The 288358-nt window shown below is 36.8% G+C and overlaps 3 protein-coding genes across 5 annotated transcripts; 1 reads left to right on the plus strand and 2 right to left on the minus strand.

Moving 5' to 3' along the window:
* Positions 1-42884: 42884 nt before the first annotated feature.
* On the plus strand, positions 42885-168518 carry LOC131425277 (proton channel OtopLc). 3 transcript variants are annotated; one of them, XM_058587033.1, is made up of 12 exons: positions 42885-43321; positions 76648-76873; positions 96093-96289; positions 96370-96429; positions 141791-141975; positions 142050-142258; positions 154504-154606; positions 154679-154839; positions 154966-155828; positions 164453-164737; positions 164801-165149; positions 165217-168518. In XM_058587033.1, the coding sequence occupies exons 2-12, from the start codon at positions 76691-76693 to the stop codon at positions 165355-165357; spliced, it is 2736 nt and encodes a 911-aa protein (XP_058443016.1). In that variant the 5' UTR covers positions 42885-43321; positions 76648-76690; the 3' UTR covers positions 165358-168518. The 3 variants fall into 3 exon arrangements, with proteins under 3 accessions (XP_058443016.1, XP_058443019.1, XP_058443018.1); XM_058587036.1 differs by lacking the exon at positions 96370-96429; XM_058587035.1 differs by lacking the exons at positions 42885-43321; positions 76648-76873; positions 96093-96289; positions 96370-96429 and adding exons at positions 124543-124690; positions 125300-125800.
* A 1776-nt stretch (positions 168519-170294) lies between these two features.
* LOC131427302 (uncharacterized) lies at positions 170295-171410 on the minus strand. The gene has a single exon (XM_058590369.1). It carries the CDS (start codon positions 171408-171410, stop codon positions 170295-170297), a length of 1116 nt encoding a protein of 371 aa, XP_058446352.1.
* A 20229-nt stretch (positions 171411-191639) lies between these two features.
* On the minus strand, positions 191640-237178 carry LOC131425278 (protein yellow). The gene is made up of 2 exons (XM_058587037.1): positions 236787-237178; positions 191640-193187 (listed from the first exon to the last, which is right to left on the minus strand). The coding sequence occupies exons 1-2, from the start codon at positions 237019-237021 to the stop codon at positions 191800-191802; spliced, it is 1623 nt and encodes a 540-aa protein (XP_058443020.1). The 5' UTR covers positions 237022-237178; the 3' UTR covers positions 191640-191799.
* Positions 237179-288358: the final 51180 nt, after the last annotated feature.

Consider the following 288358-nt stretch of genomic DNA (forward strand, 5'->3'; position numbering starts at 1 on the left):
AAGTCCTATCCAAACAAAAATCACTAATTTTGTATGGTATCACAAGACTTTTCATTTGGATCTAAGCTTGTGAAAATTTGATCAGAAATCTCTGAGATAAGTTGGTACACTTATTTTAACAATTTTTTGCACATTTTATTCTATATTTCCGGAACCGGATGTCGAATCAAAATAATATTCAAGAATTTGGTATGGGACTATAAGACCTTTCATTTAAATATGAATTTTTGAAAACCGGTTTATCCGCTTCTTACAGGATCACTTTTTTTATACTTCCGGAATCTGAAACGAAAATCCAGTATACTCAAACCTCCATTTACGTTACTTATATATGTATATATGTATTAATATACGTACGCATGTGTGCAAATATTTGTAATTCTTAATATGTAACATATAAAAGCAAAGCAAAGTTTTGACATTACATTCCTTCCGTGGAATTTGGCCTTTCTGTTTAAACAGACTTCGCAGCCGATTCTTAGTGTACAGAATCACTGCATGGCTAGTACTATGGATTCTACTGACACTAAGAATCCTTCCAGGTCGGGGCTCGAACATACGATAGCTGGATTGTAAGACCAGCGTCCTATGCATTGAACCGTCAACCCGGGACCTGTAACATATAAATATTGATGAAGTAAAAGCGATCATTTATATGTATGAATATATATACATACATGCAGACGGGTGAGTGTGTTAGCATACATGCATACATATATAAGGTTCGTAAATGGAGGTTTGGTTGTATTTGGTCATCAAATAACCAAATCTGTCCAATTCAAGAACTATACGGCTATTTGAATGTGTTTGGTAGAATTTTTCTGTGTCATGTATAAAAACATGCCCCTGAAAATGAAGTTTTGTGTTTGTAATTCCGGGACCGGAAGTCGTATCCGGAATAATTTGGTAGGATTATATGGAGTTGTAACACCTTCTATTTGAACCTACGTGTGTGAAAATTGGATGAGCGGTCTATGCAAAAATCGATAAAACTTTTTTGGTTCATTTTGCACATTATACCCCGTAACTCCCGAACCGGAAGTTGGATTCAGATGAAATTCAGTAGCAACATATGGGACCATAAGACCTTTAATTTGAAGTTCTGTTCAAGAGAATCGGTTGAGCGGTCTCTGAGAAAATCGAGTTCGCTTTTTCTTCATTTTTTTGCACATTTTACCCCGTTGCTCTCGAACCGGAGGTCAATAGCAACTTATGGGACCAGAAGACCTTTAATTTGAATGTAAGTGTGTGAAAATCGGTCAAGCCATCTCCGAGAAAATCAAAACAAAGAAAATTTTTGTCACTAACTAAAGGCAAAACAAAGAAAATTTTTGTCATTCATTCCAGTGTTATAAGACCTATTTTTATAGTTGATTTATCACATGTTTCATGCATTCTGATAAGTATAGATTTTAAGTATTAAAATATGTTTCACGCGCCTGCGTGCATCACTGAATATATTTGTAAGATAATTTCTCTTATGCCCTTTGTATTGCAATTATAAAACTACTTGTTACGTTTTATTTATAGTGCAAAACAAATCCAAATAACTTTGCATATAAAAAATTTGAAATAGGTCGCAGTTTCAGTCAAATTTAACAACTCGACTAAAAATAATTACAGAATTGTCAAATATTACCCACAAAATTAAATTTTTCGCGAAATGTTGCACAGACTAAATCGTATTTATTCGAATATCGCCTGGTATCGCTTTGATTTGGAATAAAAATTTAAAACAGAAACTTAATGATGTATAATTCAAATGAGTCAAAAGAACCGAAAAGCTGCTCATTAACCTAAAGAAAGGACATTTCATCCTTCCATTTTTATAAACACTTACACGCTTTATGATTATTAGGGACGTCTCGGTTCCTTGCGACAATTTCCACATTATTTGTGTCTCTCTTCTAAGCCTATGCTGAACCATAGGTAACAGATTTGTTAGCTGGTATTTGATTCCTATAAAACACATAAAAACTAAAATTTCATAAAAAATGGAACTTGATGGGATTCTAAACCTTTGTATATTTCGCCAGGTTAAAAAATGTACACATAGCAGTTTTCTATATCTGGTGTATTTTCGAGAGGTTAGGCAGTCATATCGTATTCAAATATCTGTTATCTGTGCTTGAACCTTTAACAGGAATCCGTTTCAACAGTCTTTCGTGACCAACGTTGCCAACATCTGTGCCTTTTTTGTCTATTACCCGGTTCAAATAATCCACTCTGTTTTGATTAAGGATAAAAGCCCACGTATAACCCCAGCCTATTCATCAAAAACAAAGTGGTGCGAGCTATTTTAACCCATTCGGAAATGTAATCGTGGGTTGTCTACTGTTGAAGTAAGCATCATTCGCTGAAGCGGCGTCGAAACACATTAACGTACATATCAAGAGCCAACTAAAGCAAATCGTCTGGTTCTGGAGCGGTTCTGCTTACCCCGAAAAAGGCGCATGGCATTTCGGTGCCTTTGGGCAAGTTGTTTTACAGATACATTCATACAGGTTTTCCTTTGTTTGTTTCCAGTTTTCAGGCTACAAACGGATGAAATAATATAAATCCTGAAGAAGCTAATACACGGCGGAAAGCAGGCATGCAAAGGACTATTGCTAGTCACGATTAGGAACTCTGAAACGGCAATTTTACGGCCTGAGCTATTGTGTCTAGGATGACCAAATGATTGCCAAATCACGAGATTAATTATGCGTAATTTTTTTTCTGTGATTTGGATTGAAATTTTACATTTTTTAAATTGAAAACAAATTAGTTTGAGTTGAGATGAGTTTGAGTTGACTGCTCTTAGTTGCACTGATTGGTTGAATGATTGTTAATGTTCAATGAATGCAAAATGCTTCACTATTGTACCTTCAAGGAGAACCCATCGATCATAAAATTGCGATATCGCAGTTTTTGATTTTTGCGATAGTTGATTTAACTAATTTCTTTTTGATTCAACCAATATGGTTTTTGATTTGCATATATTCAAGTAGTTGAAACATATATTGTTTTGAATGCTGTCAAATGCCGGAGACAGTTGAAAGCAAAACAATAATCGCAATGCAAAATCAACAACTTTTTTAGTTGAAATCTGTTCGCGTCGCTTCAAAATGTCAATGAAAACAACATCGATGGTTAAAGCGTTTGGTGAAATGGTGTTCATTCGATTTGAGAAATTTATGATAACAAGTGTTTATCTAACAGCGGTGTTGTGATAAAGTTAACCTTGTTTAAGATGAAAAATATTTGGTGACAAATTAGAAAACGTTAATGATCATTTCGTAATCTTTCAGGTATGCGCAAAAATTTTATGCTTCTAATTCGATCATTGATTTACTTCCAGCAGACTGTTTTACGCCCCTTTGATTAAAAACGTTTTTCTACATCAATCATTTCCGATCGAATCAGAAGTATTTTTTTTAGAATTTAGATCTTTACTTGACATGATGATGATCATACAAAAATCAAAATTTCTTAGAGATCAAATCAGTTCTGATTTCGTAATGATAACTTATTCCTTGGTTAAGATCACTTAAAATCAGCAGTGATCGGTTCGCGCGACACAACCAAACGAACTTCTAAGCAGCTTCTAGAATACATTGTTTGGATTGTATGCAACGATAAAGTTCACGCGGAACTTGTTCTGTAGCTCCAGTTGCCAAAAATTAGCACATGTTTTCCTAAGCAGCTAGAAAGTCTTCACGGAACTTGTTCTGTTTTTCCTAGATCTCAAAAGTTTCGTTTGTGCTTTTAAGCAGCAAGAAAGTGGAATGTGGATGTTGCCACTTGAGCCAATTAGTTCTGAATACAATTTAAATAAAAGGAAATATTAAGGATGGTAAAACACTATAAACGGTCCCCTCTGCTTCAGTTTATTTTTATTTTCATATTCAGATTTTCAGCACAGAATTCTGATCTGCCGATACAGATTTACGGATTTTTCTCCGGATAGATTCAAATGGGGAAACCCTGCACGCCATACGAAATTGAACGAAGCACGCGGCGAATGGAACAAAGGCGGTGATGTTTTCTTCATCCGTACCAGAACGTGCCGATGCGTACCAATTTTCTATCTCCATTTTGTGTGACGCTTTGAAACATTCACCTTTATATACCGGTAATCGAATTTGGATGAAATTGCGGAAATCGAATTTGGATGAAATTTGGATTTTTTAAAACAATGAGAGCTTGAATTCAAATCAATATCAATATTTTTCCTATAATTCCGGAACTGGAAATCGGATAAAAAGCCGGGTGATTAATGTCACATACATAAATGGAGAACGAGGATACGAATAAAAATGATAATCGTTCGTATTAATTGATTGTGTGAATTTCGCAACTTTTAATGATTCCAGAATTAAAATGGTACATTTCTACTATAGATTGACTCATTGGCGAAAAATATTTTCTACCACAAAATTAATTAACGCAGAACAAATGAGAGTCAGAAAAAGACCAAATTTTGTAATTCTCTACACTATCCCGAATTTTGCATTGCGAAAATTGTACAAAGTTATCAAATTATTCAGATTTTCGCTACATTAATGGTTTTAATCTCCGATTTTCAAAGAAGCAATCTATGTAGCAGCAATGTTAATTAGATAACATTTGGAGCCATTACAAGAGCTAATTTTGCTTAACGCTCCCTATTGTTGTACACTTTTCGTTGTATTTGGCTCCAATGCAAATGACCAGCGGCAGGATAACGTAAACGATTTTCTTCGAGACTGGCTCTTCGAACGTTCGAATTGATTTAATACTGAACTTGAACTGAATTCTTGATACTGTAACTGGAACTTAGCTCTAGATCTGAATCATCCGGAATGTTAGATTTACATAGTAGAAAAACTTCGTATAGTTCTTTGGGAATATATTAATAGTTCTATAAAGAAACCGATTCATAGAATTTAAACTGGGCCTCAGTTCAAGAACTAAAAAACTCAAAAACTTAGTTGCAATTGAATACTAGAACTGAGTGCTGAATTTGAATTCCGAAACTGAATTAGCAGTTCAGCTCAGTTAAGAGCACGGTCTGAACATTCGAGGTTTTATACAACGAAAATGGTCTGCTTCCATTGCCGACTGCTCCTCCTGACGACCGAGGTCCAAATGAGAGCACGACCTGAGCGTTTCACACTTTATACTTGGTTTGTTCTTACTGATGTTGGTGGTAGAACCTCACCTAGACATCCAGTTCCGTGTGAAGTACTAGAAGAAATGAACGATTTTCAATCAAAGTTTACATTTCATACTCGGTCAGTAGATATAGTACAACTACAATAGAAACTACCACAAAACTCGTCCGGGTGCGAAAAAGATAAACAAACGTGATGAGTTTTCCTCATTATTTCCAAAAGTTTTAGAAAACTTTGTTTTTCAGTTATTTATAGTTATCTTACGCTGTTAAAAATTTAATCACAAATTCGTGATCATACTTCCGATAGCTCGTAGAAAAAATCATGTTGTTGGGCTAAGTACATCGAAAGATATTCGCGATAAAGTTCTGCCCATTCTTGTACAGGTAAAATTTGGAAAAGACTCGATAACAAACAATTCAACTTGTTTTAAATGATACTGTGAAATTTCAACCAGATCCGCCTTCCTGTTTCAAAATTATAAGGTGGTGAGTGTCAAAGCTTTCAAATTGTCATACAAAATGACGATTGAAAACCAGTACGCACCAGTACGGGCTGCTACGGAAGATGAAAACACCACCGCCTCTGTGAACGAAGTACACAGCGTGCTTCGTTCAATTTCGTATAGCGTGAATGGAATGAGAACGAAAACATATAACGTTTGTAAAATACAACCGAATTCAACGGCACCAAGCACAGATACGCACGTGTTTTCAATTGTGTGGAAGAAACCAGAACGCCGCTGCAGGCGCAAATTTCTGTTACGGTGCTGCGGTTGAATAAAATCATAGCCACTTTACGGTAGTGTGGCAGAAAGAAATTGGAATCTGATGCTTCGAGATGTACAAGGTGAGATGAAAAAACTGCAACCAACTTCAGACTGCTGTCATTTCTAAACCGCTCGTCCCACAGCTGTCAGATTTATTCTAGTGACAGCTCATTATATTATTTACAAGCGCACAAAAGCATTTTGGTGGGAATTTTTCAGAAAAAAAGTTATTTGTGATGGAATTCAAGTGTGATAGTGTGATTGCTTTGCATTTGGCTGGAAAACCACAAGTGGCTATCGTTAGAGCCCTCCAGCATTTAAAAGTGAATAAATCTTTTGTGTCTCGTACCATCGCTCGTTACCGTGATACTGGTAGCGTAGCCCGACGTCAAGGAAGTGGACGAAAAAAAACAGCAACATCGGCAGAAATGGTTCGAAAAGTGAAGAAGCGAATTGAACGAAATCCGCGTCGCAGTGGCCGAAAAATGGCTCGTGAGCTGAACATATCGCAATATGCCATTCGGCAAATATTGAAAAATGAGCTTGGACTAAAGCCATTGAAGTTCCAAAAAGTGCAAGATCTTACTGATGCGCAAAAAAAAGTTAGACTCGAAAAAGCTAAAGAGTTGCTTCGCTTGGCCGAAAGTGGTGAACTGCCGAATTTGGTTTTCTCCGGTGAGAAACCATTCGTTATCCAGCAGTTTGTAAACAAACAAAATGATCGTGTTTACTTGCCAGAGAGGTCAGCTGAAAATTTGCAACTTCGGTTGGCCACCAGAACTCAAAAGCCGGCCATGGTGATGGTGTGGGCCGCCATAACAGCCGATGGTCGCTCGCCGCTCGTATTCATCGACCGTGGGGTCAAAATAAATGCGCAAATCTATCGCGAAAATATTTTGGAGGGAGTTCTGAAGCACTGGGCACGCAAACATTTCGGCCGCAGACCTTGGACATTCCAACAGGACTCAGCACCATCGCACTCAGCACGCGCCACCCAAGAATGGTTAAGAAATGAGGTTCCTCGCTTCATTTCCACCGCACAATGGCCACCAAAATCTCCGGATGCCAATCCGTTGGACTATTGTGCCTGGGGTATTTTGGAAAGCAAGGTTGGCACTAAAAAATACCAAAGTGTCGATCATCTCAAGCAAGCGCTTCGCCGAGAATGGGACAAAATACCGCAGAGCCACTTTCGGGCAGCGTGTGATGGTTTCATTGGCCGTTTGAAGGCCATAGTTCGTGCCAAAGGTGGCCAATTCGAACAAATCTAAACCGATTCTCAAATTTGATGTTATTTCCGACATTTTTTGCTTTCATTCAATAAAATTTAAAAAAAAATGAAAAAATTATGGCGTTTTACTTTGTTGCAGTTTTTTCATCTCACCTTGTATATGAAATTTTAGCAGCCGGTTGTGTCAATAAAAACAGTCAATAATAATTGCATATATGCTGTAATTACAAATAATGGTCGTCAAATGGTGAGATAACTAAGTCCTCACAAGTTTCTATTTCATGCCTCTCCGTGTGTCTATGATAACATTTGGTCAATAGAACGGCGTCGATTGGGTGCTATCGCCTTCTGCGTTAGTAGACGAATGAGAAGGTGCGAAATGGCTTAAGAGTTAAAGCGAATTATCCTAAAGTGCAATGATTATCATAGTATATTGCAACATATAATTTTGTTGTTTATTCCATTATTTAATATATATTGAATTTAACTATATTAAATATTATATAATAATAATAATAATAATAAAAATAATAATAATAATAATAATAATAAAAATAATAATAATAATAATAATAATAATAATAATAATAATAATAATAATAATAATAATAATAATAATAATAATAATAATAATAATAATAATAATAATAATAATAATAATAATAATAATAATAATAATAACAATAATGAGTTCGGTTTTACATCTCCTCCAAGTCAGTCGATAAAACAAAACCGCTTACGTTGGAAACAGAAGAAACCAAGTACAGTATTGTGTAGTGAACAATAGACCTCGAAAATGAGTGAACCAAACGAACAAAAGCTACCGCCGACACGAAAGAATACAATTGTTGTTGACTTCAGGCAGTGCAAAATTCGACCTACGAGAACTTGAAGGTTTGCTTAAGGAGCAAATGCAGCTGGACATTAAACGTGTGCATTTACTTCAATGCAATAAGACGAATAATGTTGTTTACATCCAGTTTTATGAAGAGTTGGATGCAATTCAATTCGCAAAAGACAATAACAATGTGCACTATGTGGAACACGAGAACATTAGGTACAACATTCCAGTATAGTATATGGATGATAGTGCTATAGAAGTGCGTGTGCATGATCTTCACTCGAGCGTCACCGATTATTATATTCGCAAAACTATGTCCCAATACGGAGAGATTCTCTCTATCGAAAAAGAAAAGTGGAAGAATTTTTTTCCCGGTATTCTAAATGGCGTACGTGTATTACGCATACACTTGAAGAAGCCTATACCTTCTTATGTGATTTTCGGTCAAGATACATGAATTCCGTGCAAATCACTTGTTACCTATGACAATCAGATGGCCACATGTCAGTATTGTCAAAAAGCTGTTTACTACGGTAAGCCATGTGATAAACTGAACAAGGAGACAACTACACGAAAGGACAACAGTGCTTCCGTCACACCAACCCAAAGCAATCCCAGTACACCTGTGACAGTCACCAACAACAGTGAAGCATCCACTTCAACGAAACCATCCAACGTATCCCCTATAGAACAAAGCGCATTAACTGCAGTGAACAACTTACCATCCAACCAACCAGCAACTGCAAACAATGTACAACAAGGCTCATCTCCAGCAAAAAGCAATGAAACCAACAACAATACCATCGATGTGGCAACGAGATCCAACTCAAAAAAAAAATTATTTAAAAAATCGGCTCAATCGGCCACGTAAAGCTTGTACGCAAATAGGCCTGAATAAAAAATATCTTTTAAATGAAAAAAAAAACAATAATAATAATAATATTATTTATTATTATTATTATTATTATGATTATTATTATTAAAAGAGAAATATTATATTTCCTGCAGTACTGCGACGAAAGAAAAGCATAACTTCCACTGCGACATTAACTATTGTATTGTATCATAGCATATTATTTCATATGTTATAGTCTTATATTATTTTATGTTATATTATATTATATTATATTAGTTTTGCCTTTCGCATATAGAAGTGTTATGCAATCACTTGTGTGTGTGTGTGTGTGTGTGTGTGTGTGTGTGTGTGTGTGTGTGTGTGTGTGTGTGTGTGTGTGTGTGTGTGTGTGTGTGTGTGTGTGTGTGTGTGTGTGTGTGTGTGTGGCAAATAATCTCAGGTTTCTCAGAGATGCAAAAACATTTTAATCGTAATTTAGAGTGCGTACTGGAAGAGTTTGTGAGTCATGTTAGTTGGTGGCCGTACGAACCGACTTTGACTATACCGGTTCTCGGGTTCCGGTGCCGGAAGTGCATATAATAGTGAACCCATTTCGTTTTCTTAAGGATGACTTACGCAATCAAAGCACTGTTTTATTCTGTATGTTATGCATAAACAATCTCTTGTTTTTTTTTTTCAAAAATCGAAGAGAAAATTTTTGAATAGAATACCACAATATTATATGTACATGAGAAAGGCATCATTACACCACTAGGTGGATTAAAACAGGTTTTTATTTAGTATATTTAATTATGTTATAGTATACCATATTATACTATGATGTTATATTATTTTATACTACATTACGTTGTGTAATATTATATCACATTGTCTTAGCTTGTCTTAGCGAATTTTATTATTATATGACACAGGGTCCTCAAAACCCATTTTGTCCTTCTTAACAGCAGTTATATGAAAGCTGGTAATCAAATTCGGATCTACTGTAAGTCTACCTGCATACACTGGTAATGCCTTGAACTGATGATGGCTTCACACACATACATACATACATACATACATATGCTGTGGTGATTACAAATGATTATATTGATAATAATACAAAAAAAGTTAAAATCCAATCGCAAAGAACGTTTTATGATGACTATTTGAAAAATATTACTCTTCATTTTACTTGAATTGCATTTACAGCAGTAACAGGAGCACAGGTTTTCGTTTATTTGGCTCATTAGCATTAGCATTAGCATTAGAGACCGCCGTGTGTTGCTACTCCGTTATTGATCTGGACCAATTGAGGTTGCAAAATGATTTTTTGAAGTAACATGTTTGGGAATAACACATTGTTTCACACTGTGCAAACTGTATTGAACCATGCATGCTGATTAATACCGACGCCGGCCACGTCCGAATGCAGATCTACTTGGGAGGGAAAGGATTGTTAGTTCGATGCATGTTGCTACTAAGAACCGAGGAATCCTCTGCATTCCCACATGCATCACAGGAGAGGATACTTTGTTAGTAAATGTTTTAATAATGTTATCATGTGTTTATTGCTCTGGGTAGCCGGCTACCAAGAATGTTTTAAAGTATTATCGTTTTATGTGTTACTTTGTGCTGGCAATATAATGCACGAAACAGTCAATCTCCGAAATTGACAAAACTCCGGACAGCCGGCTGTCGAGTATGCAGTCACTCGTTTATGCATCTACCTTTCGCGTTTTTTTTAGTCATGCAAAAAAACACATTCGGATTGATAAAAAAAGGTATCATCTCACTGCTAGGTGGATTAAGCACGTTTTTATAAATGAAACTACGTGATACAAAATAAACGAGCGAATAGGATTTAGACAAAAAAGTTGATTCATTGCATTGAAATATTCTAAACAGTTATTATAAAATCATTTTAAATCACCAAACAAAGGTCAACTGATTTCACACGCATCTTGATTCTTTGTTATTTCCGCTTTATTATTTTAATTATTTATTAAAATTATTTATTGGTTATATTAGTTGATCTGGGCAGCCGGCTACCGAGAAAAATATTAATTTACTGTTTGAAATATTAATATCAAGTGTTTTTTACTATGTATTCAATATACCGATACATGTCATCTCTGTTATTAACTTTGTAATATAAACGGATTTGCGCAATGGTTGATTTTTATCATTCATTTTATAATCCTGAAAGACAATCAATAACATGGAAGAAGAAATCATTCCTAATAAAACTTTTCTACGAAACTAGACGGAAATTGATAGGTTGAATAAAGAGATGATTTAGTAAAATAGAGTAATCAGAAGTAAAACATTGAAAATATCTGATAACTGAAAGGAAAAAGAAACACCTGCAATTGTCGCCTTTTACGACATGGAAGCAGGAACCCAGTGGATCTATTCTTGGTTCATTTTTTTCCGCCGGATTCCACACGGCATCTAGGCTGGTACAGTCCGGAGAGAGCTAATAGGTACTATCAATCTCCTAGTGGACCCCAGCCCCTTTTCGTTTTTGTTTATTTGGCTCATTCGAAAAAGTGCAAAAGAGGTGAATCAGCCAGCTTCAATTCAAACAAAGTCTTTCTCTCTATAATCAACATTTAATAGTACAGTTTTCAAACTTTTTTTTATCTATTGGCCTTGTTATTTGATGGTCGCAAACTTTTTACGACTGTTACGGTCTCGGGGCGGAACCCCGGCTCTGGGAATAGAAAACCCTTTCGGAACTTCCCTCGATTTCTAATGAAATGTTAATGAGAAAGGCATCATTACATCATTAGGTGGATTAAAACAGGTTTTAAAATATACAATGTTCAGCTGGTAACTCTGTTCAGGTCGATGGTAAGATCTGTTCTCTTAATAAGCTTAAAATTTTCACGGTTCATACTGGGACATAGCTCAGTATAGTTCAAAACATAATAATCCCATAAACATATTTTTTGTATTTTACTTAACATATAGGATGAACTTTGTACGAAAACACATTCGTCCCAATCGAACCCTTCACTTTTATTCCTTGCCTTTCGATTGTTTTCTTGGACCTACCTGTAACACAAACATCGCACAGGTTAAAACTCCCAAATTTCCTGCTTCCTGTCGTAAGAAAGACAATCGAATGAGTGTGCGTGCAGGATTCCGTAAAGCCACACTGTTTCAGCAGCGTAGTATTGGTGTGCAGCATTTTCCCGGCCCTTGATTTACCAGCGGCGTGCTTTGTAGTGTCTCGTGCTATGCTGGACAGAGGGGAATGGGGGAATTCACGTTTTACCACTTGTGCGCACTACCGATGACGACGCTTCTTGTCCTCAGCGCCCCGTACAGACCGCGTCGTCATTGCTTGTGATGATTGTGATGCCATTCTTCGTCTCGGCGTAGATGCTTTCCCCCAAAATGGATATCCCTTCCAACGTAATCATTGAATCTGTGCTGTCGAGAGTTGAGAGATGCATGTTTACACTTTAGTCGCCGATCGAGTAGCGTAGAGTTTCATTTACGCGGGGGGTGCTTCATACTTCAGGCGCGCTTTTTTTTCGGGAATAGAAGTAATAGAAGATAGTAGTTTTCAGTAGCTGATTCGTACAGTCGGTCGATCGAACTGTTGCGGTTTGCTGCACTTTTTGGGAATATTTGTTGACATAGTCGGAATCGAATCGACGCAATAAAAAGCTGTGATTGCACTTTTCAGCGCATCATCGCTGGAAGGTGGGTGCTGTTTTTCACAGCCTGCTGTGAACGAACCAGAAAGTATCCGAGTAGTGTGATAAATAGTGGCTCAGTGCAATCAACATGACATAAATGTGTGTGCTTCTGTTGTAGATAAGTTGCAAATGCGTGCAAAAAAAATCGAAATACTGAAATACAACAAAATGTATCGGAGGACAGTGCAGCTTCGACGGTGGCTACCAGATTCGTCGGACTGCAGATGGATACCACTCGGCTTCGAGTAGAGTAGCGCGGTCCGGTTCAACATTGGAGACTACTCAGCACGGGACGTTGGTCGATGTCCGGAAGCTGGATGCGTGTGAATTGAATATTTTCACGGAGCGGGAAAAATTTATTCTTTCCACCCGGTGCCGTGTAGTAAAACGTCTATTTTTATATCTGCTCGCGGATGCTGTACATACAGTGTAGTGAAAAATTTACAAAAGAGTGAAAACTAACCAATTTTACGTGTTCGGGTGTGTTTATGAAATTCTACTCCACTATTTTTGTAAACAATTTATCGATTCTCGTATGGCGACCGGATTGCAATAATCGGCTCATAGTAGAACCATTCAGATCTTTGCCAGCGGTGAATCGCGTAAGACGCAACCTGTGGATCATCCAAACAAGAGTAGTACTACTATTGTAAGACGAATAACAAGTGCCAGTGCTAGACCCGCGTAAGTGCTTTGTGTAGATCCAAAGTAACGAACGAATCGAGAAAGGACTTATGACGATATAATTCCCCCTTGGAAGGAGAAGTGGCACGGTTCTACAAAAGTAAGTCTCGAGATTTTCTACGCTACTGTATAGAATGTAACGAAGTAGAGTGGCTTGTATCTATTGAAAACGGGGGGATTGAGAGATGGTCCTCATTCTTCGTGAAAATCTGTGACTGACTGTGTAGTGAAGGAGAAAAGCAACAAGGAAGAAAATTATAAGCCGGCGTATAATTGTGCGCTGTTTATTTTTCTTTTTTTTCTTCTTCAATTCCATGTTGCTCCCGACCGGCGTTTCTGGGTACTAACATAGAGTGTGAAGGAATGTACAGCAGCTGCGAAAATTAGTATGTTCGACGACTTGTTTTGGAATGAATCTGTTTGCTTGTGAAATTACAGTGGAATGCTCGGTGTGATTCTTTAAAAGATTCTTTTCAAAAATGTGTCATACTTTATTTCTATTTCTACTCGTTATCTCATAATCCGCTTGATTAATGTTATTAAGAATCCGTCACGGTACGGATGTGGACGTGGATGAATGATACAACCGCTCAACATCTTCTAATACAAAATTGAAAATCTCTCTGATTATCGCACCCCATCGTACTTACGTATAATAAATGCAAATGTTGTGAATATTAGTATTAAACTTATTTTATTTCATTCCCATTAATGGTCATTCGTCGGGGGATAAAATGTTGTGAAGATCTGTGCCGTACATGAGAAGGGTAGATATTTTCAAAGTCAATACTAGGTGGATATGAGATGAGCGCTACTGCAATTGACAATCTGTTGATAGAGAACTTATATGGTGTGCCTGCGAAAAATGCTAGATATTGGTACTTGAAATTAATTGCAAGAAGCCTTTGATTAGAATGTACGATTAATATAGTCTTTTGAAACAACTTCTTTAAAAAAATAATAAAATCACATTATCTGAAAAAGTAATGAAAGAAATTTATTTATGAATATTTACAAATATTTATTACATCGACTTCTGTTAAAATGAACTCTAGTAACCACTACAGTAACCACTCTTATTTCATCTACAATCATTAGAATTAAGTAAATAAATCTGTGGTGATCCCATCATTTTTACGAAGCATTAAATTTTTCAAAAAAAAATGTCCTAATTTAAAAGCCCCAAATATTTTTGTGAAATATTTATATAAATATTTAAACTACATTGTTATTATTCAATAATATCTCTTGAAACATTCTCCGCAATCTTATCCTTTATTTTGTGACTGAAATGATTGGTTATTTGTTTGTAAAGTTCGATGCTTTTCAACGACAAAACCTTAGCTTCAGGATGCTTTGCAATAAAAAATCTTGAAAATATATATGTAACGAAAAATATTCTAAGCATTTCAAACTTTCGCGAAAAATTCTAAGATTATTAATACAGAAACTGTAAATTGTTTTATTGTAAAATTGGCTACTTCGTGAAAATGAAGGAGCCTCCAGAAATTTCACTTGATTTGAGAATCCAGTAAACAGAAAAAGTTGAATCAATATCTGTGCCTGTCGAATCGATCGTCAACTGGGAACATATGGTTTGGAGGAGCATAAGATTTAAAGTTAGTAAAATGTAAATATCCGTCCCAGCGTTAAGGCGTTAAGAGGACCGCTCTATGATTCGCTAGAAAAAAGGGGTGTAGGCATGTTTTTAAGTTCTTTCTTTGTTTTATTTATCAATTCCGTCTCAGTTTTCGCGACAAAATTGTTGGAGTAGATCTTACGATTCAGGTTAGACCAGAAATTTCCGATAGGATGAAATTGCGGGACGTTAGGCGAGTTCGTCGACTTGGGTACCACAGCCGCTCCATCTTCTCCAACGATCGCTTCGTGTAGTGAGCCGACTCCAGATCCGACCAGAACACCGCGTTTTTGCCCTTATGGTATTTCTTGATGAGCGATGCAATTTCCGGCAGGTATTTCGTACTATGAATTTCTCTGTTCACGACAAGTTCGGAGCGAAAAAAGAGCAGCTTTGACATCCCCTTCTCGCTGGTTGTCAGTCACAGTCAGATGCTACAAGAACTCGTGTCTCTCAATGTCCATTCTGCGTTAAACGAACCATGCCGGTTTTTTTTTGCTGCGATGATATCCGTCTCTTTTTTATGGCACTGATTGAATCGTGTGAAGAGTTGCTAGAGAGCGTTCTTTGATACGATAAAAGCCATCCTTGGTCACAGCAGAATCTTCTTGGGAAACTTGGTGTGAAATGAACTTTACCTCGGAGATCACTTCTTTCGTGAGGGAATAAAATACGAAGTGCTCAGCCATAGGTCTCGTCGTCCGGCGTACCTATACATGCGCACGCCGGCAGCTCAGTCATAACCGAAGAGCGAAAAAAAGATCGGCGATGGAAATGTCGGCCGAATGCGGTTTGACCCTAATAGTGCCAAGATGTTGTGGAACTGGTCGGTAACGGGCGTATTTGGTGTTCACAAAGTGCCGCACGATGTCCGTTTTTGACGCGACGGGGTGCCGTTCATTGTTGCTTCACTGGTTTGGCCATCACGGCTAGAGTTCGACTGATAGAGCTGTCGAATTTTGTCTGCTGACTCATGGGTTGCTATGGTTGTCAGTGCGGGAAGATAAACCCATGAAAAATCAGCAATGTTTGTCCATCTCTTACATGCCAACGTTATTTGCAAGCATCTCCCGCGATACACTTGGAAAAATTTACTTATTAATAGATGCACATAAAGGCAGCGTCGCGATTTACTCACATTCACAATTTAAACGATGTAGAGATAAGTAATACCATTAACTTTACCGTTAATTTAGTTGAAGATTACATCGATACAGACGCAAAATTTATTTTTACATGTTAGTAGATGCAATATTGTGTCATTATCGAAGAAATTACGGCATGCTTACATTTACGTTAAGCGTAAATTTCATTATTTCTAAGAGTGTCATTAAAAAAGATTGTCTTCCCATTTGAGCTATTTCGTCCAAAGTTGTACTTGGGCACATCCAACATATCTATCCACTAAAAAGACTTGTCTCAAGAGCGAGAACCTAACATATCAGATGGATGTATATATGGCAACATACTAGCATACAAATATAAATACAAGAAAAATTGGTTTAAATACCAATCGTACTTCGAAACGCGATATCAAGGACAATAACTGTATAAGAAAGCTTCCAAATAAATAAAGAAAAATCTACCAAAAAGGGAAAATGGAAACTATTTATAATAGGAATCTGCTTTAAAATCACCGAAATACATGGGTAAATTTCTAACAAAATGTTGATTTTAAAACTTATAGTTTTCTTCCTCAATCTCTAGGCAGTCGGTTACCGAGAGAGAAATATAAGTTATTTTAATTGACGGTTAATTAGTTCTAAACAGAGGTGATAAGATAATGATAAATGAAGACAATAGCCAGTTTATCTAGTTTATTGATCCTTGGTTTGGCGAACAGTGAAACTAGTAAACTACTAAACATACCATTAAACAGCATATTTAGTAAGATTGCAATTCTAGACGGCTTAGAATGTTTATTAGAAAATTAAATCCATACATTTTTTTTAAATTAGTAAGAGAGGCGAAGAAATTTTTTTCCAGATTAGATTATTTTTAAAAGCTCGAAAGAAAACATTGTCTTGATAAATTTAGAATAAACGAAAACTCTTAACTGAAAGTAGGGAAACAAACTTATGCACTTGGGACCTTCAGCGACATGGAAGCAGGAGTGGCTCTACTCTTGGCAACTTTTTTTCTTTGCTGAAGGATTCCACACGGCCTTTAGGCTGTTAGTGTCCGGAAAAATTGAATAGGTATTATTAATCTTTTATTGGACTCCAGGCCCTTGTGGTTTTCTTGAACCTTCTGAACATAAAATATTAAAAAATAAATTACGAATATGAAGGGCAACGCGTTTTTCTATTCAATTCTTGCGTAGTAGAAATCGTATGTACGGGAAGTTTTGATAAAACGATCATCTAAGTTAAGTCACCTAATAAGAATTATTCTTCGTTCGACTTTGAAGCTTCACAATAATGTTCTCTAATGACGTATTCATTGAGGCAATCAATTAATCAATGAACAATAAGATCGACATTTCCAAAAGTGTTCCCTCTGATGCAAAAGAGAACTGAATCTACATTTAATTAAATTGGTCCAAGAAATTCGCATAAAACCTGGTGTCTCAATAAAATGTAAAAATAAAAAGCTGTTTTGAACAACTTAGTGATGCAATAATGCATGTTTCATTATCGTTGAAATGAGAAATTGAAGAAAGTTTCATTTTAGAATTTTTGACCTCTACACGGATAAAAAGCCATTGCCGGTACCACGATTAAAAATCATGAAATCGTAAAACATGTCAATTATTCATGATTTCATGAGAAAAATGATTGATACCATGAACATTAAGTTATCTCTCGTGAAAATTTTCATGATTTCAATCATTTTGCTCATGAAATTTCATGAGAAATAATGTTTCATGATTTTTAATATTGTTACCGGCAATGGATTTTTATCCGTGTAAGTTTATATGGCCAACTACTAACAAGAACAAACCTGATTTTTTTAAAGGTGTTCGCATCGCCATTTTAAATTAGGATTAGAAATTTCCTATAATACTGTAGCCGGAAGTTTAATCCAAATATATTCAGTCAACTATACGACTATAAGACCTTTCATGTGAATGTGTGTTTCTGTTCTTCCGGTACTTCCGGAACCAGAAACTGGGAATTGTTTATTCTCCAGCAATAATTACAAATAAAAATTGTTTTGAGTCACATTTTCACGGTTTGTCCACCGTCGCTATAAATGATGATTTAAAATACTGTTATTTCGGAGTCGGAAATCGGATCCGGATAAAATTAGAAAGTAAGATATGGCCTTGCCATATCTGAGAAAATGGAGTGAGTCTCATTTTTGACGATTTGTGTTTTAGTCTTTGTTCAGACTTAGAGCCGTCTTGAGCTAGTTTCCAATATGATCTGTATCTAACGGAGAAAACAGATTGGAAAATTATCATGCGAATTCAATTATGCAATGGAAACCCCGGAAAATGTTACCGCAGAGATGGGATTCGAACCCGTGGCTAAAGCCTAACCGGGTAATGTATATCACCCTGTCAGGTTGGAGCGAAATCAATCTTCAGTTCAGCAACGCCATCGCACGGCATCACATTCAACATATAATGTCAAATGTATGAGTGACATTTCTCTACCCTACTTCTATGTACAAGATTCGATGCGGACTCGTCTGAGGGCGCCATGCTCGCAAAAAAGCGTGTTGCCAATCATTTGTTCGGGAAATGTGAGAGCTGAATATCTTGTTAATATGATGTCTTTGTGTATGTGCTTCTGTTGAATTTTTTGCCATAGATATAGGACTGTAAAGTGAATGTCGTGGTGAGCAAATACAGCGAAGCATTCTTGGTTTCATCTAGTCAATTGGGCTTTCTCTTTATGTGTTTTCATACGCAGGGTAGTTTAATTGGTAAAACAATTTCTCCGGTTAGGTTCGAGTCCTGTCTCTGCGGTAACATTTTCGCGGTTTTCATTATGTAATTGCATTCATTTATCAATTTTCCAATCTGATTTCCCCGTTCGATACTCATCATGTTTGAAACATTTTTTCATTTTTGAGTTTTTCTCACTAATTCTGGTATCTTTGGTATCTCCGGAACCTCCTTAACCAAGATCCGTTATACTTTAGATAAAATTTTGCATCAAACTTGTACAACTGGAAAATTACAGTTCGAAGGGGTTGACTCGCTTATTTCAACGTCATCTGTAGATATACGCTCTTGAAGTTGAAATTTCTCAGCATATCAGTCTGTAATTCCGGAACCGGAAGTCATACCCGGTTCAACATCTACGTATGAGGAAATCGGTTTCATCATCTCTGAAAAAATATGCATACACTTCTCCAGTTTCTGCAAGTCGACCGTCGGATCCGTCTAAAACTCTAAAGCGTCCTATGGGACCATTAATTTAATCTAAATTTGTGAAAATCGGTAATTTTTTCTCTGAGAAAAATAGGCGCTTAGTTGTAGTCTGTTCTGTGATATTCCATAGATATCGACTATCGTTTTGTGGCTGCTCGCGTCATTGTAATTATCGACGTCTTTGTACGCCTCGAATCGTTTTCGATCCATTTCGAAACAACAGCTAGTCACTTATGTCGTAATGTTGCCGAAAGGATGCAGAACGATTCGCAATATTTATGAACAGAAGTAAATTCGGAACCCCATAAGGGATGCCAAACAATGTACTATTCTGACTATTGTTCCTTAGCATATTGGGTGAGAAACGATATAATATCCTTCAATTTACAGATTCAACCAATGTATGGAAAACTTAAACCCGAATACGTAGTTGCGTAGGTTTACCCCTAAATGAAAATGCATTTTGACATTGTCAGATTCAAATCTGGTAAAAATGCTTTTGTCTGAGCGCAAGTTTGCAAGCTGCGCCAGTAGCTGGTATGTTTGGATGCAGCCCATGAACGAATCCTGTGCTATATCCCTTAGTGATAAAGTTGGATCTTTCATTCATGGTACAAGCTTTAGTCGCCTCATCCGAGAAAGTTCATGACTGACAATTTTCAGCATTCGAATTTTCAACGGCGCGTGAAATCCCAACTGCATCATCCATTTTTTCTGTCTATACCTTCAAATAAAGACTGTCCCAGAAAGTATGGACGCAACCAAAAACCGCTGTCATTTCGCAATGGTTCAGAAGCTGTCATTTTTTATGGCTGCGTCCTATTGTTTACACTCTTCTCTAACCACTAGTGCAGTTGTTTATTCGTTTTCATTAGATTGTTTCGAAATGCGTGAACTTTCAGCAGAGCAACGTCGAAAAATTGTGTACAAATGGTGCACAGAACGCGGACTATCACTGAGAAAAATAGCAAAAATGGAAGGAGTAAGTGAAAGAGCCGTGCGAAATACAATCAGGAAGTTCGGTGAGGATAACACCTTTGAGGATAAACCGAAAACGGGTCGAAAAGAAGGTCCTTCTAACCTTCATTTGGATAAACGTATACTGAAGGCGTTCGAGCAAATGAAGGAGGTTTCAGTTCGAAATGTGGCCAAAAATGTGGGCACTTCGAAGTCAAATGTTCTTCGTGCTAAAGATCGTTTGAATCTTCGAACCTATAAGAAGCAGGAACAACCAAAACGTAGTCCGAAACAAGAAGCATCGATCAGGCCGAGGGTTCGAAAGCTGTACAATACGATTCTTGCTGGAAATTTGATATTATATTACAATATTATACGGTGCGAGAAGGGCAAGTGTTAATCCAGTCCGAGACATCGATTGAAGTCGAAAAAATTGGTAAGAAAGCTATGGTCTGGCAAGCAATTTGTAGTTGCGGTAAGATTTCGAAACCCTTCATCACCACTGCTTCAATGAACATGCGAAATATACATCAAGGAATGTTTACAAAAACGACTTCTAGCCATGATTCGAAGCCACAAGGATCCTGTTGTCTTCTGGCTAGATCTTGTTTCTTGCCACTACACGAAATCAACGGTAGAATGGTATACTACCAAAAATGTCACGTTCGTCCCAAAAGACATGAATGCACCAAATTGCCCACAACTTCGACCAATTGAGGAATTTTGGGCATTAATGAAGGCACATCTTTGGAAACATGTCTCGGCAGCCGAAACCACTCAACAGTTCGAAAAAGATTGGAAAAAAGTTTCAAAACTTGTCGCCAAGAAATCTGTACGGTATTTAATGAGGAACGTTCGCAAGAAGGTGCGCCAGCTAGTCTACAATGGCTAAGTAGCAAATGTTGAGAATAATATTATGTTGTTGTAGTCTAATATTATCAGTATATCGAATAAATTTTAAATATCTAACACTTGTGAATTGTTTACAGCGAAATCAAAGTGCGTCCATACTTTCTGGGACAGTCTTTAGTCAGTCTCAAATATAATAGAAGAAAATAGGTAAAAAATACGACTGTGAAAACAGGTGACTACGTTACTTCACCATTCATTGCGTGTTCTGGAGTTCCTCAAGGAAGTCAACTGGAACCGTTCATATTTTTTTTTTGGTGTCAGCATAACACGATCACGCATGACTGTACATTGCTCCTGCGGATGCTTCTTTCTGCGAGATTCCGAGTTTTGTTTGTTTGACGCCAGTCTGAATCGTTCCTATTTTGCTCTTGTCTAGCGTTGAAGCTTGCTGTATTCTCAGCATCTATCAGCACGCATTTGTCGTCGAACCAATCGTTCCATTCATTCGTACCTAGTGCTTCCGCCGTCTTTATTACTTATTGACATAATTCCAATTCATAGAACTCAGTATTTAATTAATGTGTGATGGTTTTTATGACTATTGTGTATCCGGATTTTCTCTCATATTAGATAGCAAGCATCATTATGTTACTTTTCAATGGAATGTTATGTTGAAAACATGGGACTTGCATTCACATATTGAAAAGAATTGAGTATTGATTCCATCCTTAGCTTTCCCGGATATGAAAAAACTCGAACTCTAGACTCGTTTGTTTACTTTCTGATAATCCAACAATATAAAACCACTATATTCTAACGAACAAACACTCACACACACTAGCAAACGCAACAAGAGGCATCCAAAGGGGGAGGCAAAAATATGCGAGATACTTTAAATAGGTATTCGACGTAGTGGTGCAAGAGCAAGTTTCCCACTCAGCCTTCCACTTGGTCTAGGGGTTAAGCGCACGGATTCTATTTGTGAGCCTTTAAAATTTTACAATGCTTTTATTTACCTCTCCCCATGGTTTTGGCATCGTCATCCGAAGTGGGGAAAAGACATGCTGTTGCAGCCCCGGCAACATTCTCGCCCGATCGGTAGACCGATGAGGAGATAAGTTGAATTGAATTTTCCTCCGTAGTCCCCTTCGTACGACAGGCAATCTGAAGAATTCGAGCAGAGATTTTCGTACCATTCTGAACCATACAGAGGTCAATGTTCGTTGCTCTAAGCAGGGATGATCAAACTGATGATTCCGTTTTAAGCTGTTTGAGAAATGTTTCTTTTTCTTAGTTACCGCAAGATTAGTGGCTGCCAATCATACTATTAATTAATTTCATCAGCCATATTCCCTTGCCGAAAAGAAAACACTCACTTGAAAAGCTGTGCCATCAATCTGTCGAGTAACGAATAGAATCTCAAGTGGTGCCCCTCTTTGCGGTCTACACCTAAATAGATACCGAAAAATCACGCTCATTAACGAAACAAACAAACCATCATCAGTTGAAGCATCGGAACGACCTGGACGATGTGATTTACTGGCTGCCGTCTGATTTACCATCTCGTCAAGTGAGGCACACTTCAAGATGATCTCGGTGAAGCGCTCTACCATCACCAGTCACAGTCATCATTTGGGTGTATGGTTTTCCCTCCCGTTTGCTATATTCCACTGCTACATTGCTTTTGTTTTTGTTGCTGCTGCTGATGCTGCTGATGTGACTCTGATTTTCCCATTCTTCAACGATATTATCTGTCACACTTTTCTTCGGTGGAACTGAGCTAATGCAATACGCTCGATGCACACGATTCATGGATAGATTGAACCATTTCCAAGCTGACTTTTGTTTACGTTATGTATACATACAGTCCAACGGAAAGAAATGCTCCAAACGATGCCATTTTTTTCTCCTAAGGAACGGATTTTCTATCCCGAGAACCTCGTGGTTTGACCTAGTTTCTCGACATAGGGTATTTCTCGGTTCCGGCGCTCTATGTTGACATACTAAGTTCCGGTTCACCCACAGTGCAACGGAGACGACAGACACCGACTCAGCAGTAGCAACATTCGTCGTCTCACAGAAGTAAGACCAGACCAGCTGACGGTAAAGCTAGTAGATAGGTGCGGTGAATGACCTTTTTGGTGTGCGATTCGTGGCCTCTACTGCTGGGTGTGGTTGACGGATATATTGGTTCCGGTTGACAACATGGAGACAAATTACAATGGAAAGGGTGTTATATCCACATATTTGCCAAAAAAAAAACCAACATCTTTTTGACACCAAGTCTGTTGTGTTTATGTAGTGTGGTCAAACATAGCTCGTTTAAAAATGTGTTTTGACCTGGAATAAAACAAATTTGTAGGATAGTACAATAATGCTTGGCAGAGCATTCAAAAGCCTATTGTGGACAATAAACGTTTGGTGCTTTACACAAACTGACTCGCATGTATAGCATGTATATTTTTTTTATTTCAATAATAGAGGTTTTAACTTTTAACATTAATGTCATTCGCCTCTTCGGGTCAGAAAAGCTTTCTGACCCTATATGCGGGGTTGAAAGTTGCGGGATCGAACCCAGGTGGGCTGCGTGAAAGGCATCGACTAACCCATCACGCTATATCCGTCCCCTATCATATGTATATATCATGACACTTTCCAGGTAGCACACGTTGTTCTCGTGTTATGTTTCTTTCTTTTCTTGTAACTATTGTGTGATTAAAAAAGCGCACTTCGATTCTATGATGTGCAACAAGCTTCTTCTTTCTGGAGATTTTTAGTACCAGCTGTGCCACTTATAAAACATTATGGAAAGATTGATATATTCCATAGTAGTAAAATTGGATCAATTTGACGTTTGAGTGCTCAAATATTCGGTTATTTGAGCAGATATGTGAGAGAAATGTTGCTCGAATATCAAAAATACAACGAATGTCAATGATCATCGCTCGCTTCCCTTCGCCTTTGTTCGAAAATCGTTCTGGTATTCGGACTCCGTATATTCGGGCGCGAACGAAGCCGACGCTGTTTCGTTACTCGCACGAATATCTATTCCTTGCAGTTGTTATTCGCATTGGACATATCTCCGAATGACTTAACGCGAATATGGAACGAATATTCATACAGCGATCATCGCCAAACCTAATTCGCGATGATCGTTCGTGTTTGAAACAAGCAAATTAAGATGTTTCCCCCCGCACTATTACCATAGTCTTATGTGTATGTGATGAACCATATTCCAGCACTCTCCCATTACTGCTACCCAACAAGATATGATGAATTTATTAGACGAAGAATGCTTCGCGAAGAATGGAAACCAACGATCATCGCAGTGACGGTATTCGAACCAATTCGAAGGATAAAATAAATGAACGAATGACAAACGAATGTATAAAACGAACATACACGATGTATACCAGCAGCGAAGAATGTATTAATATATTCGGGTTCTCTACGATTATTGCTTATTCATTTTGCACCCTTCTCTCTTTCGTGCAGTGAATAGTTCAACGTTGTTCGAGACTGGCATATTCGAAGGCAGTATAATCACAGCAAGGATGCGTGAGTGAATTAGTTACACGAAGAATATTTGCAACATTGTGTGAGAGCTTGCATTATCGTAATGAAGAATGATTTTGCGTCTTGCGTTTGTTTCTGGCAAACAAATGGTTGTATACCAATAAGAATTGATGGTCTTACGATCCTCTAAAGCAAAGGTACAGCTAGTAGATAGATCTTTGAAGTGCTTCGAACGCGAACAACTTTTGTTGGATTTGGTTATCCTTAGAACACCCCTACAGTAGACTGCTATTTAATTTCGAGCTCATATGAGAAAATCCATGTTTTGTCACCTGTGTAGAAGTTATAAACCAAATTTGAAGCATAACAACTTTATTTTTTCATCATTTCTTTGTCAAAAATTATGAAAGATCCAACGTGAACAAATATTTTCGAAGGCCAATTGTGCATGCAAAATAACATACAAGCTTTTCACACTAATGCCCAAGGTACGTCACATGGCGATCTTTCATTATAATATTTTTACAGCATCTGGTAAAACAACTGATTTTGGACGACCTTCTTTGAATTCATCCGCAAGCGAACTACATCAACGGTTGAATTCGTTTTGCTAGTTTTTCACAGTCACATAGGATGGTGCTACACTACCAAGAGTCGAATTAAGTTGATTAATAATTATTTATTCATTTGTTTAATCTTCGGAAAGAACCGTACAGATATTTCTTAACGTAATTTATAAATGTAAATGTATAAAAGTGTCTTATCGCTAACTTATAACTAGATTTCGTTAAATTAAAATCGTCTCGTTAAATTTTCTACAGCATCTATCCACCGGGTTGTTTTTTCCATATTCTTTATGGTACCTAGGTATCAGGGGCTGGGGTCCACTAGTACCTATTAGCTCTCTCCGGACAGTACCAGCCTAGATGCCGTGTGGAATCCGGCGGAAAAAAATGAACAAAAAATATATCCACTGAGTTCCTGCTTCCATATCGTAAAAGGCGACGATTGCAGGAGTTTCTTTTCAATTTCAGTTATCAGATATTTTCAATGTTTCACTTCTGATTACTCTATTTTACTAAATTATCTCTTCATTCAACCTATCAATTTCCGTCTAGCTTCGGAGAAAACTTTTATTTGGAATGTTTTCTTCTTCCATGTTATTGATTGTCTTTCAGGATCAGTGCAGTAAAACTCCATTCAATTCAATTGAAACTGAATGCGGAACACATTGACGATCTCTCTAAAGCAGTACACTTCACTCTCTGACACACACAATGTTTGCTGACGGCCCGAACGTACAGCATTCAGTTCATCACTCGTTTCTCTTCAATCGAGGCTCAGTTTAACCACCGTCAGTTGATCTCTTGAAGTAACAAAATATCTCTTTCAATAGTGTGAGAGCGGCCTTCAAATGAGGTTCATGCAAACATTCGAATTGGTTCAAAATAATAGATGAAAGACAAACCAGATAGCAGAAATATCAATCACAGAATACACATAAATTAATTGTTTCCTCCTTCAGTTTTCATTTTTAATACTTTATTCCATTTATAATTCTATTCGTTCGAACTTGCTTACTACCAAGAGCGAAGGCAATGAAGGAGCTGCACTACTTGGCACTCGAAACTGAGCAAGCAAAACTTCAAATGACTAGGTACGATTATTCAACTGACGATGAATTCCGGGAGCTTCACTTGAAAATGGCAGTAAAAGTCAAATGAATTAGTAGGGATATGCTGACGGTCAGCGGCCATAAATTTCATTTTCATCTTATATTATTCGATTGAATATGAAATTTTACCGCACTGTTCAGGATTATAAATTGAATAACAAAAATCAACTATTGCGCAAATCCGTTGATATTACAAAGTTAATAACAGAGATAACATATATCGGTATATTGAATACAAAAAAAAACACTCATATTAGTATTTCAAACAATAAATTAATATTTTTCTCGGTAGCCGGCTGCCCAGATCAACCAATATAACCAATTAAAAATTTTAATAAATAAATCAAATAATCAAGCGGAAATAATAAAGAATCAAGACGCGTGTGAAATCTGTTGACCTTTATTTGGTGATTTAAAATGATTTTATAACAAATGTTTAGAATATGTCAATGCAATGAATCAATTATTTTGTCTTCGCTCGTTTATGTTTTATCACGTAATTTCATTTATACAAAATAGGGAAATTTTTATTCTTCTTTCTTTTTCTTCAGTTTCCTCGAATAAGAGCTGTGAATCAAGACTTCCCGGGACTTCAATATAGGATATTGTTGAAACGTTCACTCGGGAAGTCAGTGAGTTTAGTGGTGCATCCGAGCATCTTGAAACCGGAACATACTGAGTCGCGCGCGAATAATACCAACACTGAAATTTTTACTAACAAATATCCTTCTCCCGTGACACTTGTGGAGTGTGCAGTAGTATAGACGGCCTCTAGTAGCAACAAGTGTTGGACTAACATCCCTTCCCATTCCTTAGGCGATCTACGTTCGGGCCTGACCGGCGCCGGTACTGATCAATGAATTCTGGGATTACCAGAAGATGTACATTGATGGATGATTTACCAGTCCCAGGTCGGATCATCTAGAAACTCCCTGTACAATTTCAGCTAATCCCGATCAGTAACGGAGTAGCAACCAGGGGTGGTCGCTCAAGCTCAAGCTCAAGCTATACTTTATGGTACCTAGATATCATCAAAAAAGGACGGGTTCTTATAACTCGAGCAGAAACATATACATTGTTCTGTATCTGTATCACTCTTGTCTTGATCATCCACGACGAAAACCGTAATAAATCATTGCACGAAAATGTTCACGATTCAATTCCATTTTTTTGCTGAGGTAAAATTTTCAACTCATTGTAAACAAAACAAATAATACTCAAATGACAGAATGTTCTGAAGATGGTAATGGTTAAAAATGTCTATGAGCTTTATGGTGGAGACTTCAAATCCACCGGAAAACACTTAGAGTTATCAAAGTAAAGTCTTGGTATCACATTCCTGTAGTGGAATTTTCTGTTTCAACAGACTTTGCAACCGATTCAGAGTGTACAGAACCATTGCATGGCTGGTGCTACGATTCTACTGATACTACGAATCCTTCCAGATCGGGGCTCGAACATACGACAACAGGTTTGATTAGACCAGCGCCCCATGAATTGAACCGCCATTACACACCAGAGGTGGAAATAAGCAACTCTTGCGCTGGGAAATGTGTAATAAGAGGATTGATTATGAATCAAAAAGTCGAGCTCCGTGAATAGATAATCTAAATAATAAATCTAAAATAACGATTATTTTTTTAAACTGTACATTAAACGGTGTAGCAGCTCGTGACTCATTGCTACTCATGTGCACAAAATTGATACGATGTCTAATCAAGATACCACCAGATTTTAAGCGACATCCCCCGTACATCGGCTAAGTTTTTCGTTAAACAACTACTCATTTTTTGGGTAGGTATAGTGTTTGCAAAATTGGATAGCATGGAATGAAAATGCTATTTTGTTATTCACTGTGAATTAAGAAATCATTAAACCAAGATTTCGCAACTTTCGACCCAAATCGCGGGGTGTTCTAAATCGTAACAACACTTTAACCACTAGAATAAAAAACCTTTTTTAATCCATATAGTGATGTAATGATTCCTTTGTCATATATGTTCAAATATATCACTAGAAGATTCCGTCAAGAACTTTTTTTTCAAGCTTGATTAAAATTAAAAACTTTGCTTGCGTAAAAACTAACAGAACCTTTTCAATTTGTAAACAGTTATGTCAAGTTAAAAAGATTTTAAACACACTTCACCCTTTAGTTCTGGAACGGGAAGTCGGATTCGGATGAAATTAAACAGCACACTAGAAGAACTTTTATTTGAACTTAATTTTGGGGAAATCGATCATATCATCTTTGAGAAAATGAGTAAGTCTCGTTTTAGAGTTTTCGACCACTATTTCTGGAACCACAAACTCGTAATCAAATTAGCCGAAGTCGATTCTTTTAGTAAGTAATTAATATAGCTTACAAATCAAATCAGTGTTGTGCCAAATCTAGAAGAATTGTATCCTTTTATGCATCGCCTCTCTAAATGATCAATTCTCAATTCTAAACACTTTCGACCCTTTGAAAGTATAAAGGAATTCAATTACAACTTATGGTACTATGAGACCTTTTATTTGAGCCTAAATTTGTGAAAATCGGCCAAACCATCTCTGACAACAATTAGTGATATTATTTGACACATACTTACACATACATACATACATACATACATAATTTGCTCAGCTCGATGAACTGTATCGAATGGTATTAGACACTTTGCCCTCCGGGCCAATTTTCAGTAGTCAATTTTTCAAACGATTGCATAAATTTTCTATAGGAGAAAGACCATAAGTGTACTTATATAGAATAGAATCGTTGTCATGATTTTGTGATAATACAAACAAGCGGGTACAAATTAAAAAAGAGAGTATCATGGAAGGTAAACACCACAATCGATCCCCTCCGCTAATGACGGTTTATCTATATTTGCTTTTCTTGCAATTATTTTAGCGTAATTTTTAATGTTGACCTTGGTCATAATGTAACACAATAAAAAGAAATGATTGCCAATTAAATTACAATAAGCTACCTCTAAACAAAAAGTAGCTGAAATTTTTAGAATCGATTTGATAACTTTTCATTTCGTTGCGAAATGAAATTTAGATTCTCCTATAGAGATTTACAGATTATTTTCCTGAAAAATATAAATTTAAAGGTGGCAAGCACTGCACGCTATACGACATGAAACAAAGTACTTTGTGTGCTTCGTTCGATAGGCGGTGCTAGTACGTTGCGGCTTTGCATCGTCATTTTGTATGCCGGTTTTAATGTTTTGACACTCAACGCCATATAATATTGGAACCGGAAATCGGATCTGGATGAAATCGCACAGCTTATTATTTTGAAACAATGAGAGCTTTATTTTAAATAATGAAAATCAAGGTGAGTTCCGTTTTAGGAACTTTTCTACACTGTTTTCGGTGATTTTGAAGCAAAACCTGAGGACTAATAGTCTCAAAGTAGGTTTATATATTTTCACTTGTTAACCAGATCTGCCAACTAGATAAATTTATCAGTTAAAGTTTTATAGAAATTCGCACCTCGTTACGCCATCATTAGTGGAAAAATACTCATGAAATTAGAAATTTTTAACTTATCGCGATGTAATAAGTCGGATCTGGATAAACTTTTCGGGGACTTTTCAAAAGAATGAATTTCAAAACCTTTTATTAGAATTTTAGTTTGTGAGAATCGGTTAAGGAATTTCCGGAAAAATTGAGTGAGCCTTTCATATAGATTCACATTTTATTGGTATAATCGGAATGAATACGTTTGGTCGTCAACTGACAAAACCTATCGATTGGAACTGATTTGAGACCCAAAGAACCCCATTTCCGTGAAATTTTTATTTTTGTATCAATCACCCTGTAGCTCCGGAATCGGTGAAAATCGGTTAAGCATCTCCGAGAGAAGTTAGTACAAGTTCTTTCATATTTTCTTGCGCATTTTAGCCCATAATATCGGAACAGAAAGTCGGATTGAAACAAAATTCAGAAATTTTGTTCAAGACCACAGAACTTTTCATTTAAGTCTTAGTTTGTGAAAATCGGTTCAACCGTTTCTCAGAAAATTCTGTTTTTTGTTCAATATCTGACCACTATTTCCGGGACTTCTGAAACCGGAAACAGGAAACCAACAAAAGTGAAATCGGTTCGTTTGACCAACAGCTAACACAACCTACAAATTGAAACAATTCTGAGCCAAATTGACAAGAAGTTTTGCTTATTTTGCATCATCGCTTTTAATGACGAATTGCAATTTCATTCACCTGAGACCTTTAATTTGAACCTAAGCTTGCGGAAATCGGTTGAGCGGCTTTTGAGAAAATCGAGTGCACTTTTTTCTATTATTGCACATTTTACCCCGTCACTCTGGAACCGGAAGTCGTTTCAGGATGAAATTCAATAGCAATCTATGAGACTATCGGGCCTTTCATCTGAATCTTTTTCGAAGAAAATTAGTTATGCGGTCTGAGGAAATCTGTGAAAACCGACTTTTTAACCGAGACCCGGAGAGCCGATTGTCATATATCATTCGATTCAGCTCGACGAACTGAACAAATGTTAGTGTATGTGTGTAATTATGTAAGAAAAATATGCACTCACTTTTCTCGGAGACGACAGAACGCATTGTCACAAACTTAGATTCAAATGAAAAGTCCTTTGGTCCCATAGCCTGCTATTGAATCCATTTGGTTCCGGAGTTACAGGGTAATATAAAAAAATTTTCGAAAAAATGTGCAGCTTTCTCGGGAATGGCATAACCGATTCTCACAAAATAAAATTCAAATGGAAGAACTTATAGTCTGGAATTCCAGTCCATTGATTCATCGTCTCAAATGTTGTTGTTCTTATTGTTTCTGTTGTTGTTGGACGTATCGTTGTAGGGCTACTATCTTAGCTCTTCAACGTAGCAAAATGCTACTTTTAGCAAAACGATGGTTTTAAATGAGTCCTATAAGTGTTATCTACATTATTTTATCGGAAAATTATAAACAAGAAAACTTCATCCAAAACTAGATTTTTCGCTTAACAATTTGAATTAATTTATTATTATTTATTGTAGATATTTTAACAGCCACCCCGGAATAGTGAATTCTACAACAAATTTGATCAAAATTAAATTTCCTACAACTTTGCAATAAATTGCAATCTATTTAAAATTCAAGTTAGGGGCTAGATTTCAAATCAAATTTAAAATAGGGACAACATTTCAATCTAAAAACGAACCACCCTAATGACTTTTTCCATCAAAAGATGCGCCAGTTGATTGCAAACAACTTTAGGGAAGAACTAAAAATAAAATATTTGATTGCAAAAATATTTTTTCTAAATAATTTCCCGTTTCGAACCACTGTGCATTGGTAGCAGTTGATGTTTTATTTGATGAGAATGTTAGGTTATTTTTAGTTCTAATCTCCAAATTACTGGCGTAACAGATCGGCTGAAAAGTTCGTATCGTTTCTATGAGAGGGCGCCACTAGAATTAAATCCATACCATTTTCAGTTAGTACCAACCTTCAAAAGATACGTGTATGAATTTGACGGCTGTCTGATTATTAGTTTGAGAGATATTGCATTTTGAGTGAAGCTACTTTTGTTATAGTGAAAAAAAATGGAAAAAAAGGAATTTCGTGTGTTGATGAAACACTACTTTTTGATGAAAAAAAGTGCCGCCGATACCAAAAAATGGCTTGACGAGTGTTATCCAGACTCTGCACCGGGCGAAGCAACAATTCGTAAGTGGTTTGCAAAATTTCGTACTGGTAATATGAGCACCGAAGACGATGAACGCAGTGGACGTCCAAAAGAGGCTGTTACCGATGAAAACGTGAAAAAAATCCACAAAATGATTTTCAATGACCGTAAAGTGAAGTTGATAAGGATAGCTGACACCCTAAAGATATAAAAGGAACGTGTTGGACATATTATTCACGAATATTTGGATATGAGAAAGCTGTGTGCAAAATGGGTGCCGCGTGAGCTCACAATCGATCAAAAACAACAACGAATTGATGATTCTGAGCAGTGTTTGGAGCTGTTATATCGAGAAAAACGTGTTTAATCCACCTAGCAGTGAGATGATACCTATTTTTATCAATCCGCATGTGTTTTTTGCATGAATATTCTTCGGTGTTTAAGTTTTCATGACATTATTTTAATGACCCTCGTTTTAAGCGACAATTTGAGATTTTAGTCACTCATTACTCTGTAATGTCGAAACTGCAAATCGGATCGAATTTGAATCTAGAAGTGTGATAATCGATTAAACATGCCATGATATGTAAGTTCCACTCTAGAGTTTACGGTAATTTAAGGTACTTCCAGAGCCGGTATTCAGGAACCAGCATAACCCAAACCGATTCGTATGGCCATATGACGAATAAATTACAACAGTTTTGAGTTCAACTTTGAAGCTTTTCGGGATTGTCATCTTCTATATCGGTTTGAATTTTAAAAATTCATCATCATGTAATTCGAGAACCGGAAGTCATAATTGGATAAAATAATTAATTTTTGTATATAAGTTTGTTTTAATTAAAATTTTTGTTTCTGAAATTTGATTAGGCTTTTTTTGAGAAAACGATTGAGCTTTGAGAAACGATTTTATACTGGAACCGGAATTCTAAAAGCGGTATGGCCGAAGTCAGATAAATTCACCTGAGTAGCTGTACACTTTACATTTGTTTCAAAACATTTGAAAATCAGTTAAGACATCTTTGAGAGATCATAGCACGAATTAAATTTTTAGGTGCCTTCTGATCGACAACTGAATACCACTAAAACTGAAAAAAGTTAATTTTTTTATCGACTATCCAAATCTGCTAACCCGATAAACCTGATTAAATTATGTGGAATAGACATTTTTATACAATCCCCGAAACCGGAAGTTGGATCTGACTGAAAAGCAAGATGTTTTATAGAACTTTGAAACTTTTCATTTGAATCTTAGATGATTCTTAGATTTCATTTGCATCTTAGATCGGTTCAGCCATCTTCTAGAAAAATGAGTTACACAATTTTGATTTCGTTTCACATATCATCCTGTAGTTCCGAAACCAGAGGTCGGAACCAAACATAATGCAGGAACTTTGTTTGGGAGCATACGACTTTTCGTATGAATCTGAATTTGTAGAAAAGAAATTTTCCGAGAAAATTAATTGAAGTTATTTGTCACACACGCATTTGCTGATCTCGACGAACTGATTCGAATGGTATATGGATGTTATGTTGTTCCAGCATTTATTGCTGTAAGTAGTTTAAAACAAAATAATTAAAAAAAATTCTGCCATCATCTGGTTTATATATGTCATATTCGAACGATTATGTTGCCAAAAACGAGCCGTGCCAAAATCGGTCCGAGGCTAAATGTCATGAAAAAGAATGCTGTACACAATCCTTTTGGTTCTTAGAAACAATTGTATGTAACAGTATAAAAAATCGTGTTTTCCGTTGCTCCCAAGCATTTCTTTGTCATACAGCGCTCAAAACTCCTACTGCTGGAATAGGGGGAAAAGTCGCTTACAGAAAAATTTCGATATCTCCGTTAAAAATGGACGGATTTTAACAATCTATGGCTTGTTGGATAGGTATTACCGTGCGGAATCTAAGTCTGAAAACATATTCTGTTTTCAAGGTCAATTGTGACAGATACTGTCAAAAAACTGAAAATTTTGACATAAAACTTTGTATAACTCAAAAAGTAAACATCCGATCTCAAAACCATTCAATGGCGTTTTGGGTGACGGGGAGACCTTTCATTTGCGACTAGTTTGATGAAAATCGGTTCAGCCATCTCTGAGATCTCGACCTCTTAGTTGACAACACACATACGGACACACACACATACACACACACACACACAGACATTTGCTCAGTTCGTCGAGCTGAATCGATTGGTATATGTCATTCGGCCCTCCGGGCCTCGGAAAAATTTTCGAAAGTTTGAGCGAATTCTATACCTATTTTTTATATATATTAAAATAGGTAAAAAACCAATTTTTTTCGTCAATATATAACAATGGACGAAACATGGCTCCATCACTTCACTCCGGAGTCCAATCGACAGTCAGCTGAGTGGACTGCACGCGATGAACCGAATCCAAAGCGTGGAAAGACTCAACAATCGGCCGGTAAGGTTATGGCGTCTGTATTTTGGGATTCGCATGGTATAATTTTCATCGACTACCTTGAAAAGGGAAAAACCATCAACAGTGACTATTATATAGCGTTATTATAGCGTTTGATGGACGAAATTTCAAAGAAACGGCCTCATTTGAAGAAGAAAAAAGTTTTGTTTCATCAAGACAATGCACCGTGTCACAAGTCGATGAAAACCATGCTGAAATTGAACGAATTGGGCTTCGAATTGCCCCCAGTGACTTTTTCCTGTTCTCAGACCTCAAGAGAATGGTAAAAAATTTAGAAGCAATGAAGAGGTAATCGCTGAAACTGAGGCAAAGGACAAATCGTACTACAAAAATGGTATCGAAAAGTTGGAAGATCGCTATAATCGCTGTATCGGTTCTAATGGCAATTATGTTGAATAATAAAAACGAATTTTGGCAAAAAAATGTGTGTTTCTATTAAACGATACGAACTTTTCAGACGAACTGTTAAAAGTGGCTTTCGAAAGAGAAATTTCGTCTTCCATAGATCGAGATGACTTTTGGTCCCTCTTATGTCAAGGTTTGACATAGTGAACGGTTTGTTGAATGCATTGACACGTGGTTTGTTAGTTTTCATAGGTGGTCAGCGATCTACATACCTACCTTCCGTCGTGATCGAGACTCACATAAGAGGATCAGAGTAAAAATTACATTAAAAAAATATATCGATCGCATTCCCTTTATATATCTAGAACATGCAAATTACCTTTTCGTCATTCTTCCCGTAAACCGTGTATTGTTATCTATTCAGATTTACTATCCATTTGAATGCAGAGATTGAAAATTTTCTTGTTTCTTATGCATTCCCATACTTCCGTTCATTGTCGACCGGATGAGCAAACATGCAAGGCACAAATTTTTTTTTTTCATTTCTTCACGTTCAATGTACGAGACAGGGTTAAAGAACGCTCTACCAACCAACTCGTTTATGTTTGTGAATGATAAGCAGGGAAGGAAGCTAGCAAAAACGAAGCAACAATGACGACATCGACGGTGGGTGCGAGTCCTTTGTGGGGAGTTGGTAGGATCGTACCTGGAAAGTGTATATTTGATGGGCCACGTAACTTCAATTTGATGATGGATATCGACACTTTGCCGCGTCCTGCTTGGTTGAAAGGAAATTAAAAAAAATGTCTAAACTGCAACACTTAACCGGCTGTACGAACGAGGAAACCAAACAAAAAGGAAAACAAGGAAGCAACAATTATGAGCAAACGGTAGCATTTTCCTAGTGGGTTGGGGCCAGCTGCGTGACTACTAGCGTCGATCGAAACACCGGGGTTTGTATTTGGGTGCTGATGACTGGCAAAAGGCTTTCTAAGTGGAGTTTTGTCGTCGATGCTAAAAACGTTGAATACTAGGGGAAAATTCTCGACGATGAACCGTGCTCAGTTTACGATTTACTGCTTTTGCCCGCTGAAGTGAAACATACTTCGTCCCCACGGAAATAGGGTGCGGGAATTTGCAGAAAAAAAATTACCTTGTCTGGGTATGTCGTCTCTCTCTTTTCTGTGGGAAATTGATTTTTATTTAGGGGAATATTTCTGTTGGGGTTATTTTCGGAAAATTGCAATCTAAGCAACATCTTAAAAATGATGACCTACATTTATGTGTTAGTACATTTTAGATAGAATAAGGAGAACATATTATGATGATTTTCTTCTTTCTTATATAGAAAAGCCCTGCGAAAGTGGGAATTGTAAGACAAAGTCGAACGAACTGAGAATTATATACTCTCTTTTTTGTAGCGTTAGGTTAAATCAAAGCTTCCATATAAATCCAGGAATCCATTACAATCGATTGCGATAAAAATTTGATTTAATCAATCAGAGTAACGATTCAATAAAAATAATGGCATGTTGAACTACATGAATATTTGTTTGCTTAAATTTCAATTCTGGTAGTATTCGTGCGTGACTTAATGTGTTCCGGGCTCAAGGAGTTTGTTTATTAAAACTAAATTCACAAGTATTAATCGTAGGTTAAAAGATTTTTTTAATACTATCACGGAACGAACAGTGATTTCCAGAAACCAGTGAATATGATTGATGCAAACCGGTTGATTCCAGGGGTACTAACGTTAAACGTTAACATAACTCATGCGCGTCTCACTTAGCTACTACTTTTACTACACTAGTATTATTTACCAAGAGAAAATAGGATGATTGGTTACTTTGATTTGTTTTGAACAGTTAGCTACCGAGAAACAAAATAGATTTTTTTTCGTAATTATTTTCAGTGTGACATTACTTTAGAGTAAAATTGACTATAAGACCTGTAACTCGGGACTCAACCAGTTTAAAAATTCCATACAGATGGTACTTTTATTTAAACTTAAAAGTTAGAGTTTTTGAACATTTCACCAGTTTTAACAAAATCACGAACCCAACGCTCCACAATGGAAACGGACACGCATTTTCTGGATGTTCTTGACTGCACAACCGCAAAGAAGTCGCTGCTTCGATTTGTCGAAATTCCGGGAAATTCGGATGACTCATTATCGTGGAGACAGAATCGATTTTTTTGGCAGCATTTAACTCCACAACCTCCTTGGATTAGTGGCAGCTGGCCAAATCGTGCCAAACGATGACTCTGCCCTGATGCTTAAGGATGATGCGTTTTTTCAGCCATTATTTGATGAAAATTTGGGATACCTTCGTCGAAGATGTGACGAATGTGTCTGTTTTCAGGCTACAGTTGCAAATCGCTTGCCAAATCATGGCATTCTACGCGAATTTGTCAGCAAATTCGAATTTGAATCTTCCCTGTACATGTCGACGTCCAGTTGCGATGTAAAGCTTTTGACCAGGAAGCTACTTAAAATCGAGTTTGACGTATGTCTTGTTATAGATAAAAGGGAAGTCCTTGTGTTTCAGCTAAACTAGGTTGTATAAGATCGGTGTTTGCTGTTGGGCCACGGAAATCTGCTTCATGTGCCGATTCGTATGTTTACTAGCTTTGTACGACTTATATTCTTCTCTGGCAACGATGTTTCGCACATTGTATCTTTATCATATTTGTCAACTTATAACCGGAATACTCCGGATTTCACCAATGTCAAAGACTTTAGATTCTCAATACTAGAGACGAGCTTGCGGCGTACCAGGGGCCTAGCAATTTACTTTTAGTCAGCATTTGGGCTGATCCTGTTCGAAGAATGATGGATTGGTGTACCGTTTGAAATTCGCAAATGTCGCATCGCGCGGTATTCCTCAAAGTAATTTTCATTGATTCATGAAAGAAAACAAAAACAATTGTATAACCTATAAAATGAAACAGTTCTCAGGCTGGTTATGTCATCTCTGAGAAAACGAAGTGAGTTCCACTATTACACTATTACTTTCGGGAACGGAATGGTAATCAACTAGCATACGGTAACACGGTTGCTTGAAATTTCCGAAATCGGAATTTTTTGATGAGGCCAAAAGACGCATGAAAAGTCGAGATTTAGTGTCATCTCGAAAACAATCGGCTTTCTGAGATGTCCAATATTGATTTTTTATGATAAATGTCAAAAAATTTTTTTAAACAAATGCCCTACAATTGTTGGAAACATCGAGATCTAGCGTATTTTTTTAGATTCGACTCTGAGACTGTTTATTTTTTATTTTGTTTTTAAATCTCGATTTTGACTTTAGAATTTAGAAAAAATTTGGAGATTTCTGAAATCAAAAAATTTGTATGCCATATGTCTGAGAATTTCATGAAACGTAGTGTTCCACTGCGTCTCAAAAAGATTTCATGCAATTCAAAGACAAGACTGCAAAATTGCCAGAGTCGAATTTAAAAAAAAACCCTCGAGATGACACTAAATCTCGACGTTTTAGACAATTATTTGAGCATCCAAAATTTTTCATCGATTTTGGAAATCTTAGTCCCAAAAAGGCGATCTTTTAAAATTTTTTTTTCGAGATTTAACTAAATATCGACGTTTCATGACATTCTAAAAATTTTGGCATTAAAAAACAAAATTCGGTATCAGAAATTTCATGTTTCATGGTGATTTTTTAAGATCTAAAATTAAAACTTTGACCGCTGGGAATGCAGGCTTAGTATGTCGACCAAACCATGCCGAGAAATAAAATATGGTCGCAAAAGCCGTGCCCAGAAGTTATACGACTAGAAACCCCACTTCTGCGTGATGGAAGACTAGACATAGATAAAGGCGACCTTTAACCAAATTCCAGGAAATGTATATGTTGTGCCAAGTTTAAATGTGATGTTCCCGAGAAGCACCGGTCACAGAAAACGTCGAGCTTAAGTTCTTAATTTGGCAAGCGAGTTGTACATACGGAAAGCGGAGTACACCTTTTGTTATCGCAAGCGCCATGAATGGACAGGTGTATTTGGAAAAGTTACTCCACTACACGAAGGACGTGCTAAAGTGATACAAGGTGAATGATGTCATTTTTGTGCCGAAAGATCTGAACAGTCCAGTGAACACTCCGAAACTGCGACCAATAGAAAAATGCTGCGCTATTATGAAAAACTTCTTGCAAAAAAAATCTAATTTCCGGACTTTAATGAAAATTTCTTCTATGTAGCTTCTTTCAGTCAAAGAAAATACCCCAATAAAAAGTTTTAATTCATTATCAAACGAAGTGAGTTTCTCTCGAAGATTTTCCTACATTCCGTGCCTTGAAATTATTATACCATCTGATATTATTCTATACCCAGTGCAAAATGAATCCAAATAATTTTCCATACGTCAATCTTTGATATGGGCCGCAGTTCCAGTTAGATTTAACTACTCGAAAAAGAAAAATTGCTCGGGTGTCTAATTTTAACTAAAAGTTAATATAATTTGTGAATTAGTCCACGTTCCAAAACACCCAAAGTTGTGAATAATATAGAATAAATGAAGAAAGCTGGAGTTAAAATGTAAAAAAAGTCGTCTGTGAGGTCGTGGAGACATGCATTCTTATATAAAGGTGAAATGAATTGAATGAATGATGCCAAAACTAACAAAACTAACGACACATTATTTGATATAAAGTGTGACATTTTAAAAAGTATTAAATTTGATTTTCATAAAAAACACAAAAAAAATGAGAAAATTGATTAAATCTCTGTTGGAATCGATAGAATGGTCAATATAGTTTAATGTTTGAAGATGACATTATAATCGTGTGTTTCGCTTAATGACGTTGATCAGAGATACCAGGTCTGAAGATTTGTCTGCAAATCTGAAGATTTCTTAAAAAGTGCTTACGACATTTTCTGTTGCAGAATTTTGAAACTTTAGAGAAATAAAAGCCCGCTGACATTTTTTTGGATTAACAGACTTTTGCAACACTGTCTGAAGATATTTGAAATTTTTACCTGGCAACGTTGACGTTGATAATTCTTGTGGTATATTGGGGAACTGAAAGAATTCGGTTTTGGATTGACTTTTTAATCAGCTTGAAGAGGGCAGAGAGTAAGCTGATGATCTGAGAGTTTTTTTAAAAAAAATAAGAGTCTTATCTTGCTTAGCACTGGGATAACTTTAAATTCACGCCTAAATTTTTTTTGCTGAATCTCGGAAAAAAATTTAGAGATCGGTACAGCCGAGTGCTCGATAATCATCTTGGTAATTTCAAATTTGTTAACTGTTAAATATTTCCAAACTTGTCATCATCAGTTTTGCTGTTAGCTTGGCAAAAGTTATCAGGATTGAATCATGAATTATTTAGTCATCAGAAAGGATCTTACTACATCAGAAATAATTTTATTCTATTACTGCATTAAATACTTATCACAAAATCTAAGGTGGTGAGAAGGAGGTGTTTTAATAAGACTAATTTTAAATAAGAATAAAGCAACACATCACGAAACAAAACCATTTGTTTCTGGTGCTCCTCAACGTTTCTATCTGTAAATAAGCAGATATATACATATAAGTATATTTGAATGGTACATAGTTTTGAATTTACTCCATGAAATGTAGATATCTTCTTTTATCCAGCTTATGTATTTTTCAACTCCACGAAAAATGACATCGATAAACGGCTTTGCTGATATATTTGTTCAATTTTTGGGGTTTATTTGTTGTTATTGTTCAATAATATAAAGAGTGATAGGCTGGTATCTTTTTGGCAACACTGTTTTTAACAGATCACTCGTGCCTTGTGTCATTAGCAAACTTGTTCAGTTTGGTCTATAATTTAATCATGAATCGTGTTTCGATTTCTAATTTAATCTTGAATGGGCGCTGGCAAAGTTGGTGGAAGATCTACATTTTTATTTAAAAATTGTGTTCAACGACGAAGTTCATTTCTGGTTGAATGGATACGTCAGCAAACAAAATTGCCGCATATGGAGTAAAGAACAGCCAGAAGCATTGCAAGAGCTATCAGCCTTAATGCACCCCAAAAAAGTATTTTGGGCCCCAAAAAAGTATTTTGGGCCGGTGGCAATATTCGTGAAATACCGGCCGATATGTTGGAGAGAGTGTTCCAAAATTGTAGATTTGCATGCAATCATCTTCAAACATTAAATTGTATTGATCTTTCTATCGATTATAATATAGATTTCATATATTTCCTCAATCTTTTCTTCTTTTTTTTCGAAAATCAAATCGTATACTTCTTAGAAATTCTAGGGCCTGAAAATTTTTGGTTTATTCCACAAGAACCTTCAGCTCATCTCATAGATTCTAGTGCACTGACTTCAGTTTTCTCTGGAACTAACCAAGCATTAAGTAAACAATAGATCAATCAACTTCGACTACGCTGTCAGTAACGGATCTACTGGAGTTTTTGTAGGTATACGATCATCAAATCAAATAAATGACAATAATAATAATACATAAAATAGTAGTTTAGTTTTCGGAGCTATATACGTGTCGAGGTTTTTTGATGCCTAACTGAGTCATAGGCGCTGATACTATGGGATCTATTTTTGTTCCAATTATTGATGTTTTAATCTTAAGATCGTTCGCCTTTTCGGGCTGGAAAAACTTTCTGATCCTATGTGTGGGGTTGGGATTCGTGCTTAGGCGGGTTGCGTGAGAGGCATCACGCTATACCCGTCCCCAATATGGAAAAATGTTCCATTTGACGAAGCATTTCACTCGATATTATCGTAAGATGGGAAGCGTTACGTTAGGTTAAAGAAGCTAGAAATCGTGTCACAAGATAATTGTCTTAAATTAGTGTTACAAATAATTTGAGTTATTTTGTGGAAATTATGAATGTTAAAACCCGTTAAAAGGGTTTAATTCTTGCGATACACGAGTTACGATTCGCTACTTTTACCAAAGTTATAGATGTTACGACGTGTTATATACGTCGCTCTTTTGTAAGTTATAGGTGTTACGAAGCGTTACATGCGTTGCCTTTTTGAAAGTTAAAGGCGTTACGAAGTGTTACATGCGTTACTTTTTTGTGATTCAAAAGTGTTACTTTTTCGTAACTTATAGGCGTTAAGAAATATTACATGTGTAACTTTTTTGTGAGTTGTAGGCGTTACTTTCGTTACTTTTTCGTGAATCATAGGCATTATGAAGCGTTACATGCGTTACTCTTTTGTGAGTTATATACACTACAAAAAGTTACAAACGTTACTCGTTAGTAAGTTATAAGCGTTACGATACGTTACTTTGTAGTAAGTCTCAGGCACGCCGAGCATTAGTTACATAAGTAATCTTCAGTAACATTTTTTTTATCCAAGATCCCCTCTCGAAACGAAATCTTGGTTACGGGCCGGTATACATCAAAGTATCTTGACCTTGCAATCTGAGAGTCCACTAGTTTACATTAACATACCGATTAAACTTTGGCTGGAAAATTGTTGTTTTCAAGAACAGCATCAGCATATCCACCCAAAGCATCTTTGAACGCCTTTCAAATAGTTTTCTAGTTGGTTACAAATATTACAATATTTCAACCAGTTTATATGAGCGCGTGCCACTACTTGGTACTAGCTGCGGTTGAATAAAGAGCTTTTCTATCCATTTTACATTACATCAAAGTTGAGGCTCGACTATGTGTAGTAGTTTTATAGTGCTGAATATATTCTAAGATAATACATATTCGCCTTAGCATTACCAATCAAATTTTAAACAGTAATATTCTTCGCTCATGCCTAACAGTACATAGAAAATGCCCGAAGAAATATATGATGTACAGTTTTGGGGTCACTGTGCAACGCTATACTCAGCATCCTTTCGTACAATACGGACAGGTGAGCTCCTTCATTAAGTAAACAATAGATTTAATCTCTTCGGCCCTGAGAAAAAAAAAGAAAAAAACTGCTGCAGCCCACCGGCGGCAACAATTTTATTTGAGCACAATAAGTTGCCACCTGTCGACCTGTCGGTATAGTTGTCACCGTTAAGATATGCACGCTAAATAGACCTCTTCGACTATGTATTAACTAACTATGTATGCACCCACAAGCGGTGAGGTGGTCGGAACTGCCTACCCAATCGTCGCTACGGGCTCGGACGAACCCCTCGCGAATATGTGTACATTGTGTATATACGGAAAAATGAGCTCAGACCCATTCATCAATATTTGCGGCCTACTGTGTAGAATAGTGCATAGCAGCTCATTGCTGATACCTGAAGCATTCTAACTAACCACAGCCCGAATATGAGAGTGAGACAACGAGCGGGCGCACGTGAAGCAGTCGCAGTTAGAACTTTGCCGGGTCGAGTCGTAGTTTCGCGATAGGCACTCCGCGGAGTTTTTTTATTCTGTTTGATATTTGTACAATCGATGGGAAGCAAATTTGGAATTAGTAAATGGGAGGTAGAAAATTTAATTTCGATGATCGGTGTGTGGGAAACATTCTAATCCAAGTTAGTATTGATGGAAAAAACGTCTGCTGCAGTTGATCGTGCCTTGTGTGACAGGTTATTGTTGATTGTGTACGGTGAACTGATTGAACAGCTACCGGTTTGGGACGGTCGCCTACGATGAAAATTATAGCTATCCGGTTCCGAGACACTAATCATCGTTATTGTGTAAGAAATAGCAGCGGTGAGCGCAGTTCAACATTGGCTGAAACCAAGAAGTTCTAGTGTGACTCAATACTATCTTCAAGTTTGGAGTAAAATGGGTAGGAATCAAATTTCATTATTGGCTTACGGCCAACCGGTCGATGTGCCGTGATTGAATCTGTGTTGACACGGAAATAGCTTCCTCGTAGAAATGAGTTGGGAGTGATGCCAACATGGCCTACAAAAACACTATCAACAGTTTAACATGAGACGAGTGTTCGCTGTCTAGACTGACAGAAAAACAAGTATGATGAAAAGTAAGAGTTTCCTCTGTTAGGAATGGGAGTGGAGACAGCAGGGACAGAGGTTAGCATCAGGTTGTTTAGTGCATTTTTTTATTTAGTCATCCACCTGTCGCTTCGTACATGACTTCACTTCTCGTGTGAATGCATGTACGGAAATAGCACAACGAAAATATTACAAAAGACTTATTTTAGCGCTTGTTGGAATGAGACTTATTAGGTTAAGCGTAATTATATCTCCACGCTACATTTATGTGCAGCGTTAGAAGTTGGATCTGTGAGAGATTCATTGGATTCATTTTTGTGATGCGCTCAAGACATTTCGAATAGTGAATCAGAAACTTACTTTGTTAGTTTGACTGCGTTTTATTACACATTATTTTCTAAAAATTCAGTGCAATCTGTTTTGGAGTATTTCTTGTATATAATGTTTGTGCATAGTTCTTTGGCTTGAGAGAGGTTTTTTTCCTCATGAATACGTTTATTTAATACGGTATGAAACATAAAACATAAACATGCGTGTATTTGACAAAAATCGTCAATTTTGTATAATTTAATATAATAATCGAATTTTTTTGTGCATTTAATTTTATTTTTTCATTGCCATAGAATATTGAATTTTCCAGTATATGTTTCTACTGGCTGTCCTTGAGTTTCTTTAGTATTTATTAGTTGCACACTGGAAAAGAAATATTTCACCATATTTGTTTCATAATACATGTTTAATTGAAAGCCAAATTTCTGTCAATTCCATCAGTGGCTGTAGTTGAAGACAGTTACAATCTGTTTAGTTATAAAAATGTATGGGTTATAACTTTGAATTCGAAAACAATGTACAATTTCCAATATAAGAATTAACATGTCACAGTCGAACAATCACGTTGCCTAAAAGGAAGCGTGCTAAAAAAAATCGAGCCAAAATGCTACGCTGAAGAGTACTGTATTCGATCTTTTCATCACTCAGAAAAGATTGTGTTGAAACTTGTTCCTAAGTTACGCCATTTCATCGGGCTTCGCTCAAAACCCCAACTATTGGGATATGACGAAAAAACGATATCTTCGTGAATAGTTGACGAATTCTTACAATATACGATTTTACAATTTTCAAGGTCAATTGTGACAGATATTGTCAATAAAGCTGAAAACTTTGATATACAATTTTGCATAACTCGGGAAGTGATCAAAGTGAGATCCAAAAACAATAGCATACATACATCCTGGAATACCTTTCGTTTGCAACTAGTTTGGTCAAAATCGGTCCTGCCTTTTCTGAGATTCACATCTCTTTATTTCACATACACATACATACGCACCGACATTTACTCAGTTCGTTTTCCGAAGGTTGAGTGAACTCTAAACTATTTCTCATATTCATAATAAAGGTAGAAAGGTGAAAAGATAAAACTGCATTTCTGGGCCACCGATAAACAATTCTTCATATCTCGACACCAATCCATTGTAAAGAGTTCATGAATTCGGTATATTTTCTTGTAATAGGGGAAGGTGGGGTAAACCTCCGAGGCAAAATGCAATTTTTTCACTGAAATTTTAATGAAACTGAAAGTCCGTCATGACAATAGATAATAGATATTGTTTTAGGTCATCCTGCCTCTATGTTCAGATGTATATTTTCTATGTTTTTCACAATCGGGCGTATATTTCAATGGACAATATTAAATGGTTTTGAAAAATAAGATATTTCATGTATTTTTCAATGCATCCAGCGAGTATTGGTTCGTAATTTTGAGAAATAATGTTGACGGGACGTTAGTTAAGATACAGAAACATTTCCTTGGAGGGTAGATTTTACCCCATTTATCTTTAATATGCTCTGCAACTTTTCCGAAAAAATGAATTATCCATCACGCAATATAGGCAAATTAAAAATTTAATTTCACTTCGAGATGGATTACAGAGATAATTCAAGATAATAAATGAACGGTAAACACGGTCAATCATAGAATGTACTTAAATTTATTGTTTTCTCTTCCAATCTTCGTTTCTAATACTTTGGAATACATCTCAATGCATACCGAAAATTCGAAAATTATTCATTCACATTTACTGGCGATAACTGTGAACTGAAATGGAGTAATTCTGTAAACTGAAAATCGACTGTGAAATCTGTTGAAACAGGAAGGCCAAATTCCACAAAAGGAATGTAATGCCAAGACTTTGCTTTGCGGAATAATTTTCTGTCATCGAGCTGATGTTCATGCCTATTCATTCGAACTTGTTCACTGTCGGCGGCTGAGACAAAGAGACAGGTGGGTTCATTCGCTCTTGAAACGGAGCTAGCGAAACTTCAAATTACCATTTATTTCGTTTTCATCAAAATAATTTCATTCGAAAAAGAAATTTTACCGCACTGGTTGTAACTAGGAAACTGTCACTTGTACAAAAAAAAGTGTCCAAGAAGGAGAGCGCAATGGACTATAAAGGAAAAAAGTGGAACACTTTTCCACGAGTCAGAAAACTACCCGTAAAAAAAGGAAGGGTATGTAAAGTCAGAGACATAACTGGGTGTCGTGAATACGAATAAAACTTTCACGCTTTCTGCTTACTTCCGAATATCAATTAGTTGATCAATTGTGTGAATTGTGCATGGTTTCCTCCTTTTCACTACAAGAATGTGAAACGATGTACCTAAACGAAAGTGCGGATTAGTTACATCAAATATTATGACACACCATTAAATATCACGAAATAATCAGTATATCTGTTTATTTGTTTATTTGGAGCAGGGAAAAGACCACTGGAGCTGAGCATCACCAAATTTTAGCTCTCTCTCCAGCAGGCATAAAACCTCTCATCTTTTGTACCAACAGGTTATAATTATACAAATGATACATTTCCTTAAATTACATTGGTTACTACCAGTGCGGTAAAATTTCATTTTCAATCGAATAATATAAGATGAAAATGAAATTTATGGCCGCTGACCGTCAGCATATCCCTACTAATTCATTTGACTTTTGCTGCTATTTTCAAGTGAAGCTCCCGGATTTCATCGTCAGTTGAATAATCGTTGATAGTCATTTGAAGTTTTGCTTGCTCAGTTTCAAGTGCCAAGTAGTGTAGCTCCTTCATTGCTTTCGCTCTTGGTAGTAATTATAGTAATATTAATATTATAAATGGAGTAAAGTATTAAAAATGAAAACTGAAGGAGGAAACAATTAATTTATGTGTATTCTGTGATTGATATTTCTGCTATCTGGTTTGTCTTTCATGTATTATCTTGAACCAATTGGAATGTTTACATGAACCTCATTTGAAGGCCGCTCTCACACTATTGAAAGAGATATTTTGTTACTTCAAGAGATCAACTGACGGTGGTTAACCTGAGCCTCGATTGAAGAGAAACGATTGATGACTGAATGCTGCCCGTTCGGGCCGTCAGCAAACATTGTGTGTGTCAGAGAGTGAAGTTTACTGCATTAGAGAGATTGTCAATGTGTTCCACATTCAGTTTCAATTGAATTGAATGAAGTTTTACAGCACTGGTTACTACTACACACAGCACCATTCTTATCTCTAATACTAATACTAATACAATACTAATAACTAGCGAGACAAAAATCTTAGAAACAAATTCTTTATGGTGTTATGAGTTAAGTGAAAATAGAAAACATTTGAGCAACGATTAAATAGATGGCAGATACTAACGAAAGGCTCGTTGTGACCGTAGCTGGTTCTAGCGGAAGGAAGACGGAGAAAAGTATGAGTTCGAAGAACACGACGGCGAATATCGAAGTCTAGTGAGCGTCAGAGTTCAGAACAATCGATTAGAGATTGAAGCAGATCTGCGACGAAAGTTGCCTGAAACACGTCTCTACGAACAGACAATAGATCGAGACCTATGAGCTTGCTACGGTCTGAGTAAGTCGGAAGATTCAGAGGATCTCTCCAAGGAAGTTTACGAAGCGCGAAACGAATGAATTTATGTTGGATGGCTTCTATTCGCTGAATATCATTTTGATTAGAAGGTGACCAAACAAAAGCTGCGTATTCGAGTGTAGAACGAACCAGAGCACAACAAAGCGCTTTTAGGCAATGTATATTCTCGAAACATCTCGTAACACAAAAAATAAATCCGAGTAACTTAGAAGCTTTGTTGATTGTGTAATCCACATGCAGCTTGAAATTCATTTTTGAATCTAGGATAACTCCTAAGTCTTTAACGAACGATTCTCTTTTAAGAACAGTTTGTGAAATAGTGTAGTCGAACTTAACTACTGAGTGTTTTCGTGTGAACGACATAATTGAACATTTCGAGGCGTTTATAGTCATTCTATTTAGTGTGCACCAATTTGTAAAGATGTCTAATTGTGACTGCAGAAATATAGCATCATTGGTAGTTTTGATTAGATGGAAGAGTTTGAAATCGTTAGCATAGAGAAATTTCCTGCATTTTAGCAAAGTATTTAAATCATTTAAGTAGAGCAAATATATGAATGGTCCTAGATAACTACCCTGTGGAACTCCGGAGCTGACAGCAAACGGTGATGTAAAGCAGTCACCAATTTTCACTGACATTTTGCGCCCTATTAGGTATGAGCTAAGCCAACTCAGAAAAGAGCCATTGAAACCAAGTTTACATGTTTACAAAATTAACATGAACAAATTTAATCACATTTGAATGCTTAAATGACGACTTTCCACCAAAAACTCATTACGATTTTTGGAAAATGTCTTCAAAGCGGTATAGCTGTTATGTATAACTGAAAACGAATAATTTTTTGTGTGTATATTTTTGCCTTTCTCTATAGAAAGGTATTAGAATTGCTGGAAAAACCGACTTTCGAACGGAGCCTCGGAGACCCATAGTGTTATATACCATTCGACTCAGTTCGACGAGATCGGAAAATGTGTGTGTGTGTGTGTGTGTGTGTGTGTGTGTGTGTGTGTGTGTGTGTGTGTGTGTGTGTGTGTGTGTGTGTGTGTGTGTGTGTGTGTGTGTGTGTGTGTGTGTGTGTGTGTGTGTGTGTGTGTGTGTGTGCACTTTTAGAAGATATTTGAACGCGCTCAATTTTCTCAGAGATACCGATAAACCTAAACCGATTTTAACAAACTTGGGCTCGTTTGAAAGCTACTGTCGGGTTCAAGTTACAAGATCAAATGGTTGTGACTTTTGTTTCCAGATATATGATGGTATAAGTGACATAACCGACAAAACACGTTGATTTTTACCGCTCTTATATATATATATATATATATAAGGGTGCCAAATTTTTGGGATCACCTCTATTTTCGTTTAAGTTCTAGTGCTCAAAAGTTTAAGCACCTCGAAAAAAGCCTTCATGCAAAATTTAACCTAAATCGGACATGCGTAAGGGGTGCTGCCCGGTGGTAAAGGTTTGACAATTTTCGATCTTGAAAAAGCACCATAGGGGGGAGTACATGAAATTTCCAAAATCGAAATTTTTTTTTGATGCCGAAACTCTTAAAACTGCATGAAACATCGAAATTTAGTGTCATCTCAAAAAGAATTTTTTTTGAAAAAATCAACTTTCTGGGACTTTTATATTTTTTCTAAGTCCCAAAAAGTCGACTTTTTCAAAAAAATTTTTTTTCGAGATCTCGACGTTTCATGCAATTCTAAGCCTTTTGGCATCAAAAATTTTTTTTCGATTTCGAAAATTTCGTGTACTCCCCCCATTGGTGATTTTTCAAGATATATGAAAATTCCACTAAGTGGACTAAGAAGGCTTTGGCTTTCTCTATAGAAAGGTATTAGAATTGCTGGAAAAACCGACTTTCGAACGGAGCCTCGGAGACCCATAGTGTTATATACCATTCGACTCAGTTCGACGAGATCGGAAAATGTCTGTGTGTGTGTGTGTGTGTGTGTGTGTGTGTGTGTGTGTATGTGTGTGTGCACTTTTAGAAGATATTTGAACGCGCTCAATTTTCTCAGAGATGGCTGAACCGATTTTAAGAAACTTGGGCTCGTTTGAAAGCTACTGTCGGGCCATTGATCAAGTTCGAAGATCAAATGGTTGTGACTTTTGGTTCCAGATATATGATGGTATAAGTGACGTAACCGACAAAACACATTGATTTTTACCGCTCATATATATATATATATATATATATATATATATATATATATATATATATATATATATATATATATATATATATATATATATATATATATATATATATATATATATATATATATATATATATATATATATATATATATATATATATATATATATATATATATATATATATATATATATATATATATATATATATATATATATGGGTGCCAAAATTTCAGGATCACCTCTATTTTCGTTAAGCCTTCATGCAAAATTGGACCTAAATCGGACATGCGTAAGGGGTGCTGCCCGGTGGTAAAGGTTTGACAATTTTCGACCTTGAAAAAGCACCATAGGGGGGAGTACATGAAATTTCCAAGATCGAAATTTTTTTTGATGCCGAGACTCTTAAAACTGCATGAAACATCGAAATTTAGTGTCCTCTCAAAAAAAAATTTTTTTGAAAAAATCAACTTTCTGGGACTTAGAAAAATTTTCATATATTTTCTAAGTCCCAAAAAGCGACATTTTCAAAAAAATTTTTTTTCGAGATGACACTAAATCTCGACGTTTCATGCAATTCTAATCCTTTTGGCATCAAAAATTTTTTTTCGATTTCGAAAATTTCATGTACTCCCCCCTATGGTGATTTTTCAAGATATATGAAAATTCCACTAAGTGGACTAAGAAGGCTTTTTTTTTAGATTAGCATCACTGATTACAAATAGGCAACGCAAATGTCAAGCACTAGTTTGGAAAAATGATGCTGACTCTGTGACATAAACACTGAAGCATGCTTTCGTGAACTACTCGAAAAAATCTGAATCAATTGGTGTCAAAGTTAATATCCAAAATTATTTAATAAGAGTATGAAACATATTTTCATGCGACTGTTATGAAAGAAGAGAAAGGCATTATCACACCACTAGGTGGATTAAGATGGGTTTTACCTTTTTTTATATATATAAAAAATAGGTATAGAATTCGCTCAAACTTTCGAAAATTTTTCCGAGGCCCGGAGGGCCGAATGACATCTACCAATCGATTCAGCTCGACGAACTGAGCAAATGTCTGTGTGTGTGTGTGTGTATGTGTGTGTCTGTATGTGTGTTGTCAACTAAGAGGTCGAGATCTCAGAGATGGCTGGACCAATTTTGATCAAACTAGTCGCAAATGAAAGGTCTCCCCGTCACCCAAAACGCTATTGAATGGTTTTGAGATCGGATGTTTACTTTTTGAGTTATTCGAAGTTTTATGTCAAAATTTTCAGTTTTTTGACAGTATCTGTCACAATTGACCTTGAAAACAGAATATGTTTTCAGACTTAGATTCGGCACGGTAATAGCTATCCAACAAGCCATAGATTGTTAAAATCCGTCCATTTTTAACGGAGATATTGTAATTTTTGTGTAAACGGCTTTTCCCCCTATTCCAGCAGTAGGAATTTTGAGCGCTGTATGACAAAGCAATGCTTGGGAGCAACGGAAAACACGATTTTTTATTCTGTTACATACAATTGTTTCTAAGTACCAAAAAGACTGTGTACAGCATCCTTCTTCATGACAATTTGCCTCGGACCGATTTTAGCACGGCTCGTTTTTGGCAACATAATCGTTCGAATATGACATATATAAACCAGATGATGGCAGATTTTTTTTAATTATATTGTTTTAAACTACTTACAGCAATAAATGCTGGAAGAACATAACATCCATATACCATTCGAATCAGTTCGTCGAGATCAGCAAATGCGTGTGTGACAAATAATTTCACTCAATTTTCTCTGAAAATTTCTTTTCTATAAATTCAGATTCATACGAAAATTCGTATGCTCCCAAACAAAGTTGCTGAATTATGTTTGGTTCCGACCTCTGGTTTCGGAACTACAGGATGATATATGAAACGAAATCAAAATTGTGTAACTCATTCTTCTCGTAGATGGCTGAACCGATCTAAGATTCAAATGAAATCTAAGAATCATCTAAGATGCAAATCAAAAGTTTCAATATTCTTTGAAACATCTTGCTCTTCAGTCAGATCCAACTTCCGGTTTCGGGGATACAGGGTGATTAGTATAAAAATATCTATTCCACATAAATTAATCAGGTTTATCGGGTTAGCAGATTTGGATAGTCGATAAAAAAATTAACTTTTTTCAGTTTTAGTGGTATTCAGTTGTCGATTCAGAAGGCACCTAAAAATTTAATTCGTGCTATGATTTCTCAAAGATGTCTTCACTGATTTTCAAATATTTTGAAACAAATGTAAACTATACAGCTTCTCAGGTGCATTTATCTGAGTTCGGCCATACCGATTTTAGAATTCCGGTTCCAGTATAAAATCGTTTCTCAAAGCTCAATCGTTTTCTCAAAAAAGCCTAATCAAATTTCAGAAACAAAAATTCAAATTGAATTGAACTTATATACAAAATTAATTAATTTTATACATACATACAAAAATTAATGAATTTTATCCAATTAAGCTTCAAAGTTGTACTCAAAACTGTAATTTGTTCGTCATATGGCCATACGAATCGGTTTGGATTATGCTGGTTCCTGAATACCGGCTCTGGAAGTACCTTAAATTACCGTAAACTCTAAAGTGGAACTTACATATCATGGCATGTTTAATCGATTATCACACTTCTAGATTTAAATTCGATTGTATTTGCAGTTTCGACATTACAGAGTAATGAGTGATTACAATCTCAAATTGTCGCTTAAAACGACGGTCATTAAAATAATATAATGAAAACTTAAACACCGAAGAATATTCATGCAAAAAACACATGCGGATTGATAAAAAAAGGTATCATCTCACTGCTAGGTGGATTAATCACGTTTTTTAGATTAGCATCACTGTTCTCATACAAATAGGCAACGCAAATATCAAGCACTAGTTTGGAAAAATGATGCTGACTGTGTGACATAAACACTGAAGCATGCTTTTGTGAACTACTCGAATCAATCTGAATCAATTGGTGTCAAAATTAGTATCTGAAATTATATAATAAAAGTATGAAACATATTTTCATGAGACTGTTATGAAAGGAGAGAAAGGCATTATCACACCACTAGGTGGATTAAGAAGGGTTTTAGAATGTATATTCGATCTGATGCAGCTTCATCTTGGACCCCATTTTACACAATTAACTGTTACCGAGTTATGATTCGAGGAAAGCATATGCACAAAATACATTAGTCTTGAGGTGAATTGATCTCTCCACCCGTGCGAAGAAAATGATTTGCCATGCTAAAGACTTATGCAAAGTTTCATCCAAGTTGGTCCTGATTTTATCACATTTTCTGCCTTTTTTAATTCTTGGAATAAATTCTTTTACTTTACTTAAACATTGGCTAAATATTGTTTATCAACGACGAGAACCTCGATTTCTATCTAGAAAAAAACTCTAAAGATCTCAATTATTTATAATCGTTTTTTTTTAGAATCACTTTTCTGATAACATCGCTTTGTTTTCGTTCCCTAAATATAAAATTAACAAATGCTCATACAATGGTAGCAACCTCCCCTGTATAGCTTTGCTAGCATTGCGTGCTAGACGATGAATTTAATTACTGTCTCGAAAACAGGTCGCACCATTTTGGATGACCCCCTATTTCGGTCGTAATTACCGACGTTGATATGATTATACTGATTCTGCATCAGCATAGTTGAACGGCATGCAGCGTGGCAGAATCTAAACAAAAAAGATTCATTGAAATACGAACGGCAATACTCACATTCCATATCGAATGGTCTCCTTTGCATGCACAACACGCAAAACGTTCAAAACTAAATACTGACAATGCACAGTGGTCCGCCGGATTCACAATCTAGGGAAGAAAATGCTTGGGGCTTAGCATTATATTTTGGAGTAAAACAAATGATCAGTGTCAAAAAAACCATCTTAAGATATGTGTGGTAATAATGTAGATCTTATTATTAAATTATTTTCCGGATGGGATGTACTCTTCGGCAAAATTGTAGAACAACTTATATCAAGCAGTTTCGATGAAGACGCTACTGTGGTATCTCAAACGGTAGGGTGTTCTTCAGAAAATCTGTCTTGTATTTAAAGTTTAAGTTTTTTGATTGAAAACCCAAGCTCTACAAATAAGGGTTGTATGAGTGATATTTACAATTATGTTCAGATTTTAATTGAAAAAATTTTGCCTCATGATAGGCAATTATGTTCCTTACCAACTCTATGAAGCATGATGAACACTTTTAAGAAACTATTTGTTTTTAACTTTTTTGTCCAATACTAAAAATTTTTGTAAATAACGGACAACTATCGAAAGAGTATCTTGTGAATAGTGCAATCTTTTCATCGCAACACAATCAGAAAATAGTTTTCGTAACACCCTAGTAATTAAAGCTACTCTAATTGCCCCTATATCTAAACCACAAAAACTTTTGTCCTCCTAACAGTTCTTCCTGTTCCGACCCCTCGGTGCCAAGTATCTACCGATAAAAATTGTTAGCGATTATGAGTGTCATACTCGATCTCCTGGTACAATAGATTTGCATGAAAAATGACGCTATGGTAGGTTGATTTTTATTTTTAGCTCTGAGTACTGATTATTGTTTTGCTTCTACGTGTAAATAGAAAAAAAATACAATAGAGAACTAAACTTTATACTAAATGAAATCGGAATATGCTCCAGTGAGTTAGAACTTTATCAGATTCTGCATAATACATGAAGACGATCCAAAGTGATTCGAACCATTGGCAATAATAATCTAATTTTACTAATTTTTAGGTTTTCCCTTCTCTAAAGAGCACCCAACTATTTTAAAATCCTATTCACCAAAAAAAACATTACAATAATCCAAGAGTTGCAGCTGTTATATTGTTATATTGTTGATGTTATATTGTTAGTATTGATGGAATGATTGAAGGATCGAAAATGATTTGTTTAGAAAATAGGACTGTGCAAACACAGGTAGGAAAGGTCATGAAGTCGGTTTTCCGGCACTGCCATTGTTTACTTTAGGTGGGCTAACTCTAAAATGGAAAAACTATCGGAAACAAGTATAAGCGTTCATTTTTGGAGCAATTGAAGGCCGAAATCGCTGTGACGTTAGAAAAATATGTACCAGTACACACGAGCGTCGCTATCATAGCTAAAACCAACGATTTAGGATTCCAATTGCATCGCCACACACTAAGCCCAATTTGGATTGCAATCTGTTTCCAAATTTCAATCTATTTCTGAAAAATTGATGAGAGATTCGTTTTGCAGATTTCGATCGTTACTTGCAGAACCAGAAACCGAGAATCGATTCTGCCAAAATAAGTTTGTATGGCCATCATTTGGAATGCAATGATTTGAGACATATTTAGTTTTATTACATTCTTCACACAAAAAAATAAGGGAGCCATTTCAGACTACTCCTTTTTATACTATTCACGAGTGATCTATGCAATGAATTGTTGTCATTTAAAGCAAATATACTATATATCAATATGGATCACTCTTGTGTTTTACGAGGCACACCACAGTGGCAAAAAAGGTTATTTATACACTACAATTTTTGCTATACACATATAACAGCTTCTCCGATCAGTACAGTACGAAAAAAAGCTGTGAATATGGCTTAAATTTCAATGTTTTACTAAATCGAAAGAAAACACATTGTTAAGTAAAAAATCTCTTTTGAAATAAATGTATGTGAAATTTATTTTCTATCTCTGTATAACTCTAAGTTTCAGCGCATGAACGAAACGAATGATTCGTAAAGCTAATTCCAGAATTTCGACAATATTTACGAAGAAAGCATTGCAATTTCTTGATTTTAGAAACCAACCTACTTGTATTCAGGCTTATGATAATGATGATTTCCGATTCTAGTGGTATAAATATATCAAGTCGCTTTACTTCCGCGGACCCACACGGACCGAAGGATGCGGCCAACATGGATATTCGCCAACGCCATATGGAAGACCCTCATGCAATATTCAATTCACCGGCCACTACCGATCGCCAGCTGAAAGCTAAATTCTCGAGAATCCGCTACCGCTACATTACATAAGTTTTAAGTTAGTCGTAATTAAGATTAGTAAATACCCTTGGCATCTTAGAGCTTAAGCAGTGTGCCTTAACATTATATTATAATATTGAAGTCGCTTTACTTTCAGAAAAGTTTTTTTTTATTTGCTGGTGTGTCAACTTGAAAGGGCTGGGACCGATAGAGATCTATCTTACCCGTTTAGGTTATATGTTCGATTATGTTATTATTTTATTATTTTCGATTGTAAAGGTAGTTTGTAGTTTACGCAGTGACTCCCGGTGATAGTTTCGCGGCGTCGCAACACTGATTTACTCCAGGACTTTCTTCCTCGAACAAAAAATACAAAAATTCTCGTCGCACTAGCTCACGCGTTGAGAGCCTCACCGGAAGTCTTTCAGAAAAGTTTAACACCACTTCATCACTTTTGAATTTGGAAACGATAAGTTTAGGGGTAGATGGGGTAAAACGCACCCCCTAAGGAAATGTACACGGAACGACCGAAATTAGCTCTGCGCCTAATTCGTATTACTGTTTTTGAATTAGTTGATTTTAACAACAAAATTTCCAAAATAACTATAAAATTAGTTAAAATTGAGAATTTACTTTGCTGAAAAAACTCTTAGTTGTAGAGAATGTGTTTAGTTGGTGAATATCCTGGACTCAAACCAGCAATATTTCAATCCAACACGAAATTCTCATTGACAACTAATTTTGTTATTAAAATCAGAAAATTTGTTTCTATTTATCTATCACCATCATTACTGAAGGACAGCACAAAAAACCAAAACTGAAATGGGTATTATTAACAACTTTATTAGCCAAAAACTCATGAGAAGTGTCAAAGCAACACAATCCATTAAAAAGCTAAAAAGGACAGTCTTATTGAAACTACTTGAACATTGTTTTGATGTTTTTCGCATGCGTTCGATATATCTTTATTTAAATTTCTAAACCGATATGTAAAAATGTCGTAAACTGTTAGTGGAAATCGTATTTATTCAGAATTTGTGCGCACTTGAAGCGATTGTGCGTAATAATGTTTTTACGCAGAACAGTGAAGTGAATTTCGAATGTTTCACTCTAATTGTGATGAAGTTTTTTTGTATCTTCAAACCTTCCGAGCTGCGCCGTCCGGTGTACTACTTGTATTCGGTTTTTGTTTTCCGAGTGCTCAAAGTTTTCAGTGAGAATGAAGAAAACAGTGATTTAGAAGAAAAAAAAAATTCAAAAAGATGTTTACGTTTCGTTTATGTCTTTTTCTCCAACACAACATCGTATTTATACCTGCCAATATAGAAAAGACAACCGCGTCTGAATTTTTTTCGGCAGTAGTGTGCCATCTAGTGGCTAGTAGTCATTAAGGTGTTACCGTTTCGGTGACAGGGCGCCATATAGCTGCAGATTGCAGAAGCCAATTCAACCATTCATATTGGTTGAAAGCAACATTATATTTCTTCAATTCAACTAAAAAATTAGTTGACTGGATATGAAGTGTGCCTTAGCTAAGAAATGACAGTACGTTTAGTTTGTGAATTCAACTAAAAAAAATAGTCATTTCAACAAATATTTTATTATTATTAAGGGATTGAGAATAAAAAATCTAAATCAGCAAAAGTAAGATTTTTTTAGTTGTCTCAAAAAATAACTAACTAAAATCAGCAAATCAACTAAATTTTTCGCGAAAATACTGATTTCGGTCGTTCCGTGTAGCTATATCTTAACTATAGAGAATAAAACGGAAGAGTTTCATGCATGACTATCTTCCGTAATCATTATTTTTCAAAATTACGTACTAATACTCGCTGAATGCATTGAAAAATACATGAAATATCTTATTTTCCAAAACCCTTAAAAATTGTCTATTGAAATAATTTATTTATAAATAAAAATCCCTAAAAACAACGGATTAAAGACAACCACGGGGCAAAATGCACCCTCATAAAGCTTTTTCTTTTTATTTAAAGAAAGCTTCAGACTTTTCGTTGACGAAATATTTGCAGGTGGAAAATTGTTCACTATTATTCATTAAATTGATAACTTATGGATAATTTTTGAAAGGGAATTCTTGAGCATTTTGCCTCACACAATTCGGGTCGTTTTGCCCCCAAAAATATGAGACGATAAATTTGACGATTTATCTATAAAATTGCAAATACATCGTCTGTATTAGAACTAATTTTAGAAACCCGAATGATTGGCAAAAAAATTCACTGGTTACATAATTAAAATCGTCTTCCTCAACCTAGAAAATTACTATAGAACGAACATAAAAAATTACTTATAACAGAGACATAATCGGTTTTTTTTTATTTTTCCAGATATGATTGAACCATCGCTACCAAAATTTTTTAGTAATCTGTTATCATGGCGGACTTTCAGTTTCATTAAAATTTCAGTGAAAAAAATTGGTAACTTTTGAGAAAAGCAAAAGGTGCATTATGTCTCAGGGGTACGTTTTACCCCATCTTCCCCTAATTATAATTCTACACTTAACTTTGATCGGTTTGTTGTTTTGATTGTCGTAATGCTTTTAGGTGGTGTTTTATGTCATCAGAAAAAAAAAACAATATTTTAAATATAGAAAAGTTCCCACCTCTAAGTGGGTATCATGCTAAATTAGTTTTGACATTTAGATTTTGGTGCATGCTGAACAAAAATTACTGAACAATGTAAAACTAGTAACCTTTTTCGTCACAAGATGGTGTAACTGTGATGTTTTTTTATATGTATGGAATATAGATATATAATAAATTTGTTTAAAGTAATATATGAAAATGATTTCAAAAAGTAGCGTCTTTTGGATTGTTGTGATATATTGATGGGCATTAAGATGGTAGAAACGTATGACAGAAACGGCATGACAGTAAACGTTAAGAAATGTAATGCATGTAGGTCTGTTTATAGAACCATATAAAGGCTGACTAAAAGTACATTGGTACACCCCTCGTGTACCGCTAGCAGACCTGTAGTGTTGGGAATCGAAAATTTTTGACAGAGGTTTGCTTACACTTCTATTGAAGAATGCAGAAGATTTTAAAAAAATACTGTTTTCAAATTTTTTCTCATGAATCGAATACTGACATACAGTTCAATGACAACACGCGAATAATTTTATTCTACCCATATTTGTAAGGTTGTACAATTTGCATTCGTTCCTCTTAAGTAATATGGATATATCATTCAATTTTTTTAAATAGATGGGAAATGTTAAAAGAATCACCATCACGGCACACTGATTGAATTTTTTCATTAGAGAACAACTAGTGCAAGTTTGATCAGATAAGTCGATCGCGTTCAGAAATAAAGTCAAATGAAACACGATAGAAAATAAATATTGTGCCCAAACACCTGTAAAATACGTTGTGGTCCTGTGTTAAGCAATGAAAATTGCCAGAAACAATGGTTTGTCGTGTGTTAAAAACCTATAAGGACACTTAATGTGCAACGCGGGCCCCACGGAAAAACTGGAATTAGGGATCGTCAGCTGCGCAGCAAATTGTCGAGGTACTTTAACGTCAACTTCGGTCTTTCGATCCGCGATGTGGCCCAAAGATGCAACGCCAACATTCAAACGGTGTGGAACATTCTTGCCAAGGAAGAATACAAGTCGTACAAAGCCAGTAATCACCGGTACCGGTTCGAACCGGTACATAAAGCTGAATTTCGTTGCCGAAAAGCGTGCAAGGATTTTTTATGTTCGTGTTTTGATGAAACGCTTTGATCTATAAGTCAAACTCGATAGCAATCAAGACGGGGAGAGGTTTCAGAGATGACTTGGCATAAGAGAAAAGCTATCTTTTGGGCCGATTTGGCCTGCTGCCTCTACTCCAAGATAACTCTGGAGGGGTATACTACCAACAGATCGAAATGATTGAAAGAGGAAATTTTGTTCCCATAATAAATCCTTCAAATTACCATAGACTTCGACGAAGCTGCGGGGTAGTCAAGAACATCCAGTAAGTCGGAAAGAAATACGATAATTCCTTGTCCGTTTCCTATGTGCGAGCGCTGATGGCGTCCATTAAGAGTAATGTTCGGAATTTCGTTTGAACTGAAGATATGAAACCATCTAGTGTTGTAACCAAGCATGGCTTTTATCGTATCAAAGAACGCTCTATAGCAACTCTTCACACGATTCAATCAGTGCCATCAAAGAGAGACGGATATCATCGCAGCAACAAAAAATCGGCATGGTTCATTTCACATAGAATGGACAAACGGTCGCTTATTCTCGTTTCGCGATCCGATTCTATATGGGCAGTTGATAATTGCGATAGAATCATTTTACTACTGCCGCTTATTCTAACTATATAACCTTCGTATAAGTTGTGTCTATGAAAATGTATGTGAATGCTCCACACATCGGTTTTGAAATATTCCATCCTAGTATGAGAATCATCAAGTCGAATCATCGATTCGATTTTCTGCGATAATTGTCAACTCTCCTGGTAAATTCCACACAGCACCGATCATTATAAGACTGTAAAAAATAACTAAGACTGTCAAAAATGACTGTATTACTTTTTTTTTAAGGGCCGTGAAATATTCATAGTATGAAGTGGAGCGAAGAAATGTAGAAAAATTCTCTCACGGTTCATGCATTGAGAAACATGAGTTCTTGTAGCATCTTCTACCGGATTGAAAATGTTGTATACAATATAGCAAAATATCGAGCAGCTTCTGTCAAATTATCGGCAATCACCAACACTGGTTGTAACTATTGTAAATTTGTATGAAAGTACTGTAAAGCAACCATTAATGGATTTTTAAACTTATTGAATCACGGATTTGTTTTTTTATGCGTTCCAATTTACTTTTAGTCATTCTTTAGACATTGAATTTTATATCGACTTGTCTTATGCTTCTGAAAATACACGGTGGCATGTGCTAAAAATTTCAACCCGTCATAGAAGTGACGGAACGAAGTTATCAGAACCGATTTGAAATAATTTAAATTTAAATTTGTATGTCCTTTTAGGTAATCCTAGTACTTGATTTCTAAATAGGATCAGTATCTAATGAGGATATAACGAGAAAATCAGATTTGAAAAAGACCAACGAATACAACTATGAAATGACAACTGGGTCAGAATTCGCAAAATCGCCCAGATAAAAATTAATGAACTGTTTTGTTTATTTTTCAACCATATGGAAGATTTGTTGATTGAAATCACGGAACAAAGCGCCGGAATTTGTTTTATATGCACACATTGTTGACATTACTCATATACTTGCGCTTGCAGTGTTTGGCTCCTTAACAAATGCGCGCATCGCATCACCTGGCGCGTATGAAAACACTATGCCGGGAGTCGTAATACTTTTCGTAAGTTTTGAATTAATTGCTTTTTAACGAATTTAGATTCTACGATGTTATATTGTATTATGATAATATTTTTCTCGATTTTTAAAAAGTCCAGAACATTCACGGAAAGACCGAAATCAGCATTTTGGCGAAAAAATTAGTTGATTTTCTGATTTTAGTTAGTTATTTTTTGAGACAACTAAAAAAAATCTTACCTTTGCTAATTTAGTTTTTTTATTTCTGATTCCCTTAATAAGAATAAAATGTTTGTTGAAATGACTATTTTTTTAGTTGAATTCACCAATTCAACGTGCTGTCATTTCTTAGCTAAGGCACACTTCATTTCCATTCAACTAATTTGTTAGTTGAATTAGAGAAATAAAACGTTGTTTTCAACCAACATAAATGGTAGAATTGGCTTCTGCAATTTGCAGCTATGTGGCGCACTATCACCGAAAAAAACGTTAACACCGTAATGACTACTAGCCACTAGATGGCACACTACTACCGAAAAATATTTCAGTCGCGGTAGTCTTTTCTATATTGGCAGGTATAAATACGATGTTGTATTGGAGAAAAAGACATAAGCGAAACATAAACTTCTTTTTGAAAGTTTTTCTTCTAAATCGCTGCTTTCTTCATTCGTCTTTGCGAAATCGACTCTCTCACTGAAAACTTTGAGCACTCGGAAAACAAAAACCGAATACAAGTAGTACACCGGACGGCGTAGCCCGGAAGGTTGGAAGATACAAAAAACATCATTGGACATATACAATTAGTGTGCAACATTCGAAACTCACTTCACTGTTGCGCGTAAAAACATTATTTCGCACAATCGCTTCAAATGCGCACAAATTCTGAATAAATACACTTTCCACTAAGGGTTTACGTCCTTTTTAACAAATCGAATGAGAAATTTATATATGGGTATATCGTAACACATGCGAAAAACATCAAAACAATTTTCAAGCAGTTTCAATAAGACTGTCCTTTTTAGCTTTTTAATGGATTGTTTTGCTTTGACCACTGTTCATGGGTTTTTGGCTAATAAACTTGTTAATTGAACCAATTTCATTTTTGTGTTCTTTGTGCTGTCCTTCAGTAATGATGGTGATAGATTAATAGAAACAAATTTTCTGATTTTAATAACAAATTAGTTGTCAATGAGAATTTCGTGTTGGATTGAAATATTGCTGGTTTTTGTCCAGGATATTCGCCAACTAAACAAATTCTCTAAAAGTAAGAGTTTTTTCCAGCAAAGGGAATTCTCAATTTTAACTAATTTCATAGTTATTTTGACATTCGTAACCGAATGTTCGAAGTGAGCACACGCGTTTTTTTAACAATCGACATCGGTAAGACGAAGGTGCCTATCACAGCAGAGGCTGTAGTATAGGCATTAAATAAAAGTGATAAAAAGTAGCATCCCCGCAAGTGAGTTCTGTCTGTGCAGCGGTTTTGTATCGGTATCGACAGTAGACGCTATTGTGCTATCCTCGGGCAGCAGTTATTTCTATTGTTTGCTACCCGCATCGCAGCAGCCAAATCCTGAGTCAAGGTCACGCTGAAGCACAACGAAGGAGTGAAGGAGCAACTCACCTAACAGCTTACCGTGACATACTGTTAAGTATTTTCTCAAACTTTTTCTTTCAACTTTTACCATTCATATATTTTCTTTTCATTTTATTTCTTTCTTTCTCATTTCAAGTGCGGGAGACTTCTTTACTCCCGCACTTTAAATATGAATATTGATGACAGTGGGGGTGTCTCGGAGGAGGGCGAAGCTGAACGAATGAACGAAGAACATTTAGAGGCTGAGTTTGCTTCCGAGATGCCATCTACCCCTCCTATACCATCTCCCCCTCCGATACCATCTCCCTCTCCAATGCCATCTCCCTCTCCGATGCCTCCATCTCCCTCTAAGATATTGCCTGCTCGCCAAAAAGTTTACCAAGACGATGGCTCGGGGGGTCCGTGGGTGGTATACTTCCGGCCCAAATTAAAGTCTCTCAGAGTTTTAAATATTGCTCGGGACCTGGAAAAACATTTCTCGGCAATAAAAACAATAGATAAGGTTTCGCCAAACAAGTTACGCGTTGTTGTGTCCGACCTGAAGCAAGCAAACGAGATTGCTACCAGCGAGTTGTTCACGAAGGAGTACCGCGTGTACGTCCCGTCTCATGTGGTGGAGATCGACGGTGTGGTCCGTGACGAAAGTCTGACAATCGAAGATCTGATGAAGGACGGGGTAGGCCGTTTCAAAAACCCCGACCTTCAACCAGTGAAAATTTTGGAGTGCAAGCAATTGCACTCCAAATCGATAGATGGTAAATTTTACCAATCGGACTCATTTCGCGTGACTTTTGCCGGATCTGCACTTCCAAATTATTTGGTAGTGAGTGGAGTTCGTCTACCTGTTCGGCTGTATGTACCGCGGGTAATGCATTGTACAAGCTGCAAACAGCTAGGTCATACGGCAACCTATTGTTGCAACAAACTGCGATGCGGCAAATGCGGAGAGGCCCATGAGGACGATCTCTGCAGAAGAGCAGTGGAAAAGTGTTGCTACTGCGGGGAGAATCCTCATGATCTTTCGGTGTGCCCTACGTACATACAGCGTGCGGAGAAATTGAAGCGATCCGTGAAAGAACGTTCCAAACGTTCTTATGCGGAAATCTTAAAAAGAACCACTCCATCGACCCCTGAGACCCCGTTTGCAATCTTGCCAGTTGAAGAGGATACCTCTGACGACCCAGGCGAAGGACCTTCCTACACACAGGTTGAAGGAAGCAGGAAAAGACAAAATCTGGCTTCTCCCAAGCTTCCTCGTAAAGGCCTCAGACTGTCCTCTTCGTCACAAAAGAACCAAACGGAAACAAAAAGTGCTGACTCAAAACCGAAGCAAACACCTCCTGGGTTAAAAAAACTTAGGGATGATAAGGAGTACCCAGCACTTCCTGGGGCATCAAAAAACCCGAATGACCCCAAAGCACAACCAGAAAATCCAACAAACGCTGGATTATTGAAATTTTCTGATATCGTGGACTGGATATTAACAGCTTTCAATATTACTGATCCTCTGAAAAGCTTCCTAACTGCTCTACTGCCAACAGTAAGGACATTTTTAAAACAGTTGACTGAACAATGGCCCCTCCTTGCAGCGATCGTATCTTTTGATGGATAATTTACCACTGAGAATCGAAGATATGATCATTGTGCTTCAGTGGAATTGCAGAAGTATCATCCCAAAAATTGATTCTTTCAAACACTTAATACATACTCATAATTGCGATGTATTCTCCTTGAGTGAAACTTGGCTTACTTCTAACATCAACCTCGACTTCCATAATTTTAACATAATCCGCCTGGACCGAGAAGACTCTTATGGAGGGGTACTTTTAGGGATTAAAAAGTGCTATTCATTTTATCGTATTAACCTCCCCTCGACACCGGGAATTGAAGTTGTTGCTTGCCAAATTAATATTAAAGGCAAAGATCTATGTATAGCTTCTATCTACATTCCTCCCAGAGTCTCGATAGGGCATCGTCGGCTTGCAGACATCATAGAACTTCTTCCTTCACCGCGGCTGGTTTTAGGGGACTTTAACTCGCATGGTACAGGATGGGGCTGCTTATATGATGATAATCGTTCTTCGTTAATCCAAGATCTGTGTGACAACTTCAATTTGACAATTCTAAACACGGGAGAAATGACACGGAACCCTAGACCGCCAGCACAACCAAGTGCGCTGGATTTATCCCTTTGCTCGACTTCGCTACAGTTAGATTGCAAGTGGAAGGTAATAAATTTTTGGCTGGCTTGATTCTTGACACCGCAATTCAAGCTCAGACGAAACGAGTACCTAGCGCGCAAACTAGTATGCGTTCTCCCAACCCATGGTGGGACAAAGAGTGCTCAGAGCTGAAAACGAAAAAAGCTTCAGCCTTCATCTCGTTTAGAAGGAACGGAACTCCAGATAATTATCGGAAATACGCGGCGTTAGAATTTCAAATGAAAAGTCTGATTAAAGCTAAGAAACGCGGTTACTGGCGAAGGTTTGTTGACGGATTAACGAGAGAAACAGCAATGAGCACTCTTTGGAATACGGCCCGTCGCATGCGCAATCGAAATCACGCGAACGAAAGCGAGGAATATTCTAACCGCTGGATATTTGATTTCGCTAAGAAAGTATGTCCTGATTCTGTTCCGGAACAGAAGATATCCCGCGTCGCGACATTGAATACAAACGAAACACCGTTTTCGATGGTAGAGTTCTCACTTGCGCTCTTGTCGTGTAACAATAGAGCCCCGGGGTTAGACAGAATTAAATTCAACTTGTTGAAAAATCTGCCCGACTCTGCCAAAAGGCGCTTGTTGAATTTATTCAACAAGTTCCTCGAGGGTAATATTGTCCCACACGAATGGAGAGAAGTGAGAGTTATTACTATTCAAAAACCTGGAAAACCAGCCTCCGATCACAATTCGTATCGGCCGATTGCTATGCTTTCCTGTATTCGGAAATTGTTGGAGAAAATGATTCTCTTCCGTCTAGACAATTGGGTCGAAACAAATGGATTGCTTTCAGGTACACAATTTGGGTTCCGCAGGGGCAAAGGAACGAACGATTGTCTAGCGTTGCTCTCAACAGAAATTCAAATGGCATTTGCTCGTAAAGAACAAATGGCATCAGTTTTCCTCGACATCAAGGGGGCATTCGATTCAGTTTCCATTAACGTTCTATCTGAGAAGTTGCATCAGCATGGTCTTTCACCAGTTTTGAACAACTTTTTATATAATCTATTGTCCGAGAAACACATGCATTTTGAGCATGGTGATTTGACGACAAAGCGATTCAGTTACATGGGTCTTCCTCAGGGCTCATGCTTAAGCCCCCTTTTATACAACTTTTACGTAAATAACATTGATGAATGTATCAACACATCTTGCACGCTAAGACAACTTGCCGACGACAGTGTTGTGTCTATTATAGGACCCAAAGCTGCCGATCTCCAAGGACCATTGCAAGATACCCTCGACAACTTGTCGACATGGGCTTTTCAAATGGGTATCGAGTTCTCTACGGAGAAAACTGAGCTGGTTGTATTTTCAAGGAAGCGAGAACCTGCGCAACTACAGCTTCAACTAGGGGGTGAAACCATAGCTCAGGTTTTCACATTTAAATATCTCGGGGTCTGGTTCGATTCCAAAGGTACCTGGGGATGTCACATTAGGTATTTGAAACGAAAATGCCTACAGAGAATCAATTTCCTTCGTACAATAACCGGAACTTGGTGGGGCTCTCACCCAGGAGACCTGATCAGGTTGTACAAAACGACGATATTGTCAGTAATGGAATATGGATGTTTCTGTTTCCGCTCCGCTACGAATATTCATTTCATTAAACTGGAAAGAATTCAGTATCGTTGTTTACGTATTGCCTTGGGTTGCATGCAATCAACCCATACGATGAGTCTTGAAGTGCTGGCGGGCGTCTTACCGTTGAAAAACAGGTTCTGGGATCTCTCATATCGACTGCTAATCCGATGCGACATTTTGAATCCGATGGTGATAGAAAACTTTGAAAAGCTCGTCGAGCTTAATTCACAAACCCGTTTTATGTCCTTGTATTTTGACTACATGGCTCAGAATATAAATCCTTCTTCGTTTGTTCCCAATCGTGTTCATTTTGTGGATACTTCTAATTCTACTGTGCTTTTCGACACATCCATGAAAGAAGAAATTTGTGGAATCCCGGATCCTGTACGCCCTCAAGAGATCCCAAAAATTTTTAATAATAAATTTAAAGAAGTCGACTGTAATAAAATGTTTTACACTGACGGATCATATCTAGACGGGTCCACTGGCTTCGGTATATTCAATGTAAATTTCACCGCTTCCTATAAACTCAGTGATCCAGCTTCAGTTTACGTCGCAGAACTAGCTGCAATTCAGTATACCCTTGAGATAATTGACACTCTGCCCACAGATCACTACTTCATTGTATCGGACAGTCTCAGTTCCATTGAGGCTCTCCGTTCAGTGAAGCCTGGAAAGCACTCACCGTATTTCCTGGGGAAAATACGGGAACAATTGAGTGCTTTATCTGCAAAATCATACCAGATTACCTTGGTTTGGGTCCCCTCACATTGTTCCATACGGGGCAATGAGAGGGCGGACTCGTTAGCCAAGGTGGGCGCACTAGAAGGTGATATCTATGAAAGACCAATCTGCTTCAATGAATTTTTCAGTTGCTGTCGTCAGAAAACTCTATCTAGCTGGCAGAATACATGGAATAGTGGAACTCTGGGACGATGGTTACACTCAATAATCCCACAGGTATCGACGAAAGCTTGGTTCCGGGGGTTAGACGTGAGCCGAGACTTTATTCGTGTAATGTCAAGGCTCATGTCTAATCATTATATGTTCAGCGCGCATCTCCGTCGTGTGGGGCTCGCTGAGAGTGGTGTCTGCGTTTGCGGTGAGGGTTATCATGACATCGAACATGTTGTTTGGACATGTGTCGAGTATTGTGATGCCAGGTCCCAACTCATAGGTTCCCTTCGGGCCCGAGGTATACCACCCTTCGTACCAGTCCGCGACGTCTTGGCAACTCGAAATCTTCCTTATATGACTCTCATCTATAACTTCTTGAAAACTATCAATGCTCAAATTTAGTGCTCTCCCTATCTCTTTCTCGTCTACAGCTCTACCGCACTCTTCTTTACGTTGCTGGAAGTATGGCCTGTGTAAACGATGCTTCGGAGCATGCACCTGCCTTGAACTGACTGAGTTGCTGGAAGCTACCCAAAAACGTCACATCAACGTCAGAACACACCAACGAAGCATCCCAATCCAGAATAATCTCTTCATTGCTACAAGCTGAAAAACATGAAGATTCATCGAACGCAAAATGTGTCTAAAAGATGTATGCCACAAACCAATGATGTATTCAAATTTCAATTCAATACTGTGTAGGTCCCACCCTCCCTATGTCCCCTTACTAACTGGGGAGTATGCCGCCCCGTAATACGGCATCCCTTTCTCTCTCCCTAACAACAAGACAATCGGCCACGTTAAGCTAAAGCAAATGAGCCTAATAAAAAATTTTATTTGAAAAAAAAAAATAGTTATTTTGGAAATTTCGTTGTTAAAATCAACTAATTCAAAAACAGTAATACGAATTAGGCGCAGAGCTAATTCCGGTCGTTCCGTGTTAAATTTTTTTTCGGCAATGTTTCTACAATAAATTTCAGTTTATTGTATTATCTACAATATGTGAAAGTTTCATTCAAATATGTTTATTTGTTAAAGAATCCTCATCTACACATCGTATATAAATTATTTCCCTTTTTGATACTTGTTAGAAAATTTTGATATTTTAATTACACTAAGGTCTCTTTTTACACGGGGGTTACGTACCGTGTTAAAAAAAACCCGTGTAAAATAAAACCGTGTTAATTGCGAGAACCGTTCAAAAAAACCGCGTGGAAAATTTGACGTAATAATTCCAAAAACCGTAGATTTGATTATTTGTTTGTTTTGTTTTTGATAAAATGTAACTGTTTTGCCTTTCTCTATAGAAAGGTATTAGAATTGCTGGAAAAAAAACGACTTTAAACGGAGCCTCGGTGATCCATAGTGTTATATACCATTCGACTCAGTTCGACGAGATCAGAAAATGACTGTGTATGTATTTGTGTGTGTGTATGTGTGTGTGCACTTTTAGAAGATATTCGAACGCGCAAAATTTTCTCAGACATGGCTGAACCGATTTTAACAAACTTGGGCTCGTTTGAAAGGCCATTGATTAAGTTCAAAGATCAAATGGCTGTGACTTTTAGTTCCAAAATCTTAAAATTGCATGAAACGTCGAGATTTAGTGTTATCTCAAAAAAAATTTTTTTTTTTTAAATCGACTTTGTGGGAAAAGTCCCAGAAAGTCGATATTTCCAAAAAAAAAATTTTCGAGATGACAATAAATCTCGACGTTTCATGGAATTCTAAGACTTTTGGAATCAAATTTTTTTTTCGATTTCGCAAATTTCATGCAACTGATTATTCATTTTATGGAACGACAGTCAATGATCTCGTGAATTGTAGAGTGAATGATTTTAGTTAACTTTCAAACTTTAAATTAATTCTCATAATCGTTTTGTTAAAGACAATCTGTTCCCTTTTTTTAAATTTTTCTTTAAAAATAAATGATAGTGCTTTTTAAGCTCTTATCAGAAACTGTGTTAATTCTGGAATCCGTGTAAGAAACTGTTCGAAAAAAACCGTGTGAAAAAAGACCTTAGTTACTAACGAGACCAGAATATCAGCACTTGCTACAAAAACTTTATTTTGTTATAAACTTGATGTGGCTTGTTGATCGGGATGACATGGCTTTTTAAAAAAGTTTACCAAAAATTTAAATTAACTATTATTTCCAGGAAAATGTTTCTTCATCCTTTTTTTCAGAAAGCCATTTTAATGATCAAATAGAACCAAATTGTGAAAACTTGAACAAACAATAAACAATTTTTTTTTGGGTGATTTTACAAATTCTGATCCAACTTTGAACAAGTTTCAGTTTCCATTTCATTGTAGTATTCTTAGGTGTTTTTTTTTCAATCTCATTAGATATTGACCAAATTTAAAACTAACTGAAAGCGACTCTACGCCTTAACAAGACTATAACAAATCGTCTAAAATGGAGCTTACTTTGATTTTTCATGGATGACTTTCGCGATTTTAACAAATAGAGTGAAATGAAAAGTAAAATAGTTCCGTTGCTGTTAAATTATATCTACAGCAAACATCACTTTCCTTAAATACAGGGTGATGTTCAAAATAATAATAAACGAAAAAAATCTGATAAATTATTTGGATCCAACTTTAGATAACTGATTCTCAGTGTGAAGGAATCAATCACATGGCTAGTAGTACAATCCCACTTACACTAAGATACTTTAAACTACTTTCTCTGGTCACTCATTATTAAAAATGAAATGCAATAGCCAAATGATTTTCACTTTCCGTATTTAGTAAAAATTCATTAACATCTCTACGGTTTGGAGTCTAAATAATTAGTGAAAATATTATCCGTATTTACATATACTTACATTAATTGCATTTCTTATATGAATATAAGACAGAAGCATCATTACACCGATAGGGACAGAGCTTCGGTTCGTTTTCTCAACTTTATTCGTGTAGGTATAAACCTTCCCACCAATGCACACAATCATCATTCCATTACAATAATTTCTATTTACATCAATCACTAACTTCGTTAGGAACTATGCCTGCTCTACATACGGCTACCTTATGTAGGTTAGTTCGTTGACAGTTCAATCTGGTCTGACAACTGCCAGTGTCTATACCTACACAAAAATGAAACTATCATGCTGTTTCCTTGCCGAGAGCATTTACCTCTCCCACTCCTGAAGGATATTGCGTTAGTAATCGTACCTCGAGAAGCCTTGGAAGCAACAACAACAAAAAATAGCAAAATATGAAAAATGCGACAATCCCTGCGGTTACGAGTGCTTATTGTGTGCATCGCTCATAAAGTATATGGCACAGGAAATGACACTAGGATTGGCGAAGCCTCACCCAGTATTCGTGGACTAGCTTACTGACACCACCCAAAAGGAAAGCTTTACTGTTGTAAGTAAATGAATGGCAACAGTGTCTGGGGAGTGGGGAGGTATGTGCACAGTCAACGGAGTGGTCATTAGAGTACACTGATGTGAGCATTGGAATGGTATGAATTCAGGAATTAACATAAATAGGATAAATGCTGAGAAGGAGGTTCAATAAAAAAGATGAGTTTATAAGCTGCGCTCCACTTGTCCTTTGTGAGAGATTATTTATTGTTATTTATTCATCACATACTCAATAATTAATAAGCTTACTAGAACTGTTAGTGTTCCTGTTTGTTCCGAAATAATCATACTAACAACTTAGATTAATATTACCAATTATTAATTATTTTTATTTATCCTCCCCAGTTATTAAAATCGATTCTGACAGGCAAAATTGCCAAAACTCAAAATATGACATTCAATAGTGCAAGATATTTTTCGATTGAATCTATGGATTTATTTTACGTATTTCGTTATGACAAGAAGACATTGAATACTTTTATTTTCACCAAAGCTAAAAAAGACTGTTTGAAATGAACTCTGGTATAAAATTGCAAATAAGAAAATTTATGCAAAACTATACTCCAACGTCCACACTTGGTTGTATGAAAGCGTATTCGAGATATAACAGTGCACCGCACGTGTATACAGTGTACAGTGATGAAGTTTTAATTATATCCCATTGAGTTCTAATTATATCATCTTTTGTCGAGAGTCATCTTATGTCAAAATATTGGATCAAAAGTATGTTCTATACAGTTCTATGAACATGTAGATAAAAATGGATAAGACACTTTTACAATATTTTTAAATACTTATAATTTACATAAATCCGAAGTAAATCAAATCCCAGCGAAGAATTCGCTCTCACGAATGGAAAATATCTGAAGCGTCCTTTTCTTTGCGTTCGTCTCCAAACCGTAAAGTTGTCCTTCCATTTAGTGTAATAAACGGACAGCTCGTTTGGTGTCGCTTCTAATCGACACCTCTTGCAGTCTGACGTCGAAATATGCCAGCAAACGTGTATTCATGCACATAGATGGAGCAGGAAATTTAATATAAAGTTACTCCTCAGGTTTTCACTTTTTAACATACTTTAAAAGCAAACTAAGCGTAAATTAAAACATGTTATATAATTCATTAAAAATCAAGGCATTCTAACTTACGTTTACATTGATGGTTTTCAATCAAATTTTTGATTCAATTGATATATATTTCAAAGTTTCATTGAATTACATGTCATGTAAATTTCATTATTTTTTCTGTGAAGATTTTGACGAATTTTGTGTTTAAACTCTTTTGGCCTTGAAAATGCCTTACCTTGCAATTTACGGGACCGAGTGTAAATTAAAAAATATAAAACTAGCCGTGTAACAATTTTCTGTCATAATTTCGAACGCATATAGCTAAATTGGTAATGGATTTCTATAATTTAACTGCCAATAGATTTGAAAACATTCAACTTAAACATTTACTGAAGTTTTTGAAGTACTATGTATTGTGGATGACACTTCGAAGAAAAAACTTATGTATATTGCCTATGAAATAAACGTATTTATGAAAAAAAAAATTTCAGTTTCGTTTTAGTATTTTAAAAATACACTATTGAAACAACGGTTTAATTTGATTTATGTTTTCACGAGCCAATCACAGCATGCCAAAATGATGTCATCCTCTTGATTCATCTAACACAGTCGATGGTTTTGGTCGCTTCTTAACATCTCGCATTTCATTCAGTAAGGTCCGTGTAGAAAGGGATCGCGTCACTGTCACTACTTCACTGTTCTGCACAGTAGGAATTTTCGTTCAAATAGGATCTATAGATATATGCTCTGAAACATTTGTTTGTTCAGTCAACGCCCTGCTTCATACAGAGCAGATTGGTGAAATATTCGCTTTGTCATCCACTCGATGAATACTCAACTACTCGGTTTGCAGCGCTCACGATCGAACCGACTAGCACTCGTTGTTGTTCGATAATGCATTAAAAAAGGTTGCTTGTGCACATCAGCAGGTGGACGTTCTATGGGCTTATTTTATATGTCGTTCGCCTCGCACGACGCACTCAGTGCAGTTCGATAATGCCGTAGAGAAGGTAACCTTTGAATTGTATTGTAATCTGATCGGTCGTGTCTCGTACATAGTCCTGTAATTTTTTCTACTTAAACTTAATTTTACAACATTTTCTTCTTGATTAGTAAACCAATGAGAGTAAATTATCCAGCGAGGTAAAACAAATTGAAAATTTAATCTGGATTAATTTCTGTATAACTTCACTTAGTGAAATTTTTGGAAAGGCACCCTTGTCAGTATAGTAAAAAAGACATTTTTATACCGTTAAAATCACACTCACTACACTTATATTGGTTTTTACAGTGTTGGATGTTTTAATAAAACTTTGCCTGGAATTTTTTTAAGATAGCACAAAAAAAACAGTTTGAAATCGATTCTGAAAAAAAAATCTATTGCTGCCGCAGGGATCATAAGATCTTATACCGTTTTCGTTTTAGAACCTACACGCGGGCAGGAAAAACACGCGGGCAACTCTGAATCCGAGTAAAATGAACACGTATTACGTGACCTAGACAACAACTCATATCAAATAGAAAAAATGAACAAACTCGCATGGATGCGTGGTGCGACCCGAGAAAATTTTCAGAGCGAAACTACGCGATTGGAGTCCGATCTAGAGCGACACCAGGTTGCTAAAACAATCTTATCGAAAGTTGTTTTGGCGACTCTGGGTCAGCTCTCGGGCTGCTCTGATCAATAAACGAAAACGGTATTACATTTGAATTGAGGATTCTAAAAAACATTTCTGCCTTCTCTGTTCTTTGCCTTTCTCATATAAAAAGGTTATGCAATCACTGTGAAAGCCGACTTTTGAACCGAGGCTCGGAGGGCCGAATGTCATATTCCATTCGACTCAGTTCGTTAAGTACGCAAAATGTCTGCGTGTATGTGCGTATGTGTGCATGTAACGTTTTTTTTTTCACTAACTTTTCTCGGAGATGGCTAAACCGATTTTCACAAACTGAGATTCAAATGAAAGGTCTTGTGGTCCCATACAAAACTCCTGAATATTATTTGGATCCGACTTCCGATTCCGGAATTATTGGGTAAAATGTGCAAAAATATGAAAATATGTTTTCTAGCTTTTCTTATAGTTGTAAATTGTAAATTCAAAGTCAACGTCCTCCGGTCCCATATGGAATTCTTAAATTTCATCCGAATCCGACTTCCGGATCCGGAAACATAGGGTAAAGCGCGTTGAAATTTTTATACCATCACTGAAAAGGGCGAAAAACCGTAAAAAAATCTAAATCGACCTCAGATCTTCTCAAATTGATAGTTTCTATCAGTCAAACAAACCGATTTCGGTTATTCTTTTAAGAATCGAAGAAAATTATTTTGAAGAATACCACAGTATTATATATGATAGTATGATTGACATGAGAAAGGCATCATTACACCGCTAGGTGGATTAAAACAGTTTTTTTTTCATGAATACGGCAGTTTAAATAAATGTTTCTTCACCGTTGCATCATTTTTACATAGTGTTCTCATCTTAATATTATTCTAATATATTCACAACGATAGCATCCTCTGTTCTGTTTTGTTTTATTTATTAAATTTCCGTTTTGAATATCTTCTAGAAGCAGCAGTAATGCTCTTCTTTTCACACAGTTACTTAAATAACACTCTCCTGAAATGGAGATATTAAACACTCATCACGCTACAGTTTTGTGTTCTGATATTCCTAGCATCGAAAAATTTCTGCTACACGGGGAAAACGAAAATTTCAATTGTTTATGTTATTAATTATTGTTAAAGAAGCCGAAATCTTAAATCAACAGCTTTGTTGTGGAATGGCGTGTTGATATTAGCAAGTCAACATGCAGTCAAGCAACATAGATAGAATCCAAACGATACCATGGCGCTCAACAGTATTTGTTTATTTGGGTTGATGAAAATGTTCGTTGATTGACACCTTGCTTGTTGCTTATTTTCGTTTTCTTCAACAACCATTGCCCCAGCTGCCTTCAATACAGCGGAAGTTTAAGGATTGGCACTTTTCCCGGCTCAATCGATGCGATGTGTAGGTGAATGCATTCTTGATTCAGGTCGTTAACACGATTCTTCTAATGTTCGGAGAGCTCACCAATAAACTGTTTGCAATTCATTGATTATACCTAAACATCCTCAATCTCTAGAAGAAATTGCACGAAATAACGTATTACGATCTTACTTTCAGGAATTCCCACATGTGCAGTGCGGGATAAATTTCGAATCAAATAAAAATAGACTGAAAATTTCAATTCGATTTTTTTTTGTCATGAACTCCTTTGCATCAACGGATTCCGGATGAATTCCGACGACAACTGATTGGTCAAAAATCAGAATCGAGAGGTAAAAAATTCCAAATTCCAAACTCCAAATTCCAAATTCCAAATTCCAAATTCCAAATTCCAAATTCCAAATTCCAAATTCCAAATTCCAAATTCCAAATTCCAAATTCCAAATTCCAAATTCCAAATTCCAAATTCCAAATTCCAAATTCCAAATTCCAAATTCCAAATTCCAAATTCCAAATTCCAAATTCCAAATTCCAAATTCCAAATTCCAAATTAAAAATTCCAAATTCCAAATTCCAAATTCCAAATTCCAAATTCCAAATTCCAAATTCCAAATTCCAAATTCCAAATTCCAAATTCCAAATTCCAAATTCCAAATTCCAAATTCCAAATTCCAAATTCCAAATTCCAAATTCCAAATTCCAAATTCCAAATTCCAAATTCCAAATTCCAAATTCCAAATTCCAAATTCCAAATTCCAAATTCCAAATTCCAAATTCCAAATTCCAAATTCCAAATTCCAAATTCCAAATTCCAAATTCCAAATTCCAAATTCCAAATTCCAAATTCCAAATTCCAAATTCCAAATTCCAAATTCCAAATTCCAAATTCCAAATTCCAAATTCCAAATTCCAAATTCCAAATTCCAAATTCCAAATTCCAAATTCCAAATTCCAAATTCCAAATTCCAAATTCCAAATTCCAAATTCCAAATTCCAAATTCCAAATTCCAAATTCCAAATTCCAAATTCCAAATTCCAAATTCCAAATTCCAAATTCCAAATTCCAAATTCCAAATTCCAAATTCCAAATTCCAAATTCCAAATTCCAAATTCCAAATTCCAAATTCCAAATTCCAAATTCCAAATTCCAAATTCCAAATTCCAAATTCCAAATTCCAAATTCCAAATTCCAAATTCCAAATTCCAAATTCCAAATTCCAAATTCCAAATTCCAAATTCCAAATTCCAAATTCCAAATTCCAAATTCCAAATTCCAAATTCCAAATTCCAAATTCCAAATTCCAAATTCCAAATTCCAAATTCCAAATTCCAAATTCCAAATTCCAAATTCCAAATTCCAAATTCCAAATTCCAAATTCCAAATTCCAAATTCCAAATTCCAAATTCCAAATTCCAAATTCCAAATTCCAAATTCCAAATTCCAAATTCCAAATTCCAAATTCCAAATTCCAAATTCCAAATTCCAAATTCCAAATTTCAAATTCCAAATTCCAAATTCCAAATTCCAAATTCCAAATTCCAAATTCCAAATTTCAAAATCGTAGAAATGTAGAATCGGAAGGTCATATTCCACAAAAGCATGCACAATTCAAAGGTCAAACTAAAGATTTTCACTGCCATTTCATAGCAAGAAGTCAAAATACTGCAGATTGGTAGATTATTCCAGAATGGATCAGAATAGAATTCATGTATGTTATTCGTGTCAAATCAAAATGTATGTCTGATGCTCAAGAAAATTAAATTTTATTACGTTAATCATTTTTCGTTGTTTAATTAACCCTAAACATGCGGCCAATAATATATCCGGATCACTGACTGTAGGTTTTGAGCACGCTGAGAACCATTATTCGTGTTATTATCGAACAAGGATCTAAAACTTCCGAAATTTCAAAGTTGTTGTATTAAAATATAGTAGCTTAAAACACATTAAGACATGTTTTCTCTTGAACAGAAAAGTTCACCTAAATTATGTACTGTAGAAACCGTAATGCTTTTTTCTGAACACTCCATATTAAAAGCCCCTCTACTATATTTCAACTCGTTCCAGCACTGCCATTAGCTGTTAGTTTCAAACGAGCTTTGAGCACGGTATGATACGTTGCCCATACCTTCATGAGATGCATGAACGACTACTGGGACCAACACCACGCCGAGTGATACCGATAGCATTACCTCCCTTGGCCAAGCCGGAAAACACCAACATCATGGACCGCGAAAGTGACTGCCTGCTAGAGAGCCGCCCCGAGAGCCGACAAATTGGAACGATGGTGAAGGTAAGGGTCTTAATGTTGAATGTTATTATGTTTCTAACGGTTCGGATCCAACGTAAAAATGACCGAGCGCCATTCACACAACCTTGCATTAATTAAAGCCGCCCAATTATACACTTACTTATTTGAAGAATTCGTGTATTTAATGGAAATATGTACTCATCATTACTGTATGCATGAAATACTGAATATGCTTTGTGAATATTCCAAGTTGGACTATTTGGTAATCTGAGCTCAATAATAAAAAAATCTTTCGTATACTAATTATAATTTCAATAAAATAAAAACTGTTTTCCAGCAATATCACTGTGGTATTCTTGAAAAAAATTGCTCATTTAATAGAAACAGGGAAGTTTGTTCGGGTGCATCGGTCAAAATGCCGGTTTGTAATTTTAAACACACTTCTCCATAAGCTGTCGCGGAGAAAAGTGAGTGTGTTCTTTTTGGGAGTTTTTGGTCGCAATTTCGAGGGAGCAGGTATATCCGGAGTCGGTTCGTATGGTCAGCAACTGATATGATCTACAAATTGGAAATTGTTGGCCCAAGTTAAAAGATTGTTTCCTTTTTCGTATCGTCGCACCATATGATGGCTTGAAATTTGAAACACTCATCACCCTTTGATTCTAGTATCGGAATCCAGATCCGGCTCAAATTAAGAAAATCTGTAAATGACCGTAAGGCTTTTCATTTGAATCTAAGTTTTAGAAATCGGTTGAGGCGTTGCGGAGAAAAGTGAGCAAGTTTTTTTTCCTATTTGGAGTTTAGGGAACTATTTCCGGAACCGGATTCCGGGGACCGGTAAAGCCGAAGTCGATTCATATGATCAGTAACTTACATGACCTGACCGTTTTGAGTTTGATTTAACAGATTTTTTCCCACTTTTACATCGTCTAACTACACGATGGCTTGAATTCTATGAAGGACCGTAAGCCCTTTCATTTGATTCAAAAGGGCGGGTGGGTAATGTCAGAGACATAACTGGATGTCGTGAATACGAAAACAACTGACATGTTCCCTAACACTTCCGAATATCAATTAGTTGATCAATTGTATGAATTATGCAAGCATTCCCCTTTGCACATTTTTCGCAAAAACAAAGAAGGCTTCACTTTTTGTTGAGAGGCTTGTTTCTACCTGATTTCGTTTGTAGCTTTTTCACTAATGGGCGGTCCTAACGGCTATAAAAATAGCCGCATTCAGAATTTTAATGTTGATTATTTCATTTCAGATTTGCATAATTTATTGAAACAAACTATCAATATGCTGAAGGGACTCGTTTCTAGCATTCAGAAAGGTCAAATTGCGTAATTCTCTACGACATTAAACTCTGGAACATTTTTCGCAAAAACAAAGAAGGCTTCACTTGATCTCGTTTACTGTGAGTTTCACACAGTGAAATGTGCACAAATCTAACCAAACTGTTCTAGATTTGCAGTAAACTGAGGATATTTCCCTACGATTTGCGAACAACAAATCCTAATAGTTCTTTAGAAAACTTTTAGAGCCATTAGAACGGCTGATTTTGTGCAATGCTCTCCACCGTTGTTTTTTTTTCCAATGCTAATGACTGGCAGCTGTGACGTAATCGCTCTTGTCGAAAGCGAAACTAGCTGTGCAGACGACACAAAACACATCTGCTCGCAGTGGCGATAGAATCCAAACTGATTGAATTTTTGTTAAGAGATTTCCTTTTATGTGATTTCGTTTGTAGCTTTTTCACTAATGGGCGGTCCTAACGGCTATAAAAATAGCCGCATTCAGAATTTTAATGTTGATTATTTCATTTCAGATTTGCATAATTTATTGAAACAAACTATCAATATGCTGAAGGGACTCGTTTCTAGCATTCAAAAAGGTCAAATTGCGTAATTCTCTACGACATTAAACTCTGGAAGATTTTTCGCAAAAACAAAGAAGGCTTCACTTGATCTCGTTTACTGTGAGTTTCACACAGCGAAATGTGCACAAATCTAACCAAACTGTTCTAGATTTGCAGTAAACTGAGGATATTTCCCTACGATTTGCGAACAACAAATCCTAATAGTTCTTTAGAAAACTTTTAGAGCCATTAGAACGGCTGATTTTGTGCAATGCTCTCCACCGTTGTTTTTTCACCAATGCTAATGACTGGCAGCTGTGACGTAATCGTTCTTGTCGAAAGCGAAACTAGCTGTGCAGACGACACAAAACACATCTGCTCGCAGTGGCGATACAATCCAAACTGATTCAAGTTTTGTTGAGAGGCTTGTTTCTACCTGTTTTCGTTTGTAGCCTTTTCACTAATGGGCGGTCCTAACGGCTATAAAAATAGCCGCATACAGAATTTTAATGTCGATTATATAATTTCGGATTTGCATAATTTATTGAAAAAAACTATCAATATGCTGTAGAGATTCGTTTCCAGCATTCAGAAGAGTCAAATTGCGTAATTCTCTACGACATTAAACTCTGGAACATTTTTCACGAAAAAAGGCTTCACTTGATCTCGATTACTGTGAATTTCACACAACGAAAAGTGCACAAATCTAACCAAACTGTTCTAGATTTGCACTAAACTGAGGATATTTCCTTTCGATTTGCGAACAACAAATCCTAATAGTTCTTTAGAAAATTTTTAGAGCCATTAGAACGGCTGATTTTGTGCAATGCTCTCCACCGTTTTTTTTCCAATGCTAATGACTGGCAGCTGTGACGTAATCGCTCTTGTCGAAAGCGAAACTAGCTGTGCAGACGACACAAAACACATCTGCTCGCAGTGGCGATAGAATCCAAACTGATTGAATTTTTGTTAAGAGATTTCCTTTTATGTGATTTCGTTTGTAGCTTTTTCACTAATGGGCGGTTCTAACGGCTATAAAAATAGCCGCATACAGAATTTTAATGTCGATTATTTCATTTCGGATTTGCATAATTCATTGAAAGAAACTATCAATATGTTGTAGGGATTCGTTTCTAGCATTCACAAGGACTAAATTGAGGAACTCACTGCGATATTCACCACTTTTCGGAACATTTTTCCCGGACGATTTGTTGTACAGCAGCAGATATTTTGTTCTCTTCCTTAGAACGCGTTCTGATTGGCTGGTGTTGACATGGATCAAATGAGACAGGTTTTTCAATAGTGTACTATTGAAATACTTCAATGCTTTTGCTATACACGTTTAAATTGAAAAATTTCGATTCTATTGGTAGTTAGATTATATAAATCCTTTCACAGATCACTGAGCTATGAGCTTTAAAAATACGAGAAAGGCAAACGCGCCTTATGAATTATCCTCTTTGATACTCGTTTATACCAAACATTTCAGAAAAGTTTAATTTTGAATTATTTGAGACTATGTCACAAAACTGAAAATTTTATCATAAAATTGTGATCATATTTCCGATGGCATGTCGCAAGAGTTATGTTGATTCATTAGATACAACAATAGATATTCACGATCAAAAACTTATCACTCTCTCAGAGGGTAAATTTTGAAAAGGCACCCCATAGTAAAGTAAGTCGTATTCACGACAAAATTTGAGAAAATCGGTTAAGTCGTAGCAGAGAAAAGTGAGTTAATTCCATTTTGGAGTGTTTGACCACTATTTTCGGTAAAGTGTCGGAAATAGTGGTCAAAAACTCACCTGTTTCCGGGAACCGGAGTTTGTGTTCAACTTAAAAGACCTGTAAACTAATTTACTATTTTTGAAAAATTAGATCATTTTTAAGTCTTTTTCTAAGAAGCCAAACTTTTGAATTTGTTGTTTTTTCAATCATCGCCCTGTAATTCCGGAAACGGAAGTTACGTTTTACGTACTCAACGATCTGAGTCAGATGGTATATGACACTTCTTCTTTAAATCATCTTTTGATTAATTTCTTTATATTTGATCTAAAAAACGTGCTTAATCTACCTACCAGTGAGTTGATACCTTTTTTTATCAATCCACATGTGTTTTTTGCATGAATATTCTTCGGTGTTTGAGTTTTCATGACATTATTTTAATGACCGTCGTTTTAAACGGCAATTTGAGATTTTATTCCCTCATTATTCTGCAATATCGAAACTGTACATCGCATCGAATTTGAATCTAAAAGTGTAACAATCGATTAAACATACCATGATATGTAAAAGTAATTTCCACTTTAGAGTTTAGGATAATTTAAGGTACTTCCAGAGCCGATATTCAGGAACCAGTATAACCCAAACCGATTCGTATGGCCATATGACGAATAAATTTCAATAGTTTTGAGTCCAACTTTAAAGTTTTTCGGGATTGTCATCTTCTATATCGGTTTGAATTTTAGAATTTCATCATCCTGTAATTCCAGAATCGGAAGTCAGAGTTGGATAAAATTAATTAATTTTGTATGAGACTATAAGTTTATTTTAATTTGAATTATTGTTTCTGAAATTCGATTTGGCTTTTTTTGAGAAAACGATTCGATACTGGAACCGGAATTCGAAAATCGGTGTAGCTGAGGTCAGATAAATTCACCTAAGTAGCTGTATGGTATACATTTGTTCCAAAATATTTGAAAATCAGTGTAGACTTCTCTGAGAAATCGTAGCGCGAATTAAATTTTTGGGTACTTTCTGAATCGAAAACTGAATACCACTAAAACTGAAATAAGTTTATAAACCTGATTAATTTATGCGAAATAGATATTTTTATACTAATCACCCTGCATCTCCGACACCGGAAGTTGGATCTGACTGAAAAGCAAGATGTTTTATAGAATCTTAAAACTTTTCATTTGAATCTTAGATCGGCTCAGCCATCTACTACGAGTTACACAATATTAATTTCGATACACATATCGACCCGTAGTTCCGGAACCAGAGGTCTGAACCAAACATAATTGAGTCATCTCCGAAAAAAAATGAGTGGAATTATTTGTCACACACGCATTTGCTGATCTCGACGAACTGATTCGAATGGTATATGGGTGCTATGTTCTTCCAGCATTTATTGCTGTGAGTAGTTTAAAACAATATAATTATGATATTGCTTTCAACTCGAAAATTCTGCCATCATCTGGTTTACATATGGCATATTCGAACGATTATGTTGCCAAAAACGAACCGTGCTAAATCGATCCGAGGCAAAATGTCATGAAATGCTTCATTCAATAGCGTCCTGGATGACGGGGTGACCTTTCATTTGCAAACAGTTTGATCAAAATCGGTCCAGCCATCTCTGAGATCTCGAACTCTTTGTTGACAACACACACACACACACACACACGGACATTTGCTCAATTCGTCGAGCTGAATGGATTGGTATATGACATTCAGCCCTCTGGGCCTCGGAAAATTTTTCTAAAGTTTGAGCGAATTCTATACCTATTTTTTATTTATATAAAAATGGTAAAAAATAACGACGTTTCTTAGATCTGGCAATGCTCCATCTGAAAAATATCCGAATATTACTCAAAATCGGATCAATTGCTTTTTTTTATGTGGAACACATCTTTGTTTTTTATAAAGGGGTGCAAATTAGAAACTCAAGGAAAAATACACGTAGAAATGTGGTCAGGGGGAGCGGATCACTTCACCGAGAGTCGTTTCGCCGAACGCCATTTCTCCGAATAGGTAATTTCGCCGGAAGTCATTTCACCGAAAGGGTCATTTAGAAGAAAGGGTTATTTCGAAGACATAATATAATATCCTGTATAACTGATGTGGCGCAGTCACATAACCGATGCCAAGATGGCGCCGAGGCGACGCCGGCTGAGTTTAGCGCCGACCCGACATCGGAAGCGGCGGCCTCTTGCATACAAACCTGTAACCGCCTCGATTGCCCGGTCTACTCAAAGCTAGGTTTCCTTGCTTTAGTTAGGTCCGAACGAGCGGGAGCGAGGTCGGACAGCACACGGATTAAATCGATGTGGCGAAGCCGAATTAAATATTTTTCACTTAGTAAACGGAAAATACCACATACATTTGCCGGGTAGATACACCTATGCAATTGCTTTGATGATAAATGGCTTTCGACGAAATGACCCTGATCCGTGGTCAGCCTTTGAACACTTACAGCTCAGTCAGTTTTGTATCAATTATTTATATTTTTATACCATTTAATTTTAAATATAGTTTAGATTTGAATGTATCAAGCCACGTATTTTCAATTGTATGTGATTGAAATTTTGATTAATAGCGAGCACTGTATTATTTTGTCAGCCAAAAATCTAAGAAGTTATGCGTGCTTAACAGATTTCCCTTAAGGAGACGATGATTTATCGAGCGATCAGCTGGGACGCTTCGGATTGGTCAATTGAGGCAAAAGCGAAGCTGCAGGGAAGCACACGAATCTATGGATATAAGCGAAATTATAGCCAACGGTTCAGTATCACGTGTAACATGTCTGCTAGGAATGCTGCTAGCATAAAGAAAATAAACCTTAACTAATTTATGTTGCTAGACAACAAGGCACAAAGCGCTATAAAACGATTTGAAGCTTTAATTGGTTTGCTTTGACCTTGTGACCGGGTTGGTGGTTCAATGCATAGGGCGCTGGTTTCACAAGCCAGTTGTCGTATGTTCGAGCCCCGACCTGGAAGGATTCTTAGTGTCAGTAGGATCCATAGTACTAGCCATGCAATGATTCTGTACACTAAGAATCGGCTGCGAAGTCTGTTGAAACAGAAAGGCCAAATTCCACAAAAGGAATGTAATGCCAGGATTTTGCTTTGACCTTGTGTCTTGCGAGTTTGGATGAATGCAAGTATTCCAGAATAAATTTTAAGTGTTTTTTTCTTAGTTAATAGAAGATGAACTCGATTAATTATCGAAATCGCAGAAAGGTAGTAATGGTAGAAAACTTATCGCTATAAAATTAGCTGCGTGCATGCCAAACTTGAATACAAACTTTGAGAAGAGAAGCTTAAATATTGAAATCCGTTACGCTAGTATGCACGTAGGTATAACTGCATATATTGGGGCTGCAGTTTCGTCGTTGTTGATGCAGTTTCGTCGGATACAAGACAAACACGAGTCAAGGCAAACAGAGTGTTCGATGTTGGTTCTTAATACACTGAGGTCTCTTCATAATTTGGGAATCCGCCTAAAAAACTGTTTGATTGAAAATATCGATAATAAGACATATTGGTTGCCTTGTTCCACATCAATAGCTCGAACACCCCATGGGGCTGATCATAGCAGTTTTTTGAAAACTGCTATATGATTATTTATATCGAATTACGGGAGTACTCACAATTCCAGATGTTTCCAATTTCATAAGAAATGTTCGAAATTTATTTGAGCTGTGCTGAAATCGTTTGTAGTTTGAGATAGAAAAGATTAGTAAGAATATGAATAGGCACGAATCAAAAAGTAATGTAAATTCACTCTAAGAATTTTCGGTTCCAGAATTATAATAAGCAAAATAATTATATTCAAAATACTTTGAAATTTCTGTAAATTAATAACCTGTAACTGTTCAAGTTCATTTGAATGGTTTTCATGTCCTTCCCAGAGTTCTTTCAAATCCCTGCAGCCGAATTCAGGTGGCAAAAGAAATTCATCCCGATTTTCTTGAAGAGAAGAAATTCCTAAAATGTCTTTCTCTTCATAAAACTGTCTTTTCTTTTAGAAAATTTAGCAGCTAAGCTCCGGTAACAAAATTTCTTGAAAGATAAAAAATTGGAACGATATTTGGCCTATTTCCGTATTAGGGAGTTCCCGTCAAGTTCAAGAGAAAATGATAAAAAAGATAATAATTTTTTCTTCTGGATTTTTACAAAGGATATTCAGGGAGACAAATGCTTTAGTAATCAAATTCTGCAAAGTTTTAAAAAATATTGCATGTGATCAATGGAAGCATTTTTGTACAATGTAATCTGCAAACACAGTGGTACTGCCAGCACAACTTTTTGAGGAATATTGGAAATCCAATCAAAATACCGGAAGGCACCTTTGAGAAGCTATTCCGAATGCCCAAATGTTTGTCTGATAAGTATATTAACTTGTTCGGTCAAGCTCTTAATGCGATCCGTCTAAATGATGAAAGCACTTTAACAGATCAGGTCTATTTACACAGTAAAAAATATTTTGTGAATTTACATTTATTTTCATGCACATATTTGGAGCAGGTAATTGAATGGAAAGTTACATTACAAAACTAAGCGATTTGTGAATATACAGCCTTGTTCAATGAAAAAGTAAATGCATTTCAATGTAATTTTACATCAATCTTGGTTTTAAATCAGATTTTCGTTTCAACTGAGGTCTGTTTAATAGTACTATTGGTTTACATGTCGTGTAAGTTTCATCTTTTCTTTCTGTGTACAAGTACTTACAACGATACCGATAACGCCTGTTACTTACACAAAAATAACGCTTCGTAAGGCCGGTTTCTTACAAAAAAGTAACGCATGTAACGCTTATTAACGCCTCTTATTTATAAAAAAACACATGTAACGCTTCGTAACTCCTGTTACTTGTTGTTCGTAACATCTATTACAAAAAAGTAACGCTTCTTAACACCTCTTACTTACAAAAAAGTAACGCATGTAATGCTTCATAACGCATCTTACTTACAAAAAAGTAACATCTATATCTTACAAAAAGTAACGCATGTAACACTTTGTAACGCCTATTACTTACAAATAAGAAACGCATGTAACGCTTTGTAACATCTATCACTTACAAAAGGTAACGCACATAACGCTTCGCAGCACCTATAACTCACAAAAAGTATAACTTACAAAAAGTAATAACTTACATAAAGCCTATAACTTACAAAAAGTAACGCATTCAGCGCTTAGTAACGCCTGTTACTCACAAAAAATTAATGCTTCGTAACGTCTGGTTCTCACAAAAAAAGTAACGCATGTAATGCCTTTAATTTATAAAAAGGTAACGCATGATACGCTTTGTAGCACCTATTACTTACAAAAAAGTAACGCATGTAACGCTTCGTAACACCTGTAACTTACCAAAAGTAACGCATGTAACGCCTATAGCTCATCAATAAGTAACGCATGTAACGCTTCGTATCTCCTCTTACTTATAAAAAAGTAACACATGTAACGCCTCGTTATTTACAAAAAAGCAACGCATGTAACGCTTCATAACGCCTCTTACAAAAAAGTAAAGCAGAGCAAAGAGAAAGTGTAATTCAATAATTTTCCACTGGATGGCTTTGATATTTTCCTCTAGGTTAACAAATCGAAACATTCTAATATGCAGCGGATTGCCAATTTCTCATAAAATCGATTGTGGTGAAGAAGCTTATTTTTCTCTTCCCGGACGGCAACTCTTACAGATTTTATTGCAAGTACAAATACAAATAATAATTTGTATTTGTCTGTAGTGCTTCTACGTCAAAATTTTTCATTAGTTTGATGATAAAATTGATTTGGTGATAAAGAATCGTCTTTCAGAATTAATCTCGCCAAAAATATTTAAGAGAAGGTGGCATTAGCAGTGTAGCATAATTTGCTAATGCACTGATGAGCTGAATGCGTAAAACATAAAACGATTAAAAACAGTAATGTGTACTCTAGCACAAACCGATACTCATGAGGTACAAAAAAAAAAGATTTTCTTTTCCAAGTATCTAAAAGTTCTCTTCCGAACTTGACGGGAGTTCCTAATTAAAAAAATAGGTGAAATCTCTTTGAATTTTTATTTCTTGAAATAAATTTTCGTGATCGAAATTCGGCTGCTGGTCATATGACAGCACACGATACTCCTTCGTACGTTACTTTTAAAAAGTTTTTTTTGGGAAAAATGATTATGTACAATGAATGACGATACTTTAAAATCTGAGATTGAGGAAAATATGTATCTGTTGGTTTTAGTAATATTATTGTAGCTCTTCGAAAATTTTCCGTCGTCATGCGAGGTCTTCTGATATCTAATCTGATTCTCAAAAATATCCTGTCTTTAAATTTCTTTCGAAGTCCCTCCGTGGTTGATGGGCTTGACGGTATTGCAAACATCATCAGATACGATTAATTATTGTTACAATTTAATATAAATATGTGTTATAACTTTTAGTTTAATTATTGAGTTTATTGAGTGAGGCATGAAACGATTTGAATAAGATGTTGATTGCAATACGCTCCAACATCCGGGGTTGGAGAGGCCGGTAGGGCTTAACTGAGCTCTTTTTTATGTTTCATTTTCATACTACCGGCCCTTATTACCGATGTGAAGTGGAAATTAAGCGAAATGAACGTACCCCACTCAGGTTTCACACGATAACGGAATAGTTGAATGGTGAATTAAGTTCATCTTTGACGTTTATTCTGTGAGGTTGTGTCGTGCTCGTGTGGGATCTGATGGATGAGGTGATATGTGAGTGAAGTATAAGTGAAGTGGAATGCAAGAACGGTAATAAAGGCCACCGTTTCAGCTCAGGACTAACGATCGACCAATAAAAGAGATAGAAAATGGGTGACGGCACCCCTATTCATCTCAAATCCATTAGTCATTTCATATAAGAAAACCATTGGTTAGAGCGAGATCTGTTGTTTTTGTTCGTTAGATTGACTTCGAGAGTAAAATAAAATTAGAAGTATTTCGCGTCGCTATAACAGCAATATCGTACATTTTCTGAACTACTTTTATGCGGTATTGCTTATCAGAGATGAAGCAAAGATTTTGTATTTGATTTCATCACAATTCATTTATTGAAAGTCGAGTAATCGGTAGAATAATATGGTGACTCTATTAATGAAATGACTATTGGCACAATGAATTTAGTTAAAATCTATTCGAATTTAGCTATTAGAATTATTATCTATTAGAATTTACTATTTAATCAATGTTACAATATTTGCGTGTGAAATACATATTTGTAAATATGTATATGTATGTACACATGTGTGTATATGTATGTATATATGTGTGTACGTCAGTATGCCTTGGTGCCTGTATATATTTATTCATGTATGTATGTATGCGTTGTATCAAACTGTATATTATGATACCTTTCGATTGTGAGTGAAATGTTGATTGCATTACGCTCCAACATCCGGGGTTGGAGAGGCCGGTAGGGCTTAACTGAGCTCTTTTTATGTTTTATTTTCATACTACCGGTTCCTATAACCAGTGTTATAGAAGTAGAAGTTAAGTGGAGTGAACGTATCCCAATTGGGTTTCACACGATGACAACAGGTGAACGGTGAATCGAGTCCATATTTGACGTTAATTGGTGGTTTGTGTACAATGGATTACTGTGGTATGAGATAGAATATTGTAAAATAGAACGGAATAATAATGACTTAACCAATGGGCAAACCACTGATAGCTGTCAAACGATGTTCATCCAGTTTGAATTGTGAGGATGTATCGTTTGGGACCTGATGGGTGAGATGATATGTGAGTGAAATGTAAGAGTAAGTGCATGCAAGAATGGTAATAAAGGCCACCGTTTCAGCTCAGGACTAACGATCGATCATTAGAAGAGATAGAAATTGGGTAACGGTACCTCCATTCATCTCAAATCCATTAGTCATTTCATATACTAATGGTTATTTTTTTTTCATAAATACGTTTATTTCTTTAGGCAGTTTACATAAGTTTTTCTTCGCCGTAGCATCACTTTTACATAATATTCTTATCCTAATTTAATTCTAACATAGTCACAACGTTTTGAATTTATTAAAACATATTCTCTTATAGCTTAAATATCATCTTAGGTAACTCGTCATTAATTATGAAATCTACTCGGAAATATTATTTGAACCAAACGATTACCTTCTATAAATTATAAAATAAGCTGTTTTTTTTGACATTTTGTTGATAATTTCATAAACTGTTTCGAGTTTGTTTGTATCATTACATAATTTTTATTCTAATTTAGCTATTGGTTGAACTCATGGACGCAGCTGGGATCAGAGTTAAGTCTTAAAAGGGGCCTTTATTAAATTGAAACTCCAATTTTCTTTATGAAATGATAAATAAGTTTCATGTATGAAAGGTCACGACAAGCAAGAATGTCTCGAACTGGGATATTGGATAGTCTACCTTGGGTACGCAAAGAATTTATTAGTTGAGATCTGACATCACGATACTCCACGCATGTCCAAACGACATGATCAATATCCCGATAACCTTCTCCGCAAGCACAATGATTAGTCTCGGAGAGCCCAATTCGAAGGAGATGTGCATCTAACGTGTAGTGATTGGACATGAGTCTGGACATCACACGAATGAAATCCCTACTCACATCCAGTCCCCTGAACCATGCCTTTGTCGATATATTCGGAATAATTGAGTGCATCCAGCGACCCAGATCATCTCTATCCCAAGAAGCTTGCCAGCTGGCAAGTGTTCTTTGGCGAGACGAGCTATAGAATTCGTTGAAAGCAATCGGTCGCTCATAAATTTCACCCTCAATAGCACCACGTTTGGCTAAAATATCGGCTCTTTCATTGCCAGGAATGGAGCAATGAGCCGGGACCCAGACTATAGTGATTAGATAATTATTGTTCAATATGTCGTTCAGGCACTGTTTTATTTTGCCCAGGAAAAACGGTTCAGTCTTGCCAGTCATGTTTGAGCGAATGGCTTCAATTGCACTCAGACTATCTGTGAAGAGGAAATAATGGTTTGGAGATAATGTGACGATTACACTCAAACTATAATGAACTGCTGCTAGCTCTGCTATATAAACAGATGCAGGTTCTTGAAGCCTAAATGAGGCCGAAACATTATTGTTGAACATACCAAACCCTGTCGCTTCTTCAATTCGCGATCCGTCCGTGTAAAACATTTTCTCAGAGTCAATATGCCTGAACTTACTTGAAAATATTTTTGGGATTTCCGTCGAGCGTAGGTGTTCCGGGATTCCACGCACTTCGCGCTGCATGGATGTGTCGAAAAATAAAGTTGAGTCAGGGACATTTAGGAGGCTGACATGGATAGGAATATATCTTGAAGGGTTGATTTCCTGTGACATATGGTTAAAATATACTGTCATGAATTTTGTTTGAGATCGAAGCTCGACTAGTCGTTCGAAATTATTAATTACCATGGGATTCAGCACCTCACATCTTATTAGCAGGCGTGATGAAAGCTCCCAAAATCGATCTTTTAATGGAAGAACTCCCGCCAGAACTTCAAGACTCATTGTATGTGTTGAATGCATGCAGTCTAAGGCAATTCGCAAACAACGGTACTGAATTCGCTCAAGTTTGATAATATGAGAGTTTGCAGCGGAACGAAAACAAACGCATCCATATTCCATCACTGAAAGCATCGTTGTTTGATACAATTTTATTAGATCTTGCGGATGAGCACCCCACCAAGATCCTGTTATTGTTCGAAGAAAATTTACTCTTTGTTGGCATTTCGTTATCAGATACCTAATGTGTCCTCCCCACTTGCATTTGGAATCGAACCACACCCCGAGGTATTTAAAAGTTAAAACCTGTTGGATCATTCTTCCCATCATATGGAGCTGAAGCTGCGCGGGATCATGCTTTCTTGAAAAGACGACTAACTCTGTTTTCTCCGCAGAGAATTCGATACCAAGATGAACAGCCCAAACGGACAAGTTATCTAAGGTATCTTGCAATGGTTTATGCAGATCAATAGCTTTGGGTTCAGTAACTGAAACCACGCCATCATCTGCCAATTGTCTTAGTGTACATGGGGTTACAAGACAGCTGTCAATGTCATTCACGTAAAAATTATAAAGGAGCGGACTGAGGCATGAGCCTTGCGGTAGACCCATGTAGCTAATTCTGAATGTTGTCAAATCGCCATATGAAAAATGCATGCGTTTCTTTGACAAAAGGTTGTGCAAATAATTATTTATAACCGCTGGGAGTCCATGTTGGTGGAGCTTGTCTGAAAGACCATCAATGGAAACTGAATCAAATGCTCCTTTAATGTCTAAAAATACAGATGCCATTTGTTGCTTTTGAGCGAAGGCAATTTGGATGTCAGACGAAAGTAATGCAAGGCAATCATTCGTCCCTTTATTTCTACGGAAGCCAAACTGAGTATCTGACAACAAACCGTTCGTCTCGACCCAAGTGTCGAGACGTCGTAGAATAATTTTTTTGAACAATTTTCTGATGCAGGACAACATCGCAATGGGTCTATATGAGTTGTGATTGGAAGCTGGTTTCCCCGGCTTTTGAATGGCGATAACTTTCACTTGTCTCCAGTCAGGTGGAACAATATTTTGCTCAAGAAACTTGTTGAACAATTCCAACAAACGTCTTTTTGCGAGGTCGGGCAGATTCTTCACCAAGTTGAATTTAATTCTGTCCAACCCAGGAGCGTTATTGTTACAAGACAAGAGTGCTATAGAAAATTCCATCATTGAAAATGGGTTATTAATAAAACCATTATTTGGAGGAGATTCCCTTATAATGCTCTGCGTAGGAACAGAATCTGGGCAAACTTTCCTAGCAAAGTCAAATATCCATCGGTTCGAGTATTCATCACTCTCATTGCCCACGTTACGATTCCTCATTCGTCTGGCCGTGTTCCAAAGAGTGCTCATTGAGGTTTCTCTTGACAAACCTTCGACAAAATGTCTCCAATAGCTACATTTTTTGGCTCGAAGTATGCTCTTGTACTTGGTTTCTAAAGCCATAAGTTTTTCAAAATTCTGAGGAGTTCCTCCTCCCCGTTTTAGAAACGTCTTGCAAGCATTTTGTTTTGCGAGTTTAGCCTCTGAGCACTCTTTGTCCCACCAGGGGTTGGGAGGCCTTCTGTTAGTCGTTGGCCCAGGAAAGTGTTTAGTTTGGGATTGTTCTGCTGCCTCCAGAATCGAACAAATGAGGAAGTCATATTCTTCAAGTGGAGGGAGCTCTTCCATTGAAGTCAAAATACTAGAGATACTACTTTGGTATTTAATCCAGTCGATATTTTGTGTCAAATCATATGGAATACTAGCTGAAGTAGCAATGCAATTGCTATTGCTAATTGAGATGATGATTGGTAAATGATCGCTACCGTGTAAATCAGGCAATATTTTCCAGGTGCAATCTAGTCGAATTGATGTTGAGCAAAGAGATAGATCTAATGCACTTGGGCGTGCCGGAGGTCTTGGGATCCGTGTCATGCTACCCGAATTTAATACCGTCATGCTAAAATTGTCACAAATGTTTTGTATTAAAGATGATCTGCTATCATTGTAAACGGAACCCCAAATCATTCCGTGCGAATTTAAATCCCCCAGAATCAATCGTGGAGCAGGAAGGGCTTCAACCATTTCATTAAGCTGTTGCTGTCCAACTTGTGCTTTTGGAGGAATATAAACCGAAGCTATGCAAATATCTTTGCCTTTAATGTTTATTTGGCAAGCAACAACTTCTATACTAGAAGTTGAAGGGATGTTTAATCTATAAAAGGAATAGCATTTCTTAATTCCCAAAAGCACTCCACCATACGGAGAGTCTCTATCGAGACGTATAATGTTAAAATCATTAAAATTTAAAGCTATGTTTGAAGTAAGCCATGTTTCGCATAAAGCAAATACATCACATTTTTGACTATGCAATAATATTTTAAATGAATCAAGTTTTGGCATGATGCTTCGACAATTCCACTGCAGGACAGTGATTGTATCATTTGCGGCGGGTGATAAATTATCCATCAAAAGATACAAAACCTGAGACAATTGGCCATTGAGCTGATAACTGCTTCAAAAAATTTCTAGCTATTGGAAGGAATGCCATTATGAGGGTCTTTAAGGGTTCAGATATATTGAATGCTGAGAAAATCCATTCAACAATTTCCGAAAACTTCAGTAATCCTGTTGGTGGCTGTGGAATAGAGCCCACAGGATTATTACCTTTTTCTGTGCTAGATCCTGGATTGGTTTGTGAATTTGAAAAACCAGGAGGCACAGTCTTTGGTTTTGACTTTTTTTGTTTAACACGGGGATCTTTTTTTGAAGATGAAATTTTAGGTGTCTTTTTTGGTAATTTGGAAGAAGACTTCTTTCTCTTAACTGACCCTTGGGTAGTGATAAACGAATTACCTTCACTATTTTCGTCAGAGTCAGAGTCCTCTGGTTCCTCTAGATTTGAAAACCCGTTTTCGGTTTCCAAAGGGGGGACATCAATGACCGTTTTAAGCATTTCTGCATATGTGCGCTTAGACCGTGCTTTTAAAGAAAGCTTAATTTTGTCTTTGTGTACTTTAAATGCAGTGCATACTGAAATATCCTCATGAGGACTTTCTCCACAATAAATACATTTTTCAATTTCCTTGTTGCAATCATTATCTTTATGAGGCCCTTCACACTTAATACATTTTGGTTTATTACTACAGTAAGTAGCTGTGTGGCCGAATTTTTTGCAGTTCGTACAATTCATTACATTTGGAACAAAAAGCCGAACAGGGAGGCGAATTTTATCGACATAGACATGGGACGGCAACGCAGACCCGGCAAATGTCACTCGAAACGAGTCTGATGGGCGATAAACTTTCTTTCCCTCTTCATGAACTATTGAGTACAGTTGTTTGCACTCCAGTATTTTCACACCCTCAAGCATAGAGTTCTTGAAACGACCAACACCATGCTTGAGTAAATCATCTACCGAAAGACTCGCTTCGGTAACAACACCGTCAATTTCGACATCTTTGGAGGGTATGTAAACTTTATACTCTTTAATGAAATGTTCCGAAGAGACAATATCATTCGCGTGTTTCAAATTATTTACCACAACACGAATTTTATCGTTATTTACTTTTATGATCTCTTTGATTGAAGAGTATCGTGATGTCAAACCTTTATTAATTTGTAAAATGTTTAATGGCTTTGATATACGACTAAAAAAGACTATCCAAGGCCCAGAAGAGCTCTCCTGATATTTTTTCGTTCGTGGGGGTATAGGATTCATGCTAGGATTTACGTCCATGGATTCATCCATCACATTAAAATTTTTCATCAAACTTTAAATAAAAAATGAAACCAACACTACACAGTACTCAATCAAAAGGAAAAGAAAAAATTTCTACCTTGAAATTGTTGTCTATCTCCGTTGCACTGCCGTGTAGATTCTCGTTGCTCTAGATGTTCTTGTTGGATGCTGATTGTTGGATGTGATGCTACTGCTACCTGACATCCAGCACCACTCGATTTCCGATTTACTTTTGTTTTCGCCAGCTGCAACCAGCGCAGGTCACCGGTGTATACCTGCGTGTTGTATGGCAATGGAAAGACCGAGTTGTCTTGTCTCTTTCTTCCTTGTGCTCCGCACCGATATGCTTCTGCACCGAAGTGCCTTCGCACCGGTGTGCCTTTGCACTCTCCTGCTTCTATGTGCCTTTGCACTCTCCTTCTTCGATGTGCCTTTGCACTCTCTTGCTCAGCACTTGTGGCTGTGTATTGTGGCCTGGGTAGAGCTTGGGAAACGCTATTTGTTGTTTCCTTCACCAGCTTGGCCCAGCACTAGGGCTCTCTTATGCAGCACGATTTTACGTTTTAACGGCTGCTGCCAATAGGTCTCTACCTGTAGTTCAACCGTTGTCGTATTTAACGCGTGTAAACTAACCAGCGTTGTTAAACTGTACGCTTCTATACACAACCTTCTCGGTTGAACGGCTATTACTGAATGAACCATTAGTTATAGTGAGCTCTGTTATCTCTGTTTGATAGATTAATTTCAGAAGTAACATGAAATTTGGAGCATTTTGCTTCGATAAAACAGCAGTATTGAACCACTTCCGAACTACTGCTATGCGTTATTGTTTCTTAGAGACGATGCAAAGACTTTGTATTTATCACAAATCAATTATTAAAAGTCGAGTGATCGCTAAAATAACATGGTGACTCTACTAATGAGATGACTATTGGCACACTAGTTTTAGTTAGGATCTATCAGAGTAGAAATAGTAACTAAATGTTGTAATGCTTGCGTGTGGAATACATGTGGATATGTATGCATGTGTGTATGTGTGTGACTGTGTGTGTATGTATGTGTTTTTGTGTGTATGTACAATATACATTTTACCGTGCCTTTGAGTGCGTTGTACCAAATTGGTAGTGATGCATTTCGATTGTGGGTCAGGAATCAGGAATCAGAACAAATTGGCTCAAATGGCACGTTCCCCTTGATATTTGGAGATTTGTGCCTTGCCACTGTCAAGGATCAACTGAAGACAACTAAATGTGAACATGCTGTAGCAATACTTATGGGACCCAAGGGTCAATATAATTTAAATAAAAATGCATGTTCTCAGTTTTTTTCCCGTCAAACCATCATGACCGGCCGTACAAAGATGTCATTAAAAAAACACTAATCCTTTTTTGTCTCTCTCTTTTTTTTTCGGAAATGGATGACTGAGCATAACCAAGAAATTCGGAATAAAGAATAAGATACTCAAGAAAAGCAGGAACAAATGTGATAAATGTGGAGCTGAAAAATTGGAAAATAATTTAATTAACACTCTTAGGAAATCTTAGATACAAAATGGAACATCGGTAAGAATAAAAAGACCATTGCATACAACTAACTTTTACATTTCAGGGAATAAAATAACATCAGCAAAAGTACGGAATAGAAATAAAATAGAAGGACAACAAAAGACATTTACGAAACACAATTGAATAGAACACTGGAATAAAGGTAAAAGAGAATATAAACTATGACCAAAGGTAAGAAAACCAACATGAATAAATAATAGAAACTGTTGGGTAATAATATAATTTCCTCATATTGAAAGAGGCGTTTATATGGCGCGCATGCGCTAATTCGGCCTGATACAAATTAACGGGGAGGGCAATACATTTTGGACAGGGCAGTAAAAAGCTGATTGGAACCCTTTCCCCACCAAAATGTAATATAAGGAATAAGGAAGTCTTTAAATTTCTTTCGAAGTCTTAGAGAGTGTTTTGAGGTTTACTGATATAAAATAGTACTGTGCAGTGCTTCAAAAATACCTACTTCGAACATTTCATATTCATAGTTTTTTAACCGTAATTCGTAGATCTGAATCCAGTTGTTTGTTACTGATTCACGACGTTCTCGCAATTGAAATTTTTTTTTTGCTAAATACTAAATATCTTCTGTTTCGAACTATCAAAAAGTTTTTAAATTTAGTATGTATGTATATTCAGAATTCAGGAATATATAATCCAAGTTAACTTTAAATATGAACATAGCATAACTATTTCGATTAAGATCGGTATCAAAACCAATGAATCAATTAGATGTTACGAAGCGACGGCTTTTCACAAGTCCTAAATTGATTCGATCTTACTGATTTACCATGGCCGAAAGCCTTTTCTAACGTATCGTTATAATTTTCCAACTTCAGCTCAACCCGGACGGATTCGGTTCGCACACTACACCCACACATCACAAAACACCGTTAGTGCCTTGCAACGGAACCGATGACGATGATACGGACGACGCGCTGGGGACCACCGTCAGCGAGTCGGAGGATGATGACGGTATCCATCTGCGAACGCACATTCGCAAGATAATCGAAGGCCGCAAGCCGAAAAATGCCAAGTAAGTCCAAAATGCTTGCTATACTATTCCAAAAACAGTGTGTGATTTTATTATTTCCCCCATTTTTACTGCAAAAAAAGTGACTGCTTCTGGACCTTTTGGCAACCGGTTTTGGCCAAGAGGGAGAAACGCCAAAGAAGGTTAGATTTTGTAGTCTTTCTTGGAATGACGATCAACCGTAGAAGCACATTGTTCACATTAGTGTGCCAAATCCACCGTCATCAATACATTTCCGTATTTAGAAACGCGCATTTCATCCCATTGCAAAACCTGAACAACGCAATTATCACCTAGGTCATCTCCGATAAACGGTTTCATCATTGTTTTATGCAACTTATCTTCAGCCGCACTTGTCTCACTGTTTTTGACATAGTCATTCATTAGCGAGATACCTCGATATGAACATCACAAAGACTATAGTTTCTGCTTTTCTCTATAGAAAGGTCATAATTTAATCAAGCATAAGCGTTGTGAGTCAAACAGCAACTAAACAGAGTATCGATGAATACTTAATTAGGAATTCATGAGCTTTCGAATATTCGGATAATATCCTGGGAATTAATAAAGTTATAAAAAATTTCGGCTTTAGCGGTCTGTTAAATAAGAACGGCTGTTTTATACTGCCCGACGTTTCGACCACTGGTTATGGTCTTTTTCAAGGGTAACTGTAAGTTTATTGGTTATAATAGATATTACAAAAATATTAAAAAACTCACTGTTTTATCGTTCCTCGTCTAAAAATCGTATGCCCAAGAACGGTTGTTTACATAATAACAAAGCTTCTTTCGTCACTTTTCTAAAAATTACAAAAAACATATGTGCGATCACAAAAACCTGTTCATGTACAATCATTTACAATATTTTAATTAAACTGATTTCTTACGTTGCACTAATAACGTTTGTTTTAAATATTAGCCTGTTTTACCACTATGCAATACCTAACGTCACTTTCAAAAATGGTGGGTAAATGATGAGATGGTGCTGAATTCAGTGAACTTATTTGCGTGACTGAGCTTGAGCGAGAATGGTGAGATGATAATTTATCATTCTGTTGTGCTTTTGATCTAGAGATCTTAGAGTGGGTAGTTTTAACAGTGTGGATTACGCCTGCGTATGTAGTACTTAAACCGTCTATGTCTGTGCGGTGATTGATAGTGTTAGGAGTGTTTACAATATCACACATTTCTAGTATGGGTAGAGAAGTGGATTTGAAACTACGATCTATGATTTTAGTCTGACTTAAATCAAAATTATGTTGGTACCGTATGACATGATCTACCAGTGCGGTTTTTTCTTTTAATTTTGCTATTTCGCTATCTATGTCTCCAGGTCTATCCGACATTAGTTTTAAGTATTTGGTTATATTAGATTTATGTCCACTGAGCCGCACTTTTAGTTGATTTGAAGTCATTCCTATGTAACATTTATCGCATGTGTTGCACGGAATGCTGTAGATGACACGTGCCTGTTGGAGTGTAGAAACTGGATCTTTAATCGGTGGTAAATATTTATTTGTTGTATGGATGGTTTTCGGTGCGAGTTTGATGAACGGATAGTCTTTTTTCAAATATGTTGATATTGCTGTTGTGAGTTGATTGATATGTGGTATGGATCTATATATGGTATTTCGTTGATCAGTACTGGAACAGCTGGCTATTGTTGGTTGTGTGGTTATATCGGAGTTAGCAGGAAGGTTTTCATTTAATGAACTGATGATTTGACTATTGTTTTTTGGTGTAGTGGTTGATGATGATTTTTTGCGAATTTTATTCATTAAACGGTTTATGAGTGATGCAGGATAGTTGTTTTGACGGAGATATTGAAATATGGTGTGCTTTTGTTGGTCCATTGTCTGGGTTGTATCAAGTTTGGTAACTCGTTCAATAAAATTTGTTGCTACGTTCATTTTCATCAGCATCGGGAATGGTAGTTTAGTAGTCGTCCGGATGATATCGGCTTTGAATACCATTTTGTTGATATAGTTTGGTTGTTTTGACGGATTACCAAAGTGTCTAAGAACGGTAGTTTGTTATCACTTTCCTCCTCTAAGGTGAACTGTATGTGGGGATTACAGCAGTTGAACTTTTGTAGTGTATTTTGTACTTCTGATTTTGGTAATGCGAGTATAAAATCATCCACATACTTTTTGAGTATAGGTGTGTTGAACGTTAGATCCTTTTTAACTGTGTTAATTAAATTTTCTATAACCAACTCAGCTAGAATGGGTGATAAAGGGCTGCCCATTGCTGTGCCGAAGGTCTATTGATAGTATTTATCGCGAAAACGGAAGTAACTGCTGTTGATACAGAACTCGACGATCTCCAGAAATAAATCAAGATTGATATTGGGTGTGTTTGCTTATTTGGTCCCATTGCATAATAATGTCATGTATAACTAGATCCTTAGGTATGTTAGTAAAAAGCGATATAACATCGAAAGATACCAATACGTAATCAGGTGGGAGGATGATATTGTTAATGTACTCAACAAATTCGAAGTTATCGGTGATGGTGTAATTGCTGTGTATGCTTTGTTTGAGAATGTTCGCTATCATTTATGACAAATTGTACGTAGGTGCCGTTGTGTTGGGTACTACGGGAAGGAGTGGTAAATCTGGTTTGTGTGCTTTGGGTTATCCATAGATTGATGGACACAATGCCGAAGAACTATGTAGATGTTTAGCCATAATCTATAAATAATTAGCCTATAATCAATAAACTTACAGTTTCCCTTAGAAAAGACCATAACCAGTGGTCGAAACGTCGGGCAGTATATAACAGCCGTTCTTATTTAACAGACCGCTAAAGCCGAAACCATAATTAATGCAAAATATTTTTACGGTCGTACTAATCATCTTTGTTATAAAAAATGTCTGGAAGTTATATTGGAAAATGACAAATTTTACAAAAAAAAATGTTGTGCTAGTGATATTTACCAAATTAGTTAAATTTTAAAATGAAAATACCTAAAAAAAATTATTTGTTTTTAGTTTACTTAAATTCCACTATGAAGAATTGTTACTATTATAATATTATATATACGTTAGTTTTATAACGAAATAGTCAAAATACTTCATAGTGGAATTTAGGGAAACTTATTTAAAAAAAAACGGTTTAGTTTAGTTAGCAGACTAACCGCTCAAACCCCAAACATTTAAATAAATAACTTTTCAAAACCTACACTAAAAACTCGATTGAGAATCGATTTTAAATTTTTAAAATCTTTTTCAGTGTAGGATTTTTACGGATTTTTTTTTCAGTATTTCTAATTAAAAATTTGACTGATTTTGTGAAAATCACTAGTACAAAACTTTTTTGTAGGATTTGTTGTTTTTCCCTTTGGTTTAAAAAAAAACTATTATAACACTCCTAATACGACGCCTAAAAACCCGTCTTAATCCACCTAGTGGTGTGATTACGTCTTTCTCTTCTTTCATAACAGTATCATGAAAATATATTTCATACTTTCATACTTTTTTTTAAAATAATTTCGGATACTAATTTAGACACCGATTGATTCAGATTGATTCGAGTAAAGCTTGCTTCAGATAGAATTGAAACAAAGACAATTGCCTGTATTTCAGTTATTTATTATTGAATTCAAGATGTTGTTTTATACAAATGTAACGTTTTCTTCGTACTTTTAAGAAAAAATACGGATAAAATTATTCGTCGCGGTTTCGAAGGAATTCTCGAATTTTTCCTGTAACACGGCTCATTAGGCGGCGCACACCTTCTTCGTCCATCGTTTTAGCTATCTTATTCCTCCAGATCGTCATCTGATTGATATCTTTGACAGCCTTTCCCTTTGCCTTGAGTCTCCTCTTCATGATTGCCCAGTATTTCTCAATAGGGCGGAACTGGGGGCAGTTGGGTGGGTTAAGGTTTTTCGGAACAAACTGGACCCCTTTCTCTGCATACCATTCTTGAACGACTTTGTTGTGATGACAGCTTGCCAAATCTGGCCAAAACATTACGGGATGGTCATGGGATCGAATGAACGTTTTTGGAGACACTCTTTTTGGCATAGTTCCGATGTCATTGTCTTATTTATAACGAAAACTTTCGGTTTTTTTGCACAGCTGCAAACTTATTTATTTATTTATTTTTGTACCAACAAATTACATTTATCCAAATGATACATATTGAACGTTATCGTAAACTAATCTATCATGCTATCTTCTGTAAATATCTATAATTTAACCCTCAATTCATAAAGAAAGCTGGCTGGCGAAATATCTTGAAAATAAGTTTTTTACAGTGCTGCGGGACAAATGAAAGTCGAATACATTTGAACAAACGTTGAATGATCGACACATACTAGCAAATGGTTCATTAAATCCATAGGTTGTTCTAGCACGAGGAATTCTGAAGAAAGAGTTTACCCGCAAGTTACGACGATGAATATTGAAGCTTTGCTGTGGAAGAAGATCCACACAATCAATTCGGGATTGGATCAAATCCGCAATAAAAATGGCTTTGGAAGTATCCCGACGAACTGATAACAAATCAAGGTTGATGAGTCTACAACGATTTTCGTAGCTTGGAAGGTTGGCTGCATCTCTTCATGGCAGACGACGCAAAGCAAAACGGACGAATTTCCGCTGAACAGCTTCTATTCGCAGCTTATCGGTTTGATAATATGGTGCCCAAACAACGACAGCGTACTCAAGGGTAGAGCGGACTAAAGCGCAATAAAGCAATTTCAGGCGATATACGTTGTTGAAGTTTTTTGAAATGCAGAACATAAGTCCTAGCATCTTAGAAGCTTTAGATATAGTATACTTAATATGATCTTTGAAATTGAGCTTAGAATCTAATAACACTCCTAAATCCTTGATTGATGAAACTCGTTCCAAGACCGCTGTCGAAATAGAGTAGTCATACGTGATCGTGTTTCGTTTGCGAGAGAATGAGATGACGGAACATTTTGAGGCGTTTAGTACCATCCTGTTAACATTGCACCAGTTATAGAATACATCTAACTGAGTTTGTAAGAAAGCGGGATCTTCAGAATCCTTGATGAGATGGAACAATTTGAAATCATCGGCAAATGATAGCTTCATGCATTCCAGCGAAAAATTCAAGTCCTTGAGGTATAATAAGAATATGAACGGTCCCAGATGGCTTCCTTGTGGAACTCCGGAGCTCGCAATGAATGGTGAAGTGACGTTGTCTCCTATTTTCACAGTCATATTTCGACCTGTCAGATATGATTCAAGCCATTTGAGGAAGCAACCGCTGAACCCAAGCCTTTCGAGTTTGGCAACTGCAATCTGGTGATTAATTTTGTCAAAAGCAGCCGAGAAATCAGTGTAAATGGCATCGACTTGATGATGCGCTTGCATAGATCGAATGATGTATGATGTGTACGACACAAGATTCGTGGACGTAGACCGTTTAGGCATGAAACCATGTTGTGTATCAGATATATAGCTGGAGCAGTGATGAGTGATGAAGTTCAGTATTATTATTTCAAATAGTTTCGATACAGCACATAGGGCAGCAATTCCTCGATAATTTGAAATAATAGTTTTGTCACCTTTCTTATATACAGGAAAAATGTAAGAGTTCTTCCATGAAGCAGGAAAAAATCCGCGTTTAAGAGAGAGATTGAACATTAGAGTCAATGGCATCAGAAGACTTCTTGAACATTTCTTCAGAACGAAAGACGGTATACCATCAGGTCCAGCGTTAGTAGATGGTTTAAGTTTAAGACAAGCGTTTTCGACGATGTCTGTCGTAATTGTAGGATGAGACACAATCGTAGAACGGCGAGGAACATTGTTGGCTGCTATGTGGATTTGTTGATTCGTCAAAGTTTCAGCGGAGAAAACACTGCTCAAATGTTTGGAAAATAAGTGACAAATAACGACAGGCGTTGATGCTTCATGTTCCCCAAAGGACATGTGAGTAGGTAATCCAGATTCTTTTCTTTGATCATTAACATGACTCCAAAAGCGTTTGGGATTTGATTTGAGGCTATTCTGAATCCTGCGTTGGTAGTTGTAATAGAGCGCCTTATTTAATCCCTTGTACCGGTTATTGGCAAATATGTAATGTGATCTTAGTTGTAGAGAAGGGTTCCTTGTGAACTTTTTTAATGCACATCTTTTAGCACTTTTATATCGCTTTAAGAGCGGATTCGACCAAGGAGGATAAGTTGACTGTCGACGCGTCTTCTTCGGAACAAACTGATCGATTGAATATAAAACAATATTAGTCCAAAGTGAAGCAACCGTGTTGCAGTCGTCATTAGATAGCAGCAAACTCCAGTCTAGTGAAGATAGAAACGTATTCATGGCGTCGTAGTTTCCCATTTTGTAGTCGTAGTAAGTTGATTCAGATATCTCATTGAAAGTTGGCGGTGAGGAATTCTCAATAGATATTAGAAGAGGCGGATGATGACGACAGATTTTTACGAGTGGTGCAGGTGCCGCATCTACAAAGCAGGAACGCGAAAGCTCTTGGCTGACGAAGCAAGGATCCAGAAGGCGATTGTTGCTGTTGTAATGCTCGTTTAATTGAACTAGTCCAGCAATATTATAGTCATCCAGTAGCCTATGGCAGAATGTATTATTTAAGCCGTCGGCGCTTGGAAACAAATCATTAAAAGAAGAGCGAATCCATTTCACGCCGGGTAAATTGAAGACACCTAGTATCATTATTCTATCGTTCAGTTCCATTTGATTCGTAATTACGGAGAGAGAACTCAAATGTTGCTCAGCTAATCCCAAATCGTTGGTGCGATTAGGCGGTATATAAATAACGCAGATAAAAAGTGTATAATCCTTGAGTGAGAGAGCAATCCATAGTTGTTCAACATTGACACAGTTTTGAACGGGAATCAGACGTGAATGAAATTTAGAGCGACAAGCTATCAGTACCCCGCCGCCCATTATTGTATAACTATTCTGTTCATTGCGATCTTGTCTGTAAACCAAGTAATCTTTACCAATAATTTGTTTCGATAAGGTGTTAAAATTCAGCCAGGTTTCGATAAATACGTATATATCCATAGGTACTATCAGCGCAAGCGAGATGATATTGTTCGAGACAGCTATTTATTCCACCGATATTCTGGTAATAAATATCTAAACAAGAGTCTGATCTTGTTCCTTTAGAAGCGGTAACGGTTGTACAGGGGAGCGAGGGTAGGGACGACGATTCAGTTGAGACATTATTCGTAATGATAGAGGCGATTGTACTTGAGCGTTGTCGGAAGTCTGTTGCAGTCGTGGTAAAAGTTGAGACGGATTCGGCCTGCGTTGGGTAGCTTGCTCTAAAAAAGGAGCAATAGTCACACCGGATGGCCAAGATCGTTAGGAACGCTCAGTTTAAACGATATAAATGTTAGTGGCCTATCGTTGATTCGACGTACGAGTTTAGAGCAGTAAATTAAACTACTATCACACCTTATCCTGGCTTGTACAAAATTTACGATGTTTTGCACCGTTGCACTAGACAAGAATCTAGTTATATAATACCATTTTCTGCTGCTTTGCACTTGTGCTGGGGGTGCTACTAACAAAGGAGTAGTCTTAGTGTTCATTATATTATTTTCATTTAACGAGTTGAATATCCTAAGCTGGCTAGGTCTTACATAAGGAACATTAGATATAATCAGGCGCGTACATAGGGGGGGTTTTAGGGGCTCAAACACCCCCCCCCCCAAACAAAAAATTATAACCCATGGGAAACATTGTGATATAAATTATACATGTGTTGATTTTTGATGAAGTGAAAGTTCCAACTACGCTGGAAAAAATTTCCTCAGATCGGGAATAACTTTAATATCAAATAAACGAAATTGAAAGTTTAAAATATCAAATGAACGAATAACTTTCAACAAACGACTTTATTACCAAAAAATTTTTAAGTTAATTTATACTTATTTCCATGCGTAGGGAAATTTATCACCATGTTCTTTGAAAATTTTTGAAATTTTTGATTTTTGAAAAAAACAAAGGTATTGTTTATGCATAACATACAGAATAAAACAGTGCTTTGATTGCGTAAGCCATCCTTAAGAGAACGAAATGGGTTCACTATTATATGCACTTCCGGCACCGGAACCCGAGAACCGGTATAATCGAAGTCGGTTCGTACGGCCACCAACTAACATGACACACAAACTCTTCTAATACGCACCCTATAACTCCGGATTCGGAAGTCGGATCCGGATTATATTCAGGAATTCCGTATGGGACCACGAGACCTTTCATTTGAATCTAAGTTTGTGGAAATCGGTCAAACCATCGCTGAGAAAAGTGAGTGAGATCCGTTTTGGTACATATGACCACTATTTCTGGTACTTCCGGAACCGGATACCGGGAACCAGGATAGCCGGAATCGGTTTGTTTAGTTGCCTACTGATAATGACTATCGATTTGTGTAGTTTTGAGACCAGTTTAGAAAAATTTTCACGTTTTTTGCTTCGCCGGTTTAAGTGACGGTGTGCAATATTGAACACACTTTACCCTATAATTCCGGAACCGGAAGTCGGATCCGGATGAAATTCAGGAATTCCGCATGGGACCACGAGACCTTTCATTTGAATCCTAGTTTGTCAAAATCGATTCAGCCATCTCCGAGAAAACCTAGGGAGATTATTTGACACATACACACACACACACATACATACACACACACACACACACACACACACACACACACACAACACACACAGACATTGCTCAGCTCGATGAACTGAGTCGAATGGTATATGACACTTGGCCCTCCGGGCCAATTTTCACTAGTCGGTTTTTCAAGTGATTGCATAACCTTTCTATATGAGAAAGGCAAAACGTGATTAATCCACCTAGCAGGGAGATGATACCTTTTTTTTATCAATCCGCATGTGTTTTTTGCATGGATATTCTTCGGTGTTTTAGTTCTCATGATATTATTTTAATTATCGTCGTTTAAACGGCAAATTGAGATTTTAATCACTCATTAGCCTGTAATGTCGAAACTACAAATCGTATCGAATTTCAATCTTAACGTGTGACAATCGATTGAACATTCCATAAGATGTCGAAGTAAGTTCCACTTTAGAGTTTTTCGTAATTTTTTATGGCACTTCCAGAGCCGGTATTCAGGAACTAGCATAACCAAAATGGTTGGTATGGCCATAAATTAAATCGCCAAACAATTTATTTCTTCTATATCTGTATGAATTTTGAAAACTCATCATCCTGTAATTCCGGAATTGGATGAAATTTACCAATTTTTATGGGACCATAAGTCCTTAAATTTGAATTTTTGTTTTTGAAGTTCGATTTGGCCTTTTTGAGAAAATGATTGAGCTTTGAGAAACGACTCGATACTGGAACCGGAATTCTAAAATCGGTGTAGCCGAAATCAGTTAAATTTACCTGAGAAGTGTGTAGACATCTTTGAGAAATTGTAGTGCGAATTAAATTTTTGGGTACCTTCCGAATCGAAAACTGATATTCGACTATCCAAATCTGCAAACCCGATATACCTAATTAATTTATGTGAAATGGACATTTTTATACTAATCACCCTATATCACCTAAACCGGAAGTCGGATCTGACTAAAAAGTAAGAAGTTTTATAGGATTTTAAGATCTCTCATTTGAATCATAGAGATCATTTGAATCTTAGATGGGTTCAGCCATCTACGAGAAAAATGAGTTGCATTATTTTCATTTCGTTTCACTTATCATCCTGTGGTTCCGCAATCAGAAGTTGGACTTAAACGTAATTTAGGAACCTTGTTTGGGAGTATACTACTTTTTATATGAATATGAGTTTGTAGAAAACGGTTGAATCATCTCCAAGTAAATTGAGTGAAATTATTTGTCACACATGCATTTGCTTATCTCGACGAACTGACTCGAATGGTATATGGGAGTAATGTTCTTCCAGCATTTATTACTGTAAGTAGTTTAAATCAAAATAATTATGATATTACTTTCAACTTGAAAATGCTGCCATCATCTAGTTTACATGTCATACTCGAACGATTATGTTGCCAAAAACGAACCGTGCTAAAATCGGTCCGAGGCAAAGTGCCATGGAAAAAGATGCTGTACACAGTCTTTTTGGTACATAGAAACAATTGTATGTAACAGTATAAAAAATCGGGTTTCATTTGGCTCCGAAACAGCGCTTTATCATCAAACGCGTAAAACTCCTACTACTGTAATAAGGCGAAAAGTCGTTTACACAAAAATAAATAAGTCGTTTACACAAAAATATCGACATGAAGTTATCGAAATTGAAAAAAATGTTGATGGCAAAAGTATTAGAATTGCATGAAACGTCGAGATTTAGTGTCATCCCGAAAAATTTTGGGGCAGCACCCCTTACCCATGTCCGATTTAACTCAAATTTTGCATAAGGACTCTTTTCGAGATGCTTAAACTTCTGAACAATAGTGCTTCACGAAATTAGAGGTGATCCCAAAACATTGGCACCTGTATATATATGTTAGAGCGGTATAAAACAACGTGTTTTGTCGGTTACGTCACTTATACCATTATATCTTCGGAACCAAAAGTCACAGCCATTCGGTTATCGAACTTGATCAATGGCCTGATTGTAGCTTTCAAACGAGTAAATCGGTTCAGCTATCTCTGAGAAAATTGAGCGGTAAAAATATCTTCGAAAAGTGCACACACACAGACATTTTCCGATCTCGTCGAACTGAGTCGAATAGTATATAACACTATGGGTCTCCGAGGCTCCGTTAGAAAGTCGATTTTTTCCAGGTATTAGAATACTTTTCTATAGATAAAGGTAAAACACGATAAAAACCAGCTCGATTATTGTCAAAAGTAGGTGGATTATATTACGAGACATAGACGGATGATGCGAATACGAAAAAATGGATGATTTGGAGCCGAATGTTAGAACTGAATTTTGAACCTAAGTTCTGAATTCTGAAGTATTAAATTCTGGGCTTGGATTTAGGATTGAAGCTGAATTTTAGTTACCTAACTCCGATGTAGGATTCAATTTTCAAACTCGGATCAGAAATTCATTATTAGAATCCAGTTAATACTCAGAATCCAGTTTCTGAATTCAGTTACACTTTTAAAATTGTGGAACTTAGTTTTGGAACCAAATTATAGACCAGTATTGCATTCTGAAATGCATTTTAGAACTAACTTCTGGAAATATAACTGAATTATGGAAATGAATTCTTGTCTGAACCTTAATTTCAGTTCCAGAATTTGGATTCAAGTCATGAATTATTTTCCGAAATTTATTTCCTAAGTCCAGATCTACAATAAAAATTCTGATCTTAATTTCAAATTCCGGTTCCGGAATCCAGGCTTCAAATCAAGCTCTTAAATTCGGTCTCTGTTCCAGAACTCTGGACGAAGAACTAAATTCTAGATCTAGATTCCGGGAATGAAAAAAATCTGGGATTCTTAACCTGAGTCTCAGAACTGAACTCAAGAATTAGACTTTTACCCAGGATTCTGGTCTGAACTGAACGAGTCGACTACGCAGGCTAGAATGAATGAATAAATAAATAAATAAATAAAAATAGTAAAATAAGACGTATTCACGTCACAACAAATGTTCATATGCGTTTTTGCCTTAAAAATTACCTATAGGGGGTAACCAAACTAAGTTAAACTTGTCCGATTTAAGGGTTCAGCTGTTCAATTGCTGACTATTCGTGTGTTTCACATATTGGGTAGTTTATTTAACCAAATTACTTTCTCGGTGTTCGAGTCTCGTCTCTGCGGTGAATTTTTCAGAGTTTTTCATTTCATAGTATTAATATTTGTCGTGCTTTTTCCATTTTGTTTTTATCATTTGCTACTGAAAGAAAAATTGTTCTGTTTACGATATCGCCATAATTTTCAACAAGCTTATTAGTTTTTATAAGCTAGAAGTAAACGATGGAAGTGGAAAGCTTTGCATGCACCGTTTGTTGTTTGATGATTCTCCGTTTAACATTACCCACGATTGATGATTATTAAAACAATATCTAGAGTACTCAGAATCCTTCTCTTCGTCTATGCTTCCCGTCAGTGACAGAAGCGCTATTCGAGTCTCCTCGAAGGAAATGAACCCCCTGACTTTATCGTTCATCCCTGCTAGCCCAGGCAAGTCACAATAAATTATCGACATCAATCCCTGACACAGGCTGGCGTAAAATCTTCAATTAATCTCCCCCGTTGAAAGGCACCGCATTCCCAGGGGTTGTAAATGCAACTGCAAACCGAGACCCTTCCGTAACGCTTGCATTCAATGGTAAACAATGGTGCAAGGGGAATGCATTCAACAATAGCTCGACAGCATGACAAGTAACTAATGAAATCACCACATGGGAACCTAAACGAGTACCTCCCACATACACACGCCAGAGTCAGACAGGCACGCGTCCGTCTGGATGTTCGGTTGTTCAAGTTGAAGGTCGACCAACCATTCTTAGAACGAAGGATTTTTCTCCCTAATTCCCGATGCCTGATTTCATACAGAACAATTTTGCAGCATGCAAGATTATACCAATTGGGGTATCAAATCCTGTCGATGGAATCGTCAGCGTAGTCGAGGAAGAGAGGGTTGGTTGATCAAAATCACTTTTTTTTTAGATATCATGAGCATATCTGGAACGGAAAATGGAAAATAATGATAAGGTAATCGAACTCTTAATCATCTCCATTCCATCATCTCGAGTATATTGAAACTACTAGTTACCGTAAGATGTGATATCTCCGTTCAATGAGTTGGGCTCGATGGATGCGATGGAAATTGGCATAGTCAATCCGAATAATCCATATTTTCTATTCAATTGGTTGTAATATTCTATCTTAGCTCTGAAGTGAAAATGTTTGTTCTCGTTACCTTTTTTTTTTTTTTTTTCCATAAATACGTTTATTTCATAGGCAATATACATAAGTTTTTCTTCGCCGTGGCATCTACAATACATAGTACTTTAAACCTAATACATTTCGAATATCCTATTAGTATGTTGGTATTCATTAGTTAATCTAAACACTGTTTTTATCAAGCGAGTTGCTATTATAAATTACATTAAATGAAATACATTTATTTTGTACATGATCTTATAACTATTTCAGGTTTGTTTGTATCAGTTCATCACTTTTATTTAATATAAGATAGCTGGCTATTGGTTGAGCTCATGGAAGAGAAAACAATCTAACATAAAATAAAATTTAAATTGGAACTCCAATGGACTTAATGAAATAATAAAGAAGTTTCATGTAAGGAACGTCACGACAAGCAAGAATGTCGCGAACTGGGACATTGGATAGTCTACCTTGGGTACGCAAGGAATTTATTAGTTGAGATCTGACATCACGATACTCCACGCAAGTCCAAACAACATGGTCAATATCGCGGTAACCTTCGCCACAAGCACAATGATTAGTCTCGGAAAGTCCAATTCGAAGGAGATGTGCATCTAACGTGTAGTGATTGGACATGAGTCTGGACATCACACGAATGAAATCTCTACTCACATCCAGTCCCCTGAACCATGCCTTTGTCGATATTTTAGGAATAATTGAGTGCATCCACCGACATTCTCGTTACCTATTGATTAACGTTTGATTCGTGTGAAAACGAATTGTTTTCGAGATACGATGAAAGAGAAAACTTCGAAATATAATCCATTGGGATGGATTGTGGATCAGATTTCGAAAAATTGTCCAGGAAACACTCCCGGAATACGAAGACCGGGTGTCAAAATCAACTGATAAAGACAAAGTTTATAAGAGTGACTACGAAGAGATGTTTGACTACCAGGTTCATTTCATGAAAAATCGCAAAGCATAAAAAAAAATCGAATACTAAAAATAAGTGTTCTAATGAGCAAAGTAAAAGCAAGATGTACCATTTGCACTGCTCATGTGATAACGTAACAAAATTGAAAAACAAATGACAGAGACGTAACTGAAATAACAGTTCGGAATTCAATGATCAAATTACTCATTGAGCATCCAATGGTAGTAGAACATGATAATCACCTTTTAGTATATTTTCGCACAGCAAAATTAAGTTATTGAGCTGAACCTCTAAGTTTGGTGTAAAGTATTCAGAATCAGGTTTCTGATTTCGTGTAAGCATCGAAATCTGCTACGATTATCCATTCGACATAAAGTATTATGTACCAGGTGTACTTCCAACTAAATTCCGGTTTTTGAAAAAAAAAGTTTTTGACTCGATTTTAGAGGTTTGAACCTTAAGGTCATTTGCTTCTTCGTGTCAGCAAAACTTTCTGACCGTATGTGCGGGGTTGGGAATCAAACCCAGGTGGGCTACGTGAAAGGTATCGACTTACCCATCACGCTACACCCGTCCCCAGGTTTTTGAAAATAAAACACTTTAATTGTAAGCGAACCATTATAGTTATTGCATTCGAAACATTTGTCATCGCTTTGTATATATTTTTGCCAACTTTCTGTTAAATTGTGGAAACTTTGCCAGAAGAATTAACTGCCTTTGGTTTTAAACCAGTGAAGTCAGTTTTCTCAAATTTCCGAAAGAATCGAAGCGCTGCTCAGAAAGAGCATCACCCAATGAGGCAAAGAGGTGATAGTCGGATGGGACTAGGTCTGGTAAGTAAGCCGGACGCCCTTTGACTTTTGCGATGATGTGTTTGGAAATTGCATGCTGCTTCGATATCATCAAATAAATTTCGTTTTATTTTGCGCACGGACACTTTTGACGTAGGACTACGTCTTCCTTTACTACGTTCACCTAGGTGCATTTTCAAAATTTCATGACACGAAAGTGTAACGAAATTACCCCAGATTTTTTCCTTGTATAAGTATTTTCTCTAACTCTTTCATTAAACGAGTGGAAAAAGATGTAAGATTGTTGTTAATACCACGTTTATTACGAAAACATTGTTTAAATAGTGAGAAATAGGTCCAAATCCGAAACATTAAAATTAATCTAATCTATTAATACCCTGTTGCATGTTTGCTAGCTTCAGTTTATGATAATCCATGAACATCGAGTGCGCCTCCATCTACGTCAAGACAGTGGAACTACATCCGTGACCCGGAATTATTTAACTGGTGCTACCGTCAATGGCGAATATGAGGTTCCGTTCCTCAAGCCTAAACTCAGAAGAACAACAACTAGTTATTATGTGAGCATATCTGTTGTTGGACATTCAAAGTGTGAGTTTCGCTTCAAACAAAAACGATTGCATCATCCAGATTCTGGTTGTTTGCATTGGAGGAAAAGAAAACGAAAAGTGGACAACCAAGGGGATCATTATACAAAATCAGTCGATCTGATGACTGTAAATATTGGCTAGAGTTATGAAAGTTACTTTCTTTGCAAGTTACTTTCTTTGCAAATCGAAGGTCAAAATCATCAGTTTAGTGCAAATCTAGAATAATCGCTGTGCGATACTCGCACCATACGAATGCAAATAAAGCCAGCATACGGCATATCAATATCGTAGAAAATACCACCTTCTAAAAGCCTAAAATGAATCCCGCGATTACATCATTCAGCTCGTTGCCGTTTGCGTACGATTGACAGAAAAAATACATTTAATCGACCCGAAAATGAAGTAGTCATCCTTAAAATTCTATACGTTGTAGCCGTAAGAACCGCTCTTTTGAGCTTTTGATCTATTATGTTCATTGTTCGCTTCGTTCACAGTGCGTCTTTCGCTTCAAACAAGTGCGGAAAATTCATCAAAATATGAACACAATGGAGAAAATACATACACAAAAATAATAGTGTTATAATCCGCAATTACGGTCAGATAATTTATTCTAAACCATTTTCAGTGTTTCTACATAGAATCAAGCATAGATTTATTTGTATTTCTTCATACATATTAATTTGATTTTATAAAATCGATTTTCGATCAGAATAAGAGTCGTCACTAATACGAGTATATACGACATCCAACTTCATGATGCCAAGACTCGGTGCGGAACGGTAGCCCTGTAGGGAATGGTACACAAGCAAGCGGCAGATTTATTTTATGCGCCGTTCACCAAACGAAAGGAAACCGATATTTTTAGTGTTTTGCTTGTGGAAATAAATGTCAACTGTGTTGAAAGATGGAGAAATGAGATTTTGCCTAAAAAGGGTAATTTATTTGTAGAAAACAATGTACCAAAAAATGTACATTTTTTAAGTGTTCTGCCCCTTGTCGACAGCCCTACGTCAATCTCATGGTTATATCTCTAATATTACCTACTACAAGTTTTTATTTAAATGAAACTAAAACGGATTGCTCGGCACATATGCGTAAAATATTGGTCGTACACCGACAAATTTGAAGCGCAATAAAAACTGTTTGGAAGAACATTGTTGAGAAACGTCAACATAGTTTCGACTATCATTGCAACGAAAAAATCGGGAAGTAATTAGAAATACACCTGGTATAAACTACTAAGTATGTAGGATTAGGTACATAATAGATCAAGCTCATGTGATGGGCAGTTTTAAATTATACCACTTTATCATATGCCACTTTATTTTAATCTAAACTAAGTTTTGATGATTATAACTGCGATTATCTCAACTAAGCCCATTTTTGTAAGGAAGTTGTTTTATTGTTTTGTCCGACACTGGATTTACGTATTCAGAATTAAATCTCATACGTTAAGAAGCACCAGTGATTGTTGTAAATCAACCAATTAATATATAAAAACCTGTTTTAATCCACCTAGTGGTGTAATGATGCCTTTCTCATATCAATCATACTATCATATATAATACTGTGGTATTCTTCAAAATAATTTTTTTTTCGATTCTTAAAAGAATAACTGAAATCGGTTTGTTTGACCGTCTACTGATAAAAACTATCAATTGGAAAACATTTGAGGTCGATTTAGAAAAATTTTTAAGTTTTTTCCCCATTTTCAGTGATGGTATACAATTTTTAACACACTTTACCCTATATTTCCGGATCCGGAAGTCGGATCCACATGAAATTCAGGAATTACGTACAGGACCACAGGACCTTTTATTTGAACCTAAGTTTGTGAAAATCGGTCGAACCATCTATGAGAAAAGTTAGAACATATATTTTCTTAATTTTGCACATTTTACCACATAACTCCCGAACCGGAAGTCGGATCCAAATAATATTCAGGAATTTTTTATAGGACCTCAAGACCTTTCATTAGAATCTGAGTTTGTGAAAATCGGTTCAGCCAACATTGAGAAAAGTTAGTGCACTTATTTTCACAATTTTTTGCACATTTTACCCCATAATTCCGGAACCGGAAGTCGGATCCAAATGATATTCAGGAATTTTGTATGGGACCACAAGACCTTTCATTTGAATCTAAGTTTGTGAAAATCGGTTCAGCCATCTCCGAGAAAAGTTAGTGCAAAAAAACGTGTACATACGCACATACACACACAGACATTTTGCGTACTCGACGAACTGAGTCGAATGGCATATGACACTCGGCCCTCCGGGCCTCGGTTCAAAAGTCGGTTTTCACAGTGATTGCATAACCTTTCTATATGAGAAAGACAAAAACAATAAAATATATTTTTTTCGGTTTTTTAACGATATCAAACTAACTGGAGATTATAAGAGGAGAAAGAATATGAAATCATAGAGCCATAGTACTCAAGGAAGAGCAAGGATGTGAAGAATAAAGTGCGGAAAAGTGAGACGTGACAAGGGTCATTTTAGGTAAGCAGAAGGCTTCTCGTATCTAAACTTTTACCTTCTACCAGAGGAGTCGAACTTAGGCATCTTAGCGATACGAGTTATCCGAGTCTCTGACATGTCAGAAAGTAAAGGCAAAGGTCATTTGCCATTTACTGTCCGAACCGGCTTTTACCTTTTTTTTAGCCGGTTCGGACAGTAAATGGCAAATGACCTTTGCCTTTACTTTCTGACATATCAGAGACTCGGATAACTCGTATCGCTAAGATGTCTAAGTTCGACTCCTCTGGTAGAAGGTAAAAGTTTAGATACGAGAAGCCTTCTGCTTACCTAAAATGACCCTTGTCACGTCTCACTTTTCCGCACTTTATTCTTCACATTCTTGCTCTTCCTTGAGTACTATGGCTCTATGATTTCATATTCTTTCTCCTCTTAAAATCTCCAGTTAGTTTGATATCGTTAAAAAACCGAAAAAAGTAAAAATTACTGACTGACCAGAAGTCATAAATAAAAAAGTAAAAAAAAAATATAAATAAATAAATAAATAAATAAATAAATAAATAAATAAATAAATAAATAAATAATTAAATAAATAAATAATTAAATAAATAAATAAGTAAATCAATAAATAAATGAATAAATGAATAAATAAATAAATAAATTAGTAAATAAATAAATAAATAAATAAATAAACAAATAAATAAATAATTAGTGATATTCATGAATAAAAAGATTTATTAAAAAAACTCAGTCCATCATTATAAATGTGATTGAATGAATAAAGATACGTTTTGTCAATGAGCTAAACTACTGGAGATTAAATATAGTCACTTGCCTCTAAAAATCTGCGTATAAAAATATCTCACTATACACTCTAAAGACGTTATACATTTTGCCCTAGGATCTGTGTGATGCATAGAAAGAAAATTGATACAAAATTGAATGAATAAGCAAAAAATCAACTGTATACTTGGTTAAAAAATGAATGCAAAAAATGGCAACCAGTTCAATTTCAATCAATCTATTTAAATAAACGTCACTCTCATCAAGCAAGCTTAGAGAAGCAACTCAACACCAGGCGCATAATAAAAATCGATTTTTCGTACCCTTCGTAGATCTGCATGCCAGCTCTTCTGCACTCCAGGCTACAATTTACTGCTCAGAAGCAGCCTTCCTCCACAAACACTTCGTAGCCGTTCGGTATTCAAGCCTGTTGCCAGTATTACAGTTTTGATGGACTAAAACCCGAATTTTAAATAGTTGATACAAATAAAAATTGTTTTGTTCAAACAGATAAATATAAACAAACTTCCACCAGGGTGAAATCTTTAAGCAAAACTAGTTATAGATTGTTTCGTTTTCCTAGCTATGCATGGATTTTAGCATTTTCCTTATTATGAGCAGGCGCATACCGTCTATAACTAGATAAACATTTATTCATTATGCTAAAAAAATATCTGAAAACAACTTCATGGTTTGAAAACCGCGAGTAAGAAACTTATATTTTGTTTATTTTTTTCATATTGTTAAGAACGACATAAATTTATTTCCTAAAGCATAGGTTAACTTTGTTTCAAGTGGTCATATAAAAAACAGTGCTCTTCAACTACCTCTATACTGCAACACGGTCTGTTTCGGGCCCATCGTAAATAAATCTTTACACCAAGATCTCGAAACTGTGCGAAAAGTTCTGCACAAACACCGCTTCATTAGCACTCAATATTCGCTCACTCTCTCGCTCTTGGCTAGGACGTTTACCCCGACATAAACACAGTGAGTACAGAGTTACTGTTTCATACTCCCAGAAAGGACGAAAACCTGGATCAGAATTCGCAGAAGTCCAAAGCGAGTAAGGAAAAATCAATACCACGTTTCTCCATAGTCATCAGAAAAATTTGCTGCTTTAAAACACTTCATTACCCCATATGGGAAGTGGCAAAGTCAGTAGAAGTGCCGGTATCACTTGACAACCTGTGCTGAGGATCTTCGGATTCAAAGAGTATAGTCTACCGAACCCTCACCCGCGCTTACACACAGCTTTGCGGTAGCTCGTTGACAATGAAGGGGTCATGGATTCGCAGTATAGCATTGTTCTTCGAAGAAGGACCATCCCGTCGAAATGCTTCAATGCACACGGGGATGACTGCTTTCCGCTCTGATGTTCTTGCATCCATGCAAGTACGTACGTTGTGGCTTGTTCGCTTTCCCATTCGTTCATCCTCCTCCAACCGAATCTAAACGATATCAAACATGAATTCTGCCGATTGATGAAATGGAAAAAAGGGACGCATACCGTTTCACATTTGTGCATCATTATAGTCAAAATGAGGAGAGGGGAGCGATTGCGGGAACACGGAATAAGGGGTTGTGCGCTGGATCTTGTTCGTAATTGGAGGTGGCGAAAAGTAAGAAATTTGAATGAACATTTCTCGAACAACGTAGGTTGGATTTGTTTTTAATATTCAGGAAAACAAGGTGACGTAAATCTACACATGACACAATTAAAAAGATCCTTCTAAGTGTGTAGTTCTAACTTGATAAATTTTTTTTCAAAATCAGAAAAAGTTCTCTCGAAAAATTAAGAATAAATATTTTTAAATATGTTGTATGTGGAACGAAAGGATAGTTTAGGAAAAAACACATCCGAAGTTGAAGCAATAAAAAAATCTGATAATTGAAATTGGAAGAAGAGAAACTCCTGCAATTATGGCTGTACGAAATATGAATCTGCGTTTTCTTACATATTTCACTAAATCTCAACAAGCTTGTTCAAGCGAACTCATCATTTAATAATTGAACAATGAATGTAATTATTTCGGATAAATACTCATCACCCAGAGAGCCCATATCCTGCTCAGACTAAATAATTCTCTCTCTCTGTTCACATTTGTATTCCAGTTGAGAGATCCCTAGTTGGTCATACAAAAACTAAATACCAAGACGGTTTAGTAAGAAAATGTATTGGCTCGATTGGCACCTCCTGGTGAATTCGTATTCCCTTACAATGTCATGATTTTCGCGTACATACGACATAAAATATTCAGTTAGTGATAAGATTACAACACAATTTAAGTTTGCAACGAGATATGAACTGATGGAAAACGATAGCTTTGCTGAAGAATCACTACTTGAGAAAAAGGCGGGTTGGTAACTGGAGGACGTGATTATGAATAAATCTGACATCCTTTTTTACACTTTCGAATATAGATACCCGTTCGTATTAATAAGTTTTGTGGATTTTTTTATTGCTTCGCTTTAAAAATTGTGCGGTTTTATCTAAAGTTTGACTTATTGATGACTAACATATTCTATCAAACAATTAAATATCATGAAAAAAATAGTTCACGTATTCACACCCTCCAGTTATGTCAGTGACATTACCCACCAGCTTCTTTTTTCTCGAACGCGAAGCAGTGCTGACTTTATTCGCACTCGTTCGGTGCGAATTTCACACAGAGATAATCAAATTATTCAAGATTTGCACTAAATTTATGATTTTCATTTCAGATTTGTGAAGAAGCAATCTTTATACGTTCTTAGGTGACATTTGGAGCCATTAGAAGGGCTCATTTTGTATAATGTCGCCCATCGTTGACACTCGTTGACCACCAATCAATCAGTTAATCTTCCTGTTCACCTGAAAAACATAAAAATTGGATTTTCAAGCAACCATCAGTGAGAGTGATATATGGGGGAAAATACATCAAACTGGAGATAATATTATGAACCTTGTTTTTTGGTTCTGAATACACGATTTTGTTACTATATTATAAAAAACAAACAATAAATTAATAACTGGATGTAATAAATTAAATTTATCTTAAACAAAATCTCACACATTTTCTATTGGATCAACTACTTGTGCAATTATTTAAACTTTGATTGCAATATATCTCTTGAATTTTGTAGCAACCGAATAATGATTAATTTCTTTGCTTTTTTGGTATCCTTATGACGGTTCAACTGGTTCTTTTTGGCTCCACTCTTCAAGCTACCCTTATTATAATAAGGACTCTGAATTAAAACTATATCCAGTATTATTCAACTTCGAGGAAAATGCCATTACAACTACAACGCAACGCAGGATTTGTATTTTTCGATATTCTCCTCCATTTAAGTTTATACTTACAATCTGCAGAAAAACTGCCATTGTTGAAAATCGCAAAACCAGTTTTCTCCGCTCTTGATGAATCTTCAACATCAGGCTATTTAGAAAAATGTACCGAACAAACTGATATTTCTCAACAACAGATAATAAATCTTTTTTGTGTTTTGCAACATTGACCGTTTTTCTAAGATTGCTTCTTAATAAAAATTCGATGGTGTGTAATAAGATTCTGGCAAGCGAACAGTTGAACAATAACTCAAATTCTTGCCATCGATAAGCTACTAAGATACATTCCAGTTCAAGGAAAGAAAACCGACGTTTAAACATAAATTACTACACATAAATATCCTGGTTGATAATCCCGGTTGCAATGTGAATATCGCTCTTCAAGCCACAAGAACAGATAGCCTACCACATCAGATATTTCTTAGCGAACTTGAGAAGCTTCATTTACCGTATAATATTCTTTCTATCAGTCCGGCTCGTTTATCAGCTAAATGTATGAAATGTAGATGACACATCCAGCTTGTCTGTGGCCTCCGATATTCGATTTCCTCTCGATATAATCTCCCTGGCTGTCTAAAAACCTTCTTCGTATAGTTTTATTATGTTGGCAACAGTTAATTTGGCCATATTCAACCATTTCGTCTACTTGGCGTTCGCGTAGTTTAGATTTCAGTGACGCGTGAACAAAATTTTGACGTGTTGTTTCTCTTTCTGTGATGCTGTTTCACAACTGAAGAGTAAGACTGTTGCCAGAGTGCACACATTTCGCGAAGCGTAGAGACGCGCGTGCGAGTTAGTTAAATTTGAATCATATGTAACTTAGTTTGAAAAACCCGTTTAAGTGTTTTATGAAAGCGAAAACCAGATAAAAACATTGAGAGCAAAATCTGGGCAAAAACTTAACCGTTTCTTACAAAACAAATTCTTTCATCCGGATTTTGCATTCAAAGCTATTACCGACTGCCGCTGTGGAAACGCAACATAGATCAGGTTATCAGTAACAAACTAGCAAACCATGCCTCGTCCACAGCGGCAGTCGGTAAAAACATTGAAGGCAAAATCCGGATAAATACATTAGAGCAGGGGTTCCCAAACTATTTTGGGTCATAGTCCCCTTTACTAAAGTTAACTTAGGCCTTAGGAATTTGATAATGGGGGTCTATCAAATTCTTTTGAAAATTCAATTTCTTGATTTTTTAATATTGATGTGAAATATTTACCAATTTCTGGTCAAATAAACATTTTTAGCATGAATATTTCAAATAACAACTTATATCAAACAATGTGGGGTCGATTTCTAGACCTCGTCGACCCCCATAGTCAGTTTTCGTTTACGTCGACCCCCGCAAAAACGATATCGACCCCAAAGGGTCTATATCGACCTTTTTGGGAACCCTTGCATTAGATCTACAGTTACCGCTACGCGTCCGTTGAACAACATTTAACTGAAATTTCGGCAAGAACAGCTGTTTGCTGAAATAATCGTTTAATTATTTCTGTATTCCCGGCGATTTAAAATGTTATACCGGTATACGGTTTTGTGAATTACCATGAATAACAACAATCGACCATTCCATCGAAATCAGTAATTTAGAGATGTTAATTCACCGGAATCTCGACATTGACTTTTTAAATAACCAAATTTTTGAAGTAACCAAAAAATGAGTGTCGTTCATAAGTGCAGTTTTTTAAATTGAATGAACTTAAAGCCAGTACCTTTACTCATATGCGGAATCAGTTTCAAACTCATCCGAATATAGTGTGACATAAAATTAAGAAATCTTTTTGTGATGCTTGGTAATACAGGTGATGTTTTCTTCTCCCGTACCAGCACATTCCGATGCGCACCGATTTTGCATTATTTTGTATGACAGTTTGAAAGTTTTGAAACTCATCGCCCTATAATCTTGGAACCGGAAGTCGGATCTGGATAAAATTGCACAGTATATTTAAAGACACTGAGAGCTTCAATTTGAACTATGATTTGTGAAAATCGGTTTAACCATTGTTGAGAAATCAAAGTGAGTTCCGTTTTTTGTAGCTTTTTTCATTGATTCCGGTGCGTTCGGAAGCGGGAACCGGGGACTAGTAGTCACAAAGTAGATTTATACATCCACTAACTAACAGGGTCTGCCATCTAGATGAATTTACCAGTATGTTTTAGAAGTTATTTGCACCTCGTTTCGCCATCACTTTTGAAAAAATACTCATGAAATTGAAAATTTTCACTTATCGCGCTGTAATTCCGAATTTGGATCAACTTTTCGGAGATTTTTTATTAAAATTTCAAGACCATTCGTTTTTCATCTTAGTTTGTAAAAATCGGTTCGAAAGTTCCGAGAAAATTGAGTGCGAATTTTCTAATAAATTTGCACATAATTCCGGAACCGGAAGTCGGATGAAAATGAAATTCAATAGCGACCTATAAGACCATAAGACCTTTTCTTTGAATCTAAGTATGTAAAATCGGTCACGCCATCTCTGAGAAAGGTAAGTGGCATTTTTTTTCATATTTTTGTGCATATCACCCTGTAATTCTGAAATCGGAAGTCGGATCGGGATGAAATTCAAAATGACACATTTGTACAGTTGATTCAACTCAAAATTTGGATACGTTTATCAACATGTGATCTTACGTGTCTGTGTGGAAGGATGGGTATATTATCCACAGATTCAAGGTTTCATTTCTTTACTTTCATAATTGTTACGGTGCACCTATACTAAAGTACGACGAATTCACGACACATTTATTGTAACACACGAAATAATTATACAGGCAAAAGATAGTGAAAAGTACGTACGAATTACAGTTCTTTAATAATTAATTTACTGATATTAAAAGTGATCTACTCAGGCTAGAATGAATGAAAGGTTGGTAACCCGAAAAGGTAATCAAAACCGTCGTCTGAGCACGATAAAGACAAACAAGCGTCACGAGTTGTTATATTTAGTACTCATTGAAGCCAAACACCAAACTACAATTTGTATTTATTTGTTATTATTTCAGACCACTGTAAATTTTTATCATGGATTTCTGATTATATTTCCGATAGCAAGGAGAACAAAGTTGTTGTTGTTATATTAAGTACAACAAGATATATTTATTATTAGGTTCTACCCATTCGTCTGTAGAGTAAATATTGAAAAAGCACCCCATAGTAGAGAAAGTAGAGAATTACGTCCGGGGGCCAGCTGCTTTAAGTGGCGGGTATCGTCTAACACTTTTGAAAAATCATTTTTTTTTCTTTGTATTTTCTAATGGTAAACATTCTTATAGTAAACATTTTAAGAATATTCTGTGAAATTTTCAAACGTATCGAAACAAAACTCAGCAAGTTATCGGCCTTTATTTTTGCCTATTTCATACTGCGAAAAAGTGAAAGCGCGGCGTACCGGCCAAAGATTTCTGCTTCGATTGACTTAAAAACTTGACAAAACATTCTTATAATGTTTCATTATAACAACATACAAAAGAAAAAATATGTTTTCTTTAAATGTTAGAGGCTACGGGCTCCCTAAACTAATAAATTGTTGTTTTTTTTTCGATTATATAACCGAAAAACTTGGAACGCGTTTTTCTCAAAAGCAGGTTTTGAAAGTCCATGTACATCGTTAATCAAAACGGCGGGTGGGTAATGTCAGAGACATAACTGGATGTCGTGAATACGAAAACAACTGACATGTTCCTTAACACTTCCAAATATCAATTAATTGATCAATTGTATGAAATTGTATGTAGAATTTGAAACGATGCACCTAAACTAAAGTACAGATTAGTTACATTTAACATTCTGAAACACAAATATTATGAAATAACCAGTATGGTTCTTTATAATAAAATAATGGTGGCTCTGAAAAGAACCTTTTATGAAAGCGTTTGTGGTGGAGAGTGATGAGCTGAATTCGAATTCCGATGGATGCCGCTGACTTCCGTCATCTAATTTCAGGCTGAACTGTTGTCCATAATTGTTGTCAATAATGATATGGTTGGTGTAGGTGTAGCGTTTACAACCGATTTTAATCTTCCAATGAAGGAAACATTAATTCGCTGGATTGATCAATTATACAATAGGAATAATTTATTGAACGAAACTATCAGTATGCTATAGGGATTCGTTTCTAGCATTCAGGAGGGTCAAATTGCGTAATTCTCTACGACATTAAACTCAGAAACATTTTTCGCAAAAACAAAGAAGGCTTCACTTGATCTCGATTACTGTGAATTTCACACAGCGAAAAGTGCACAAATCTAACCAAACTGTACTAGATTTGCACTAAACTGGGGACATTTACCTTCGATTTGCGAACAACAAATCCTAATAGTTCTTTAGAAAACTTTTGAGCCATTAGAACGGCTGATTTTGTGTAATGCTCTCCACCGTTGTTTTTTCATCATGAAAATGACTGGCAGCTGTGACGAAATCGCTCTTGTTGGAAGCGAAACTAGCTTTGCAAACGACACAAAATACATCTGCTCACATTGGCGATAGAATCCAAACTGATACAATTTTTGTTAGGAGTTTCTTTTTACGTGATTTCGTTTGTAGCTTTTTCACTAATGGGCGATCCTTACGGCTATAAAAATAACCGCATACAGAATTTTAATGTCGATTATTTCATTTTGGATTTGCATAATTTATTGAAAGAAACTATCAATATGCTGTAGGGATTCGTTTCTAGCATTCAGAAGGACCAAATTGAGGAACTCACTACGATATTCAACACTTTTCGGAACATTTTTCTTGAACGATTTGTTGCACAGCAGCAGATATTTTGTTATCTTCCTCAGAACGCGTTCTGATTGGCTGGTGTTGACATGGGTCAAATGAGACAGGTTTTTCAATAGTGTACTATTGAAATACTTCAATGCTTTTGCTATACACGTTTTAGTGGAAAAATTTCGATTCTATTGGTAGTTAGATTATATAAATCCTTTCACAGATCACTGAGCTATGAACTTTAAAAATACGAGAAAGGCAAACGCGCTTAATGAATTATCCTCTTTGATATTCGTTTATACCAAACATTTCAGAAAAGTTTAATTTTGAATTATTTGAGATTATGTCACACAACTGAAAATTTTATCATAAAATTATGATCATATTTCCGATGGCGTGTAGCAAAAATTATGTTGATTCGTTAGATACAACAAGAGATATTCACGATCAAAATCTTATCACTCTCTCAGAGGGTAAATTTTGAAAAGGCACCCCATAGTAAAGTAAGTCGTATTCACGACAAAACTACTGCACCGATTTTTTTATTAAATTTTGCACACACTTTCTACATATAAAATACCAGACCCTAACGTTTTTCTTTTCGTTGTTTGTTACTTTGGGGACTATGCTGCGTTCGTTTGATTACTTCTGATTAATCTACGTTGGGATACGGCAAATCATGATTTTTAGGAAGCGTTCTCAAAAATACCTCTTCACCGATTAATTCCTCAATATTTTTACACGAAAAATTTACAAAATGTTGTTCGAATGATACTTTGTATTATGCAAAACGTTTGAGTTTATTTCTTGGACGATAGTTCTGAAAGAAAATCGAAAAATTGATGTTTTTTTCTCTTCATTTAGACCCCACCACCCCCTAACGAACCACGTTTTTAGGAATTATTTTATACCTTATAATTTTCAGGAATTTTTTCAAAAAAAAACTGCAATTCCAAATCGGAATCACATTAATTTATTATAAATCTTTGAAATTATTCACTCGAAGTCAAATTTGAATGGATAATGCAATTTTGTTCTAATTCTCATAAAATTTCAATCGAGTAACGCCACGTACCTTACCCTACCTAAAGTTTGAGTATGGGATGTACGAAGTCAATGAAATTAGGTCCCAATTTAATATTTCCTTAGAATGTGACAATGTCTAATTGTATTCATATCTAGGTAGATTTTCGGAAACTTTTTAAAGTTTGATACAATTATTTGAGTATAATACAAATTCCACAATAATTCTAGCGTGGAATTCCAGTTGTTTAGTAAAGTTGACGGAGAAGCATACTTTATGCTATTTTTGATAACTAAATGCAGGAAACTTATCGCGCAATCCTTTGTGTTGAATGATACTTCAAGATAACAGAAATAAATCAGCGGCAAACCGTGCACTGGAAATTCATGCGTATGAGGTTTAGTACTTTAAAAAGAGAGAAAAACATTCATGATCATCTGCACTATGCCGCCACCAAAAAATCCATTTGCTGTCCGTTGATAGTTTACAAATACATTCTGAAAGAACGGCACGAATCTGAGCTGTCGGTACAGGTTGCGAATGCGGCATGGACCACTTATTTCTCCACTCCACACCCTCCAACCGGGATGAAAAGCACGAAAACGTACTCCGACATGTATGAGTGTGTTTTATCAAATCCTGCCAGAATCACAGTCACAAGATGCCATTGCGAACTGAGAGGCATGCTGCGACCAGCAGCGAAGTAGTCACTCACCGAGATTCATCTCGTCTGCCGTGGTGCTTTACGTGCCTCTTACTTCCCGCCACACACAGCATCAAGCACTCACTTTCGAAGCATCAACCAGTCAGTCTACATTAGGGCGATTTGCAGTTCACACCGCTTTTGGCTTCAACGTCATTTTAGGTCGGCGGTGTGTGCCGCGGGATATATTTCGGATAGATTTTGGGTAACCTCATGGTTCCAACCAACGGTAGTTTCGACGGTTGTGCATGCTTGAAATTTTTGTGTCCGAAACACTGAATCGGAAGATGTAAAATTGTCTCGTGGATTTCTTTCGCAGTACAACCGCAGAGTGGGAATAACCTGCATTGAAGGGGGGAAGCTGGGAAGATTGAGCAGTGCACTATACGTGAAAAACCTATCGATTATCGATAGCAATTGAAACTACTTCTGTGATGTGTTAAAAGTTTTTCAAACGGGTTTGTTTTCTGAATTTCAAACGCTGCCTTGCGTTTAAACCTCAATTGGACCCCACCCCAGGAAGGAAAAATTCGCGTAACAAAAATCGAAAGGAATTCAGCGGTTACTCACCCTTTTTCGTGAAGGATTGGTAGCTCACACAGCATCCAGGCGCGCATCATTCTCTTTGCTCTCTTCGTTTCCTCTCTCGGCGACGAATTCTCATTCACAGTGTTTGTAGTGTTGCGTCCATTTAAGGATTTTGTTTTCGTTTGCCACAGGGTACTGGTTCTCACAGGACTGAATCTGTTGAAAATTGGGTTCCCGCAGGCTCACGAGTGTGAAGATATTTCAGAAGCCACTGATCTTATGGAAAGGCGACATTTTTACTATATTTCAGGTTTCGTTGTTATGAAAATCTCATCGTTTAGCAGATTTTTCTAACACTTGAATAGAAAGAGTACGCTTTAAACTCCCGACGAATAGGTGGATAAAACTAGTGTCTAAAGTGAATTACATTTGATCTAAACAACCAATTGTATTGAACAAAATGTCGTCCCCGTGAAAAGCGGAAAAGTGTTGCTCAAGTGAAAAGTTTTGTGATAAAAAATTCATCCAGTGCTCTGGAAGGAGTCTAGATTTTTGATTTCGGAATCTCTGTTAGTGAAAAAACACTGGTTTCGGAGAATTAAGTGTTGCGTTCCAACATGGTCACCGGAGAGATGAAGGTGGCCACGGTGGACGTGGAGAGCAGCGATAATATGGCCACGCTCCCTGTAGGCCGTACCCTCGGTGGTGGGGTTCCTGGAGGCACCGGAAGTCATAGTGACACAGCGGAGAAAAATAATGCCGCCAACAAGGAAATGGAGCTCAAAAATGTGATGCCAAAACCGCTACAAAGGTTAGTTGTCTGCAAACCAAACTCCCAAACCCCAACCCAGCTACGGGTATATCCATGCAAATCTAAGGTATTCTTTGTTTTCCCTCGGTTCTATTGACTATCAGGGCAAGATTCCCATTTTCCAAAGTCTGTAGTAGCTCATGCGAAGCTGCAGACACTCACGGCAGTGAGAGCTTTGAGATAAAAAATATTTTTCCAGACAGCCTGACTGCGTTGGTCGTGATCCGCCATAACGGGGTTTCCCTGCTGGTGTGAATGCTTGTGATTTCTTGTTTTCACTATTCTGTGTAAATACTATGCGGCACCCACGGAACTCATATTGATGAGATATCTTTATGATATGAATTCCTGATTTTCTGCAATTTGGGTCATTCTCAGTCGAGAGTAGCCCGAGCGAATGGTTTCTCAGGCAACCTACATAGGGATAGGGATCACCGACAACACTAACAACTGAATAAAAAATGCTCGTAAATGCAGGACTTGACCTACAACTCGCAGGATTCGGTTGTGGGCTTTCACGGATGCTGTTTGCCAACACTAGGCTGTACAACTCTTCAGCACCGATGGCAGTGTGCAAATAGCACTGATAATTGAACGATACTACGGCAACTCACTTCGGGTACTTTGAATTGTTATTATTCTCTTTGATTTTGCAATCAACTTACCTGATCTATTGTGTGAGGAGATGTTTCTGCAACGCTGAAACAAGCTTTGATCTGATGAATGTAAAATGAAATAAGACATTGTATCTATTGTCGAAAACTTGCTTTATCCTGGTCGTAAGCCTAAATTTGTACTACTTTACAGTTATGTAACAATCATTAAAACAATGAGAAAAAGTCTATTTTGGTTAATGGCATTGTGAATGATATCCATAATCTCGTATTTGTCGTAACGATCTCTTTGCCAATATTGGCTGTCTTTAGAGACGTTTTTACACCTTTGTTGATTAATTTTCGAGTATTAATAATAATATAGGCGAAGATTGTACAAGTAGTCATCCCATTATTTTTTTTATTTTTTTGTGATATAACTGGAAAATTTATGTAAAAATCCTCTTCTAAAATGCCTTCCTCTTGCCATTCAAATAGTTCAACATGAACTGCTAATGCACTGATAAGTCGAAGACGAATCGTAAAACAAATGAGAGCTGAGCATGATCACTTAGAACAAATTAGTACCCATAAGGGGCCAAACCCACTATATGAGTTCAATAGTAATAGCTACGATAGTAAGATATTTAACTTGAATCTAGATCAGTGGCAACTGGTTCATTCATATCTTAGTAATCGATGTAAGTTGCATTCCGGCGTCTTTCAGTGTATTCAGAAACGAAGGTCGTGGTCCGGTAAAGTTGGAGTGAGTGTGTGGCTATGCATTTACAAGAGCTGCTCATTGACCTGTGATTCCAGAGCCGTAAGTCGGATCCAGATGAAATGTTATAATAAGCTAATGAGCTATAAATCCATTCATTTGATTTTAAGTTTGAAACGTTGTAAGAATCGTCGATTACAGAATCTCTGTTGTTGTTCCACACTAGTCAATCTATAATTTCGGACTCGGATGAAATTCGATATCAAATTCGATATAGTCCCTTACATAGGCCCTTTTATTCGTATTTAAATTTGTGCAAATCAGTTTAGCAAACTTTGAGAAAGTTAGATGCGTCTTTCATTTTATTTTCTTAACATCATGACTTCCAATCTGAACCCAGAGGTCAAATACAGTTGAAATTTATCGTCAGACTGTGGGAGCACGAATCTTTCATTCTAATCTAATTTGAAAACGGGTACGTCCAATTTATGTTGTTTTAAATCACGTCTTCTTTGGTCAATGGGTTACTCGTCCAAACATTTACGAGGTTTGACCCAAAAGTATGTAGAATTGTGTTGTAACTTTTTTATTTCTGTAAATACGTCTTACTTTACTAAGAGGCACCTATTCAGAATTCGACCTGTCGAAGTATAGGTAGAGCTTTATCAACTAACATAATTCTCTCTTAGCGTCTTCGGGAATATGATCAGCAATTTATGATTAAATTTTCAACAGTTTGAGATAACCATAAAGAAATTAAGACTTTATACTTTTGAAAACAATGAAGAAAGCTCATTGTTTCCCTTTCTTGTACCAGTAACTACGGTTTTGAGAAAGTCAGACATCAATCAGTATATAAAATGTAAACCATGGTCTGCATGTAATAAAGCCTCAAACTCGCTCCCATTTGTTTCTGAATACTAGACCTGGATTCGGGAACTGAATTTTGGATTGGAATCAGCAACACAATGAATACAGAACCAGGATTCTGGCCCACCTGAATTCTGAACTCAGGTTCCAGGCTTAGAACGTAGTTTCAGATCTTAGGTCCAGTTTGTAGTATTAGAAATTAAAACTATGACTCAAGAGCTGAATCCTAATTCTCGATTCTTGAACTGGTTTCTTGACTAGATGTTGGAACTGAACTTAATTCCCTAATTCATGTTCGTAATTTGAAGCTTGAACTCGGATTTAGATTTTCAACTGTAGAGTTCTGAAACAAAATCGAGAATATAAATTTTAGATCTGTATTTTGAAACTAAATGTTACACCTGAACTACGAATCTGAACTTCTGAACCTAATGAACCAAAGTTTAATTCCGGAATACAGTTTCAGAACTTTCAGGAGCTGGGGTCCACTAAGAAAATGGATAGTATCTATTATCTTTCTGCGAACACAGCCAGCCTAGATGCCGTGTGGAATCCGGCGGAAAAAAACTTTTTTTTTTAATAACTATTTATTGGAATATGAGTTAAAATTAAATTATTAAGATTTAAATTGGGTGTTCAGCCACAAGTGGTGACTTTTCAGCCTTATTATGTATATGAGTTGGTTGATACCATGAGGACATCATTTGCTTCCGCAATTCTGAGATTTTTGTGTATGGAAAATTCTAAGCCTACTTGTATTGTGTAATGGGGAAAAGGAACTTATATACTAACTTACTAACTAATACAGAGAGCGAATCGATTCAATTGAAGATTGCATCGATTTTTGTCGGTCAATTGGGTTCTTGTTTTCATGTCGTAAAAGACGACAATAGCAAGGTTTTTATTTTTCCTTTAGTTATCAGATTTTTTCTACGTTTCACATCTCGTTACTAAATTATCTCTCCATTCAATAAAGAGTTTTGTTCGAAAATATTTTCACATGATTTTACGACAATATGATCTCACAACAATTTCCGTCTAGCTTATGAGTTTTATCCGTTTTTCCTCGTTTTAAAACATTATAAATTGAGTGATAAAAATCAACTACCGCGAAGATCTGTTAATAAACATTTTTGGTAACATAGATCGATGTGTTGAATAAATAGTAGGCAAATGCTACAACGATAGATTTGAGGTAAATGCATAAATAATTTAACTAACCATTTTTCGCGGTAAACTATATAGTGAAAATAGTAAACAATCCGGACGCGCCTGAAGTCTATTGACCTTTTGTTGATGGTTTCATATATTTTTTTATAATTTATAGAATAATTATTTCATGTACATTATCTGTTCAATGAAGCTTTCGGATGATTTCAGTATGCCACTATAATTAAAAAACTATTTTGTTTGAATCCCATTTACTCGTTTATATTGTAGCAGGCAGTTTCATTTAGAATAAAATTAAGGAAGTTTTCATTCGTTCCACGATAGCATTTAAAATTTTCCCTCAGTTTCCATAAATAAGAACTGCGTATCAAGACTTTCAGGGACTTTAATATCGGAAATTGTAGAAACGTTCACTCAGGAAGTCCATGATGTTTGTGGTGCATTAGAGCATCTTGAACCTGAAGCATACTAAGTCGCGCACGAATACATTACTGAAATTTATACTAACAAATATCCTACTCCCGTGACACTTGTGGAGTGCGCAGTAGTGTATACGGCAAGTGTTGGACTAACATCCCTTCCCATTTGACGATCTACGTTCGGGCCTAGCAGGCGCCGATACTGATCAATGAACTCTGGGGTTCCCAGAAGATGTACATTAAAGGATGATTCACCAGTCCCAGGTCTGATCATCTATAAATTCTCTGTACAATTTGAGTTAATCCCGATTAGTAACGGAGTAGCATCCAGGGGTGGTCGGTCAAGTTCAAACATAATTCGGTTTCAATTCAAATTAATTTCAAAAATTTTATGTTTCAGAATTCATTTCCAGCATTCAGAACTTGCATGTTGGAACTAAATTTGTAATTTGAGTTCTAGAACTATACATGGTTCGGAATCCAAGTTCAGAGTTCAGTTCTAGAACTTGACAACTCTAAGAACGACTTAAGTTTCATTATTCTATTGGTAGTATAAATTAATTCAATCCCTTTTTTGGGTCAAAAAAGCATTTATTTCAAAATAAAAGTTTTTAAAGTTTAACCAAAGTATCGTCCATCGCTACACATTAAAAAAAACTGAATTTTACAGGTGACTTAATTCCTTTGACGATGTAATACATAAAGACCATTTGTATTGACTTAATGTTAGATTAGCATGAAACTTACTGGTTTCGACTGTAACTTGCATTCCACTAGCAGGTGCGACTGTTTTCATTTAAATGCACCTTTTATCAGTCAAGCAGATATGTGCTTTTATGGCTCAGTCGATTGATAGACGTACTTTGTGATCCAATGATTCTCGGTTCAAATAGTGGCGGTCGCTATCAGGATGTTTTTTTATTTAAGTGAATTTTATGTCATGGAATTTAAGACACAATATTGAATGTTCTACCACGTAAAATCACAGGGTTTTTTCGAAATGTGTACACAGTACGAAAAAATCTAGTGATTTTACATCTTATAACATGCACATAAATGGAGCGTCGTATTTCATTCAAATTTATATTCAAGAACATGTAAATGTAAGCGCGACTTGAACCGAGAAACATTAGCTCGCAAAGCACGGCAGTAATGGACTGTGCCATATAAGCACATATCGGCTCGACGGATTATTGATGCATATAAATCCACATAGCGACTAATGGTAGCCGAATGTAAATTACACTCGGAGCCTGTAAAGTTCTGTGGGAATGGAATTTTCAGTCTTTGACAAGTTAAATTGTTATGAATTGTGTCGGTTGTAGAATTACATCACTTCTAAAATTCATAATTTTTTTCTGTGTAGTTACTACTTTCTTCACCTCTTAGGTAATTTTCGAATTCCATCTCGAAAAAATCTATCGTCTTTCGAGGTGATCCATGTTTGAAACTTTCTGCGAAAGTTTTCGATTTCTGCGAAAGAATTAAACCGATGACCTGCCAGATCGTGCTGCATCCGTGGGAACAGCCAATAATCAGAAGGAGTGATGTCAGGAGAATACGGCGGGTACGGCAAAATTTCCCACTTGAGCGTTTCCAAATATTTTTTCAAGATTTTTGCTACATGAGGCCGAGCGTTGTCATGTAGGAGAATAACTTCATCATGTCTTCGCTTGTGTTTCGACCGTTCTTCTCGTAATGCACGGCTCAAACGCATCAATTGCAGCTTATTTCGATCACCTGTTATAGTATCGCCTGGTTGTAGCAGCTCAGAACAACACAACACAACACCATTTTGGTCCTCCCAAATGCACAACATGACCTTCGAACCATGAATATTCAGTTATGGTGTTGATGTTGAGGTCGATGACAACAATTGACCGGGCATAGCGTAGTATGTTTTCTTTTTTGGGGAGAATGTCCATTATTCATCCCTAGTAACAATTCGATGTAAAGAACACTTTCAGCTGCCCGCAAGTGAAAAATCACCTTTCAATGTCTCTCAGTTTCAGTTCATAATGTACCAATCTGCTTTATTTTTCAATAATTTCCATGAATTTTACTGCATGGAATGAGAAGTCCCGGGCCTAACAAAGAAAACGTCGATGTTTTATCGTGAAAACTTTTTTATTCTTTAGTATAATCTCCATCTAGAGTGATACACTTGACCCATCGGTCCTCCAACATTTTGCCTTTGCCCTTTGAAAAAAAAAAGACTTGCCAAGACCTTAAAAATAGGTTTTTTCTGAAGAAACCTTTTCAGGTTCGGAAATAGATATTAATCGCTGGGGGCCAGGTCTGGAGAATACGGTGGTTAGTGGACCAATCCGTACCGCAATTTATTCACTGGTGCGTCGTTTTCCATAGCTTGATGAAAACTAGAACTCGTCTGACACGATCAACTGTTATTCAAACACTAGTGGATAGATTGTCATTAAATTTAGTATTGGGCCATCTAAAGGGTTGTTCGCAACAAAAATATACACGGTTCGAAACTATTCACTTCTTTTCTGTGAGAGACCCGAGACTATTCATTCCATGTAGTAATCATTCAGAAACTGCTTGCTGAGTCGCTTCCAAGAAATCTGCAAGGTCCTCTTGCGTTTGACTCGGATCTTCATCGAGTAATGCTTCCAACTGTTTTGACCTCCACACAAGGTCGCCGAGAGGGGAAGGGGAAAAGGAGGAATTCCCCCGGACCCGGTTATTTTCAGGGGGGCTGGAAACTCGAAGATTCAAAATTGTTTTTTTCATTTTTCATTATAAATCAGAATCCCCCCGGGTCCCAATTTTCTCTCGGCGGCCCTGTCTACATGATTATCAGTTAGAGCATTATCACCATAAACATCTACAAGTATTTGATGCGTTTCAGCTACACTTTTCTTCCAATTAAACCAAAAAACTCAAACTTCCCGCCAATGCTGCTTAGTTATAACAAAATTGTTCATAATTAACATAGCGAAAAACAAGTTTAAAAAAACTCGAAGCAATATGAACTGAATATTAATGACAGATGTCAAATCCCTTGAAACTATCAGCTGTTACTGTTCGATATTCATAACAGTCAGAGATATCATTTGAAAATGTACATACTCCCAACAGATTTAAATTCATAAACAGAATTCTTGATCGGGATTCCGAACCAGAATTTTGCAACTGAATTCGCAGCCTGTTCCATATTTTGAAGTTAGTTCTCAGTTCCTGAATCCTGGTTCACAATTTTGGTTCTGGTGTAGATGAATATATGAGGGCACAAAGTATTCAGCAGTTGTAAACATCGGGTCAATTCCGCAAATCGGTTATTTTTAGAACCATCGACATATTTCCAAAGGAGTATGCATTTCTTGTGAATTTACATACACTGGGGCCTCTTTTTACTCTTTTATTTTAATTCCACAGGAAAACTACTGTAACATTTTGTGTTTTATTTTTTAAGCTCATTTCATGTTAAATAATTGTATGGTGGAATATATTTGTCGTTAATAAGTCGTACTCTAATAAATATGCACCGTTACAATTTTGGAAGCGGTGCAGTATATGTTGCAAAATGCACACAGTCAACGAGTATGAACGATAATCTATATTCGAAAGGATGAAAGAAGCCTGTCAGTTTTATTACCATTCACGTTCTCCAGTTAGGTCTGTAATATTACCCACCCATTAAATTTTTATCATCTTTGAATTATTCCTTGACTGCAATACAAATGTTCAATCGTTTTTTCCAGTCCTCAAAACAGTTTTGAAATTCACTTTTTTTGGATAATTGAAAGGGGAAAATTATTACACCGCTAAATTTATGCTAGGTTCAAATACCCATTTTTATTCATCTTACGTTTCGTCTTTGATTCATCAGTGCGTAGCAGTTTATGTTAGTTCATCACTTGTTGGTGACCGAGGAATTGTCTGCATCACCATAAAAGGCTATCCGCATTAGGCCGATCCGACCGATCCGAGCTCTCCGGCGTCTACTTTTTTTCTGCTTCGGCTACGGCTGAGATGCACATGCAGCTGTGTGCATGTGCAGCTCAGCCATAGACGAAGCAAAAAAAAAGTTAACGCCGGAGAGCTCGGATCGGTCGGATCGGCCTAATGCGAATAGCCTTTAAGTATCACAGGATTTATCTTGGTCGATAATACGATTTAATTATTTGAAAACCCCACACGCGATGTTCGTAAGCTGAACGCTCATGTGCAACCGAACTCTTAACGAAAAAAATATATAAATAATTTATCAAATTGTCGACGACGCCTAACTCTGTGATATTTCCTTCTGTTTTATGTAATATATTTCCATTTGAAAGAGACATGCATCAGGTAAACCTCAAACTCGATATACGATAGACGATAGCCAATGCGATATACAGGACAATTATTTTATAAAATAATCTACAAAAATTGTTGTAATATCTGAATAACATTGGTAAATTTCTAATGAAATGTTGTTTCTAAAACTCATAGTTTTTCTTTTACAGTTTCTAGGAAGCCGATGACCGAGATAGAAATATGAAGTTATTCTAATTGACTGACAATTAGTTTTAAACTGAGGTGCTTTGAAAATGAAAAAGAAGACGATTGTTATCTTACTTGAATTTATGCTGGATTTTTATTAATTTCCGATTGAATTGATTAGTATGAACAACTATTACTTCAGTTGAGTGATCCTCGGTTTGTCGCATAGTGAAACTTCATGTTCACATCTCACATCATAACAGTTGCAAGACAAATTCTGAACTTGTCAAAACAAGAAAGTAGAAAACCCAGTGAATCTTCTCGTGGCTACATTTATTTTTCGGCCGGATTCTCCACGGCATCTAGGTTAGTCCTGTACAGAGAAAAATAATATGTTTTTCTCAGCAGATAATAGTTTCTTAAACCTTGTGACGTACGTTTGACTCTCGATCTGGAATGATTCTTCCTATTAATTTTCTTAATTCTTGTATTGTCAATCGGGATTTAACTAACAATACCCACCCGTATTTATTTTTATTACATAGCGAGACATTTTCATGCAGTAATATCATATGTAATTGAGGTTCACATTACAATTTCGGGGCCCTAGTGTGGAACTTATTTCTATTCCTTATTAATCTAATTTTATCTATAAAGATTCAAGTTAAAGGTACCTTTGGTTTCTACTGAATTCTATACGGACCTGGTTCTTGGTTTCGTTAATAAAAGAAAACGGTGCTTCAAAATTCAAACCGTCATTTAAAATAATGCATTAAAACAACATAAAAAAATCATTGAAACAGTTCTCAAAACTATTCCCATTTGTCCATCTTGTTAGTTGAAGGGTTAGTTGACCTTGTTAGTACTTGATTTCATTCAAGCGTTAACGTGAAGATAACGATGAATGCTACTATTGGGATAAATTTTCCTTTTGTAAAACAACTTCTGCTTTTCTCCTCAATTTCTTCCTTTCCTCATATATTAAACAACTCATATAATTCAATGGTGTCGACGGTCGATAACCAATCGCACTAGAAGCAACATCAAACTTCTTGATGGTCAATATCATACTTGAAACATAAACAGTATGATACGGTATCACCAATATATTAAACTTGAAGATTATTTGATTCAACCTGTAAATAGTTTTACCTTCGAATTTGAATATTGGGATTTATATTTATTTCAACGAGAATTATTCCATTTAACAGGAAGCTTATGAGTTTTTGAAGCTTAGGGCTCATGATCCAAGTTATAATCAATAACATTATTTGATAACGTCAATAGGAGCACTCCTTTATTTCTACCTCATATATTTCTTCTATAGTCAATACCGTGAAATCTAATAATTTTATCTTATTAATTCATTATTGCCAACAGTGTAAACGAGACATCAATAATTCGGACCGGAAAATTGCGATTACTTTCAGTTAGTTAAATTTAATGGTTGAAAATAAATCACAAATTTTATAGCTTCCAGCCTTAAAAGGCTTGGTGCTACATTACTTTTATGGAATTTGACTTGGCCGAGCACCTCAACAACAGATGAAAACATTGATGAAGTAAAGAAACTAGTATTGGTCAATCGTCGAATCACCGTCAGAGAAGATATAAAGAATCAAAACATATCGATCGGCCATTCTATTAGTATCAATAGTTTTCACGGGTCACCAAGAAATTCGTACCTAAATGAATCAATTTTGACCAAAACAGCATGGTAATAACATTACTTTTGGATTCTGTTCTAGATTATAAGAATCTGGGTGAATAATATAAAATTGTTATACAATTGTAATATTTGGATTTCAAAGGTGGTTTGTCATAAGGAACCATGTAACGAGAGAGGGACATGAAGGAGAATGTTCTTATACCACTGTGGGTAAAATATAGTAACACTTTGTTCATAATTTCAAAACTCTTAATTTAGTCTTCCAAATCTATTTGGTCCTTCTCAAAGTAATCCCTCCCAGCCACAAAACACTTATGCCAACGTTATTCCCAATCCTCGAAACTGTTGTTAAAGTTATTTTCCGGAATATCCTTTAATGCACGCAGCGATTCACGTTTGATGTCTTCAATTGACTAAAAACCTCGACCCTCTTTGAACAACTTGTACCAATTAAAAACACTTGCTCGCGACATACAAATATCAGCAAAGACCTTTTGCAACATTCTGAACGTTTCGGCACCCGAAATTAGATTCCGCACACAAAATTTGATTTTGATTTCGATTGCACTTTTAATACTTCAGAAAGGCAGACGTTATACTTGGAACAGATGTCACTGACAGTCATACCAACTTAAAAACAAAATATTTCGACGAATAAGGTTTCCATGCGAAATATAATTCAACCACATAGTATCTTCAATTACATCGGTTAACGACTGCTGGTTCCGGAAGTACCAAGAATTGTGAAAAAAGACTCTAAAATCGAACTCATGTTGTTTTCTCAACTTTTTTCTATGTGTCACGAAATTTTCTCGGAGATGTGTTAAAATGGCCTTCTGCCTTATAGGTCTTATAAATTGGAAGGTAACTGCCAAATTTCATTCAGATGATGGCGATGAATGTTTTTTCAAACATTATTTAAACCGTCGTAGAAAATGACGATGCAAAGAACTTAACTACTCTTCGAAATTGCATTTAAAACTATTCCAACTGGAGAAAATTGTTAGTAGATGGTCGAACACATGGGCTTTGGCTACATTATTTCTCAATTTTCGGTTCCGAAAGTACCGAAAATTGTGGTCCCAAATTTAAAGACTCTCCCAGAAAGTATGGACGCAACCAAAAACCGCTGGCATTTCGCAATGGTTCAGAATCTGTCAATTTTTATGACTGCGTCCTGTTGTTTACAGTCTTCTCTAACCACTTGTGCAGTTGTTTATTCGTTTTCATTAGTTTATTTCGAAATGCGTGGACTTTCAGCAGAACAACTGACTGTCACTGAGAAAGATAGCAAAAATGGAAGGAGTATGTGAAAAAGTCGTGCGAAAAGTAATCAGGAAGTTCGGTGAGAATAACACCTTTGAGGATAAACCGAAAACGGGTCGAAAAAAAGGTCCTGCTAACCCTCAGTTGGATAAACGTATACTGAAGGCGTTCGAGTAAAAGAATGAGGTTTAAGTTCGGGATGTGGCCAAAAAAGGGGTCACTTCGAAGTCAAATGTTCTTCGTGCTAAAGAACGTTGCTTCAATGAACAGCGAAGTATACATCAAGGAATGTTTACAAAAACGACTTCTACCCATGATTCGAAGCCACAAGGATCATGTTGTCTTCTGGCCAGATCTTGCTTCTTGCCACTACTCGAAATCAACGGTAGAATGGTATACTACCAAAAATGTCACTTTCGTGTTAAAAGACATGAATCCATCAAATTGCCCACAACTTCGACCAATTGAAGAAGTTTGGGCATTAACGAAGGCACATCTTAGGAAACATGTCTGTTCGCAAGAAGGTGCGCCAGCTAGTCTACAATGGCTAAGTAGCAAATGTTGAGAATAATATTCTGTTGTTGTCGTCTAATATTATCAGTATATCGAATTAAATTTGAATATCTAACACTTGTGAATTATTTACAGCGAAATCAAAGTGCGTCCATACTTTCAGGGACAGTCTATAAAACACATCATACTTAAATTTTTCAAATATGGTTAAGATTAACTTAGATTCAAGTAAAAAGTATTCTAGTCCCATAGGAGGCCGTTTAATTGCATCCGTGTCCGACTTTCGATTTTAGTATTAAAAAATGATGCGTGTCTAGGATTTCAAACCTTCTTTTAAAATGACGATGAAAATAACGTCAATTACTTAAATTCTCAAATATATAGGTTTTGTTTTGTCCATAGAACTTTTCGGCAATATCCGTTTCCAAGTTCAGTTCCGGAAAAAGGCGAGTAGATAATGTCACAGACATAACTGAAGGACGTGAATACGAGTAAAACTGGTATGTTTCAATCACACTTCCGAATATCGATTATTGTTCGTATTAATTGTTTGAATGTTGCAACTTTTATTACTTCACTTCCAGAATTGTAAAATTTAATCTGTACTTAGGTACGTCTTATTGACGAATTACATACTCTATAATACAATTGAATTACATAGAATAAATGAGTAAAAAACTACAACAAATATTACAGTAGCTTAAATCTAGATTTGCATATTCAAAATACTATTGATATCAAAGAAAACCGTTTCGAGGAATTTATTCTAAATATAAAACCGTTTAGTGCTTTTTGCCATCACTTATTTATCTACGTCAGAACCTAAATTCAGGACCGAGGCTCAGTTTCAGTTGCAAAATTCAGGTTCAGAATCCAAACATAGATTTCAATTTATGAGATCAGTTCATGAATTCTGGAGCTGGACTCATTTTCAAAATCCAATGTACAGGTTTAAAATTTAGTTCTAGAACTGAATTTTAAGCTTGAACTTCGAACTTGAACAAATAAACTGAATTCAGTTTCAGATTCTAGTTCCGAATTTAGTTTCAGCATGTCTGATCTCTGAATTTTAATTCTAGAAATGAATTCTGAAACTGAATTAAGGAATCCAATTCGATAATTGGAATCAGGAGTTAAATTCTGGTTCAGAAGGAATAAGTTCCGAAAAACATTTTCGGATTTCAGATATAACGTTTAGTTCCAGAAGTAATATCTAAAATTCATATCCTTAATTTTGTTCCAGAATTCTGGAATTGAAATCCTAATTCTAAGTTCTGGAATTTATGCTCGAATTGATAAACTACAGAGCTAAATTCAGTTCCAGAGTCTCCATTTCAAATTTAAAAACTGAATTCTGAAATTGTGTGGAACTTAGGTGGACCAGAATTCAGGTTCTGAATTCAGTTCTTGAATCCAAAATTCCGTTCCCGAATCCAGTAATCGAACGCTGAATGCGATGACTGACAATCCGTTGCTGGTGCTGCTGACAATGTTGCACATATTCTTCGTGTAACTAATTCATTCATCCATCTTCGCCGCGAATATCTTTCTTTTAATTACACCCGACGCGAACAACGTTGAACTATTCACTGCACGAAAGAGAGAGGGGTGAACATGAATAAGCAATAATCGTAGAGAACCCGGATCTACTAATACATTCTTCGCTGCTGGTATACATCGTGCATGTTCGTTTTATACATTCGTTTGTCATTCGTTCATTTGCTTTACTCCTCGAATTTTTTATATATCGTTTATTTATACCCGGCTGTAAACCTAGTTGCTTTCGTTCGCGGGTCTTCGAATTGGTTCGTATAGTGTCACTGCGATGATCGTTGGTTTTCATTCTTCGGAAAATTTGTTCATCTAATAAATTCATCATATCTCGTGAGGTAGCAGCAATGGGAGAGTGCTGGGAAATGGTTCATCACACACAAATAAGACTATGGTACTAATGCGTTCAACATTCACGTTAAGTCATTCGGTGGTATGTTCAATGGCAATATCAACTGCAAGGAATAGATCTTCATGCGAATATTTGAACAAGTCCGAATATCAGAGCGATTATCGAACAAAGGCGGAGGGAAGCGAACGAAGATCATTTGCGTTCGATGCATTTTTGATATTCGAGCAACATCGGCTGCTGATTGAGAAGGCAACTACTCAAAAGCTAATGAGAGCACGACCTGAGCGTTTGGAACTGAATTTCACCTCGTTCATACCATAAATTTTAGAAAACTTCAATTTTGAACGGCAAACTGAACATATTTCTGATGATATGAAAAAAAATATATATATTGTTGCGTTAAATACAATAAGAGATATTCACGATTAAGTTCTGCCCATTCTTGGGCAGAGTGAATTTTGAAAATGCGTCTAATAGTAAAGTGAGATGTATTCTCGTAAAAAATAGAAGTAGTTTCTAGAATAGATGGACAGATTAAATTTTGAAAAAAAAAACCGAATTTGTTGTTAGTTTAATCCAAGATGTATTTTTTATTCATTTATTTGTGCATTATTAGTCATCCTTAAACCAATTAAAGTTACCTAATTAGGTTGAATGAAGAAACTACGAACGCTTGAGTTTACTCCTGTCATAAGAGTCTGTGCAGATTTCTCTGCTTTTACCCGAGATTTTAATTTTTTTCTATAGTTGTAGCTTGTTGTTTATATTGAAAGAATACTCTCTTCATGAGAACTCAATACCGCTTGATAGGTCGCAACTCCCGGGTTAGGTGAATTCGCCTCTTTCGGTACAACATGGACTCCAAAAGCTTTATACCATTCATATTTAGGAATGGCTTTTTTATTTTTTGCTCACTAAACTAAACCAAATTTTTGTTATTTGGTGTAGGGACAAGATGCCAAATTAGCCCAGAATAGCGATAAAGCATCATGACTGTAGCAATAGCTTCTTTATGCATCCTTCACGACATGTTTCCTTGTTTAATGTTCCGGTAGTGGTGAAGTTTTGGTTTGTTCGACCATAGCTGCATTTTGCCTGCTAAACCAACTATTTTTAGTACACTTGATCTTTTTCTTCGTCCTAAAATGCTCCTCTACGCCGTTCCGTTGCATGGCTGTATAAAAAGACATTGCGAGAAGCTGCTTAAGCTCTTCCAGCACATAAGTTTCATCGTCCATTATTACACAGAAAAACTTTGTCAAATATTCACGATACCACTTGCAACCTCGGGTTTCAGCCATCATATATTGTTTATCATTACGGTTCGGTACAGTTTTCACCTTGAACGAATTCACACAGGTGGCGTGCTTGGATTTATGCACGATAAATTTAAGACAGTTTTATTTTTTTTTCAAACCATCTGATCTCTTCTGCAATATTTGTTTCACTTTCTCGTCCCTCTGGTGGTTCTTGAGATTCGTTTTTGTACCGTCCACTCTTTCTTAAAACGTGTATTGGAATATTTCAGAATTCGCTATAGGCAGGAAAACCAAACATTTCGCATGTTTTCCCACTGAGAGATTCGGATTTTCACTGGGACTACTCACAATTACTTTTTGCACGTGTTCATTATCAAGTTCATCAGTCTGCGGAATATTTCACGCGGTGATGAAGTATCTCCGAAGGTATACGTATCTAGGGGTGTCCAGATTTTGACGCGAACAAGCTTTACTATGAAATGTTGTTTACATACCAAATATTCGAAGAAATTATCAACGAAATTGAAGAAATTTTCAGGAAATCGGTTGAATCCATTTAAACATTATTGTGTAATTTAGACGACTCGTTCTTAAATATCTTAAGCAGTTGCGTACCTAGAAAAATTTGCGCCCGGGGTAAAACATGATTTGTCGTCTCCTTAGTTGGTTTAGTGAGGAAAAAATAAAAAATAAAGCTTCTCAAAGTCCATCTCGGGAGGGATCCAATTGTGTTATGTAAAAAATAATCAGTGCCTACAACTACAAATTCTAAGGAACAATAATTTTTTCAAAAGGAATAAATGTATGTATGTGATTCTTGGCAGATAACAAGATTGAAAATTTTTCACTGTGTGTCCCCAACGGGTGCTACAAATGTTTTATTTGCACTTAACAGCAAACCGTGTTGTTTATCTCTGACAATTTCCCAATTCATTTAGTTTTCCTATGGAAAGGTTTCTCTAATTCCAACCAATATTTAAATCTAGTTTCAAGTAATGTTTAAAAGATGTATGAACAACTTTTTGCGTTTCACTTTTTTGACATCATGCCTGAAAACAGTTTCATTCCATTTCATCTGAATACCATACTTTTTCGGCATATATTCAACATTCTAGAGTATACCAGTAATAATTCCATTTCTATTCGTTTATTCCACAGAACCTCTCTATTTATCGTAACTAGTCTAGTCTATGCGATACTACTGATTGTAGTGTGCATCGCGTACGTAATTAGTGATGTAACCACCCATCGGCTGCCTGTCATATACTACGAGAGTTTCTTTACTTACCTGTACGGAGTGAGTATACTCTTCCTGCTGTATGTGTTCTGCTTCCTGCTGCAAGGTAATTACCACCGAATGCTTCTCCCAATTCGACGATGTTTTTTGGACACAAACTTTCCTTTGTATGTATTGCAGAAAGTTCTTGCTGCAGTGGAAAACCGCAGAAACCACCCAAAGAAAAGAAACCAAAGAAGGAGAAAAAACCGAAAAAAGGCGATGTGGAAAGCGGTGGCAAAGACGGTGCCGGCAAGGATGCTGGAAAGGACGGGAAGGACGCTGCCGCTGCAGGCAAGGGAAAGGAGGATAAGTCCAGTAAAACATCCGGAAAACCAAGTCCTTATCAGGTAATTGCGAAAAAAATCCTTTGATCATTTTTCAAATACCAAAGCAAAGGCGCACTTTTATTTTTAAGTTGGATAAATTTCTCTTATATGTTTTTTGTTTTTCAAAATTCATCCAAATTCAACAACAAAACTTAAAACACACCATCACACAAATCGACCATCGAAACTGCCTACACAAATGAAACGATATCATGCCGAAAAGGAAGTGTATCCGAAGAAGAAACGCGATCTGGTGCGCGAATCTCAACAATTGGCCAGTGGTAGTAGTAGTCCTAGTAAACCGGGTCATTCGAGTCAACCCATGAAGGTATATTTGCTGCAGCAAGGCGTGAAAGTGTGTTTTTTGTGTTTTGTGAGTGCTAACCAGTCTTGCTATTGAAATTAATATTGAATTTACTAACTTGCTGTGATTCTCATTGGTGGAGGTAAATGAAGACAGCTTTTGAACTTGTTCTAACATTCCCCCAGTTTATATATATTCGGGTGCAACGGGTCAAATTATCGCTTAAATTACCTACTACAATAGGAAAGGGTGAGATAAAAATGTAAATCCATTGTTAAACCGGTAAATATGACGTCGAACAGTTTTCTTTTTCGAATTGCTTTTATGAATTTATCTTTATTGCGCATTCAATCACCACTATTCTTGATTACGACAACTCGCTCTAAACTGAAGCAGACAAAATGACATAAATCTACACGGATAAAAATCCGCTGTTGGTACCGTGAATAAAAATCATGAAACATGTCTTCTCATGAAATTTTATGAGTAAAATTATCGATATCATGAAATTTTCATGGGAATAAGTTATTGTTTATGGTATCAATCATTTCGCTCATGAAATCATGAATAAACATGTTTCATGCCTGAATGATATGTTTCATGATTTTTATTCATGATACCAGCAATGGACTTTTATCTGTGTAATCTAGTTTTCACACGTCTGCCAAATAATGTACAAATATTGTTTTTTCGAACAAATGCCAAACATCCAAAAGATCACTCAAATTCTTGAAATTTATAGCATGTCCATCTCCTGAGCAATTTTTGATAGAATCTTCATGAATTTTCGAAAGTTTGGTAGTGTTGCTCAGCGTGTTCAATCGATGTTAAGAGGTGATAATAACAAAGCGCCAGGTCTTGTGATTATGACGGGTGTAGTAGGGGTTCCCAACCAAGAATTGAAATTGTTTTTCTGACACTTTGGATGATTGCACTGGAGCGTTAATAAGCCCTTAAAATGGCTTTACTGTATACTCGAGCCCATTCTTGTCAATTTTCGATGAATGCGTTGTACTGACTGATCTTTTTTACGGTAGCGGACAGTATTACCTGTTTTGCCGGGTTCAATAAACCCGTAGTACATTGCTTTCTTCTGATCCTACCACACATATTGCATTGTCCTTTTCGCAAAAAAGTATCGATATTGCACTCTATGTTGGTAAATGGTCCTGGCGTTACTGATATTTTTTTTGCGTTTCGTTTATTCTTTTTTGCCATTAGTTCCAATGCGATGAAAAAATACTATTTATTGCGTTGCGTAAAAGTAGTATTCCGCACATAATTTTTCACTTTGCCATCTGTCGCTCGTATGTGGAACCCATTCTACAACATTCGTCTTATAAGACATGTTCAGGAGTGTTCCAGTTCTAGATGCATAATTTATGTCAGTTTCAAAATTTAAATCTGAAAATTATAACAAGAAAAACTGGCAGCCCCGGCAATGTATACCAGTTTTAAATTTGACAGTACAACTATTTGAGGAAATAAAACTAAAACGACTTGCTGGAGATACGTTTGTTCCAGTTTCGGTTCTATTATAGATCTGCCATATAAAACTTCCAGCTGCTGAATTCGCTGTAATGATTGTACGGTAATTGTACGTATAGCCATCTCATTAGTAGAGTTGCAGTCGGCTTTCAACCAACGATCTGTATCTCGGTAGCCAATTTGACGTACGAATAAGGTATATACTTTAAAACAAAGGTGATTCACTGTACTTTTAGGAAAAAATATCAATACAAATCCTTTCTCGTTTCTAATGAAAATTCGCACTTTCTTCTTGGTTCTTCCTATCAAACACTGCACACCTCCGGAGTCAACTTCTTTGGCACATTTGTTCCACATTCTGATCATCTGAGTCGCGTTGTAACCCATTTTCCACTTTTCTCAAGCTTCTGCTTCATTATTGCCAAACATCTCTCGATGGGCTGAAAATGCGGGCAGTTCGGTGGATTTATGCTTTTATCGATGAAATCTAAGTTATTATCGCGGTACTACTGGATGACTTCCTGGCTGTAGTGGTAACTCGCTAAATCTCGCCAAAACTTCACGGGACCTTTATGAAAGGTAGTACGCGGTTTTTGAGGCATTGTTCTTTGTACAACTAGGAGTCCATCGTCTTATTCATCACGAATAAACAAACCACCGAAAAAGAATTCTTGTTGCGGTCACTTTCCGTATCACTGCTGCATGAAAAATGATTCCGGATTTTAACTGGACATAACTTTTTTTCATCATACCCTTGAAGCCATTCTTATAAACAGAGACAGCAGATCTCACTCTAACTGATGGTAAATGAGATGAATACTAGAGCTAAGATGAATGGTGATATCGTTGTCCTAGTTAATAATCTGCAAAATTTAAATTTCGCGTCAATAATATTAAAAGTTCGTCGATTTTCGCATCATTAAAATAACAAACGTAACCCTTTTGAGGGTTGGATAGAGATCACCATAAATCTTAAAAATAATTCGAACCATTTTCGATGTCTTTGGTCCGTCTTTGCTTTTCAATGCAGTCAAATTATATTTCTTATATTTTGACAAATAGTTGACAGATATTGACTCTTCACAGTCGCGATCAGTTTCAGAATAAGAAGTGTGAAAAGAGTTTTTAAATGGATTGCTGATTTTAGTGCTATCCTGTCTGTCGTGACGCATTAGAGTCTGAACATTTTTGTGTTTTAGCTTCGTTTTGTGTAGTTGAAAAAGTTTTGAGGACATGCCTTTATCTAGATTTCATATTTACGGTTAAATTCTTCGTGTGTTTTGTTAATGGCTACCCCGTCATCCTCGAAAATTGATTTGTTATGAAACTCCTAAACTATGGCGTATCTTTGAACCGATGCGATGACTGAATGACCGGAAGTTCTTGAATACTCGATAGGAGTGCAAAGAATATCTTAGAATATCAATAAGGAATATCAATAAGATTACAAATCATTCTCCAGTCGAATCGTACAGCAATTTTGTGGTTTATCTACTTTCAACAGATTAATGAAGCTTCTATAGCTTAGGTTCAAGAATCGTACATTAAAATGGAAGCAACATACATCGAGAAGCTATTAAGACCGGCTCATGCTGCTTTCCCGGGTTGGTGGTTCAATGCATAGGGCGGTGGTCTTTTACAAGCTAGATGTCGTATGTTTGAGCCCCGATCAGGAAGGACTCTTAGTGTCAGCAGAATCGTAGCGCGAGTCACGTAATGGTTCTGTGTGCTATGAATCGGCTAAGAAGTTTGTTGAGACAGAAGGTTCAACAAGGCTTTGCTTTTCATGGTACTGTCAAAGTGAACGACATTAATCCACGTAAAATGCTACTTTCACTGTTTTTGTCTGCGAGACGGGTGTAGCGCGATGGGTAAGCCGATGCATTTCTTGCAGCCTGCATAGGTTCGATTCCCAACCCCCCGCTCATAGGACAAGAAAGTGTTTCTAGCCCATAAAGGCGCATGGCCATAAGGTTATCATCTTTATAGTCGAAAAAACTTCGTCATCAGCAAGGAATAGAAAAAAATTAGGTGAAACTTCAGCCGGGAGACTATTGAATTTCACCATACCTCACGGTCTTTGGTGTTTTCATATCAGGTAGGGTAACAGAGGTATTTTGGCCTACTTTGTAAAAATATCCACCAAATGTTGTAATATCTTCGAAAATCCCTTCCGCAGCAGATAATTTAATGTGCTCAGCTTCAAATTGATGCAACATGGGTTACTTTACATCGATTAAATCCATAAAATTTGTTAGGTGGGCCAAAATATTTGAAGTACTAAACACCTCTGTTACCCTACTCTCCAAAGTCTGTATACACCTCCTTCTTATGCATCCTTTGTGAATGATCGTTGTAGTGAGCTTTCATGGTTTATAGTTTATAGCTTATAGTTCCATTGGTATGACAGAAACTGTTTCAACTGAACGATTTTTTCTTCTTAAATATGTAAACTATTCTCGAACGCAAGGTTCGCTCCATCGAACAGTTTCTTGTCATAAAAATTTAACTTATACTTTTGTGGGACCCATCAAGTGCAATTTTGAGTACTTTAATGATGCCAAATGACATACTGTATAGCCCCAGTAAGCTATATTGTTGAAAAAGCAGTTACAATTCGGACTCTTTATCACATCGATCGGATCGAGCGAATGACAGAAATGGCAAAATTATCTTTAATTATTACGTTACGAGAACATGTGCCCTCTTATAAAAGTACATAAGCTGAAAACCAGACAAATATTTTTTCAATCACTGTTCGTTTTCGATTTGCTTAGTAAGATTGATAAGTGAAATAACTCAGGAAAAGCATGCTGTGTTATAGTTAGATTTTTGCGCTCATGCTTTTGTGCTTAAAACTTCATGTTCTATTATTGCACTTGAAGTTTTGACGTAGAACTACGTCTTTCTTTACTATGCTCACCTGGGTGCATTTTCAAAATTTCACAGCACGGAATTGTAACGAAAGTACTCCAGATTTGTTTTCTTAATAACTTTTTACCCGTTTAAGTATTTTTTTTTCTAATTATTTCACGAAACGAATGAAAAACGATGTAAGATTGTTGTTAATACCACGTTTATTATCAAAACATTGCTTAAATGTCGTAGAAAATACTACCTTCTAAAAAAAGCAAAGTCTTGGCATTACATTCCTTTTGTGGAATTTGGCCTTTCTGTTTCAACAGACTTCGCAGCTGATTTTTAGCGTGCAGAATCATAGCATGGCTAGTACTACGATCCTACTGACACTTTGAATCCTTCCAGGTCGAAGCTACCATTTGAAAGCCTGAAATGAATCCCGCGATTGCATCATTCACCTGCTGGTTGTGCTAGTAACAGAACAAATAGGAACGATTTAATCGGCCCGCAAAATGCAAAATAATAATCTGAAATGAAGTAGTCAACCTTACAATTCTACACGTTATTATTTTCGTAGTTTAACGGCTACGCTCTTTTGAACTTTTGATCTATTATGTTCATTGTTAGTTCCGTTCGCAGTGGGGCTCTCGCTTCAAACAAGTGCGGAAAATTCATCAAAGTATGAATACAACGGAGAGAATGCATATACGAATCGACAGTTCTGAGGGTCATAAATGATAGTGTTATAATCCGCAATTACGGTCAAATCATTTAGTTCCAAACCATTTTCAGTGTCTCTACATATAATCAAGCAAAGAGTTAATTGGGTTTCCTCATACACATTAATTTGATTTTATAAAATCGATTTTCAATCAGAGTAAGTGTCGTTACTAATCCATACGACGTCCAACTTCATGGATGCCACGGCTCGGTGCGGAACGTTAGCGCTGTAGGAAAGGGCACACAAGTCTGTGGCAGATTTACTTTGGGTGCCGTTCGCCAAACAAGAGGCAACCGGTTTGTTCCGAATTTTGCTTGTGAAAATTATTGTCAACTGTGTTGAAAGTTGTTGAAATGGTAATCTTCGGTTCTTTTCAGAATCCAAAGCTTTTACAAAGATCTAATGAGATTCTTTTCGAAATAGATAATTTATTAGTAGAACAATGTACCAAAATAAATAAACATTTTTAAAGCGATCTGTTCCTTTTCGACAGCAATCCTACGTCAATCTCGTTGTTATGTCCCTTACATTACCTACTTGAGTTTTTATCCAGTTTTTGCCTTTCTAATATAGAAAGGCTATGCAATCACTGTGAAAATCGACCTTTTAAGCGAGGCCCGGAGGGCCGAATGTCATATACCATTCGACTCAGCTCGACGAACGTCCGTGTGTGTGTGTGTGCCTATGTAACAAAAATATGCACTCACTTTTCTCAGAGATGGCTAAACCGAACAAACAAAGATTCAATCCGTTCAAAGTTCCAATTTCCAAATCTTCCGAAACCGGATTGAATCTTTGTTTGTGAAAATCGGTTTAGCCATCTCTGAGAAAAGTGAGTGCATGTTTTTGTTTCATACACACACATACACACACACGCACACACGGACGGACGGACGGACACACACACCGACATTTGTTAGTTCGTCGAGCTGAGTCGAATGGTATATGACATTCGTCCCTCCGGGCCTCGGGTAAAAACTGCAAAAAGGATTTCACTCACTTTTCTTGTAGATGCACGGAACGACCGAAATTAGCTCTGTGCCTAATTCGTATTACTGTTTTTGAATTAGTTGATTTTAACAACAAAATTTCCAAAATAACTATGAAATTAGTTAAAATTGAGAATTTACTTTACTGGAAAAAACTCTTATTTTTAGAGAATTTGTTTAGTTGGCTAATATCCTAGACAAAAACCAGCAATATTTCAATCCAACACGAAATTCTCATTGACAACTAATGCTGTGACTAAAATCAGAAAATTTGTTTCTATTTTTCTATCACCGTCATTACTGAAGGACAGCACAAAGAAACCAAAAATGAAATTGGTTTAATTAACAAGTTTATTAGCCAAAAACCCATGAGAAGTGTCAAAGCAAAACAATCCATTAAAAAGCTAAAAAGGACAGTCTTGTTGAAACTACTTGCAAATTGTTTTGATGTTTTCCGCATGTGTTACGATATATCCATATATAAATTTCTGATTCGATTTGTAAAAATGACGTACACTCTTAGTGGAAAGTGTATTTATTCAGAATTTGTGCGCATTTGAAGCGATTGTGCGAAATAATGTTTTTACGCGGAACAGTGAAGTGAGTTTCGAATGTTGCACTCTAATTGTATATGTCAAATGATGTTTTTTGTATCTTCCAACCTTCCGGGCTACGCCATCCGGTGTATTACTTGTATTCGGTTTTTGTTTTCCGAGTGCTCAAAGTTTTCAGTGAGAGAGTCGATTTCGCGAAGTCGAATGAAGAAAGCAGCGATTTAGAAGAAAAATTTTCAACAAGCAGTTTATGTTTCGCTTATGTCTTTTTCTCCAATACAACATCGTATTTATACCTGCCTGCGACTGAAATATTTTTCGGTAGTAGTGTGCCATCTAGTGGCTAGTAGTCATTACGGTGTTAACGTTTTTTTCGGTGACAGTGCGCCACATAGCTGCAAATTGCCGAAGCCAATTCAACCATTTATGTTGGTTGAAAACAACGTTTTATTTCTCTAATTCAACTAAAAAATTAGTTGAATGGAAATGAAGTGTGCCTTAGCTAAGAAATGACAGCACGTTGAATTGGTGAATTCAACTAAAAAATAGCCATTTCAACAAATATTTTATTATTATTAAGGGAATCAGAAATAAAAAATCTAAATTAGCAAAAGTAAGATTTTTTTAGTTGTCCCAAAAAATATCTGACTAAAATCAGAAAATCAACTAATTTTTTCGCCAAAATTCTGATTTCGGTCTTTCCGTGTGACCAAATCGATTTTCACAAACTTATAGGTTCAAAAGAAAAGTCTTACAGTTTCATACAGAATTCCCTTATTTGTTGTGGATACTATTTTCGGTTCCGGAACTACAGGTTAAACAGGATTAATAGAGTTTGTGAGATTAGGTTCTAACAAATTTTCTTATTTCTATTCAATAAACAGTTGTTTTGCGAATTTCACGGTTATATTTATGATGTAATGAGTAATATGAGAAAGGCATCATTACAACACTAGGTGGATTAAAATTGGGTTTTGTAGTTTAAAATACTTTATCTATTTCAACCTTTTAGCAGCAGGTTTAAGGAAGCAAAGATCATTTTATTTGTATTTTTAGATCAACAATTGACTTTTTCTCGAAATCACTATTTTAATGTAGAAAATTAGAACAATAAATTTCATTCAAAATACTTCCATTGATTATTACTACTTTCACCCCAAGACTACTCATGCTTATTTTCAAACACACTCTTTCCTTTAAGAGTGATTGGATAAGATTATTTCTAGTCTGAGTTGGTACAGAGTTTAGAATGACTTTTCACTTAGATTGCATGATTTTTCAGTGTCTGATTATGATACTGAAGTAGTATATAACATCTGTATTTGTCCCGGGTTGGCGGTTCAATGCATAGGGCGCTGGTTTTTACAAACCTGATTCCTGATGTTCGAGCCCCGACCTGGAAGGATTCGTTGTGTCAGTAGAATTGTAGCACTAGCCATGCAATGGTTCTGTACACTCTGAATCGGCTGCGAAGTCTGTTGAAACAGAAGGTCATATTCCACTACAGGAATGTAATACCAAGGTTTTTATCGGTCCGGAATACGAACGATATCTAGTAGAGGAAAGGTGTTTCGGTTGATTGATTGTTCATTCGATTGTAAGACGGAAAACGTGTAAAAATCCCGAACATCGTCAGAAAAGTAATTCAACAGGAATCCGAGTTCTTTGAATTTCTTGTCTGTGGTATAAAGATATGAAATTCAAAGAACTCACTTTGTCACTATGAACAAATGGTGTAAATGCAGTCTTTTAGCTGAAATGCTTTTGATCCGTAAAATTATATTCCAATGATTGAAGGACTGTTTTTCATAAAAAAACAGAGGGTTGCAAATTCTTCTGAATTGTTTCAGTCATAGCTTCCTAATTTTTGGTTTTAAAGTTTGAAGTGAAATTATTGAAAAAATAGAGCAAAGCCTTGATTTCCTTTTGTTTTTCCGGTTAGTTTTTCAATTCTTGAAAAAGAATTCATTTTTTCAGTGCACATATTTTTAAAGTGACCATTATAAAGAAATTGCTTCTACTACTTTTTTCTTGATAATCTTTTATCAAAATCTAAAGTTTCTGAGTTACAACGATTTGAAGAGCAAGGGCACAATTCAATAAAAATCAGAGTTATTTGAATTTTATGTTCAAATATCTCTTCTAAAAATAAGATCAGTATGTGCAAATTTATTGCTATCGGTCTGTAGAATTATACTCTAAAGTTTGAAAGGCTACTATTCGTAATAAACTTAAAGTTTTGAATATTCTTAAGAATTGATGTAGCTGTAATTTTTTGATTTTTGAAAAGACTAAGAGGTTTTAAGTTTGGTTTAATTATCATATTTTAGGTTCTCATCAAAGTGAGTGCTGCAGCAGACTAGTTTCTATCGGGAAAATATGTACACATGTTCTGGGTTTGAGCCCCATTTCTATAGGTTTGCACTATTTCCTGGATTAACACCCGTATTCGAAAAAGATACGTTTTTAAAAAACACGACTTTTGTGAACAACAAAAAAAGTTTGTATTCATATTTATAATTGTAAGAAGAACAAAATTATAAATTGTCTTTCTCTTTACAAAGTTTCTTCTTCGAACAGAGAAAATGTAATTCAATAATTTTCCGCTAGATGGCTTCGATAGTTTCCTCTAGACTAACAAAACGAAACATGCTGAAACGGAACGGTTTGCTAATATCCCTCAAAAATCGACGGTTGGCTTAATTGTATCTTGTCGGCGGTATGACGTTTTCTTTTGCAATTTATATTGCACAAATGACGCCTTCATTACTGCTACGTAATAGTTTTCAAGCAGCCTTGCTGAATTTTACCTGTGAAAGAATTTCTTTCGCAAAAATGTTAAGAGGAAATTATTTCCATTTTCAAGTGTCAAAACATTTCTTCTTGAACTTGACGGGCCCTCCAAATTAAGAAAATATGCGCAATCTCTTTACAATTTTCTTTTCGATCAAGAAATTTTGTGACAGAAAATTCGGCTGCAGGGTTTTTTTTACGATTCGTTCGTCTATCGTTATGTTCTTGGGTCTAGCAAAACTTCAAATTTTTTACTGATTTATGTGATGTCTTCAATATTACGCCATATTTTATGTCATGTGTGTCATGAATTTACTCACAGTAAGGGTTCTTGCAGAGTGGTTATCCTTTTTGTATACAATCAAAGCAACTGATAGAATGTTAGAAAATAGGCCGACGAACCAAGTCGAATACAATCTGCTACATTTTTTATTGTTGTTGCAGTTAAGTTCGAAGAGGCGTGTCTTTGAGTATGCTAATCGAAAATCCGAGAGTACGCGGTCCTTGAAAAGTATGCTATAGAAGTATCTCTTCCAAATAATTACCATGCCAACCCCAGTTGGATTGTCATATTGAAATCTTACCGGCGGAATTTGATTAAAACAATATGACAAACGAAGTTGTTTTTTCTAAATAAAGTACAACATACTTAAGTAACATTTTAGTTATTCTATCCACCCAAATTGAGAGGATTCGTTTAATGTTTGAGTTGTGTTATTGGGATTGAACACAGAATCAATCTAACCACCCAAAACAATACGCATCTTCGACGCATCGTTGACCGATAGTTAGATCCCCAGTTTGTTACATACACTTTAAACGAAGTGCAATTAACATCAGTGTTGGTGATTGCTGAAAATTTGACAGAAGCTGCTCGATTTTTATCTATATTGTATACAACATTTTCAATCCGGTAGAAGATGCTACAAGAATTCGAGTCTCTCAATGCATGAACCTCGAGAGAATTTTTCTACATTTCTTCGCTCCACTTCATACTCTGAGTATTTCATGGCCCTTAAAAAAAATTCAGTCTGATAATGATCGCCGCTGTGTGGAATTTACCAAGAGAGAATCGCAAGTTGACAATTATCGCAGAAAATCGAATCGATGATTCGACTTGATGATTCTCATACTAGGTTGCAATATTTAAAAACCCTTGTGTGGAGCATTCACATACATTTTCATAGACACAAATTATACAAAGGTTATAAGCACATAGTTAGAATAAGCGGCAATAGTAAAATGATTCTATCGCAATTATCCACTGCCCATACAGAATCGGATCACGAAACGAGAATAAGCGACCGTTTGTTGCTTCAGAGAGAATCCCCACAGCAGCGTGCTAGCCGTTGATTCTCAGACGGTTCACCGAGAGAAATTCGCTCTCGCACTAGTGTCTATTCTATGTTAAATGTACCATGCCGTTTTTTTTTTGTTGTTGCGATGATTTCCGATTCTCTTTGATGGCACTGATTTAATCGTGGAAGAGTTGCGAATGAGCATTCTTTGATACGATAAAAGCCATCCTTGATTAAAATAGTTCATTCAGTACTGATGTACGCCACCAGTATCAAGAATTACATCAAAATTATCGTATGATTTATAATTCTGGAACGTTGAATAACCAATTTTCTTTTATTATCTTCCAAAATAAAATTGTTGTCGAAAAAGAGAGAGAGAGATGTATCCGTGTTGGTCATCCTAATTGAAGGATCACTCGAAACAAAAACTATTTTTTCAAATACGAGCACAATTAAACGATTGTTAATTTTATAGTCACGCTAGTAATACAGCAGCCAATCTTTCTCTATGAACATTATTTTCCTGAAAGTGAATTAGCTTTCTACACACATCCGATCGGGTTGTATTTCAATAGTGAACTTGAGCCGCATAGCACCACTATCATTGCGATGGGAAAAACTACCGACTGGGAACTGTCAACTCGTCTGGAAAGTTTGCTTTGTTTCCACGTCTGACGATTATCCGGGTTTTTTTCCGTGTGTATGGAAAGTTTCAGGTTTATCGCATTTCATCAGCGGTGTAGGTTGAATTTCGCATTTTTTTTTCATTTTATATCATGCATGAGTTTACCCCTCATCCAGTTTATATCCTTCAGTAATAATACAAATGGTTGACGTATGTTCCCGCTAGATTGCGACATTCCTTTGAAGCGGAATGAGTCGTGACAGGAAAGTTTTGCTATCCTTCGTAAAAACTCATTTTGTAGTGAAGATGATGTCTGCAGTCTGCTGTTCGATGCCACAAGATACTATCACACTGTTTCAATTTTTTAAAGCTCGGTTTGACATTTTTAAATTTTAACATTATATTTTTTTATTTCGATTGATTTGATAAACTTTTCTTTGGTTGATTTAAGGTGTGTCCATTTACGATTTTTTCGATAAACATTTATTTTTGTATTTTCTAATTTTATGTTTTCATGTAATCGGAAAAAATGGGGTTTTCTTGTGTTTGTCGATTTACACTGCTGATTTTATTCATATGAGTAATTATTGAACAAATTTTAATTTTCCTATTTTGCATGGTTACAAATATAGGACTCAACACCGGATCCGGAGATCACTCTATCACCACGATGCAAGCGCAAAACCACTCAGGATCCCGCTCATGGTAGTTTCTTTTTGCGCGTCGGTGCCATTGGTAAGTGTCCTGAATTGTATTTCTCAAGCCTACCACTTCAGAAGTAATTTAATGTATATTCTCGTTAACAAGCTTTCGGTTTGGGAACAATGATCTACACCGGGTTAGAGTTTGGATCTTTCTTCGAAATTCCATTCACTTCACCCTGCCATCAGATTCTGCGCGGAGTCAACCCACTATTGCAAATGATCTTTACCTTTATGCAGATGTACTTTATCTTCATGAATGCTCGGGTAAGTTTTGGAATTTGTAAGTTTTTTGAGTGTTCCTCATCAATCACAAACAAATGTACACATTTTCAAAGTATTTCATACTTGAATATCATTCATAAACATTTCGTCTTGTTTATTTTCAAACAGCTCAACATCCACCGATTCAAAGTTCTGGCACGTTTTGGTCTGATGCATATCGTGGCGACCAATGTGTGCGTTTGGATTCGTACCCTGGTTCTGGAGTCACTGAAGGAAATTACTGCCTACCACCAGCGGCGAGGACCAGAACCGGAAGATAATATCATTCTGGAAAACATTCGCCAGCATTCGTTACGCAACGCTGGTATGGTCCTAGGTACCGAATTGGGACCCCGTGAGGACGCCGAATGGGAACCGATCAGTGTTAACTTGAACGCACAAGAAAATCCCGTTCAAGAGGGAGGCGTTTTGTCTAGAATGATTCAAAACACTGCCAAAACACTTACCGAAACAACCACTGCTGCATTCCAAACCACCACTCGTAGTGTCCCAACAACAACGGCAAGCACCACAACATCAACGTCCACCGTAGGGAATATAATCTCGACCACCGCTGCCAACCTTTTCGACAGAATCCGTGACATCGTGGTAACCGAAAGTACTGCCACTTCCACCGAATCTACACCGCATTCAGACGATTTCGACTCACTCATCACGTCTACAACAGTCAGCACTACCACTACCGGCAGTGGAGCTTATCTTGACCAGTTTATCGACCATGTCGACTACCTACAGCGCAACAACAGTCTTGAGCAATCTTACGAATCGTTGGAATCTCTGTTTCCACAGGCGTTCATGGCATTATCAACTGTGGCTACAAACAGCACCGCGGTCAGTTGTGGTCGAGTCAACATCATGGGAACAATTGTGCAGGACTCGGCTCCATACCTGTATCCATTTATCATCGAATATTCGTTGATTGGCGCTGCAGTGATCTACGTCATGTGGAAGCACATTGGACGATACCCGAAGTAAGAAAGCTTTTCTAGTTTTATATCTTTTTGCCTTTCTCATGAAGAAAGGTCATGCTATCGCTGTAGAAATTTACTTTTGACAGTTCGTCAGTTCTCAATTTTGAATAGGATCTTACTTCCGGTTCCGGAATTACAATGTGAAAAGTGGAATTGTGTATCATCATTTGAAGCGACAAAGTCAAAAATCCAAAATTTTTCCAATCAGTAGTCATTGTCACTGATTCCCGGTTTCCAGTTCCGGAAGCACCGGAAACAGTGGTCATATACTATACATGGAACGCACTCACTTTTCTCAGAGATTGCTTAACCGATTTTCACAAAATTAGGTTAAAATAAAAAGGCGTGTGGGTAATGCCAGAGACATAACTGGTTGACGTGAATACGAAGTCAGTTCCTTTGACGTTAACGATTCTGAATTTTTCAACTGAAATTCAGGAACCGAATTTTTGATTCGAATGCCAGAATTGATATCTGAAACTCAATTTCGATGCTAGGTTCGGGTATTGAATTCTGAACCTGAACTCGGTAACTGAGTTCTGAATAGTTAAATTCATCATTCGAGACCAGGATTCTTTTTCGGTTTTGAACTCTGAACCAAGCACTGAACTCTGGACCTGGATTCTAATCCGCAGCTGAATTTTAGTTACAGAATTTCGGTCCAGGATATCGTTTTCAATTTCGGATCGACAATTCAACTCAGAAGATCCAGAATGTTGTTCAAAGATCTTCTAAATCTAGTTACTAAATTAAGTTACACTTCTAGAATTGTACAACTGAACTTTGGAACCAAATTCGAGTAGAATAATATTTTTCCACCATGCAATTTCACTATATATAGTAGAATTGAATGGTGTGAAAATATTATTCCAGTGAAATTATTCTACTAAACGCTCAAGTGACAAATTAGTGACCAACCTCTAGATTTTCTGATCTGACATTTCAGTTCCAAAATTCAGTTTGAAAATTCACATTCAAGGTTCAGATCTCGAATCAATCCTGATCTCAGATTCAGAACTCGGTTAAAAAATCCCGAGTTTTTCGATTTCAGCTCCAGAATTATGGTACTTGATTCTGGCCTTGGATTCTGGGCGAGGAACCACATTTTAAATCTGGCTTCTGGAATTGGAAAAATATCAGGTATTGGATTCTGAAACTGAATTTCAGAACTAAACCCTAGAATTGGATTCTGATCTTTACTGAACGAGTCAACTATGTAGGCAGGAATAAATGAAGCATCAATTAGAAGATTTTGTACAATGTTCCTCATCGTTTTTCAATTTTCGTTATATTTTGCCACAATGCAAATGACCAGCACCAGGATGTCGCTATCACTCTTGTTTGAAGCGAAACTGGCTCGGTGAACGTCCCCAAATCGATTCAGTATTGAACTGAATTCTTGATAGTTATAGAACTGAGCTCTGGACCTAAAGCAACCGGAAAGATGCACTTGTTTTACTTCCTGCACAGTCAACTGCGCAGGGGCTAGAATGAACGAAATATATGATGTGTTACCCTTTTATACATACTGGGTACGAGAAAAATGTTATCATAAATTGCTTATCATATTTCTGATGGCATGTTGCAAAAATTATGTTGATACGTTAGATACAACAAAAAATATTCACGATCAAAAACTTATCACTCTCTCAGAGGATAAATTCTGGAAAGACGGCCCATAGTAAAGTAAGTCGTATTCCCGACAAAATGTTTTGTGGTCCGATACGTTCCCATTTTTTCCTTGAATCATCATCCGGTTCTGAAGGTGATGATGAGTGATTAAAATTTCAAGCTGTTGTTGAGAGCAACGATGCAGAAGAGGGAAATATTTTTTCATCATTGGGCTCAAAACTGTTCCAATTTGGTTGCTGGTCACACAAACCGACTTCAGGATCCAGAAGTTCTGGAAATAGGGATGAACTGCGAAAACGAATCTCACTCACTTTTCTCCAAAGATTTCCACAAACATAGATTCAAGTGAAAAGTATCACGGTTCCATACGGAATTCATGAATTTGTTACGGATCCTACTTCAAGTTTCGGGACTACAAAGTATATTGATTCGCAGATTGTGCTAGTTTACGTTCGAAAAAATTTTCCAGTTTCTATTCAATAAATAGTTTTTGAAAGAATTGCACGGTAATATTTATGTATATGATAGTATGAGTAATATGAGAAGGTTATCATCGCATATAAACCAATAAGCTTTAACATTTTGCCTTTCTCTATAGAAAGATAATAGAGTTTTGTGAAAAATTTTTGAACGGAGCCTTGGAGACACTACGTCACATTCATAAATATAATACTCAGCTCAACGAGGTCGGAAAATGTGTGTTTATAAACCTTTCAAAAAAAAATTATCACTGAATGTTATCGAAGATTTCTGAACCAATTTAAACAAGCTCAGGCTCGTTTTAGAGATACTATTGGACCTACGATTAAGTTCAAAGGTCAAATGTCTGTCACTTCTGGTTCTAAAGAAGTGGAATAAGAAATATAGTATAAGTGACGTAACCGACAAATCGCACTTTTTTTCTTTTCGCTTAATTTTCTTGGAGATAGCTGAACCGTTTTTGTCCAGTTTAGTCTCGTTTGCAAGTTACATTTATACTTTTGATTAAACTTGAAGTTCAAGTTGCTATCACTTCCGCTTTCGGAGATATAAAGGTATAAATGTCATTACCGAAATTGAACATTGATTCTAAATTTTTTATTAGTACCTTGTATTGGAAAGATCATTCCAGGTGGGCGATTCAATGCATAGGGCACTGGTTTAACAAACCAATTGTCGTATGTTCGAGCCCCGACCTGGGAGGATTCGTAGTGTCAGTAGGATCGTAGCACCAGCCATGCAATGGTTCTGTACACTCTGAATCGGCTGCGAAGTCTGTTGAAACAGATGGTCAAATTCCACTACAGGAATGTAATACCAAGGCTTTGTTATTGGAAAGATTCTATTATTTCTAGCCCAGTACTGGATTTAGAATGACGTTGAAGTATATGTTATCTATAATTTCTAATTTGAATAAAAATCCATATCATCCAAAGCGTTGTTATAATGCCTTTGTCATTCAAATAACATTGCCTTCACTGAGAAAAATTTTGAAACAAATTTGCGTGAATCCAATAGTTTTGTAATGATTCGGGAAGATCTCAAAAAAGAGCACTAACGCACACATCACTTATTTGGTAACATTTCCGGAACCAAATGAAATTGAGCGATGAGAAAATTAGTGCGGTTTGTCAGCTGCGTCACGTAGAGCTTTTTATCTTTTATTATTTGTAGCGTTATATCAAATTTTTCGTGTATAAAAAGGTTTTGCCTTTCTCATATAGAAAGGCTATGCAATCGCTGTGACAATCGACTTTTTAACCGAGGCCCGGAGGGCCGAATGTCATACACCATTCGACTCAGCTTGACGAACTGAGCAAATGTCTGTGTGTGTATGTGTGTGTATGTAATAAAAATATGCACTCACTTTTCTCAAAGATGGCTACACCGATTTTCACAAACAAAGATTCAAATGAAAGGTCTCATAGTCCCATAACCTGCTATTGAATTTCATTCCGATCCGACTTCCGGTTCTGGAGATATAGGATGATATGTACCAAAAAAATGAAAAATATATGCACTCACTTTTTTCAGAGATGGCTGAACCGATTCTCAAACTAAGATTCAAATAAAAGGTATTATGGTTCCATAGCTTGCTGTTGAATTTCATTTGAATGTGACTTCCGGTTCCGTAGTTATATGGTAATATGTGAAAATTTGAGAAAAAGTTTACAACTAAACTGGGATACTAAAGTGGGATAAGTGGAAAATTACCAATTTTATTAGTATTTTTTCACGAACGATGCTTTTTTCAATTCCATTCGATTTTAGTATAAGTAACATAAAAAATCTAACTACGATCATACCCAAAAGCATCTGAGTATATTCTGCCACTATGGAAATCTGAAAGAGTCATTCCAAGATTTAAGAGCTACTTGGAATATTGCCCTTAGGGACTACACAGTGCCACAGCAAGAACAACAACGTCTAATGTTCAATTTTTTTTGCAACTGTGAAATGAACATTTTTTCATAATGTTTCGAATTGATTTTGTTCTTATTCTCAATGTTCTTTCAATTATTATAAACCGTAGGTATCTAATTCTGATCCAAAAGTTTGATCTCTGTAATCTTGCATTTTGATACATATTTTTTTTAACAAATTTGCAATCGTTTCCACAAAGATATTAGTATCTACTAAACTCAGAAACCAGGCTTCTACGAACTTTCACGAAATTAGTGAAAAAAATTTAAACTCCCCAAAAAAAATATTTACTTGACTTTAACATGGGCATTACATTTGCTTATAAGACCTAATAAAAGAAGCTATACATAATTTTGTTTAGCTGAATTCCGTTTTAAAGTATTATGTTATATTCCAGGTTTTTTCTTTACTGACTTTGAACATTACACACAAGACAAAGTTATAATCCAAATTATTTTCGGTTTCGGGGCATGTGCGGACGAAAATTTTCGATTTTAAGGGGGTAAAAGTTGGGATGAGGTTTGAGAATTCGCTTATTAAGGTGGTCAGGTTTTTGGTTTTTTAATCCAAAGTTCAACCTGGCAACAAATCCAATGGACATTTAAAAATCTGTTTTATTCCACCTAGTGATGTAATGATGCCTTTCTCATATCAATCATACTATCATAAATAATACTGTGGTATTCTTCATAATAATTTTCTTCGATTCATTAAAGAATAACCGAAATCGGTTTGTTCGACCGTCTACTGATAAAAACTATCAATTGGAAAACGTTTGAGGTCGATTTAGAATTTTTTTCAAGGTTTTTCCCCATTTTCAGTGATGGTATACAATTTTTAACCCACTTTACACTATATTTCCGGATCCGAAAGTCGGGTCCGCATGAAATTCAGGAATTAAGCATGGGACCACAGGACCTTTCATTTGAACCTAAGTTTGTGAAAATCGGTCGCGCCATCTATGAGAAAAGTTAGAATACATAAATTTTTTTGCACATTTTACCCCATAACTCCCGAACCGGAAGTCGGATCTAAATAATATTCAGAAATTTTGTATGGGACCTCAAGACCTTTCATTTGAATGTAAGTTTGTGAAAATCGGTTCAGCCATCTCCGAGAAAAGTTAGTGCAAAAAATCGTTACATTCACACATACACACACTCACACACACAGAGACATTTTGCGTACTCGACGAACTGAGTCGAATGGTATATGACACTCGGCCCTCCGGGCCTCGGTTCAAAAGTCGGTTTTTACAGTGATTACATAACCTTTCTATATGAGAAAGGCAAAAATCTGGTAACTGGTAGTAGAAAAAAAGAAACCACTATTACTAGTGGTGGTGTGATATTATCTTCCTCTTACCATTCAAACAGTCTCCTTGAAACATATATTTACATTGAGATCATTTTTGATATTAATTTGGGTAGATTTTTGCCACAAAATCATTCAGATCGATGTTGGTATCATAGTTCACCAAAGTGTGCTTCAAATTATTTATTAATGATTAATGTTCAAGCAATCATTGTCGCAGTCAGGGTTTCCTGCAAGACAAATAAAATATTGAAAATTACTTAGGTATAACTTCTCTATCTGTTTGATCAAAGCTGCTCGAGATTTTAGTGAGAAACGTTTTATTCCGTGAAACAAAGACATACGTATATATCTAATGATCAGCATGGTTTTTACCCAGGCAGATCTACAATCAGTAACTTGACACAGTTTTATACTCATTGTATTAAGAACATTGAAGATGGATCACAGATATATACAATATATACGGCCCTCAAAGCTGCGTTGACTGTGAAATCATACGCTCCTACTTGCGAAACTTGAGCGTCTAAGTGCATCGTCTAGTTTCTCTCAGTGGCTTAAATCATATCTCGTAGGCCGAGTTTTGTCAGTGAAGCTAAGAAATTTCGAGCCATATAACTTCATTTAAGGGGCGGGAAGGGTCTTACACTTTTGAAAAATCATTTATTATTTTCTTTATATTTTCTTATAGTAAAAAATTTCAAGAATTCTCTGTGAAATTTTGAAGCCTATTGGAACGAATCTCTGGAAGTTATGGACCTTTATATATGGCTATCTTATTCTATGAAGAAGCAAGAGCTCGGCGCACAGGCCCAAGATTTCTACTTCGATTGACTTCAAAACTTGACAAAACATTCTCGAAATGTTTCATTTTAATATAATTTTTTGAAAATGTTAGACCCTATGGGCTCCCTGGAATAATTGAGTGTTTCCATTTATTTTATAGACAAAAAACATTGAACGCGTTTTTCTCGAAAGCAAGTTTTGAAATTCCGTGTCCATCGTCATTCAAAAACCAGACCCCAACGTTTTTCTTTTCGTCGTTTGTTACTTTGGGGAGGTTTAACAGCTACAAAATGACGTTTTTTTTCGTGAAAAATCGTAGTTTTCACTTTTAATAACCACCAAAAATTAAAAAAAAATCAAAATCAAATAGAAACGTTGGAGTCTAGAAAAACTTCTTCTCTAACTATGCTGCGTTCATTTGTTCACTTCTGATTAGTCTGTGCTGAGATACAGTGGACACCGTAAATCATGATTTTTAAGAAGCGTCCTCAAAAATACCTCTTCGCCGACTTACCTTATGATCAAAAAAGAACAGAAATTTTCATTTTAAAATTCCCGCGCTTGTTCAATCGTAAACTTTAATTCTCTCAACGTTGGCAACACTTTTATACACATTCTGTCAAATTTTGACACATATCGTACGATTAGTTTTTGTTTGGCGTCTGTACAAAGAAGTTGAAAAATCTTCGTGTGGCGATTTTTATAATGGATGAAAATTTAGAACAACGTGCGTGCATCAAATTTTGTGTTGCAAATGGATTTAAGTGTTCCGAAACGTTGAAAATGTTAGAAAAGGCCTTTGGTGAATCGTGTCTAGGAAAAACATAGGCATACAAGTGGTATAAACGCTTCAAAGGTGGTCGTACAAGCTTGGATCATGATGAGATCCCTGGCCGCCCAACAACACCTGTTACTGAATAAAACATTGAATCGGCGAAGCAAATCGTGTTGCAAAATCGTTCTGTACCGATTAGAGAGATTGCTGTCTTGTTGGGCATCTCTTATGGATTAGCCGAACACATTTTAACTGATGTTTTGGGTTTGAAACGCGTCGCTTCTCGGCTGGTGCCAAAAAAGCTGAATTTCATTCAAAAACAGCGTCGTGTTGATGTTGGTTGTGTCGCAGTTTTAGGCCAAAAACTCAACCAATATCATCAACCAAGCAACGTACTCTCCAGATATGGCCTCGTGTGACTTTTTCCTCTTCCCAAGACTCAAATTGCCATTGCGGGGAACGCGTTTTGAGACCATAGAGACCATAAAAGAGAATTCGCTGCGTGAACTAAAGGTCATACCTTCGGCGGCCTATAAAACTTGTATGGAAAATTGGATCAAGCGTTGGCCTGCATGTATTGCCGCAGGAGGAGAGTACTTTGAAGGCGATTATAAAGAAATTTATTAAAACTTGAAATTTTGCGTTTTTTAATAAAATTTCGGTTCTTTTTTGATCATAAGGTATAGTTATGGAATTGCTTTCAACTCGAAAATACTGCCATCATCTGGTTTATATATGGTATATTCGAACGATTATGTTGCCAAAAACAAACCGTGCTAAAATCGGTCTAGGCAAAATATCATGCTATACACAGTCTTTTGGGTACACTTAGAAACAAGAAATGTATGTCACAGTATAAAAAATCGTGTTTTATGTTGCTCCCAAGCATTTATTTACCAGACCAAAAATTCAAAACTTCTACTGCTGGAATAGGAGAAAAAGTCTTCTTACACAAAAATTTCGATATTCCCGTAAAAATGAACGGATTTTAACAATCTATGACTTGTTGGATAGGTATTACCATGCGGAATCTAAGTCTGAAAATATATTCTGTTTTCCAGGTCAATTGTGACAGATACTGTCAAAAAACTGAAAATTTTGACATAAAACTTCGTATAACTCAAAAAATAAACATCCGATCTCAAAACCATTCAATAGCGTTCAGGGTGACGGGGAGACCTTTCATTTGCGACTAGTTTGATCAAAATCGGTCTAGCCATCTCTGAGATCTCGACCTCTTAGTTAACAACACACATACACACACGGCCTCGGAAAATTGATGAATTGACTTTGATTTGCTTCGGTTTGAACAAAGCATGTCAAATAATCCAATAAATGATTTTACCGAAATCCAGAACGGTTCAACTGCGATTCTGAGTAACGGAAGATTAACATCGATTGAGGTAGATGAGATTCAGTGATCACTGATCAACTGATGATCAGCTTAGTGGTGATTCTTTACTTAAAATTATCATAAACGAATTTCGAAGGTAATCGTGATTTGACGATTTTTTGTATCATGACTCATTCCTCTGACATAAGGAAATTTCGCTCAAAGACATGATAGATGAACGGTACAGGTCCTGTGTCCAAACGCCTTACCTATTAAAAACTTAATTTAAACAATTTAAGAACACTTTTGTTAAATGTTTTTCAGGATAACATTGGTGGGTGAACTACAAATAATTATACATTTTGTTCATTTTCTTCAAAGGTTCACCAACGAGGAAGACTTGGAGCACCGACTGGAGGTCATGCTGTCACGTCGGGCCGTGGTGATGGCACAGCAGGCTCGTACTGGTCGTGTTGACTGCGTTGGAGCGTCTAAAGGATTGTTCTTCGGATTGCTACTGCTGGTTGGATCGTTGATTTGTTTGATCTTGTTTTTCGTACTCGTAAGACATCCTCAACTTTCACTGCTGGCAATTTACCTAGCTGATGCTTCCCACTCCATTCTGATGGTTCTGGCAGTCTTCGCAATCATTATTGGATTCATTCGGTTAGCATGATGCATTAGAAATTCCCATATCACAGATTAAACTAAAATGATTTTTCATTACAGTGTTCAAAATCTGAAGTTCCGCTGCGAAGAACAAAGTAACCTCAACGACATTTTGCTCCGTATATCGGCCTTCGGTTTGTTCATCTATGCCACGTTCAGCGTCATTGCCGGATCATTGAATGCCCTTGAAAGTGAACCAAACTTGCTGGTAATGGTTACTGGAATCGTGGCTGTCGTGCAGGTCGTCATCCAGCTGTTGTTTATTGCCGATGTTTCCCGCCGTCGCGTTCACCTGCCGGAACATGATCGTATCAAACCAGGCCGTCAGATCGTTACATTCCTGCTGATTTGCAACATATCGATGTTTGCCATCTACACGTTCGAAGCTCAAAAAGTGTTTGCCAATCCGGTAAAATATTTTCCACTGAATTGAAACAAACGTAAACGAATTGAAAATAACTTTTCTTTCTTTTCAGGTTCAACTCGATTTCTATGGATTCATTGCTTGGTCTCTGATTCAGCGTGTCACATTGCCGTTATGCATCTTTCACCGATTCCACAGCGCTGTTACGCTAGCAGAAATCTGGAAGACCACCTATAAGGCTCGATTGGAGTAAGAAGCGGTTGCCGAAAAAAAAGTTATAGAGCAATGATCGTGGAGCGGCGATACGCACAATCATGCCTGTAACTACGGCAAAACATTTTTTCCACTCATACACACCCATACAGAGAGGCAGTGAACGCACTAAGTCGAACAGAAAAAAAGCAGAAGTTTGACAAAACATCAATAATGATTGAAGACTTTTCGAGAACTCTTTTTGAATCCGAGATCAGCATTAGCGAAATCATAGAGGATATAGTCCTTTAGTCAAAATGCACGCATAGCAGATGCCAAAACTATCACTCCTACTATTGAAACGAGTGCTTTTTGTTTAGTTGTCTTGCTCGGGTTTGACGTTTCTTATGCCCACTTAAGTTTGAACGAGTTGTGTTGATCAAAGCAGGCTGAGTATTTTGTGTAATTCTAGTGTTTTAAATGTTTTTTTTTCGTTTGTTTTTTTTTTTCATTTCTCGGAACTATTTTGATTCATAATGAAATATTTAAAGTGAGAATATTTGTACTTACATTATTTATTCATTGTACCAAATGATAAATACTTGAATCTTTGCTGAGTTGCTTTTGTGACGAATTCCCATAAATACTTGTGAAACAAACTAATAACTATAGAACATACCTTCATCAAGTTGTAATAGTGTATTGTAAACATACCAACTAAAAACAAGTAAGCATCCCTAAGAAAGAAACGTATATTGGTAGTTATAAAATTTGAAAATTTTACTAAGAAATTAGAGCGCATAGAGGCACATTTTCACTCACTAAAAATAAAGGGTAAATGGAACAATAGGAGGCAGCAGATAAATACGAAATAAACAGAAAAAAAAACATTAAACATTGGGATTTCCTTAGCTTCTCCGTGGGCAGCATTGCGAGTCTATGGATGGATCTGGTTCAAATCTATGTGTAGTTGTTAGAATAGTAACTTGTCACATATTTAAGTCATTACATGAAGAAGAATCAAACGTAACAAGCATCTCATTATTAAACATTAAATATATACCACAGAGTCAAACCAAACGAGAGCCAATACATCACTTCCCTGTTTGAGGACGAACCGTTAAACAAGATTTAAGAGAAAAAAAAGCAACGATTCACAAAGTTAGAGCAGAACAGAAATGTCATAAGTAGACCGCGAGAGACAGTTTTTTAATCGTATATTAAGAACAATTTGCCCACCATATTTACAATATGAGACGAAAAATTAAAACAAAAGAAAACAATGGTAAATCAATTATCACATTTTCCAAATTGTTGAGATTATTTATAATAATTAATGACATAAATTAATAAAAAAAAACAGTGGTAATCGATTGAGTGAACCAGCTAAATTTTCTAAGTCAAATCAAATGATTGTAGTACGAGTGATTTTCATACAAAATTTCCGATTGTACAAAATAATCATTAAGTAGATTATATATCCGTTTCGTTTCGTTTGAACCGCCTCTGTTTGTAATCATTATTTATCTTTGAAATTTGTGTAATATAAGTACTGCCAGTTTAGGCAACTATTACAATCTAGTATACACATGCGTTTCAAGGACCAGAATTATTTGAATAAACTTTTGCTCGTTGGTTTACCGAAGCAGATGAAAAAAAAAACAAAAACATGTAATCAACTTAAATCGGTAGAATTTATACCGAGAACACAATTTTTTGAGAACACGTTCAATAAGATATGGCCAAACTGATCTGTCGAATTATCTCGAACGAAGCATTCCAACAGCTCAAAAGTAGAACCTGTCGAGTTTGGTAGACAAATTCGGTTTTCGTAAAAAAAAGAAACTGATTATCTAATCCGGAAAATAATAAATCAATTTGATGTCTAGCTCTTTTAGCGAAACCGAACAATACAGTAGAGGATAATTCTCGTAGTGCTGCAGACTGACCTTGCACTGCACCAGTCCGCTCTCGCGAGCTCTCCTGTTGGGACGTATTTTCATATACGTACTAAACAGCCAGTAGTAATCGCATACATGATACCAAACACAGTACCGAATCACCAGTAGCAAGACAAGCCAAACAAACAAACAAACAAACAAACCCGTTTATAACACTGCCGAGTTCGAAAAATCATCCGTTTCGAAACAGTCAAACATGCATAAACACTGAAACTATATCCCGAATTCCTGACCATAGCCAGTGATACTTAGAATGAGCAGAGTGATGACAACGATTGAAAGTTCTTAAATGCGTATCCGTTCGCATGTACAATGAATATTCTGGCAACGAAAACTATGGGAAAAATACACACAAATTTGGTGTTGTTTTAGAAGATTCCAGGTTACAACAAAATAACGGAATGGGAAAGTATTTCGATCCCACGGCACACGTAAATTTGGCGGCAAGTGCTATTGAAAACTGCGGAGCCATTTGGAATGATCAAACGTTAGCGTCACCTTGATTCATGAATTGGTATTCCAACTCTAATAATCAAAATATAAACCCATGATCAGATCGAAACCATATTTGATAGAGCAAAATTAATCATTACCTAATCACTCAAAAATAAAAAAAAATAAAACAGAAATGAACTGTCTATTCCTGTAGAAGTTGCTCTTGGCTGCTAAACAGCACAGGATCAATCAGTAGCGAACATCATTTCGAATGTAAAATAGGTTTTTCTACTAATTTTAAAACCCTATATTTATATGATGAGAGTTAAACTAAAACAATGACTTTAACAGATGAAATCCAGTGAGTGCAAACAAACAACTAAGTCAATAAAAAGTAAAGTGTTGAATTTCGTCGGTTACGATTCGGTTGTAAAGTTTATTCACACATGAAACAAAAACAGATAAAGACACTTCAACGGTATAAACAAATAACAAACGTTAGCACTTCGTACACTCATCCTTCTGAAATCACTCGGTAGATTTTTTGTTCGCTGAACACACGAAAATAAGACGAGCAAAGCGCTAGAACAGTAACCAAATAGTTAGACAGTTCCTTCGTTTCCCAGCCGAAAACACGCCTACAGTGAAAATGGCGGATTAGCCAACGTTGGACATAGCAGTAAACATCAAACGAATCGAAATTCAGAAATGCATATATGTAATGGTGAACTTAGAAAGCGATCATTTGTCTCAATTTATCTGTACAAAACATGTCAACAGATGCAGCAGAAGGTCATTAACAGAATAAAGAGAAAAGTGAAAACTCGCATTGTGTTTTATTTGCAAAATGTAGCCTATCAAAAGCGGCCGGTTTTCCTTTATCGAGTTACAGATTATCATATTATGCAACGTGCGTTTTGATTTTGAATTACTATTCAAAGGATGTGGCGCCATCCAGTTAGATCCGAACGAGCGGTAGCGTTGTTGGATAGTACACGAACAAGAACGACGTGACGCAGCACCTTAAGGTATTTTTAATTGGGACTCAGTTAACGGAAAATGCCGCAAACCTTTGCCTGTCAGATACACCAACACAAATGCTTTGATGCTTAGTAGCTAATATAGTCAACAAGTTGTCTTGAAAAAACCGTTCAGAGGATCGTGAATCAATCCAAAAAATAATAAAAAGAGTATTCTTTCTGGAATAAACGAGAAAAAATGAATTTACACTTTATTTTAAATATGCAATATTTCAGAAGTACGACTGTATGTCAACAAATGACCGTAAACAATATCATCTAGTATTTTTTCGTATAGTTTTTTTATTCGGCTTCTTTGCACTTAAGTTTACCGCGGCCAGTCATACAATATAAAGTGTTTATTTTTTTGCTGGGTCTCGTTGTTATTTTCTTCCCTGGAAGAGAGGCGCTTTCATTGCTATCCGAAGGCGTTTTCATTGCTGTCCGAGAGGCGCTTTAATTGCGAATAAACGGGGTGCAGTTATTCGCTATTCACGCTCGCGTCCATCGCACAGTGGTTCGAATCAATGAAAACGTGGACATAAATCAATAGCTGCCAAACCGTTCTTTTAATGCAATAGTTGCTTTAAAAAAAACTAGTTTTCTAATCATAACTTATTCCGAGTTATTTTTATGCATACTTTGTTTGAAATAATTGTAGAAAATCTAAAATCCCATAATTTTGTAGAAGATAATGCATAGGTTTATTCTTTTCTGGAAAAGTTATACATCATTTTACCTTTTTCTCCTAAGGAAACCTAGTGCCGCAGCGAAATATGCAATTTAATGCAGCAAACTTTTACAATACTTATTGGAAAATATATTCCTAATCCAATTTATTTTCCAATGAGAATATCTTGAGTACTATTCGTGTGACTCATTTTCACTATGGCCATGCTGAAGCCATGAATGGTTAAGAAACGGAGAGTGTCTGCTATTTCTGTAACTCACTTTTGCAGTGAGCGTCGCACGATCAACATCTCGTCTGAAAAATCGTGTTGCTTCGTGATAACTCAATTTATTTACACATTTAAACATGGAATCCTCTAGTAAAGGTTTGTACTTTTACAATACTTTAACATATTTTGTTTCGAAAACATTTTGTAAAATTTAGTAACTTTTAACCGATCCCGAAAACTTATCGAATTCGCGAACCGACCTTCGACGTGGAGTGTGGACTGTATATTTTCAGTTAGGTTGGATTTCGGATCTCAACCGAAAGAGGTTACTCGTTGTGCTTAGATAGTTATAAAATACTGACTTTATTCACGTGCTGTCTGTCCTTTTTATTGGAGTTGCATTCGTTTGTGTTAGTGTAGAGTAAGACTGTAGTTTTTAGTACAGTTCGTATGATAACAGTTTGTGGTATATAATATACAGGGTATATAATTCAATATCAAATGATCTATGATGTATTGTTTTAGGGTTGCCCTAAATTCGTATCATAAGCGTTAAATTCAATTTAAGTTTAATTTAAATATGCAAATTCGAATTCATTTTGTTCTCAATTATTTAGGTATTTAACATCCCGGCCGCCAAAATGAATTGTTTTTCTTCTGCGGACGAACCGTATCACTATAAGTTTACTGGATTAAAAGACTGGAATCTACTTCAACTGGTAGTAGACACAATTTGTTTACTGCTCTCTGTGTGATTCCGCTACTGGTCCTCACTGATACCAACCGAACTAGTCCGTCAACGCCGGGTTGAACGTCAACGACTCTGCCGATTGCCCATTTCTGTGGGGGAAGGTTCTCCTCTCGTAGTAGAACAATAGCATTCTGCACCAAATTGGATGTTTTTTCTGTCCATCGATACCGATTTTGCAGCGTGTTGAGATATTCGTGGTGCCAGCGTTGCCAAAAGTGCTGAATGAGACTTTGGACACGTTGCCAGCGAGAAAGACGACTTTCGGTAATCTCACTGAGGTCTGGTTCGGGTATAGCATTTAGTGGCTTACCGACCAGGAAATGTCCTGGCGTCAGCGGTTGTAAATCCTGTGGGTCCTCTGACATGGGAGTGATTAGACGAGAGTTAAGAATAGATTCCACTTGAATAAGCGCAGTTGTGAATTCAGTTTCAGTTAGCATGGCATTTCCCATGATACGACAGAGATGAAGTTTCATGGATTTAACTGCTGCTTCCCATATTCCACCCAACGATGGAGAGCGCGGCGCGATGAAACGGAAGAGAATACCGTTCGAGGTGGTTTCGTTAGCAACGGCATCCTTATGGCGTTGTGTCAGGAACAGATTACGTAACTCGTTCAGTTCTCTATGAGCACCAACGAAATTGCGACCGTTGTCACAGTATATGATGCTAGGCTTTCCACGCCTACCAGTGAAACGATGCAAACTGGCTATGAATCCATTTGTCGTCATGTCTGGAACGAGGTCTAAATGGACTGCTTTCACAGCAAGGCATACATATACCGCTACGTACGCCTTTAAGGGGGCTGCCTTCCTACTCGGTGGTTTCAGGAAAACAGGTCCTGCGAAGTCGACGCCTACATTCTCGAAAGGAAAGGCTTTGTTAACTCGTACTGGAGGCAGATCGCCCATTAACTGTTCCATTGATCGAGGGCGAGCACGGACGCAAGTAACACAGCGGTGTACGATTGAGCGGGCCAGCTCTCGTCCCCTAAGAGGCCAAAACCTTTGGCGGATCGTTGATAGCAGCAGATTGGGGCCACCATGCATAGTTTGCTCATGATTATGTCTGGCGATGAGAGTGGTGAGATGATGGTTTGCTGGAAGAACGAAAGGGTGCTTCTCGTCCACTGTAAGAGCAGAATGAGTCAACCGGCCGCCAACTCGGATAAAGCCATCGACGAGTTGCGGATTCAGGAACCTCAGTTTCGATTTTGGGTGCAATTTTTGTTTCCGTTCAAGCTGCCTGAATTCTTCAAAGAAGTGTTCTTCTTGCACACGACGAACGAGACCGATAAGCGCGCGATCGTATTCCGCGGAGGTTATCGAACCGGTAGCGCGATCATTTACATTCCGTCGCGTATTATCACGAAAACGGTGCCACAACGCGCAGATACGGACCAAACGATTAAGAGTCGAGTAACGATTGATTATATCTTCTGGATGCGTAGTAACTGCCAATGACACGAGCTTTCGATGCTCTGGGACATCAGTATATTGTTTTCTAGAAATAGGATTCTCTGGCCAATAATTATTCACGTTGTTCAACCATGCTGGTCCATGCCACCACAGGGAGTTATTGATAAGATTTTGCAGGTTCATGCCTCTGGATAATAAATCAGCAGGGTTGTCCTCGGACGGTACGTGGTTCCAAATAGCAAGTGCAGTGTGTTCTTGAATCTCAGCGACTCTGTTGGCCACAAAGGTTTTCCAAGTTGAGGGTGTTGCTGAAATCCAACTTAAAACGACAGTGGAATCTGTCCACAAATAGGTTGGTGCGGAGATTTTTGTACTAGAGGCACAGACTAACAGACAGGACACTCAAATTAGATTCTTCAATCATTTTAACGGTCATTTCGAATATTCCTTTATTTGGGACAGTGCTCACATGTGTCATGATGGCGCCACGTTACCCTATTAAAAACATCCTGTCTGTCATCTAGACTGTGTTTATTTTTTTCATTTAACAACAGAGTTGCCAATTATACAAAATTACCTGTAATGTATTGTTTTGTATACGTCCATGCGAATTTCATACAGGATACAGATTTAATACATATTGCCAAAACTATATACATAATTGTGCCTACTTCTCATCCTCCAACGCAATACAAAATCGAACCCGTTTTGTTACAATATTTACTTGCTTCTGGTCTGCCGCCACTTAATTTCGGGTGAAAACTACCAACACAATAAAAAATAGTCTAGATGAACAACGCTGAGTCAAATAAATGGTTACCTTCCAACATCGCGAAAAAGTTGAATATATTATCAACATAATCCAATAATTTATTGCGACTATTCATTTTCAAATATTAGGATGAAATCAGGCATCCCTGCAAGCAGCTGATCGGTGTTGACAAACGAGGGGAAACCAACTAGTAAAAAAACTTGTACATAACACAAGGGGTGTACAGATAGTAAATAGTTCGCGCAGTACAATATAGGTGGAACTAGTGCATCACGAAAAATTATTTTTATAAGAATTTACTCATACTGTCATGTCTGTTAGTCTGTGCTAGAGGTGACTTGAACGAGGAGATGCGATAGAAGAAGCGCTGCAGAAAGTTCTAATCGTGGGATCGACTTGCTGTCAACTGGAGCTACACGAGATTTTGCTGTTAATAGTTGTACAGAACACTGCCCGAAAGTATCAACTGACCTCATGTAAATGCACGCACCGTGTGCCTGTTCAGAGGCGTCACAAAATCCATGAATCTGGAGTTGACAATGTGGATGTAATATTACAGTTCGTGGTACTCGAAGACGACCTAAGCACGGTATCTCTTGTTGGTATTTACTCCATTCCTCTTGGTACTTAGCTGGTAACGGTGTGTCCCAATCTAAATGATGTTTCCACAATGTCTGCATAACGATTTTTGCACGAACTACTGTTGGGCCAACCAGACCGAGGGGGTCAAAGAGACTGCTCATCTGCGATAACACTGTCCGTTTTGTTAGTGGTTGGTTTGGTTTCCATTTCGGTGACTTGAATGAAAGCGTATCTGCGGCTGGTTCCCAGCGTAACCCGAGAGCAGTGATAGATGAATCTCGATCCAATTCTAATAACGTACGTGTTTCACGAAGGTTTTCTGGGATGACGTCCAAAACTGATTGACTATTAGATGACCACTGTCGAAGTGGAAAACCACCCGCGTTGAGCAAACCAATCATCTGCTGACATATTTTTTGAAGTTCCAAAATATCGTTCGAGCCGGTGAGAAGATTATCGACGTAAAAGTCTGTCTTAGCTATGTGAGCTGCCTGGGGAAAATTAGATTCCTCGTCCTTGGCCAATTGTAACAGCACACGTGTGGCTAGAAATGGGGAATTGTTAAGTCCATACGTAACGGTTTGTAACTGGTACATTTTCAAATGTTGTTGAGGATCGTCTCGCCAAAAAATGCGTTGTAACGGTTGATCAGATGGGTGCACTAACACTTGCCTGAACATCTTCTCGATATCTGCGGATACAACAAATTTATAGGTCCGAAACCGTAGTACGTGTGAAACAAGCGTATCCTGAATTGTAGGTCCTGGTAACAAGATATCGTTCAGTGACAATCCAGCGCGGGATTTACACGACACATCAAATACTGTTCTGAGTTTTGTGGTATTGCTATCAAGCTTCAACACTCCGTGATGCGGGAGGATAAACTGCGGCCGATCGTTAAGCTCTTCTACAGGGTGATTTTTTAAGAGCTTGAGAACTTTTTTAAACAATAAAACGCATAAAATTTGCAAAATCTCATCGGTTCTTTATTTTAAACGTTAGATTGGTACATGACATTTACTTTTTGAAGATAATTTCATTTAAATGTTGACCGCGGCTGCGTCTTAGGTGGTCCATTCGGAAAGTCCAATTTTGGGCAACTTTTTCGAGCATTTCGGCCGGAATAGCCCGAATTTCTTCGGAAATGTTGTCTTCCAAAGCTGGAATAGTTACTGGCTTATTTCTGTAGACTTTAGACTTGACGTAGCCCCACAAAAAATAGTCTAAAGGCGTCAAATCGCATGATCTTGGTGGCCAACTTACCGGTCCATTTCTTGAGATGAATTGTTCTCCGAAGTTTTCCCTCAAAATGGCCATAGAATCGCGAGCTGTGTGGCATGTAGCGCCATCTTGTTGAAACCACATGTCAACCAAGTTCAGTTCTTCCATTTTTGGCAACAAAAAGTTTGTTAGCATCGAACGATAGCGATCGCCATTCACTGTAACGTTGCGTCCAACAGCATCTTTGAAAAAATACGGTCCAATGATTCCACCAGTGTACAAACCACACCAAACAGTGCATTTTTCGGGATGCATGGGCAGTTCTTGAACGGCTTCTGGTTGCTCTTCACTCCAAATGCGGCAATTTTGCTTATTTACGTAGCCATTCAACCAGAAATGAGCCTCATCGCTGAACAAAATTTGTCGATAAAAAAGCGGACTTTCCGAATGGACCACCTAAGACGCAGCCGCGGTCAACATTTAAATGAAATTATCTTCAAAAAGTAAATGTCATGTACCAATCTAACGTTTAAAATAAAGAACCGATGAGATTTTGCAAATTTTATGCGTTTTATTGTTTAAAAAAGTTCTCAAGCTCTTAAAAAATCACCCGTTATAGTGACCTCGCGCATATGACCTAGAGAAATGTATTGATCGATGAAGTTCTTATACATGGCCTTTTTTTGAGGATCAATCAGTGGAATCAACTCTTCACGTTTTGGCAATTTTACCACATAACGCCCTTCTGTGGTACGTGAAGTATTAACCGTAAAATGTTCTTCACAAATCCGATCGATCGTGGACCAACACTTTGAGTCTCTAACCGTTTCTAGCTCCCAAAACCTTTGTACTAGTTCTTCTAGACGTATGGTGTTGCTTGAAAAACAGGACCGTGGGTCGGTGGGATCGTGATCTTGAATAACACAAGCTCCGGAGACAATCCACCCGAGTGCAGAATTTTGTAGTACCGGAAGGTACTCACCTAATTGAATGCGTCCATACCGCAATGTATTGAAGAAATATTCAGCTCCTAGAATGAGATCAATTTGATGTGACACGTGGAATGTGGGATCAGCCAACTGTACTTGTTCAGGAACATTCCAGTCTCGAATATTTATTGTAGATGCCGGAAGGGTAATAGCTAAGTGCGGCAAGATCAATAAACGTGGTTCCACAATATATGGAGATACTCTGGATGATATCTTTGCGGTAGTGTAGTGTGTAGGTTTCGTGGAGATTTGACCGATACCACAAACCAGAATAGGGGATGATATTCTTGAGCAAGGCAGATTTATTTTTTTACAAAGCGAGGTAGTTATAAAGTGACTCTGTGATCCCGAGTCCAACAAGCATCGAGCGACAACCTTGCGTCCATGAAAGTCTTCGATCTGTACTAAAGCGGTGGGAAGAATTATTGTGTTCGATTGATCATTCTTGTCACAAGCCACCGTGGCGTATTGAAAATGTTCTGGGACCCCGACTGTTTGTGTAGAGAGAGAGGTTTTCATTGTTATTGGCGGTTGAAATGATTGCGATTGAGCTGACAATGGTTGTTGTAAAGCAGCAGGTAAGCGTTGCGACGCGTTTATTACAGTAGATTGATGAGCGACGAGTGATGCTGGTTCATTTTGCTGGGTAGCAGAGTGGGTCTGCTGTGTAAATTGTGCTCCGTGGAGAAGGGTGTGGTGTTTCCGAGGACATCGGTTGCAAGTTTTCCACGGGCAAGTTTTAGCAAAGTGATCGACATTACGAAGACAATTGAGGCAAAGTTTCTTGGACCTTACAAACTCCAATCTCTGTTGATCTGGCATCTTTTGAAATTCCGGACACTGATAGAGAAGATGATCCTGGTTACATTTTTCGCATTTTCGTGTGCTCTGGTGATTTTGTTTACCTGATGAATAACTAATATGAGCACCGAACTTCACTGGTTGTCTCAACTTCATGTCACGATCTCGACCAGTGACGGTGATGGGTCCAACAGACTGAAGAACTCTAGCATAGTTCTGCAAAAAATTCACCATCGAAACGTACTGAGGTATCTCATCATCGCAATCATCGAACAGTGGATCAGCAGTTCCTCCGAGAATGGCAGCAACATTATCTGAATCGAGACGAGCGCAATAGCTTTCCCATTCCCGCAGCGTGCGTGAATCCAAACGAATAGACAATTGGTAGATTAATAGCGAACTCCAAGCATCCGTAGTTTCACCCAAGCGTCTCAAAACTGAAATGTGCTGCTCAAATTTATCCACAAGTACCAATAGCTCATCCGCACTTTCCTTCTTCATAGCGGGAATATCATACAAAGCCTTAATATGACACCGAATTAACTGACGTTTGTTTTCATATCTCAATTTTAATGCCCGCCATGCATCGTTATACCCTTCATCACAAACCGAAATAGACTCGATAATTCTCGCTGCTTCGCCATGAACAAGTCCTCTTAAATATTGAAATTTATCAATGTTAGACATTTCTTCACGATTTCCGATAGCAGATTCAAAAGCATCTCTAAACACGCACCAATCCTCAACTTTTCCTGAAAATCGAGGTAAGCTTAATTCAGGGTAACGAATATGACTAGTGTGTCGCGCTTGCACTATAGGAGTACTATTGTGTTGGCTTTCTTTCATTTGCTTCGCGTAAAATGCTCGAAGTGCGCAATATTTATTCTCGAAATCTGCACGTTCATCTTTAAAACATCCACCATGTACAGCTTCTAAAACACACACTATACGCCGATACTCTTCTAACCTCTCCGACCACGTTTCTATCAGCTCCGTATTTTTCCCATTTTTCGCATCCTTTGCTCCTTGCATTAACTGCGCTAGCACTTCTAGTAAATGTTCATTATGCTTTTTCAAAAACTCGACCTCCTGCTCACTGCTCACTAACTCGTCCTTCAACATTTTCGCGATTTACGTGACACTTCGCGAACCGGTACGAAACGTACGATTTTCCTTCCCGGGTCAACTCGCGGATTGACTCAACCGACACGATAACGGTGCTTCGAATTTTCCGACAAGTAGCTCCTTCACGGGCCAATTCGCGGAATGGCACTACCGAACTGACGCGCACTGTCGTGTGCAAGGAATAAATAGGCAGTATTTTCTTACGCACTCTGGTTACCTCTAGCGATCCTCTGGGTAGCCGGTGATGACTGTCCTTACAGCCACCGGGCGTCTGAACTGGAACGCGCGAAGGTGATGATCAGTTTGCTGTCCACACAGCGTAAATTAATTCCGATCTTGATGATCAGCAATCATAGCGTAAGATGAACAATTTGACTCGTCACACATTCTTCATCTTTCTTTCCCTTCGGAAGAACAATGACAGTTTCGATCACAAGTAACAATAACTGACCAACAATGGCTTTGTTCACGGTCAACTGAAAGCACAAACGAGAACGAATCGGGCACTGTACGCTTTTATAACTATACGGTGTCTTATGACCAACACGCTGATTTTTACACTATGCGCCTTTTAATGATTAAGCGACTGAAGGGTTTGCGTGTACTCCGAGATGTGATATTACACTTATCACGACCAATTGGGTAGATTACTCATCACGACGGCTACAAAACACGTGATCGAATTGAAAAACTCTCTTTGATCACGTTTCGCGGCGATTAGAATCTCCAGCGCTAGTCCTATGGTATCCGGCTCGAAGGACCATGTAAAATTTAGTAACTTTTAACCGATCCCGAAAACTTATCGAATTCGCGAACCGACCTTCGACGTGGAGTGTGGACTGTATATTTTCAGTTAGGTTGGATTTCGGATCTCAACCGAAAGAGGTTACTCGTTGTGCTTAGATAGTTATAAAATACTGACTTTATTCACGTGCTGTCTGTCCTTTTTATTGGAGTTGCATTCGTTTGTGTTAGTGTAGAGTAAGACTGTAGTTTTTAGTACAGTTCGTATGATAACAGTTTGTGGTATATAATATACAGGGTATATAATTCAATATCAAATGATCTATGATGTATTGTTTTAGGGTTGCCCTAAATTCGTATCATAAGCGTTAAATTCAATTTAAGTTTAATTTAAATATGCAAATTCAAATTCATTTTGTTCTTAATTATTTAGGTATTTAACACATTTTTCAATTTTTAAAATATGTGTTTAACTTTTGAAAATTTTTCGGATTTTCGTTATTTAAAACTAACTTTGAAAAGGTCAAAAAAATTGCATCGAGTTCCACTTAGATTTTTTCTAATATTGTTTATTGTCAAAAAGTAAACAAAATCGCAACCACTTGCTTAAGTTACGCGTGCAAGCATAAGCTTGTTTACGCGCGTCCAGACTGGTCTCTGGTGTAATCTCGAAAAAATCGACTGAGAATTTGGGACTGCGTAACTATTAAAATTCGCGTTGAAAAAAAACCGCAAAAGTGTTAAAAAAATTCACTTTGTCTTAGAATTGCATGAAATGTCGAGATCTGATGTAATTCCAAAAAAATATATTTCTGAAAATAGTCGAATATTTTGTAAGTGTCAGAGTTGATTTAAAAATTTCCGAGATAACACCATGCATTTTCTAAGACAAAACAAGAAAACCGGATAACTTTGCAAATTTGCGTATAAATCCGCTTAACTTTGGAAATCCACGTAAAAGAGCCGTGTAAAAACCGCGTAAAAAAAGGCGGGTGGGTAATGTCAGAGACATAACTGGATGTCGTGAATACGAAAAAACTGGCACGCTCCCATCACTTTTCCGAACATCAGTTAGTTGATTGGTTGTATGAATTGTGCAATCTTTCCCCTTTTACACAGTCACTAATAGAGTTTGAAGCGATGCACCTACATTAAAGTACAGATTAGTTACATCAAACAGCTACTATTCTACAACTATATATTCCAAACTTGAAACAATTCCTTTTTAATTTGCCAATATAGGAGGCTAGGTACGACAAATTTGTAGTTTATTTTTATTGAAGCTATGAAGTTCGAAGATATCTGATTCTTCTCGAAATTTCAGTACGAGACAATTGCAATGGCCTGGTCTGAAATGTATCGACGATCTTCGGTATGCGAATTTTAATAATAATAATAATGATAGTAATAATAATGATAATAATAATAATAATGATAATAATAATAATGATAATAATAATAATAATGATAATAATAATAATAATAATAATAATAATAATAATAATAATAATAATAATAATAATAATAATAATAATAATAATAATAATAATAATAATAATAATAATAATGATAATAATAATAATAATAATAATAATAATAATAATACAGATTAACCTGTATATATGGCAACCCTGTATCTCATGGCATATTTTCACACGACCCCATACTAGTATAAAGAAGTGTTCAACATCATCACTTTCGCTTTCGCATTGCGTTCGTAATTGAATGTGTTAGTGACGGTACAAATCTGCCTTTCTACCGGTTTTCGGTGCCATCTAGCTGACGGTGTCTCGTACGTTCAGAGTAGCTGCTTTATTATTATCAACTTAAATGACGCTTATTATTATCAACTTAAACTAGCTGACCCGTCGAACTTCGTCTCGCCCGATTTTTTTTGGCATTAAAAATGCCTTACTCTTCACTATATGGGGCCGGGTGTCAATTAAAAGTTTCAAAAATAGTCACGTAACCTTTTTGTGTCATAATTTTGAACGTTAATAACTCGGTCATTTGTTGATGGATTGTTATAATTTAACAACCAATCGATTCGGGAACTTTTAACTTAAACATGTATGATGACGTCGTTTCAGTATTTCAATAGCATACTATTGAAAAAATGGTTGGAATCGACCTATGTTTTCATCCACCAATCCCAGCTGAGGAAATTGACGTCATTTTCTTGTTCGGCATAGGAGGCTTTGCGTCATGCACAAAAAACACCGCATCGTTATGCGTAGTTTGAAGAGAAATCTATAAATATATGCTGCAAAATATTTCTTTGTCTAGTCGATGCTTGACTGTGTATGAAACAAGTAGCTCGTCCAGTGAGCTGATGACTGGATTGTATATGCGTTCACTCGCTGGATTGTCGCTTTTGCATTATGTGTTGGTGAAATTTCCTGCTATCAGCGCAACACCGTTTTCGCTTGAGTATCCTATATATCATTCAGTATTGAAGAACAGAATGAGCGTTATTACCGGTTCTTTTGAAACAGCCCATGTTTTTAGTAAATCTTTGGCAATAAAAATGTCCTACTCTTCACTATACGGGGCCAGGGGTCAATTAAAAGTTTCAAAAATAACCGCGTAACCTTTTTGCGTCATATTTTGAACGTTAATAACTCATTCGTTTGTTGATGGATTGACATAATTTAACAACCAATCGATTCGGAAACTTTTAACTTAAACATGTATGACTACGTTGTTTCAGTATTTCAATAGCATACTATTGAAAAAATGGTTAGAATTGACCTATGTTTTCATCCACCAATCCCAGCTGAGGAAATTGACGTCATTTTCTTGTTCGGCATAGGAGGCTTTGCGTCATGCATAAAAACACCGCATCATTCTGCGTAGTTCGAAGAGGAATCTATAAATATATGCTGCAAATCATTTCTTGATTTCAGTTCATGCTTGGCTGTGAATGAAACAAGTAGCTCGTCCAGTGAGGTGATGACTAGATTGTATATGCGTTCGCTCGTTGGATTGTCGCTTTTGCTAAATCTTCACTGTACGAGGCAGGTGTCAATTTAAAAAATTTACAAAAATAACCGCGTAACCTTTTTCTGTCATAGTTTTGAGGCCTTAGAACTCAGTCATTTGTTGATGAATTTATATAATTTAACTACCAATCGATTCAAAATCATTTAACTTAAACTTATGCGGTAACGTCATTTAAGTATTTCAATTGCATTGGATGGAATTGACCTATGTTTTCGCGATCTATAAATATATGCACGAATACATTTCTGCTTTAGTTCACCCATGGCTTAGCTTGATTCTCCGGTAACTAGCAGGCCAACTTAGAATTATCGGCGATTGATTATTCGAACCTAATTTGAAGCGCTTGTATCTCTGCGATTTATTGATAAATTTTCCTCATTTAACTTGATTCGAAAAAGTTTAAAAATCTTTTAATTTGTCAACGGGTAGTTTGCATATTGAAATCTCCATTTACATACGAACGGTGGCGCGCAAAGAAATTCAGTATAAAGTTGTGTTATGATGATAATCATAGATAATTCTTTTTCATTAAATGTGGCTAAATACAAAGAATTATCTCTCAGCATAATCCCTCAGACCCTATTATTAAGCCAAACAATAATCGAAGTATAAAGCATAATATTTTGGTCTAACCTTGCTTCCCAGAATCTTGAGAAGGGATCCAGACTAAGTGTAGTGTCATTTAAGGGATATTTTCCAAAAATTTTCTAATGTAAAAATTTGTTGAAGGCATAAAATAGAGTAGAATCAATTGTTTTGAAAGAATCTAATTGTCGTTTTGATCATTCGCTAAAAATGTAAACACTAAAAGCAGAGTAAGTTTGTAATTCTTCACTGTTTAACGAATCCACCATCATCTTTATTTTTGTATTGATTATGGGTATCTTAGAATTATTACATTTTTAATGTAATCGTAATCGGTCGTGTCTTGCATACAACCCTCTAATTTTTTTTGAATTTATGTTCTCGGACAGTAGAATTGTAAAACCTCTTATGCTGTTAATATATCTTTCCATTACTTTACTGATTACTTGGCAGCGATGAATTCTTAAAAAAAATTCCAAATATGTTAAAAGAGACTCGAATGTTTCGCATCGCTAAGTTCGACTCCTCTGGTAGAAGGTAAAAGTTTAGATGCGAAAAACCTTCTCCTTACTTAAGGGGGGGGGGGGGGATTGTAGGGTCTAAATGATGAAAATTATCATCATTTTTGCGTTTTTTTTTTTCAGAATTATCGTTCAACAAAAAAAAATTTAAATGTTTTGCATGATGAAAAGCATCATTCAAACAACATTTTGTAATTTTTTCGTGGAAAAATATTGAGAAATAAGTCGGTGAAGAGGTATTTTTAGGACGCTTCCTAAAATCATGTTTTGCGGTGTTCACTGTATTTCAGCGCAGACTAATCAGAAGTGAACAAATCAAAGCAGCGTAGTTAGAGTAGAAGTTTTTCTAGACCCCAACGTTTCTGTTTGTTTTTTTTAAAATTTTTTGAATTTTTGATGTTTGTTCAAAGTGAAAACTACGACTTTTTCACGAAAAAATCCACCGTTTTGTAGTTATAAAACCTCCCCAAAGTACCAAACAACGAAAAGCAAAACGTTGGGGTCTGGTTTTTTATATGTAGAAAGTGCGTGCAAAATTTGAAAAACATTGGTGCAGTAGTTTTTGAATGACGACGGACACGGACTTTCCAAACCTGTTTTAGAGGAAAACGCTTTCAAAGTTTTTTGTCTATAAACTTTATAAACAATTTATTACTCAAGGGACTGACATGTTCTAAAAATCATATTTTTTTCTTTTTAATTTGTTATAATGAAACATTTCATATTCAATATTTTGTCAAGTTTTTAAGTAAATCGAAGCAGAAATCTTAAGCCTGTGTGCCGAGCTTTTACTTCTTCGCAGTATAAGATGAACAAAGATGAAGGCCCATAACATACTGAGATTTGTTCCGATAGGCTTGAAAATTTCATAGAATATTCTAGAAATGTTTTACTATCAGCAAATACAAAGAAAAAATAGGTGATTTTTTAAAAGTGTGTAAAGATGATGAAGATAAAATGAGTAATTGTTGGACATACGAAAGTTCAAGTTAACATTCCTTTAAATATTGTTTCCATTAACTTTTACATGGACACTGAATTCGTTTAATAGTTTTATCAATAGTCGTCTCATTAGTCGACACCACATCATTTTGTTTAGTACCCTACCTACGATTAACGAATGGTGGAGTTCGGTACTGAGAATCTATATCAGAAAGTTTTATATGAAAATAATGTGCAATTCTTCTGTTATAGCGGAGTGAACATGTGGAGTGATTGTATCAGTATTCAGCTTATCGTTCGATAAAATTGCATAAAATCTCACAACTAATGGTTTTCAATCCACCAGAATTTATCCGACGCGAACGAACTTCAGCAAGCTAAATGCAAGACAAACCTCTTTTTTTGATCTCATTATTTAAACAGTCGAATCATATCATTGATTCGTCCAAAATACGTTCTATAATGTGATTTATTCAACTCACGCCTACAATGGCCAACATTAATCATCTAACTGATTACATTGCACACAACGCTTCTTCTGGTAAACAATATCAGAAGTTTTGAATCTGTTTACGGTATAGCTAGAACACTCATATGTGTTCCATTATTAAATCATTTGGTAAGCAATAATGTTGATACCCAATTGAGCACGTGGCTCGGAACCACATGAATCAAATATGCATGTGCAAATTTCACACAAAAAAACTCGTTGCGCGCCAAAAGATTCTTTCAATGATCTAGTATTCCTTTCTTCGACGGCCAAACACTTATGCAACTCGTTATGCGCCAAACAACTATCGATGATCTAGCAATCATTGGCGACTTTTTCAGTGGAAAATTCCATTGTCCATACAAAACAACTTTATTGGGTTTTCCCACTTTTCCGGTAAGTTTTCCTAATTTTTTTGATGTACGAACCCGGTGGGGGTAAAAACTGATCAAACAAAAAAAAAGCATCTCAATCCGTCCATCCGTTTTTACGTGATGCGATTACAAAGAATGATCTCTGCATTTTTATATATATAGATAGATAGATAGATAGAAGATAGATAGATGACGCTATTTCTCACATCACATTTTATTTTATACCTTCTACTGGCAACGGTGTCCGGACGTCCCCTTTGTTAAAATACCTTTCCTGTTCGCAGAACGGGAAACAGTGAGACGATATAAAAGAGAGAGTTAGTAGAGCAGCAGCCAGTAGTACTGAATTGGTTGTCGAGCTGTTAACAGCATCTTGTGGAATTTTTACGCAGAAACACGCACACAGGAGGAACAGTTGAGGGCAAGGCAAAGTCCCGCTCAAACCGTGCTGGTCTGCAGTTCCCAGTTGGCAGAATCCATCGTCTGTTCCGGAAGGGAAACCTCGCCGAGCGTGTCGGTGCCAGTGCACCAGCCTATTTGGCGGCAGTGATGGAGTACTTGGCTGCCGAAGTGTTGGAATTGGCCGGTAACGCTGCCCGTGACAACAAGAAAACGAAAATCATCCCTCGCCATCTGCAGCTGGCCATCCGTAACGACGAGGAGTTTAAAAACCCCGTCCTTTTCTGATACGCCTGGAAAGTAAAATGCGCAAATTAAGTGGAAACCTTTGTTCTAACAATTTGTATAAAGTATACTAGTAAAAATATGTTTCTAAATCAAAATTTTCTTTTTCGTATTGCGAGACAGCGTTACTGTCGTAATTGAATGTGTTAGATATCACGATCAAAAAGCGCCCCATACTAAAGAATTTGCGACATAAATACATATTGATCTGCACGAGGTCTGTTCAAAAAGTTCCCCGAATTTTTTAATTGCGCGCGTCTGGAGAGTCCGGTGGTCAAAATTTTTTGTATTGTGTTGGTACATATGTCCCTAATGTATGGTAAAATTTTCAGCTGTATTCATTGTTTACATTCTGTCTTGTAGCGGCTGGTGTAGACGTGTTTTTTTTAGCTCGGCGATTTTTGTTAGTTTAAACAATGGAAGAATTGAAGAGTCAAAGAATTTGTATTAAATTTTGCGTGAAAAATGAAATAAAGTGTAACCAAGTGTGCGAAATGTTACAGAGAGCCTACGGTGAGTCTGCTTTGGAAAAAACAAGTGTTTACGAGTGGTATAAGCGTTTCCAAGATGGCCGCGAAGACGTTGAAGACGACGAACGCTCCGGTCGACCCAGCACGTCAATAATCGATGAAAATGTGGGAAAAGTGGAAAAAATGATTATGGATGATCGCCGAATCACTATAAGAGAAGTTGCTGATGAAGTTGGCATATCAGTTGGCTCATGCCATCATATTTTTTCAAATGTTTTAGGCATGAAACGAGTGGCAGCAAAATTCGTTCCAAAACTGCTGAATTTTGATCAAAAAAACAAACGCATTACCATCGCTCAGGAGCTGTTAAACCTCCTTATTCACCAGATATCGCTCCGTGTGATTTTTTCCTGTTCCCAAAGTTGAAGAGACCCATGAAAGGACAGCGTTTTTCATCGATTGAAGAGATAAAGGCAGAATCGCTGAGAGTGCTACAGAGCATTACAAAAAGTGACTATCAGGGGTGTTTCGAAGACTGGAAAAAACGCTGGCATAAGTTTATTTTATCTAGGGGGGATTACTTTGAAGGGGACCATATAGATGTAGACGAATAAATAAATATTTTTTTAGAAAAAATGAGAATTCCGGGTACTTTTTGAACAGACCTCTGTTTCGCACGGCATATTTGTATACTAATATAAAGATGTATTCAACATCATCACTTCCACTTTCGCATTGCCGTTCGTAATTGAATGTGTTAGTGACGGTGCAAATTATTTAAACTTCTCGTGTATTTAAACTTCAACTAGTTCTTTATGATTATCTTCAGAACTAAAAAGTACGGGTGTGTAATGTCAGAGACATAACTGGATGTCGTGAATACGAATATGACACGCTTTATTTATACTTCCGAATTCGAATTGGTAGTTGATCGATTGTTTGAATTGTGTATCTTCCCCCTCTTTCATTACTAGAATTTTAAACGATGCGCCTAGACTAAATTACAGATTAGTTACATTAAACATTCTGAAACGCAATTAAATATTATGAAATAAGCAGTATAGTTCTTTATAATAAAATAATGGTGGCTCTGAAAAGAACCTTTTATAAAAACGTTCGTGATGGAGAGTGACGAGTTCCGATGGAGTGTGACGAATTCCGATGGATACCGTTGACTTTCGATGCATAATTCTTTAGGAGTATTATTATGGTTTTAAAAAGAACCGAATAGAAGTCTGGAATAGAGAACTGACCCTGAGTTCAAGACCTAAATTTAGATCCAATAACAGACTCAGAATCCAGTTTCAATTCTAGAACTGCAATTTCGAAACTCAAATCAGTTCCGGAATACAGTTCCAGAATCCAGTTCCAGCACGCATTGATGGACAGCAAGCGAATGAGAGATGCGACCTGAGCGTTTGAGGTTTTAATCACGCAGAAGGTGCATTCTCCGGCGCTGCTGGTTGAAAGTTTAACTCCCGCGATGCCAGTCCTCTCGCCTCGATGGCCAGTAAGCGAATGAGAGATGCGACCTGAGCGTTTGAGGTTTTAACCACGCAGAAGGTGCATTCTCCGTCGCTGCTGGTTGATGATTCCACTTCCACGACGTCTGCTTCCACCGAACGCACGAAAAAAAATGATCGATTTTCGACCACGGTCCCCCTTTTATACGCATTCAGTTGAAGATATGTGCCTGACTACCTCAAAATCGTCGTCCTTACGCGAAAAACCCAAGCGAAAGTAAAGAGTTTTCCGCGTTGTTTTCAAATTTTAAGAAAACATTATTTTTGAGTTTTTTGTGGTTATCGCGCACTGTTCAAAATATTATCCTAAATTCCTGATCATATTTTTGATGAAATGGTGAAAGAATTATGTTTCTACCATTAATACAAGTCGAGATATTCACGATTAAGTTCTGCCCATTCTTCCATATGGCTAATTTAGAAAAGGCACCCCATAGTAAAGTAAGTCGTATTCACGACAAAAGTGCTTTTTGAATGGGCCTTGCTTGCTGGACTTTTTGGCTGCCTTTCTACCGGTTTTCGGTGCCATCGTGCTGACGGTGTCTCGTACGTTCAGAGTAGCTGCTTTTACTTAAATGACGCTATTTCTCATTTTTTTTGCATAAATATCTGTTTATTAATCTTATTTTTGTGTATTACATCAACATTTTACAGTACAAGTGTTTTGACCCTGTGGCCTTTCATCTTTGTTGTTCATACGATTCGTTATTAATATTAGGTGTTTTAGTTACTCTTGTTTTACATACTAATGTTTAATCATAATATTTATTTAAACGCTATTTCTCACATCACATTTCATGTTATACCTGCTACTGGCAGCGGTGCACGGAGAGCCCTTAGCCAAAATTCCTTTTCTTGTACGCAGAACGGGAAACAGTGAGACGACAGGTCCTCGATGTTGCTCTCGTGTGTCTTGTTTCGGGAACAGATGCTCAGCAAATGGTAGGAAAAATGAACCACTCAACTTTTATATGGATGCTCTTGTATAGATGCAGACATCTCGCTTTCTGATTGGCTGGTGCTGTCATGGGTTAAATCAAACAGGTTTTTCAATAGTGTACTATTGAAAAACTTCAATGTTGTTGCAATACACGTTCAAGTTGAACATTTTTGATTCTACTGGTAGTTAGATTATATAAATCCTTCTACAGATCACTGAGCTATGAGCTTTCAAAATACGAGAAAGCAAACGCGCCTTATGAATTATTCTCTTTGACACTCGTTTTTACCAAACATTTAAGTAAAGTTTAATTTTGAACTATTTGAGATTATGTCACATAACTGAAAATTTTATCATAAAATTGTGATTATATTTCCGATGGCATGTCGCAGGAATTACGTTGATTCATTAGATACAACAGGAGATATTCACGATCAAAAACTTATCACTCTCTCAGAGGGTAAATTTTGAAAAGGTGCCCCATAGTAAAGTAGGTCGTATTCATGACAAAAGACTTCAGTATAAGCTGTAAACCTGACATCTCTGGCCATAAGCGTAAGCTACTGAATCCTCTCTTGAAGGTGTGCATACAAGTTCTCACAGAGCCTAACGTGACAAAGAGAAAACAACAAATCTCAAAGCTGAGCAGAGTAATTCCATCTCTAGCTGAATCTGTGCAGTAACTCATGTGCACGGAAAAGACACTAACACAGTGACTACAGATAACTGAATCGATTCTCTCAAACTTAGGTTCTAAAGACTGGGCTTGAAGTCCTTATTTTTTTATCTGGAGCCAAAGTTACAGGGTACACAAAAATCTGTAGATACTACCCTCAATTTTCTCTGAAATGCCACGCACAACCTTATACAAATTGAATTTTATCTTTTGTGAGCGAAATCTTTAGAATTTGTCAGCAATTTATTTGCGTTTGTTGGACTTGTTAGTGTATAGTTAAACCCACTTTTGCCATACAGATATTCGGTTTCCATTACTAGAAACTCCGGAAGTAACGATTCAAAAGACTTCGGATTTGAATCTACATTGTTTTTTCAGTTGTGGGTGAACCTTATTTGTTGATAGTAAAAATAAGGTTCTACTAAACAAGTTAAAAGATAACATCGAGTAGAAAATTAGGTTTTGCGTACCATTTTGCCGAAAAAAATAAATAAATAAAAGAACAATTACAATGAATATAAAATACGTACAATTCTATTTTGGCGCAATGAAATAGTATCAGTTTTACGAGTTCGGAGAATCATCATCCCGGTTTATTTCATGAGTCATGTTACGTATTCAATTAACTGTTTTTAGTGTATAAGTTTCATTTCATGTAGACAACAGTCAGATGAAGCTAATAAATAAATAAACCCCGAAATAAATAAATAAACCCCGAACAATTTTGCTTTTTCCACTTTACAATAGATGTCACTGAGAGTAAATGCCGATTAGGAGCGGCAAAAGACCCCTCCTCACCAACTTACCTCACACACTTTTCACTCCACACCTGAGTGACACATTTTTCATAATGAATTTTTCTGATATTTTCCTTCCTTTGGTATTAGCAGATCGACATTTTGCATATTGCATTTGTGCGCCGTTCGCTTGCGCTGTTGTGAGAGAAAATTACGGCGAGATGTGTACCGTTCACAGTGTAAGTTTCGCTTCAAACAAGGGTAATTAAATCAGCATTCAGCTGCCAATTGTTTACATTGGAGTAAAATATATCCAATGAAATTCTACAAATCAGCCCTTTTAAGGGTTATAAATGTTTACAAAAGGGTTATAAGAATCATCAAACTATTGAAATATGCACATCGGAAGTGAAAATAATCAGTCTAGTGGACCGCGCGCAGTGTGAACTTTGCACCAAACAAGTGCAAATAAAACTTTGCGTTTTCACTAGATTCATTTAGATTATTGATCTAAAATTTTGATGATTATTTAGTTGTCAGTTAACAGTGTCCAGAAGAAGAATAAACCCTGGTTTAACGTCAAAAGTTATTTGGCATTTTAGATATCACTGCATTCTGTAGCAATCACGTGGTTTCGATAAAAAAGTTGCTTCCGTCACTTCGATATGGTTGCCTAGCTTATCGATTAGGCTTTCTTTCCTTAGCTAAAGTTGGAAGAATGAACATTGGGCGGCTATTTAGAATGCGCCGCTTGCTTAGAAGCCGATTGCCTATTCTCTCCAATTCTGTATCTCTTTGCTGTATCGTGACCTTTGGACTCGCGCAGCAACGATGCGACTTACTTTTCATGTTCTTGATATTCAAATATTGGCCCGAAGTTCATTTTGGGGGATATGAGACGGTTAGATGTGGACTACTAAAGGGAAAACGGGAATTCGGTTCGATTCCGAGTAGTCCAATATGAGTTCGTAATGCGATTTCCGGTTTCTTAAATCCAAAATCTCGTATCTGAGGATTAACAGTTTCTCGGATCAATCATTTCAATTTGATCAGTGGAAGAGATCAGAGTGGTTAAATTTGTGTAGTTCGTGTTCGAAACATAACATGAGACTTTTTTAAAGCAGGCAAAGTTACAGAGTTTACTTTAAATAGGTGTTAGCGCAGTTAGGAGATAGTTGAAAGTGCGGAGACTTTGAGTGCAAGTGCGAAGACCATCAAAAGGTAATAAAAAGGTTAACGTACGGCGTGTAGACAATAGCTTACAATGTCGATCAGCCGTACGACGGCTTTTAATTTTAGATTTTGCGCTTGGTGAAGCTACAACCGCACCGCCAGCAAAGTTCATCCGTCCTCCTGTCTCCACGTCTGATTCATCTTCTCGTGACCGTATTGTTCGTTGCCATCAAAACGAAGGACACAGCGACTCCACGTGTCATCTGCGGCCATCGCAAATTCGCCGCGTGCCGGACTCTGCTCCGTTTTTTGTTGCTGGTATGCTGTTTTGAGGTCCAACACTACCAGCAGTTACCCTTCAACCCGAGGACCTCACCCGGAGAACCTGCGCTAGGAAGCGCAAATATCGACAGCGACACATCTGCGCGGAATTAGCACCGTGCGCAGCAATACCACGTAACAGGTAGCAGAAAGAAGGCTGGTCGACTGATAAGAGTGAGTAAACGCCTAAATCCCTGCGCAGGGTGATATAAAAGCTCTGAAATTATAGTACAGTCCAGAATTTCCACCCGCACTTGCTAGGGCCCTGAACTGGGAAATAAAATGTAATTTTTGTATATAGGAGATGTAATTAGGAGTAAGTTAGGATAATATATTTATGTAGTGTGTCGAATTAATGTTCGAATATAGTTTAGTGGTTAGGAAATTCGAATAATGTTCGAATTAAAATAGAAACCGTTAGGTGTTTGTTGGTCGAATAAATGTTCGATAGTGATTCACGTTTCTTAAGATTATGTATTGTCATTTGAAGTAATATACCGGTAGTTTTGTTTCTTTAAAGGGTCTCTGTTTCGCGGTCGTCTCGTTTGTAGTTTTGGTGTTTTTGTACTCTGGGTTGGACTGCTTGGGAAAACAGTCCCCACTCTGGTTTCTTCGCTGGCTATTATTTGGTTATTTTTAGGGATTCTGCCAGTGAGGAATCTGCGAGTTGATTGGAGAAATCGGTTGTCTATTCGCGAATTCGTTAGGTGATTATTAGGGATCGACCTTTTGGCACGGAGTACCCTTTGACGTTTGCGTCTTCCGTTTCGTTTCCCCAAGATTATTTTAATCTGACCCGCTCTGAGGCGGAGTTTCTAGTCGGACAACCTTGAAGGTGACAAGTGGTCCTCGTAAGAGGTGGTGCTTAAGGCACTTGTTCGTAGATCTTGGAAACGATACAGCAGACAGTTTCGTAACACCGTAGTTCACGCTACAATTCTTCTCTTCTTACTCTGGAACGGCATTCTGGATTTTTGTCAATTTAACGGTGATCTATAGGTCGCTAAATAGTGTAATCTGAACTTTAGTTTATAGGTAAACATTCGACCGATTGTTACAGGAGATCCTGATCTTCTCATTAACATATCCGATCATCAAGCAACAGCAAGCTTACAACAGAGAGTAATTTTTGTATAAAAAAATCTTATATAGGTCTGGTCCTTGTTAGAAGTAAGAAAGTACCGGTGCTTGTTTCTATTTTAAATGTTTTGATTTATTTAAATTTCACTTTTCCTACTGTTAATATTATTAAGACTATCTGCTTTACAAATAATTTATCTATTTCACACAGTAGCCGAAGATGAACTACGGCATTTTATCTATTTAAGTTATTTACAGTGTCGAAAGTTACTTGTAGTAGAAGTATTGTTTCAGCGATTCCTGCTTTTTGCCACCCGAACTGCCCCAGTAGCGATGTCCAGGATAGTAGCCCGAGTGATCATGATCCCCTCCGTGGTAGTGCTGATGGTGGTACCCCGCAGCGTGTCCATTTCCGTGGGCATGGTAGTGCACGTTATGGTACTTGTTGTATTGATAGTCCTTGGCAGTCGTTGGGTACTGCTGAGAGGAATACATGTGCGAGGACGGAGTTTCGATGGCCACTGTGGAGTAGGTTTCAGGACTGATTGGGGTGGGAGTATAGCTCGTTGGAGTGTAACTGATAGGTTGTGTATACGATGTTTGAACTAAAGAAGTATCGGACGAATCAGAACCACCAAACTTGGGCTGTACCGCACCTGGACCAAAAGTGGGTTGAGTATCGCATACGGTTCCCGACACTAGGGTGCTAAGTGGAGCACTGAAAATTCGGAAGTTGATGTCACTGTAATCCAGCTCGGTAATAAGGAAGACTGGCATCCGGTCAGAAATAACCCAAACGGTTTCTTGCTCATCGATCTTGACATCAGCTGGGAACACTAATTCAACATCATCTCGATCCACCACTCCATGGTATTCCGGACTGTATGGCAGAGACGAGTGCCAACAACCAACCGCATTCTGATCAATCAAATTGAACAGCTGAAGACCATTTTCGCTCATGACGCGCGATGTTGTGTGAGCATCTGGGCCACGTTCTTTGAGATATTGAAAATCATGGAAACTTTCCTCTACACGGCTTTCGTCCCGAAGCGTCTTGGTGGACACCATAAATTCACGGTGACTCGCTAATGGAGAGAAATACATTGTTCGGAACCCATCAGCTTGCAGTGGTGATAGAGACATTCCGAAGATTCCTTCTTCACCCCACTGGAAGTTCAAACCGGCGATGTTGAAATCTCCCCGTAGAGGATCCGGGAAGAAGAAACTGTGAGCGAATCTCCAGGACTTGTTCTGTTCGAACGAATAAGCAATCAATCCGTAGCCAAGCTCATCGGACATATACGCAAATGTATCTTCGCAGCTACGGCCCATGTCAATCGCAATATTGGCTATAAAAGTGTTGGGATTGGTGTCCTCCGCGCGAAGTTCATAGCGACGAAGACGGCGATTAGTTTTCAGATCAATGATATTCAAAGCGTACGGACAGAGCTGCTGTGTGGTGTTGCCAATGCCAACGGTTCCGGTATCCAGAAGCCACAGGCGATCACATTTGTCTGCTTTGATACGATAAACTGTGTTGAGGCCATTCTCGCAATCCCCGGCGACGTTACTCGCCCAGTCCGGGTACGGAATCAGTGGCGGTGAACCCGACGGTGTTTGATTCATATCGATGTAGTTGAGCGTTGCAGGAATTCCTGGAAGTAAGAAAAAAAGGAAAGCGTCAGTATGTCTGTATTCCATGATCGTAATCTGCAATTGAAACAGGTTGTTCTAAGAAAATCTGTTGAATCGGTTGAAGATTAAAGTTTGGTTTAGGAAGTATTTTTTGTTGATTTTGCTATTCTTTTTGGTGTAGCTGAGAGAAAAGTTATCGAAAGACACAAAATGACATGACAAATGTAAACCGATCGGACTTAAGCTACTTGATGATCGTTTTCGATTTATTTCGGAGAAGTCATCGAATGACTCGAGTCTTTTCTGACAATTCGTTGAGCTCCGGAGTACCTTATAAAGTATAATTAGTATAATAGTGGTTGAGTATCGAGATAAACAATTAAAAAGTCAGTTTGATTGAGCTTTCCGAACAAAACAGTGCTCGATAAAGTAGGAATATCTTGATCAGGGAAGCTTCCACGTGGTCTAGAAGTGAAAGTTTGGTAAATATCAAAAGGATCATGACTGCAGATCAGAGTTACCATATTCACAGATTTTTCTGTAAAACCACAGATATTTTTGCCTATTTTGTTATACAGATTATGTGTCACAGAACACAGATTTTATGAAAATTCACAGATTTCTACAGATTTTCATGAATAGTTCATAAAAATGGCAGATGTTTTTAAAATGTTTTTCACAGATTTTTACAGATTATAATCGAAAATAAGTAACACAGATTTTACAAGTTGAAACACAGATTTTCAAATGGCAACTCTGCTGCAGATACCTACATTGACTTGTTCTGCGGAAATTTGGAGTTGTCTATGTCAAACCGTGAAGAAAGTGATTGAGATTTTTCAAGAAAGACCGAATCAAAACGCTCGATTGGCCTCTGCAATCCCCTGATTTCCTGATCCAATTGAGAATCTGTGGAGTTATTTGGAAGATTTAGTGAATAAGACAGTCTCTCGAAACAGCCTAAGAATGTATTGATCCGGAATACCAAAAAGTTTTTTAGCTTGAAAAAAATAACATCACAGAGAACAGACATCCAAGCTAGTACAAACTTTTTCAAAAAAGCTGTAAAAATCCGTTAAAAATCACTTCTGCGCACGACTTTGCACGCATGAATGACCATTGTTTGAAAGCTCGAACGCAAGAACCCATAAGGAATTACTGAGCTGCTCGAAGCATCTCTACAGGAGAATTGATGCTTTGTGATTACTTTTTAAATCAACCGTTGAATTTCTTACACATATTGTAATCTCCACTTGGATGTCTGTTCTCTGTGAAAACATCTACAGTCTTCGTTTCTCATTGCATATGCAGCCAGATATCTTTTTCCATGTTATTCGGAGAAAGGAAAACTAGACCAAGTAGCTTTGCCGTAATTGTTTTCTTGGATTTTTTTTTTGATTTTCAAAGAAAAAATTGTCACTTGAGGCTATGCAATCACTGTGAAACCCGACTTTACAACCGAGGCCCGGGGGCCGAGTTTCATATAGCATTCGACTCAGTTCGTCAAAATCACAAAATATCTGTGTGTATGTATGTATGTGTGTATGTGACAAATAATGTCACTCAATTTTCTCAGAGATGGCTGAAACGATTTTCACAAACTTAGATTCATATGACTTGTCTTAAGGTCCCATACAAAGTTCCAGAGATTCATTTGTATCCGACTTCCGGTTCCGAAATTACAGGGTGATATGCACCAAAAAGAGGAAAACAAGGCGGGTGGGTAATGTCAGCGACATAACTGGATGACGTGAATACGAAGTCAGTCTATCTGACGTTAACGATTCTGAATTTTTTAACTGAAATTCAGGAACCGATTTTTTTATTCGAATGCTAGAATTGATATCTGAAACTCAATTGGGATGCTCGGGTATTGAATTCTGAACCTGAACTCGGTAACTGAGTTCTGAACAGTTAAACTCGTCATTCGAGACCAGGATTCTTTTTCGGTTTTGAACTCTGAATCAAGCACTAAACTCTGGACCTGGATTCTGATTCGCAGCTGAATTTTAGTTACTGAATTTCGGTCCAGGATTTCGTTTTCAAATTCGGATCGACAATTCAGCTCAGAAGATCCAGAATGTAATTCAAAGATCTTCCGAATCTAGTTCCTAAATTCAGTAACACTTGTAGAATTGTACAACTGAACTTTGGAACCAAATTCGAGTAGAATAATATTTTACCATCATGCAATATCACTATATATATTAGAATTGAATGGTGTTAAAATATTATTCCAGTGAAATTATTCTACTAAACGCTCTAATCACAAATTAGTGACCAAATTCTTGACTTGTATTTTGGTGTAGAGCTCCGAACCTGGACTCTGGAATACAATTTAGAACTCAATTAATGAAATACAATTTAATTTGAAATCTGTTCCTGGATTTCGGATTTTGGATTTTCTGATCTGACATTTCAGTTCCAGAATTCAGTTTAAGAATTCACATCCAAGGTACAGATCTCGAATTAATCCTGATCTCAGATTCAAAACTCGGTTAAAAAGTCTCGAGTTTTTCGGTTTCAGCTCCAGAATTATGGATTGACCTTGGATTCTGGGCGAGGAACCACATTTTAAATCTGGTTTCTGGAATTGAAAAAAATATCAGGGGACGGGTATAGTGTGATGGGATAGTCGATGCATATCACGCAGCCCACCTGGGTTCGTTTCCCAACCCCGCATATAGAGCCAGAAAGATTTTCTGGTCCGAAGAGGCGAATGACCTCAAGATGTTAAAGCCTCTATAATTGAAACAAACAAAAAGTATTAGGTATTGGATTCTGAAACTGAATTTCAGAACTAAACCCTAGAATTGGATTCTGATGTTTACTGAACGAGTCAACTATGTAGGCAGGAATAAATGAAGCATCAATTAGAAGAGCTGATTTTGTACATTTTCGTTGTATTTTGCCACAATGCAAACGACCAGCACCAGGATAACGCAAACGCTCTTGTTTGAAGCGAAACTGGTTCGGCGAACGTCCCCCAATCGATTCAATATTGAACTGAATTCTTGATAGTTATAGAATTGGAACTGAGCTCTGGACCTAAATCAACCGGAAAGATGCACTTGTTTTACTTCCTGCACCTTCAGCTGCGCAGGGGCTAGAATGAACGAAATATATGAAGTGTTAGCCTTTTATACAAACTGGGTACGAGAAAAATGTTATCATAAATTGCTGATCATATTTTTGATGGCATGTTGCAAAAATTATGTTGATACGTTAGATACAACAAAAAATATTCACGATCAAAAACTTATCACTTTCTCAGAGGGTAAATTCTGGAAAGGCACCCCATAGTAAAGTAAGTCGTATTCACGACAAAATAGTCACACACGTTTCTCAAAGATGGCTGAACCGATTTTCACAAACTTAGATTCAAATGAAATGTCTTATGGTTTCATCCAATTTTTTAAAAATCTTATTGGATCCAACTTCCGGTTCCGGAATTACAATGAAATATATTCAAACTTATTAAAAAATGTGCACTCAATTTTCTCGGAAATTTCTTAACCGATTTTCACAAACTAAGAAGCAAATAAAAGGTCTTGAAATTCTTCAATAATAATAGTTTAGTGAAGAAAATCTCCAAAAACGGAACTCACTTCGATTTCTCAGCAACGGTTAAGCCGATTTTCACAAATCATAATTCAAACTAAAGTTCTCGTTGTCTTTATATATACTGTGCAATTTCATCCTGATCCGACTTCTAATGGAATACACAAAGGTCTTTTTTTGTGCGGTTTTTTATGCGACTTTTTTATGCGAATGTTCAGAGTTATGTGGTTTTCTTTCATGCGGTTTTTTTATGCGAAGTTTCAGAGTTATGCGGTTTTTTATGCGAAGTATCAAAGTTATGCAGCTTTTTTTATGCGAATTTTCAGAGTTCAGAATTATGCGGTTTCTTTTGCAAAGTTTCAGAGTTATGCGGTTTTTTTTATGCGGTACGTAAACTCGCATAAAAAAAACTTCAGTGTATAATCAATATCTAACGGGGAAAACAGATTGGAAATTTTGGAAACAGATTGGCCACGGGTGATTAGAAGAACCAAACATGCTTGGCTGTACCTGGACACCACGGCATCCACTTACAGTCCTATATCTATATATGCAGGTTAGTTTAATTGGTGAAGCAATTTCCCCGGTTAGGAGTTAGCCACGGGTTTGAGTCCCGTTTCTGCAGTAACATTTTCGTGGTTTTCATTACATGATTGCATTAGCAAGTCAATGTTCCATTCTGTTTTCTTCGTTAGATACTGATTATATTTAAAACTAGCTCAAGACGGCTCTACGTCAAATTTTCAAATTTAACTGTGACGAAAGACTTCTTTATTCAGAAAAAATACAGGAAAGATGAACTGTGGCCACAGTGCCAATAAGACTTGTTAAAAGAGAGCGTTAATTGGCGAAAGTGTCGAAGAACTTTCCATCTCAAAAAAATTATGGAAAAATTATTATTAGTTTTTGATAGGACTTATAAAATTAGACACTTCATATAAATAAAAGCAAAGTATTTCATATCTGAAAAGTTGTGCTCTGTTGCTTCCATTCGAGATTCTGGCAAAGCGGTAGGTGTGTTTCCCCGAGGGGTTTACGAATGACAAACTCAAAACAAAATTTAAAAAATTTCGTTGAAACCTGAAAATAAACAGTGATCTATAAAAATAATTATAGGACTTCTGTTACTACGGTTTGATATACGTTGGTCCCTATATCATAAATTAATTGTTTTAAATTTCAACCAAGCAAAGAATCAACTTAAAGAAGTAAAAATCTAAAACAATGAAGAACCTATTTTAATTCGATTGATTTATATTGCCTATGACCTATCCCAAACAAAATCTTTCCGGTTTTTACCAGCACGATTAATAACGAGCCTGAAACAAATATCTCCATCTGTCAAACAGGTCAACTAATCAATACCTTAGTGTCGCTGCTGGTGGCTGCCGTTTCGTTTTAAACCAACATCTTTCACATGGTTGAATCCGGTCGCAATTGAAATCGCCTATCGACTCGCATCGGCTGGTCGGTAGGTAGATGCATAAGTCATGCAGTCAATAAACCAACCGGCTGTTGATAGTAAATAGTGAAACCGCCCCACATTCTTCGCAACGGACATTGTTAGCAAACCGAGCCTGGCTACTGAGACGACACGCTCGTATCACGCAAACCATTTCATTTCATCAGTCAGCAGCAGTGATGAGGCCGTCGTCGTACTTCGGAAATCAAAGCTAGCTGGGCATAACAAATTTCTTGCGGTAAACCTTGATGGTGTTATTTTTTTTGCCACCCCACGAATCGGATGGTGTTGTGCTGTGCTTCGTTGCTCCGGGAAAAAGGTGAGTCTAGCAGGTGACGCAAATTACGATTAGTTGTTTTTCAATTGCAGCACGAATTCAATCGCCTTCCGATCCTGACGATGACTGAAGTGTATGCGGCAAGCTGTGTGTCGTTATATTGGCAGCTATGAGCAAGTATCATATCGTCTCATAAATGTTAACTTATATCAACTGGTTTTCTAATGGTACCTATAAATTTTACTGTAGATTTAAAATTAAAAACATATCACTTACATTGAGAGGTTGTTTTTGCCGAGGGCGTTAAAGAAACTTTGTTGCATGCTTCACCAATGCATTGCGGATTACAAAACCAGGGCAATATTTTCAAGTGACAGTTCGCGATAACTCACATTTAGCAGCCCCATCATCATACGTTAGCTTAACTTAATGAATCAGCAGAAAGGAGCACTATTAGTGGTCACATCACAGCAATTTATGCGCGAAAGGTAAATGCCTTAAATACCTTTATAATTAAATCAATTCTGCAGCAAATGAATGTAAGAGATATCATTGCACAAGTATGAAGAAATTCATACTTGATTGGATTTGATCCTTAATATTTTGATTATTAATGATTAGTGTTTTTATGAACTCGTCAGCAAATTTGTCCATGCACCAGTTTTATTGAATGCAAAATTCAAAACAGCTTGGATTACAGTTACTGCATTTAACTGTGCTTCCATTCAAATATCCGAATGCATGTTGTTGGTTTTTTAAAAGGTAAAGCACAACTGCATTATCAGATTTCTTAAACAAAAAATGGTTCATTGAAAATTGCGAGCTTTCCGATTACCATGGCAAACACAGTCAACATTCCAGTCGGTTGCACTGCCCCCGAATGACGCTCAAGCGGTAAAGAATGCAAATCAAAGAGCACGCGACGAGAAGTGCCGAATATCTAGAACATAAACATTTGCTTTAAGGCTACAAAAAGTTTCAAAATAGTTGCCGAATTAGATCGGCAACACGATTTTTCACCGATTTTTCAGTAATATAATTGCTCTTCTCCAAGAATCATTTAAATAATTTTCCGATTTTTCGACATTTCTTCGACGAAGTTTATCATAATATTTTACTGAACTATACAGTAAATAAATAATATTCCAAAATCAGCAAATGCTTTTGCCGAGATTTCGATCAGTAAGTTAGCTGTAACCGAAATTAGATTGTTCATACGCAGAATGCAATTATGAATTTCACATGTGACATATTTCTACAAACGATACAATTCATAACTGATTATTATTATCTTTTTGAATGACGCAAAATTCCACTCGCACAGAATTCTACAGTCTCCGAATATAATTTGCACTCGGCTTCCAAGTGCCACTGTATGGATTTATATGGGACAATTTATTTATTAAGCGGATATGCCCAAGTAGCCACAACGCATTAATTCCTACATTAATTCCACCTTATATAACTTCAGTGCGACTCTCTATAAACTTTTATATTGTAAATAAAAAAAGTAGAAATGGGCACTTAATCGACTAATAAAAGATTATATGTGTATAATATGTTAATTGTATTCATAATGCTGAAATATGGTATATAATTCGTCTTTATCGATTTAATCATTGCATTCCAAATAAGAATCAAACCATTTATATACACTGCGAGTGCACGCAAGACAGATATAAGACACGAGTGCACGATAAGTCGTATGTCTGCTTTATATTTGTTTATGTAATGTATGTAGGACTTGTAACTTAAGATGTTATGAAACATCAGCAATTCATTGAAAAACTCGAAAAATAATTTGAAATTTGTGAAATAAAATATGTTATGTGAACTAAAAAAAAAAGAACGGGACATATTTTTGCCTCCATTACATGTGTTTTTTATGATCGAACATTTAGCTTTGTATATTTTTTGTCTTTCTCATATAAAAAGGCTATACAATCACTATGCAAACCGACTTTTGAACCGAGGTCCGGAGGGCCGAATGTCATATACCATTCGACTCAGCTCGACGAACTGAGCAAATGTCTGTGTATGTTTGTGTGTATGTATGTGTGTGTATGTATGTATGTGTGTGTGTGTATGTGACAAATAATGTCACTCGGTTTTCTAAGAGATGGCTGAATCGATTTCCACAAACTCAGATTCAAATAAGAGGTCTTATGGTCCCATAGATCGCTATTGAATTTTATCCCGATCCGTGTTCCGGTTTCAGAGCTACAGGGTGATATGCACCAAAAAAATGAAAATAAATGTCATTCACTTTTCTCAGAGATGAAGATTTTCACAAACTTAGATTCAAATGAAAGGTCTTATAGTCCCATAGTGCGCATTCAATTTTCTCGGAAGTTTCTCAAATGATTTTTACAAACTAAGATGCAAATGCAAGGTCTTAAAATTCTTTAAAAAGTTCCCGAACAGTTGTTCCAGATCCGACTTCCGGTTCCGGTATTACAGTGCAATTAGTGAAAATTTTCAATTTCATGAGTATTTTTCCACAAGCGATAGCGAAGCGAGGTGCACATTTTCATAAAATTTACAGATAAATACATCTAGTTGGTAGACCTTGTTAGTTGGTGGATATATAAATCTGTCTTTGGACTACTAGTGCCCGGTTTCCGCTTCCGAACGCACCAGTAATAGTGAAGAAAAGCTCCAAAAACGGAACTCATTTCGATTTCTTAGCAATGGTTAAGCCGATTTTCACAAATCATGATTCAATTAAAGCTCTCAGTGGCTTAAAAGATACTGTTTAATTTCATCCAGATCCGACTTCAGGTTCCGAAATTATAGGGCAATGAGTATCAAAAATTTCAAACTGTCATACAAAAAGATACAAAATCGGTACGCATCGGTGTGTGCTGGTATGGAAGAAGAAGAAAACGAACCCGCCTAGCACACAGCGTGCTTTGTTCAGTTTTGTATAGCGTGCAGGGTTGCCACATTTAAATCTTTATTAACTTGACATAGCTGTTCACAAATTGAAAAGGTGATGGGAGTTTATACCGAAGAAAGTTTTTGATTGTATTCAAGTTTCAAAAAGAGATACTTGACAGAATCTTCTAGTGATGTTTTTGACAATATAAGTAATATGAGAAAGGCATTACACCACTATCGTGGATTAAGAATTTTTCAATTTTTTCCAATGCTATTGCATTGATTTAATGTAGCAATTCAATTTCTATGCACTGTTACCAGTAAAGTTTGACTGCAATACTATATAGCATTGAAAGCCAATTTAGCATGACAAAAAGCTGTTGTAAGACAATGCTTCATAATATTTTGAATGCAAATTTAATGTATGCTACTGTAAAACATGTTGAATGAATGTGCTTCTACATTAACGATGTTAGACTAAAGTTGTCAATGTGCAATGATATAATGCAAATGGTTACTTATGTCGTTTTCGTTTTTAAATTGCACTACACTGGTGTAGCGAAAGCTGCACTGAAACCGTTCGTTTTTGCCAATTGCACTACACCAGTGCTACACTTTTTCTGCACCGATACCACTGGTGTAGCACTCATCAAAAGTTTGGTGTAGCTCTGTGCAATGTAATCATGTATTGTAGTCAATGGTTACTGTTTATGTTTTCGTCATTTTTGTTCGTTTATTCAAGCCTCAGTGTAGCACTGCACCGGTGTAGTGCAAGTTAAAAACGAAAACGCCATTAGGTGGGCTTCTGTGGCTCAGTCAATTAGCTGACGTGCTTTGTGATCTAATGTTTCTCGGTTCAAATCGCGCTGCTGCTATCGATCTTTTGTTTTTTATTTCATTCGATTCGAACTCCTGAAATTAGCAAATGACACAATTTTATACACATATAAATCTGTGTGAAATACGATGCTCCATTTATGTGGATTTTAAAAGATGTAAAATCACATGAATTTTTCGAACTGTGTATCACCACGTTGTTTTCTTTCTTTTTCTGTTTTATTTAATAATATAAGTTTAAAGGCACACTACTTTTTTTTTTTTGCTAAACCTAGGCAAAAGAGGGCCGAGATTTGCACAGCCGAGTGTTCGGTAATTGTCTCGGCAGAATGTATAATTACTGAGAATCTCAGCAATCTTAACATTTTTAACTGTCAATCATTGCTTAACTAGTCAGCAGAAATTTTGCTGTGTACTCGACAGATATTTATAAGTATATATGAAAAGTAGACAGTTTCTTTTCACAAAATATCGAAATCTTTTTCCTTAAATTTATAAGTTTCACGAGAAATATCGACGTGGTGCTCTATAGAATCGACCGATGGCATTAGATGACAAGTATCTCGTCGAATTTCCGCAAATGCTCACACGCTGTGCGAAATCTTGGCAAACAGATTTGCTAAAACAACCATTGAAATGTCGAGTTGCCGATCTTATTCGGCATCTCATTATGCCAAACTCGAGAATCGGCCTTAGGTGTGTAGCTTTTGTGGTTATTATATCAAACAATAAGAGAGCAAAATTCTTCGTACAATCAATTACTAATGACACGTTAATTCATGATTTGTTTCTGAGCGCTTTTGCCGAGCTAACAGCAAAATTCTCGCTAAAAAGTTTGAATATAATTAAGACGATATTGCCGAGGCGATTACCTAGTACATGGCGGTGTAAATGTCGGCATTTTTTGTCGCGATTTAGCTATTAAATTTTAGTGTGTATGTAAGCTGTACACAGATAAAAATATTTTCTGAATTTACATCTATTTTCATGCATATATTTGGAGCAGGCCATTACACATAAAGTTGCTTTTCAATTCTGTACGCTTCAATATAATTTGAACTCAAAACTAAGCATTAATTGGAAGATACTTCAATGCAATTCAATGCAGTTTTGCATCGATGATGGTTTTCAAACAAACTTTCGATTCAACCCATGTCTATTTCATGTTACTATTGATTTACGTGTCGTGTATGTTTTATTATTTAATTCTGTGTATAGTAAGGTTACAGTTTTACAATTGGATATTGTTTGGTATGGTGTCTCTGTTAATTGCATTGACTTGAAGGAGAAGGTGAAAATTGCTGCATGAAATTTTCGCATTGCTATAACAGAAGTATTGTATTTTTTATGTTATTTTTACCTTTTTTTATATATATAAAAAATAGGTATAGAATTCGCTCAAACTTTCGAAAAATTTTCCGAGGCCCGGAGGGCCGAATGTCATATACCAATCGATTCAGCTCGACGAACTGAGCAAATGTCTGTGTGTGTGTGTGTGTGTATGTGTGTGTGTCTGTATCTGTGTTGTCAACTAAGAGGTCGAGATCTCAGAGATGGCTGGACCGATTTTGAACAAACTAGTCGCAAATGAAAGGTCTCCCCGTCACCCAGAACGCTATTGAATGGTTTTGAGATAGGATGTTTACTTTTTGAGTTATACGAAGTTTTATGTCAAAATTTTCAGTTTTTTGACAGTATCTGTCACATTTGACCTTGAAAACAGAATATGTTTTTAGACTTAGATTTCGCTCGGTAATACCTATCCAACAAGCCATAGATTGTTAAAATCCGTCCATTTTTAACGGAGATATCGATATTTTTGTGTAAGCCTTATTCCAGTAGAAGGAATTTTGAGCGCTGTATGAAAAAGCAATGCTTGGGAGCAACATGAAACACGATTTTTTATACTGTTACATATAATTGTTTCTAAGAACCAAAAAGACTGTGTACAGCATCCTTTTTTATGACAATTTGCCTCGGACCAATTTTAGCACGGTTCATTTTTGGCAACATAATCTTTCGAATATGGCATATGTAAACCAGGGCTGACATTATGCATCTCGAATCGAGTTGCTCGAAACGATTATTTTTGAAGTCGATTCAACTGAACTGAGGCATTATGTATCGCTTTCGACCTCGTGATCGAGATCCTAACAATGTGGTACTAGATTTCGACTGACGCTGCTCGAACTGTCATAACCAGAGATGCCATTTATACAGATTTATCTGTATTATACAGATTTTTACATGCGCATACAGATTTAATACAGAGTACAAATTTCTTACAGATTTCTTAAATTTAATACAGATTTATACAGATTTCACCAAAAGTATTATGGAAATAATTAAACTATCTATTAGTATTTGAGCTATCTATTAGTATTTGATTGCAATGACCAGATAAACGTTTAGGAATCAACGTACAAATCACTTTTTAAAATATATATTTTTTGTGCAGATATTTAAAGAAGAACACTGAAATCCATTTATATTAAAATTTGTAACTAAATTGAACTTAAAAGTTAGTTAGTCATGAAACATTATTGCCAGACTGACAGTTGTATTTCCTGACTTGACGTTGCATATTGGGTTTTGGAAATCCATCTCAACTTATGAAGTGAACATTTTCAAATTAGACAAGCATATGTTGTTGATAGGGAAAAACTATGAAATTTCGTCGATGAATATAATATAAGATATGAAATTTAATCTACCACTCTATAGCCATAATCTATTGGAATAACACCTTTTAACATAATTGCATTGTAGAAATTTCATTTTATTAGCGAATACAGATAAATACAGATATTTTATACGAATCAATACAGATTTTCTATGAAAATATCTGGCATCTCTGGTCATAACATACATAGGTAAACAAACCCATATACATTGCAATCATGAAAAAAATTAAACTGAATTATTGTTCGAGTATTTTCGATTACATTTATTCAGTTCAAGTACTGAAAAGAAGCAAACTGTTTGTAATACTGCGGTTTTAAGTTGCCGCACGAAATTAACATGAACACATTTCTGAAATTTAAATCAAGAAGCAGATTCGTTTCCACTCCATTTGAAAACGTAAAGAATTTTTTCAAGCGTGTTCTTGTACACAATTTATCGATGAACTTTTGAAATAATAATAAAAAAAATTTGTATTTTTCATGTATTGTTTCAAGTCTAATACAATTTACGTCATCCATATGTGTAGTTTTAATCAAAGGTTTTTAGGTTTTGCTGCTTTCTTTGTAGTATTTTATCATATTTATTAGGAGCTAATATACCAGGATTTATATATTCTTTGTAGTCTTCATAATCTATTTAGGTACTATTGAAGAGTCAAATAGGTACTATTGAAGAGTCAAATGCTAATAGCACGAGATTGTGATACTTTTGGAATATTCTAAATACTTTCAAGGTGTTTGGACAAATTTTTTAATTAACTTAACTTGAGTTAGATATATGGGTAAAAACATTATTTGCTCATTGTTATCGAGCGAATAAGCTTTTTCCTACAATTCGTTTGAGCGACGTTTTCATTCCACAGGATTTTATTACAAACTACAGTTACTGGACATAGGTTAGTTTCGACTTACTTTTGTTATTTTAAGTAAACACCACGTAGCTTTCAATTAATATGCTTTCTAAACATTTCGAGTTGTACATAATATGCCAAACACACAATATATATATATATATATATATATATATATATATATATATATATATATGTATATATATATATATATATATATATATATATATATATATATATATATATATATATATATATATATATATATATATATATATATATATATATAACGATATACAAAACAATGCATTAAAATAAAGATTATCAATACTAATATATTTATGAAAATCTAAGATGTTATCGATAACTACCTAAATAAAAAGAAACGTATTCGAAAACTCATAGTCGATAGTAATAAGGCTTTCGACCATTTCTTATCGAGTTCAGTCGTTTACGAGCTCGATTGTTTTGGTTCCATAATGCCAAAACTTCTCGATAATCTAATACTTCTTCGAGTGAAGTCGAACGAAGCTCGATGATCGACTTCGAATCGAGAACCATAATACGAAACGTGGTCGATTCGATAAAATTTCAGTCGAATCGAGATACATAATGCCACCCCAGATGATACCAGCATTATCGAGTTGAAAGTAATTCCATAATTATATTGATTTAAACTATTTACAGCAATAAATGCTGGAAGCACATGACTTCCATATACCATACGACTCAGTTCGTCGAGATCAGCAAATGCGTGTGTGACAAATAATTTCACTCAATTTTCTCGGAGATGGTTAAACTGTTTTCTACAAACTCAGATTCATATGAAAAGTCGTTTACTCCCAAACAAGGTTCCTGAATTACGTTTGGATCCGACTTCTGAGGATGATATGTGAAACGAAATTAAAATAATGCAATTAATTTTTCTCGTAGATGGCTCAACCGATCTAAGATTCAAATGAAATCTAAGAATCATCTATGATTCAAATGAGAGGTCTTAAAATCCTATAAAACCTCTTACTTTTTAGTCAGATCCGACTTCTGGTTTAGAAAATGCAGGGTGATTAGTATAAAAATGTCCATTTCACATAAGTTAATCAGGTTTATCGGGTTTGCAGATTTGGATAGTCGATTACCAAATAAATTTATTTCAGTTTGAGCGGTATTCGTTTTTGGATTCGGAATGTACCCCCAAATTTTAATTCGCACTACAATTTCTCAAAGATGTCTACACACTGCTCAGGTGAATTTAACTGAATTCGGCTACACCGATTTTAGAATTCCGGTTCCAGTATCGAATCGATTCTCAAAGCTCAATCATTTTCTCAAAAAGACCAAATCGAACTTCAAAAACAAATATTACTGGACTTAAGGTCCCATACAAAATTGGTGAATTTTATCCGATTCTGGAATTACAGATGATGAGTTTATAAATTTCATGTAAATTGTTTGGCGTAATAATTTATGGCCATTCGAATCATTTTGGGCTATGCTAATTCCTGAATACCGGCTCTGGAAGTACCATAAATATTGACGAAAAACTCTAAAGTGGAACTTACTTCGACATCTCATGGAATGTTCAATCGATTGTCGCACGCTAAGATTGAAATTCGATATGTTTTACAGTTTCGGCATTACAGGGTAATGAGTGATTAAAATCTCAATTTGCCGTTTAAAACGACGATAATTAAAATTATGTCATGAGAACTAAAACACCTAAGAATATGCATGCAAAAAACACATGCGTATTGATAAAAAAAGGTATCATCTCACTGCTAGGTGGATTAATCACGTTTTTCTGTAATATAGTTTCTACCCCGGTAATCAATAAGCACATACTAATACCGCATTATGACAGTAAAAAATCGATAATTGGCATTTCAATCGCACTTGAGACTGAATTAAGGCCGACTTTAGCCAAATATACGGCTATTCATAAATAATACTGATTTATGGCTGGTATGCAAATCTGAAAGATGAATTCTGATTGATTTCAAACAGATGAGCTTTCAGATTGCAGATGTAGAGCTACAAGAATTTTTGGTGCTCAAAAATGACTATTTTAATGCCATTATCAGTGCTTATTGGTTACCTGGGTAGTGTCATTTGGCTCCGAATTCATCGCAACCCATTGATTATAGACCAAGTCATCAACTGAAAAATTCGGTGTCTCAAAAAATTAAATAACTATTGGTACAATTCTCTTTACAAGTTCTTTGCTTTTAAGTATCTAACGAATCTAACCAATTTTGTTTTTACACTTTAAAAATCAACTCAATAAACCCATTGACTTAAAAGCTATTCAAGTGAATGGTTTACTTCATTGAATTTTTGCTATATAGAAAAAAATGTATATAAGGTCACAGTGGAATGTTGAAATTCTTCCATGATAAGATCAAAAACAGTAAAAGTTCAACAAGCTTTTTCACTCAACGTTTCCCTTCTATATTTTAAATGTGACAACACAATTGAAAATGCTACCTAAACTTAAATCGAAAGCGATGTGATAAAATATCACCTCTTCTTTTTATTGTATCATAAATTAACAGTGATTGAGCAATAACAGTAACCATTCAATTAATGCGCTGAGACGGCAATAAGCGATCGCCGAAATACTACCTCTCGTGCCACGGATTTATTCGCTTCGATTCGATATTAACCATTCGTTGATGTTTTATGCAAAATGGAAAATAAAACAAGAAGCAAGCGGACTCGGTACTGCAAACGTGGTGTTGACATGGTTTCTTATTATTATTGTTATTATTATATTCAATTATGTTCAGACACTTGTTCGACGTTTTATCACTCATGGGAAAGCAGGGCATGGTCGATTATTTTCTCAAATGTGAGAAAATATTTGAATTTCTAAGATTTATTTCCACGATGCCAGAACTGTGGAACCATCTATAACGCGATCCGATCATTCTTCCATCGTATGTTTATCGCTGCCCAGTGCTAAACATGAAAACTCTTCAACGACATCGTTCTATTCAAATCGGTAGTTGTTACAAAACTTGACAGCTTTGAACTACTGTAATCCACCTTTCTTTGTTATGGGTTCTTTCTATTACCTCACTATCATAACACTACTATCGTATAGCTTAAACCATTCCTTTAACTGATTCGAACATTTATATTTGTCGAGAAAATATCTGAATTCGGAGAACAATCTTGCTGATGTGCAGATGTTTTTCCTTTTTTTATAGAAAGGATATAGAAATGCTGGGAAATCCGACTTTTGGTCGGAGCCACGGCGACCCCTTGTATTATGTACTATTCGACTCAGCTCAACGAGATCGGAAAATGTCTCGTTCGAAAGCTAGTATTGGTTCATTGATCAAGAACGACAAATCGAATGGCTATCACTTCTGGTCAGGAGTTGTAATGGTGTAACTGACGTAACCGAAACAAACCTCTTTTCTTTCGACGGATTTCAATAAACTTTGGATTAAGTTATTCAAAAGCAACTATTAGGTCATTGATCAAGTTTGGAAAGGCGATGGTGAGCATTGTGTAATTCGTAGTAATAAGTCTATGATAATATATGTATCTGTTGGCTTACTGTAAACTGTTGATATGAAAGACAAGGTAGTTTTATACCTGATAGAGCAAGACCCAGCCGGTAAAAAACAAGCATAAAACCTCCTTTGTTTCCGTATTATCAGATTACAGTAATCCAACCGATACATAAATTATCATAAACTTAATACTACCAATTAAAATTAACCTCATAACGAAGCCTTACACTTAAGAACTAGAAAGAGAATTTAGAAATAGTTGTGTTACAGAGTTGTGAGACAAGTGACAATCAAATACGTGGAAACATCAATTAAATGAACGATTCCTACTGGGAAGAGTTTCGTTAAAGCCGCAATTAGTGCATGCAGCTGGAATTCTCATAAATGTATGAGATCAAAGATTACGAGGGTGAATATCTAAGTTCAGTTCTTGTAACAAAACAAAGCGATCAGTTCTAGATTGTAACGAATCTGTTACAAAAAAGGATTACAGAAATCACAGCGAACGGATAACAAGTCAAAATCGATAAGTTTACAATGCACTGGTAAACTGGGACGATCTTAGGGATCCCTCCAAGACAGACTACGAATAGCAAACCGAAGAAATTTACGCTAGATGACTTTGATCTGTTGGATGTCGAGATGATGATAAGAAGCCCAAAGAACAGCACCACATTTGATCCAAGATCCAAGAACTACTTGGAATATTGTCCTCATGGTCTACACTGCTCCACAGCAAGAACTTAAAACAGCTTATGTATATATTTTGTACTATGTATGTAACCAAAAACTACATTGAAAACAGGTGTTAATATTTGCTCATGCATTTATGTTAGAATTTCTATTGCGGTTCATAGTCGCATGTGCGCCATACTTAAAATTACGTGTGGTTTTGCGAACATAGAACACGAATAAGGGTAAAATGTTATAAAGAAAACATTGAAATATTTCTAAATGTACTGATATATTTTCTTCAAGAATGCATGTATTTATTTGCAATATGTCTTAGGAACACAATTTTCAATGATTTCGGTAGAAGTGATGAGAATTGATTGATATAAACACATTTTCCAAAACGACCACATTCTCAGTTTTTTCGCTTACCCTAGGCATTATGCCCCAGCAAGCGTATAATATGCCTCACAACAAATCAGAGGTATGCCCCAAAACAATGATGCAATATGCCACTTGAAATGTCGATATAGAAGAAAAGAACATTTTTGATCCTCTCAACATTTTGTTTTGATAATCGTAATAAATCTTTAAATTAATATTTTTACTCAAAGCATACTGTTGAATCGAAGGTGGGGCATAATATCCGTAGAGTGACTGTTATGAGAAAATTCGTATATCAAAGAAATGGCTTTGTTTCTCGCAGCAAAACCTTACATCAAAACTACAAGGATCAGCCCATGGGGTTGTTCGAGCTGTTGATGTGGAACAAGGCAACCAAAATTTCCAATGATTGACATTTTCAATTAATCTTTACACTTTTGAATCCGCAAATGCACAAGAGTCTGCTTAGATTGATCCTTATTATCCAACACCGAACACGCGAACCCAGAATATAGACTCTATCGTGATTTGTATTTGTTTCGTAGCCGACGAAATTACATCAATAGCCCAAATGTATACAATTAAATGTTTGTACATGCTTGCGATACGGATATCGATATTTAAGCTTCTTTTCACCAAGCTTGTGTTCAAGTTTTGTATGCAAGCAGTTAATTTTATAGCGTTTCTCCATTTTGCGATTTCGGTTGAAGCGATAAAATATTTCTCATTATCAATCGAGTTCATCTTATATAAAATAGAAATTAGTCTTAAGCACTCAAAATTTACCCTGGGGTAGTTGTCAATTTCTCAGGCGAAACGACATAACATGGGATTTCATCCAATCTTGCACGACACAAGATCAGAGCATACCAGTTAAAGCTTCAAATCGTTTTATGACACTTTTTGTCTTTCTGTCTAGCAACAACCCACCTCTAGCATACTACGCGTAGGACTGAAACGTTAGCTATAATTTCGCTTCTATTTGTAGATTCGCGTGCTTCCAACAGATTTGCTTTTATTCGATTGACCAATCAGAGCGCTGCTTTCCCTTTGATATATCGCTTACTCCTTCAAAACCGTTGACTATGGCAGGGAAATCCGGTATGCCGGAGATTTTTTGCAGACCAAATAGGACACTGCTAGCTATTAATCAACATTTCAATGATATAAAATTAAAAATACATGGCTATGAACATTCAAATCAATACGTAGAAATATTTCCAATCCAATGGTGACATAATATTAATAATTGATACAAAATCGACTGAGCTGTAATTGTTCAAAACCTGACCACATTTCTACGTGTATTTTTCTTGAGTTTCTAGTTTGTACCGCTATATAGAAAACAAAAATGTGTTCCACATTAAAAACCTGTTTCATGATGTTTTCAGTTTTGGAACGACAACTTGATGAAAACATAAAGACTTTCCCAGAAAGTATGGACGCAATTTGATTTCGCTGTAAATTATTCAAAAGTGTTAAATATTCAAATTTTATTCGATTATTACTGATAATATTAGACTACAACAACAGAATATTATTCTCAACATTTGCTACTTAGCCATTGTAGACTAGCTGAAGCACCTTCTTGCGAACGTTCCTCATTAAATTCCGTACAGACTTCTGGGGGACAAGTTTTGACACTTTTTTCCAATCTTTTTCGAACTGTTGAATGGTTTCAGCTGCCGAGACATGTTTCCTAAGATGTGCCTTCGTTAATGCCCAAAATTCCTCAATCGGTCGAAGTTGTGGGCAATTTGGTGGATTCATGTCTTTTGGAACGAAAGTGACATTTTTGGTAGTATACCATTCTACCGTTGAGTAGTGGCAAGAAGCAAGAACTAGCCAGAAGACAACAAGATCCTTGTGGCTTCGAATCATGGGTAGAAGTCGTTTTTGTAAACATTCCTTGATGTATATTTCGCTGTTCATTGAAACAGTGGCGATGAAGGGTTTCGAAATCTTACCGCAGCTACAAATTGGTTGCCAGACCATAGCTTTCTTACCAAATTTTTCGACTTCAATCGATGTCTCGGACTGGTTTGACACTTGCCCTTCTCGCACCGTATAATATTGTGGTCCCGGCAAAGATTTGTAATAGAGTTTCACGTAGGTTTCGTTGTTCATGATTATGCAGTTCAAATTTCCAGCAAGAATCGTATTGTACAGCTTTCGAACCCTCGGCCTGATCGATGCTTCTTGTTTCGGACTACGTTTTGGTTGTTTCTGCTTCTTATAGGTTCGAAGATTCAAACGTTCTTTAGCACGAAGAACATTTGACTTCGAAGTGCCCACTTTTTTGGCCACATCCAGAACTGAAACCTCCTTCTTTTGTTCGAACGCCTTCAGTACACGTTTATCCAACTGAGGGTTAGAAGGACCTTTTTTCGACCCGTTTTCGGTTTATCCTCAAAGGTGTTATCCTCACCGAACTTCCTGATTGCATTTCGCACGGCTTTTTCATTTTCTTCTTCCATTTTTGCTATCTTTCTCAGTGACAGTCCGCGTTCTGTGCACCATTTGTACACAATTTTTGACGTTGTTCTGCTGAAAGTCCACGCATTTCGAAACAAACTAATGAAAACGAATAAACAACTGCACAAGTGGTTAAAGAAGAGTGTAAACAACAGTGTACAATCGGCAATTGAGGCTCTCAGTTCGAATGATTCACGGTCGAATCTAGTGATCGCATGTCGAACTAAAATTGAAATCCTCAGTATTTCATATGCTGCTTACTTCCTATGGGTATCCGGCCATTCTGGTATTACTGGAAATTATTTGGCTGATGAGTTAGTTAGAACTGGTGCAACTAATGATTTCGTTGGTCCTGTACCAGCTTTGCCTCTTTCAACTAGTTGGATGAAAACCAAGATTCGTTCTTGGGCTGCATCCATACATGCCAGCAACTGGCGCAGCTTGCAAACTTGCGCTCAGGCAAAAGCGATTTTACCACATTTGAATCTGAAAATATCAAAATGGTTACTGCATTTTCTGATGTATAACTGTCCCGCATTGACAAAACTACGTATACGGGTTTTTAGTTCTCCATACATGATTGAAACTGTGTATGGAGACCTAAAATTGAAGGATATTCTATCGTTTCTCATCTAATGTGGTAAGGAACTATAGTCAGAGGGGTTCATCGTTCCTCCTGGAGTGAATGAATCCTTTCTGTATTGATCTCTAAAGGTTTTCGCAGATTGTTTGGCATCCCTTATGGGGTGTCGAATTTACTTCTGCTCATGTCTAATCTTAAATGATCGAAACTTTCAAGATTGTACTACATTTACCGCAAACGTTTCTAATTTTTAACAGAATTGAAGTTACAAAATTATCTTTTTACTTTGGTTTAACTCTTCGTTTATTAAAATGTTGAAGTATTCGAAGCAATTTCCAAATTATTTCCGGGTACTACACAGTATTTTTGGTAAAACGTTCAAGTTCAATGAAGTTTTTTTTCTCTGACGTATAGCCCTATGGACAAACAAACAAACAATGCTTTCAAAAAGTTCCGATCAGCGAACTAGCATCGGTGTGGAATCAGCAGCTATTGAGTTTTGATTCTGATAGACGACTATCGTTATTTGGATTATATTAGCACTCCGTTTTCACCGATTTGTTTGCACAAAAATGTACGGCATGTTTTGAATTTGTTGCTTTACGATTTTTTTTCTTCTTGCTGTTCACTTCACTACTGATCTAGCTAGAAGAGACGTGAGTTTAATATTGTATAAGTGAACGTAAGTAAAATTGCTTCGACAACTAATTTAACGTGTCATGAACTGCAACTGCTGGCCAACACTAACTTCACGGCTTCAAGCACCAATTTGGGACAAAAAATTGATATTAAAACTATTTCGTGATGCTTGATTCCTCAAGCTGTTTGGGATAACATTTTGTTTTGATTTAAAATTAGAGCCATACTAACTCATAGTTTTAAGGATTTGAAGGAATTTAATTTAAGAGTAGAATTTTTGATTCAAGCATGCTGTTGCTCATACATGTCATCATTCCTTTATAAATCTTCAATTTAAAGTTCACCTTAAGATTTACAGGAATTTATTTAGCCTAGTTACGGAAGTACAAACGGTGCTCCAAAAATCATTGAAAACTGTTGGGTATACAGTCTACCTCAAAGATGAGCACTTCTTCATTCACCATGAGCAAAACCTTGCTGATACGAACAACAAACCCGTTGGTTTTCCTACTGGGCGGCAAAAATTTACCAGAATCAGTTAGGCAAAAATGTTAAGCATTTGTTTAGCGTTTAGTCACTTGTGTGATGTGTTGTCGAGTATTATCGAGACGGAGACGGTGACACCGGACAGCAGCCCTACACATAGCAATTAAAAACTAAATCGCAGCAATTTTGCAACTTCGGTTTGCGAAAGTGTTTCGCCTGTCTGCTTGGAAGCTAACTGTCGCATTAAATATTATTTCCAATGACAAATTGAAACGAAAAGCCCTCGCTGTTTGAAGGAGCAATACAAGTGGAGCAGACACCTTGTGTTGTCTCTGCTCTAGAGTCGTTTCATATCTCATCTGGCACGCTTTGGTTTCCCGCGTCCCTCGAGCAAAGGGACTTCGTACGCTTGAGAAAAACACTCATTACCTAGAGTCTTGTACTACTTGGCTAATTATTAACCTACTTACTATCCGCTGTCTGTAAGGTCCAAAATCAACTTAATAAACGGTAAAGTAATTTAGGGGAAGCATAATGATTCCAAAATAATTCTACAGTTGGTGGGTGAATGGCGTTTGTCATAGGCCATACAAAGATTTGAATTAGCACATTCGCTTTTTCTCGTTTGGTGAAAACAAAATGATAATTTCATGTTTGAATATTTTTCGTTCCATTTCCAACTCACATTCAGTAATAGCCGTTCAACCGAGAAGGTTGTGTATAGAAGCGTACAGTTTAACAACGCTGGTTAGTTTACACGCGTTAAATACGACAACGGTTGAACTACAGGTAGAGACCTGTTGGCAGCAGCCGTTAAAACGTATAATCGTGCTGCATAAGAGAGCCCTAGTGCTGGGCCAAGCTGGTGAAGGAAACAACAAAGGGCGTTTCCCAAGCTCTACCCAGGCCACAATACACAGCCACAAGTGCTGAGCAAGAGAGTGCAAAGGCACATCGAAGAAGGAGAGTGCAAAGGCACATAGAAGCAGGAGAGTGCAAAGGCACACCGGTGCGAAGGCACTTCGGTGCAGAAGCATATCGGTGCGGAGCACAAGGAAAAAGGAGACAAGACAACTCGGTCTTTCCACTGCCATACAACACGCAGGTATACACCGGTGACCTGCGCTGGTTGCAGCTGGCGAAGACAAAAGTAAATCGGAAATCGAGTGGTGCTGGATGTCAGGTAGCAGTAGCATCACATCCAACAATCAGCATCCAACAAGAACATCTAGAGCAACGAGAATCTACACGGCAGTGCAACGGAGATAGACAACAATTTCAAGGTAGAAGTTTTTTCTTTTCCTTTTGATTGAGTACTGTGTAGTGTTGGTTTCATTTTTTATTTAAAGTTTGATTAAAAATTTTAATGTGATGGATGAATCCATGGACGTAAATCCTAGCATGAATCCTATACCCCCACGAACGAAAAAATATCAGGAGAGCTCTTCTGGGCCTTGGATAGTCTTTTTTAGACGTATATCAAAGCCATTAAACATTTTACAAATTTCTAAAGGTTTGACATCACGATACTCTTCAATCAAAGAGATCATAAAAGTAAATAACGATAAAATTCGTGTTGTGGTAAATAGTTTGAAACACGCGAATGATATTGTCTCTTCGGAACATTTCATTAAAGAGTATAAAGTTTACATACCCTCCAAAGATGTCGAAATTGACGGTGTTGTTACCGAAGCGAGTCTTTCGGTAGATGATTTACTCAAGCATGGTGTTGGTCGTTTCAAGAACTCTATGCTTGAGGGTGTGAAAATACTGGAGTGCAAACAACTGTACTCAGTAGTTCATGAAGAGGGAAAGAAAGTTTATCGCCCATCAGACTCGTTTCGAGTGACATTTGCCGGGTCTGCGTTGCCGTCCCATGTCTATGTCGATAAAATTCGCCTCCCTGTTCGGCTTTTTGTTCCAAATGTAATGAATTGTACGAACTGCAAAAAATTCGGCCACACAGCTACTTACTGTAGTAATAAACCAAAATGTATTAAGTGTGAAGGGCCTCATAAAGATAATGATTGCAACAAGGAAATTGAAAAATGTATTTATTGTGGAGAAAGTCCTCATGAGGATATTTCAGTATGCACTGCATTTAAAGTACACAAAGACAAAATTAAGCTTTCTTTAAAAGCACGGTCTAAGCGCACATATGCAGAAATGCTTAAAACGGTCATTGATGTCCCCCCTTTGGAAACCGAAAACGGGTTTTCAAATCTAGAGGAACCAGAGGACTCTGACTCTGACGAAAATAGTGAAGGTAATTCGTTTATCACTACCCAAGGGTCAGTTAAGAGAAAGAAGTCTTCTTCCAAATTACCAAAAAAGACACCTAAAATTTCATCTTCAAAAAAAGATCCCCGTGTTAAACAAAAAAAGTCAAAACCAAAGACTGTGCCTCCTGGTTTGTCAAATTCACAAACCAATCCAGGATCTAGCACAGAAAAAGGTAATAATCCTGTGGGCTCTATTTCACAGCCACCAACAGGATTACTGAAGTTTTCGGAAATTGTTGAATGGATTTTCTCAGCATTCAATATATCTGAACCCTTAAAGACCCTCGTAATGGCATTCCTTCCAATAGCTAGAAATTTTTTGAAGCAGTTATCAGCTCAATGGCCAATTGTCTCAGGTTTTGTATCTTTTGATGGATAATTTATCACCCGCCGCAAATGATACAATCACTGTCCTGCAGTGGAATTGTCGAAGTATCATGCCAAAACTTGATTCATTTAAAATTTTATTGCATAGCCAAAAATGTGATGTATTTGCTTTATGCGAAACATGGCTTACTTCAAACATAGCTTTAAATTTTAATGATTTTAACATTATACGTCTCGATAGAGACTCTCCGTATGGTGGAGTGCTTTTGGGAATTAAGAAATGCTATTCCTTTTATAGATTAAACATCCCTTCAACTTCTAGTATAGAAGTTGTTGCTTGCCAAATAAACATTAAAGGCAAAGATATTTGCATAGCTTCGGTTTATATTCCTCCAAAAGCACAAGTTGGACAGCGACAGCTTAATGAAATGGTTGAAGCCCTTCCTGCTCCACGATTGATTCTGGGGGATTTAAATTCGCACGGAATGATGTGGGGTTCCGTTTACAATGATAGCAGATCATCTTTAATACAAAACATTTGTGACAATTTTAGCATGACGGTATTAAATATGGGTAGCATGACACGGATCCCAAGACCTCCTGCACGCCCAAGTGCATTAGATCTATCTCTTTGCTCAACATCAATTCGACTAGATTGCACCTGGAAAATATTGCCTGATTTACACGGTAGCGATCATTTACCAATCATCATCTCAATTAGCAATAGCAATTGCATTGCTACTTCAGCTAGTATTCCATATGATTTGACAAAAAATATCGACTGGATTAAATACCAAAGTAGTATCTCTAGTATTTTGAATTCAATGGAAGAGCTCCCTCCACTTGAAGAATATGACTTCCTCATTTGTTCGATTCTGGAGGCAGCAGAACAATCCCAAACTAAACGCTTTCCTGGGCCAACGACTAACAGAAGGCCTCCCAACCCCTGGTGGGACAAAGAGTGCTCAGAGGCTAAACTCGCAAAACAAAATGCTTGCAAGACGTTTCTAAAACGGGGAGGAGGAACTCCTCAGAATTTTGAAAAACTTATGGCTTTAGAAACCAAGTACAAGAGCATACTTCGAGCCAAAAAATGTAGCTATTGGAGACATTTTGTCGAAGGTTTGTCAAAGGAAACCTCAATGAGCACTCTTTGGAACACGGCCAGACGAATGAGGAATCGTAACGTGGGCAATGAGAGTGATGAATACTCGAACCGATGGATATTTGACTTTGCTAGGAAAGTTTGCCCAGATTCTGTTCCTACGCAGAGCATTATAAGGGAATCTCCTCCAAATAATGGTTTTATTAATAACCCATTTTCAATGATGGAATTTTCTATAGCACTCTTGTCTTGTAACAATAACGCTCCTGGGTTGGACAGAATTAAATTCAACTTGGTGAAGAATCTGCCCGACCTCGCAAAAAGACGTTTGTTGGAATTGTTCAACAAGTTTCTTGAGCAAAATATTGTTCCACCTGACTGGAGACAAGTGAAAGTTATTGCCATTCAAAAGCCGGGGAAACCAGCTTCCAATCACAACTCATATAGACCCATTGCGATGTTGTCCTGCATCAGAAAATTGTTCGAAAAAATTATTCTACGACGTCTCGACACTTGGGTCGAGACGAACGGTTTGTTGTCAGATACTCAGTTTGGCTTCCGTAGAAATAAAGGGACGAATGATTGCCTTGCATTACTTTCGTCTGACATCCAAATTGCCTTCGCTCAAAAGCAACAAATGGCATCTGTATTTTTAGACATTAAAGGAGCATTTGATTCAGTTTCCATTGATGTTCTTTCAGACAAGCTCCACCAACATGGACTCCCAGCGGTTATAAATAATTATTTGCACAACCTTTTGTCAGAGAAACGCATGCATTTTTCATATGGCGATTTGACAACATTCAGAATTAGCTACATGGGTCTACCGCAAGGCTCATGCCTCAGTCCGCTCCTTTATAATTTTTACGTGAATGACATTGACAGCTGTCTTGTAACCCCATGTACACTAAGACAATTGGCAGATGATGGCGTGGTTTCAGTTACTGGACCCAAAGCTATTGATCTGCATAAACCATTGCAAGATACCTTAGATAACTTGTCCGTTTGGGCTGTTCATCTTGGTATCGAATTTTCTGCGGAGAAAACAGAGTTAGTCGTCTTTTCAAGAAAGCATGATCCCGCGCAGCTTCAGCTCCATATGATGGGAAGAATGATCCAACAGGTTTTAACTTTTAAATACCTCGGGGTGTGGTTCGATTCCAAATGCAAGTGGGGAGGACACATTAGGTATCTGATAACGAAATGCCAACAAAGAGTAAATTTTCTTCGAACAATAACAGGATCTTGGTGGGGTGCTCATCCGCAAGATCTAATAAAATTGTATCAAACAACGATACTTTCAGTGATGGAATATGGATGCGTTTGTTTTCGTTCCGCTGCAAACTCTCATATTATCAAACTTGAGCGAATTCAGTACCGTTGTTTGCGAATTGCCTTAGGCTGCATGCATTCAACACATACAATGAGTCTTGAAGTTCTGGCGGGAGTTCTTCCATTAAAAGATCGATTTTGGGAGCTTTCATCACGCCTGCTAATAAGATGTGAGGTGCTGAATCCCATGGTAATTAATAATTTCGAACGACTAGTCGAGCTTCGATCTCAAACAAAATTCATGACAGTATATTTTAACCATATGTCACAGGAAATCAACCCTTCAAGATATATTCCTATCCATGTCAGCCTCCTAAATGTCCCTGACTCAACTTTATTTTTCGACACATCCATGCAGCGCGAAGTGCGTGGAATCCCGGATCACCTACGCTCGACGGAAATCCCTAAAATATTTTCAAGTAAGTTCAGGCATATTGACTCTGAGAAAATGTTTTACACGGACGGATCGCGAATTGAAGAAGCGACAGGGTTTGGTATGTTCAACAATAATGTTTCGGCCTCATTTAGGCTTCAAGAACCTGCATCTGTTTATATAGCAGAGCTAGCAGCAGTTCATTATAGTTTGAGTGTAATCGTCACATTATCTCCAAACCATTATTTCCTCTTCACAGATAGTCTGAGTGCAATTGAAGCCATTCGCTCTAACATGACTGGCAAGACTGAACCGTTTTTCCTGGGCAAAATAAAACAGTGCCTGAACGACATATTGAACAATAATTATCTAATCACTATAGTCTGGGTCCCGGCTCATTGCTCCATTCCTGGCAATGAAAGAGCCGATATTTTAGCCAAACGTGGTGCTATTGAGGGTGAAATTTATGAGCGACCGATTGCTTTCAACGAATTCTATAGCTCGTCTCGCCAAAGAACACTTGCCAGCTGGCAAGCTTCTTGGGATAGAGATGATCTGGGTCGGTGGATGCACTCAATTATTCCGAATATATCGACAAAGGCATGGTTCAGGGGACTGGATGTGAGTAGGGATTTCATTCGTGTGATGTCCAGACTCATGTCCAATCACTACACGTTAGATGCACATCTCCTTCGAATTGGGCTCTCCGAGACTAATCATTGTGCTTGCGGAGAAGGCTATCGGGATATTGATCATGTCGTTTGGACATGCGTGGAGTATCGTGATGTCAGATCTCAACTAATAAATTCTTTGCGTACCCAAGGTAAACTATCCAATATCCCAGTTCGAGACATTCTTGCTTGTCGTGACCTTTTATACATGAAACTTATTTATCATTTCATAAAGAAAATTGGAGTTTCAATTTAATAAAGGCCCCTTTTAAGACTTAGCTCTGATCCCAGCTGCGTCCATGAGTTCAACCAATAGCTAAATTAGAATAAAAATTATGTAATGATACAAACAAACTCGAAACAGTTTATGAAATTATCAACAAAATGTCAAAAAAAAAACAGCTTATTTTATAATTTATAGAAGGTAATCGTTTGGTTCAAATAATATTTCCGAGTAGATTTCATAATTAATGACGAGTTACCTAAGATGATATTTAAGCTATAAGAGAATATGTTTTAATAAATTCAAAACGTTGTGACTATGTTAGAATTAAATTAGGATAAGAATATTATGTAAAAGTGATGCTACGGCGAAGAAAAACTTATGTAAACTGCCTTAAGAAATAAACGTATTTATGAAAAAAAAAATTTCCAACTCGGCCCCGGCATCAAAATAAACTTTGCACATTTGCAAATCCTGTTTGAAACACGCATTTATTATTAATTAATGAATCGAAGGTGAATATTTTGCGGTGACTTGTCAATTCCGCAATGTTGCATACCAGTAGTAGCTATTTCTTGTATTTAGAACTGATTAGAAGACTGATTTATACGTGTTTACTGAGGTCTGAGCATTAACTAGATCCTACATAAAGAAATAAGGGACATAGCGAAGATCAATTACCGTACAGCCGATTAAGGTGGGTAGTGTTGTTTTTGTTGTGTGACATAAATAATAATTCTGACAAGTGGGAACAGTGCCCTTTACTTCACGTGGGTTTCCTTCGTCGATTCAATTTTCGTCTCCTGAATCTGCGCGCCCATGCGATTTATTTGCCGGTTTGGCTGGAAGTAGAGCTGAGTCTGTTTGCAATCTAGCTGCTGTCGATCCACAAATCGGAGCCTTTGGAAAAACTGTTCAAATTTATGTCTTCTGAGTCTGACACAAACGAGTGTTGTGTTAAAAATGACATATTTTTTACAATTTATTTCAATTTTTAATACAATTCCGGCGCATCTTTTCCTGATTTTATTTAATAAATCTCTCATATGGTTGAAAAATAAACCAATCGGATCATTCTGCTTAAAATTGCAATTCAAGAAAAGCGAAAATCGTAGACTAAAACTCTTCCGCTTTCCTTAAAACTGCTCGAGAAAAAATATTTCAGTTTCAGCTATCCTATATGGATTTCTTGCAGAAATTATTGCGATATAATGATTTACGTACCTTCTATAAGTAAACCCGCAAAATAGGAACCTTCAAGCTAACACGCGAAAGGCAATGGATACGGAATGTTGTCGTAAAACTATTTATTTTTCCGGAAAACTGCTTTTGTAACAGAAAATATTTAGTTTTGTTTATTTTGTGTAGCGCAATCTAATACAAATCCATTGAAGCAGCAACAATTTTTTTATTAGGGAATTTAAATCTACATTCATAAAATGTAAGCAATTTTCCAAACGTTTGTGAAAAATTGATCAAAACTGATATTTCATCCAAAAAGTCAGGCTTAACATTCATTTGAGAAGAAGTAAATTTAAAAAAAAATTGTTTGGAACTCAATCGTGCTATACATAGATACATAGATCTTTGACATACCTACCAAATAAAATGCACGTAATACAAAAAATAACCAATACAAGTTAACACGGTTTACTCTTGATCCTTAATTAATGTCATTTTGTATTTCGCAGTCCTAAGCTATTTGAATCATGTTATACATACCAGTCATTCGACGAATCACGTGCTCTTTTTTCTGTTTTATGCAGAACTACGTTGAATTCACATTTTTATTAGTTTGATTAGTTGAATCCACATTTTTTTTGCAGTGATGGTGAAACAGTAGTTTGTGCGAAAACCTCTTTTAGTTATTGAGTTTTTAACCGGGAATTTCGGCAATTATTAGTCAGTATAAGTGCCGCTCGGACACGAACGTAGTTCGCGTAGGAAACAAGTACGAATGTCACTTTGACATTTGCTTTTACTATTATACTTCCGAACATTTCCAATGATTAATTTAACGTCCGCTTTCATCAGTCTTTGCGTCTGATTCTTAGTGATCATAACATCTGTGAGACTAGTACTACAATTCTGCTGGTGCTAAAAGTTCTTACCAGTCGGTGATTGAATATGATCACTGATTGCTCGCCAGTCTGTTCCATATCCCTTAAGCCCTTCCCTCATTCCAGGAAGTCAAGCACCATTGATTTGATGTTGTTTCGACAATGGTGATTCTAACATTGTGGTCATTTATCGCTCGGGACGGAAAACTACAGCAAAATCTAGCCATGGTTCTTAAGCCAAATAGTTTTCATTTGTAACGATAGAACTATAACCAACACAACCCATACGCATGCATATGGCTTGCTGACACAAAAACAACGTCTTAAATAACTATACAACAAATGCCTGAAAAAAAGTCAATACGAAAAAAAGCTAACAAAAATCCTTTGCTTGGATGATAAAACAAATGTCAAAGCAGGCTTCAAATACCTTCTTCGCTGTGTGATTCTAGACAACAACTTAGGATGAAGCCAGAGAGAAAGCGACACGAGACGCGTGTCCATTCAAGTTCAGCAGGAAAATGACATGCATGTCAGAGTAAGTGCGATGCGATCGGTCAGTAGTCGCTTCGCAACGCATCGAGTTCACTCTGATATTCTTGTCATTTTTCTGCTGAACTGGAGTGGACGGAGCTATGCCGCGCGACTCTGTGCGATCTGCCAAGCTTCGCTTCGCGTCACTTTCTCTCTTGCTTCACCCTTAGGTTGATGTCAGAGTGAGCACGGAACGCGGACCGAAGCGAATCGATTCAATGTGATATACTGTTTTCGCATCGCATTCACTCTGACAGGTTTGCTTTGATCAAATGCAACTAGCTCGCACGCGCGCCTCGACGCATCGCGTGACGCTTTCATTCTGACATCAACCTTTGGTTCCGCGCTCACTCTGACATCAACCTTAGTTATCACTTGTCGCCTCATTCCGCGACCATTAGAAATTAGTGTATCTCCAAAACAGTAATCGTTTGCAGCGTTGGACATCATTATTTTATTGGACGTAGAGTGCCTATAACCAGAATGATGACAGCTGTTCGTTTGGAATTACAGCTTCCAGTTCCAAACAAGCAAACGACCTGTTAATAACAATGTAAAGCTAACGACACTGCCAAGATTTTGGATTAAATGTTTTGAACTGTTGTCAACATTACGGATAAGAAGTCGTCACTCTGGTTATAGGCACTCTAACTGGACCCACTTGAGATAAGAATGTTTACGTGTTAGACTGGTTGTGTTGTGGATTATTCTAGGAACTCAGAAATTACACAATAGCGATTCTGCCAGGAACCGATTAGGGTAATGTATATTTACTTAGAATCACCAAACACACCTTTATAAATTTTTCGAAAAAAAAAAGAATAACGATAAAATTTTCGTTGTTGTTGTCAAGAAAGTTGCTGACAGCTGACGGAAGAAATTTTTTATTTTGTTTTATAAAACGTTGCGAGGTCAAAACTTGTCGAAGTTCTTTAGAAAGTACATGGTTTTGCAGGCAGCCCGTTGTTGTGGTTTGAAGAGTAAAATCTTCATAATTACGGATGCGATTAACCAAGAAATTTTCACCTTTTTGGCGATATACAAGGCTATTACTATTCATTCAGGAGCACACGAGTTATCAATTGTTCTGACCTGATTTGGCATTTTGTCATGATAGTGAAGCGACTCAGAAGAGGTATAGGAACCAACACAACATTGTACCAAAGGGCTACAATCCCCTGAACATACTAAATAGAACATTTTTGGACCAGTGCACAGTGGTCCTAATCATATCAAAACACGCGTTTTTTTGTATTTATGCTGCAGGGGTTTATTTTAAAACTTTCATGTCTCCAAAAGGATTTCTGATTCAACTGATATAGTCCACTTCTTTTAATATAATCAAACTTGTTACGAGTGAGATGAATACAACAATTCAATATAAGATAAAGAATTCGTGCCTTTATAAAAGTTGTAGATCTTGTTTAAACAAGAAAACATGTCGAAAACATGAACACTTTAAAATGCGTTGGTGTCGAGGTATGATGCATTGTTTATTAGGGACCCCCAAAATCAAGTTTTTCCATCATAACTTTTTAGAATTTTCGATTATTTTACAATTACATTTTAGCTATCAAAATACTTTTTTTGTCAAAGGTTGCATATTTTCAAATTTACCAAACACAAAGTTGTGGAACAATTTAATTACAAAATACTACATATTCGAGTATGTGGAAATATGTGGAACAAATTTCAACAAAGTTGGAAAGTATGGTCAAAAATGGACACTTAAAAAAAAGTATGTCCTAACCGAGAATGGCTGTTATCGTATCAAAGAACGCTCTCTAGCAACTCTTCACACGATTCAATCAGTACCATCAAAGAGAGACGGATATCATCGCAGCAAAAAAAACCGGTATGGTTCATTTAACATAGAGTGGACACCAGTGCGAGAGCGAATTTCTCACGATGACCTGTCTGAGAATCAAAGGTTAGCACGCTGCTGTAGGGATTCTCTCTGAAGCAACAAACGGTCGCTTATTCTCGTTTCGCGATCCGATTCTATATGGGCAGTTGATAATTGCGATAGAATCATTTTACTATTGCCGCTTATTCTAATTATGTGCATATAACCTTTGTATAAGTTGTGTCTATGAAAATGTATGTGAATGCTCCACACAAGGGTTCTGAAATCTGAGAATCATCAAGTCGAATCATTTTTTTTAGGGACCGTGGAATACTCAGAGTATAAAGTGGAGCAAAGATATGTAGAAAAATTCTCTCACGGTTTATGCATTGAGAGACACGAGTTCTTGTAGCATTCTACCGGATTGAAAATGTTGTATACAATATAAATAAATATCGAGCAGCGTCTGTCAAATTATCGGCAATTACCAACACTGGTCCTAACATTACATGAATGCTCTATCTCGTATTGTGGGCAAGATAATTTGTTTAACTCACATGTAGATGGATTAATGAAAACTTTGATTATATTAAAAAAAGCGCACTATATGAAACAGAAAAAACAGTTTTTACCGCAGGAATGTCATAGAATTAAAAGAGTAGTGTTTTCTATCTAGGAACTCGTGGGGTCGTACAAAACGGGATTCACTTGCGCCCATACTACTACGGATCACAAATCCGCGATCCGACAAGTACTCCAGAAGGGTCGCGAATGAAACAAGCCCAAGTATCACCTATTTGTTGACTTCAAAGCTACATACGACAAAATTGATCGAATATAGCTATGGTAGAATATGAATGAACAGGCGCGTATACAGCGGAGGGTTTCGGGGGATCTAATACCCCCCCCCCCCCCCCCCCCCCCCCCCCAAGAAACTCAAGTAATTATTTGGGTATACCGGGGCTTGACCGGACACGTGGTTATAACGGATAGCTTAAACATATTATAAACCTGCTATTATTTCGATTCATGGATTGACTTTGTTAACGCGCTTGGAGATACCGCAGTAGAGATGATTTGAGTAGAAATCCAGTTTTAATGTATGCTTTTTTCAATTTCGAAAAAGTTTCCGATTTAGCCCCATTCTCCTCTATATTATGAAAAAAAAACCGAAATGCGTCTGTGCATGAATATAGTTTACCAAATAAACTGACGCGATTGGTCAAAATAGTCTTGAGTCCCTTCGAATCTCGGAAAAAGCTACGGTCTTTGTCTCTTGTTTAATTTTGCTTTGAAAGAAGTGATTAGAAGAGTGAAAATCGATACAAGTTGATTAGCTTCTTTGCTTCGCTGATTTATTTGAGATGATCTGAGGGCCCATAGATTGCAATTCTACTCGGATCCAATTTCATTTTTGGAATTACAGGGCGACAAGCGTTAGAAATGTTCAACTGTTGTATAAGTGATGTCATAAAAGAGGACTATTTACCGAAGTAGTATCCAAACAATTTCAATTTTTAGATTTTGTTAATTATTGTACAAACAAATTCACTTTGGCGTTCCTAATTGGCATTTATTGCTTGACCTAAAACCTGAAGCACGACGTCTCCGCTACGAATCTAGCGGAAGATGGGGGAAAACGCATCCCATGCTTTGCTCAGAATTCATACAAACATGGGCAAACATTTTAATGAAGCTGAAAGCCCATCGTGACAAGATATTACTATGAAAGTATTGCAGGCATGGAGGCCCTTATTATCGGTATCACTTCAAGGTGAAAATCAACTGAATTAAGTGTAAGAAGTAGCTCCAGAAAAAATAAAGTAATTACTTGGACGAGCTCAATATTTTTATTAACATCATGTCACCAACAATTTATTGAAAATTTTGTTTTTCACTACAGTGATCACAACACTGTCCGCGATACTAGTAGTAGGTAAAATCTATTGAATTGATATGAGAGAAACGTGAATGTGAAAGTGGATGCTATTACCGTTATATAAGGGTCGGATTAATCACATCAACGAAAATATACAAAAACTAATTGTGACGTATTTTTTTATGTTCGTTTCATAATTATGAGAAATAATAGTAACTGAAAGTATTCAGGCTTGAAGCTTTTACATTTTATTTGTTTTTTGGTTAAGATATAGAAACGTTTCCTCAAGGGATACGTTTTACCCCATCTTTTCCTTCTACCTAAAACTGAAATAAACGGAAAAGTTGAAATGAGTAACAGTTTTTACCGGAGCTCAATGAATAAAATTAGTATAATAAACGAATCAAATGGTATAAGAAATATAAGTAATCTTTCTTTGTGTGGGCTTTGTGTTATAGAAAAGTCGTACAATCGTTGTGAAACCGGTTTCTAAGAAAATGTAATTATATTTAAGACTGAACTGATAAGACATAAGACTTAGAATATCTCACTGAACGTCAGTTCAGGTTCTGAGTGCAAATCACGGATTATCTTGGTTTAATTTTTCTTTGGTTATTACAGTACTCTTAGCAATCTTTCTCTCCAACTATTTGCAGAACTAATACTATTATCTTTTAATCTGCACTAAAGGTATTATCGAAAATACAGGAATATTCCGTAATAATCGAAAGAAAGAGTAACCAAAGAGAAACTTTCATTTATATTTAAGACCTAATCTAATTAATGTTCATCAAGATATTGTTCGAGCAGTTTATGACGAGCCTCCAAACAGTGACTTCTTAATACGATTTCAAAGCAGTTAAGCCAACAGTCAAAAGTCAGACACAGAAAGCATCCGATTCGAACAAGTCTTCAAAAGCCACCGATTTCGTTCACCACCTCAGTGTTGGAATGTAAGCCGAAAAATGTGCCACCTACCTAAGTGCAGAAGGGCTTAATAGAGGTTGTTCAGTGATGCAAAACAAAACGCAGTTGTTGGATTTGAATATTGGTTAACAATGCACAATTTTTAAGGAAGAAACCGGCGTTCGACGAATCGACAGGGTAATCTAACGGTAGAGTCATTTACGGCCCAGTATGCATAATCAAGCCTTGACTTAGCTAGTGTGTAATTACGGGCAGAAGACCACCAGTTGAAATGTAAGCACTGCACCACATTGCATAGTTCATCACTTTTATGTACAAAATATTGAGTTTATTTGGTCACTGATGGATAAAGAACTTTCAATACCTAAGGTGACGTATGTGCTCGATGTGGCGTTTCAGTTTTGCTTCAATGTGCCCATAATTATCAGATAATTACAGTAACTAACGGCCACTTGATTCATTTCCCTATCAACTGCATTCAGGTGCGTTTTTTATTACTGAGGATTTTTCCAATTGGTAGTAGAGGTAGCGATTAATGTTTATTCAATAACCTAAGCAGACTTTGTCAGCATAGTTAAAACTTGGGCATAGTAAATATATTAGAGTTTTTTTTTCATAAATACGGCTCACTATAGTATGAAGTGTTGTTCTAAAGCTTGCGGTTCTGAGCAGTAAATAATCATATAATTGTATTTCTTGTATTGTATATTTCTGAGGTTGAGGCGCCAGTTTTAGTTGATGATAACCTGAAACATAAAACAGCCAAAACATAATTTAACACAAAATTTCTGGTTAAAAACTATGCAGAAAAAAAGAAGTTTACGGTAATATAAAATGAACATAACTTGAGGATCGAAGATTTGATCTGAGACTATCATCGATTTCAAACTCAAACAAAAATTAATTGAATTTTCCATTTGAATTAATTGAATTTTCCATTTGTTATTTTAAATCAGCATTCAATTTTACTTTTGAAATACTTTGAAAAACGAATAAATACGTAGTAATCACAAAGTCGTATGTATGCTTTGTAGGTGCATATAGAGCAGATATGTACCCTCGTTCTTGTTTACGGTCGTATGCGATACGTTCGAAAGTAGGTTAAATTAGTATTATCGTTTACGTTCGAATCAATCACACTTTCAAACATCGTACATGCATAAGAACAAAACCAATTAAAATTTAAACCATCAGTTTTGGTACAGATTTAGGTTGTAATGAAAAATGTTTGATAGCATTTGTTATATGTCTTGTTTTTTCGTTGATTTTGTATGATCTTGCTTGTTTACGTTCCCATCGACTAATCGATGTGTTCATTGAAACTTTCGAACGAACGCGAACAAGCTTCACTTGAATGTGTACGAACGCGATTCCAATGCAAAAGAAGGATCGGCATCGCAGGTAATTTTTTAGGAAGATTCCAAGCATCAAAGAAGAGATGAATACTACTATGCGCGTATACAAAGGGGAATTTTGGGGATGCAAACAACTATCAACTCTCCCCCCCCCCCCCCCCGAACCTAAAGAAATTTTTAGGAGAGACAGGGGCTAGACCGCGCACGGAGTTAAACTGGACAGCTTTAATATCTTATACACCTGCAATTATTTCGATTCGCGGATTGACTTTGTAAACGCGCTTAAAGATGACGAAGTATAAATGACTTAAGTTTTTTTTCTGGGTACGCGCCTGAATACTACTTAATAAATAAATATCGTACTCAAGATCAATTTTGTTCAAGTCGGTAAATAACTTCGCGCAAAGTAAAAAAAGGATTCAAAATAGCAGTCCGATCAGTAGTATCAGCGAAAAATATGTTGAATTTTTCTTGTAATTTCGTTATGTTTGCGATAGTCCACATGGTGTATTTTTCGCAAAGTACCTAATAGACTCTTTTTTCTTTTTTAACGACTAAGTTTAGTAGTCAATATTACTTTTTTCTTTTTGCGATATTCTTGCATTTAAGCATGACCCTCTGTCACGTCTCACTTTTCCGTTCTATATTTTCACATCCTTGCTCTCCCTTGAGTACTATCGTTCTATAATTTTCATTGTCTGTTTCCACAAAAAAATGATCTCTGGTTAGGAGAATATCGCAAAAAGAAAATAGTACCTAATAGATATGGTAAAATTTGATGCTTAGAAAGTTGGAACCGCGCATATCTTCGAAGGTTCACCGAAAAAAAACAAGCCTTTTAATATGACTGCTATGTTTTCTCAATGTTTTATTCAAAAAACAAATTTATTACTTCATTGCAAATCACCTTTACATTCGAAAAGAAATTTGTTGGAAATTGGTTAAATTGTTTTCAATGTATTCGAACAGTTAATTCGCAACATTCAACTGACGAATCCAAACCATGGCATTTCGTCTATTCGTCTGTAAACGTAGCGTTCGAAACTAAACAGACATACATTCTAGCGTTTCGCATACGATTAATCACAAGAATTGGAGAGATATCAGAATGGCTTACCATATATTTGAAGAAGTTTACTATTTTGTAGCAAACGAGTTGCGTTCGAAATTCGTTCGAGTGAAAACAAGAATGATTTATTCGTATTCGTTCGAAAGTATCCGCTCGTCGCATGGTCGATACGAACGTGAAAATGAATAAGGGTGATAAGCTCTTATATCTGCTTTATATAAGCATTTAGAGTGAACTTGTTGGTTACTTCAGTCGTGCTCCAAATATGGACACTCAAAGTCGCTTCACAGAAACTATGTTGTGCCTCTAAAACACTGTGAGCAAAAGTGTGCCACTCTTACAATTGAAACAATTGGAAACACTCTTTTGACGCCACTAGTTTGTGTCAAGATATTGAAACAGAAGTTTAATTACAATATTGTTGTGTGGAGTTTGAAAAGAATTCAAACATGCCGAGATTGACCGATGTCGCCTCTAGTCCTAAGCTCAAACCATGAATGCGTTCATGAGTCGCTTGATATCGCTTGATTGGGCTGGGTTTGTCCTTTTTACTACTACGGACTGTGGAATCGCGACACTCATTTGTTGGCATAACAATGATTAGCAGTGCAGGCAATCCAAAAATAAATCGTAGAATTTAACACATGGATCAATAAGTCCCGAGACTAAAGAAGAGATGGCGCTCGTAGTAAACCAGTAACCACGTCTTTCTAGAGTACTAACCTATGTTTGAAACGGGTCAAAATTTTAAGTCGATCCGACCAAAAACAGCTGAGTTATCGAGGTTGGAGTAAAGCCGTTTTTTATTTTGTTTAAAAAAGGAAAAAAAACGAGTTCCGTGTTTTGATAAAACATTGTTTTTTAATGGGTAAAAACACCGTGCAAGCGAAACAATGGATTGAAAAATGTTATCCGGACTCTTGTCCATCAAAAGCAACGATTTGTCGGCGGTTCGCCTAGTTTAAACGTGGTCGTACCGACACAAATGACGCGGAACGCTCGGGTAGACCTGTGGAAGCCGTTACACCGGAAAATGTGAGTGAAGTGACAAAAATTATAATGAAAGAACGTAAAGTGAAGCTCCGTGAGATTGCTGAGACACAGATATCATATATATTAACTATCCTTCATAAAAATTGAGCATGAAAAAGGTTTTTTCCAAGTGGGTGCCGCGATTGCTTTTGATGGAACAAAAACAAGTCGATGAAAACAATGGCGAAATTGAACGAATTGGGCTTTGATCTGCTTCCTCACTCCCCATACTCGCCAGATTTAGCCCCCAGTGACTTTGCTGTCTCTTTGCTGATCTTAAAAAAAAGCTCCAGGGAAAAAGATTTGGTTCAAATGAGGAGGTCATCGCTGAAACTGAAGCTTATTTTGAAGCGAAAGATAAATTTTTTTATAAACATGGTATTGAAAAATTGGAAAAACGTTGGAACCATTGTATCACCCTAAAAGGTATTATGTTGATGAATAAAAAATTTTTGCAAAAAAAATGTTGTTTCCATTGTTAGTCTCGGGACTTATTGATCCATGTGTTATCATCAACAATAGCGCAAATTATCAGTTTATAACAGTTGAAATTACAAGTGATTGCACAAAACTCTAGACAGATTATTACAGTCAACACTAATAACAAAGAATTCTTTCATTCTTGCTTGTCGTGACCTTTCATACATGAAACTTCTTTATCATTTCATAAAGACAATTGGAGTTTTAATTTGATAATTGACCCTTTTGAGACTGACTCCTACTGCGTCCATTAGTTCATCATATAGCTAAATTTTAATAGAAATGATGTGCTGATACAAACCAACTCGAAATAGTTTATGAAATTATCAACAAAATGTATAAAAATTTCAGCTTCTTTCAAAATTTATAGCAGCTAATCGTTTGGTTTGAATAATATGATAGTTAAAAAAAACCTGTTTTAATCCACCTAGTGGTGTAATGATGCCTTTCTCATATCAATCATAGTATCATATATAATACTGTGGTATTCTTCAAACTAATTTTCTTCGATTCTTAAAAGAATAACCGAAACCGGTTTGTTTGACCGTTTACTGATAAAAACTAGCAATTGGAAAAAATTTGAGGTCGATTTAAAAATTTGTTTAAGGTTTTTCCCCATTTTAAGTAATGGTATACAATTTTTAACACACTTTACCCTATATTTCCGGATCCGGAAGTCGGATCCGCATGAAATTCAGGAATTACGCATGGGACCACAGGACCTTTCATTTGAACCTAAGATTGTGAAAATCGGTCGCGCCATCTATGAGAAAAATTAGAACACATATTTTTTTTTGCACATTTTACCCCATAACTCCCGAACCGGAAGTCGGATCAAAATAATAATCAGGAATTTTTTATGGGACCTCAAGACCTTTCATTTGAATCTAAGTTTGTGAAAATCGGTTCAGCCATTTCCGAGAAAAGTTAGTGCAAAAAAACGTTACATACACACATACACACATACACACACATACACACACACAGACATTTTGCGTACTCGACGAACTGAGTCGAATGATATATGACACTCGGCCCTCCGGGCCTCGGTTCAAAAGTCGGTTTTCACAGTGATTGCATAACCTTTCTATATGAGAAAGGCAATAAGAGGATTATATGTTTTATTAAATTCAAATCGTTGTTACTATATTAGAATTATATACGGATAAGAATTCTATGTAAAAGTGATGCCACGGTGAAGGAAAATTTATGTAAATTGGCTTAAGAAATAAACGTATTTATGGAAATGGAATGGAAGAATTCTTTAATACCTTTAATACCTTTATGTTGGTTGATGGCATCCAGTTTATTACTAATACAATTATAGTATTAGTTGAATGAAATTTTTTTGAGTCTTTGCTAAAGAATGATGGTGTGTTGAAGAGGAAAATTTTAATAAAAAAAAATTGGTTCAATTAATATTTAAGCGTTATTTACGGAATTAGAAAAAAACACACAAAATTAGAAATTACTTCAGAATTATTTGTAGCCTTAAAAAAATAATTCAAAACGGGAATTTAAATGTTTCCCATAATCCAGCTTTCTATGTTTCCGTGCTTAATTTTCAACACTTGTCGTTCAGGCTACCATAGCGTCATCGAGTCTGCTATCTTGACGCATAAATAACGCTTCTGTTCCTAATGGAGTACAGAAGGTGAAGGGGATTATCGTTTTCGGATTTCAGTTCAGATTGGACAAACGATCACTTGACCGTGCGTGATTGTAAGCTGGCCTGTAATATGGGATAGCGGACGCAAGCGAATATTTAGTAGGTTTTCATTATTGAATTGTTTAAGGCTGTCCACGATCACATTCAAAATACACCCAAACCTCCATTTACGTACCTTATATATGTATGTATGTATGCTTACACACTCTCCCATCCGCATATATGTGTATATATTTATACATATGAATAATTGCTTTCACTTCACCAATATTTATATGTATTAAGAAATACAAAAATTTGCACACATGCGTACGTATATTAATACATATATACATATATAAGGTACGTAAATGGAGGTTTGGGTGTATATTGTTTATGTTATGTTATCAAGTCTCGTTATGTACTTTTTAGTTTGAAAATTTTATGATATCACATATCACACAATCTACTAATAAAGCGATTATTAATATTAGGAAGTGTGATGGAAGCGTTCCAGTTTTCATTATATCCAAATATAATTCTAAAATTTCGAACATAAGTAACAAATTCAGTAATTGAGAATGAATCTAGTAAAACTAAGAATCTGTATTCTGGTATTCCAGAGCTGATTGCAACATATATTCTCTAATAAGAAAATTGAGCTAATGATGTTTCAACGGAAAGCTGAAATCTTGAATTGAAAAACTTGTTTCTGGCCCTAGAGAATTGGTGCTACTAAGCCTAATTCAAAACTAATCAAATGATTCCATACAAGAGATTGCGAAATCCTACAATACACTCTTAGAAAAAATTAAATTTGCCTAAAATTACGTATTGGAATAGTAAGGATGATGGGCGGTCAGAAGCATACGACAAACCAGCCGTCGGCAGTGAGTAAATGAATGGTAGAATGGAGTGGTTGAAGATTGCTTAATTTTTGTTGACCATTCGTCCGACGATGGCGTAGCATAGTAAGCCGAAATGTTATGCTGAACAAAGAACGTTAAGAACAGTGTTTCAATTCTCACCGAAAAAAATCAACAAACAATCATAATTATACCGTAATTTCTTCGGTAATGACACAATACTTTACCTATTAGCATGTAAAAATAGTTTGTATGTCTGTATCGATGTAAATTTCAGCTAAATTTGATGATAATACTTATCTTTACTAGCTTTGAATTGTAAATTCAAGTGAATGACGACGCTCTTTTTATGTGTTTCTATAAAGACACGATTTTTTCTAAGTGTGTAGTTGAGGTTTCATATACCATTCGACTAAGTTCGTCGAGTTTAGCAATGTCTGTGCGTGTGTATATGTATGTATGTATGTTAATCATAGAAATAATCATCTGCAGCAACACTGCTTTGGTTACTATGCGCTAGTTACCAAGGAAATTCAAAATTATAAATAAACAAACAAATTGAAAAAGCATTCCGTTTCATTGCCAATAGTTACACAAAAATTGGCTCAATAATATTTAATTTAATAACGAAGGATTTTACATGCGATCTACTACCCTAGCGCATCAAAAATCCAGATCCGAGTGGAAAATATATAAAACTTTTTAAAGATACGAAAAAAGTCAGAATCGTGAAGTTTATTTCATCAGTTTTGAATGAATTAATGGAAAATAATAAAAACGCTGTGTTTTGTGTATTTCTACTAAATTCCTTTTTTTCATTTTTACACCCGCAACGTGTTATGTAAACGGAAAATGCGCTTAATTATCTAATTGTTCTGGTTTTAAGTACACTAATACTCTGACTTTTTGAAAAATTACGATAGTATTGAAATAGAGCGAAATCTCAGATGTCTCCTCTAGAGTTAGCAATAGTAAATGGACATAAAAAGTGGTTCGTCAAAATGATATATAAAAGTGCCTCACACAACGTTTATATCCGCTTTGACAATTTTTTGAAAACATTTTTTTAACAATTTCACTTTGACATTTCAAGTTACTAAGGGGTAGTTAAATTTGCGATACAGTTTTGAATAGCGAGTGGCAATTTGAAGAGTATTTTTCATAAGTAACCATGTGATGAGTAGCAAGTTTTTAAAATTGGCTGAGAAATTTTTCTAGTTTGCAAATCAAAGTAGTCTATTGCCAAATAAACTCATATTAGGTTTTCATAATATCAAACTCAAATTAACAGGACTGATAGCCCCATAAAAATATTCAAATCCGACTTCCGTTTCTTACATTACAAGGAGATAAATTTCCAACATTTCAATCCATCATAAAAAATCGATTTAATCTTCAAGCTTGGGCTCAAAACTGTTCCAATTTGTATTTCATGTTAGTTTATGGCCTTACGAACTTTTTTTTTTGTTATTTATTCAAAATCGCTATTTAAATCGAAGTTGCAAAAACTACTTTAAACTGTTTCATTTTGTAGTTCACATTATATGATGATTCAATGATCCGAATTTCACTTTACTGGTTTCGAACATTTCGGAAATAATGGTCAAAATCTTTTAAATGGAGCTAACTTCATTTTCTCACATCTAATCGATTTGGACTAACTTATATTTAAATGTTTTAGAAAAATTTTACGCTCTCAAAAAGATAATTGATTTTTGGAAAGTGCCATGGTGGCCTTACCCCTTAAAGTGAATTAAAATACGTTAACTGAAATTTCGAATCTTACTTCAAATATGTGCATACAAAATTAAGTTAGTAATTTATTTTTAAATTGTGCATGCGACAGTTAATTGTTTTAATAATTTAAAATTCATCAATTGCGCTGAATGCCACAACTGGTAATGAAATGTTTCGGCTTTAATGAATCTTTTCAGATTGTGATATATTTGATTTTTTTTCCAGCAGAGAGTCCATATTGCAACTATTCCAGGGTTCACAAGAACAGTTGAAATTTAATCCTGCATGGAAATTTGTTGAAGACAAAATTTGACACTTGTTTAAGGGCAATTTCTGTCATCTCACGCATACTCAATGAAAGTAAAAACATACAAAGCACTTTTTAAAGTATTCCAACACCATTCAGATTTCGAAATAACTTCCAGTTAAGCCAAAAGGAATCACCGCCATAAAATTGTACAGTTTCTAAGTCGAACCGATTTTGTTAAGTGGTTTTACCATCTCAAAAACACCAGATTCACCAAAGTCTTATTAGAATTTCCATAGAAAAACGGCAATAATTACCATCCTTCCACCGCGGTACGGACACAAACAGTTTATTCTGCCAACGTTCGATTCCGACCGGAAGTCCATTGGTTGGGACATAGTCCCCACTGGCCAGAGCTTGCTGCTTCAACTGTTGGTTCGGGAACACGAAATCCAGCTGTCTCCAGTTGTAGCGTTCCTGCAGTTTCGTGGTCGCACTGACCCAAGACCCAAAGCCCAGAACGGCCACGCACATCGCCACAGTTTTCCACATTTTTTTTTGTTGGCTCACTTTCGACACACAATTAATATTTTCAATAAAAAAAATCACAGTAAGCCGTTTTTTTTTTTTGGAAACAGAACAAAAAGTTCTTGCTGGTGAAATAAGAACCGATCACCGAAAGGAAACACGTCCCAAACCGAGGAACTATCTATCGCGACTGACTAGCAGAAGACCAACGCACGCCGGTTATATCAGCGTTCCGTGGAAACCAAGTCACAAGCCAGTGGACGGCGCTCGCGAGGAACCTTACCGGCTTCATAACAGAATGCGAAAAGTCTCAATGATCACAGCGCACCCGAAGTGCACGTCAGGTAGGTAAGTTGTTTTTGTTTTCAGGCTCTCCTTTTGCGCTGCCCGACGTCTGACTACCGGTAGGCTGTTATGTATTAGTGCAGAAGAGGTAGCACGTTTTTATTGCGGTTGGCTGCAGCCTACATTCGACGAGGTCTCGTGCTGCATTCATATCAAACGACAAGTGGCAGCTTAGATTTGGACATTAGGACCAGTCGCCAATGTACAGAGGGTTAAAGGATGCTCTGAAGCAAGAAATGCCACCCCGCCGAATATTGATGGTGTTCAGCAACTGTAAACTGAAGCTAGTGGGCGTCGAAACAAAAGTAATTGCGTTCAAAACATAATGTTCGATTGGGTTTTGCTTCTGTCACTAGGATATGGTGTTGATTTTGAGTAAATCAGCTGTTGTTTTTGTTATGGTTAAGATAAAGATTCAAAGATTACTGAACCAACATCAACGAATAATATCTTAATACATTTCATTAAAATGAAGATTCAAAATATTTCCTTTTGGTTTCCGTTACTGATTAGCTAATCTAAAGTATAAACAACGGAATACTAAATTTGTTTTATCAATAATGCTTAAGATGGCAGATCTTGAAACAATCTTAAAAAACAAAAGCGTCATACAAGTGTCGACTCAAAAACGCATGCAAATTCATCAAAACTTGTCTAAGACTGCTTCGATATGTCAATCACTCATTTGGCTATATGCGCAAAATCTCGGACCACTGAGAGTACGATGCGGCGTCTAAGTGTTGCGCTCAAAAAAGTCTAATTGTAATGTGTATCAGCCAACTTATAGGGACCGTGCCCGACAACAAGTAGCGCCATTAGTGGCGACTAGGCGAAATAATCCTTCCATAGTTGTACACTGTTACCATATGTTTACGCTGAATAAAAAAGTCCAAACCCTGTTTTAATCCAACGGTTTAATGATACCTTTCTTATAGCAATCATATTCTCATATATAATACTGTGGTGTACTATTAAAAATAATTCTCTTCGAATCTTCAAATAAACCAAAGAGATTCAATAATATAATATAATTTTTAAGGTACAATGCTTAAGCTCTAAGATTTCAAGGGTATTTTCTAATCTTAATTCACTATTGTAGGTATTTCGGGCACTGGAACCCGAGAACTGATATAATCGAAGTTGGTTTGTATGTCCATCAACTAACATGACCTATAAACTGTACTAGATTTTATTCATATTTTGAAGATTTTATACGATTTTGACATCGTATTCTAAACGATGATTTTAATTGCATCTGAAAAATGTTTATTTATTTATTTGCCTTATTTTCGATAGCAGAATAAGATCTTTCATATAAACCTAAGATTAGGAATGCCGGACTGCCATCTCTGAGAAAAGTAAGTCCTTTTTAGAGTATATGACTATTATCTGCGTCGTTATTCGAAAAACCGGAAACCAGGATAACCGGAATCGGTTTAGAGGCTGTCCATAAAAGACGTCACGCCAAAAGGGGGAGGGGGGTGTTTCATAAAACGTGACCTTTTGTGACAGGGGGAAGGGGGGGAGGTTTTTGGAATGTGACGTCCAATATTTTCAATGAGCGCATTTCTGAAATATCTAATTATATTACTGTTTTGCCCTATTTCCTGAAAAAAAATCTCCTCAATAAACGTTTACATTCTATAGGAAAACGTGTATTTGTTGATGTAAAAGCTTCTTCTTGTAAATTCGGAAATGAATGATGCAGGAAATCATTTCTGTTGTGATCAGCAAAAGTGCACGGAGGAGCGAGTATATTAGCGAAATTAATAATTTTTGCCTAATATGAGTAAAAAAGAAAACGATGCCTTCAAACGGTTTAACTTAAGTTATGCACTGACAATTTTTTCAGTAATTTGATTTTCTAGCATTGATAATAGTATATCATAAGAATTTTTCTTATCTGATTCTGATGCAGTTTATTCAATTGTACTCCATTTGAAAAAGGGCGGGAGATCAACGATTTCAGACGTAGATCATGTCAAGTCTTGATCATATGTGATTTTCCTCCACCAACATTAAAGCTTATCGAATCATCCAATGATTGAACTTACATAAATCAAGAATTATTTTAGCTCAAAATCCCATTGTGTGACGGAAGATCAGTACCGATATTGATCGATGTGATTTAAAATTCACTGATCAACTGATCTTGAAAAGATTCTCCGGCAGTGATCTCGTTTTGATGAGGTTTTGGTCTTTATTTTCTCAGCCCTGTATGCTACACTAAGGAAATATTATTCTTTACCTAAAACAATAATATATCTGTGTACCCCTAGGAGGAATAAAACAGATGATTAAAATGTTTCATCAATTCCAACCAAATACTTTTGTTAATTTATATAATTGATTTAAATAAAATAATTCCGATGATTTTGTAGTTTTAGGGATATTTTTTAATCTAATGACAGCATGTAATAAATCGATTTTTCCCTCATATTTGTATGGTATGTCATCCATATTGAGAATGTATTGAGATGAATTTTATTTATTTTGAATTCGTGACATGCGACATAGGGGGGAGGGGGGTCTTTGTTTTTGTGACAATTTGTCACAAAGGGGGGATGGGGAGTCAAAAATCGTCAAAAAAAAGCGTGACGTCTTTTATGGACAGCCCCTTATTTGGCTGCCTACTGATAATGGCTACCGATTGGAATACTTTCGAGATCAATTTAGAAACTTTTCACTTTTTTCGTTTCGACTATTTAAGTGACGGTACACAATTTTTAACACACTTTACCCTACTATTCCGGAACCGAAAGTCGGATCCGGATGAAATTCAGGAATTCCGTGTAGAACCACGAGGCCTTTCTTTTGAATCTAAGTTGGTCAACATCAATTAAGTCATTTTCGAGAAACACACACACGGTCATTGCTCAGTTTGACCAACTGAGTGGAATGGCATATGACACTTGACCAATTTTTACTAGTCGATTGTCAAGTGATTGTGAACTTTTCTATACGAGAAAGGCAAAACAGTTCAGCTTTTCAATAAAATGATTATTTGTTGTCAATTTTGTGACTCGTATTTTCAATATACGTCGAACCTAGTACATATTTTTTTACGATTGCAATTTATTTCTTTTCCCCATTCTAAGAATATGGACAATCCTGGGAATTATTTGAACTTTTAATTAAAATTTGACAACTGCGGCCCATTTCTAAGTTTGACAGATGGAAAGTTATTTGGGTCTATTTTGCTCTTAAAATAAGGTAATAGCAAGTGGTGTAAAAATTGCAATTCAGCGAAAGTAAGAAGAACTTCGAGATAAACTTACTTCTTTTAACAAAGTATTTAAACTTTTTATTGGGGTATTTTCTTTGAGTGAAAGTATAAAAAGAAATTACACAGAAGCAACTTTTACTAAAGGTCTGAAACTAGAATTTTGTTGCACGATTTTTTCAGTGTTTACAGTCCATTCGATTAAAAAAAAACATTTAATGTGCGTGATAGGAGAGTATGTTTGAGAGAATATGATCAATATTATACACAAATCCAACTGCAATGATAGAAAATGACGCGGCCATATTTAGATACAGAATGAATAATTCGACTCAAAATTGTATGCCCAGTCGATGTTGAACAATCGTTCGCACGCAAATAGCTCCTGGCTCCGGAAAGAAATACGCTGAGAAAATACGCAAGAAAGTATTTTCAAACTCAGATTACACATTTTGCAAAGGTAGGATTACTTTTTCCACTCGCCGCCTCGTGCGCTATCGTCGCCGGGCCACTAAACCACGCCCTCGTGCAAGGTCCCTATAGTAAAGTGATTGGTCGAAACAGTTACGTTGAGCTGTACGCAAGGGTGTGTTGATTAGTGAAAAGTGATATTTATTAAATAATGCTGATTGGCGAAACTAAAAAATATTCAAGCGACGGATACTGTGAATTCACCGCCCAAGATTAAACGATGTCTACATATCGAAACGCCATCATTGTCGGTTTTATCAGATTTATGTGGAATGTGTGAAAATTAACAAGTCAATCGTGTGATTCAAGCTGAATTCTAAAATTATTCTACAGCAAACCCATCCGCGAGTCTTTATTTTATTTATTTTTTCAGTAGTGGTGTGTCATCTCGCGTTGTTTCCAGCAATGCGAATAGTAGAAACAATATACTGGTGAGATCGTTCATTAGAGTTACTTCACATTTTTATTATTAACAATGTCTTAACATATTTCTCCTTACTACAAATCGGGCTAGACTAAGCTCAGTCGGTTATTCGGGGAGCGTTTGATCAATGGATCTATTTTTATTCGGATTATACGCTAAGTTGGAGATGCGTGCGTGAAGTATATAACCGTTCAGATATTTCTTGTTGACGGTGCTTAACAAGAAAGTATGTAAATGTAGTTTAGACTGCGAGGAGGATCCATTTGGTATTTTATTGTTTTGGTTAGGGAGTAGATATCGACATTACTTTGTATCGCGTACAGCGTTGTTGTTCGATTGATGATGATCGAGTGATATCTTGCCAGTATTACGACTGTGGATTGAAAAAAAAAAACAAAACACAATAAATTAAATGTGTGGTTGTCCGGAGGTTTACGAGTTTCGGAAGAAATTTCATATATTAGTAGGAAGCACATATTATATTTCATAAACATCAATAAACACATGATAATATTATTCGATAATTTATTAACTAACAACCTCTTTCTGTGATGCATCACCAAAGGTAAACCACAGATAACAGATACAGGCTCGAACAAAATTTTTCAAAATCCTGTGTAAATTTCAAATTTGCTATACGTTGGAAACACTACTGCCACCTACTCGACTGTTCGCCGCGATCTTTCAAAACGTTCCACTACGTTCCGGAACGATAACAAAATCCTCCTGCCGTATATAGAAATATTCGAACTACAACCATTTTAACACTTATCACGCGATTTCCCTAAGTGTTAAAGACAACTTTATTTCCATGTCGCATAAATCACACGAGAATTCGATCGGAGTAAAACAAAAATAAACTTGTCATTATAGCCAACAGCAAATCAAAAATCTAGCGTGAAGTGAATGTTGCACCCAAAAATGTGGCTCAGTGAAAGCGGCTCCCAAATCGTGGTGGCACCTCGTGTCGATTGTGGTGACATCTGCAAGTGTTCGCCACGCTAATTGAGCAAATTTTACACACAGTTCATATGTGAGCCTGTATATCTGTTGTCTGTGGGTAAACACAAGATAGAACGTACTGCGACTTTTCTTTTATGTATCATTTGAAGATGATTCATCAATGAACTCGATTCGTAAGTTTCAGTTCCATTGCTAGGATTTACTAGAGTCCCTGTAATTTCAGAGTGGAGACATCTCATTCGTAATGTTGGCAACAACTCCAACTATTTGCTATGAAATGTTGACAACTTTGTGCTATGAAATGTTAGCAGCTTTGTGAACTTTATATTTAGATTTTCCTATAGAAAGGTTATGCAATCACTGTGAAAATCAATACCGTGGTAAGTTTCTTTCTTATTCAAATTCCGTTTCTGGAATTCAACATTTCGTTACCTTTTTGCCTTTCTCATATAGAAAGGTTATGCAATCACTTGAAAAACCGACTAGTGAAAATTGGCCCGGAGGGCCAAGTGTCATATACCATTCGACTCAGTTCATCGAGCTGAGCAATGTCTGTGTGTGTGTGTGTGTGTGTGTGTGTGTGTGTGTGTGTGTGTGTGTGTGTGTGTGTGTGTGTGTGTGTGTGTGTGTGTGTGTATGTATGTGTGTGTCTATGTGTCAAATAATCTCACTAGGTTTTCTCGGAGATGGCTGAACCGATTTTGACAAACTAGGATTCAAATGAAAGGTCTCGTGGTTCACTTAAACCGGCGAAGCAAAAAACGTGAAAATTTTTCTAAACTGGTCTCAAAACTAAACAAATCGATAGTCATTATCATTAGGCAACTAAACAAACCGATTCCGGCTATCCTGGTTCCCGGTATCCGATTCCGGAAGTACCGGAAATAGTGGTCATATATACCAAAATGGATCTCACTCACTTTTCTCAGCGATGGTTTGACCGATTTCCATAAACTTAGATTCAAGTGAAAGGTTTCCCGGTCCCATACGGAATTCCTGAATTTCATCCGGATTCGACTTCCGGTTCCGGAATTATAGGGTAAAGTGTTTTCAATATTGTACACCGTCACTTAAACCGGCGAAGCAAAAAACGTGAAAATTTTTCTAAACTGGTCTCAAAACTACACAAATTGATAGTCATTATCATTAGGCAACTAAACAAACCGATTCCGGCTATCCTGGTTCCCGGTATCCGATTCCGGAAGTACCGGAAATAGTGGTCATATATACCAAAATGGATCTCACTCACTTTTCTCAGCGATGGTTTGACCGATTTCCACAAACTTAGATTCAAGTGAAAGGTTTCCCGGTCCCATACGGAATTCCTGAATTTCATTCGGATGCGACTTCCGGTTCCGGAATTATAGGGTAAAGTGTGTTCAATATTGTACACCGTCACTTAAACCGGCGAAGTAAAAAACGTGAAAATTTTTCTAAACTGGTCTCAAAACTACACAAATCGATAGTCATTATCATTAGGCAACTAAACAAACCGATTCCGGCTATCCTGGTTCCCGGTATCCGATTCCGGAAGTACCGGAAATAGTGGTCATATATACCAAAATGGATCTCACTCACTTTTGTTAGCGATGGTTTGACCGATTGCCACAAACTTAGATTCAAATGAAAGGTCTTCCGGTCCCATACGGAATTCCTGAATTTCATCCGGATCCGACTTCCGGTTCCGGAATTATAGGGTAAAGTGTGTTCAATATTGTACACCGTCACTTAAACCGGCAAAGCAAAAAACGTGAAAATTTTTCTAAACTGGTCTCAAAACTAAACAAATCGATAGTCATTATGAGTAGGCAACTAAACAAAGCGATTCCGGCTATCCTGGTTCCCGGTATCCGGTTCCGGAAGTACCGGAAATAGTGGTCATATATACAAAATGGATCTCACTCACTTTTGTTAGCGATGGTTTGACCGATTTCCACAAACTTAGATTCAAGTGAAAGGTCTCGTGGTCCCATACGGAATTCCTGAATTTCATCCGGATCCGACTTCCGGTTCCGGAATTATAGGGTGAAGTGTGTTCAATATTGTACTTCGTCACTTAAACCGGCGAAACAAAAAACGTGAAAATTTTTCTAAACTGGTCTCAAAACTACACAAATCGATAGTCATTATCAGTAGGCAACTAAACAAACCGATTCCGGCTATCCTGGTTCCCGGTATCCGGTTCCGGAAGTACCGGAAATAGTGGTCATATATACCAAAATGGTTCTCACTCACTTTTCTCAGCGATGGTTTGACCGATTTCCACAAACTAATATGCAAATGAAAGGTCTTCTGGTCCCATACGGAATTCCTGAATTTCATCCGGATCCGACTTCCGAATCCGGAGTTATAGAGTGCGTACTAGAAGAGTTTGTGTGTCATGTTAGTTGGTGGCCGTACGAACTGACTTTGACTATACCGGTTCTCGGGTTCCGGTGCCGGAAGTGCATATAATAGTGAACCCATTTCGTTCTCTTAAGGATGGCTTACGCAATCAAAGCACTGTTTTATTCTGTATGTTATGCATAAACAATCACATGGTTTCTTTCAAAAATCGAAGAGAAAATTTTTGAATAGAATACCACAATTTTATATGTACATGAGAAAGGCATCATTACACCACTAGGTGGATTAAGACAGGTTTTTAATCGGTAGTACGGGAAGATGAAGTTATGTGCCCCTCTTTAAGACCTGAGGGCAGTTGGTCGCGAATTTTTAGATTTTGCTCAACGGGTACCGTGAAGACTCCCCTTCCCCCTTGGAGAATTGTGTCACCTGTAGAATTCATAATTTGGTATTAGCAAAAATTTGTAGAAAAAAATTCTATATATACATATACTTTAACTTATATCTTAACTTATATTATTTTACTTTACTTTACTTTACTTTAACGATGAATGCAAAGAAAACATCCAAGCTTTTGTGTTCATCAATCGATTAAACTCAGAAACAGGTAAAATTACGTACATCAAAACTGAATATCTCGTAGAGTTTTCGGAAGAAGGAACTCAACAAATTTGCCAAGAAGTGCTTTTGGCAAGCGATCTGCGAAAAATTTAAAATGAATTTTTGATTATATACCTTAACTTCAATTTTTCTTAAATTTCTTTATTATCGCCTTCAAAGTACTCTCCTACTGCGGCAATACATGCATGCCAACGCTTGATCCAATTTTCCATATAAGTTTTATAGGCCGCCGAAGGTATGGCCTTTAGTTCACGCAGTGAATTCTCTTTTATGGTTTCTATGGTCTCAAAACGCATTCCCTGCAATGGCAATTTGAGTCTGGGGAAGAGGAAAAAGTCACACGGGGCCATATCTGGAAAGTACTGTGCTTGGTTGATGATATTGGTTGAATTTTTGGCCAAAAACTGCGACACAACCAACGCTGTGTGAGCCGGCGCATTATTGTGGTGTAAAATCCATGAGTTTTCCTTCCATAAGTCTGGCCTTTTTTGCGAATGGCCTCACGCAAACGACGCATTACGGCCAAATAATATTCCTTATTAACCGTTTGACCGTCCGGAAGGAATTCATAGTGCACCACACCACGAATATAAAAAAAACAGTCAGCATAACTTGTTGTTGGGCGGCCAGGGATCTCATCATGATCCAAGCTTGTACGACCACCTTTGAAGCGTTTATACCACTTGTATGCCTATGTTTTTCCTAGACACGATTCACCAAAGACCTTTTCTAACATTTTCAATGTTTCGGAACACTTAAATCCATTTGCAGCACAAAATTTGATGCACGCACGTTGTTCTAAATTTTCATCGCCACACGAAAATTTTTCAACTTCTTTGTATAGACGCCATACAAAAACTAATCGTACGATATGCGTCAAAATTTGACAGAATGTGTATAAAAGTGTTGCCAACGTTGAGAGAATAAAAGTTTACCGATTGGACAAGCGCAGGAATTTTAAAATGAAAATTCCGGTTCTTTTTTTTATCATAAGGTATATGATGTCAAGCTGCTACGCGTATAATTGAGCAAATGCTAATGCTAATTGCGGTGAAAATACGGAATTTTTAATTTTTTTAACAAGAAAACGGAATTATTTCACTCTACACATTTTACCTGTTCCGAAATTCAATCGAGTTCAATGAAATTTTCTACAAATTTTAGCCAATACCAAATTCAAACTACATAAAAGATCATAGATGTTTGTTTTACATTTTTCAATACATTAAATTCGAAAACTTCAACGAAAATGTAGATTTTTTGAGATTTTTATGTAAATATAAGTTTTGACTCCTAAAATTTTACACGTTGCTAAGTTCATTGAGTTGGTAAGCAAAATTTCTTAGATGTGCACTTACGTCAAAGTGCTTTAAATTTCTTCAATTTTAAAAACTTATGTGAAAATATCGATTTTTTTGAGATTTTTGGTAAATATAAAATATAAAATTTTTGAAATTTTAGCTGAAAGTAAATTTAGTCGGTTGGTATACGAACATTATTGAATGCGTGCTTAGCCAAATCACAAAACAACTCTAAGATTCAAAAATTTCTGTAAACATTCAAAATTCTTGAGATTTTTAGTATATATGATAGAACTTCCTGTTAAAAATTTCAATTGAAGCAATATTCAGTCGATTGGTGATCAACAATACCGAAATGTTCGATATGGATTTCGTGCTAAGTGTCAAACAGGTTTATTCTTATTTTAATTTTAAAATTTCTGTGAAATATTTATTTTTTGGATTTTTTTAGCACATTTGAAACTATTTTTTCTGGTACATTATAGCCGGTAGCAAATTCAATCGATTGGTGTACAAAACTGCTTAGCTGTATTTAGCATTCTTCGAAAATTTCTGTGAAAAAATCGAATTTTTTGAGACATTTTCAGTAAAGTTGAAATTGATTTCTTCTAAAACATATAGCTGATGTCAAATGCATTCTATTGGTATATAAAAATGCATATGTCGTCACTTTGAATTTAAAGATATGTCGAAAATACGAAGTTTTCGATCATTTATGCTTGGACTTTTGGTTACGTTTTTGATCATAACATTCATGAACAAAGTGTAATTGAAAAATTTTCTGTTCCATTTATGTTGTGATAGACGTAACTGTCTAATGATAAACAAATTTTCAAAACCGGACTTTTAACAGCTGAGATATGGCCAGCCAAAGTAAGCGTTCCCACTTTTTTCAACAGACCTTAGTTGGAACTTTTTATAATAACTTTGAGTAGAATATTTGGTTCTCCATTGTTTCAAATGGATTTTATTTCGAATGAATTTATCTTTCTAATGGCAAAAAAAGTTTTAAAATCGGTCCAAAAATGGCTAAGATATAGTTAGTCCAAATTAGCGTTCCCACTTTTCATGGTTCTTGTTACTTGCGTCTCGCGGTAACAAGAAAGACCGTAGATGATTTCCCAATTCGTAGCGACGTTTATTCGTTCAAAGTTTAGCCGCTTTAAATTCCTGCATGATTACAATAACGTTAGGAATAAGGCATGTTTAGGTTAGGTTTTACAATTGGTTTCTTACGTTACGCATATACTTGTCTTTCGTTCAACTCAAATCAGTTTCTGTGTCTTGCCTGCTCAATCAAGCTTCGTGTGATCCAGCCGTACTACTACTCCGTACTATCATTTCATACTAATGGTCCGTACTACTAGGTTAAGCTCACATGCAATAGGATCTAATTCAAATATATGTACATATTTAGTTAAGAACCAGTTCAGTAATAACGTTATACTACCTCAGGAAACAATTCAATATAGTTCACGAAATATGAGATCATCAAAGGTTTTCCATGCAAACTAATCCGAAATAAGCCTTACACCGACACGTTTTTCGCACTTACATTAATTTGTTTCTTCTTACTTATCCTACCAATATTGTTATTCTGAATTTAGATCTGAAGTATGGCATTTCAATTCATCAATCCGCAGTGTTCCCATCTATGTGTTTTTGTCGACACCGAGGGGTTTTGGTGACAGTACTCTTGATAGTCCGCGTAACTTTTTACCCCCCTGCCCTTGGTATTCGTAGTGTTAATAGAAATTCTTTGCTCTGAATGACAGTTTTAAATTTTAAAAACATCTCTTCCTATTGTTCCGGAGCCGGAAGTGATATCCGAACAAAGGCCAAAAGCAGTCTTTTTTATAGACGTTGAGCATTTTATTCGAGTCTAAATTTGTGAAAATCGACTAAGCTGTTTTTGAGAAAAATAAGTGAGTTCGAATATTTGAGAATTCGAACACTATTCCCGGTACTTCCGGAATCAGGAGCTGGGAACCGGTATAGCTGAAATCAGTTGGCCTGATACTAGTATAACTTATAGATTGGTACAGTGACTGGAGTGATTTCCGGTTTGGAGCACACGATAACTTCTCCGGTACTTCCTGAACCAGGAACGATGATCCGGAATACCCTTATTCAACATATTTGGACATCAACTTACCAAACCTGCCCAAATGAAGAATTATACGACTGCTTGAATGCATTTGGTTTGATTTTTCCCTGTCATGTATTAAAAAATGCTCCTGAAAAAGAAATTTTCATACTTTTCAGCCTTATCCAGAACCGGAAGTCGCATCCGGATGAAATTCAGTAGGGTTCAGCTTGCGAAAATTGAATGAGCGGTTTCTGAGAAAATCGAATGCACTTTTTTAGTTCATTTTGCACATTTTACTCAGTAACTCCGAAATGAAAAGTCGGATCTAGATAAAATTCAATAGCAAACTATTGGACTATAGGGCATTTTATTTGAATCTAAGTTGATGAAAATCGGTTGAGCGGTCTCTGAGAAAATCGATTGGAAGTTCGATCCGGGTAAAAGACTAGTAGGGAACCTTCCTTTTTATTTTTCTGTAAATCGATTTTAAATCGATAAGAATTTATCAGTATTTTTACACAAAAAATTGAGTAGTTTTGCGAAAATTACTATCACAACACGTTTTGCAGGATTTGTCGTTTTTTCACAACAATTATTTGAAAAAAAAATAGATTAAAAAAATTTGACCCTTTTCAAAAGACCCTGGTAAAAAAGTTTTGAAAAAAAAAACAAAGTATGCAAGGTGGTTTTTTGCGACAAAGTCTACATGTTCAGAAAGTTTCCTTCAAAATCGGAGAGGGTACTGCTAATATTTATTCGAATTGGTGCGAAATTCGTTTATGCCGTTTTTCGTACGAAACCTTATTCCACTTTCACGGCAATGGGAAAGGCACAATTTTGCGACGACAGGTTTTGTTTTAATGCTAAGCGATAAGTTACGATCGTACCAAAATGCATTAAAATAGTACCCAAAGATGTCTTCACTTCTTGCGGTTTCGGCTCTGCTATTTTCAGTATCAAGGCTTCATTTGATTGCATTTCACTTTTGCCTTTCTCATATAGAAGGCTATGCAATCACTGCGAAAACCGACTATTGAACGGAGGGCCAAGTGTCATATATGATTCGACTCAAATCCACAATATGCCTGTGTGTGTGTATGTATGTATTTCTATGTGTATGTGACAAATAATGTCACTCAATTTCCTCAGGGAGGGCTGAATCGACTTTCACAAAATTAGATTCAAATGAATGGTATTATAGACCCATTGAATAAAAACAACATTTTTTTGACAGAATCTTTTAGAGATATTTTTGAAAATATAAGCAATAAGAGAAAGGCATCATTACACCACCAGGTAGATTAAAAAAGTTTTTTCTGGCTAAAGTTTTTCGATAGAGATTCCCAGAAACTGGTCTGTGACGGTTCGAGGCCCTTCCGATGCTAACAGCATTTTCATGCTAGCGGGTTTCATACTCTCTATACTCTATACTTTATACTTTTGACCATGAGTTTTTCTTGGATGCTAAATACAATCGGATTACATTCCTTTCTTGGGATCGTTATTCGATCGGCGCTCGTGTGGTGAGGCGTACAATGGGTGGACGGAGTTTATTTCGAATCGACTGATCGTTTTCATGTCCTTTGATATTGTTGATGTGGGCATATAGTAATTGCATGCGATTGTGCAACTGTCTCACTGATCACCCAAAAATTTGTCTCTCAATGTTACTTAGTGTTTCTGAAATCAAATTTTGCTGTAATTTGGCAGTTTTCATACGGAGAAATCATGAAAAACTGATAAACACAAACCGGACTGTAAAACAACAGGAGTTCTTCTGTCAGTGTATCTTCTTGGAGGAGGATGTGTACTACGAAAAAGATTTGTCAATTCCGGATGAAACTAATTTCAATTGCACGATTTGACATCTTGAAAACCGATCAAAAAGAATAAAATGTTTCCATTTAATTCCATGTTATTGTTTTGATCGATTTAGCTTATTCCACTAACCACTCAAAAAAGTAAGTAATCCTTTATATTGGTCATTTACTCAAGCAAATTTCTATAACGATAGCATTGGGCAAATTAAGCCAATAATTTTTTAAACAAAAATTCGTTATTTTGTCTTTAAGATAACTTCAAACAACAATCGGTACCTACTTGTTAAACTCATTCCGAAAGAGGTTTCATAGTATAGTATTGACAACCTTCGTATAAGAGAAATGTTGATTAGCTCCCTGTTAGAAACTTTGAGCTCCACTCCGCACCGAGCAAATTTCGTTGTTGGATTAGCAGTGCATTTGTTCTCAAACAGTACTATTTTATGGTTTCCATTGATGTGAATGTTTGGAAATTTGCTTCGGACCATCACATGAAATAAAACACTTCCTATTTTCGTGCTATTCGTCAGGTAACTTCATGGTTTCACACTCGAGAAATTTTTGTTCCACACCGGCAATAAACAGCGCAATGAATTTCACATCGTCATCATCGTTGAAAGTTTCGAGGCTCTGTCAACATCGGAATCGGTTGTTGTTCAATGGACCAAGGTCTGGGTTAAATGGAGGATGTAACATAATTTCCGATCCGACCGATCCAATAACTTATTATGAGTGGAATGACTTTTCGCGTTGTCACAATGAGTAGAGGTCTCTTGAAAAGATCAAATAAATAGTCATGTTTCTTTGATCTCTAAGTTTAATTAGAACGACTGAATGCAAATGTCGGATAAGTGCAACTTAGTTTGGAAAACCCGTTGAAGTATTTTTGAATACAAAACCCGTATAAAATCATTGAGAGCAACAACCGGACTCGGATTTTTCAAAATGAAAGCAAAAACCGGACAAAAACTTCAGTGGTTCTTCCAAACCAAATGTTTTAATCCGGTTTTTGCACTCAAAAAACGGGATTTTCAAACTAATCCGATTTATGCTCTCGGTTGCTTATTTCAAAGTTCATCGACTGAGTTAATCACTTGGGTCATATAAACCAGTTCCGAAACATATTTGTGATTGTTTGTCAGCATGCTTAAATCATGATATTGTTTGATTGATGCCGTCGTGAATAATCTATTTTCGTCCACTAGCAAGGAATTGGTTTGATAATTATTGTAATTTATTGCATTATCGTTGGAAGAGAAGAGTTTCGAAGAATAATTAATATTTCCTAGGGAAGACGAGAAAGGGTATAAACTTTTTGGACCCGAAGAGGCGCATAACCTCATGGTTAAAATGGTTAAATATATAGGACTGTTAAGTTGAATGCCGTACACAGATAAAAATATATTGTGATTTTTCATTTATTTTCATGCACATATTTGGAGCAGGCAATTGAATGGTAGTTTACATTACAAAACGAAGCGGTTTGTAAATATACAGTCTTGTTTAATGAAAAACTAAACGAATTTTAATGTAATTTTACATCAATCGTGGCTTTAAATTAGATTTTCGTTTCAACTGATGTCTATTTCATAGTACTATCGGTTTACATGTCGTGTAAGTTTCATCTTTTCTTTCTGTGTAGTGACCAGGTACAGTAAAGCATGGCTGGTTTCCGTCTAGTCAATTGGACTTTCTTTTCATGCGTTTTCATATGCAGGGTAGTTTAATTGATAAAACAATTTTCCCGGTTAGGAATAAGCTACGGGTTCGAGTTCCGTTTCTGCGGTAACATTTTCATTACATAATTGCATTCACATGTCAATTTTCCAAACTGCTTATACGTTAGATACTGATCATATTTTACAGAGGAATTGCCGCTTTGTGTGCTGTATCTAAGCTCTTTGAATTAGTCGTTTTGGATTTCATCGTACACAATTGCTCTAATTATATATCTTCAACTCAGCACGGTTTCATGCCAAAACGATCTACATCTACGAATCTTGTGTGTTATACTTCCTATGTCATTCAGTCGTTACAGGCGCGACAGCAGGTTGACGCTATACATACTGACTTCTCCGCTGCTTTTGATAAAATAAATCACCAAATAGCTATTGCAAAACTAGGAAGACTTGGATTTAGCGGTCCTTTTTTGAGCTGGCTGCAGTCTTAATTGATTAACCGTACTATGATAGTTAAAATCTGTGACTGCACAGCCGCACCCTTTCTTACTAACTCGGGGGTACCTCAAGGTAGTCACCTCGAACCCTTTTTATTTTTGCTGTATCTCAATAATTTGAACCTTGCGCTGCAATGTAAAAAACTATCATTCGCCGACGATTTTCAATTGTATCATCCTATTAAAGACATGGAAGATGCCAGATTCCTGCAGAAACAGTTAGATATCTTCTCCAGTTGGTGCAACCTGAATAGAATGGTCCTGAACGCTTCAAAATGTTCCGTGATTTCTTTCTCACGTAAACGCACAGTAGTTGTATTCGACTATACCGTTTCCCAGACTATTCTCAAACGAGAATCGACTGTCAAGGATTTAGGAGTTCTGTTGGATTCAAAACTTAATTTTTAGAATCACGTAGAATATACGATCTCTAAGGCTTCCAAGATGCTAGGCTTCATATTTCGCATTACAAAGAACTTTAATAACATATATTGTCTTAAAGCACTACATTGTGCACTGATTCGCTCTATACTCGAATATACTGCAGTCGTCTGGGCTCCCTATTATCAACTCGACATCCAACGCATAGAATCAGGAATCAGGAATCAGAACAAATTGGCTCAAATGGCACGTTCCCCTTGATATTTGGAGATTTGTGCCTTGCCATCAATTTGTTTTTAGCATCATTTTCCCGATATATAAGAGGGAAGGATTGAAAGGAAATGGTAAGGGTTGAACTAGGAGGATGGGAAAAATTGACGACACAAAAACACATAAAAGCAGAAGTAAATTCTGCACCCCTAAGGGATGCTGAACAATCTGCTGAGGATCACATTTAGTGGAAGCAGAAGGAAATTCTGAACCTCTACGAGGTCCCGAACAGTCTGCTGTTAATAAAACCTCCAACCCCCGAGAGGATTTAGAGATCTTACAAAAGCGACACCATTCTGCACTCCCGGAAGAATGCAGAACGACTCGCAGTATGTACGAGCAGAAGTAAATGCGGTACCCCCCAGAGGATGCCAAACAATCTGCCAAACCCTATTTAAGGTGAATACAGAAGGGATTCATTCACTCCAGGAAGAACGATGAACCCTTCTGACTATAGCTCCTTACCACATTGGGTGAGAAACGAGAGAATATCCTTCAATTTTAGCTCCGCATACACAGACTCAACCATGTATGGAGAACCAAAAACCCGGATGCGTAGCTGCGTCAATGCGGGACAGTTACATATCAGATGATATGAAGTACCATAATCGCATTCACACAAATCACACGAATAATACTCAGCACGTTGAATAGTAGCCATGTGATAATTGAGTTTGCAATGTCCAGTCAGAGCTCTGACCAGAATACTTCAATGATACTTGGAGAAATGCAGTAGACACTTTGACATTTTCAGATTTAAATCTGGTAGAAATGCTTTTGTCTGAGCGCAAGTTTGCAAGCTGCGCCAGTAGCTGGCATGTTTGGATGCAGCCCAAGAACGTATCTTGTGCTTTATCCAACTAGTTGAAAGTGGTAAAGCTGGTTCAGGACCAACGAAATCATTCGTTGCACCAGCTCTAGCCAACTCATCAGCCCATTCATTTCCAGTAATACCAGAATGGCCGGGTACCCATATGAAGTAAACAGCATTTGAAATGCTGAGGTCTTCAATTTGAGTTCGACATGCGATCACTAGATTCGACCGTGAGTCATTCGAACTGAGTGCTTTTAAGGCTGCCTGACTGTCGGAACAAAAATAAATACGTTTACCACAGATCCTCTGCTGAAGTGCCGATTGTACTCCACACAGAATTGCGTAGATTTCTGCTTGGAACACAGTACAGTATCTACCAAGTGAATGAGACTGCTCCAGCCTATTTCACGACAGTAGATACCAGCACCAGCACGACCATTCAACAGAGAACCGTCCGTAAAACAAACTATGTGTTCATCAAGTTGTCGTTCCAGACAACCAGACAATCATTCCTAACGAAGAGGATAGCTCACATTGAATGTTTTAAAAGGAAAACTGCATGTGAGAGTTAGGTCACTAGGAGCGAGTAAATACTCATCCCACGGAACCATTTGAGACCACAAGCGAGTGTGACTGGTAGCATATTCTAATGGGTTACTGTTCCAAAGCCCTGTAACCCTAAGACGGTATGCACAAGATAATGCTTCTTGTTTTAGGAACACATATAGTGGTTTAATGCACAGTAGCGCCTCTAGAGCAGCAGTAGGAGTTGTCGTGAATGCTCCTGTCATCGCCATTAGGACCATTCTTTGGAGATGATTTAGCTTTGACTGAACTGTCGCGACTTCTCCTTTCTGCCACCATACAAGACATCCATATGCTAAAATTGGTCTAACGATAGTTGTGTAGATCCAATGAATATATCTGGGTTTGAGTCCTCATGATTTTCCAAAAGCTCGTCTGCATTGGCCGAAAGCCATGCAAGCTCTTTTAATCCTGAAATCAATGTGAGCAGACCAATTCAGTTTTGAGTCAAGAATAACCCCGACGTATTTAACTTGATCGACCACAGTGACCCCTGAAGCAAAGAACTGCAACGGACGAGCTCCTGTAATTATCCTACGATGAGTGAAAAGCACCATTGATGTTTTGCCCGGATTTACAGATAATCCAAACCTGACAACACCATTGTTCAACAGATCGCAGGGCTTGCTGCATTAAATCAAAGAGAGTGTTAATGCTTATACCGGTCATCAATATATGATAATCGTCGGCAAAACCATAAGTCGGAAATCCAAGGTTATTAAGTTTCCTTAACAAACTATCAGCGACTAGGTTCCATAAAAGTGGGGATAGTACACCACCTTGAGGACACCCACAGACACTCAGCTTTCTAATCTCTGGCCCGCCGAAGCGATGATCAAAGAAGTTGATTGCTAAGCATTGCGTGTATCCAGTAAGGGAAAAACCCAAGATATTCCGTTCACGACTGCAATGTTTAACCTCCTGCAGCCATTCAGCCATCGGCACGGAAATACACCTTGACTTAGGAGTTCCTATTTTTGTGGCCTTTTACGACATGGAATAGGAAACCAGTGGATCAATTCTTGGTAAAAAATAATTCCGCCGGATGCCACACGGCTTACCTGTTTGGTGGACTTATACCACCGGTACAGGTGGACCGTAGCGTTATTCTTAGCAGTTGGGAAACCGCTACCGACACTACACGGCTATCTAGGCTGCTCAGAGAGGGAAGTTAACATTGATGGTCAACTTCCATGGATGGCCGAGCAGCCGTGTCTTGAAGCACTACATTGTGCACTGATTCGCTCTATACTCGAATATACTGCAGTCGTTTGGGCTCCCTATTATCAACTCGACATCCAACGCATAGAAGCTATTCAGCATAAATTTATTCGGTTTGCACTTCGCAGTCTTCCTTGGAGGGATCCCAAAAACCTTCCCAGCAATAGTGAGCGCTGTAAACTTATTGATTTAGACTTGTTATCCGTACGCCGGGACATCTGTAAAGCTATTTTCGTTGCGGATTTGTTACAATCTCAAACTGATTGCCCCGAATTGTTGCGTCGATCTCATCCATTTCTCAGAATTCAATCTGCTTGCACTAACTACGGCTATAACGAACCGATTTCTAGTATGTGCCGTCTATTTAATTGATGTTCTCACTTGTTCGATTTTCACTTATCTCGCAACACCGTGAAAAAATTGTTTCTGAATTACTTCTCTACTTCTTAAGTATTAAGGTTAGTAATAGGGGTAGTTTTAATTATCACTAATAAGTTTATGACATGGTATCTGCTGGATTATTGTGATCCTTCCCATTCCGTCTTTCCACAATCTCCATTGGAAACTAACTAGATTCGCTCGTCGAAATTAACTCGGCCGTCCCTTCTACTTTTTCTTTGTCATCCACCATCCGTTTTTCGATCACTAACCAGATCTTCATGCCGATTCTAACCCCGTCGTTTTCTCTGTCTTCCACCATCTTTTTGGTCACTAATTAGATCTACATGCTGATTCTAACACCGTCTTTAGCCCACTCTCGTTTACCACCCCACCCCCTCAACAACCCTTATATAACATTTACCTATTCACTTTTTCTTCTCTCTCACCTTTTAAGCAAGAGCGCTATTACTGCCCTGCAATGCTTAGTGTCATCAACTAGTTATAGATAGGGTTATAGATTTAGCTTTAATTGTTAGTGTTAAGCCCAAATGTATCTGTAGGATCATTGATACAAATGAGGAGGTTTTATGCCTGCTGGAGAGAGAGTTTGCCAAATTTCATCTCCATCGGGCTTTTCCCTGCTCCAAAATAAATAAATAAATAAATAATTATTTAAAACCTCTATAATCAAAACAAAACATTTTATTTCCCTATAAATCGCACGATTTTTTTGGCATTTAAAATACCTTACTCTACTATACGGAGCCGGTTATCAATTAAAAGTTTCAAGAACAGCTGCGTAGCTTTTTTCTGTCATAATTTTGAACGTTAATAACTCAGTCATTCGTTGATGGATTGATATAATTTAACAAACAATCGATTCGAAAACATTTAACTCATACATGTAAGTCAACGTCGTTTCAGCATTTCAATGGCATACTATTGAAAAATTTGTTATTTTTTTTTTCAGATATATTTTATTAAGGCACAATCTGTTAAAGTTTATGATGCCAAGGGCTTGTCCCTGTGGGTCCTCAGGAAACACTCTTGAAGATCCGGCGTGTGTCCCTCATCGATGGGAGTGGTTCTTCGTGGCGGTGATGATGGAAACATGGGAATAATTCTCGTGACATGGAAACATTTCAAAGGTTGCCGTATTCTTTTGTGGGTCCGCGGTAAACACCCCCGGGTTACGAGAACCCGGCGGGTGGCCCGCATGTTGACTGGGGCGGCTTTCCGTGTGCGTTTATAATGATGTTGCCGAAGAGAATGAAAAAAAAAAAACATGGGGAAGTAAATGTTGTGGAAAACGGAGTGGAAAAAAGGGTATGGGAACGAATGACTAAAAACGACAAAGATCTAATTAGTTTACATCGAGATGGTGAAGAGACGGGGGAAGGGATATGCGAAAAAGTTAGTGACAGCAAGAAGATCTTGTTAGTTTCGATAGAGATGGTAGACAGGCAGGGGATCGGGAGAATCGAGCGGATGTTAGTGCCGAACCTGTAGGTGAAGATTATTCTTAACCTCGCCAAGGAAAGGAGAACTTTCTATGCCAGATGCAACGGATCACACTTGTATATTTATGTGTTTAAGGTACTTGTATATGAGCATCATATATGAAATATCCCGATTTGCCAACACATCTCGAACAGGTACATCAGGTGGTCTACCTCGGGCCCTGAGGGAGTCCTTCAATAAAAACCTGGCGTCAGTATACTCCACGCACGTCCACACGATATGCTCGATGTCCTGATAACCGTTACCACAAGCGCAGAGACCGCTCTCTGCGAGCCCAATACGCCGGAGATGCGCGTTGAATGTGTAGTGATTTGACATGAGCCGAGACATCACGCGAATGAAATCGCGACTCACGTTCATCCCCCTGAACCAAGGTTTCGTCGATACCCTAGGGATAATGGAATGCAGCCATCGTCCCAGTTCGCCATTGCTCCATGAAGTTTGCCAACTTTCGAGAGTTTTCTGACGAGAAATACTGAAAAATTCATTGAAGCAGATTGGTCTTTCATAAATATCACCTTCCAATGCGCCCAGTTTAGCCAATGAGTCTGCCTTTTCATTGCCCGGAATGGAACAATGCGAAGGGACCCAGACTAACGATATTGAATAAGACCGTCCAGCTAAAGTTCTCAAGTGTTCCCGTATTTTCCCCAGAAAATATGGGGGATACTTTCCTGGCTTCATTGCCCGGAGAGCTTCTATTGAGCTTAGACTGTCCGTGACGATGAAGTAATGGTCTTTGGGCAAGGTTTCAATGATCTCGAGGGTGTACTGAATGGCAGCTAATTCTGCGACGTAAACTGAAGCCGGATCACTGAGTTTGTACGAAGCGGTGATGTTCTGATTGAAGATACCGAAGCCTGTGGACTCGTTGATGTTTGATCCGTCAGTGTAAAACAATTTTTCACAGTTGACTGTTCTAAGTTTGTTATAAAAAATATTAGGGGCTACTTGAGGGCGTATGTGATCCGGAATTCCACGAATCTCTTCTTTCATGGATGTGTCGAAAAACACAGTAGAATCAGAAGTATCCAAGAAATGAGCACGGTTGGAAACAAACGAAGAAGGATTAATATTCTGAGCCATGTAATCAAAATACAAGGACATAAAACGGGTCTGAGAATTGAGCTCGACAAGCCTTTCGAAGTTTTCAATCACCATCGGATTCAAGATGTCGCATCGGATTAGCAAACGATATGAGAGATCCCAGAATCGATTTTTCAACGGTAAGACGCCCGCAAGCACTTCGAGACTCATCGTATGAGTCGACTGCATGCAACCTAAGGCAATACGCAAACAACGATACTGAATTCTTTCCAGTTTAATGAAATGGGTGTTCGCGGCGGATCGGAAACAGAAGCATCCATATTCCATTACGGACAATATCGTTGTTTGGTACAGCCTGATCAGGTCTCCTGGGTGGGCACCCCACCAAGTTCCGGTTATTGTACGAAGAAAATTGATTCTCTGTTGGCATTTTTGTTTCAGATACCTAATGTGACATCCCCAGGTGCCTTTGGAGTCGAACCAGACCCCGAGATATTTAAATGTGAAGACCTGAGCTATGGTTTCACCCCTGAGTTGAAGCTGTAATTGGGCTGGCTCTTGCTTCCTTGAAAATACAACCAGCTCAGTTTTCTCCGTAGAGAATTCAATACCCATTTGAATAGCCCATGCGGATAAGTTGGCAAGAGTATCTTGTAACGGTCCTTGCAGATTGCCAGCTTTGGGTCCTATAATGGACACAACGCTGTCGTCGGCAAGTTGTCTTAGCGTGCAAGATGTGTTTATACATTTGTCGATGTCGTTTACGTAAAAATTGTATAAAAGAGGGCTTAAACATGAGCCCTGAGGAAGACCCATGTAACTGAATCGTATTGTCGACAAATCACCCTGTTCAAAATGCATGTGTTTCTCGAACAATAGATTATATAAAAAGTTATTCAAAACTGGTGAAAGACCATGCTGATGCAACTTCTCAGATAGAATTTTTATAGAAACTGAATCGAAAGCCCCCTTGATGTCAAGGAAAACAGATGCCATTTGTTCTTTACGAGCAAATGCCATTTGAATTTCGGTTGAGAGTAACGCAAGACAATCGTTCGTTCCTTTGCCCCTGCGGAAACCGAATTGTGTATCTGAAAGTAAGCCATTAGTCTCGACCCAAGTATCTAAACGAAAGAGAATCATTTTTTCGAACAATTTCCGGATACAGGAAAGCATAGCAATCGGCCGATACGAATTGTGGTTGGAGACTGGTTTCCCTGGTTTTTGGATAGCGATAACTCTCACTTGTCTCCAGTCATGTGGCACAATATTACCCTCTAGCAACTTGTTGAATAAATTCAATAAGCGCCTTTTGGCAGAGACAGGCAAATTTTTCAACAAGTTGAATTTAATTCTGTCTAGCCCTGGGGCTTTATTGTTACACGACAAGAGCGCATGTGAGAACTCCATCATCGTAAACGGTGTTTCGTTTATGTTCGATGTCGCGACGCGGGTGATCTTCTCTTCCGGAACAGAGTCGGGGCATACCTTTTTCGCGAAGTCGAATATCCAGCGATTTGAATATTCCTTACATTCATTCGTATTATTTCGATTGCGCATTCGTCGGGCGGTGTTCCAAAGAGTGCTCATTGATGTTTCTTTTGTTAGTCCATCCACGAATCGACGCCAGTAACCACGTTTTTTAGCTTTAATCAAACTTTTCATTTTAATTTCTAGCGCCGCGTATTCGCGATAATTATCCGGTGTTCCATATTTCCTAAAATTTTTATACGCTGAAAACTTTTCTGCGTTAAGTTCTGAGCACTCTTTGTCCCACCATGGGTTTGGAGTACGAATGTTAGTTTTTGTGCCAGGTACACGTTTCGTCTGAGCTTGAATCGCGGTTTCGAGTATTAGGCCAGCCAAAAACGTGTATTCATCGTTCGGAGGAAGCTCTTGAGTAAATTCGATCTTCTCGGATATCGAGGACGCGTAGCTTTTCCAATCAATGTTTCGTGTGAGGTCATACGAAACATTGATTGTCTCCGATGGTCTTAAACCGCTGTTGATTGAAATTACGATAGGCAGGTGATCGCTACCGTGAGGATCATTGATCACATTCCACTTGCAATCTAGTCGTAGCGAAGTCGAGCAAAGGGATAAATCCAGCGCACTTGGCCTTGCTGGTGGTGCAGGAATCCGTGTCATTTCTCCCGTATTCAAAATTGTCATATTGAAGTTGTCGCAGATATCATGGATCATAGTTGATCTATTGTCATCAAGAAGACAACCCCATCCCACACCATGTGAGTTAAAGTCTCCTAAAACTAACGTAGGTGCAGGAAAGAGTTCTATGATATCACAAAGCCGTCGGTGCCCGACCGAGGTTCTAGGAGGAATATATATAGAAGCAATGCAAAGATCTTTACCTTTGATTCTAGCTTGACATGCGACTACTTCAATGCCTGGAGTCAGAGGGAGGTTAATTCTATAGAACGAATAGCACTTTCTGATCCCTAAAAGTACTCCTCCGTAGGGGTTTTCTCGATCCAAGCGTATTATATTAAAATCGTGGAAGGTAAGGGGTACCTGAGAAGTTAACCAAGTTTCGCATAATGCAAATGCATCACATTGTAGGTTTCTTATTAGCATTTTGAAGGAATCTATTTTAGAGATAATACTTCTACTGTTCCACTGTAAAACAGTAATCGAATCCATGACCTCGTTCGAAAAATTAGCCATCGAAGGATACGATTGCTGAAAGAAGGGGCCATTTTGCAGTCAACTGCATCAAAAACGTTTTAACTACTGGAATAAAAGTCATCAAAAGACTCTTAAGGGGGTCAGATATGTTGAAGGTAGAGAATATGAAGTCCACAATGTCAGTGAATTTTACAAGTCCAGCACATGGTATGTTCTTTGGCTCCTTGGGAGTTTTTGGTGTCCCCGGAAGTGCTGGGTATTCTTTTTCGCATTGTAGGTCTCCGGAACTAGGAGCTTTTGGCTTTGTATTTTAGTTTTTTCCACCAGCACTCCCTGTTGATGTTATTTTTGGAGGGCCCTTAAGAGATACCTTCGAACCCTTGCTAGGAAGCTTAGGAGATGATATGTTTCTCCTTTTCCTAGAACTTTGAGGGACAGTTGAAGATGTACCTTCGAGAGGATCATCAGAGTCGCACTCGTCCGTTGACAAGCAAGTGTAGAGATTTGTTGATTGTCTCGGTGGTGTAACATTTTTCAGTATTTCTGCGAAAGAGCGCTGTGAGCGTTGCTTGAGGGATTGCTTCAAGTGATCTCCTCGTAATTTATACGTTGGACATGCTGGGAGATCATGCGGACCTGTGTTACAGTAAAGACACTTTTCAATGTTTTTTTCACAAGTGCCACTCGCATGACTCCCTCCGCACTTCGAACAGCGGGGCCGATTTCCACAATGGGAAGCTGTGTGTCCTAGCTGTTGACAACTAGTGCAATTCATTACCCGTGGTACGAAAAGTCGTACAGGCAGACGAACCCTGTCCAGGAGAACGAATTTCGGCAAAGCCGAGCCGGAGAAGGTCACCCGATACGAGTCCGAGTGGGGATAAGACTTTGTCCCATCCGCGGCGATCGAAACTGAATGCAAACGTTTGCAGTCCAGTATCTTGACATTCTTAAGCAAGGGATCTTTAAAACATCCAACCCCATGTTTGAGAATGTCCTCGCATGTCAGACTTGGATCTGTGATCACTCCGTCTATCTCGACTTCGCGAGCTGGTATGTAAACACGGTAGTCCCGCGTAAAGTGCTTGTTTCGAGCGATCTCATTAGCCTGCTTCAAACTGGTTAACGAGACCCTGAGCTTATCCGAGCGAACTTTCAATATATTTTGCACGGTTGTATATTGTGACGTCAGGTCTTTAGAAATTTGCAATAAATTAAGTGGTTTTTCTATGGTCCGGAAATAAACCACATAAAGGCCAGCCGGGATCGAGGGTTCATCGGGATACTGTTTAACTCGGGTAGTCTTATTGTTTGGAGCAGATTTTGAATCTGTCTCCATTGTATCAGCGGGGGGAAGGGTACTATCAGAAGGACTTGTCATAGCGCGGCTGATTCTCCGCGCGAATTATAGGGGGGTAATCAGAGTAGAGATATACGATAAAAAGTAATGAAGGGAAAAAAAACACTATACTCAACGGATAATTTGTGGCAAAACTCGGCCGCTGGGGGCCACAAGTTGATTAGTTGTGCCTCCGTGTGCAAAAAACCTCTGAGAGGAAAAAGCACCGGTCCACTGTTTCACTTTAAATGTCTGATCCAAACGTCCAAGCAGCACTAGCCTACGGCACTTGCCACGCCGTCAACAACGATGGGTAATTGCACGAGACTTTCCAATATTTTATGAACAAACGAAAAAATGACACGTGAAGAAAATTTTCCTGACTGTTCAAGCACCAAGCCTACTGAGCAATGTAAAATTTGTTATAATCGACCTATGTTTTCATCCACCAATCCCAGCTGTCCAAGATGATGTCATTTTTTTGATTTTTAGTGCACGGGCCGTCGGGCTTCGATCGTTGGTCTACACCTATAATTTTATATAGTAGAAGATCTGCTTCGTTCGTCATGCATAGAAACATCACATCGTTCTGCGTAGTACGAAGCTTAGCACAAAAAGAAATTTATAACTGTATGCTGCATAACATTTCTTTGCCTAGTAGGCGCTTGCCTGTGCATGAAACAAGTAGCTTGTACAGTAAGGTGATGACTGGATTTTATATACGTTTGCTCGCTGGATTGTCGCTTTTGCATTGTGTGTTAGTGCAATTTTCTGCTGTCTGCGGCATACCGTTTTCGCTTTAATATCTTATATTTCATCTAACTATTGAAATACCGAATCAGCGTGGTTACCGGTTCTTTTGAAATATCCCATGTATTAAGAACGTTTTCAGTCGATTTTTTCCAATTAACTTGAGTTTGAACGAAATCAGATAGTAAAACCTTACAAATATGGATAACAAAAAGATTATACATGTGTTGTAATCAAATGCATGTTTTAAATTGCATACAACCTTGTAATTTTTCATTCAAAAATGATTTATGCGAAACAAAACGAATAAATTCTCTATTCATGTATATCGGATGATGTTATATAATTTATACTGAAACATAGTCTTGTGGAGATAAACTTATACCGTTTTCGTTTATTGATCAGAGCAGCCCGAAAGCTAACCCAGAGTCGCCCAAACAACGTTTGATATGTTTGTTTTAGCAACCTGAGGCCGCTCTAGATCGGACTCCAATCGCGTAGTTTCGCTCTGAAAATTTTCTCGGGTCGCACCACGCATCCAGCCGAGTTTGTTTATTTTTTTCTTTTTTTCATGAGTTGTTGTTTAGGGCGCGTACCACGTGTTCGTTTTACTCGGAGTCAGAGTAGCCCGCGTCTAGGTTCAAAAACGAAAACGGTATTAGTATCAACAAAGCAAGCTATGTTGAGCGCGAAGGTTTCGAAAAAAAATCTACGCCAAATAAGAATCAATGACAATTTCAAAGGACGGGACGTGGAAGAAACGTGGTTTCACTTCATCGGTTGTCGTTACGTCCTTATCCAATCCATTTTTTTTGGCAAGATTCTGGATATCAACGTCAAGAGTACATTTTGTAATGCGCGCCAATTACGGGAGCACAATAAGAAGAAGTACAAGGAGTGGAAAACTCAACATGAACCTGATTGGGAATGCAAATCACCAGAGATCTGTTGGTTAGATAGAGGTGGATGCAGTGCACGAGATGTTTAAAAGGTCGAACGATTTACACGACATTAATTAAACTAATTATATCAGGGACGGTGATTCCAAAATATTTACTGCTATTAAAAGTGCTACTATCTATGAAAATGTGACAGTTCAACAGGAAAAAAATGTGTTGGACCTGTTCAAAAACGATAGGTGAAACGACAGAGGAATGTCGAAAAAGAGAAAAAAGAAGGACGAGGACGAGCGGCACATCTCGATCAATGAACTACGCGCACAGAATGCGACTAAAGAAAGAAGAATGACTCGCAGAGCTTCATTGGAGTCTTTTTATGATCCTGGCTTTGATGACCATTTTTATTAGTCTGATTGAATTCGGTTCACAAATTAAGTTAACACAAAACTTTAAACGCGATTATTTTGGAATAGAGTTTTTTTTGAAAAATGCTTTTCTCGGCGAACGTGATATCTCGAAAATTGTTCAACAGATTTTCATGATTTTTTCCATTGTTCTTATTGATGTTCTCGTGTACTTGAATGATTTTATAGTCGATACAAAATTTTTTGTCTGAGAAACCGAATCGTTCAAGTACACCACAACACATTTCTCTTCGATATTAGGGGTACAAATTTGTTCGTGCCGTTTTTTTTCGAAATTTGAAAATTAATTAAAAAAAAATTTACTACTATTTTGACTCCATCATAATTGGGGAAATGCTTGTCAACCAGATCAAGCTGCTTTGATCAGAATGAATAGTAATCGGAAGGAGCAGTATCTGGGCTAGATAGCGGATGAGGTACACACGCAAAATTTATTTTTACATGCTAGAAGATGTAATATTGTGTCATCACCGAAAAAATTACGGCATGCTTAAATTTACGTCAAGCGTAAATTTCATTTTTTCTAAGAGCGTAAACTTACAATTTGTGCGTTTTAAAACATGAGAGTACTTTTTTTTATTCAATAATAATTTTTCTTAATATTCCTTATTGAACAGAATTATAAACAGTATCACTGAAGAAGAATGTAATTAACATCCGAAATAAGTATCAGTAATATTACATCTGTTACACTTCGTATAGTGGCGTAAGTAACAATAGAATTAAATCTAAATATCTATCTCAAATAAACACTCTCATTTTATACTCCATTCACAGTTTCAGTTATAATTTAGTTTCAAAATATGTTTTCTAGCGGCTGTGCAAAATGTGGGCGAGCATAGTCATGTTGCTAAATTACTTTGTCGAGTCTATCGGTGTATTGTGGCCATTTTTCTTGCAATGTTCGGTTCAAATGCATCAATTGTCGCCAGTAGATCTTTCCCGTAATATTTTCACTCGGTTGCAAAATACACCAAACCCAACTGGTTCCACCATATACAAAGCATCACCTTCAGGTCATGTATATTCCGAGCGGCTGTCGATGATGATGCATGGCCGGCGTATTCATATGTTTTGGATCATCGTAATAGACCCACTTGTCATCGCCAGTAACAATTCGATGCAAAAACCCTTTCCTTTTATGCCCTCGGAGCAGTTGTTCGCCCGCGAAGAAAACGGAGTCCCTTGGCTTCTATTTACACGGCACCCAATTGGCAACCTTTCGAATCATTCCTATTGATTTTAAACGTCGGTTATTGGCAGGCTGAGTAAATCCGAGTGATTTTGCAGCTTGTTCTAGCTTTTGCGATGAGTCTTGATCAAGTAATTCCTACAATACATGACAGTAGCTTTCCAATGCATATTTGGAAAGATAAATTTCTGGTTACGTATTCTGTTAGAAAACGGAACAGATTTATTTATACACCTAATAATTTTTTATTTCAGTTAATCGGTTCACCTTGGATAGAGTGTAATTCTGTGTGTGTCACTTTTTCAGATAAAATTAGTAAAAACCGCTTTAATAAATCTCCAAATTAGCCCACTTTTTTCTCTCAATTTTATGTGTAACTCCTTAACCACAAATCGATTCGAAAAGATTTTGCTAAAATGTAAATATCAGCAGAGTTTAGGTTTTCGCAAGTTAGCAGATACGGTTCAGGTAATAACGGAACTCCTGTAGACTTTTTATAACACCTATTTACACATAACATAACAATTGGGTTCGGTGGATCACTACTTAAATGGCTACAGTTTTATCTACTTGGTCGTGATATGTCAGTACAAATCGGAGACTGCATTACAACACCTTTTGCAGTCTGCTCTGAACTCCCTCAAAGCAGTCACTTAGGACCATTTATATTTTCACTCTAACTTAATGATCTCAACTTTTTATTAAAATATCACATGTTATCTATCGCGGACGATTTTAAATTAGGTTACCTAGTGAAAAAATTAGAAGAGACTTTATTTTTGCAGTCTCAGCTGGACTTATTCGCGAACTGGTGCCATGACAATAGGATGATTTTAAATGCATTAAAGAGTTCAGTCTTGTCGTTTGCTCACAAACACTCGCTAATTAAGTGCAATTATAACATCTCAAATGAACTGCTCAAACGTGAGTTTTCCGTGAAGGATTTAGGAGTTATTGAGATCACATAATCGATGTGACTTTTGAAATCCAGTTTAGTATCGAGAATAACTCCTAAATCCTTCTCGGAAGACTCACGTTTGAGCAAGCCGCCAAGCTTTCAGGCTTCGTTTATCGCGTTACTAAGAGCTTTGTTAATGTACACTGCCTCAAGGTTTTATATTGTGCTGGTCTGCTCGACGCATGAATATGCAGCTGTTGCCTGGTGCCCTCGCTATCAAATTGACATCGATCGCATCTAAACCATTCAGTACAAATTCGTCAGATTCGTTTTGCACAATCTAACTAGAAGGTATCCAGCTAATCTTCTTAATTACAAAGATCGCTGTAAACTTATAGACTTGGATCTGCTATCTGTTCGCAGGAATGTCTCCAAAGCTGTTTTCATTTCTGACTTTTTACAATCACGCATCGACTGTCCTGAGCTTGGCGAGCTGTGCCGAACATTTAAGAACTGCTCCAAAACCTTCGATTTACATCTATCTCGTAATGCATATAAATGATTATTTCTAATTCACTTGCCAGATTAGCGGTAGAATTAGTGTTAGCTTGTAAATGAAAATAGATTATTTCGAAGTATTATTTAAGTTTATGATAAATGTACAAAAGATTATTTTAATTCCAGCTGGTTGATATATTCATAAACCCAATAAATGATTAGATTAAACCCAATAAAACGCAACTTAGCAAGTTACAGGAGCGCAGAATTTTTCATATCTCAAACACACAGTAGGTACAGTATTTGAATGTGCGTTTGAATTGGCGGAGCGATATCCTGCGCTTCTGTTACTTCCACGTATGATATTCTAAATTGGGCAATATTTTTAATCAGCTGCATAACATGGTATGTGATTGATTTTTTAGTATTAAGCAATTCCACCGCAAATGACAGCTTTTTTTAATTTTTAAATTTTTGTATTTTTTGATTGGGCTCAAATTATGCATAAGCGTTATTCATGACCAAACGAAACAATTTTCATCATAAATTTGCCACTGTTGGAAAAAATTTGAAATTCAAATATCTCAAAAAAGGTATTTTTGTTAGTTTTTATATGCTGTAGCTGAAGCAATAAGGAAAATACTGTCAAATTTCTAGAATGGAGAAATAATATTTGAAAAAGTTACACATTTTCAAAATAATGTAAATTTTTGACAATCATGACAATTTTTTTTTAATTTTTCAACAAAACTTTATGAAGGAACGCTGAATGAAATGAAAAACATTTTAATCAAAATTAGGCTATATGCTATGGTTCTCGAGATACAGCGGCTTGAAAAAAATGACTCTATTGGTGTTTCTGTTGTTGCTTGATTTTTACGAGCATGTCCATCCTCTTCACTACTCGATAAGTCATCGCCACAAGATACAGCAGTTCGTTTGTTCAACTCCACAGAAAAAAATTATGAATTTTACAGGTGACATAATTCTACAAACGATACAATTCATAACTACTTAACTTCTCAAATGACGCAATATTCCATTCGTACAGAAATTTGCTGGTTCCGAGTGTAATTTGCACTCGGTTAGCAAGTGAGACTGTATGAATTTATATGCACGATTTACCAACCGAGCAGATATGTGCTTCTGTGGCTCAGTGGACTAACTGGTGTGCTTTGTGATCTAATGTTTTTCGGTTCAAGTCGCGTTGTTGCTGTTTCTTTTTTTTTTTTGTTAAAAATCTTTTGATTTTTATTCCATTCGTTTTGAAGCCATGTAATTTTCAAATCACACAATTTTACATGTTCTTGAATATAAATTTATGTGAAATATGACGCTCCATTTATGTGCACCTGATAAGATGTAAAATCACAAGAATTTTGCGAACTGTGTCCAAACGACAAGAATTGCAAAACTTTGTTAAGCAAATTTTTTCAACAAATCCGAACTAAATTAATTTGGAAAAATTACTTTCCGTAAGAATTCGGCAATTTTTGGAACACTTTTTATAAAACACGTTTACGCAATCCCTGTAAAGGCTATTCATTTTGTACTTCGTTCTTTAAAACTGAGCTATTTCTGGTTCTCACTTGATTATCATTTGCCTGTTATTGGAATAGGTTGTTAGGCAGGTCTGATGGTACTTTTACATGCGGGAAGATTCAAAGATCACCGTTACCAATTTATTTTTTTTAAGCCGCTGTATTTTGAGAACGGTAGCATATAACAAAATTTTGATTAACGTTGCTGTAATTGGAAATTTAGCGTTGTTTCATAAATTTTTTTTGAAAAATTAACTAAAAAATTTTTTTTCATTATTTTTAAAAAAATTACATTAATTTGAAAATGTGTAACGATTTCAAATATTATTTTTTCATTCTAGAAATTTGATAGTATTTTACTTAGGGCTTGAGCTACAATATATCAAAAAGCATTTTCGCTTAGTTCCTTCTCAAAACTAACAAAACTGACAAACTTTTCTGCAAAGGGTTGAGATATAACGGCTATGAACATTCATCTAAAAAAAAAAATCATTTCAGGAATATTTTCTTAAATATCATTAAGAAGAATGTTCGGTAGTGCTTTCCACAACGGATTTATTGCAGTCTGAGATCAGTTCCAATGAGAATCACGTTCGCAAAAAAAAATCAGTAGTGAGGGTTTGCTTCAGTGAGTTTTCTGATCGATGATTTTTCTTTTGTCTGAAAATTACATGCGAAAAAATTCAGTCGTGGTTTGGGAAATTTTGATTTTGATGTGGAACATATCTTTATTTTCTATATAGGGGTGCAAATCAGAAACTCAAGGAAAAATACACGTAGAAATGTGGTCAGGTTTAAAACACTTACAGCTCAGTATGTTTTGTATCAATCATTATTATTATTTCATTATTTGATCGAAAATATGTCTAAGTTTCGATTTGAATGTATCAAGCCACGTATTTTCAATTATATATGACTGAAATTTTGATTAGTAACGAGCAGTGTCTTATTTTGTCTGCTAAAAATATCCGGTATACCGGATTTCCCTGCCATAGACGACGGTTTTGAAGAAGTAAGCGATATATCAAAGGGAAAGCATCGGTCTGATTGGTCAATCCATGCTGTTGGAGTCACGCGAATCTATAAATAGAAACGAAATTATAGCTAACGTTTAAGTCCTACGCGTAGCATGCTAGAGGTAGGTTGTTGCTAGACAGCAAGATAAAAAGTGCCATAAAACGATTCGAAGCTTTAATTGGTATACTCTGACCTTGTGTCATGCAAGCTCGGATGAAATTCCATGTTATTAAATTTCGAGTGCTTAAGATTAATTTCTAATTTATATAAGATGAACTCGATTGAAAATGAAAAAAAGTTTATCGCTTCAACCGAAATCGCAGAATGGTAGAGAAACTTAACGCTATAAAAATAACTACTTCAAATAACTACTACAAATCTTGAACACAAGCTTGGCGAAGAGAAGCTTAAATATCGAAATCGCAAGTATGTACAGAGGTATAATTGCATACATTTGGGATATTGGTGTAATTTCGTCAGCTATAAAACAAATACAAATCAAGGCAAACAAAGTTCGGTGTTGGTTCCTAATCAAGATCAATCTAAGCAGACACTCGTGCAATTGCGGATTCAAAAATGTGACGATTGATTGAACCGTTTGATTGAAGATTATTAGAAATTTTGGTTGCCTTGTTCCACATCAAATGGCTCGAGCAACCGCATGGGGCTGATCTTTGTAGTTTTTTTCCAGCAATATTATTCAGATTCGTCAGCTGGATTGCATACAAGTTTTAATTCATATGAAAACACACAACCCATATTAAAGGGTTAGTAACATTTCATCAAGACAAGAGATAATATTTTCTTTTATTGGAATTTAACTCAGGTGTATTATGTGTTCTTACTAATGATGAATGATAACGAATTGTTTTGCTTATGATTAATAATAGCAGTGTGTCTTCGATATTCGTCAGATGCAGTTATCCCAGAACTTACGTATTACGTTATTAAAAATCACCGCAAGTCAGCTTTGTCATCTTCCTGGAAGAATGTGTCAATACGGATCAGAAAATAACTAGTTTCATTACTCTGTCTGAGCAATTAAATGATTTAACTTTTTTGTTTTTGTTCTCGAGACTACTCTTTGACATCATAAATTTCACTTAATTTGCGGCCTAAGGATATGAATATGGAGAGTACAGTTTTCCATTCAGTGAAAAAGCTATCATTATTTGTATTGGTTTCTGACACCTTTATGTTTACTTGAAGTTAAACGTCCGAATGATATTTGGTTTTTTTTTCAATAACCACAAAATTTGGAAACGGAGAACGACTATCGGATGACGAAACCAAACTGATTAAAAACAGCTTTCGGACAGCAGAACAGAGCTATGTTTAAAGTCACACACTCTTAAATTGCTTGTTTCATGTGAGCTCATTGCATGGATTACTTTTGACAAATGTCTCCAATCCGTTCGCTTTTGACTTAAAGACAAAAACCACTCCAAAAATGAAAAAATTAAAAATGTAAAATGCAGGGACCACAAGATAGTGACACGGCAAGCTGATAACGTTTATGATTTACGTTTAAACTGCGATACACGTATAATCATAAGCCTCAATGTCCAAATGTATATTCTTAACACTCAGCAAAACATGGATGGATAACACGGTGAGGGTAAAAACCTGTTCGCACTATACCGGGACGACCAGGACGGGACCATCCGGATAGTCCCGGATGATCCCGTCCCGGTCGTCCCGGTATAGTGCGAACAGGCTATAAATGTATCACTCTTTTAAAGTAAAGGATTAGGCCATTAGTAATGTGAGTTCATCAATTAACCTAATAGTAGCTTTCAAGCGTCTAGGATTCTTGAAACCGCTTCAGGCATCTGCTAGAAAGTTTAGCGTATCGATGTACACGGCGATTTGTCGGTTACGTCACTTACAAGGTTACATCGCACGAATTGGATCATTGCATCTTTTGGAGGATTGAAGCTAGTTTTACTTTAAGTTCCTTTCACAACATTAACTTAATGGAAAAATCAAGATCATAGAGATAGTTGAAAATGTATAACCCAATAATCGTTTAATACGTAAGTTACGTTTCTACTTTATCCGGTAATTATTAAAATTTACAATCACAATCCGCCAAATCTCACTTTAAAAGGATATCGGTAGTGGTCGAGAGTGATTCATAACAAAAACCTGAAGGAAAAACTTCTCTCTTTCGTCTAATGCTAAAATTTGTAAGTGCTTCATTGGTGGTTGTTCGTCTGGAATTTCTCTTCTGGATTGTCTTTATTGTACGCTTCCCACTACGAACTTGTTTTTAGTATTTGAACTCATCACTCGGACTCTCCGACAATAATGATGATTTCGCGGTTTAACCGCTTTGAGAAGAAACCGCTTTATCAGTACTTTTTTGTTGATGCAAAAACTCGTTTTGCTGAACACAGAACTTTCATACACGTTGTGTCACCGAAATAAATTTGATTGTGCTCCGCTTGTATTGTGGTAAGATTGTCGTGGAGGGGATTCCCGTACATTAGGAAAGCTAGCTGCACTTGCTGTTAGAGACGGCACCAACCGGTTTGCGGTTTGGTTGGAGGACTTTACGCACTGTTCTGAAAATACTGCTTTCAGGGGGCTGTCGATTGACAGACAATAAATAAAGTTCGTTTTAACTTATTCGGATTAAAATGACACGTTGATTTTATAATGCAGATCGGTCAACTAATATGCATCGTCGTGAGTTACTAACTAAAGTAGTACCATAAGACATTCGTTTTTGAATCGGTAATCTGTATTAAATTAACCCGTTTCATTTTAAACTGAGGAAACGATTTCAGTTCAGTCACAAAGTAATGTGATGAAAATAAACTTCTCTGTCGAATGAACATTGTAAAATTTAGATATCTGTATATATCTTAATAATAAAACGGTACTACGTAGGCAATTTGCTCAAACGGAAGATAAACATGGTCAGTTGAATATAAATTGCTTATTTTATTCTGTCAGTTGAGCTTTGATAGCCCCTTAATGAAACGAGCGAAGATAATGCTAAAATGCACATGGCATCGGGTTTCGGGAATTCCGTCTTCGAATAGAATCAACACTGCCAGGTCACGAACTAATGAAATAATAAACCCGGCATATGAAAAAGCATGTTGATGAAATGATCTTGAGACTTTTATACTGCTTTGCTTACTGTTGGTTTGACCCATCCATATCTTTGACGCACTCGTTGGCTAGTAGTATTCACGTTTCATTCAGCTCGACAGTAGATGGAAAGAAATTTCAAATAATAAATAGCAACACGGAAAGACCAAAGTAAGAATTTTTAACAAAAAATAGTTGATTTTCTGTTGCTAATTATTAGTTAGTAATTATTTAGGACCACTAAAGGATTGTAGGAATAATTATTAATTTAAATTCATTACTATCAATCCCCTAGAAAATGTTAAATTTTTGGTTTAATTTACTATTCGCCTTTCTCACACAGAAAGTCTATGCAATCACTGTGGAAACCGACTTTCGAAACAATACTCGAATGGCCGAATGTCATACAAACAGTTCGTCAAGAACATCTGCTTGGATTACCACCATTTTATTTTACATCGTATGCGATAATCGGTTTCATTTCATCATTGTTGCCTTCAAATATTATCAATAAAATCAATTGAATAGTTTATCAACGTAATCACAAAATGTATTGCGACGATTCGCCCTGGCACCGTGGTAAAATAAATAGAATTTTGCCACAATTTATTTCAAAATATCAAATGAAACCTGTTGTAAAATCTGGCAACTCTGCGATGAGCTGATGTATGCTGACAAAGGTGAAAAAATCAATTCGTTAAAAACAATCTATATATATATATATATATATATATATATATATATATATATATATATATATATATATATATATATATATATATATATATATATATATATATATATATATATATATATATATATATGTATATATATATATATATATATATATATATATATATATATATATATATATATATATATATATATATATATATATATATATATATATATATATATATATATATATATAAATGGATGTAAGTTTGTATGTTTGTAACGCGATAACATCGGAACTACTGAACGGATTGCTACCAAACTTGGCACAAATACTTCTTGTATTTCAGAGATGGTTTAGGGAGTATATTTATATGGAAGGGAGCGTAGCAAGTGTCATTACCAAGGGGGGGTCATGGAAAAATTCATATAACTTGACAAGAATCGATACGTTTTGAAGACCGTAGAAACATTTTGCATACCTTAGATATGACTATATGGGGGGTGGATGTAGCAAGTGCCTTTAAATAGGGGGGTGTAGTGTTTAAAACGGCATAATTCCGAAACTACTGAACGGATTGCCACCAAACTTGGCACAGATACTTCTTGCTCTTCTGAGATGGTCATAAGCGTATTTCTATGGGGGGAGGGAGCGTAGTAAGTGTTCTTAACAGGGGGAGCTCATGAAAAAATTTGTTTAATTTGACCAGAATGGATACTTTTTTAAGACCATAGAAACATTTTGCATATATTAGATATGATTATATGGAGGGTGGATGTAGCAAGTGCCTTTAAAAAGGGGGGTGTAATGTTTGTAATGGCATAACTCCGGAACTACTGAACTGATTGCTATCAAATTTGGCACAGATACTTCTTGCTCTTCAGAAATGATTATTAGGACATTTTCAGGGAGGAAAGTGTGTAGGAAGTGTCCTTAACATGGGGGGAGAAGGTCAATGACGGAATTTGAATAGAATCAACCATTTTGGTCGTTCACTTGACTAGAAGGAGGGGTTTTTGAAAATAAATTTTAATCTCCCATTTTTTATAAAACAAGAGAGTGGCAAAAATTTCAAGGTCGTATTTTTCTTTGAATAATTTCAAAGGATCTGGTTCCATTTTGCCGAGGAATCCAAAAAGCTAAGGGAAAATAATTTTTATCTGTCTATGAACTCGTGTGTATTTAAGTTTCAGCATAACTACGAAACAACCAAATGAATCGCCACCAAGTTTGGCACATGTACCAAAGGTGGGAATCGATATTTTTTTGAAAAGCACAGATACTTTCTACACTACTAAGGGTAATCATGGAGGAAATCTATAGTAAGTTCACTGACAAAAAGAAAGTTAAATCAAAATAGATTATAAGGTTATTTTGAGGGTGAGAGAGAGTAGCAAGTGCCCCGAACATGGAAAGTGGAAGGGAAAATTGATCGGGTTTTACGAAAAATTGGTACTTCTTTACGAGTACAGTATATTTCTAGCAACTGAGAGAGGTTCACAAAAATATTCACAAGAGAAAGGGGGAAATAAGTATTCTCAACATTGATCTGAATTGACGAAATCATACAATCAATGTGCATTTTATTATGAAAATTGAGAAAACTGTCGACTCAAGGTGATGGAAATAGGATTACAACAACATTTGTATTAACTGAATCATTATTCTTTAGGTTTTACTCTACGATGAACGACCAAAATGGTTAAAACCTTAAATTATATAAAAACGTCATTCTATAGTACGAATGAAGTTATGATGTTAAACAACCTTTCGTTATAAAATAATCATTATCAGATGGAAAATTTTGAACAATTCATGATGTCATAAAATTTTTATAAAGAAGAGGGAGTAGCAAGTGATTATATCCATGGAAGCCAAAGGTATTGTAGATCGAATGTGACGAGGAAGTACGGAAGTGCGTTACAAGCACATATACATATGAAACTCGGAGGTTACTAAGAAGGTATTTATAGAGAGAATGGTATTTTAAATGTTCCTAACAAAAGGGTTCAAACCATGAAAATTATGATTATTGTGAGATTTGAGATGGGACACTGATCATTCGCAGTCTGAACATAAACGGAGTATTGTTCGATCGGGTTTCCGTCTAAGTTATGTTTCACTACAAGAGTATTTCACTAAGCAGGACAACTTCGAGAATTTTTTTCGGCCTTCCCTTCACGAAACATTTCCGAGCAACGCCGGGTAATTCAGCTAGTTACATAATAATAGCGCTGTACTGATAGCAAATAATTCACACATTTCAATATAGGTGGAGCTAATGTCTCACGATGTGTTTTAGAATAATTTATCCACCGCGTCATGACTGTTTGTCTGTGACCGTAAGGCCTTTCATTTGAATTTAACTTTGCGAGATCCGGTTCAATTAGAATTATTGTACCTATAGTCATCTCATTAGTAGAGTCGCCATATTATTTTGCGGATCCCACGACATTCAATCAACGAATAGTGATAAAATTTAATACAATATCTTCGCTTCGGGTGTAAGAAGCAATACCACAGGAAAAATAGTTCGACTATTGTACAATACTGCAGTTATAGCAAAGCAAAAACTTGAAGCAAATGTAGGGGAAAGTAGGGAATTGTAAGAAGTGGAAAATCGCGAGACAGTGCTGTTAATGACGATTCATCTAAATTAACTTTTCTTGCAATTATTTTGGCGTAATTCTTGATGTTTTCTAAAATTTCTTCTGATAAAATGGAAATATGGTGGCCTTGGTCATAATGTAAGATAGCAAAAAGATATGATTGCCTATAACATTACAATAAACGCTACCTCTTAACGAAAAATAGCTGTCTTTTTCATATCCCATTTAATGACTTTTTCATTTCATTGCGCTTTAATTTCTTTTCATTTTTCAAAAACAGATTTTCAATACAGAATTTTAATCTTCCGTTACAGATTTTTCTCCTGAGCAATATAGCTTTAAATGTGGTCACCCTGCACGCTATACGAAATTGAACACAGCACGTTGTTTGCTTCGTTCGAAGGGCGGTAGTATTTTCTTCTTCCGTACCAGCACGTAGCGATTTTGGATCGTCATTTTGTATGACGGTTTGAATGTTTTGACACTCATCATCATATAACACATGAGCTGAAAAGTCCCGGTACTAACATGAGACCACGATGTGATGTGGATGTGGAACACAACTTTATTTTCTATATAGGGGTGCAAATCAGAAACTCAAGAAAGAATACACGTAGAAATGAGGACAGGTTTTAATCACTTACAACTCAGTACATTTTGTATCAATTATTAATATTATTCCATTATTTGATTGGAAATATTTCTACGTATTGATTTGAATGTTCATAGCCATGTATTTTTAATTGTATATCAATGAAGTGTTGATTAATAGCTAGCAGTGTCCTATTTTGTCTGCAAAAAAAACCCGCCATGCTGGATTTCCCTGCCATAGTCTAAGGTTTTGAAGAAGTAAGCGATATCAATGGGAAAGCATCGCTCTGATTGGTCAATCGATGCAAAAGCGAAGCTGTTGGAAGCACGCGTATCTATAAATAGAAGCGAAATTATAGCTAACGTTTCAGTCCTATGCGTAGCATGCTAGAGGTAGGTTGTTGCTAGACAGCAAGACAGAAAGTGCCATAAAACGATTTGAAGCTTTAATTGGTATGCTCTGATCTTGTGTCATGCAAGCTCGGATGAAATTCCATGTTATGTCGTTTCGCCTGAGAAATTGACAACTACACAGGGTAAATTTTGAGTGCTTAAGATTAATTTCTAATTTATAAAAAGATGAACTCGATTGCTAATGAGAAAAAAATTAAAGCTTCAACCGAAATCGCAGAGTGGTAGAGAAACTTTACGCTATAAAAATAACTGCTTGCATACAAAACTTGAACACAAGCTTGGCGAAGATAGGCTTAAATATTAAAATCGTATCACCAGTATGTACAGAGATATAGTTACATACATTTGGAATATTGGTGTAATTTCGTCGGCTATAAAACCTACAATGTTTAGTGTTGGTTCCTAATCAAGATCAATCTAAGCAGACTCTCGTGTAATTGCGGATTCAAAAGTGTGACGATTGATTGAACTGTTTGATTGTAGATCATTAGAAATTTTGTTTCCCTTTTTCCACATCAATGGCTCGAACAACCCCATGGGGCTGATGCTTGTAGTTTTTCTGGTTCAAAATTATCTTTGTTCCTCAACGTAATCTCCTTCAAGAGCAACGCAATCATTTCAGTGCGGCTCTAACATTTCAATACCACTTTTGTAGAACGATTTATATTTTGCCTCAAAATAGGCCTCAGTTTCAACGATGAGCTCTTCATTTGTGCGAAATTTCTTACCGGCAAGCATTTTTTTCAGGTCTGCGAACAGCCAGTAGTCGCTGGGAGCCAAATCTGGCGAATACGGTGGATGTGGGAGCAATTCAAAGTTCAATTTGCCATTGTTTTGTTTAACTTGTGACATGGTACGTTGTCTTGATGAAACAACACTTTTTTCATTGCCATATGTTGTCGTTTCTTGGCTAATTTTAGGCCTTCAAAGCTTCAACAGCGCTATATAATATTCACTGTTAATGGTATTTCCTTTCTCAAAATAGTTGATAAATATTCTATAACCATTCCAGCCGATTGATGTCCTTTCGGGCGCTTTGGACGAGGTTCACTAGTTGCTGTCCACTCAGATGACGATCGTTTTGATTCCGGAATGAAGTGATGAATCCATGTTTCATCCATTGTCACATATCGACGCAAAAGTTCCGGTTTGTTATGTTTAAACATGGCCAAACACTGCTCAGAATCGTCAACACGTTCTCGTTTTTTTATCAACAGTGACCAAACGTGGCACCTACTTTGAACAGAGCTTTCTCATAGTCAAAATGCTCAAGTAATATGAAGGCAACATGTTCTTTTGATACATGTTCATGTCAGCTAACTCAACCTCACTTTTCGATCATTCAAAACGATTTTGTGGATGTTTGTTATGTATTCTGGTGTTACCGCCTCATTTGGACGTCCACTGCGTTCAGCATCATCGGTGTCTCTCCGACCACGTTTGAAGTTTTATTGTTGTTTCTGGTGGAACGGAGTCTGCATAACACTTTTCAAGCCATTGTTTTGCTTGAACGGTATTTTTTCCCATCAAGTAACAGTGTAAAATTAAAACAGGAAATTTTTTTTTGCTGCATTGTTCTGAAAATAAAAAAAAATAGCGTCATTCTTAGCACAATAACTCACAAACTAACGTTCTATTTTATCATGAAATTTTAACAACTGTCTTTTAAATGTTAGTATTAACTGAAAAAAGGTGACTGCAATGTAACTAGCGCCATCTATGTGTCAGACCCAGGACTTTTTATGCCATATGTTCATTTCATTTCGGATCAAGATGAAATTGCACAGTATCATTAAAGACAATGAGAGCATTAATTTGAATATTAAATTATGTAAATCGGTTTAACCGTCGGTAATTATTCAAAGTTAGTTCCGTTTTGGGAGCTTTTTTTACTATCATCGGTACTTTCGGAAGCGGATACCAGGGACTATTAGTACCAAAGTAGGTTCATATATCCACTAACTAACAAGATCTGCCAATTGGATGATTTTACCAGTAAGTTTTATAAAAATTTGCACCTCGTTTCACCATCGCTTGTGAAAAATTATTTAATAAATTGAAAATTTTCCCTCTTATGGCGCTGTAATACCGAAACCAAAAGTCGGATCTGGATAAAATTGTTGGAGACTTTTCAAAGAATTTCAAGACCTTTTATTTGCATCCAAGTATGTGAAAATCGGTTAAGAAATTTCCGAGGTAATTGAGTGCGCATTTTCTCATAAATTTGCACATATTACCTTGTTATTCCGGAAGTCGGATAATTCAATAGCAAACTATGAAACCATGACACCTTTTGTTTTAATCTAAGTTTGTTCCCGTCTTTATCTGTCCGTGACTCGAAAATCGAGTAATGTAAAATTTTTCTCGCGCTCCTGTGTTTGTCCATGTTTTGAAAGTGCTGCTCCAAACCCACTCACTACTATTTTTTTCTCCTTGAGCTTTGGCCTTCGATACACAAAATTTATGCAAAATTGCAGAATCCTCCAGTCGTTTTCACACAGCTAAATAGCTCGTGGGGCATCATGAAACACTTCTAGTGGAGAATGGAGAAACATTCGATATCAGTGTTTCGAGATATATTAAATTGTATTTTGTTTGATGTTATTGGCTTCTTCTCGTTTTACCGCCATCATGTCGTGTCATTGCGGCATAAAAGAAAAACTGATTATGCTGTTGTTTTGGAGTAAATCGAGCAGATTTTGGTCCATAATAACCATATTCGGACAGTCATTCGATCGTGCAATTTACTAGCAATTTACCAACTGCAAAAAACGCGAGAATGACCAATATTTTGTTCATTACTTTTCACCATACATTCCATTACCTGTTTTTAGAGCCCTAATAAAGTTTTTGGCTAAAAGGTTCTGAGTTTTATTTCGATTTGCGCTGTATCTCACGATTCGCCTCCATATTCCAACATCTCGGAAAGACACTTTAGTGAGAATCACAAAGAACTAATTGTTCGATGATTCGGTTGATGCAAGGAACTTGGTTTTTACTTGTTGTAAACGTTAAGGATATAGGGAAATGAAAATCTCGGAAATGGTTTAATTGATGTTCACATCTAAATCTAAATTAAGTGGAAGGTCTCATGGTCACAAAGCCTAATATTGAAGTTTTTTTACTGGAAATGCACTGAATTTTCAGAGAAGGCGAAACGAGATTTTTTTGTTTCTGGAGAACCATGTAGTGCAACTTGCAAAAGGAACCATTGCAATGTAACACGAACTGCCTCGATCCGCTACTACATTTTAACCGAATTCTTTGGTCTGGTTGAACTGTAATACATTTTGGAACACATTTCAACCCGGCTGCCACGGAGATCCACTAGGTCGGGATGTTATCTATCAAGAGCACGTGCCACAGTTGGAAATATTGATTTTCACCGACTATTTTATTCGTAGTGTCCCTGGCCCTTTGAACCGGCTGCACTGAGCCCGGCGTTTTGGCTCCGTCTGACCGATTTCAAATTGATTTTATATATTGCAATGTTCAATGTCACTGCAACTGGTAAAGCCGCATGCAGTCGAGCTGTCTGTTTCGCGGCGCGAAGAAACGGTTTTCCGACTGCAACACGTGTAACAACGCAGTACCTGGTTTTGGAATTGAGTGCAGTGTAACAACGTCCGTTGACTGCGGCTAGACAGCGAAGCAGGTGAGGCAGACAGGTAAGAAGATTTCATGCTCGGTTGGTCCCGCTGGTCTAGCCACCTTTTAGCGCTAGTAATTTGAACTCAACTTGACCGATCGAATCTATTCGTCGTGCACGGTTGAGGATTGATCCCTTCAACGGATTTATCAGCACACGGTAGCTATGACTATAGTCAATAATTAGTCGGTTGTTTGTTCTAGGATCACGAATGATAAGAATTTGCTGACTTGAAGAAACGTTATCATTCCAGCCAGTATGGTGCACTAATGAACTCACCTTACCTTGTTAATCTTCTATCCAGGTAATTTTAACCATAATTGAGCAAGCTCAATAATACATCAGTGAATATCTGGCTCAGCGGAACAGAGCTTCCGTATGCAGTTCAACTATTTAAATTAACTTCAATATTGTTGCTGGTCATGGTTTTAGTAACTTCATTGTTTCGAAAAGGATATATTAATTTGTAGCCCACCTAACGTAGCATAGTATTGAGAACGATAATAATATCGGTTTGTGAAATCTTTGATCCAATTTTTTTGAGATCAACAGATATGGTTTCTAATTCTGCGTGTGCCTGTTTGTGTGTGTCTAATAAGTAATAGGCATAACTCTCAAAGGTTTCCAAAAGACAAACAAAGCAATTCTTTATCCAGGATTATTCCGATTTTATATAAAAAACTACAAGGATCAGCCCCATTGGGTTGTTCGAGTCATTGATGTGGAACAAGGCAACCAAAATTTCATTTCTAATGATCTACAATCAAACAGTTCAATCAATCGTCTCAATCGTCTCAGCAAGCAGTAGGTAACATTTAGAATCCTGAATCAGGAATCAGGAATCAGAACAAATTGGCTCAAATGGCACGTTCCCCTTGATATTTGGAGATTTGTGCCTTGCCATCAATTTGTTTTTAGCATCATTTTCCCGATATATAAGAGGGAAGGATTGAAAGGAAATGGTAAGGGTTGGACTAGGAGGATGGGAAAAATTGACGACACAAAAACACATAAAAGCAGAAGTAAATTCTGCACCCCTAAGGGATGCCGAACAATCTGCTGAGGATCACATTTAGTGGAAGCAGAAGTAAATTCTGAACCTCTACGAGGTCCCGAACAGTCTGCTGTTAATAAAACCTCCAACCCACGAGAGGATTTAGAGATCTTACAAAAGCGACACCATTCTGAACTCCCGGGAGAATGCAGAACAATTCGCAGTATGTACGAGCAGAAGTAAATTCGGCACCCCCTAAAGAATGCCAAACAATCTGCTAAACCCTATTTAAGGTGAATACAGAAGGGATTCATTCACTCCAGGAAGAACGATGAACATTTCTGCCTATAGCTCCTTACCACATTGGGTGAGAAACGAGAGAATATCCTTCAATTTTAGCTCCGCATACACAGACTCAACCATGTATGGAGAACCAAAAACCCGGATACGTAGCTGCGTCAATGCGGGACAGTTACATATCAGATGATATGAAGTACCATAATCGCATTCACACAAATCACACGAATAATACTCAGCACGTTGAATAGTAGCCATGTGATAATTGAGTTTGCAATGTCCAGTCAGAGCTCTGACCAGAATACTGCAATGTTGCTTGGAGAAATGCAGTAGACACTTTGACATTTTCAGATTTAAATCTGGTAGAAATGCTTTTGTCTGAGCGCAAGTTTGCAAGCTGCGCCAGTAGCTGGCATGTTTGGATGCAGCCCAAGAACGAATCTTGTGATTTATCCAACTAGTTGAAAGTGGTAAAGCTGGTTCAGGACCAACGAAATCATTCGTTGCACCAGCTCTAGCCAACTCATCAGCCCATTCATTTCCAGTAATACCAGAATGGCCGGGTACCCATAAGCAGTAAACAGCATTTGAAATGCTGAGGTCTTCAATTTGAGTTCGACATGCGATCACTAGATTCGACCGTGAGTCATTCGAACTGAGTGCTTTTAAGGCTGCCTGACTGTCGGAACAAAAAATAAATTCGTTTACCACAGATCCTCTGCTGAAGTGCCGATTGTACTCCACACAGAATCGCGTAGATTTCTGCTTGGAACACAGTACAGTATCTACCAAGTGAATGAGACTGCTCCAGCCTCATTTCACGACAGTTGACACCAGCATCAGCACGACCATTCAACAGAGAACCGTCCGTATAACAAACTATGTGTTCATCAAGTTGTCGTTCCAGACAACCAGACAACCATTCCTCACGAAGAGGATAGCTCACATGGAATGTTTTGAAAGGAAAACTGCATGTGAGAGTTAGGTCACTAGGAGCGAGTAAATACTCATCCCATGTAACCATTTGAGACCACAAGCGAGTGTGGCTGGTAGCATAATCTAATGGGTTACTGTTCCAAAGCCCTGTAATCTTAAGACGATATGCACAAGATAATGCTTCTTGTTTTAGGAACACATGTAGTGGTTTAATGCACAGTAGCGCCTCTAGAGCAGCAGTAGGAGTTGTCGTGAATGCTCCTGTCATCGCCATTAGGACCATCCTTTGGAGATGATTTAGCTTTGACTGAACTGTCGCGACTTCTCCTTTCTGCCACCATACAAGACAACCATATGCTAAAATTGGTCTAACAATAGTTGTGTAGATCCAATGAATATATCTGGGTTTTAGTCCCCATGATTTTCCAAAAGCTCGTCTGCATTGGCCGAAAGCCATACAAGCTCTCTTAATCCTGAAGTCAATGTGAGCAGACCAATTCAGTTTTGAGTCAAGAATAACCCCGACGTATTTAACTTGATCGACCACAGTGACCTCTGAACCGAAGAACTGTAACGGACGAGCTCCTGTGATTATCCTACGATGAGTGAAAAGCACCATTGATGTTTTGCCCGGATTTACAGACAATCCAACCTGACAACACCATTGTTCAACAGATCGCAGGGCTTGCTGCATTAAATCAAAGAGAGTGTTAATGCTTATACCGGTCATCAATATATGATAATCGTCGGCAAAACCATAAGTCGGAAATCCAAGGTTATTAAGTTTCCTTAACAAACCATCAGCGACTAGGTTCCATAAAAGTGGAGATAGTACACCACCTTGAGGACACCCACAGACACTCAGCTTTCTAATCTCTGCTTGCCGAAGCGATGAACAAAGAAGTCGATTGCTAAGCATTGCGTGTATCCAATTTGTGATACTTGAAGGTATGCCATGACCACGGGCTGCTTCCAGAATTGAATTGAAAGACACGTTATCAAAGGCACCTTCAATATCTAGGAAAACTCCCAAGCAAGATTGCTTTTGTGAGAAAGCTTTTTCAATGTTGTACACAACATCATGTAACAGGGTTGTAGTGGACTTTCCACGCTGGTAAGCATGTTGCATTCCATGTAGCGGTTGCACGCCCAGACTAACATTCCTGATATAGTGATCGACTATGCGTTCCACTGTTTTAAGAAGAAATGAGCTAAGACTGATAGGCCTGAAACTCTTCGCTTCCTCATAAGTGTCGCGACCGCCTTTGGGAATAAATTTGACAATTATTTCCTGCCAGGCTCTTGGAATATATCCAGTCGCAAGACTAAAAGTAAGTATTTTCTTCAAAACATGTTTGAAATGTTCATACCCTTTCTGCAGTAACACTGGGAAAACTCCATCCTTTCCAGGAGATTTGTACGGAGCAAAACTCTCAACTGCCCATTTGACCGATTCAATCGTCACAACGCTTCGAGCAAGGGCCCAAGAATCGTAACTACCTGAAAAAGTCTCGGGAAGAGCTGTCGGTGATGGATCCATACATCCTGGAAAGTGAGTGTTAAAAGGGCAGTGAAGTACATCACTTTCATCAGACAAGTGTTCACCATCTGAAGTTCTTAAGAAACTGACATTAAAGTCCTTAGACTTCGAAAGTAACTTATTTAATCTGCTAGCCTCGTTGAGACTAGAGACATTTGTGCAGAGGCTTTTCCAACCACTTCGCTCAGACGATCGAAGAGCATTTTTGTAAGCCCTTCGAGCCAACACGAATGCCTCCGACCCATCTCTGCGTCGGTAATAGGCGGTAATAGTAATAGGCATAACTCTCAAAGGTTTCCAAAAGACAAACAAAGCAATTCTTTATCCAGGATTATTCCGATTTTATATAAAAAACTACAAGGATCAGCCCCATTGGGTTGTTCGAGTCATTGATGTGGAACAAGGCAACCAAAATTTCATTTCTAATGATCTACAATCAAACAGTTCAATCAATCGTCTCAATCGTCTCAGCAAGCAGTAGGTAACATTTAGAATCCTGAAACAATTGTTACAAATAGCAGGAAATTTTGATTATGATAGAAGAATAATTCGAGTAATCAAGGAAGATCGGGATACCATCTATCTCTCGCCCAGCAGTAATTTTATTTGGAGGAAAAGGGCCTCTTATTTCATTTAACATCAAATCATGCAAAATATGCATTGCTATACCTATTTCTGGAGACGTAACTGACTACTAAATAAACCTTATCATTTATATAAAGTCCATATAAACTATGAATGTAATTACTAGAAACTCAACGATGCGATGCGCGTTGTACTGTCTAAATGAGCTGATCCTTTGGTTAACAACAATGCACAGTGGTCCGGATCCACAATTTAGGGGGACAAAAACATTTGTGGCTTAGCCTTATACTTTAGAGCTATGATGTCTTCGGAACAAATGATCAGTGGAAGATAAGCCATATTTTGAAGCATATGGTATTAGGGTGGTTCTAATTATTAGGGTGATCCAAAAATTATTTTCCGTATGTGTTGAGATAGAGGACTGCATCCTTCGGCAAAATTGTAGGAAAACTTTTTTTTTTTTTATTCGATTATAGAGGTTTTAACCTTAAGGTCATTCGCCTCTTCGGGCCAGAAAAACTTTCTGACCCTATGTGCGGGGTTGGGAATCGAACCCAGGTGGGCTGCGTGAAAGGCATCGACTTACCCATTACGCTACACCCGTCCCCGAGTGTAGGAAAACTTATATCAAGCAACTTTGCCTAAAACACTATTGTAGTATCTCTAACGGTTTTAGTGTTACAGCTATTTTAATAGATCAACTTAGGTTCTTAAAAAAATCAGATTTTTTGCTCTAGCTTTCTTAATATTCACTTCTCGATTTTGGTGTCTTTGAATATCTTTTAGAGTTAGCTGAAACCAATTTTTTCATGACTAGCGCATTCAGGTAGCGTTTTCTGAACCGAAGTTATGAGTAAAACTAGTTCAAAAACAGATCATTTTTAAACTGCTATATCTAACATTGGAGCAAACGAAAAAAATCGGTTTGTTTCATTTGATAGAAAATACTTTCGAGCATGTTTATAGAAAAAATGGCGGAGGAGATATTTTTTAAAATTTTTTAAATTGTGTTCAAACATTGGGTTTTTTCATTGAAAAATGCTCTTTCATGTAAGACATTTATTAGCTATACATATTAAAACAAGGTATTGCTGTCTTCTAGCGTGTTAAAATTAAAAATGTTAATTCAGCTGCATAATCGGGAAGATGGTGTACACTCACGTTGGTTGTTACTCTATTCGATAATGCTATTACAGGATCAGACGTTAAAAGAAATCGTTTGAATACATCCTCTAGATTTACTAAACGATTGAAGTTCTGCGGGTGGGACTGCCTATACTTGCGAATTGACTTATTTCGACTCTCTTGCGCTTCCTTACTGTACATACCAATAGGAAGCAAAGCATGTTTTATAATTGCAGTCCCATGCACCAGAAGTTTATGCACGGTTGGCGACAGAGCATACCATCCATACAGCTCCACAAAACGAATTCTTGTTTGTTCCCCAAACTCCTGGAAAGCAGGTACCGAAATCTTCACATTGCTGTTTATCAACGTTAAGATTATAAAAAAACTGTTCAAGTATATTTCCATTTAACTCGATGATTTGCGCTACTGTGTTATATTCCTTGAAAAATCTACGGGCCCAGATACCATCATTCGACTTGCCGCCTCCAAGTAATGGTTCACCAATACCAGACCCTGTCAGCGAAATCAATCTTCAGTATAGGAACGCCATCGCACGGCATCACATTCAACATATCATGTCAATTGTGTGGGTGCACAGTGCTGCTATTTTTGCGCGCAAGAATTTGACATTTCTCTTCCCTACTTCTATGTACGAGATTCGATGCGGACTCACCTGAGGGCACCATGCTCGCAAAAAAGGATGTTGTCAATGATTTATTCTGGATATGTGAGAGCTGGATATCTTGTTAATATGATGTCTTTGCCAATACGTAACTCTAGTTGCTCTTTTAATGCCGTTAGTATGTTTGTCTCTTGCTTTTTGACATGCTGATTTTGTCGGGACACGCGCCATGTCGGTTTCTCAATGTGCAAACAATAACTCACTTTTAGCAAAAGTTCCATAAACCGAATCATTGCGTGTAGAGGCGAAATTCCAAATTGATATTTGTTTGGATTATTCTCATTTGTTTCAGTTCTTGAAAGATTCAGAGTTTTTCCTGAGCGCTTGCATATGCACCAAGCTTGGAGTGTATGCCTGTTATGTCGTTTAACACTTTCGTATCGTTCAGGCAGAACACTAGCTTCGTTGATACAAATACTTTCCCCAGTACTGTGGGAGAAAGCTCTGTCAGTTCCGTGTTTTCCTTTTGAAAGATTATTATTTTGGGCAGCAAAGGGAAACAGATGAAGGATAATTGTTGTTCCAGATTATCCAGCCTTCTTGCTCAACAGTCAATCGCAAGGGAACCAAACAAATAGCAAATAATGTACAGTAAGGAAGCGCAAGAGAGTCGAAATAAATCAATTCGCAAGTATAGGCAGTTCCATCCGCAGAACTTCAATCGTTTAGTGAATCTAGAGAATGTATTCAAACGATTTCTATTAACGTCTGATCCTGTAATAGCATTATTGAATAGTGTAACAACCAACGTGAGTGTCTCCATCTTCCCGATTATGCAGCTGAATTAGTTTTAACAAGCTAGAAGACAGCAATACCTTATTTTAATATGAAGAGCTAATAAATGTCTTACATGAAAGAGTATTTTTCAATGAAAAAACCCTATGTTTGAACACAATTTAAAAAATTTAAAAAAATATCTCTTCCGCCATTTTTTCTATAAACATGCTCGAAAGTATT

The sequence above is a fragment of the Malaya genurostris genome, chromosome 1, assembly GCF_030247185.1.
Source record: "Malaya genurostris strain Urasoe2022 chromosome 1, Malgen_1.1, whole genome shotgun sequence".
Classification (NCBI taxonomy): Eukaryota; Metazoa; Arthropoda; class Insecta; order Diptera; family Culicidae; genus Malaya; species Malaya genurostris.

What these genes read in the sequence shown, in the direction of transcription:
- LOC131425278 (XM_058587037.1), bottom strand. Translation starts at nt 237,021, where the DNA reads ATGTGGAAAACTGTGGCGATGTGCGTGGCCGTTCTGGGCTTTGGGTCT. An exon ending in CGTACCGCGGTGGAAGGATG is followed by an intron (nt 193,188 to 236,786) that starts GTAATTATTGCC and finishes TCTTACTTCCAG; the next exon opens with GAATTCCTGCAACGCTCAAC.
- LOC131427302 (XM_058590369.1), bottom strand. Translation starts at nt 171,410, where the DNA reads ATGCATGGTGGCCCCAATCTGCTGCTATCAACGATCCGCCAAAGGTTT.
- LOC131425277 (XM_058587033.1), top strand. Translation starts at nt 76,691, where the DNA reads ATGATACGTTGCCCATACCTTCATGAGATGCATGAACGACTACTGGGA. An exon ending in GAAAACCAAGTCCTTATCAG is followed by an intron (nt 142,259 to 154,503) that starts GTAATTGCGAAA and finishes TTACAAATATAG; the next exon opens with GACTCAACACCGGATCCGGA. An exon ending in CACATTGGACGATACCCGAA is followed by an intron (nt 155,829 to 164,452) that starts GTAAGAAAGCTT and finishes TTTTCTTCAAAG; the next exon opens with GTTCACCAACGAGGAAGACT.